This window comes from Schistocerca gregaria, chromosome 6 (genome assembly GCF_023897955.1).
Source record: "Schistocerca gregaria isolate iqSchGreg1 chromosome 6, iqSchGreg1.2, whole genome shotgun sequence".
Classification (NCBI taxonomy): Eukaryota; Metazoa; Arthropoda; class Insecta; order Orthoptera; family Acrididae; genus Schistocerca; species Schistocerca gregaria.
In genome coordinates this window covers 44,774,981-45,020,867 of record NC_064925.1, presented here as the reverse complement: position 1 = coordinate 45,020,867, position 245,887 = coordinate 44,774,981, and the positions used below count along the sequence as shown (strand labels likewise).

At 43.0% G+C, this 245,887-nt stretch overlaps 1 protein-coding gene across 1 annotated transcript; it reads right to left on the bottom strand.

The window, feature by feature from the left end:
* Positions 1-2,639: 2,639 nt before the first annotated feature.
* On the bottom strand, positions 2,640-145,980 carry LOC126278714 (trehalose-6-phosphate synthase-like). Its single transcript, XM_049978988.1, has 6 exons — positions 145,840-145,980; positions 15,310-15,437; positions 15,064-15,220; positions 14,851-14,976; positions 14,424-14,564; positions 2,640-5,013 (listed from the first exon to the last, which is right to left on the bottom strand). The coding sequence occupies exons 1-6, from the start codon at positions 145,978-145,980 to the stop codon at positions 4,864-4,866; spliced, it is 843 nt and encodes a 280-aa protein (XP_049834945.1). The 3' UTR covers positions 2,640-4,863.
* Between the last annotated feature and the right edge of the window lie 99,907 nt (positions 145,981-245,887).

Here is a 245,887-nt window from a genome sequence, read left to right as displayed (position 1 = left end):
AGACTGGGAGACTCAAACGTTCATAACGGGTGGCAGGGACAAAGAATCCAGTGAAATATTTTTAAGTGCTTTATCTGAAAACTACCTTGAGCAGTTAAACAGAAAACCGACTCGTGGCGATAATATATTAGACCTTCTGGTGACAAACAGACCCGAACTATTTGAATCAGTTAATGCAGAACAGGGAATCAGCGATCATAAAGCGGTTACTGCGTCGATGATTTCAGCCGTAAATAGAAATATTAAAAAAGGTAGGAAGATTTTTCTGTTTAGCAAAAGTGACAAAAAGCAGATTACAGAGTACCTGACGGCTCAACACAAAAGTTTTGTCTCAAGTGCAGATAGTGTTGAGGATCAGTGGACAAAGTTCAAAACCATGGTACAATATGCGTTAGATGAGTATGTGCCAAGCAAGATCGTAAGAGATGGAAAAGAGCCACCGTGGTACAACAACCGAGTTAGAAAACTGCTGCGGAAGCAAAGGGAACTTCACAGCAAACATAAACATAGCCAAAGCCTTGCAGACAAACAAAAATTACGCGAAGCGAAATGTAGTGTGAGGAGGGCTATGCGAGAGGCTTTCAATGAATTCGAAAGTAACGTTCTATGTACTGACTTGGCAGAAAATCCTAAGAAATTTTGGTCCTATGTCAAAGCGGTAGGTGGATCAAAACAAAATGTCCAGACACTCTGTGACCAAAATGGTACTGAAACAGAGGATGACAGACTAAAGGCCGAATTACTAAATGTCTTCTTCCAAAGCTGTTTCACAGAGGAAGACTGCACTGTGCTTCCTTCTCTAGATTGTCGCACAGTTGACAAAACGGTAGATATCGAAGTAGACGACAGAGGGATAGAGAAACAATTAAAATCGCTCAAAAGAGGAAAGGCCGCTGGTCCTGATGGGATACCAGTTCGATTTTACACAGAGTACGCGAAGGAACTTGCCCCCCTTCTTGCAGCGGTGTACCGTAGGTCTCTAGAAGAGCGAAGCGTTCCAAAGGATTGGAAAAGGGCACAGGTCATCCCCGTTCTCAAGAAGGGACGTCGAACAGATGTGCAGAACTATAGACCTATATCTCTAACGTCGATCAGTTGTAGAATTTTGGAACACGTATTATGTTCGAGTATAATGTCTTTTCTGGAGACTAGAAATCTACTCTGTAGGAATCAGCATGGGTTTCGAAAAAGACGATCGTGTGAAACCCAGCTCGCGCTATTCGTCCACGAGAGTCAGAGGGCCTTAGACACGGGTTCACAGGTAGATGCCGTGTTTCTTGACTTCCGCAAGGCGTTTGACACAGTTCCCCATAGTCGTTTAATGAACAAAGTAAGAGCATATGGACTACCAGATCAATTGTCTGATTGGATTGAGGAGTTCCTAGATAACAGAACGCAGCACGTCATTCTCAATGGAGAGAAGTCTTCCGAAGTAAGAGTGATTTCAGGTGTGCCGCAGGGGAGTGTCATAGGACCGTTGCTATTCACAATATACATAAATGACCTGGTGGATGACATCGGAAGTTCACTGAGGCTTTTTGCAGATGATGCTGTGGTGTATCGAGAGGTTGCAACAATGGAAAATTGTACTGAAATGCAGGAGGATCTGCAGCGAATTGACGCATGGTGCACGGAATGGCAATTGAATCTCAATGTAGCGAAGTGTAATGTGATGCGAATACATAGAAAGATAGGTCCCTTATCATTTAGCTACAAAATAGCAGGTCAGCAACTGGAAGCAGTTAATTCCATAAATTATCTGGGGGTACGCATTAGGAGTGATTTAAAATGGAATGATCATATAAAGTTGATCGTCGGTAAAGCAGATGCCAGACTGAGATTCATTGGAAGAATCCTAAGGAAATGCAATCCGACAACAAAGGAAGTAGGTTACAGTACGCTTGTTCGCCCAATGCTTGAATACTGCTCAGCAGTGTGGGATCCGCACCAGGTAGGGTTGATAGAAGAGATAGAGAAGATCCAACGGAGAGCAGCGCGCTTCGTTACAGGATCATTTAGTAATTGCGAAAGCGTTACGGAGATGATAGATAAACTCCAGTGGAAGACTCTGCAGGAGAGACGCTCAGTAGCTCGGTACGGGCTTTTGTTGAAGTTTCGAGAACATACCTTCACCGAAGAGTCAAGCAGTATATTGCTCCCTCCTACGTATATCTCGCGAAGAGACCATGAGGATAAAATCAGAGAGATTAGAGCCCACACAGAAGCATACCGACAATCCTTCTTTCCACGTACAATACGAGACTGGAATAGAAGGGAGAACCGATAGAGGTACTCAGGGTACCCTCCGCCACACACCGTCAGGTGGCTTGCGGAGTACGGATGTAGATGTAGATGTAGATGTAATTATACTTTCAGAGATGTGTGGTACAAAGCACGTGTGTAGTGGGTGGTCTGTGTGAACAAGATATTCACACATCTGTTTCACAGACTGTAGCCTCCACTACAGTGCCTCATGCATAATACTAGATTTTGAAATAAAATATATATAATTATTGGTACCTTATGGAAATAGTATTACAGTATTATGAAATAGTGACTCAGTTTTGTGACCAAAACACAGGGAAACCATTTTGTTTTTGCCCATCAGAAAAATTTCATTGCTCCTAGGTTGGGAATAACTGATCTACATCCACACTCAGTATATTGTGAAGGGTATTCCAGTAGATCATGTATGTAAATTTAGACACTGGAACAGAGTAATCCTACCTGTGCTATTTGACAAAGATGAAGAATTGATATCAACAAAATTCTGATTGTGCTTTGTTCGTACTTGTGGCATAACAATGAGCTACAGATGTCACCTTCATCTTCTAAAGAATAGTTTTGTTTACAAATCTTTTTAAAATATTTGTGTTGGGTGCATTTCTTTGAAATAAAGAAACTGGAATATTGTGTCATCACAAAATCCCTTGGATCATAAGGTTTATCACGAATCAAAATTTATCAAAGAAAAGTTTGTAAAGCTGTACAAGAGACTGCTTACAATTTTTAACAGTTAAGAAATTAGCACCTGAATTCAACATAGCCACGTTTCTCTTGAAGACAATCTATGCGTAGCACATCCTGAAATTCTAAAACATTGGGAAAGAGCACAACACAATATTTGGTAATTGGCAATTCAGTCTATACAAAACAACTGGCATTTTAGACACGGCTACAAAAACAACATGGTAGATTTTTCTTGATGAATTCACTAAGGAGACATACTGTTGAATACAGGTGCTACATTCATTAAAAGATGACCCAAAACAAATGCTAGAACAAATCTCTTACCAACACTTGGATCACTTTAAAAAGAATTGACTTAGCTGGGCTGATAGTTAAATGGTCCACCACGGAAAAAGAGACTTAGTGTCCACAGTAAACAAAATATTGTGTGGAAGAAGTCAGCAAACCTGCACCAAAAAAGTGGAAGTTGATTTATTATGACATAAATGTAAGGGCTAGTGTTTTGTAGGATAAAAAAAGGATTATTTTTGCCAATTGCCTTTCAAAAGCTAAAACAATAAAAGATGAATACCACACATGTATTATGGCCCAGACAGGTGAAAAAACACAATGCAAGAGTTCTGTAATGCAAATGAAAAGAAAAAATAATCAGGATATTGTGACACTGATGAGCAAGACGGTTTGAAGGACAAATTACTGGGATATTCACCAGATCTGGTGCCCTTGCCTTCCATTTAATTCAATATCCAAGGAGATACGCAGCTGGAATACAAACTGAGCCATACGTCAGTACTTTGCAGACCTTCCAGTGTCAAACTTCAGAGATGGTATCTACTAATTGAAAAAAAAAATTGATAAAGTACATTGAGCTTAAAGTGAATGGAATAAAAAAGAAGTACATTACAATTAAAAACAAATATTCTGCTGAAGGGCTAAGAACTGCCTTCATAGTATGTGAGCAGTTAAATTGCGTGAGTTGATAATACATCCACATTTAACAATGACAAACGGAGCGAATACATTAATGAGATGACATCACTGACAGTCTCAACTGTTTCTTAATACTAAATGTTAGCAACAGAGTCTTGTAATAATTAGAGCTGATATTTCTGCTCTCCCCCCCCCCCCCCCCCCCCTCTCTCCAACCAAACATTTAAGTGAATTTAACAGTTTGACCTCTATAGGAGAGATTTTTAATAGTAAAACAATAATTACCAGAAAAGAAGTCACTTTTTAGAGAACATACCTCACCTGAGTGAATCACAAGCAAGAAGGAAGTAAGATAAATGATACTATTAAAATTATGCTAAACAGAAACATGCAGCCAATGGAATAAAGAAAAAAAAAATATTTTTGAAGCAGTATAAAATACAAATGTTATGTTCCTGCACCAATAGACATCAACAAGCCTATGACCCAAGTCAGTCACCAGTTGGTGGTAAATAAGACCACTCACAGTCAGTACAATAGAGTTAGGTTTATGTTTGTAGATAATTTTTTACATCTGACATGCTGATGTGCAGTGACCTTCATGGTAGTGGGAAGTGTGAAGCAATTTGTAACAGTAATGGATAATATGTTTTAAAAATTCAATGACAGGATAGCCCAATAAAAACCAGTCATCTAATAAAATGATTTTTTAGCAATGTTGGTTGTGACGTTTTCTACACTTACCATATGCTGCACACTGCCCCGAGTGACCATGTCAGGAATATATAACACGTTCTATCACTTACGTAGAGTCAGTTTCTTCAAAGCACTACATTTTCTTACATTGAAGAGGAATATGACTGGACTCAACATACACAGATGAGTCAGGCAGAGATTAGTGATACAGTTGTGTACGATTATCAATAAAGTTGAAGCAAATCATTCTGCGTCAGTCTCTCTCATTTAATTTCTCAGAAACAATTTGTTATACTTACCAAGTATACCTTGCAGAATTTCATCAGACCACGGACACAGTCGAAAAATGTCCCACGGGGGAAATGGTATGTGTAGGAAGAATCCAAGCTTCAACCTTAAATTTGATTCTTCTGCAATCTGAAATCAACATATCCAGATTGACAAAAGTGTAACAAGTTTCACACATGAAGGGATGCCATAAACGTAAGAACAAATTCCACGATGCAAAAATGATTGTTAAATGAGGCAGTTAGCTAAAAGCAGTGAAACAGCAAAATAATTCACTATTCTCTAATGCAATAGTTCACTGAAACTTACAAGTTGTCAAAAGTATGATTCATGACCCACCATTCCTCTACTACACAGCCATGTGTGTGTTAACTTAGTTTTCCCTCCCATAAAAAAAATGATCAATACTATGGATTCTATCTACATTAGATTTACAAATTTCTACAGTACATTCTCCAATAAGTTCACACTTCATTCATTTGTCTCAATTTTACAATGATCCAAAATTCACATACTAACATTATCAGAAACAAATGCCATGTTGGCATTTTTATTTAATGAAGCTTTAAGACAATTAAATAAAATTGTATGATTCCAGTTCTGAATTTATTGCTATCCACTCATATCAAAAGGAGAGTTCACTTGAGAAAACTGTAAACTACTACAAACAGAGAGTATAGCTCTTCAGTACTTACTTACACCCAGGAGGCAAAATGCTCATACCTACAGAAACGTCTTTGTCTCCCCTCATTCCCACATCATGTGGGTCCTCTCTCATCCTGGGGAATGAGTGACATATCCCTCCCCCCTCCCCAGTCCTTCTAAAACCTCTCTCTATATTCTTCCTACCAAACAAACTAACAGCTCAGAAAAATTACAAATAGTTTTCTTTCCACTTTCAATGTGTAACAGCAACAATGAATTTACTTTCTAGTGGCAAATATTGGTTTTCTGTTATACTTCCATTCATTCACTCATTGTGTTTGTAGTCCCCCCCCTCATCTTTGCTAGCTCAATATCTACATTTACAACAACAAATACTACTATTGGTCACGCAGCTAGCAGAAATCTTCAATACTATAATCAGATAATTTGTAGGAATAGCTAATAAGGTATTTATTTATTTTCTTCTGAATTTTTTGGGATTCCCTGTTTCTTGCCTTATGTTTATGGGGTTCATTCAATACTTTTGTACCAGAATAAAGAACAATGGTAAGTAGACAATGTATACATTAAGTTATGGTTTTGTATTGTGACTATAGTTGTGTAATCACACTTAAACAAATTAATTTTTATCACCAGCAACAAATAATGTTAAAAAGTGGAAGTGAAGACCCTACCCTTTGAAGAAGCTTCTGGTCACTTTTGCTGAAAGTTTCATTTTAACGATGTTGTTCTATAAGATAATTCCATAAGGCAGCAGGACCTCAAAAATATGGAGAATATGCTAACGCCAATGCCTTTGAGATGCAGTGTTTCATCTGGTGTATGATAAGCAATATCTATTTCTGGTACCACCATGTTTCTTGTAGGTGTTTGCACTGAATGTGCACAAGTGCGGTAAAGGGAACCTGTGACAGAAAACCTGTGACAGAAAACCTGTCAGCAACCTACTGAACTGCAAGTTTTGTCCAGAAGCCGATAGTCATGCCATCCTAAAACCTCAATTTACAAATCAGTACATATTTAGGACCAACAGAGGAACCACTCACCTCACTGTTGCACTCAGGCAAACAATGGAAAAAAATACTGTGATAAAGTAGAAGACTTTTAGAGAGGCCATGCGACAGTGTGCAGAGGTACAAAGCATGGGACTACTTGTAAAAACAAGGTTCGCAAAGAGCTTAACAGACAAGGTTCAAAACTTTCCTTTGCCTATCCTGTCATAGTTTGAAGTGCTGAGATTTTTCTGCATACCATCAAAAGGGCAAAAACCATGTATAATGCACAAAAAATTAACAAGGACATTTTGGAGTAGTACTAAGTACAAATGCCCAAAAATTGGCAAAGCAAATGGTATTGAACTTCCAGAGGGCAGTAACAGTGAGAAAAATGATATGAAATTAAAAACATAGCCTACTAAATTCAATGACTTATTCCTAACAGTAGTTGAAAACATGAATTGAAATGGTACATTGAAAGCAGATCCAATAAACTTATTTAGAAAGGCAATGCATTCTCCACCAGCAGCATTACTTTTGCCAGCTGATCTGTTATGATGGCCACGCACATAACTGTATGCTCCACATCCGCACTTGCACAAGCATGCTCAAATTCCTCATGCCACCACACAACTCAAGTGTGCTTGAAGAAGCATTGAGGAAAACACAATAGGTAAAGTTAAGAGTGTTTTAAAAACAAAAATGTTAGTCCCATACTAACTATTTGCAATATGTGTCTCACTGTATTGCTGCTTTTCTTCTCTTTTTCTCCATGTAATAGTGTATTCTCTGACTTGTCCTACATTACAGTTCAATATTTGCACAGAATGTAATTTAACAGTACCAAATATAAGGTACATCAAATCAAACTCACGAATGCCTGCACATGCCTCCCTATTCTTGGTACACATGCTCAATCAAGCACATGCATATACACACTCAAGCATGCTCAGGCAATCACACTTGTGCATGTGTACTTGTCAAGCAAGCAGTTACATGTATGGGTGCCTTTCGAGAGAAGTTACTGGAAGGTAGTAGCGCTACTGGCTACGATAGAGTCTCAAAGGACTAAAATCTTGTGCTGACTTGGTTGTGCCATCATTGAGTTATTTTTGTAAGTCTGAAGTATGTAGTAGCAACAAGAATAAAAAGAAGTGCACGTAAGAGACTAATCATTTAATTATAGACCGAACCCGTCTTTTTGAGAATAACTTCTTTACGACAACTCAGTTTGATTTCCTTAAACACTTCTTTACCGAGAAGACTGTATAGGATCTTGCAAACACAATTATATTAGAACTAAACAATACAAATCACCCAGCTGGCATTTTCTGTGATCTTGCCAAATACTTCTCATCATTTAATCATAAAACGGTGGCTCGAAAAATAAAATTATGTGGTGTTAAAGGTCTTCTCCTTGCATGGATGGAGACATATCTTAATAGCAGAAAACAGAGGTGAATGATATGACAAGAATAATATTAAATTCAGAAGAAGAAACATTAAACATGTCCTGCCCAACATTAAACGTGTCCTGCCCCTGTTCTTGATCTAAGTAAATTATTTCTCGAAAGTTTGGAGGACCTTCAAAAATGGTAATGTTTGCCAATTACTTTTGCTGATAAAAGGCCTAAACACACCCATATCATACACTGTGAGGAGAACAACGGAAAAAAATTACAACTGAATAAAAAGTACTCAGATTTCCAGCTGCTTCAAGTGATTAAAATCCCACAAGCTTTCAGCCGAGCACTCCTTGGCCATCGTCAAGTGGTATGACTGCCCGTGGACTGCTGGTACATTCCTCATATAAAAAAGTTGCCAGATGTGATGTCACTGGTGCTTGCGGCATCGCCTTATATGGGCATACACTGACTCTGTCTTTGATGCGCCTGCTTCAACCGCTGGATCCCACGCCAAGCTCAGTTGCAGAGTGCCGTCTCTACTAAGAGTGTTATCGGTGCTTTTTATTTCCAATGGATTCCTTAATTACATAATACTAGTAGCCATTAATGTGAGCCATGACAGAAGTTTCATCAAATTTGATCTGGTGACAGTTTCCTCTCATATTTCTTCCTGCTTTTGTTCTATAGTGTGTACTGTTGGTCTGAAGTGAAACTGATCACATTCGCAACATATCTTGTATACCCCAGAATTCCAGAGAACTGGCGCATCTTTAACTGGTCTCAATAACTGCCAGATTTTTATCAGAGGGCTGAAGATCTCTTGGATCTTGTGTCTTATCTTGCCCGACACAGAGCCACACGCAGCAAAAACAAGTTTCTTTTTCTACTCCTTGTCAGCAATCTTTTTGAGATTCTTGCTTGAAATCACTTAATTTAGTTGATGAATGTTGTAGCCATAGTTGCTGTAGACTCCACATCAGTGGCTCAGCTCATGGGGCAGGTTATCAGCATCTGCTATTCTCGCGTGCTCCATCAATGCTTAGGACACAGTGCACTTCTGTGCTGGGTGATGATGGCTGATGTGATGCAAGTGCAGATCGGTGTGACTAAGATTTCTATAGATGCTGTGGCCTATGTAGCCATTCTGTTTACCACAAATGAGTACGTTGATGATGGACAATCCACAGTCTTTTTCTACCTCCATGGCAAACTCAATATTACTGTTATTGCTATTAAGATGTTCAAAGAACCTTTCAAGCTTCTCATGTCCACGAAACCAACTGACGAATGTGCTGTAAATGTATCAAAAGAAACAACTACGCTTTAATTGTTCAGTGTCTACGGCAATATCTTCTAAATTTTCCATAAAGAGGTTTGCAACAGCTGGAGCTAAAAGGTTTCCTACCACAACACTATCCATCTGATCATAATACTGGCCAGTGAACAAAAAATAAGATGATTTAAGAGTGTATCCATCACTTACAAACAACTAAGGTATTAGGTCCAAAGAATCTCTCACATCAAAACTGACAATAATTTTATCCTCACTAATTTGAAAACTTATTTCAGCTGATTAAATCAGCTGAGTTTTTAACATGATGGTCACAGTGTCCCACTGGCCAAGCATTTCATGAGACAGTGAACCAATGGGGGATAGAATGAGGCAGAATGGCATAACAACTTTAGGGATCTTAAGTAAAGTATAATCAATTGGTGCTCTATGTGTCTGAGGAATAACAGTCTTAACCATATTGCCTTCCATCATAGAGTGCTTGGGCAGTGCTCAGCCTTCGCTATGGTGAGTGCTGGTAACTTTGCTTTTGTGAGAATACTGTTCATTTCACGGCATATTTCAGGTGCTGTTTCACAGATAGGAATGTTCTGCAGTCTGGTGCCAAGTTAGGTCTTTTATTAAGTGCTAACATTACACCTGTGTCCGTTTCACAGAAGGAATGTACCGTAGTCCGGTGGCAAGTTGGGTCTTTTCTCGAGTGGCGACATTACACTTTGTCTGTGTCTGTCACCGTGTTGCACTGTGTTGTTGTTGTTGTTGTTGTACAGAAAGCGGCTGAACTTCCCTTTCTGCTTCTTTTGTAGTTAGTTTCTGTGATGATGTTTCTTAGGAAACCGTAGCTGTGTCAATCAAATTCCAGTTCAAGGCTATGAGCGTCTTTGATAGGTGCAGATGCAAGGTTCACTCTAACAGCTTCTGGGACTATGTAATTAAAGAAGTCATTGAAATAAAAATCAGTGGGAGCACCCTTCACAAATACCGCAGCCTGCTGCTTAGTGTGGAATGGGATCCAGCAATTGCACGACTGAGGCAGGCACACTGAATGCAAGTCAATCCCATTTATGGCAATGTCATGAGAACCAGCGACACCACAGCCAGCAGTTAGTGTATATAAGGGTGTACCAGCAGCCCGCTGTCAGTCACACCACTTGACAAAAGCACATGAAATTTTAATCACTTGATACAGCAGGTAACCTTAGACCTTTTTATCCTTATTACTGCTGTGAAACTACACATTCTTATGGGATTACTACTGGCTGACAGCCAACAACTTAACCTGGCTGAGTGGGTGTGGGGATTCTTACACTTAAGATGTGCACATTAGCCAGGAAACTGAACATTTCAAACTATTCTGGGGAAAAATAGTCACACGTACAGTTTTTGCTATACTTTGATTCAGGAAAGTAAATATTCTGCACAATTCTAACATCTGTACTAGACAGATCCTGACTTAGTCACTATACTGCCAGGTGGCAGCAGTTTGTGTCAAAGTTACATATATGCTTTTTGGATGTATCAGATATAGTAATAGTACAGCCTAGAGAAGGGGGAAAGGGGGAGAGCGCGCGCGCGCGCGCACACACACACACACACACACACACACACACACACACACACACACACACACACAGCAGAATTAGCAGCACTGATTAATTCTATCTATTACAATGATTTAATTAATTAATAAGTGCTTTAGGCACGTTACACATATGAAGGCAAACCAAAAATACCCTTCCCAGTTTGCTGGAATAATCTCCCGCTAATGGTGGTGATAAAACAAGCAATGTTTTGCCTGCTACTGCTGGAAGTTTTTTTCAAGGTGTCATCACCCTGAAGAATTTTTCTAAAATATGCTTTATGTCCATGTATGAGCTCCATTGTTATGATGAATTGCCACAAATTGGGTGATGTTTCAAGACACAAATTAAAAACAGAATAATGTTATGCAATGGAAAGTAAGACATTATCTGCAGGAATAACCATTCCAGTATATACTGGGCAAACAAAAGAAAGCAAGTAATCCAAAATGTCAATAACAACCTGTCCTGGTAAACAGGAGCATTCTGTTCATAAGAATGCAGTTGAGCAATAGTGGGGCCACACAAGTTGGTCAGTTGTATTTATTTTAGTCTCAAGTGGTAAATCAACCACTACCATAAATACAAAAGACAGTCATTCCCAACCTGGCAGTAAAGAAAAAACAAAGCTTTATACAGGATGAATTTCAGTCAGACTTCACAGGCTGGCTGATGTATTTCATCAAGGATGTTGCACCTTTTGTATTAGAACAATACACACTATGATATGTTCGATCATTTACTCTAACACCTGGCACTCTGCTAACAACTTCTGGCCTGAGAATAGCTGCCACTCGATGCCCTACTGTTTCATTGGTCATCAGAAACAAGAAATATGAAAACACCTACAGTGAAGACTGCTGTTTAACAGAAATGGAAACTACAGACCCTACACAAAGTTTTGTTCAAACAAGATATTTCATCCAAATGTGGGTATTATAACAAGTCAGGACATGCCCAAAGCACAGATATTAAAGTGAATACATTATATATTTCAGGAATAATTGCGTTGTTACTGCAGTTCATTTTTATTGAAATACTTTTGCACTACAAATGATATAAAAAATACACTGGCCATATACTGATCAACAGTTTAAATATTTATAAGCTAATGGGAGAATGAAAAAACTTTTTAAGGTGCTGTAAGTGTAGCTTCAGAGCACATGTATAGAAACCTATCACTGCTCTTTGAAGGAGGAGATTTGCATATAATCTCCTATCGATAAAGAGGTCATAACACACGAGTTCGAGTTCTGATAGGAAAAGAATTGGGAAGGAAGTCAGCAGTATTTTCCTCTCTCCCCCCGCTTGCTCCATAGGAACCATTGGCCTCAGCCGATTTTGGGAAACAACATCAAACCTAAATCTAGATCGCACTTAATAGAGCAAAATTTAATTACTTAAAGTGCCACATTTAATTGCACTCAACTTGTATTCTTTTAGCAGCAGTGCTTTAAGTACCCATCATGGAGTACACGCTTGTTAATAGCCCAATGTCTGCTTGCTGCTCCTTTTGTGCACACACACTCATTCAGCTCTGAATACTGACACCATCAACCAGCAAGATGACACTGACATTGGCGACGTCATTGGTCAAAGCGCAGTGGCTGTGTGCGTAACTTCAATACAGCCAAAAAGTACCACAAAAATGAGAGTTAATTACATGTTTAATTTATATGGTTTCTGTGAAACACTATAGTATTCTTCTATTTACTTTTAGTAAAAAAGAAAGCATCAAATGGAAACAGCCTCTTAAATGAGCGACACCACAATATAGGCTGCTGAGTACACATGTATATTATCCACTTTACTATAAAGTTTACACTGTGAAGAAACTTTCACGCTACCGTCTTCGTCTCCTATCATTATTATTAGAAACATACCGCCAATCTTCTGCTTTTTCTAAAATCGTTGTCATGTTCTGTTGAGCACTGCCAGATAATTTAGTTAGTACTATCTCATTAACAGCAGTCTATGATCTTAGTGGATGAATACCTCACTCCTTTTTTGTGATACTGTAAGGCTGAGTGATACATACGTTCAGTCATTTCTACTTCTAGTACTGTACTTGTCAATGTTGCTGTTTTTGAAGGAAAGAGTGTAAATATACCTCCATCAATAGTTGATAATCAAGTACTGCCTGTCATTATTAATAATTTTTTTTCTGTTAATAGTGAAGTAAGAGCATATTTTTGCACTTTTATTTTCACACAATAAATATTGTAAGAGAGTACAACATATTTTCCTGAAAGGAACAGTAAGGCAAACAGAAGTCTACTCACAGAGTAATAACAAACAAGGCCCTTATCATTTGTTTAGTCCTAAATACAGCTTTGAGTGAAAAATTTTATATCCTTCAGAGGGAGGGGGGGGGGGGGGGGGACAAAAAAAATGAACACTGAAAGTTTTTTTTTTTTTTTTAATACACTATGTGGTTCATTTAAAATATATTTCAACTGTTACATACTTTCCTTGTTTTCTGTTAATTTCCTGTTTTTGATGTCAGTGCCCTAACACTTGAATTGCCCGATTTATTTATGCACTTGTGTTCTTGTTACCTTTCTTCATCTTACTCTTATACATGTGTTTCATCTATAGATGACAAAGGCCCTCAAAGTCTGATACACAAACCAATTTCAGTTTTTGAACACACACAATTAGCTGTTTCTGGTAATTGCAGTCGACTTACAATTTTATTATTGGCATTGAAAGTACTGCTTTGGTATCTGATATTGAAATAAAATATTTTTCCATTTGCATTTAAATTACGCTTTAACTCTGCAGCATTAAAAATCCCCAGCAACAAAGCAATCTTCTGTTGCATAAGCAAAAGAAACTATTATAAGCATTCAGAGCTTCCAAACTACAAAGCATTTTCTTACATTAGACCAAAGTATTTTTGTAAGATGTGGGGCTTGGATATTGAGCAATAATGCAAAAATATTAGAGTAACATGCAGTAAAGAGTTTCAATTCAATCTGGAAAACTGATATTTCTATTTTAAGCCTTTTCAATGAAGCATACATTAATAGTGACTTTCTTGTCCCTACTAAGCTTTAAAAGAAAACTTAAGTATCAAGTAAAGACTAAAAACCTATTCTTAATTCATGTAACCTATTGTTATGGCTACATAAAGTAGTGAAACATTAAAATTTCATAAATGCAGTAATAGCCATACATGATCTTATGTCGAGTGCTTAGAGAGCATGAAGTGTAAGGTGTAGAATTGAACAGTAGGGGTGCTATTAAAAGGAAAGAGCTATACAATGAAAGAAGTCTACTGCAGATGTGGCTTGAGTAAAGTACATACGTTCTGCATCAGTAAAGAATTATATCACCTTAATATGTGGAAACCATTTGCCAAAGTAGATGAATACAATCACAGTACTCCTACAGTAACCTAAATATACAAAGCATAATAAGTATATTGATGTTCTCATACTAAAGAGGTCGGGCAAAAGTTACAAACATTTAATAGATACTTACAGGCAGTTACATATATATGACAAAATACACCTCTTCTATGCCAGATGTGACACAAATTATATGTATGTAAAGTAATACTTAAATGTAATAAGTGTGAGATCCTCAGAAACATTACCTGCCTGACCCAATTTGCTGCTAACATAAGATGATAATCGTGTATCCAAACAAGAGGTGTTGCATTTGGCTGCTCCTCTAGTAAACTTTTTAAACCTTTTATTGTTTTCTCAGCAAATAGTTCATTCACACTGTAATAATTCTGTAAACAAATGCAAATGCGTAAGTGTTAAGGCTAATGGTCTTGACACAATATCAGTCTGAAAACCAGATACATAAACTCTTAGAACAGATGTAAATACAACAGTATGTAAATACAACAGTAAGAAAGTCATTGGCAATAACACAGCAGAATTACCACAATACCATTACATTTACAGTTATTGGAGATGATCCAACTGATGAAAGTAAATAAATAAAGCAGTCCACCATATCAGAATGAAACTGTCATCACTGACAACAAAAATAAAATATTACTTTCGCATTACCTTCCAATGTTCAGCAAGGAAAACAGCCCTGTCTGGCATCGAGTGAAAAAGAGGCCAAAAAGTCCCATTACAGCAACCATTATAATATGAGTCAAACTTGCCTGGTTCAACACACACAGGAACTACCTGAAAGTGGTATTGATCAATTTTAAAAAAGAGTTTACTTTCATACAAAACGAACGAGTCAAAGAACAATACCTCCAAATAACTGACCTTTTTGGACAACAGGCCGGCAGTTGGAGTTTTATCATTTGGATTGGATTCTGGTATAGGCTCATCTGGATCTTCTAAATGAATACCTGGCCATCCAACCCACAAACCATGACCCTGGACCACTACTGGCGCTACTGCAGTAACCAAACCTCCTGCACTATTGCAATTTAAAAGCCAAAGTAAGTTAATTTTAATACTAACAAATATCAACTGCCGTGCCCATTTCATTAAAAATAATTACAATACCTTGCTTTTCGTTCCAATGCACCGGTTTTCTCGTTCCTCTTAAGAACAAAGGGTAACCGATTGGATACAACTATCATGCATTTCGAAGTTACCGGGTCACCCACCGTGTCGGAGAAACCATCGTCAACCTTAAACACAAAACAATTGAACGAAGCTGTCATTGCCAAGGACGAAAACAGTTTTCTAATGCAAACGCAGCACTCTTTTGTGTAGATGTAATATCGCCAATACCGCATACCATAATGAGTCCTGAGTGAAGGAATAAGAAAGTTTTCTTCGCCGGCTACAAAAAGTTCGACGCACTATCACGCAGACTGCAAATAGCTGCTTGATACGCCGTGACCCGGACTCTGCCTTTCTGAAGAGGTCACGTTCCTATCACACAAAAACCAGTGGAGATAATTTTACTAGCTGCTACCAGCAACCGCCTTCATTTATACAAGATCTGCCCGCGCCGCACTGAAGCATAGGAAATTGTGGGCGGAGCTTCCTAGAGGTGTGAAGGCTATAAAGATTACAAACGAAATTTCCTGCAAGAACTTATCAGACAGTTTTCTCCAGCAAAAGGAGCAGATTTGTTGTAGTATTTTAGCGCCCCAACCAACTGTTGTTTTTGTTGTTGTTGTTGTTGTCGTCTTATTTTCGGAATTCGTTTCTCAACTGTTCTAGGCGTTTGATATCAAATCAATGACTTCTAACGCAACTAATTATATTTGATACAATTTTTTATAAAATATTTATTCTGATAGCTTATATAATATTTATTTTTCTCTATGGGCTCATACCAGAGAATAATTTTCAACTGGTCGTTTCCATTGACACTAGTAGTATCATACGTAATTTTACATTTCCAAACAGCAATCGACAGACCATAGAACTACACTCCACGCGCATGCTCTGAACACGTGAAGAATATCACGTGTTCCTTGCGTGTTCGTAATATTTACGTTACTGAGTTGGGTAATCCTGAAGCTTGTTTTAAAACAGGAATGGCTAAGTGAGTGGCTGATTTGCGCTTCCTTGCGCCTTTATTCCTCTCACTTTTTACATGGGGATATAAAGGTCGTAAGTTCGTTGAGAAAGCACCATCGAAACGAATAAGTGGAGCTAGGATAAAGAGATGAAATAATTTTTTTAAAAAATCCGTAAACGAATTTCGTGAAATCCTTGTCACACACTATTAGTCTCCTTGTTAAGGAGACTGAGGGTTGACTCATCAACGCTGATTTAATCGTAAGTAATTTCATCTCTGACTGATGAAAAGGTCGAAACAGTGAGCTCACTGGGTGGAGAGCAAGAATGAATCATTGAAAGAATGTTGTAGGCAAGTCAGAGATGCAGGTGGACGTACGGCAGACTATCGGACAGCGTGTCACAAACATTCGTTCCGTTAAGGAGTAAATAAACGTACTGGCGCGTAATGTGGCGACAGCCAAACCAAAGCATTATGTTCCCAGTACAATGAATTGCGCATTTCTTTATATTTTATTCTGTCATTTGAAACTTCGGTTATAATACGCACAAAACAGTAGTAGGCCCCTGTGAGTTATATTTGCGTACTTAGCTTGATTAGGACGTATACTAAGTTTTTGAAGGCTTGAGTCTGCAGAATTTGAATTTATTTTAAGATATGCTGCAACCTACTGGCGGGCATTTATATGCGCTTTAATGGAGCTCATTGACACGATGCACAGTGCGTTAGCTGAAATTACTCTTCCAAATTACAAGGGATTTAGGTAAGATATACGGTACAGATAATTTGTGGACTACTCTACGAAGGAAAAAGCCTGATATTCTCGCTCTGCTTTTATTGCTACTACACAATATTGTTAACACATAATTTAATATGTATTTTGATCAGAGATGTTTGCAATAACAGAGCATCGAGCTCCAACAGGTGGGAATATCTTGTCAACACACAAGGACTGTCGTCCTCGTAGCAACTAGTGTCATGAACGTACATTTTTCTGCTACGTATTAGGTTTCTGCATAGGAAGGTGCAGAATCTACTAAAATTCATCATCGATTCAAGGTCAATTAGCACTGATGCACCTTTATCACAGCAACGATTTTATAAATAGCGTTCGAAGTTTGCTAATGGTGTGATGTCAGTACCCAATCTTCCTTCTCGGAATAAAATACATTGCATAGTGGCCCAAGAGAAAGTTGTGTTCACTGAGAGAAAGCTGCCAAGCCACATACCTAACATTTGCAGCAATTGTTAACGTAAGTCATGGTGCGCCGGACCGTGTTGCACCGATTAACATGATTTCTGTGAGTACGTTCCTTCTTGTGATTTGATTCTTTAGCAGCTAAATGAAGGACAGTCGGTTACATGTATCCTTTCTGCAGTCCTTCCTTATTTTTATATATATTCCATTACTTCAAGTGCATGTAACATGTCTTAAGTTACTAAGACTGGCTAAAAATGTTACTTCAGATTCTTGGGTACTAAAATTGTTGAACATAAAGAAGTACTATGTATTGTAATTGAAAAGACTAGAATGGGTCATTGTTTGGAACGACTTCTGGTCCCTAATACTAACACATTAGTAGTTGACAATTTAAATTTGTTTTACTCATTCATTTTAACACAGCGCAAAATACTTTGTTACACGTTGGTAGAACAAAATTTAGAAGTTTTTTTCATAAAAATTGGATTAACAAAGCTCTATTTCATTCTGTGACAGTTCTACAGCGCCATGTCTAATGTACTGAGACTTCATCGGGCGTCCTAGGGAGCAAGGAACTGTACGGATCGGATGTGTGTGATGTCCTTAGGTTAGTTAGGTTTAAGTAGTTCTAAGTTCTAGGGGACTGATGACCTCGGAAGTTAAGTGCCATAGTGCTCAGACCAATTTTTGTTACCTTTACAGTTGGATTTCTGAAGATCGAAATAATTCTGAAACGTGTAGTGCATACTAAGCGTGTAGTGCATACTTTGTCATCAGTAATGTCAGTCTTCACTTGCTCTGTGACTTTTTATACGATCTGTCTACCTTAACTACTGATCTACTCACATTTACTGGAATGGTCGCTAGCCTCCTAAGTGCTTAATGTCACATCTTTAATATTATCGTTCACGTTAGCGCAGAACAAATCAGCCATATAGAGGTAAAACCGATTCACGCAAAAAAGTGAACATTTGGTGTGCAGTGATACACATGACATACCGGTAGTCCAATTACATTAAGAATCTTTGAGCTGCTGCTGACTCTTGAGCTGAAACAACCACAGACTTACTACAATGCACTTGATGTTACCATTCTTTTCAAGAATCTGTTGTCAACAGGGACAAAACCTACATCCACTACCAGCAACCAGAAGTGAAGAGACCAAGCAGGGAGGGGCACCTCTCTTACTGGACAACACCCATCAGTTGACAGTTTCATAACGATGCTGTTTAGAAACAAAAAGGGCGTCATTCACAGCAGCACACGCTGCCATAGCCCCATGTCACAAGGGAGCCAACCCAGGCCTCAGAAAATCTGTTTTTAGTCTACAGGTGAATAAAAACCAGGGAAGTTACTATCTCCACGTGTTCATCTGAATTTTTACTCATGAAGCTCTGGAGGGTCGGAATTACTTTAACTGCAGAGAGAATTTCTAAAAAAGAACTAATAACTGGAAATTAATACTCTGCTGTTATGAGTTTTTAATGAGCAATGTGTTTGAAGTATATGTTATACACTGCTTGTGGTTCTTAACAGACTGTGACATTATTGTCGCATATCGCTTATTTTTTTACCAGTATCTGGTTGTTATTTTATTGAGAGCATTGGAAACGTGACCTTGGGAGGAAGGCTTTGCTTTTTTTTTACACTGAGAACGTGCGTATATGGTTCGATCTCATGGCCCTGTTGTCGGCAGAAGGTAGTCAGTGAATCTCATTAGCAGACACGAGATTCCCTAGGGAGACGGACAGTTTTCTTGGAAGTCACGCTGGAGCCCTCTTCGTATTTCTGTGGGCATAGCCGACATCTGGCTTAGCAGAGGGCAGGGGACACCGTGCCGCCACTGATGTCCTCAGAAAGTAATTGAATACGACATTTTTGGCTTTTCTGATTGAACATCGAAGGTCGAAATGCAGTGTCGCCACTGCAACATTGTGAGAGAGATCATTTCTTTCGCTACAAAATTTTTGCTCGAATTGAGTCACCTCACACTGTGCTTGACAAAAAGAGATTGACCAGTCGAGATACTACCCTAGGCCAGTGCCAATCTTGTATTTGTCATGTGCGTTATGCATGACAAGAGCAGGAAGTTCCCGCTGCATTTCCCTGTTCTTCCGTAAAAAAAAAAAAAAAAAAAAAACAGTATTCTAATGTATCACATTGGGAACAGCATTGAGTCGTCCCCTACCTGTAGAGTTCTCTGACAATTTGTCTCCCAGCCGTGATTTGGTACTGATTTTGGGGAAATTAAATTTTGCAATCTGTGATAGCATGATTCATGGTCTGAGCAGCTCACTAATTTACTTGTTCCAGCATGCAACTTGAGTTGCCCATTTGATTGTAATGTGTGATTTGGTCTCACTAACGTTGAATTCGCTGTCTGTACAGATACGGATAACTTGTTGAGTTTTTTGAGCAGCCTTCCATATAATTTGGTACCTACTCACAGTGTTAACGTCATTTTATGTGAATTCAGCCCAGATTTTTATAAAACTTTGTTTCCTGTTAACTACTTCTGTATTGTGTTCAACAATTACAGCAAATAAAAAATCTTTTATACTACGACTTCCTTTAAATTAAAAATAGCCTTTAAACTGTCTACATCTACATATATACTCTCGAAGCTACTGTGCGGTGAGCGGTGGAGGTTGCCCTGCACCATTACCAGTCATTTACTTTCCTGCTCCACTCGTAGAGAGATTGAGGGAAAAACGACTATCTATACGACTCTGTAAGAGCCCGTGTTGTGTGCGACTTCGTACACAATGGTGAGGATAGGTGGCCTACAGAGGTGTGCGGAAAATGTCGTAGAAAAGCTGGACGGGAACAGAAATGATCAGCGAACACGTTAACACGACAAACAGAATATTCATTTAACTTCTATATCACCAAGCGAACGAAGACTCTGACAAATAAGGAGCAAGGAATATAGTCCAGCTCATACAACAGCAACTAGGCTGGGACTTGCTGCGCTAAGCACGAACAAAGGTATCATAGCGTAGTGGCTCCAAGCGCAAGAGGGGCGGGCAGCTCCCCTGCATTGTGGCAACAAGGGCGCTTGCAGTACAGAGCTGACAGAGATGTGGCTCATGGCTCAGCTGACACGCACCATTGGGTCTGCCGGAGAGTATGCGACCGCTATCAGACAGAAACTTACCATTCCATTACCAACGTTGATATGTCACGGGGTGGAATCGATATGTGACACTACAGGCCTAATTTCTCGTATCTTATAATTGTGGTCTTTACACAAAATGTGTGTTGGCAGCAATGGGATCGTTCTGCAATCAGCTTCAAATGTCAGTTCTCTAAATTTTCTCAATAGTGTTCCTCAAAAAGAATGGCGCCTTCTGTCCAGAGAACCCCATTTTACTACCTGAAGCATTTCCATAACATTTGTGTATTTGTTGAACCTACAAATAAAAAAAAAATCTAGCAGCCCATCTCTGAATTGCTTCGATGTTTTCCTTTAATCCAATATGGTGCAGATGCCATCACTCGAGCAGTACTCAAGAATAGGTCACACTAGCGTCCTACATCCGGCCTCCTCTGCAGATGAACCACCCTTTCCTAACATTCTCCAATACACCGAAGTTGACCATTCAACTTCCCTACCACAACCCTGACAAGCTCGTCTTATTTCATATTGCTTTGCAACATTAGGCTCATATATTTAAACGATGCGACCGTGTTTAGCAGCACACTATAAATGCTGCATACCAACATTATGGATTTTTTTTCTCGTGCGAAAAGGTTTCCGACGTGATTTTGGGGCACAACAGGAATTGGCAGACTTTGAACGCGGAACGGTAGTAGGAGCTAGATGCATGGGACATTCCTTTTCGGAAATCGTTAGGGAATCCAATATTCCGAGGTCCACGGTGACATGAGCGTGCCAAGGCATTACTTCTCACTACAGACAACACAGTAGCCGACGGTCTTCACTTAACGACCGCGAGCAGCGTCTTTTGCGTGGAGTTGTCAGTGCTAATAGACAAGCAACACAGCGAGAAATAAAGGCTGAAATCAGTGTGGGACGTACGACGAACGTATCCGTTAGAACAGTGTGGCGCCGGCTGGAGTGGCTGAGCGGTTCTAGGCGCTACAGTCTGGAACCGCGCGACCGCTACGGCCGCAGGTTCGAATCCTGCCTCGGGCATGGATGTGTGTGATGTCCTTAGGTTAGTTAGCTATAAGTAGTTCTAAGTCTACGGGACTGATCACCTCAGATGTTGAGTCCCATAGTGCTCAGAGCCATTTGAACCATTTTTGACAGTGTGGCGATATTTGGCGTTAATGGGTTATGGCAGCAGACGACCGACACGAGGAGCTCTGCTGACAGCACGGCATCGCCTGCGGCGGCTCTCCTGGGCTCGTGACCATGCGGACTGGACCATTGACGGCTGAAAAACCGTGGCCTGCTCAGACGAGTCCCGATTTCAATTGGTAAGAGCTGATGGTAGGATGCATGTGTGGCACAGACCCCACGAAGCTATGGACCCAAGCTGTCAAAAAGGCACTGTCCAAGCTGTCGATGGCTCCGTAATGGTATCAGCTGTATTTACATGGAGCGGACTGGGTACTGTGGTCCAACTAAACCGATCATTGACTGAAAATGGTTATGTTCGGCTACTTGGAGGACATCTGGAGCCATTATTGGACTCCATATTTCCAAACAATGATGGAATTTTTATTGATGACAATGTGCCCCTTCACCAGGCCACAACTGTTCGCGACTGGTTTGAAGAACATTCTGGACAGTTCGAGCGAATGGTTTGACGCCCAGATCGCCTGACACGAATCCGATTGAACATTTATGGGGCGTAATCGAGAGACCAGCTTGCGCATTAATACCTGCACTTGTGGACGGCTATAGAAGCAGCATGGCTCAGTATTTCTGTGGAGGACTTCCAACGACTTCTTGAGTCCACGCCACGCCGACTTGCTGCGCTACGACTGGCAAAAGGAGCTCCGACACGATATTACGGAGTAACCAACGACTTTTGTCACTCCAGTTTAAAATGCAGACAGATAATGGCGAGAAAAGCTTTACGTAGAAAGAGAAATACACTACTGACCTTAAAATTGCTACACCACGAAGATGACGTGCTACAGACGCGAAATTTAACCGACAGGAAGAAGATGCTGTGATATGCAGATGATTAGCTTTTCAGAGCGTTCACACAACGTTGGCGCCGGTGGTGGCACCTACAAAGTGCTGACATGAGGAAAGTTTCCAACCGATTTCTCATACATAAACAGCAGTTGACCGACGTTGCCTTGTGAAACGTTGTTGTGATGCCTTGTGTAAGGAGGAGAAATGCGTACCATCTCGTTTCCGAAGTCGGATTGTAGCCTATCACGATGGCGGTTTATCGTATCGCGACACTGCTGCTCGCGTTGATCGAGATCCAATGACTGTTAGCAGAATATGGAATCGTTGGGTTCAGGAGGGTAATACGGAACGCCGTGCTGGATTCCAACGGCCTCGTATCACTAGCAGTCGAGATGACAGGCATCTTATCCGCACGGCTGTAACGGTTCGTGTAGCCACGTCTCGATCCCTGAGTCAACGGATGGGGACATTTGCAAGACAACAACCATCTTCACGAACAGTTGGACGACGTTTGCAGCAGCATGGACTATCACCTCGGAGACCGTGGCTACGGTTACCCTTGACGCTGCATCACAGACAGTAGCGCCTGCGATGGTGTACTCAACAACGAACCTGGGTGCACGAACTGCAAAACGTCATTTTTTCGGATGAATCCAGCTTCTGTTTATAGCATCATCATGGTCGCATCCGTGTTTGGCGACATCGCGGTGAACGCACATTGGAAGCGTGTATTCGTCATCGCCATACTAGCGTATCACCTGGCATGATGGTATGGTGTACCATTGGTTACACGTCTCAGTCACCTCTTGTTCGCATTGACGGCACTTTGAACAGACGACGTTACATTTCAGATGTTTTACGACCCGTGGCTCTACCTTCTATTCAATCCCTGCGAAACCCTACATTTCAGCAGGATAATGCATGACCGCATGTTTCATGTCCTGTACAGGCCTTTTTGGATACAGAAAATGTTCGACTGCTGCCCTGGTGAGCACATGCTCCAGATCTCTCACCAATTGCAAACGTCTGGTCAATGGTGACCGAGCAACTGGCTCGTCACAATATGCCAGTCACTACTCTTGATGAACTGTGATATCGTGTTGAAGCTGCATGGGCAGCTGTACCTGTTGACGTCATTCAAGCTCTGTTTGACTCCATGCCTACGCATATCAAGGCTGTTATTACGGCCAGAGGTGGTTGTTCTGGGTATTGATTTTTCAGGATCAATGCACCCAAACTGCGTGAAATGTAATGACATGTCAGTTCTAGTATAATATATCTGTCCAATGAACACCCGTTTATCATCTGCATTTCTTCTTGGTGTAGCAATTTTTATGGCCAGTAGTGTATGATAAGACCAAACGGAAATTTAAGGTTAGAAAGTCTTTGCTTAACGCTATTGTCTGGAGTGGAGGAAGGGGACAGAATGTTTTGAAATGTGCTGCTTGAGAAGAATGCGGGACATCAGTTGGTCAGATCAATTAACAAATAAGGGTTACAATACATTTGTGACACAGCTTGACTAAAAGAAAGGATCGCTTGATAATTCGCATCCTGAGGCGTCAAGGAATTGCGTTTGCTTGTGGAGGCACATGTGTGAGTGTGAGTGCGTGTGTGGCGGGGATTAAAATTGTAGAGGGAGACCAATGGAAGACTGCAAGGGGATGCTGCTTGCAGTAGCTGTGCTAGGTGAAGAGGCTTACAGAGGGTATCGTACGCCTCTAGGTATAAAACTACACTAGGAATACAGAGCTCTTCACGCCAAATTTCAACCTTTTTCTCCATTATTTGTATCAGATTCAATCATATTCAAGTTTGGCCCAGCCCCTTCTTCGCTCAATGCAGCCACTTTGCTGAAGAAGTTTGCCAAAGAAGGAAAATGTGAAGCCGGTTGAAAGTCAATTCTTGTGGAATATTCGCTACGTTTTTGATTGCAACCGTACGCTGAGAACCAGTGTAACTGTCTGACAGGAAAATTTCTCTGCTGGTTGCTTCAACGTAATGGATGCTTAGACCCCTAAGCATCTCCCCAGAAGGTCTGAAGTACCGATCAGCTTCCTTAATGGCGACTATAGGAGACTTGTCTACAGGGTGGTTATAATTAAACTTTCGGTACTTCGGAGGGCCCCTGCGAGAAACGAATGATCGTAGAACAATGAAACTTTGTGGAAATTTTCTTAAGGACATGTGGAAGAGAAATAACGGACAAAGCGTTGAAAGGAACAGGCTTAATTTCGACATGAGATAGTAATGTTTGTTAATTTCGTACAATGTTTACCTTCCATGTTGCTCAACGTGAGGACTATCTGTATCCAAGACAGTCTGGAACTGCACTAGAGGGTGTTCGCGGCAGTTTTCTAACGGTGGACCGTGGAATGTTCAGCCGCTGTGACACAGATCGTGACTGATTGAAGATGGCACACTACTTCGAATTTTCTGGGCCGTGGCAACAGTAGCTTTTGGCGCAACTGGGCGTTGACCTCTCTCAGGAGCGATTCCCAAATCGCCATTTAATTCGAACTTCCGAATCATGTGCTTCGACTGCGATGCGGCAAGACGACCTCTCCGTATTCCTGTAATGCGACAATACTCGAGAAGAGCTGCACCATTATCGCTGATGTTGTTTTGATAAAACAGTTTTACGACTAAAGCTCCGCCCATCTTGTCCAGACCCATGATGACTGTCTGCTAATGAGATGCTCACTGATTCTTGTGGTTCAACCCTCCGTCGCCGTACCAGCACCGGCTCCTAGCGGCAGATCATGACACTATACAGCGCACAGAGCGAACGATATTCCTATTAAGTTGGGCACGCATACGGTAAATAGATTTCCGTCCACTCTGGCTCCAGTAATGAAAGTTTCATTATAACCACCATATACCTTTCAGAGGCTGAAAGGTGCTGGAAGTTCTCGACAGGAAATAATAACTCTATCCGAGTCATTCGGTATCTCAATTACTTGATTCTTCTTCCTATTAGAAGCTAAGGAGAAAGTCTGATCATAGTGGGGAAAAATGGGGAGAGAGAAAGAGATAGAGAATGAATGTCCTTTCGTGGGAAAGAAATAAGTTGCGCTATCGAACATTTTGAGGCTATGAGCCAGCACGTGTGTCGAGTGTTCTCAACAGCTCTCTCATCGGAAAACGAAGAATAGAGTTTTTTCTGTTCCCTCATGGTGGTGACTGCTGTATGGTTTGCAGATAAGATGACTTCATCAACAGGGAAGTCATCAAGCCAAAACTTTAATTTACAGCTCTTGTGCGTAAAACCTTGCATTATTTTCTACAGGAAAAGGTTATTCGTAATCCACAAATATAACTGATATTAATTCCTGTCGAGCTTTCTCCTTGAAGCATCTTTTCTGTTCGCGTAGGCTTTCGCATTCCTTAGATGAATTTCTCTTTTCACAATGACCTGTTTATCAAGTGCGTCATCACAGGTTGACCTAGTGTCAAACTGGGGATATCTGTATGATATACTGAATGTGTTAAACACGTGCCAGGAAAATTTATGATACGTGTTGATATGATACTCTCCCAGGAAATGTTAGAGTAATTTTTTCGCACTAACGGCTTCAGGCTGATAATGCATTGTATTTCATACCAACTGCGGCGGCATGAGTGGTAACAAATCCTTGGCTTAAATAAGGAAAGCTCTTTGAAAGCTCAAGAAATTACGTTCGGCTTGTTATTGTGTTTATTTCTGCGATCGTTTGGAGAAGTGTTGTTTGCTGTAGAGTACCGAGGTGACGTCAAGTAATTGCACGGATGCCCTTGAAAGTGTCTGGAAACAGGTACCGCGATTGGTGTATCGGCGGAAATAAATCTGTGTAAAGAGATATGTTGAGCAAAGAAGTGCAGTCTGACACAAGACTTGCGTTATACGAGCGTCATTGAATAATGAAACATTCGAACACATAGAGTGAAGGAAAAGCCTAATACACGAAATTTAAACTTTTGTGTTGGTTGACAACCTTGTGTGTTAGTTATACAGGGTGAGTCACGAGGAAAGGTGAAGGGTTTGAGGGGTGTAGTATAAGTGACTCTGAACAAAAAAACTTCATATGGACATATGCTCTATTGCGAAAGGTTTCCGAGATAGGACGTATGTAATAATACTTTGTTACTGTTTTCTGTGTTATTCCAACATCGTTATTGCTCACAACCCACGACGGTAGTGTAGAGGAAGCTGAGGCGAACAGTTTGATACAGGACACTTGTGTTCCATCTGGTCGGGAAACTACTTCAAATTGGGCTGCAAACAGTACCTAAGGTACAGCGCAGGTGCCTCGCGCCAGGTCTTCAGCATCTTCTCGCTGTCTTTGGGTAAACAACCTAACCTAACCTAACCTAACCTAACAAGTCCTAGAGAAACATGAATTAGTCTTTTTTTTTAAATTTTGGAAACTGGATGTAATTTTGTTTTCGCAGGAAGGTGCGGGTTTAGAGTGATTCAAAAAATCATAGAAAAGTGATACTGCATGTGTTCTATGTCGGAAACCATTTGGAACATTGCATTTGCTCATATGGAGTTCTTTATTCAGAATCACTAATGTAGTCACCCCTCAATGCATATACCTTTCCTCCTGACGCATCCTGTATTTTCGATTAATATTTACATAAAGATAATGTCTAAGGCCTACGTTACGACGATGTGAGCACAGAAATAAGTACTTGTACACTTACATCTATACTCGGTGAGTCACTTTGTGGTGCATGGCAGAGGGTACTTTGTGTGTCGCTGCCATCGCCCCCTTTCTGTGTTTGAGTACGCATGCCTGTACCAGTCTCTTTGACGCTTCTGTGTAGAAAATAATAGTGGTTTATCACACTTCCCTGAGCCACTGCTGACGCTAACCGTGTCTGCGATGAACATTTACCGTCTAGGAGAACACTTCACACTTGTCTTCGAACAAAGTATTTCGCATTTGTAATCTATACTAATCTCACTAGATATTATCGCATTTTTATGGCTATAAACAGGCCTCCACCAACTACGTTCAAACTGTCTTTACTGTATACATTCCAATCGAAATTTAGAATTTCATTGCCACTGGCATCTGGTCTCAGACACCTTTCTGTCCCTAATATTTATGTGGATATTGTTACCATTTATAAGCGAGATTAGTTCCTGGACCTTTCCATAGAAATTACTCCAGTTAACTAATTTAACATTTTCTTTCTCCCATCTGCCATGATTTTCGATGATCACCAACCTATGGCCCGATTTTTATTCTTGAAAAGTGCTCCACAGTCATAAATATTCTCTCGGGTGAAAAGATAAAGAAAAACAACATTACGGAAGTATTTGCATGAACCACGCAAGCTTTTACGCTTGGGTGGAAAAGTTTGAGAGTGACCTACAAAGCGTAACCGACGAGCAATTCTCCTGGTGTCCGGTGGCACTTTCGACCTCGGCGTTATCATTTTGTAATGATTCACTTGTCCGAGAACAAACTGCTCAAAAAGGTCGAGATAGCACAATTTATTTCATCATTCAAAACAGATGAACTACCGCAAAACTTGCGCAACAATGGGTTCTCAGAGGACGTGGAAAGGGTGTATCGGCGGAAAACAATCTGTGTAATCAGAGATGTTGAGTAAATGAGTGTAATCTAACATTAGACTTGAATTATACAATCGCCATTCAATAACGAAACATGCAAACATATAGAGCGAAAGAATAGCCTAGCCGGCCGAGGTGGCCGAGTGGTTCTAGGTGCAACAGTCCGAAACAGCGCGACTGCTGCGGTCGCAGGTTCGAAACCTGCCTCTGGCATAGATGTGTGTGATGTCCTTAGGTTAGTAAGGTTTAAGTAGTTCTAAGTTCTAGGGGACTGATGACCTCAGATGTTAAGTCCCTTAGTGCTCAGAGCCATTTGGAAAAGCCTAATACAAGAAATTTAAACTTTTGTGTGACAACTATGTTGACAACCTACTGAAATAAAGTACTTCTACATCTACATCTATACTCGGCGATCCATCTTGCGGTGCATGGACGGTACTTTATATGGCGCTACCATCGCCCCCGTTCTTCTCCCACCTTTTCGGTTCCTAACTTCCTTCAAACGAACACGGAAGTTAGTGATTACCCTACGCCACATGTCTTCCATAATTTCACTGCAAGCTTGAAGAATAAGTCTTCTCAGCTCCATTAAATCACGTGGACGTTTCGGGAAAAGTTTTTCCTTTAGGTACCCCCAAAGAAAAAAGTCACAAGGCTTGAGGTCTTAACTATTGGGAAGCCAATTTTATCCGTCATCGAAGCGACCTGGAAACCTGAGTGAAATGATCCGCATGTCGAAATGCTCGTGTAAAACCTCCAACACAGTGTTTGCAGTATGTGGCCTTGCTCCATCTTGCATGAACCACTGCGTGTGGAAGAGCAAGGCAGTAGCAAGAAGCTGTGGAATTTAATGGAGCTCAGAAGACTTATTCTTCAAGCTTGCAGTGAAATTACGGAAGACATGTGCCGTAGGGTAATCACTAACTTCAGTGTTCGTTTAAAGGAAGTTAGGAACAGGTAGTGCAATGCAACAACAATGTTACGTGCCCGAAGCTGTGGCATGGAGAGCCATAGTACGGTTGGAGGCGGGACAGACGCAGAGGGAGGTGATTGCAACTATTGGAGTGTCCCAAAGTGTAATTTCCAGGGCCTGGATGCGATTTCAGACAACAGGAACCGTTAAAAGAAGCCAAGGCCAAGGTCACCCACGGATAACATCAGCAAGAGATAACTGTTATCTCCGGTCAACAGCCAGTCGAGACAGGAGGCTGAATGCAACTCAGCTGCAACGCACCCTCCAGGCAGCAACAGGACGCGCAATATCAACACAAACAGTGCGATATCGCCTTCGGGAATGTGGCCTCTACGCACGGAGGCCTATGGCGTGTGTCCCATTAAAAACACGACACTGTTTAGCCAGCAGAAGCTGGGCGGAGGAACATCAGGATTGGAGTCGTAACGAATGGCGACAGGTGCTGTTCACAGATGTCAAGACTTTGTGTTCGGCCGGACAATCGTCGTTCCCACATCAGGAGAGAACGTGGAACTCGGAACAATGCTGTTTATGTGCAGGAAACATCACCATATCATGGTGGTGGACGAATGGTGTGGGCAAGAGTCAGTCTTGGCGGATTGACGTTCAGAATGACGCTTTGACTGCTCAGAGATATAGAGACGAAAGCCTTCGATCTGTTGTCGTGCCCTACGTTGGTGCCATAGGAGATGGGTTCCTTCTGGGGGACGGTAACGCTGTCCCCACAGAGCTGCGCTGGTGGACAACTTGCGTGAAGCTGAAGGAGTTGAACAAATGGAGCGGCCAGTTTGTTCGCCGGACTGAAACCCGATTGAGCGTGTCTGGGGTGCACTTGGCAGAATCATTGCAGCCAGACCAGCACCTCCCACAACGTTTGCAGAGCTGGATATTGCACTCATGGAAGAATGGTCAAATACCCCTCAAGAGCTGATTGATAACCTAATACTGTCCATGCCACGCAGGTGTGCAACTGTACTGGTCGTCCGAGGTGATCACACTCCATATTAGAGGGCAACGAGAAAGACTTTCACTATTATGGTAGCCCCATGGTGCCTCGCTCTATGTAAACGCCAGCTAAACATGAAGTAAAGAGTTGAGATAGCAAAATATCGTACTATATCACACACAAATTACAATTGTAACTGATATCTGAATAAAATACGTTACCATATGTCTATTGTGTACGATATCTCACCTGATCCCCTAACGGTTTTGAGCAGTGTACATACTGTGAAATGTAACGTCCTGTGACGCTCCCCAGGGCACGCCCGAAGTTATGCCTTTCCAAAGCATATTGTACAATGCTCTTGAGCTCTGCCCATTGACACTCAACGCTGTTAGCACAGGAGACGAAATTTCCGTGCTGACCGCTGTTTATCGTCGCTCTTGGTAAGAAGAAAGATCTTTCTGCCTTTCTTTTTATACCCACTTACAGCCGTATTCAGTGAAGCTGTAATGGTCTTATGATCACTATTCCCTGTTCTGTGTTAGTTGGGTTTGAAAGTTCAAATGGCAGTTAGCGAAATTTTCTCAACAGCGTTCCTTCAAAAGAATGTCGCCTTCCCTAGGGGGATTCCCAATTGAGATCCCGAAGCATCTCCGTAATACTTGCGTGTTGCCCGAACCTACCGGCAACAAATCTAGCAGCCCGCCTCTGAATTGCTTAATCAAACATGTTATAGACTCCGTAAACTGCATGTTTGTTTTTCTTACACATCCATATTAACATCCATTTTTCTGCATTTAGAGTTAAATGCCATTCCAAAATGAATTTTGTCTTTGCAGCGGAATGTGAGCTGATAGGATACTTCCTGGTAGGTTAATACAGTGTGCCAGACCGAGACTAGAAATCGGTCCAGTGTTCGAGCCCCGATCCGGCTCACTGTTTTAATGTTTACAACACCAATAGAAGTTTTGTCGTAATTCATCTTGTATGCTCCTACAGTCACTCAGCGTCGAAACCTTACCATACACCACAGCATTATCATCAAACAACCGCGGATTTCTGCCTACTCTGTCCGCCAAATCATTTATGTATATAGAAAGTTTTAGTGGTCTTATCACACTTCCCTGTGGCACTCCTGACGATACCGTTACTTAAAAGATTTAAACGCGTTTCGATAATTAATAAGCAAACCATTTGCGGAAAAGAGTACGCGAAGTCACTAGTAATTTCAGCTAACACTCACGTGGTATACGTAAACAGAGCCAATCTTTTGAAATTTAATGATTTTTTAAACTCTTAATTATGTAAGAATAACAAGTATTTTGCGAGAATATTGACTGAAACTGTCTTTTTATGTTATAAGCATTCACAGTAACAACAACACAAACCATATTCCTAACAAAGGGAAATAGCCTATTATGAACTCATTTTCCACCTGGACGCGCCCTGGTGATTCTTCAGTAACAAAGTAACTAACTCCGAAGCTAAAAGCGCTCAATATGTTTAAAATAACAAATTATAGGTGTAAATAAACCACACCGAACCGAACGAGAGGGGCATACCGAAATTCAAAACCTCTCGGTAAAGTTGTCGAAAAATAGGCAGGAGGACCGATCGGTATCAGGTCTCAGAAGCTTACTGAATAGGAACTTCGGATAAAAGACCGAAATTGACGTCACTACCGAGGCTAACCTACTGCACCGATCGGTATGAACGATACAGAATAAGGCCTCTGGTCACTGCCACCGACTCGGATGTCTTGATGAAACTTGTCCCTCCAAAAGCGCACAATTCAAGGTCAAAAAACTGTAGCGTGGCGGTACAGCTTGGAAAATAATACCTTAATAATCCGAGCAGCCTCGTTACTTTCTTTCCGAGGTACTAGCAATTAGAACGCCGGCACGTTCGATACTCGCTGTTGTAAATAAAATTCTAACTGCGCCACACTCGAGAAATAATCTTCAAAAACCGAAACTTAGCAGTTAGTGCTTTCGCACTTGTTTACAGAGTCCTCGTGAATGGATGAGCGTAAATGACTGTCAGTTTGTCTCGTCCTAAACTCTTTTTTATTATTCTCGCCATCCCTAAGCGAACAGCAGAACAGCTACCTTCTTTCAATGTAGCTACCAGTATTGTTGCTTATCTTCCAAAGACTCACAACTAATTCCACTAAGCATTTCTGCCCCGTTATAGTACAGTCTCTTCTGACCTTTTAAGACCCTAGCAGAGCTTCTTTGAAACTTCTCGATGTCTTCCGTCATTCGCATCTAAGAAAGACTCCACACGTTGGAATAATGAACTAGAATTGCTCGGACTAGAGTCTTGTATAGGTTTTTTCTAAAGGTGGTCCGCACTTCGCCAGAACCGTTCCAACAGAGCCAGGTCTTCTAGTTATCTTTCGTACAACTGATTTTACTTGTACGTTCCATTTCATAAATGTTAGTAGGTTTTTAAACTTTGGGACGGAGTCCAGAAATTTTCCATTAATGTTGCAATGAGGCACTACCGCCTTCCTGCCCTTGGCTATGAGCATTACGTCGCAATAATTTACATTTAAAGAGAGGTACCATTCATTACTCCAGCATAAATACCGTTCAACGTCGTCCCGAACTTCTTCTTCTGGATCATCCGGTGGCGATCACCTCAGTAAATACGAACTAGGTAAGGGATCGATTCCACGGCTTATTTAGTGCAAAATGCAGTGGGCATTCCGTCTTAACTTGGTCCCTTGTTTGCATTAAGTAATCTTAAGGGAATTCTATTTTAGTGTGGGTGTGTTTATTTGATTATATGTCATTTACGTTTATGTCTTGAGACGTCACTGCCAGGTCGCAAAAAATGAAATGATCGTATGGCATTGTTGGCCGGGAGGCCCCATGCGGGGAAGTTCGGCCGCCGTATTGCAGGTCCTTTTTAGTTGACACCACTTCGGCCACTTAATGTAGTATCCTATACAGGACCCATATGTGACTGGCAATACACTTTTCAATTATAATACCCGATATTGACGTCTGCGCCAAGAACAGCCACAGATCGGTGAACAGTCACGGCATATCGGTGTGTACGATACTTGCAACTACATGAGTATTCGATACATCATACTTTTATTGTGTGTACCGGCATTATGAGTCCATGGTTCTTACTTACACTCATATAAAAATTTGCTTAGATCATCGAAAGTAACTTAATGGAATGTACACTGCGAAGTAAATCACTAATTTCTTGTATCAACTTAAGTAAATGTAGGTATCAAAAACCGAACATATATGTTTCACTGTGGCTTATTATTAATTACAAATTCAGTTAAGTTGTTTAACGCAATTTTTAGTAAATCTGTGTGCAGCAAGATTCTCAGAAGGAACTATTCGTATTCGGAACCCTGATGGGAGTGAAGCTGCGGAGGTTATTCTCAGAATTCAGCTGCGGTGTGGCCATAGCTGCCTTAGTCAACGAAAAATTTAGTAGAGTGGCCGTCACACCACGCTCTCTGCAGCCCGCCACTTTGCTTTGATGCCGCATCTACACTGTCAACAAACCAATAGGTCAGAGCCAGCGCCAACTGAGTGTATAGTGTTACCGTGCGGTATCGTGTGTTCATGTATTGGTCCAGTCAAATTGCAGAAATACCTTGCAAAAGGTGGGGTAGAAGAGCTTATTTTTTCAACTCGTTCATATGGTTGGAAATATTCGAAAACCGAGTTTTGCCAACAAAATTTCGCTAGGGGAAAGCTTTCTGCAGTCAAAAAACTTGGAAAATTTCGGCCTTTTTTGCGTTTTTTCAAAATATCTCACTTTCATTTGCTCCTATCGCTTTAACGTCTAGTTTCTTTTTTAAAGAGCACAAAATTCTCTACAAATTTGATTCTTGCCATTTTTTTCTACTCGCAATATGTAAGGCGCTACAGCGCCTCATAAAATACCAATTTTTCAAATTTTGAGAATAGTGGCAAGATACCTTATTTTTTAACACTATTTTTTCAGTTTCTGTTTGTGTAGTATAAATATATTATACATTTTGTTATAGGTTGGAATTTACCACCTCACTTTCAAGTATTCAATTTCTCTGTATGCAACATGAGGATTGCTGGGCACCCAACTATTGTGATTCTTACATCACTACCTCAAGTTCACTACGGGCCACCTCAGCCCTGGTATTTGTAAAACTATAAATATAAAAATACATAATTAAGTGACACACACACACAAAATAAATTGTCTCAGGAAACTGAACTATTGTTAGCTGCAATAGGCAACCTAATTAGGTAGGTAATTATTGTTGTGTATAAAAGCCACACAGTTGACATTAAAAATAAGTAGCTTTATTACAATTAAAATGCATTGCCAGTTACTAAAAAAATGTTGACAGTTCTAGGTGTGCAATGCTTGTAATATCGCACTTTAGCGCACTTGAGACAGATATGAGCATCACTTCCAACGTTATGATGGCCCATGTTCCTCAGTGTCACCAGAAATACCCCGAGTTACGGATTCAGGGTCTGTACATTTAGTTGATCGCAGACTGACCTCTTCTTTAAACAGCGATTCAGTTCAGCCAGCAAGTTCGTTGATTTCGTCAGCGGTTTCCTCAACATCCTCCATAACATCTTCTTCACTGTCTTCATATAAAAATTTTGGCTCGTTTTCACAGTTGACCCCAATACATTTCTTGCAAATTGAAGAACATTTCAAACCCGCTTTTCTCCGGGAGCACGCTCCGCCACAGTTCAGCTTGCATGAGCATGAAACAATATGAATAAGTGCTTGAGGTGCCGGATCTTGGCTCATTATAACGAGTATTGGACCGTAGTCACTGTGATTCCAGCCCCATTTCTCAGGAGGTTTCCAGTTTCCCATCCAACTTTGGTCTTGTTGGTAAGTCCGCAACGAATGATGTTGTGCAGCATCTAGTGTAGGTGGCAACCGTGCAAGATTCAGTTTGCTTTTTGTGACAGACTTGTGCGAATAGCTGGTACCGCAAATTGTCTAGTGTGTGGGAACGTAAAAAAATGGTTCTAATGGCTCTGAGCACTATGCTACTTAACTTCTGAGGTCATCGGTCCCCTAGAACTTAGAACTACTTAAACCTAACTAACCTAAGGACACCATACGCACCATACCCGAGGCAGGATTCGAACCTGCGACCGTAGCGGTCGCCCGGTTCCGGACTGAAGCACCTAGAACCGCTCGGCCACAGCGGGCGGCTGCTTTGTGCTCTATCAAATTAGAAGAGGGATTAAAATAATTTAATCACAGGATACTGTATCTTTAAAATGTACCTGCGACTTCTTTATTATTAAGAAATTGATAAATGCTTGAGATTTCTTTCACTGGCACTTACCTCTTATTTGCCGATAACTGTATGGCATTTAGCGTGTACCACATTTTTCAGAATAAAATATTTATTTTCATTGATAAAAGGAAGAGAACATCGAAAAAAATTAGTAGTAGTTGTTTGACTTTTACTGTAGACAATAAATAAAATATAATGTTGAGATTTTTTTCATTAAAATATCTTTGTCAAAAAAAGAAAAAGAAGCTAAATAACTCGGAATGAGTTTTTTGACACTTAACCCGTTACTGATTTCCACTCTACATATTTTTTTCGCCGGCCGCGGTGGTCTCGCGGTTCTAGGCGCACAGTCCGGAACCGTGCGACTGCTACGGTCGCAGGTTCGAATCCTGTCTCGGGCATGGATGTGTGTGATGTCTTTAGGTTAGTTAGGTTTAAGTATTTCTAAGTTCTAGGGGACTGATGACCACAGCAGTTGAGTCCCATAGTGCTCAGAGCCATTTGAACCATATTTTTTTCAGTCCAAATATGTCAGTGGTTCTGTTTTTTCTGCAGCTTGAAGCAAAACTTCTTTTTCTTCAAATTTTTCCTGTAATGGTAATTACTATTTACTTCGTAGCACTTGGTAAGAATTTTCTTTCGGGAAGTAAGCCATCATATCGTAGGCTAAAATTTGAGATATCTTAAAATATTCCTTATCACCCTGTTCGACCTAATTTTCTACATTGGATCTTTTCTTGGCGCGCCGTGGATGTGTTTCTAATACCCTTCCGAAACCAGGCGATGGCTGTTCGAGGCCCCGTGCTTCTCGTAGTGCCGACGTTTAAGCAGCTGCATAGGAAAGACCTTGAGGGGAACGCTGAACTGGATCCGTGTCTCGCTTCTCGAATCAGCCATTTCTTAATCGCTCTATGTATCGCTTCGCATTGAAATGGCCAACGATACCACTCTAGAGACAAAACATTCTCACACAACTCTATTATTGGGGATTCCGGTGCAGTGTCTCTTGAGGAAGAGTCCTGACTGCAAATGTCTTTGCTATTGCCATTAATAGCGTACAGTCCAGGAGAAGTGTTCCTTATTGCGGACGCTTTCACTATATTTAGCTTCTCTTCAAACGCTGTAGCAGCAACACGTTAATTACAACAAACAGTAGGAAGGTTGAAAGAGTGGACTGCCCCCACAAGTTGCAAGTTCTAGGCAGGAAACACGCTGTGCCTGGATTCACACCACTCATGACACATACTCGGTGCCCTTGCCTGGTTAATGAGGATCATCATTTTGAGACTGATGGATGTTAACTGATGCAGTTACCACTTCAAAGCAGTTGAACAACAATGTGCCTTGAGGTACTCACTTTCTAGAGGTATCTTAGCCACAAGGCCTAGGGTGTAAATGGAGACTCTGCTGGAGTTTTATAAGGCTCTTGTGTGTCAGAAGTGTGTATTAGCAAGATATATATGTCTGAATATAATAGATGTTATTCGTAACGAGGCAATGAAGGCGGCCACAGATGCCTGTAGGACCAGTCCTGTACACAACCTCAATGCTGGTGACTTGTGAGCCCCTCTACCTATCTGGTGGCAACTTCTTGTGCTGGGACTGGAATGTGGATGCTCTGTTGATCTGTAGTCATCAATTTTTCAATGCACTGAAAGCTATAATTTACATAAGGAGACCCAGTGGCGCTCAGTAAGGACTAGATTTTAGTTTATCCACATTTGTAGTGCTGTCAGCCAGCATGGGTGATGGAGAAACCAGGCTTCACTAAGAATCTACTGAGAATCTAAGAATCTACTGGTAGCAGGCCATATTCCTGTAACAATATTTTACAAAACCTTGTGTGAGCATTGTATTTATGCACCATTTACACTGATCCATCTACCCTGAGTGGTCAGAGTTTTGCCCCAATAATGTCCTCGAGATCACTCTTTGAATGAATCCAGTACTCATGATGTGACGCTACGTGAGAGTGAGCAGATGAGACGTACTCGCCTTGTAGAGTTCCTCACCATTTCCTGTTCCCAGAGTGCAACGAAAGCCATCCAGTTCGCGTGTCCAGAGGAAGACTCGTCCAGCCCAACCAGAGCACTGTCTACAACAGCTGGGGCAGGTGGCGATACGCCACAGGGTACTGGGGCACGTGCCAGTGTGCGGCAGCCATAGTGAAGATCTAGCAGGCTTCCTGCAGTTGCACAGGGCGAAGTCACTCTCCCTCCCTTCACACGTCGTTGTCAGGCAGTTGAAACACAGGCCGATGCGTCACTCGGAGGCCAGACTGGCAGCCAGTGAGTCGAGTTGACCCTCACTTCCGGACTGGGCGCTGTCCCCTGACACACGGGTTATTCCTGCAGTGTGTGACGCACGCCACTTGCAGCTGCACGCCACATTTGCTGGCTAGTTTGGCTGGAGATGTGTCCTCTACTTTATGTGATGACTCGCCAAGTGTTGAAGACTACAAATTCACTGATGGATACAAATGGCAAAGGGTTGGAGTCTACCGTCACCTAGAATGCATGATATATATAATGGTATCCCTTAGGGAAGTAATAACAAGGGATGGGAAGGACCACCTCGCGCATTTTATATGTATACTTGGGGGTCTCATTAAAAATCTTGAAAAGGCTGTTCTGGTAGTGACTGTGAGAACAGGGTCATTCTTGAACCATTGTACTGACTGTCCAAGAATGTTGATACGACCTGCCTCATTCCGTAATTTTAACGAAGCTCGTAATCTAGAGTATTGTCCAAAGATATAGTTATGTTTCCTGGTTCTGAGTCGAATGGAAGGCTCGAACCGGAGACTTCGAAGATTCTGCGACAAGCTTGACTGCGACTTCCTGGTCTCGCACAGTAGTAGTGAGAACTATTAAAATCCTCGTGATCGGCTGCCGAAGCACCCGCAACAGAGAATTAAAGTGCTTCCAAAAAGCAGTTTAGGTCACGTAATACTGGGAACAAAAAGCCAGCAGAAATCAAGAGCAGTAAAATTTTTTGAGCAATTCTGGGTCTATATCGAAAGAATTAGCTGGTGGGAAATGGAGGTGATGTATTCATCGTAGAAAACAAGACATTCAAATCCCCCAAGATAGAAAATAAAGCTTCATGTGAGATTGTTTGGACCTCAGTACTAAGTTCAGACATAAATTTATAATTGTACCTTTCTATCGACTACCAGAGTCACCCCAAAATATATCCGATGACATATAAAGAAAACTTTAAATGCCAGTGCATATGTTCCTCATTCATTCTGTCATTATCAACAATCGATAATTACAGTTCTATAAGTGGCCAACGTGACAAGTATAGTGCAAAACAACACAAATGCCTTCTCTTATAACTAACTAGAACAATTGTTTAGGGAGACCATTCTAGATGGAAGTAGACCTGATGGGAACCCAGATGTGGTTGTAGCAACATTGGATACCAAAGCACGAGTACTAAGTAAACAAACAGAGCAGTCAACTAAGGTAGATAAAGATGCAGAAGTTGTAGCTCAGCGGTAAAGTAAGCTACATATAGTTTCGCATTCTGGCACTAAACGGACAGTCGGACACGACTGGCCGCCGTGTCATCCTCTGGCAGTGACGTCATCACATGCGGTATGGAGGGGCATGTACTCAACACACTTCTCTCCCGGTTGTTGTCGATTTTTTTTACCATGGAACCACTGCCATTTGGTCCAGTAGCCCGTCGGTTGGCTTCACGAGGCTGAGTGCACCCTGTACCAGTCCTCATACCAAGGAGAAATCTCTGCAGTACCAGGAATCGAACCCGGGTCAGCTACGGAGGTAGATTCATATCTCAAAAGAGTAAGTTGAAACATTTAATTCTGGGTAGGAGCGTGTAGAGCAATTGTGGCTCAGGTTTAAAAGAATGTTTGACCGCGCACTAGATACATACGTCACCTGCGCTTTTTTCCAGTCGCTCGGGACTTTACGTTGGGCAAGAGATTCGCGATAAATGCAAGTTAAGTAAGGAGCCAATGCAGTAGAGTACTTTCTGTAAAACCGAATTGGAATCCCATCAGGACCTGGCGATTTATTTATTTTCAACCCATTTAGCTGCTTCACAACGCCAGGGATGTACATCTCTCTCACATGACATCCTAAAACTCGTGCTTAAGGACATTCAGATAGATGCATCGTCAATAACACACACACACACACACACACACACACACACACACACACACACGCACACACACACAGACATACACACACAGATAGGCACACAATTTAATGCGCCACGTCTGGGACTGGGAGGTACTTCAGTCTTGGACTCCGTGGGTTAATAATGAGCATCGGTGTGTGGGTCAGCTTGGATGTGGTTTTTAGGAGGTTTCTCACATCCCACTTGGTGAACGCCAGACTCGTATCCAAATGTCGCCTCATTTGCACGAATTAGAAATAATTAGAAAACTTTCGCTCACTTCCACACGAATAACACTGCATGCAGACAGTTGAGGTACAAATATTCTATATTGGGGGGAATGGGGCGATGATAGGAAGGGCATCCGACAACCGCTTAAATTAACGGTGCCAAATACGTTATTAAAGGTGCCAACGCTGCGCCGATGCTGGACAAAGGCACAAGAAAAAGAAGAGGATCCTCAATGGCATAGACTATCTGTGAGTCCTCGTACGACTAGGCCCCGAGAGGACACACATGGCCGACTGGTGTGACCGAGCGGTTCTAGGCACTTCAGTCCGGAACCGCGCGACCACTACTGTCGCAGGTTTGAATCCTGCATCGGGCATGGATGTGCGTGATGTCCTTAGGTTAGTTAGGTTTAAGTAGTTCTAAGTTCTACGGGACTGATGACTTCAGATGTTAAGTCCCATAGCGCTCAGAGCCATCTGAACAATTGTTGTTGCTGTTGTCTTCAGTCCTGAGACTGGTTTGATGCAGCTCTCCATGCTACTCTATCCTGTGCAAGCTTCCCCATCTCCCAGTACTTACTGCAACCTACATCCTTCTAAATCTGCTTAGTGTATTCATCTCTTGGTCTCCCTCTGCGATTTTTACCCTCCACGCTGCCCTCCAATGCTAAATTTGTGATCCCTTGATACCTCAGAACATGTCCTACCAACCGGTCCCTTTTTCTTGTCAAGTTGTGCTACAAACTCCTCTTCTCCGCTATTCTATTCAATATCTCCTCATCATTTATGTGATCTACCCATCTAATCTTCAGCATTCTTCTGTAGCACCACATTTCGAAAACTTCTATTCTCTTCTTGTGCAAACTATTTATCGTCCATGTTTCACTTCCATACATGGCTACACTCCATACAAATACTTTCAGAAACGACCTCCTGACATTTAAATCTATACTCGATGTTAACAAATTTCTCTTCTTCAGAAACGCTTTCCTTGCCATTGCCAGTCTACATTTTATATCCTCCCTACTTCGACCATCATCAGTTATTTTGCTGCCCAAGTAGCAAAACTCCTTTACTACTTTAAGTATCTCATTTCGTAATCTAATTCCCTCAGCATCACCCGACATATTTCGGCTACATCCCATTATCTTCGTTTTGCTTTTGTTGATGTACATCTTATATCGTCCTTTCAAGACACTGTCAATTCCGTTCAACTGCTCTTCCAAGTCCTTTGCTGTCACTGACAGAATTACAATGTCATCGGCGAACCTCAACGTTTTTATTTCTTCTCCATGGTCTTTGATACCTACTCCGAATTTTTCTTTTCTTCCAACATCGAGGACACGCATATTGTACACTCGACCGTGCGGCCACCTGGCGTACGTCGTGTCACAACACGGTGTCGGTGGCAGCAAAACAAGAATCCACAAGGACAGCGAAACGACCCTCGGAGAGCCTCGCACTGTCAGCGTCGCTTGGCACGGCAGCGCAGAAAGAGGCAAATCCACAGTCGATACATCACGACGGAGGCTTACAGACGCGGTGATCCCGCCGCTAACGGACGTTGCCACATTCCGTTCGGCATCGCCGTACTGATGCGGCACCTCGCGTGGTGGAATAGGTTGCCGTTGGGAACCCAGCACCAGCTCTCCTGGTTTTCGTAGCTACTAGTCTGGAGAGCAGCCGTTAAATTTCTGACCTGTCGACGTCGGCGCCTGTGTCCTGTCTTCGAGGTTTCCGTGCCGTTATCTCTCAATGAGATAACACAGGAACCTATGTTGAGCTGCCTCCATAGAGAGGAAGTTCGAGTGCTGTCCTGGTCAGCACGTCCTCCACATCTCTCAGCCCCTGAACACGTCCGGCTGAGAGAGCAACGCGGCACCGTTGGTCGGTCACTTCTGTTGATCGGCTCTGATACAGACTATAGGCAACGTGTAATGACGTACCCGCTTTTGTCATTCTAGCCCAAGTCGGCTCGATCCAAACTGGCTTAGGGGCTGTTGTCGCTACCGAAGGTCGCAGCTGTCTGTAGTGAATTTCACACCATGTATTCCCTAAAGTCATTAGCAAATTTAATAACGGCTCCTACCTATTATATTGTATTCGCACAGTAAGTAAAATTTCGTTATTTACTACCTTTCCTGGTGTTGTAGTTTAGTGGCCAGCCGCGTGTTTGGATGTCAGAGAGGAAGTGCCTCAACGTTCTAGATAAGATGAATAAATAAACAACGCAGTGACGATATGTAAGATTTCTTCGCATTTCCCATGTTATTGACAAAGAGCATCACTCAGCACATTTTTGCAAGATGAAGTTTATTTCAGTCAGCAATCATACAAATTGCTAGATGATTTCAACTGATTAATCGTTATCGATAGTCCACAATCATTTTTTAGCCGGTGAATTAATGTAACCTTACTTATAGCACGGTTTGAGATATCCATGCCTAAGAACTGTTCATTGGCTACTGACTTATATTGCACTGACTTGTGGACTTGTAATTAACTTTGTTTTCACCAAGCTAGAAAGCTGACCGGGTTTCCTACAAACGCCTCCTATTCACTGTTAATTCATAGCTAGAGATTTATGTTGACTTGTGTGGCCTATTAAATGGCCACTGGATTCTTTTGAGAACAATTGTAATTGTTTCTTACGTTTTCCTGGCTCTTGTGTTGTCTATCGTATATTCGGCGCCCCCATTTAAATTGCGGTGTTTCCTCACACTTCTAGTGGTTACAATTTGGAGCAGGTTTCGTGTAGCTATCAGCTTGAGTTTGAAATTGTATTTAAGAGCTTTGGATATTGATGTTGTTTTGAAAAAGAATGCAGATGCTTTAAATCTGTGATCGCAGTGCCATTCCTTTTAATTATGCTTTTGATAATTGTGAATTTTATTTAACCACTCATATGAGCTATGCCCCAATTATGAGGTTGTATGCATAGAAGAAGACTGGAGATATTGGAAGGTGTCAGATAGATTATATAATGGTAAGACAGAGATTTAGGAACCAGGTTTTGAATTGTAGGACATTTCCAGGGGCAGATGTGGACTCTGACCACAAGCTATTGGTTATGAACTGTAGATTAAAACTGAAGAAACTGCAAAAAGGTGGGAATTTGAGTAGGTGGGACCTGGATAAACTGAAAGAACCAGAGGTTGTAGAGAGTTTCAGGAAGAGCATAAAGGAACAATTGACATGAATGGGGGAAAGAAATACAGTAGAAGAAGAATGGATAGCTTTGAGGGATGAAGTGGTGAAGGCAGCAGAGGATCAAGTAGGTAAAAAGACGAGGGCTAGTAGAAGTCCATGGGGGACAGAAGAAATACTGAATTTAATAGATGAAAGGAGAAAATATAAAAATGCAGTAAATGAAGCAGGCAAAAAGGAATACAAACGTCACAAAAATGAGATCGACAGCAAGTGCAAAATGACTAAGCAGGGATGGCTAGAGGACAAATGTAAGGATGTAGAGGCTTATCTCACTAGGGGTAAGGTAGATACTGCCTACAGGAAAATTAAAGAGACCTTTGGAGAAAAGAGAACCACTTGTATGAATATTAAAAGCTCAGATGGAAACCCAGTTCTAAGCAAAGAAAAGAAAGCAGAAAGGTGGAAGGAGTATATAGAGGGACTATACAAGGGCGAGGACTATAGTATGGAAATGAAAGAGGATGTAGATGAAGATGAAATGGGAAATATGATACTGCGTGAAGAGTTTGACAGAGCACTGAATGACCTGAGTCGGAACAAGGCCCCGGGAGTAGACAACATTCCATTAGAAGTACTGACAGCCTTGGGAGAGCCAGTCCTGACAAAACTCTACCATCTGGTGAGCAAGATGTATGAGACAGGCGAAATACCCTCAGACTTCAAGAAGAATATAATAATTCCAATCCCAAAGAAAGCAGGTGTAGACAGATGTGAAAATTACCGAACTATTAGTTTAATAAGTCACGGCTGCAAAATACTAACGCGAATTCTGTACAGACGAATGGAAAAACTGGTAGAAGCCGACCTCGGGGAAGATCAGCTTGGATTCCGTAGAAATATGGGAACACGTGAGGCAATACTGACCCTACTATTTATCTTAGAAGCTAGATTAAGGAAAGGCAAACTTACGTTTCTAGCATTTGTAGACTTGGAGAAAGCTTTTGACAATGTTGACTGGAATAATCTCTTTCAAATTCTGAAGGTGGCAAGGGTAAAATACACGGAGCGAAAGGCTATTTACAATTTGCACAGAAACCAGATGGCAGTTATAAGAGTCGAGGGACATGAAAGGGAAGCAGTGGTTGGGAAGGGAGTGAGACAGGTTTGTAGCCTCTCCCCGATGTTATTCATTCTGTATATTGAGCAAGCTGTAAATGAAACAAAAGAAAAATTCGGAGTAGGTATTAAAATCCATGGAGAAGAAATAAAAACTTTGAGTTTCGCCGATGACATTGTAATTCTGTCAGAGACAGCAAAGGACTTGGATGAGCAGCTGAACGGAATGAACAGTGTCTTGAAGGGAGGATATAAGATGAACATCAACAAAAGGAAAACGAGGATAATAGAATGTAGTCGAATTAAGTCGAGTGATGCTGAGGGAATTAGATTAGGTTATGGGACACTTAAAGTAGTAAAGGAGTTTTTCTATTTGGGGAGCAAAATAACTGATGATGGTCGAAGAAGAGACGATATAAAATGTAGACTGGCAATGGCAAGGAAAGCGTTTCTGAATAAGAGAAATTTGTTAACATCGAGTATAGATTTAAGTGTCAGGAAGTCGTTTCTGAAAGTATTTGTATGGAGTGTAGCCATGTATGGTAGTGAAATATAGACGATAAGTAGTTTGGACAAGAAGAGAATAGAAGCCTTTGAAATGTGGTGCTAGAGAAGAATGCTGAAGATTAGATGGATAGATCAGGTAACTAATGAGGAAGTATGGAATAGGATTGGGGAGAAAAGGAGTTTGTGACACAACTTGACAAGAAGAAGGGATCGGTTGGTAGGACATGTTCTGAGGCATCAAGGGATCACCAATTTAGTATTGGAGGGCAGCGTGGAGGGTGAAAATCGTAGAGGGAGACCAAGAGATGAATACACTAAACTGATTCAGAAGGATGTAGGCTGCAGTACGTATTGGGAGATAAAGAAGCTTGCAGAGGATAGAGTAGCATGGAGAGCTGCGCCAAACCAGTCTCAGGACTGAAGACCACAACAACAACAACATGAGCTATGCTATCTTGCATCTATTTTAATGGCTTTCGCATTGCGGTAATTGTACTTTGTGGTTATAAAATTGTGAGACTAACGGGGGTTTGTTTGAAATGCAAAGTTTTATATTGATATTACATAAACTCTTTTTTTGTCTTGCCCCTTCTTGTCCTAAGTGACCTGGTCTCAGGTTACATTGAGAATGCTTCATATACAAATGAAACACGGCGACCAACCGCAGTTTGATACTGTGTTAACGGTACCGTGACTCAGTCTGTAGGCTCGCTTTGTTGTTCGTCTCTCTGACTTTTAAGGAACATTTTTCTCGGGAACGGACAGAGGCATCAGATTTAAATTTGTGTCGCTTACTAAGGTCTATTGTACTTCGACAGCTGAAAAAGTTTAAGTTTCTAAGTCACTTCAATCAAAAGGTACGGCCATTTATGCCACATAGTTGGAAAATCGTAAACTCACTCATCAAAACCTATCGGGTACTTCCCGTTGACCTAGAATCATAAAACTTCGCAAGAAGCAAGTATTCACAGAACACAAGTAAAGGAAGAAATCCTAAAATTGTTGATTTGTAATTATGTAACACGAAAAAATATTTTTGTTTCATTTTTCATCCATCTGCCTATTTGACTGTACGTGTATTCCTACCCCTTTTCTCTGGAATAGATTGGCGTATTATGATGAAATTCGTGTCTATTGTCCCTTGGTGGTGTCCAAATTCTAAGTTTTTAAGTTAATTCAATCAAAAGATTCGGACATCTGCCTTAGATATTTAGAAACACGCAAACCTACTCATTAAAACTTTTAGGATATTTCCCGTTGAGCTGGAATCATGGAATTCTACAAGAAGCAAGATTCTAAAGTATAGCTAAAGGAAAAGAATCCTAAATTGTTATTCGTAATTATACAACACGAACAAATATTTTGTCATTTTTTATCCGTCTGTCTTTTTGTCTCTCCGTCTGTTGAGACCCCTTTTTCTCGTGAACAAGTTGGCGTGTCAAATTCAAATTTATGTCACTTACTAAGGTATGTAGCCTCTTGGTGGCGTAAAACATATTAAGCCTCTAAGTTAATATAGTCAAAAGATTTGGCCGTTTGTGTAACATACTTTGAAAGTCGCATATTCACTCACCAAAGCCTATAGTGTGCGTCCCGTTAACGTGAAGAAGACCTGAAATTTGTTAAATTATACCACATAAGAGTACCTCTTCGCCATTAGGTCACTCATTTCCTGCGGCATCCGTAAAAAGTACAGTAGGCGAACTTTGCTGCATGCAGACATAAAAAAGTTGTAGTTTTTTTTAGTAAGTAACTAAAAAATATTTTATTAAAACCTCTGTATATAATATTAAGTTTGCACGGAACTCTCAGTGCATGAGTCTTACTCGAACTTGCCCATTTTTAATTAATTAATTAATGTTTGTATAAAAAAACATGTTCACCTTTGCGGTGATTAGAGAAGGACATATGGGGGAATTTCAGCTCCGTTTCCCCGACAGGAGTGGCTCATGACGTCGTGCCCGTGAAACAAGGCCGTAATTTCCGTATGAAGAACTCCGGTCACAGCCAGTACGAACGGGATACCAGAGAACACACAGGAGTATCTGTGTCGGCAACGCCGATGTGCTGCAGGGACTTACTGCTTCTTCTGCCCTCAATCACTTTACGTTCTTCTCTCAAAGCTTGGGCGGAACTCAGAAAACCTGTTTGTACGACGCAGCTTTAGTAATTAGTACACGATAGGTTTGCCTTTCCTTAATCTTTCTTCTAAGATAGGTCGTAGGTTCAGTATTGCCTCACGTGCTCCGATATTTCTACGGAATCCAAACTGATCTTCCCCGAGGTCGGCTTCTCCTAGTTTTTCCATTCGTCTGTAAAGAATTCGCGTTAGTATTTTTCAGCCGTGACTTATTAAACTGATAGTTCGGTAATTTTCACATCTGTCAACACCTGCTTTCTTTGCGATTGGAATTATTATATTCTTCTTGAAGTCTGAGGGTATTTCGCCTGTCTCATACATCTTCTACATCTACATCTACATCCGTACTCCGCAAGCCACCTGACGGTGTGTGGCGGAGGGTACCCTGAGTACCTCTATCGGTTCTCCCTTCTATTCCAGTCTCGTATTGTACGTGGAAAGAAGGATTGTCGGTATGCTTCTGTGTGGGCTCTAATCTCTCTGATTTTATCCTCATGGTCTCTTCGCGAGATATACGTAGGAGGGAGCAATATACTGCTTGCTCACCAGATGGTAGAGTTTTGTCAGGACTGGCTCTCCCAAGGCCGTCAGTAGTTCCAATGGAATGTTGTCTACTCCGGGGGCCTTGTTTCGACTCAGGTCAATCAGTGCTCTGTCAAACTCTACACGCAGTATCGTGTCTCCCATTTCATCTTCATTTACATTCTCTTCCATTTCCATAATATTGCCCCCAAGTACATCGCCCTTGTATAGATCCTCTATATACTGCTTCCACCTTTCTGCTTTCCCCTCTTTGCTTAGAACTGGGTTGCCATCTGAGCTCTTGATATTCATGCAAGTGGTTCTTCTTTCTCCAAAGGTCACTTTAATTTTCCTGTAGGCTGTATCTATATTACCCCTAGTGAGATAAGCCTCTACAGCCTTACATTTTTCCTCTAGCCATGCCTGATTAGCCATTTTGCACTTCCTGTCGATCTCATTTTTGAGAGGTTTGTATTCCTTTTTGCCTACTTCATTTACTGCATTTTTGTATTTTCTCCTTTTATCAATTAAATTCAGTATCTCTTCTGTTACCCATGGATTTCTACTAGCCCTCGTGTTTTTACCTACTTGATTCTCTGCTGCTGCATTCACTGCTTCATCCCTTAAAGTTACCCAATCTTCTTCTACTATATTTCTTTCCCCCATTCCTGTCAATTGGTCCCTTATGCTCTCCCTGAAACTCAGTACAACGCCTGGTTTAGCCAGTTTTTGATGCTGAGGGAATTAGATTAGGAAAAGAGACACTTAAAGAACTTAAGGAGTTTTGCTATTTGCGGAGCAAAATAACTGACGATGATCGAAGTATAAAATGGAGATTGGCAATGGCAATGAAAGGTTTTCTGAAGAAGAGATATTTGTTAACATCGAGTATAGATTTAAGTGTCAGGAAGTGGTTTCTGAAAGTATTTGTATGGCTGTAGCCGTGTATGGAAGTGAAACATGGACGATAAATAGTTTGGACATGAAGAGAATAGAAGCTTTCGAAATGTGGTGCTACAGAAGAATGCTGAAGATTAGATGGGTGGATCACATAACTATGAGGAGGTACTGAATAGGATTGGGGAGAAGAGAAGTTTGTCGCACAACTTTAGAAGGAGGGATCCGTTGGTACGACGTGTTCTGAGGCATCAAGGGATCACCAATTTAGTGTTGGAGGGCAGCGTGGAGGGTAAAAATCGTAGAGGGAGACCAAGAGACGAATACACTAAGCAGATTCAGAAGGATGTAGGCTGCAGTAGGTACAGGGAGATGAAGAAGCTTGCACAGGATAGAGTAGCATGGAGAGCTGCATCAAACCAGTCTCAGGACTGAAGACCACAACAACAACAACATCTTACAAACAGTAGAAGTGGCTGAACAGCTAGATTCCCTCTTCTTAGGTTTCAGACAGGCATAAAGAAGTACTACACCGCCTGGCAACCACCACGATACGATCATACGGAATATCGTAGCACATGTTCAACTAGCTCGACGAATTCTTTTTGGTGGTGCATAGTAAGTTACATTGGGCGGCGAGTAAAATGAGGGCGTTATAATGTTTTCAGTGTACAAACAACGTTTATCACATAGGATCAGCAGCACTGTGAGACTGTTCGCTGTCGCTCCTGTGGTACTCAGGAAAGTATCGTCGCTGTGCGGCAGTAAGAAGACGCAGGGAGACTTGCACGACGTGTACACTTGTTGTGATGAATGGTACCGCTCTTTAGACGTGATTAAATGCAAGATAACGCCTGTAACGAAGAAAACCAGGCAAGTGTGGGCAGGATTCACACTCTGAGGGTTCCGTACGAACTTAATTATCTATGTAAATAATACACCTGCAGGTACATCTCGAGTATTCAAGTATGTGACATAACTGCCAAATTTTGATTGCACTCACTTAGAACCTTAAATCGGTAGCAATTAAGAGATTTATACCAAATAAATTAACAAACGACGGAGCTGATCCTCCTTGGTACACGAAACTGACTGTTGCAGAAACAACGAAACAAACATGCCAAATTTAAACAGACGCAAAATTCCCCAAGGTTGGCGATCTTTCACAGTAGGTCGAAATTTAGCGCGGACTTCAATGCAAGATGCTTATAACAGTTTCCACAACGAAACTTTGTCTCCAAACCTCGCAGAAAATCCAAAGAGATTCTGGTCGTATGTGAAGTATGTTAGCGGCAAGAAATATCAATGCCTTCTCTGCGCGATATCAATGGAGATACTATCGAAGACTGAGCTCCCAAAGCAGATTTACGAAACACAGCCTTCCGAAATGCCTTCACAAGAGAAGGCGAAGTAAATTTTCCAGAATTCGAATCGAGAACAGCTGCCAACATGAGTAACGTAGAAGCAAATATCCTCGGAGTAGTGAAGCAACTTAAATTATTTAATAAAAGCAAGTATTCTGGTCCAGACTGTATACCAGTTAGATTCCTTTCGGAGTATGCTAATCCATTAGCTCCATACTTAACAATCGTATACAACCGTTCGCTCGACGAAAGATCTATACCCAAAGATTGGAAAGTTGCACAGGTCACACCAATATTCAAGAAAGGTCCATATCGTTAACGTCGATATGCAGCAGGATTTTAGAACATATATTGTGTTCGAACATTATGAATTACCTCGCAGAAAACAGTCTATTGACACACAGTCAACATGGATGTAGAAAACATCGTTCCTGTATAACACAACTAGCTCTTCATTCGCATGAAGTGTTGAGTGCGATTGATAGGGAATTACAGATTGATTCCGTATTTCTGAATTTCCGGAAGGCTTTTGACACTGTACCACACAAGCGGCTCGTAGTGAAATTGTTCCTTATGGAATATCGTCTCAGTTATGTGCCTGGATTTGCGATTTCCTGTCAGAGAGGTCACAGTTCGTAGTAATTAACGGAAAGCCATCGAGTAAAACAGAAGTGATTTCTGGCGTTCCCGAAGGTAGTGTTATACGCCTTTTGCTGTTCCTTATCTATATAAACTACTTGGGAGACAATCTGACCAGCCGTCTTCGGTTGCCTGCGGATGACGCTCTCGTTTATCGACTACTAAAGTCATCAGAAGATCAAAACAAATTGCAAAAAGATTTAGAAAAGATATCTGAATGGTGCGAAAAGTATTAATTGACCCTAAATAACGAAAAGTATGAGATCATCCACATGAGTACTAAAGGGAACTCGTTAAAATTCCGTTAGACGATAAATCAGTCTAATCTAAAAGCCGTAAATTCAACTAATTACCTAGGTATTACAATTACGAACAACTCAAATTGGAAGGAACACATAGAAAATGTTGTGGGGGAAGGCTAACCAAAGACTGCGTTTTATTGGCAGGACACTTAGAAAATGTAACAGACCTACTAAGGAGACTGCCTTCACTACGCTTGTCCGTCCTCTTTTAGAACACTGCTGCGCGGTGTGGGATCCTTACCAGAGAGAACTGACGGAGTACATCGAAGAAGGTAAAAGAAAGGCAACTCATTTTGTATTATCGCGAAATATGGGAGAGAGTGTCACTGAAATATACAGGATTTGGGCTGGGCATCCGTAAAAGAAAGGCGTTTTTCGTTACGACGGAATTTTCTCACGAAATTCCAATCACCAACTTTCTCCTCCGAATGCGAAAATATTTTGTTGACACCGACCTACATAGGGAGGAACGAACACCACGATAAAATAAGGTAAATCAGAGCTCGTACGGAAAGATACAGGTGTTCATTCTTCCCGCGTGCTATACGAGATTGGAATAATAGAGAATTGTGAAGGTGGTTTGATGAACCCTATGCCAGGTACTTAAATGTGATTTGTAGAGTATCCAAGTACATGTAAATGTTTCAGGCGCACAGGGAATCGTAGAGGATAATATTTAACACAAATTTCAACTTGATGTCTCCAACCGTTCCTGAGTAAAAGGTGTCTTAACAGACGCACAGCAAAGTGATCCTCTAAGAGTTCCGTTTCTGCCGGTTGGGGCAGTGAACCAGAAAAAATAACGGAATTGTATCATTTCAGAAGATTAATGGTGCCTATCGTTTAATTATTTACGGTGTAAGTGTAAATACCGACATGATTCTGGTTGAACATTCTAAGTCTGTAAGAGAGAAGGCCAATGGAAACCCGAGTTTCATCTGTCTGGTCCAATGAAAAATGCACTCCGCGGGAAACAACAGTGTACGATGTGGTGGTTATTAATGCAGGCCCTCCCAGTAAGGTAGCATAAGGCCGTAGCGTTGAACGGAGATTGTGCTGAAAAATAGGTTTTTCTAGAAAGAAGAACAGGAAGTCATGTAGTCTACTGGAATATAGGATAAAACCTTCCTGCTTTAAGAAAAAAAGTGTTGCTTTACTTATTGCACGTCCCCCGTAATATATATGGGAGCAAAAATAAAATGAAAGTATTTATAAAACGGGTGATGCTGTTTTTTAAGCGAAATCCTGTTGCGTTGACGGTACCAGCGTTTGAAAAAGACTGTACTAAATTTTTGTGGCCTCCATCTGTAACATGTATAGGGATCGTTAGCAGGACTCTATGCCGGTAAGAAAAATGGTACCGGCACAGCATCCTTCAGTGCCGTATCCGCATCAGAGTCGTAAAATCTTTTACATGCCTGAAAGTCGTTTCTTGTTCTTTACTGCAAGACGGTTAGCCGTAATATCATGAAAGAAGACAGAGCCAAGTTATTCTCCACGAGGAAATCAAAACAAATAACTCCGAAAATAGACAAATCTATAACCACGCAAGACGGGCGAGTACAATATTCTTCCTCTATTATGAATTGTAACGGATCGTTAAATTTGGCCCCTGAGTGCAATGAAAACACCGTCACAGTGAGAACAAATGCAACAGGCTATACAGGATGGTCCATTGATAGTGACCGGGCCAAATATCTCACAAAATAAGCGTCAAACGAAAAAACTACAAAAAACGAAACTCGTCTAGCTTGAAGGGGGAAACCAGATGGCGCTATGGTTGGCCCGCTAGATGGCACTGCAATAGGTCAAACGCACATCAAGTGCGTTTTTTTTAATAGTAACCTCCATGATAGATGTACCTTTGTGCACTTATCATTTCTGAGAGCACATGTTGTTACAGCGTGATTACCTGTAAATACCACATTATAGCCATAAATTCTCAAAATGATGTACGTCAACCTCAATGCATTTGACAATACGTGCAACGACATTCCTCTCAACAGCGAGTAGTTCGCCTTCCGTAATATTCACACATGCATTGACAATGCGCTGACGCATGTTGTCAGGCGTTGTCGGTGGATCACGATAGCAAATATCCTTCAACTTTCCCCACAGAAAGAAATCCGGGGACGTCAGATCCGGTGAACGTGCTTCGACGACCAATCCATCGCCATTCTGTCATGCAGTGAAACATCTTGTAGTAACATCGGTACAACATTACGTAGGATATCAGCATACATTGCACCATTTAGATTGCCATCGATAGAATGGGGGCCAATTGTCCTTCGTCACATAATTCCGCACCGTACATTAAGCCGCCAAGGTAGCTGACGTTCCACTTGTCGCAGCCATCGTGGGTTTTCCTTTGCCCAATAGTGCATATTATGCCGGTTTTCGTTACCGCTGTCGGTGAATGAAGCTTCGTCGCTAAATAGAAAGCGTGCAAAAAATCTGTCATCGTCCCGTAATTTCTCTTGTGCCCAGTGGCAGAACTGTACACCACGTTCAAAGTAGTCGCCATGCAATTCCTGGTGCATAAAATATGGTACGGGTGCAATCGATGTTGATGTAGCATTCTGAACACCGACCTTCTTGAGAATCCCGATTATCGCGCAATTTGTCGGCTACTGATGTGCGGATTAGCCGCGACTGCAGCTAAAACACCTATCTGGGTATCATTATTTGTTGCAGGTCGTGGTTGACGTTTCACATATGGCTGAACACTTTCTGCTTCCTTAAATAACGTAACTATCCGGCGCAAGGTCCGGACACTTGGATGATGTCGTCCAGGATACCGAGCAGCATACATAGCACACGCCCGTTAGGCATTTTGATCACAACAGCCATACATGAACACCATATCGACCTTTTCCGCAATTGGTAAACCGTCCATTTTAACACGGGTAATGTATCACGAAGCAAATACCGTCCGCACTAGCGGAATGTTACGTGATACCACGTACTTCTACGTTTGTGACTGTTACAGCACCATCTATCACAAAGCGAAAAAAGTGGTCCAACTAAAACATTCAAATTTCTTTACGTAGTACACGAACAAGTAATAAAAATGGGAGTTCCTATTTAAAAAAACACAGTTGATATCCGTTTGACCTATGGCAGCGCCATCTGCGGGCCAGCAATAGCGCTATCTAGTTTCCCCATTCAAGTTAGACGAGTTTCGTTCTTTGTAGTTTTTTTCGTTTGGTGCTTATTTCGTGAGACATTCGGCCCAGTCACTATCAATGGACCACCCTGTATTTCCCATTTTTGGTTCTCCTAAACAGCGAACAGTCGTAGGATGGTAAAAGATTTTGAAATCTAAGTCAAAACTGAGAGTAACAGATATTTATTTGCTTCCTCGATGTACAGATTGCAGAGTAGGGGTGAAAGGTTACAGCCTTGTCTTACACCCGTCTTAATACGAGCACTTCGTTCTTGATCGTCAACTCTTATTATTCCCTCTTGGTTGTTGTGCATATTGTATATGACCCGTCTCTCCCTATAGCTTACCCCTACTTTTTTCAGTATCTCGAACAGCTTGCACCATTTTATATTGTCGAACCCTTTTTCCAGGTCGACAAATCCTATGAACGTGTCTTGATTTTTCTTTAGCCTTGCTTCCATTATTAGCCGTAACGTCAGAATTGCCTTTCTCGTGCCTTTACTTTTCCTAAAGCCAAACTGATCGTCACCTAGCGCATTCTCAATTTTCTTTTCCATTCTTCTGTATATTATTCTTGTAAGCAGCTTCGATGCATGAGCTGTTAAGCTGATTCTGCGATAATTCTCGCACTTGTCAGCTCTTGCCGTCTTCGGAATTGTGTGGATGATGCTTTTCCGAAAGTCAGATGGTATGTCGCCAGACTCACATATTCTACACACCAACGTGAATAGTCGTTTTGTTGTCACTTCCCCTAATGATTTTAGAAATTTTTATGGAATGTTATCTATCCCTTCTGCCTTATTTGACCGTAAGTCCTCCAAAGCTCTTTTAAATTACGATTCTAATACTGGATCTCCTATCTCTTCTAAAACGACTCCTGTTTCTTCTTCTATCACATAAGACAAATCTTCACACTCATAGAGGCTTTCAATGTATTCTTTCCGCCTATCTGCTCTCTCCTGTGCATTTAACAGTGGAATTCCCGTTGCACTCTTAATGTTACCACCGTTGCTTTTAATGCCACCAAAGGTTGTTTCAACTTTCCTGTATGCTGAGTCTGTCCTTCCGACAATCATATCTTTTCCGATGTCTTCACATTTTTCCTGCAGCCATTTCGTCTTAGCTTCCCTGCACTTCCTATTTATTTCATTTCTCAGCGACTTGTATTTCTGTATTCCTGATTTTCCCGGAACATGTTTGTACTTCCTCCTTTCATCAATCAACTGAAGTATTTCTTCTGTTACCCATGGTTTCTTCGCAGCTACCTTCTTTGTACCTATGTTTTCCTTCCCAACTTCCCAACTTCAAACGTATCTCGTCATACCTTAGAACCTCCGTATCCCACTTCTTAGCGTATTGATTCTTCCTGACTAATGTCTTGAACTTCAGCCTACTCTTCATCACTACTATATTGTGATCCGAGTCTATATCTGTTCCTGGATACGCCTTACAATCCAGTATCTGATTTCGGAATCTCTGTCTGACCATGATGTAATCTAATTGAAATCTTCCCGTATCTCCCGGCCTTTTCCAAGTATACCTCCTCCTCTTGTGATTCTTGAACAGGGTATTTGCTATTACTAGCTGAAACTTGTTACAGAACTCAATTAGCCTTTCTCCTCTTTCATTCCTTGTCCCAAGCCCATATTCTCCTGTAACCTTTTCTTCTACTCCTTCCCCTACAACTGCATTCCAGTCGCCCATGACTATTAGATTTTCTTCCCCCTTTACATACTGCATTACCCTTTCAATATCCTCATACACTTTCTCTATCTGTTCATCTTCAGCTTGCGACGTCGGCATGTATACCTGAACTATCGTTGTCGGTGATGGTCTGCTGTCGAATCTGATTAGAACAACCTGGTCACTGAACACACCCTCTGCCCCACCTTCCTATTCATAACGAATCCTACACCTGTTATACCATTTTCTGCTGCTGTTGATATTACCCGATACTCATCTGACCAGAAATCCTTGTCTTCCTTCCACTTCACTTCACTGACCCCTACTATATCTAGACTGAGCCTTTGCATTTCTCTTTTTATATTTTCTAGTTTCCCTACCACGTTCAAGCTTCTGACATTCCACGCCCCGACTCGTAGAATATTATTCTTTCGTTGATTATTCAATCTTTTTCTCATGGTAACCTCCCCCTTGGCAGTCCCCTCCCGGAGATCCGAATGGGGGACTATTCCGGAATCTTTTGCCAATGGAGAGAATGGAGAGATCATCATGACACTTCTTCAACTACAGGCCACATGTCCTGTGGATACACGTTACGTGTCTTTAATGCAGTGGTTTCCATTGCCTTCTGCATCCTCATGTCGTTGATCATTGCTGATTCTTCCGCCTTTAGGGGCAATTTCCCACTCCTAGGACAAGAGAGTGCCCTGAACCTCTATCCGCTTCTTCGCCCTCTTTGACAAGGCCGTTGGCAGAATGAGGCTGACTTCTTATGCTGGAAGTCTTCGGCCGCCAATGCTGATTATTTATCAAAATTTTGGCAGTGGCGGGGATCGAACCCGGGACCGAAGACGTTTTGATTATGAAGCAAATACGCTACCCCTTTCTTTTTTTTAATCTCATTTTTGTTCGGTTTTGTTCGTTGCATCTGCTCGGGGTGGACGTCATAAGACATCTATTGAAGTTCGTTGTTGATCGATTAACTCAGTTTTTTATTACAGAGGGCACGGAACCCTCTGACCGAACACGCTGAGCTTCCGTGCCGGCCAATAAGGTTTGACATCGTCGTAAAATTAAACTTTTCACTCGAGGGAAGACTTGTACCAAGCACCTCTCTTTCCGCAGTTGCTCACGACCCCTGGACCACGGGTCTAACGTACCCTACGTCTTTCTAAATCTGCCTACTGTATTCATATCTTGATCTCACTTTATGATTTTTACCACCCATACCACCCTCCAGTTACAAATTGGTGATCGCTTGCCGTCTCATAATATGTGCTACCAACCGATTCCTGCTTCTAGTCAGGTTGTGCCACATATTTCTTTGCTCCCCAGTTCTAATCAGTACCTCCTCATTAGTTACAAGATCTACTCATCTAATTTGCAGCATTCTTCTGTAGCACCACATTTCGAAAATTTCTATTCTCATCTTGTCTAAACAGTTTATGATTCATGTTTCGCTTCCATAAATGTCTACATCCATACAAATATTTCATAAAGGACTTTCTGACATTCACATCTATACTCTATGTTAACAAATTTCTCTTCTTCAGAAATGCTCTTCTAATCATTGCCAGTGCACATTTTATATCCTCTCTATTTCGCTAATCATTAGTTATTTTGCTGCCAAAATAGCAACACTCATCTACTATTTTAAGTGTCTTGATTTTATTCGACTACCTTCTATTGTACTTGATTTTTTTGTTGATGTTCACCTTATATCCACCTTTCAAGATCCTGGTCATTCCATTAAAGTGTTCTCCCAATTCTTTGCTGTCTCTGAGACAATTACAGTGCCATCAGCAAACCTCAAGGCTTTTATTTCTTCTCCCTGGGCTTTAATTCTTACTCCAAATTTCCTTTAAGTTTCCTTTACTGCTTGCTCAATGTACAGATTGAATAACATCGGTGATAGACTGCAACTCTGTCTCACTCCCTTCTCAACTACTGCCTCCTTTTCATGCCCCTCGACTGTGTCATCTGGTTTCTGTACAAACTGTAAATAGCCTTTCGCTCTCTGTATTTTACCCCTGCTACCCTCACAATTTCAAAGTGACTATTGCGGTCAATACTGTCAAAAACTTTCTCCAAATCTGTAAATGCTATAAAAGTAGGTTTTCGTTTTCTTAACCCATCCTCTGTGAGCAGTGTAGGGTCAGTATTGCCTCGCGTGTTCCTACATTCCTCTGAAATCCAAACTGATCTTCCCCGAGGTCGGATTTTGGCAGTTTTTCCATGATTCTGTAATCATCATTTCGCAACCTGATTTATGAAACTAATGGTTCAGTAACGATCACACCTGTCAGCAACTGCTTATTCTGGAATTGGAATTATTATATTATTTTTGATGTGTAAGGTATTTGGCCTGTTTCATACATCTTTCCCACCAGACGGAAGAGTTTTGTCATGGCTGGCTCTCCCAAGGCTATCAATAGTTCTAACGGATTGCCCTTTATGTGCGACTTAGATCTTTCAGAGCTTTGTCAAATTCTTCTCACAGTATATCTCCCATCTTATATTCATCTACGTCCTCTTCCATTTCTTTAATACTGCCGTCATGTAGATCTCCTGTATATAGACTCCTTCCAACTTGCAGCTTTCCCTTCTTTGCTTTGGACTGGTTTCCCATCTGAGCTCTTGATATTCATATAAGTGGTTCTCTTTTCTCCAAAGACCTCTTTAATTTTCCTGTAGGCTGTATCTATCCCCACACTAGTGAAATGTTCTTCTAAAACCTTGCAGGTGACCTATAAGCGTACTTGCTTAGACATTTCCACGTCTGTCAATCTCATTGTTTAGACTTTTGTATTCCCTTTCGCCTTCTTCATTTACTGCATTTTATATTTTCCCCTTTCGTCAGTGAAATTCAGTATCTCTTGTGTTACCCAATGATTTCTACTAGGCCTCGTCTTTTTACCTAATGTGGAAGTCATTTCTTCATCGCTCAACGCTCGAATGGAACAGAAGAGGAAACGCCTGTTACTGGTAAGACGTAACATATGTAAGTAGGCTGTTCAGGTTTTTATATTGGTAACGCCACGTAGCGCTCTACATGAAAATTACTGGCTGTGCTGTGTGCAGTCTGTGGCTGGTTTGCATTGTTGTTTGCTGTTGTAGTGTTGGGCTGTTGGCTGTTAATAGCGCGTAGCATTGCGCAGTTGGAGGTGAGCCGCCAGCAGTGGTGGATGTGGGGAGAGAGATGGCGGATTTTTGAGAGCGGAAGATTTGGACGTGTGTCCATTAGAAAGAAAATTTGTATTATTGGATATCATGAACTGATACATATATATGATATCTTTTAAACATTGTTAAGGTAAATACATTGTGTGTTCTTTATCAAAATTTGCTGACTATGCCTAACAGTAGTTAGTGACTTCAGTATTTAGAATCTTTTATTTAGCTGGCAGTATTCACGGTCGCTGTATTGCAGTAGTCTGAGTAACGAAGATTTTTGTGAGGTAAGTGGTTCATGAAAGGTATAGGTTATTGTTTCAGTCAGGGCCATTCTTTTGTAGGGATTACTGAAAGTCAGATTGCGTTGCGCTAAAAATATTGTGTGTCACTTTAGTGAATGTCTGAGTACGTTCAGTTTTGCTCAGCTGTTTGAAAAGGAAGTAATGTAAGAGGTTTATCAGCACAGTAATTCATTAAGTTTTCTAAGGAGACGTTTCACATAAAGCGTCCAGTGGTTATCGGGATATAACGTTACCAGAAACGAGGAGGAGGGAAACAGCACGAATCGAGCAGTTGCGAGTGTTCCACGTGAAGACGCAGACTTGCGTCCCAAAGTCACCGTCACACAGGAGCCGACGGTCACGGTCACGTTGGAGGCGTAGGGAGAGCTGTTCCAGCCCAGCCACGGGGGTGGGGCGGGGGAAGGGGGGGGGCTTGTTTGTGACAGCAGCGGCAGCGCCGGAGATAAGGAAGGCAGCGGAGGCGACGCGTGTGACCTGGGACGCGAGCAGCTGCGCGTTAGCGCGGCAGCGCGACATGTCGTTAGCATGCGGCCCGCCAAGGGCGGCGCGTGGGCGGCAGCGGCTCACCTGCGCCGCCGCGCCGCGCCGCGCCGCTCTCCACGTACACCGGCTCTCGCGCGAGCGACGCTAAATACTTCACGCCGTGACATTGTGGACTTACTCGAATAAAACATTCCAGTGAATTTTATCCATAGTGGATGCTGCTGAACTGCGTCACTGCTCCATTATAGGGTGTAGAAAAATTTCCGGTACCGGTCACATTAAATAAGTATTTATTCGTCACACCACAAGTTTCGGGCTGGTGTCCATCCTCATGTGTTTATACATTCATGTACATGTTTACAGGGTGTTACAAAAAGGTACTGCCAAACTTTCTGGAAACACTCCTCACACACAAAAAAAGGAAAGATGTTATGTGGACATGTGTCCGGAAATGCTTATTTTCTATGTTAGAGCTCATTTTAGTTTCGTCAGTATGTTCTGTACTTCCTCGATTCACCGCCAGTTGGCCCAATTGAAGGAAGGTAATGTTGACTTCGGTGCTTGTGTTGACATGCGACTCATTGCTCTACAGTACTAGCATCAAGCATATCAGTACGTAGCATCAACAGGTTAGTGTTCATCACGAACGTGATTTTGCATTCAGTGCAATGTTACAAATACGGAGTTGACAGATGCCCATTTGATGTATGGATTAGCACGGGGCAATACCCGTGGCGCCGTACGTTTGTATCGAGACAGATTTCCAGAACGAAGGTGTCCCAACAGGAAGACGTTCGAAGCAATTGATCGGCGCCTTAGGGAGCACGGAACATTCCAGCCTATGACTCGCGACTGGGGAAGACTTAGAACGACGAGGACACCTGCAATGGACGAGGCAATTCTTTGTGCAGTTGACGATAACCCTAATGTCAGCGTCAGAGAAGTTGCTGCTGTACAAGGTAACGTTGACCACGTCACTGTACGGAGAGTGCTACGGGAGAACCAGTTGTTTCCGTACCATATACAGCGTGTGCAGGCACTATCAGCAGCTGGTTGGCCTCCACGGGTTCACTTCTGCGAATGGTTCATCCAACAATGTGTCAATCCTCATTTCAGTGCAAATGTTCTCTTTACGGATGAGGCTTCATTCCAACGTGATCAAATTGTAAATTTTCACTATCAACATGTGTTTGCTGACGAGAATCCGCATGCAATTGTACAATCACGTCATGAAGACAGATTTTCTGTGAACATTTGGGCAGGCATTGTTGCGGATGTCTTGATTGGGCCCCATGTTCTTCCACCTACGCTCAGTGGAGCATGTTATCATGATTTCATACGGGATACTCTACCTGTGCTGCTAGAACATGTGCCTCTACAAGTACGACACAACATGTGGTTCATATGCGATGGAGCTCCTGCACATTTCAGTCGAAGTATTCGTACACTTCTCAACAACAGATTCGGAGACCAATGGATTCATAGAGGCGGACCAATTCCATGGCCTCCACGCTCTCCTGACCTCAACCCTCTTGACTTTCATTTATGGGGGCATTTGAAAGCTCTTGTCTACTCAACCCCGGTACCAAATGTAGAGACTCTTGGTGCTTGTGGTGTGGACGGCTGTGATAGAGTACGCCATTCTCCAGGGCTGCATCAGGGATTCCGTGCGACGGAGGGTGGATGCATGTATCCCCGCTAACGGAGGACATTTTGAACATTTTCTGTAACAAATTGTTTGAAGTCACGCTGGTACGTTCTGTTGCTGTGTGTTTCCATTGCATGATTAATGTGATTTGAAGAGAAGTAATAAAATGTGCTCTAACATGGAAAGTAAGCGTTTCCGGACACATGTCCACATAACATATTTTCTTTCTTTGTGTGTGAGGAATGTTTCCTGAAAGTTTGGCCGTACCTTTTTGTAACACCTTGTATATTGCTGGAGATCTCTGTTTAAATTCAAAGAAAATTACTTGCTCGTGCTAAACAAATACAAGTGGAAACATTTGTAAGTGGCAAGGTAGCATTTGTCGAAAATATATCTGTACCTACATAAAGATGTAGCATCCTTATTATAATTGTGCTGTGGTGACAGTTTTTCACTCAGTTGCACATCTGCTATCAATTTCACGTCCATGTTTCAGTGTTTTTAAAATTTTGCTTCATGTTTCAATACTGTGTCGTGCACTCGCGATATGCACGGTGTTTACATTCAAAATGTAGGCTGGGGAGATTCTCCGTCTGGGAACTGGGTGTTTGTATTGTCCTCATCATTTCATCATCATCATTTATGACAGTGGCTAGATTGGACAGTATAAAAAAAATTGGACTGTGTAAAAATTGTGACTTTGTATGGGCGCTGATGACTCCCCAGTTGAGCGCCCCTCAAACAAGTATCATCATCATCATCATCATCGTCATCAAACATGTAGGCAACATCTTTGCACCTTCTATGTCTAAGTTCTTTGGCCGTATCCTATATGTTTGTATGTAAACGCAATGTATATCTCTAGTGCATGACACAGTAGTGAAATATGCAGCTAAATTCTAAACAACTGAAACATAGACTTGAAAATGATATCAAATCTGCAACTAAGCGAAAAACTGTCACCGCAGCATAATTGAATAAGGATGCTTCATCTTTATGTAGGTACAGACATATTTTCGACAAAAGCTGCCTTACCACTTGCAATTGTTTCCACTTCTTGTATCTGTTTAGTCACCAGCAAATAATTTTCTTTGCATTTAAACAGTGTTCTCCAGCAATATAAACACGTACATGGATGTATAAACGCCTGAGGATGGACACAAGCCCGAAACCGGTCGTGTGATGAATAGATAATTTTTTAGTGTGACCGGTAGCGGAAATTTTTCTACACCCTATAGAACATTCCACACTCTTTGCAGTTCTAATTCGCTACAAAGGTACAGATGGTCACGAAAAAACTATTTCATTTCACGTCTGGGTGCTCCAGTTGATACGGGTTTATTTTATTGGCTCACATGTTTGTTTTGAGGTTCAAGTTGTGAAGTTCTGATTGAGTTTAGCTAACTGAATATTTCAACTGTGATGTCGATTTGTTGTCCAGTCTTACTGTGTAGTTCAGTGGTTCTCAACCTGAGGGTAATTATCCCCTGAGGGGTAAAATGAAATTTTCTGAAGGGAAAAGCTAAACTGTTCGATTTTGTTTCAGTCAATAAATTAAATTATTTTCAAAAGATCACCACTATTATCACAATTTTGTAAGGGTATAATATTGATTAGGTAAGTTATAATTATTTTTTCTTAGTTAGTAGCTTTAATGCGATGGAGGTTACAGGTTCCTCACATTGTCCGCCCACTACACACATATGTTGTGTCTTGTCTAGTACATCGCTGATGATAACAGTGACACACGTACATAACAAATTCTATATATCTCAAGGAAATGTCTTCTGCAGGTTGTAGATAGTACCTGCAATAGTCCAGAAAATGCTTCATTACTCCCTTCGAAACATATAAATGAATTAATTGATAGCACGACACAGTAACCAGATAAGGGATACTAGAGAGCTGTACACAGTTTTATTATTATTATTATTATTATTATTAGAGCGGTAAGACACAAAGCATTAGCAGCCTGAAGTCGTTTTATTTCTGCCAAGTCAGAAGTAAGGAGTGCAGCAATGGGGTGATTTATCAACAGTAAGTATAGTGTACACATCTGAACTTGTTTGATTTTAAATGGTGTTGCAGCCTGCATGTAAAGAAAGTACTGCAAAGGAGAGGAATGCTACAGGGGAAGCATGTTTTGTAACAAGTGTGTACCCTCAGTGTGGATAGTTAGCATTGTTTTCTGAGAAAGGTTATGGTTAGCACTTTTACACACACAAACTATCATTCATCTTTCATCATTTTAAAAGTTAATGTGTTCCAATAATATTCTTTCATTCTACAGTTTAGTTAGGTGCTAAGATAGGTTATAATGTGGGGGAGCGGATGCAACGGATGGCAGGGAGAATGGGGGGGGGGGGGGGGGGCTGGGGTACTAGCTAATGTCTGATTGCACTCAGAGGTAATGGCCTCAAAAAGCTTGGGAATCATTGGTGTAGTTTAAGCAGTCTTCTTAGATTGTTTGCAGTTCTTGCCGCCGTTTACCGCCTGGGACAGTCACCAGAAGACCAAAATCAACTGCGAACACACTGGACTCGCATTCGGAAGGACGACGGTTCAGTCCCGCGTCCGGCCATCCTGATTTAGGTTTTAGGTGATTTCCCTAAATCGCTCCAGGCAAATGCCGGGATGGTTCCTTTGAAAGGGCACGGCCGGCTTCCTTCCCCATCCTTCCCTAATCAGATGAGACCGATGACCTCACTGTTTGGTCTCTTCCCCCAAACAACTCAATCCCACCAACTGCGAAATGATTTAGATAAAATACCTGCAAGATGGAAACTGCCAATTGAAGCTAAATAATGAAAAATGTGAGCTCATTGACATGATTACCAAAGGAAGCTCATTAAATTTCGGTTACACGATAAATATCACAAATTTGAAGGCTGTCAATTCAACTAAATACAACTACACTTACAAATAAATTAAAACCATCATACAGAAAGTATGAGACAGATGTATGAGACAAGTGAAATCCCCCCTAGACTTCAAGAAGAATATAATAATCCCAACTCCAAACGAAGCAGATGCTGATAGGTGTGAAAATTACCGAACTATTAGTTTAATGAGTCACGGTTGCAAAATACTAACACGAATTCTTTACAGGCGAAAGGAATAACTGGTAGAAGCCTACCTCCGGGAAGATCAGTTTGGATTCTGTAGAAATGTAGGAACAGGCGAGGCGATACTGACCCTAAGACTTCACATAGAAGATAGGTTAAGAAAAGACAAACCTACGTTTCTAGCTTTTGTAGAAGTAGAGAAAGATTTTGACAATGTTGACTGGGATAATCTTTTTCAAATTCTAAAGGTGGCAGGGATAAAATACAGGGAGCTAAAGGCTATTTACAATTTGTACAGAAGCCAGATGGCAGTTATAAGAGTCAAAGGCACGAAAGGGAAGCAGTAGTTGAGAATGGATTGTGACAGGGTAGTGGCCCATCCCCAATGTTATTCAACCTGTATACTGAGCAAGCAGTAAAGGGTACAAAAGAAAAATTTGGAGTACGAATTAAAGTACAGGGAGAAGAAATAAAAACTTTGAGGTTCGCCGATGACATTGTAATTCTGTCAGACACAGCAAAGGACTTGGAAGGGCAGCTGAATGGAATGGACAGTGTCTTTAAAAGGAGAACAAACATCAACAAAAGCAAAACGGGTATAAACGAATGTATTCCAATCAAATCAGGTGATGCTGAGTAAATTAGATTAGGAAATAAGACATTCGGACTAGTAGATGAGTTCTGCAATTTGGGAAGCAAAGTAACAGAGTATGGTTGAACTAGGAAGGATATAAAATGTAGACTGGCAATGGCAAGAAAAGCGTTTCTGAAGAAGGGAAATTTATTAACATCGAGTATAGTTTGAGATGACAAGAAGTCCTTTTTGAAAGTGTTTGTATGGAGTGTAGCCATATATGGAAGTGAAACACGGACCATAAACGCTTTAGACAAGAGGAGACTAGAAGCTTTTGAAATGTGGTGCTACAGAAGAATGCTTAAGATTAGATGTGTAGACCACTACTGAGAAGGTAATCAATAGGAGAGAAGAGAAATTTGTGGTTCAACCTGACTAGAAGAAGCGGTCGGTAGGACACATTCTGAAGCATCAAGGCATCGCCAATTTAGTACTTGAGGGAAGCGTGGTGCGGTAAAAATCATAGAGACCAAGAGATGAGTACAGTAAGCAGATTCAGAGGGATATATGTTGTACTTACTCCGAGATGAAGAGGTTTGTACAGAAGAGAGTAGCATGGAGAGCTGCATCAGACCAGTATTTGGACTGAAGACCACAGCAACAACACATATAAACAATGTGGTAGGGAAGGCGAACTAAAGACTGCGTTTTATTACTACATCTGGGAGATGCAACAGGTCTACTAAAGACTACACTACGCTTATCCTTCCTCTGCGCGGTGTGGCATCCGTATCAGATAGGACTGACGGAGGACATCGAAAAAGTCCGAAGAAAGGCAACTCGGTTTGTATTATAGCGAAATAGGGGAGAGAGTGTCACTGATATGATACGCGAGCCGGGGTGGCAAGCATTAAAACAAAGGCATTTTTCTATGTAGCGAGATGTTTCGCGAAATTTCAATCGCAAACTTCCTCCTCCGAATGCGAAAATGTTTCTTTGCTGCCCAGCTACATAGGAAGAAATGATAATCGAATAAAATAAGAGAAATCTAATCTCGTACGGAAAGATTCAAGTGTTCATTTTTTCCGCGCTTTGAACAAGAGTGGAACGTGTGAAGAAAACGGTTCCTGGAGATTTACTATGACCTGAATTTGTAATCAGAAAATGTTTAAAGAAAAACTGCACGAAGTAAATTAATATTGTATAAGCCCCAAGTACCCGTTTTAATTTGGGAAACTTCAAAAGCAAGCCTCTGTATGACAAGTTTCCCAATCCTGTTAAAAGTCTGATAATAAAATCCTGTGATAGTGAAAATAGTAAAACACCCGAAGTTAATTTGATAAATAAGGACACAGCACACTGTAATTTTGCTCTTACCAGATAAACTTGCGTCTAAACATGAATGAATGGAAATATGACGTATGTGGCATGTAAACAAATATCGCGTACTTTGACAGCTGTTAAGAGTCAAAGCTCCATCTAATACGTTAACTTGAGCCAATGGCGAATAAGCTACTTCTTTGTAATTGGTCGGAGTAAATAACTTCAATAGCAGATACCTCAACATCTCCTGCCTAAACAGGCGGCCGCTGTGGTCGAGCGGTTCTAGGCGCTTCAGTCCGGAACCACGCGGCTGCAGGTTCGCAGGTTCGAATCCTGCCTCGGGCATGGATGTGTGTGATGTCTTTAGATTAGTTAGGTTTAAGTAGTTCGAAGCCTAGGGGACTGATGACCTTAGATATTAAGTCCAATAGCGCTTAGAGCCATTTGAACATACCTAAACTACTGTGTACACTCGGCGAAGCACATCCTTCCAAAAGACACACACAACGCATGCAACGACTAGTACAAATACACTGAAAAGCAAAAACAAATAAATGATGGCAATAACTACTATCAGTGGTGGGGTCAACAATCACTGAAGGTGAACATTATAATACACTACTTTCACTTGCGGAGAAAGACATTAAGTGATAATCTATTACAAAGCAAAAATAAATTACATTGGTTATAATTATTGTGAGTTTCTCGAAGAGAGGAATTGTTCAGATTGTTATCTGTTGTCGGTCGGCGTGATGTGACGACAGCGGTTGAAGCAGTTTGAATTTACTGATATAAATCCTACAAGTTCATCCATTCGTGTCCTTGGCATTAATATATCCCCTTTTCTTGCATCTTGTTTCGTCTGGCGGTGGTAATAAGTTGCGTAGAATCCATTTGTCGTAGACCGGAACAAAGTATCTGTTTATGCATCACTATGGTCGTATTAGTTCGGCTGCAGCCTTCATACACGATAGTTTGACACAGTCCATACATTGTGTTTAAATTTACATTTCATTTTCTATAATTTGCCAATTACGAAGTTAGACAATCCATCTGCTGTTAATATTCATGGTTCACGATAACATTGTTCCCACGAAGACACGCCACTTACGCAGCAACACAGTTCACAGTTGCCACATTGACGGTTAGTGTTTTAGCATACGTCATATTTCGTTGTCAAGAAAAATGAGCAATATTAAATTCACAGTTTACGTAATGCAGCTCAATTCTAAAACCGATGACAATACTGTCTGTTCACGACTGCATTGTCACTGTCAAATAGCGTTCGCGTAATACAACGTTCGTTTAGATTGCCGATCATAAAGTCACATTTCAAACCGTGTCTAACGCACGAAATTCCGATATTAATATCGGGTTAAACGCACACCATTAGTACACACTACATGTTCTCGTACAGCCACGCTCACATGCCATCGCGACTGTCTCTCGTTCCACAGTTCTTACAACACTTCCGCCTACTGCATTCCGTTACACACAATACATTTAAAACTCTATTTGAAAGCTCATCAGAAAAAATCTAAGTCCTTACATAAGGAACTCGTACAGAAAACAGCAAAGTAAACTTAGTCACACTTCACGTTCTACACTATACAGGGTGAGTCACTAACTATTTCCACATAGGATAACTCCGAAAGTATGATATTAGCTGAGAAGTTTGTGGGAGAAAAGTTGCAGGGAGCATCGGGGGTCATAATATGACGTTGGTTTTTTGTTGCTAGGTGGGGTCTCGTCAGAGATGTGAAGGCCAACTTTGTTTTTTTTTAATGGGATGCTATAGTCTGGTACTAATTTTCTGATAGCGGCTACAGAGACTAATCCAATAATGTGTAACATTTAGGTCTTTGAAGGTCAACGAAGCTAAAAAAAGGGGGCATGAACGTCCATTTACATAAGGTGTTCGAAGTGATGACCACTGGTATCAATGCAGTGCTGAAATATTCTTATCATGGATTGAGTGGTATTCTTTATCACTTCGGCACTTATCGAAGCACATGCTCTGACAACTCTCTCTTCTATATCGTGCATGTAGTAAATATTCGCAGAATACGGCGTATCCATCGAACCTGCCATTGACATGTAAACACCATTCGACAGTTTCGCAACACAACCCTAATAGGAACTGTATGACTAGTATCGTCGAATCAAGCGAATGTGAATGGTGTACGGCTTCGAAGAAGAAGTCGATGTGCTTCTCATTGTTGGATGTGAGGTCCGCCAGTTATGCAAAACACCGTTTTTTCTCAGTACCTAAACATGTTTCGGCACCACTGTGCCATCAGCGTTTTTATTTATTCTTTACATTTGGTGTGCATGAATTGTCTGGATCACTTGTGTGTTAATTATTACAGGTAGCTTATCATGTTTTCGTGTGGCAAGCACTTCCATTCTCCGCATCATGCTGACGTGTTGTGATGCACACGTAACTACAACAAGTATCTTCCACAAATAACGCAGTAAAACACTTTTCACCTCACCAAAACACAATCACACTGTGGTGCCGAAACATGTTTGGGTACTGAGAAGAAACGTTGTTTTTCATAACTGGCGGACCTCACATCGAACAATTTTAACTGCAAACACTGCCAACACAAGGAGCTGCAAATCAAAATGATGGATATGCTTCTCATTTACGGAGATTGCCAACGAAATTCAGTGAGAGCTAGAGACTTGCACCCTGAAAGATATCCTCAACGTACTCACCCTACACGTCGTACATTTCAATATGTGTATGACAAGTTGAGAACAACTGCATCTTTAACGCAGCGCAAACATATCCGGCAGAGGAAAGTTACTAACGGGGAAACGGAAATTGGTACTCTTGCCTCTCTGGTTCGAGATCCTTGTGTCAGTTCGCATAAAATCGCAAGGGAATCTGACATGAGCCAGAGTAGTGTTGTTCGTGTTCTGCATCGCCATAAATGTCATCCATACCATATCAGTCTCCACCAAGAATTAACTGGTACGGATAGTATGCGTCGCATTGAATTCTGGCGGTGGCCTCAGCTTCAGATTCGGAGAGATGACACATTTATTAATTTGATTTTATTTACTGGCTAGGCTACATTCACGAACCATGGAAGTGTTACTTTGCATAACATCCATTATTGGGCAACAGAAAATCCATGTTGGCTGCGGCAAGTTGCACACCAACAACCGTGCTCGGTGAATGTATGGTATGGGATTCTGGAGAACAGAATTGTAGGCCCCTATTTCATAGAAGGAAATCTTAATGGTAGGAAGTATACCACATTCCTACAAGAAACATTAGGTCGGTTATTGGAAGAAATATCTTTAGGAACAAGGAACAAAATGCGATGCCAACACGGTGGGTGTCAGGCACATTTTTCGCTGATGGCTAGAAATGAGTTGCAGAGAAAATTCCCAAATCATTTAATTGGACTCGGAAGACATGTGTCGTGGCCGGCTCGTTCGCCAGACTTGGCGCCCCTGGATTATTTCTTGTGGGGATTCGTGAAAGACATAGTTTATAAAGACGTTCCAACTACAACTGAAGATATGCGAGAGAGAATTGTCAGAACATGTGCTTCGATAATTGCCGATGTGAAAAGGAATATCACTCAGTCCACGATAAGAAGATTGCAGCACTGCATTGATACCAATGGTCATCACTTCGAACACCTTCTGTAAATGGACGCTCATGCCACCTTTTTGACCTTCGTTGACTTTCAAAGACCTTACTGTTACACATCATTGGATTATTCATCTCGATAGGCGCTATCAGAAAATAAGTACCAAACTACAGCATCCCATAAAAAAAAGAGTTGACCTTCATATCTCTGAAGCGATCCCACCTAGCAACAAAAAATCAACGTCATATTACGGCCCCTGCTGTCCCATGCAACTTTTGTCCCACAAACTTTTCAGCTCCTATCACACTTTCGGTGTTATTCTTAGTGGCAATCGTTAGTGACTCACGCAGTATAATCAAATGAAAAATGTATCTAAGTCATGAGAAATATATCTATGAAGTACAAGACAGTAAAAGAAAGGGAAAACATTATATCTCGTTATTAGTCATGGCATCACAAACGGTATAGAAATATCTCGAAGGTGGTTCGAGAATTCCGCAGCAGTCATGTAGATGCACTAGATGTAGATTCACAAATGCTGCATACGGCTATGTGTTGTTTGTGTACAGGTTTTGCAATTGAAACTCTGCTGCTGCTACTAGGCAATAAGACAGACGATTTCCTAGCCGCAGAATTTCAGATTCTGGAGCAATTATTCGGAGTTTCACTAAACTGCAATGCCCGACATTCAAATGTCATCTGGACGTGCAAAGGATGAGAGTGAGGGTGCGGAAGGACACATTATTGAGTTGGTATACCGTATTTCTTCAACAAGCACACACAAAATTTCTATTGGAGAATTTGTTAGACATTACATATGCACTGCCTCTATGCTTATCATTTCCAGCAGACTCAACACCTCGGAGGAGCAGATGAAGGTGCATGGTCGGATTTTTGCCGTTCGCTAATTGCGCAGTCGCCCGGTAATGGCATTAACACTGTCCGCTGACGAAGCCAGTTTCACTCGCGTAGGTGTCAGCAGTATTCGTGACCTACGTCGGTGGTCCGGCGGAAACCAACACGCCTTTGCGTAGAACATTTTCAAAAACGTATCTCTGCAAATGTGTGTTGTGTTACGACAATAAGTTGCTCGGGCGTTTTGTATTACCTCGTCATCGTACAGAGCCCCGTCACCTAGACTTTCTTGAAAACGAACTTCCAGCATTACCGGAACATCTACATCTACATGGATACTCTGCAAATCACATTTAAGTGCCTGGCAGAGGGTTCATCCAACCACCTTTACAATTCTTTAGTATTCCAATCTCGTATACCGCGCGGAAAGAATGAACACCTATATGAAACTTCCTGGCAGATTAAAACTGTGTGCCCGACCGAGACTCGAACTCGGGACTTTGCCTTTCGCGGGCAAGTACTCTTCCATCTGAGCCGGATACTGGCAGAAGTAAAGCTGTGAATACCGGCCCTGAGTCGTTCTTCGGTAGCTCAGATGGTAGAGCACTTGCCCGCGAAAGGCAAAGGTCCCGAGTTCGAGTCTCGGTCGGACACACAGTTTTAATCTGCCAGGAAGTTTCAGGAACGATACATCTCAAAGGAGACAGCCAGGTCAAATGAGAACTAAGAAACTGCAACAATCGCTCTATGTCGCAATGGTATTTACATTCTCGTTGTCATACTGTTATACTAGGGAGCTGTAAATAACGCCGAATATAGTCGGAAACACATTTCCACTTATTATTTCTTAGCTACGAATTGAGTAGTTACTCACTGCTAGGTTTCTGTGTTTAACTTGTCTTGAAAAGAGCTCATAACATGTTTATTACATTTTATTGCGCCTTAGGACCACATGCAACTTCATTATCTTTTTAAATAAATTAAGTATTATCTCCATATTGAGTTATGTAGGAGCCTGTTTTACCACAATGTTATTGTACAAGATTTCCATCATTCTTAAAATATGGTAAAAATGTCCTATGTAATTATCGAGCTCAAATAAGCAAATTGGATGTATTCAATATTCTCGTTAGTTTTATTCGTCAAATAAGAATAAAATCTCGACCTCTCGACGACAACCGGCACCTTTTTTTTTTTATCATGAATCACTGACTGTCGTCACGAAGGCTTGATGTTCCTCACGCTAGTGGCAGTTTTCACGCTTAACTAATGCGGCTAGTTTCTCTGTAGTGACGCCGTCCGCGGTGGCCGAGTGGTTCTAGGCGCTTCAGTCCGGAACCGCGCTGCTGCTATGGTCGCAGATTCGAATCCTGCCTCGGGAGTGGATGTGTGTGATGCCCTTAGGTTAGTTAGGTTTCAATAGTTCTAAGTCTAGGGGACTGATGACCTCAGATGTTAAGTCCCATAGTGCTCAGAGCCATTTGAACCATCTCTGTAGTCTCTGAAAACTTCGACAGCCTGCTAATATCAATCACTAAGAAGGAGACCGAACTCCCTCGTCATGAACGATTTTTTCCAAATTTATGGTATAAGCGACAGAAGAGTGAACTCTAGATGGCCAAGCGTGTACAGAAAGTAGCTTGTTTGTCACTGATCGAGCGAACAACGAGCCAACTGTGGTATGTGTGATTCGAGGCATTGTCTGGCGCAGCAGTTCTTCCTATTCCGTTAGTTTCATTTCGACCTTCGAGCAACTGTCGGCAGCTGCACGCGAACAATAGGTTCCCGGTGCAGGTAAAAAAATGCCTTCGGGAATAGCGCTAGCAGTAGCTACGGACATCACTAGTTTGCTAGCTCCTATCCGGTAATATTTCAATAATATACTGAGAACACAGTAAGAATATTGCTTTCCTGTAGAAACTTTTAAACAGCCGCGTAATTTTAAAAGTGCGGCGTTTATAATGCGGATGGGCGTCTGCAATTTGTGGTCTCGCGGTCGCGAACTTGGCTCAAGAGCAGGGGGTCCCGGGTTCGATTCCCGGCGGGGTCTTGGGTTTTTCACCTGCTTCGAGATGACTGGGTGTTTGATCTGTCATCACTCATCACAGTGGCGAAATTGGACTGAGCAAAGGTTGAGAATTTGTACGGACGCTGATAACCGCGCAGTTGAGTCCCCCGCAAACCATCATCATATAATGCGGTCAAGATACCGAGAAAACTGTAAAGTAAAAAAAGTACCCAATTTTATATACAAAGTTCTCGTGTACGCCACAAATCCCATCCTGGGATTTTTTTTTTTTTTTTTTTTTTTTTTTTTGCAATCTAACACTTTCTTCTGCCTTTCATTCTCAAGTCTTTTAAGCAAATGTTAATAAAAACTATAATTTGAGTATTATTTTGTTTTGTCTGCCGTGTAAGTAACGTAAAAATTGAAAATAAAAGAAACAGAAAAATAGTTTGCACATAGTGACTCGACCGCACGACCTTCGGATTACCGTCCGTATTGCTTCTGCAGCGCCGACCGCCGCCTGGAGTCTACAGTACCGTAAATGGTTCATGCTGCGCTAGACCCGCGCAAGAAATGCTATTTTTTCCGGACGCTCAGCCATCTGGAGTACCCACATCTATCAGTTTCATATCTCACCAAGCTCCGCATAGACCATGAGTTTGCACGAATGTGTGTTGACGAGCAGGCGCCGTGCCCTTGTAGCACTGCAGCACACGACCTGGTTAAATTTCGTTGCAGATTCTGACCTCTGCGACGTCTTTGATGACAGAGTTTCAGTAGGTTGATCCGTAGGGTAGTATTTTTAAAAAATGGTTTATTCCGTACCAGCTCTGATTTCCCTTGTTTTATCGTGGTGATCCTCCCTATGTAGGTCTGTGTCAACAAAATATTTTCGCATTCGAAGGAGAAAGCTGGTGATTGGAATTTCGTGAGAAAATTCCGTCGTAACGAAAAACGCCTTTCTTTTACGGATGTCCAGCCCAAATCCTGTATATTTCAGTGACACTCTCTCCCATATTTCGCGATAATACAAAATGAGTTGCTTTTTTTTTACCTTCTTCGATGTACTCCATCAGTTCTCTCTGGTAAGGATCCCACACCGCGCAGCAGTGTTGTAAAAGAGAACGGACAAGCGTAGTGAAGGCAGTCTCCTTAGTAGGTCTGTTACATTTTCAAAGTGTCGTGCCAATAAAACGCAGTCTTTGGTTAGCCTACCCCACAACATTTTCTGTGTGTTCCTTCCAATTTAAGTTGTTCGTAATTGTAATGCCTAGGTATTGAGTTAAATTTACGGCTTTTAGATTAGACTGATTTATCGTGTAACCGGAGTTTAATGAGTTGCTTTTAGCACTCAAGTGGATGGCCTCACACTTTTCGTTATTTAGGGTCAACTGCCACTTTTCGCACGACTCAGATATCTTTTCCAAATTGTTTTGCAGTTTGTTTTCATCGACTTTATTAGTCGATAACGACAGCATCATCTGCAAACAACTGAAGACGGCTGGTCAGATGGTTTCCGAAATCGTTTATATAGATAAGGGACAGCAAACGGCCTATAATACTACCTTGGAGAATACGAGAAATCACTTCTGTTTTACTCCATGACTTTCCGTCAACTACTACGAACTGTGACCTCTCTGACAGCAAGTCACAAATCCAGTCACATAACTGAGACGATATTCCACAAGCTCGTAGAGAGGTTCATTTGCCAACAGAACGTGAACGCTCCTGATGGACCGCAGCAAATTCAACACGTCGGTTCACATATCATCTGAACCAAATACTTGCCGGAAGTGATTTCGGACTAATGGTCACGTTTCTTGCCCACCAAGGTCTCCAGGACATTAGATTTTTGCCTCTGGGACAGACTGATAAGCGAAGTTTATGACGAAAAAGTGGACGTAACTGATGAACAAATTGTTTGGATTACCAATAATTTTCTCTCATTAGACAACACACACACACGACCTCAGGACAGATACTCATGGTGTTGCCAAGAGCGCATCGAAGTCGGAGACGAAATTTACGCGATTCAACTTTGAACTTAATCATTTGCCTTTGTTTGACATCTCCTTTGACTTTGTGTTACTTTCTAAGAGCTGCATACATATATCCAATGTTGGAGTGTTTTATTCGCGTTGGACTACATTAACGCCCCCTAAAATTTTTGCTGTTCCTTCTGAAACAGTCCATATACTAGGCGAGCGCGTCGGAGAGGCCGCGATATGCCATTAACGTGAGCGTCCTTCTGCCCTACGCGTCTGCACATCGAGCGACGAATAAAATTAACGCGTACATCCTCCGTAGTCCTTACGTAGCAAGTACGATACATTGAAATTTTATTTTTCTCCCGGTCGGCGAATAAACGATACCTATTTTAGCATATTTATGAGGTTCTAGTGCTTCTGTTGCTTTCGTTTCTCGATGTTCCAAAAGGCGGGAGCATCTGATTAAAAAGTGCTGTTTGTGGCGGTGTCATAAATAAAGAAATAAGATAATTTATGTTTGCTTTTAGTAATTTTGATCTAGAATGTGTTTAGAATATGATATAATACGCTATTTATGTCCACAAAGTCAAAATAGTCTCATACTCTGGGAATGAGCGCAAAGGTGCAGATGTGGGAACACTCTAGCGACGTGTTAGGCAAGGTGCCAGTGCGTGTGGTTTCCCATTCTATTCCTCGAATCTGTTACGAAGTGTCAAGTGCGTATCTGTGTGATGTGGACGACTGACGAGTGTTTGTACAGTGTAGTGTTGTGTTTGTTTTGTTACGAATGATGAAACAGCACCAATGGGGCTGTCGAGCTTAACGTCCATGTCCGACGGAAGGATACATACATAAAAAAACTGGTATAGGCATGCGTGTTCAAACACAGAGATATGTAACGAGACAGAATACGGCGCTGCGGTCGGCAACGCCTATATAAGACAATAAATGTCTGGCGCAGTTGTTAGATCGGTAACTGCTGATACAGTGGCAGGTTACCAAGACGTGAGTTTGAACGTGATGTTAAGTCTGTGTACGGCCGACGGGACACAGCATCTCCGAGATAGCGATGAAGTGAGGATTTCCCCGAATGATCATTTCTCCAGTGTATGACGAAAATCAGGAATCCGGTAAAACATCAAATCTCCGACATCGCTGCGGCCAGAAAAAGATTTTGCAAGAATGTGACCAACGACTACTGAAGAGAATCCTTCAACGTGACAGAAGTGCAACCCTTCCGCAAATTGCTGGGCCATCAACAAGAGGTAGCGCGCGAACCATTGAACGGCACATCATCGATAAGGGCTTTCAGAGCCGAAGGCCCACTCTTGTACCATTGATGACTGCACGATACAAAGCTTTACGCCTCGCCTGATCCTGTCAACGCCAAAATTGGACTGTTGATGGCTCGAAACATGTTGCCTGGTCTGACGCGTCTTGTTTCAAATTTTATCGAGTGGATGGATGTACGTGTCAGCAGGGGACTATTCAAGCTGGTGGAGGCTCTGTAATGGTGTGGGACGTGTGCATTTGGAGTGATATGGGACCTCTGATACGTCCAGATACGACTCTGACAGGTGACACGTACGCAAACATCCTGTCTGATCACCTGCATCCATTCATGTGCATTGTCCATTCCGATGGACTTGGGCAATTCCAGCAGTACAATGCGACACCCCACACGTCCAGAACTGCTGCAGAGTGGCTCCAGGAACACTCTTCTCAGTTTATACACTTCCGCTGGTCACCAAATTCCCCAGACATGAACACTATTGAGCATGTCTGGGATGGCTTGCAACGTGCTGTTCCGAAGAGATCTCCGCTCTCTAGTACTCTTACGAATTTGTGGACAGTCCTGCAGGATTCATGGTGTCAGTTCCCTCCAGTACGACTTCAGAGACCATGCCACGCCATTCTGCGGCACTTCTGTGTGCTCGCGGGGGCCCCACACGGTATTAGGGAGGTGCACCAGTTCCTGTGGCTATATCACTGAGACTACGTTCTGCAATGACCTATACTTTCACAGTCCAATGCAATGGCACTACTTTCAGAATTTTTAGGCGTATAATATTCAGTTTTCTAACTATTTCACGTGTTTCAATTACTTTCTAATATAAACTGTATTCACTCTGAACGTGTTCTAAAATTTTCTCAATTCACTTCAATTTTTTGGATCTAATATTTTAATCTTGTTTTTTCCCAGAGCAATAAATCGGTCACCGACATCAACATTTCATTTCTGAAGCATAAGCCGAGGACGGAGGTGGACGTGTCCTGTATGCACTCAGTCTACCTTTGCTTAACTCTATGGATCAGTAACAAAAAAATGGTTCAAATGGCTCTGAGCACTATGGGACTTAACATCTAAGTCATCAGTCCCCTAGATCTTAGAACTACTTAAACCTAACTAACCTAAGGACATCACACACATCCATGCCCGGGGCAGGATTCGAACCCGCGACCGTAGCAGTCCCGCGGTTCCGGACTGCAGCGCTAGAACCGCACGACCACCGCGGCCGGCTGATCAGTAACAGAGACACGCGAGGCTGCCAAAAGAATCGCCACGCATCTGCCTCCAGTACAAGTCCCCTAAATTTAACCGAGGTTTCACAACAATGCGTCGCTCTTCTTCTAAATGCCGCCACTTGAGTTCCGCGCGCACCCGTGTTACACTTTCGTATCGGTTATACCGACCTGTTACGGTCCTAAGTGCGCATCTCTAATCTCGTCTGATGTCAGCCGTCAGGCCTACTCGATAAGGAGTGCAAACGTAGCAGCGCTACTCCAGAACTGCTCCCACTAGTGACTTGTGCCCGACGTCCTTTGCAGACGTACCGTACTTGCACAACAACCCGACAAATTTACCCAACCCCTCCAGTCTACGTCCCTATCGCTGATAGAAGGCCGCTGTGCCCGAGCGGTTCTAGGCGCTTTAGTCCGGAACCGCTCTGCTGCTAAGGTCGCAGGTTCGAATCCTGCCTCTGGCATGGATGTGTGTGATGTCCTTAGGTTAGTTAGGTTTAAGTAGTTCTAAGTCTGGGGGACTGATGGCATCAGATGTTACGTCCCATAGTGCTTAGAGCCATTTGAATCTAACGCTGATATGACGTGCCCGCCCATTTCGTACCCCATACCAGTCTCGCCTAAATATCGCACGTGCTCGCACTAGTCTTGTGATCTTGTACTTTTGGAACGAACATTGTTTCTCTCAGTTGTAGGCATTATCTTGCATTTATACACATTCAAAGAGCACTGCCGTTCATTACACCAAGTTGACATTTCGTCTAAGTCAGTCTGCAATTACTTACCATCGGCCTACAACGATATTTTACAGCAGAGAAGAGTATCGTCATCGAACAGTTTGATGGGGCTCCAGTCACTGCCTGATGAGTCATTGTTGTATGCTGACAACATCTGAAATTCAGTTGAATCACTTATCCCTAATAGGATACAACTCCTCAAGAACATAACATGTTAGTTTCGGTTTCTTCAGACACAGAGTCATCAATTGGAACTGAAATGGGAGACCATTATGGTCTTGTTGGTTGCAAAAGAGCAGATTTAAAGCTGCAATTGTTTCTAATAGTGTACAATTGCGAGACGTGTCACGTTTTAGATATAAACTTATGGGAGGCGAGGAATTTCGCTGAAGATTCACTATTCCACTTATAAAATTAAGATGGGCAGCTCAGAGTTTGAAGTTTTAAATAATGATGCAGAAAAAGTACGCACTACATGAAAACATATGGAGGCAGGTTTTATTGTTGTCGTGACTGCAAAAGTAAGAAAGCTCTTGCTGTACCGTTCCACTGAAGACTTTGCCCCAAAAAGAGAACTCCACTTGGTCAACGACGCATGCAAAGGCCAAAACCGTGATCATACGTTATAAGAATTTTATTGTTGTTAACAGACAGTGCCAGACCTGACAAAATGTGTAACTATTTCCCCACTGAAGAGCACTCTTATGTACAATCTGACCGCGACTTAGATGTCGTGAAGATGAAGTTACGAATGTGTGACTGAGTACTTCTTTCAGATCAGTCGCTTACCACAGAACACAGCCACCTCGGTCGCACTGAAGTTTATGCAGCAAAAACAAACGAAATATTGAATTTTAAAACGTGGTGGATCTCTTAAAATAAAAAAAGAGGTCGTCATCTCAGCTGAACCAATTGGAAGACGCACTAGAAAACTTCCTGTACTACGTGTACAACTCGGAAAAGAAAAGGAAATTGGTCGATAATCCGTTTATTTGAGGACCCGATGTTCAGGACATATTTTCTCAACAAGAACATTGGCCTATCTGAAAGAGAAGCTTATCACTGGCAAGTTCTCATAAACAAGAAGAGAAAAGATGATGTTAAGTAACCACTGAAGTATATTCCAGCCAGTATCAAGTCTTTATAAGCAGCTGAAGGCATAGCCTAAAACAGAAATGGATGAAGATGACTGAAAACTGATTAGAAGCAATCATTTTTGAACATGTTTTGTGTTCATTTTTGTATAGACCCTGTACAGTTTTGTGACCAAGTGGCCAATCATAATGTATAACACCTTTTGTATTTATTTATTTTTTAACTTAGGGCAGTTTTGAGAACACATAGAGTTATAAAAATGATATTAAAGACCTGCAGTGGTTTAGGTTCAATAGCATTTAAAAACAATAAGTTATTTGCTTACCACTTCAAAGTACTTAATGTCATGATTATATACGGTAATTTTTCAGTATAATAGTGTGCTTCAGAGACAGATACATACTTTACACAGCATTTATTCCACACCGAATACCGTCATTCATTAAATATAAGTTTTTACTATCGCGTAACTTAAATAAGCGCCTTAAAACGCGATAATTTCACATGATATAAATCACCTTATTATTTACAAATATTTTTTGCAACTGGGTAATATTAGCTTTGCACATTCCAGAAAATGAATCGTTTCACGCAGCAGACTGAAATTTGCCATTAAATTGTTTAAAAAAATGTTGTGGTATGTTCCTAGAAACAAGGGATTTGATTCCCTTCCTTGGACACTCCAGATGTTATTCTCGATTATGTACAACATTACCCATTCGCTGTAGCGTTCTGTGTTCTGTCAGACGGAAATTCATCGAGCAAGTCTGGTGTCCGTGAAGAGACTCCACGTGATGGTGGAGACAGTGCCTAGCAAGCTCGGTAACCGTGCCTTCAGCGACCGTACCAAGATGCGTAGTGACGACTGGGTTCAAACAGACGCTATTTTTTTAACTTTTCACTATAACACATATAAAAGGTTATCGTTAAATAATTAGGAGCGCATGTGGAGCTGCAAATTGGCGCATGTGCAAACGCCCATGTCTTTCCACATGTGTAAAAGTTGCGTACCTACTGCGCTGAGCTGCAGTAATAAATACAACCATCGTCCATTCCGGTGCGTTATGTTGCTTAGAGAAGAGAGACTGGGAAAATAATGTCCCAAAGTTACTGAAAATAACACACAAGTTGGATACAATGGAAACGACCCCGAAAAAAATAAAAAAATTCCTCTTCATTCTTCCGACTCGTACACAAAGAATACGTCGCGAAGAAGCTAAGTGTGTCTGCTGCATCCTCCACAACGTTACTGGACCTGTGGTATCTCGGTATTTCGTCTTTTCCTACGATATCAACAGTCGAGGTCGAAGATCAAAGGGAGATGTATAAAAATAGGTATGTTCGTTATTAGGAAGTGTCCGCGACTTTATTTGTACAAAGACGTCCAGTTTCATTCTGCAGATTGCTTTTATTTATTTCCAGACTAACTGTGCCCGGCAACGTTTTGTGGGCCACATTATGCTTAAATGGAAACGAAAGAAAAGAGAAAGCACAAGATTCTAATATGTATGGGAACTGGATATACGTTCTAATCCCTATCTCTGTCGCCGGCCCGGTTGGCCGAGCGGTTCTAGGCGCTACAGTCTGGAACCGCGCGACCTCTACGGTCGCAGGTTCGAATCCTGCCTCCGGCATGTATGTGTGTGATGTCCTTTGGTTAGTTAGGTTTAAGTAGTTCTAAGTCTAGGCGACTATGACCTCAGATGTTAAATCCCATAGTGCTTAGAACCATTTGAGCCATTTGAACATAAAAACACGCCCGCTTTACAATTCAACGTTCTGTCAAAATTTCAAAGCAATAGGTCAAGAATTTTCGGAGATTAATGATTTTCAGCATATCAAGATTTACATTCTCATAACGTTTCCTTTTTTTTAGATGCCTATTACATATATGCGACATGGGTTCCAGTAGGTATATAAAAAGAACCGAGTTTTCGAATGCAACCTTGTGTTAAAATTTCAGAACAACACGTGAAGAACTTACGCAGATTTGAGATTTAGAAATGTGTGAAATTTTATGGGACTTAACTGCTAAGGTCATCAGCCCCTAAGCTTACACACTACTTAACCTAAATTATCCTAAGGACAAACACACACACCCGTGCTCGAGGGAGGACTCGAACCTCCGCCGGCACCAGCCGTACAGTCCATGACTGCAGGGCCTTAGACCGCTCCGCTAATTCCGCGCAGATGAGATGAAAAAAAAAAAGACGAAGTTCTACGTTTGAACTTATATAGAGTCTGTAAATGTTTCTAATCGCAAGTGTCCAAAAGTTTTTGACTGAATGCTTTGAAATTTTATGACAACGTTTCATCGGAATACGAGTGTGTTTTTACATACCTATTTTGTGATGTACGTAATACATAATTTCTATTAAGTTAATTTATGGAAACGATGTTACGAAAAATCTTAAAGGTTACATATATATTATATATCATATATTAAACACTCGTCTGTATTACAATGCAGCGTTGTGTCAAAGTTTCAAAGCAATCGGTCAAGAACGGAGACACACGATTTTTATTAACGTAGATCACCGGTTGTGATCTGTTAGACAAAATTAAATGACAGTTGGCTCGAGACCTAAGTTTAAAAACCTTCAGAATTTTTAGAACTACACAGAGTAACCTGTCGATACAGCACTGCTAGTTCACTACATAAGTGAAAATTTACTAGCCTGCTAAGACTACACGTTGCAGTTTTCAAGAAATGTAATTCCTGGAACGCTGAAAAGTGCCCTCTGTGTATATAAGGTCCTAAGTATAACGGTTAAACAACGATGTTGAATGTCAATTAAAATAATAAAATTTGAAGAATTCTAAAAGCATTTTTAAGAAACATTTTTAAAATTACTAGATAGTTGTGTTCGCTCTTCTTTCCGTCTGATGCTCGCATACCCGCTCCGCCAAATTCTTCTCTGCCGTGTCCAGGAGCTCGCCGACGCCATAACGCCGAGGGCCGGCGCTTGGTTAGAGCCTCCCTAAGGAACGGTAAAAATATTTTTAAAAATTTCGTAAAATTCTTGCACATCAGTCACTTTGCTCATCAAGCAGGTTTTTTCGATTGTTCCGTTTGGTGGGAGTAAATTTCCAGCTCGTCAAGCACATTTAGGCAAAAACTTTACGAAGGTCTGTGCAGTTCCTCCATATGTTCGCTTATTAATCTAACCTCACGTTTACTGTCTTTTACATGTCCGATGACAATGACCACAATGTTCTTTGTACTGGATCTCAAAATTCCGCCGTCTGCCTTATATAGCGCTTATCGCAGTCCGCACACTTGATCTTGTATATACCAGAGTTATTCTATATATTTTGCTATTTCGTGGCTGGTATGAGCCATTTGCCCTTCATTCCGAAATGCCACGGTGACGTTTTTTTGGAAAGAATTTAGCAGTTCTCTTCGGCACAAACCCTTTGTATGTCAAAGTGACAAATTTTTCCGTAACTTAAATCTTCTTACTCTTATCAGTCATACCGAAAAGTTTGTTTTGATTTTGGTAAACACACGCATGACATCTTTCGTCCTGTATCCATTAACTGTTGGTACCTGTTTAATAATAACTCATTCTCTCTGTAATTCATCTTCCTTCAGTGGCAATTAAGAGCTCTGTTAAACATTACGTAAGAGTACGCAGTTTTATGCTATGCTGCGTGCGTTTGGTCATTCACATACTGTTATTCTTTCTATAGACACCGAAAGCCTGCATTCTTCCCTCCACTTTTGTGATCAAATCTAGAAAGTTGATTGCTCTATTCTCCTCCATTTCCAATGTGAATTACATTTTTGGATGCTGCTTGTTTAATTTTTGGTTGTTGTTGTTGTCTTCAGTCCTGAGACTGGTTTGATGCAGCTCTCCATGCTACTCTATCCTGTGCAAGCTTCTTCATCTCCCAGTACCTACTGCAACCTACATCCTTCTGAATCTGCTTAGTGTATTCATCTCTTGGTCCTACCAACCGATCCCTTCTTCTAGTCAAGTTGTGCCACAAACTTCTCTTCTCCCCAATCCTATTCAATACCCCCTCATTAGTTAGGTGATCTATCCACCTTATCTTCAGCATTCTTCTGTAGTACCACATTTCGAAAGCTTCTATTCTCTTCTTGTCCAAACTAGTTATCGTCCATGTTTCACTTCCATACATGGCTACAATCCAAACAAATACTTTCAGAAACGACTTCCTGATACATAAATCTATATTCGATGTTAACAAATTTCTCTTCTTCAGAAACGCTTTCCTTGCCATTGTCAGTCTACATTTTATATCTTCTCTACTTCGACCATCATCAGTTATTTTACTTCCTAAATAGCAAAACTCCTTTACTACTTTAAGTGTCTCATTTCCTAATCTAATTCCCTCAGCATCACCCGATTTAATTTGACTACATTCCATTAGCCTCGTTTTGCTTTTGTTGATGTTCATCTTATATCATTTCTCCTATTTCTTTTTTCCTTCCTTTGGAAACACATGTCTTGAATCAATTCTCATTTAATTTTGTCAAAGAGGTCTGAAGAATGGCAGCTGTCCCAAACCTGTTATCTAAAAATAATGAAAATCGGTCTACAAACGGACAGTTTTGTACAGAGAGAGATGGCCGATGACAGGGCGTCCTGTCGGAGGTCTTCGAGAGGGTATACTCAGGGACGCTGTTGAACGGACGAGCAGCGCCCGGTCTGGGTGGTTCCTCCCACATCACACCATCTCGTACAGCTGGTGGAGGGGGACACGGGGGCCAGGGAGGGTTTTGAATACCTTAGGGCGATTCTCTTCAACGTCTCCGAGACATTCGACTGTGTGTGACATGACTAGCTCCTGCATCCATTGCTTCTGCTGGGGATATCGGTCAGATCGTCGTCTTCTACACTTGTTCTTCATTAAAAGGGCGTTCCATCTGTATGTCGGTGACGGCATGTCATCACGACGCCATATCACAGCCAGAGAGCCACAGGGGTTTGCCTTATGCCTTCTGGTGTATAGCTTCCACACTGATAACCTTCCGAACGCTGCTCTGTTTCGAATCTCTATCCTGCTACAGTGCGGGCTGTAAGAGAGATGCAACGTGCTCGGCACGTGGGCCACCAAATGCGGCCTGGTCGTTAATTCCGGCAAGAGCCAGGACTTAATCGTCATCTGTACGAAAGCTCGCTGCTGACTTGCAACCTTCCACATGCCATTGTCCAGGGCTGGAGGGTACCAGGCTGTGGCAGTAGACCACCGCCGCCGATGGAGCTGTAATGTCCGTGGAATGAGGAGTAAGGTGGTTCGGCCATTCCAGATCCTTTGGTCCATACTCAACTTACAGTGGAGGCTCCCTTCGAACCCCAAGTAACGCTCGGCTGGTCCGGCCAGTGCTCGGGTGCGCAGGCATTGTGTGGGGCAGCCCAGCCGGTTCCACGTCTGCCAACTCCAGATGATGCAAAGCATCAGAATTCATTTAAATGCGAGCATTTTAGGTTAGGCTTTACCGTGACTGTTATTGACATTAAAATTTACTGTTACCAGTCACTGTTCATTTATCTCCACGACCCGTTTCAAAGGTTTAAACCTCCATCATCAGGTGGACCTACATTTCTTAGTATGACATGTTTGTGTGTGTGTGTTGTGTTACGATTTTTTGGAGGAACTTATGGCACTGTCTAGTGGATAAACAAAACACTATTTAACAACACGTTTTTGGATTTGTTTTGACACATAACTAAACGTGTATCTAACGGTAAAAATAAAATAAGTAAAATAGGGTACCTCCAGTGGTCACAGGTTCTTTTCATTGTCATAACGCATCACATGTATACTGTCATGTTTTGTAAACAGATATGGCGTCTGGAAACTGTTAGGTGCAAGTATTATATGGCAGAAGAGAAACATTATCACAAAGTACAAAGAATATAAATCGTAACAACATTATTACAGGATAAATTTTTAAAAGATTTTGGAGATCTTTGTTGTGAGTTATTGAACACTTGCGTTGGAATAAAAATTTGTTTAGGTGACATGTTACAAACTTTAAGTGGAATAATTATGTTGGCTAGAGTGGAAAAATTGTACACAAATAACAATTTTGTTTGAGATTTGCTTCCTCTCGCTCTTCCTCCAGCCTTTCATATCTCTCTGCGACTCTCAAACCAAAATTGTTATTTGTGTACAATTATACCACTGTAGCCAACATAATTATTGTACTTAAAGTTTGTAACATGCCACCGAAACATATCACCGAGTATGAAGTTTAAGCCATATTAACTTGACAAAATCGGATTTATATACCACTTGAAATTTTTATTCCAACGCAAGTATTCAATTACTCAATACAAAGATCTCTAAAATCATTTAAAAATTTATTCTGTAAGAATGTTGTTATGATGTGTATTCTTTGTACTTTGTGATAATGTTTCTGTTCTGCTATATGATCCATGCACCTAATAGTTTCCGGACGCAATATTGTTGTTGTTGTGGTCTTCAGTCCTGAGACTGGTTTGATGCAGCTCTCCATGCTACTCTATCCTGTGCAAGCTTCTTCATCTCCCAGTACTTACTGCAGCGTACATCCTTCTGAATCTGCTTAGTGTATACATCTCTTACTCTCCCTCTACAATTTTTACTCTCCACGCTGCCCTCCAGTACTAAATTGGTGATCCCTTGATGCCTCAGAACATGTCCTACCAACCGATCCCTTCTTCTAGTCAAGTTGTGCCACAAACTCCTCTTCGCCCCAATTCTATTCAATACCTCTTCATTAGGTATGTGACCTACCCACCTAATCTTCAGCATTCTTCTGTAGCACCACATTTCGAAAGCTTCTATTCTCTTCTTGTCCAAACTATTTATCGTCCATGTTTCACTTCCATACATGGCTACACTAAATACAAATACTTTCAGAAACGACTTCCTGACACTTAAATCAATACTCGATGTTAACAGACTTCTCTTCTTCAGAAATGTTTTCCTTGCCATTGCCAATCTCCATTTTATATCCTCTCTACTTAGACCATCATCAGTTGTTTTGCTCCCCAAATAGCAAAACACCTTCACTACTTTAAGTATCTGATTTCCTAATCTAATTCTCTCACCATCACTCGACTTATTTCGACTACATTCCATTATCCTCGTTTCGCTTTTGTTAATGTTCATCTTATATCGTCCTTTCAAGACACTGTCCATTCCTTTCAACTGCTCTTCCAAGTCCTTTGCTGTCTCTGACAGAATTACAATGTCATCGGCGAACCTCAAAGTTATTATTTCTTCTCCATGGATTTTAATACCTACTCCAAATTTTTCTTTTGTTTTCTTTACTGCTTGTTCAATATACAGATTGAATAGCATCGGAGAGAGGCTACAAACCTGTCTCACTCCCTTCCCAACCACTGCTTCCCTTTCATGTCCCTCGACTCTTATAACTGCCATCTGCTTTCTACAGAAATTGTAAATAGCCTTCCGCTCCCTGTATTTTACCCCTGCCACCTTCAGAATTTGAAAGAGAATATTGCAGTCAACATTGTCAAAAGCTTTCTCTAAGTCTACAAATGCTAGAAACGTAGGTTTGCCTTTCCTTAATCTTCTTCTAAGGTAAGTCGTAAGGTCAGTATTACCTCACGTGTTGCAACATTTCTGCGGAATCCAAACTGATCTTCCCCGAGGTCGGCTTCTACCAGCTTTTCCATTCGTCTGTAAAGAATTCGGGTATTTTGCAGCTGTGACTTATTAAATTGATAGTCGGTAATTTTCACATCTGTCAACACCTGCTTTCTTTGGGATTGGAAATATTATATTCTTCTGGAAGTCTGAGGGAATTTCGCCTGTCTCATACATCTTGCTCACCCGATGGTAGAGTTTTGTGAGGAATGGCTCTCCCATGGCCGATGTTTAGAAAATATGACAGTATACATGTGACAATGAAAGAAACCTATGACCCCTGGAGGCACTCTACTTTATTTATTTTATTTTTACCGTTAGATACAATTTTAGTTTTGTGTCGAAACAACCCCAAAATCGTGTTGTAAAATAGTGTTTCGTTTCTCCACTGGACAGTGCCGTAAGTTCCTGCAAAAAATCGTAACACAACACACACACAAACATGTCATACTAAGAAATGCAAATCCACCCGATGATGGAGGATTAAACCTTTGAAACGGGTCGTGGAGATAAATAAACAGCGACCGGTCTAAGGCGCTGCAGTCATGGACTGTGCTGCTGGTCCGGCGGAGGGTCGAGCCCTCCCTCGGGCATGGGTGTTTGTGACCTTAGAAGTTAAGTCCCGTAAGGTTTCACACACATTTGAACACATTTTTGAACATAAATAAACAGTGAGTAGTAATAGTAAACTTGTTGTATCATTTAATATCAGAATCCCTTATTCGCAGTGCACCTGCCACGTCAGCTTCCGACTAGAGAACTTCACGAACTCGCTGGTGGTACCGTACTACTACGCTGCTCCAGTTGACTGCTCACTTATCACACAGCGAGTTGCAACGTTCGACTGACAGACTGATCCGTGACTTGCAAGTTCTTAAGACTGAGAGGCGAATGGGCCTCCCGTGGGTGTGAGCGCGGCCTGCAGCTCATCACCGTGAGAAACAAGTGCTCATGCACCAGGTGCTGCACAAACGCGGTGAAGGCAGGAAGACGTCAACACAACAGAGGGGTGCACCACACAGCTACTTCAGCTGCGGGTTTCATCCGCGCTCAGAGTCTTGAGAAAATTGAGAAAACTGACAGCGTGATATAGTTCCGTTCTGATCTCTGCTTGTTCCAGAGCGAATTTATTAAGTACACTGTGTAACAAAAGTGAGGCATCAGTTTATCGAAATCTCTTAAGTTGTTTCCCATTGCGACGTAGGAAGTTGAAATCTGCTGCCTGCAACCTTTCTCTGTAAGGCCCAGAGCGAATTTATTAAGTACACTGTGTAACAAAAGTGAGGCATCAGTTTATCGAAATCTCTTAAGTTGTTTCCCATTGCGACGTAGGAAGTTGAAATCTGCTGCCTGCAACCTTTCTCTGTAAGGGTGCAACAGCGTGCCGCCCTGTGACGTCACCCTCGGGCCCAGTGACGCTTCAAACAGCAAGGTGTCGATATATTCAATGAAAAGGCCAGAGCTCACAACTTCGTGTATAAAGTGGCTTAATGGTGTCCCACTGGCACCGAAATTCGCCACAGTTCTGCCCAACGCCACCGTGGATGTCACATGAGAGGAATGAGGCCACAGTCCCTCTCATCCACACACATCAAAAAATGTTTTGCATCACCGCGGTTCCCAGAACTCCTGAAGATACACGTTGACTGTGAATATTGTATCACAGACACACTTCCTTTGACTGTTCAGAGATGTCACTAAACCCGCCCAAAGATGGAAACAACCATGCACGAGCAGCGTCTATTAAACACAGCCGCTCAGTTCCAGTCATTCCACCAGGAAGGAGGTACACTGCTCGTGTTGTCTGTAGATCAATCATGCCTAGACGGTCAATACCGAGGTTCGATCGCGTCCGCATTGCCAGGAAGGGCTCTCAACAAGGGTAGTGTCCAGGCGTCCCGGAGTGAACCAAAGCGATGTAGTTCGGACATGGAGGAGATACAGAGAGACAGGAACTGTCGACGATATGCCTCGCTCAGGCCTCCGAAGGACTACTACTGCACTGGATGACTGCTACCTATGAATTATGGCTCGGAGGAACACTAACAACAATGCCACAATGTTCAATAATGATTTTGTGGAGCCGCAGGACGTCGTGTTACGACTCAAAGTGTGCGCAATAGGCTGCATGATGCGCAACTTCACTACCGACGTGCATGGCGAGGTCCATCTTTGCAAACATGACGTCATGCAGCGCGGTACAGATGGGCCCAACAACATGCCGAATGGACCGCTCAGTGTTGGCATCTCGTTCTCTTCACCCATAAGTGTCACATAGCCTTCAACCAGAAAGTAGTCGGAGACGTGTTTGGTGGCAACCTGGTCAGGCTCAATGGCTTAGACACACTGTCAAGCGAGTGCAGCAAGGAGGAGATTCCCTGCTGTTTTGGGGTGGCATTATGTGGGGCCGACGTGCTCCGCTGGTGGCCATGGAAGGCGCGTGAACGCTGTCCTCCGACCGATAGTTCAACCATATCGGTCGCATATTGTCGAGGCAATCGCCTTCATCTAGAGTGGCCAGCACGTTCTCCAGAGATGAACCCTATCGAACATGCCTGGGATAGATTCAAAAGGGCTGTTTATGGACGACGTGACGCACCACCCACTCTCAGGGATCTACACCGAACCGCTGTTCGGGAGTGGGATAATCTGGACTGACAGTGGCTTGATGAACTTGTTGATAGTATGGCACGACTTGTGGATAGTATGCATCATTGCGATAGGACGTGCTACTGGGTATTACAGGTACCGTGTGTACAGCAATCTGGACCACCACCTTTGAATGTCTCTCTGTATGGTGGTACAACATGCAATGTGTGGTTTTCATGAGCAATAAAAAGGGCGGAAATGATGTTTATGTTGATCCCAATTCCAATTTTCTGCACAGGAATCGAGGTGGTGTAAAACATTTGTTGGTGTGTTTATATTTCATTCCTACTTTTGACGCCTCTACGATGGAAATGAGAACAGCGATTCCCAGCGTTGAATTCACGCGGTTTTCTTATGTGTGGTCGAGGAAAACATTTCAGACACACCACGGCTCAGTATCGATATAAAAAAATGTCGTGTGACTAGGACCTCTCGTCGGGCAGACCGTTCCCCTGGTGCAAGTCTTTCGATTTGACGGAACTTCGGCGGGTCGCGCGTCGATGGAGATGAAATGGTGATGATTAGGACAACACAACACCCAGTCCCTGAGCGGAGAAAATCTCCGGCCCAGCTGAGAATCGAACCCTGGCCCTTAGGATTGACATTCTGTTACGCTGACCACTCAGCTACTGGGGGCGAAAAGGCTTCAAGCAGTGGCATAAATGGCGCCATTGAAAGCAACCCTTTCCTTCGGGCGTTAACTCCTACACACTTCGCGGTGTGATGAGCAACAGGACGACGTTCTGGACAATCTTCGACACTGCTGACACCCCTCCACCCCCCCCCCCCCCCCCCCACCGGGAAGACTGAACCCTTCTCCAAGGAAGTCTTGGGTCTCAAACCTGAGAATGGAGTTCACTCTAGCGTGCAGGGGGGAACTGCTGGTGACTGTTCAAAACCATTCGACGAAATCTGAACGTGATCCGAAGCAGCAAAGGGTATTTATGCTTTTCCAGTTCTCCAATTTCGCGCCATCCTGTGGAAGCATCACAGGGTGATGCGACACAGACGTGTGCGTAATTAATACGGCAGAAAGTCCTCCTAAGAGCTCGCAGTTAGGCAGCATCCTCCGTGCCACCCGCGCATTTTGCTGAGTACCTTAAAAATGTGCCTGTACAGACACAGCCCGTGATTGATTCCTAGGCGCCGACGTGACAGGCAATCGTTTCAACAGCCCAGAACTGAGTGGCGCTGTGTCGCTGAACTAGCGCCTGCTGGCCACTTGCGAAATCTAAGGGCGGTCTAAAGGAATGACTCTCATATCGGCGCCTAGTAACCAGCGACTGTCTGGTGCAGGTTCATTTCGAAAGTTCTCAACAAAGGTTTGCAGTTGGTACTGAAGGCGTCAACGAGCTACGGGTCTTAGAAAGGCCCTTTCCCCTGTTCTTCGGGCATCCGTCAATCACCCCCCCCCCTCTCCCCCCCCCCCCCACACACACACTTTTTTGCGCCATAGGAGGGACGAAACAACAGTGCTGTAAAAATCAAGAATCACTTTGCTGCTTCGGATCACATTCAAACTCGTGTATTGAATACTAAATCGGGGACCTTGAAACGACGGAGTGGCTTCGTCCCAATCCCACTGCAGCCCTCACTGATTCACAACCCCACAACAGGCCACAGCAGTCCACCCACACCACACCGAACCCATGGTTATTGTGCGGTTCGGCCCCCAGTGGACTCCCCCGCCGGGAACGTCTCATACCAGACGAGTGTAACCCCAAATGTAAATGCGTGGTACAGTAATTGCGGTGTACGCATTCGTGGAGATAATATTTGCGCAGCAATCGCCGGAATAGGGATAACTGAGGCGGAATAAGGGGAAGCAGCTCGCACTGGCCGACCGGCACACCGGACCTCGACACTAATTCGTGCCAGGGACCGGCACGCCTTCCCGCTTGGGGAAGCAGCGTGCTAGACCGCGCATCTAGCCGGGTGAGCCACATTCAAACTTAGTTGAATAATTCTGAGCAGTCCCTGGTGGATCCACACTGTATTCCAGAGCAAAAACTGCGATCAGACCACAGGTAAATTACATTCGATGGCGTTGCAGGCCCATGATGTCCTTAGAGAATGTTGAATCGTCCCAGGGTGTAGGCAGCGTCAAAGATTGCCAAGAACGTCGTCGTTTCGCTCGGCACACTGCCAACTGCTGTCTTCAGCCGCGTAATGTGTGGCAATCAATAACCCAGAGGCAAGGGTGGTTTCATTGACGCCCTTTATAGCACCCCCAGAGGTCTTCTCGTCTCGATATTGACTGGCTGTGTACCTAATACGTTCTCCCAGGCCACACATAAGATATGCGATTCTATCGGTGGGCATTCGCGAATCTGGACTGCGTTGCAAGGTCGGCGAAAGAAGGGCTGAAGTGTGGGTAAGATGGGGCGTGACGGCCTTCCTGTCGTTTGACACGTCCACGGTGGAGTCGGGCAGAATTTTAGTGAATTTTATTGCCAATGTGACATCAGTAACAGTCAGGGCAGTCGCGCGCCATCAGTTAACGCTGCATCGGGACAAGCACGTAGCATAGTCTCTGACTGAAATACCTGTCTCACTGTGTTAACCTTCTGGCATAACTTCTTGACGAGTAAATCACGAGAGCATTTGAAATTCTTAAATTCTGTCAATAACTATGCGAACTACAGAAAATAAAAGGTATGCTGACTCGGAAGTCGTTATGTCGGCAGGCTGATGCTGGTACTGGGTTCCGGGACAGTCGCTGACGCTGGTAACACAGCATATCTTGGTATATTCCCTTCACATGCATTACGCATGTTGGCGACTCATCCGGTTGCCAAGAAAGCCATGAAGGTGAGGGGAACCTCAGTGTGATGTCGAGTTGTACATGTTAGTTGGGGAGACATTACCGGCTATTCTGTGGAGGTGACTGCGGAGCTTACGTGACAGAAGCGCGTCCTTATCGCTGACGTCAGATTTTGTTTACTGCAGGCAGCGCCAGCGCGGTGCGGATTTATATAGGCAAGTACAAAATAAGGTACCCCCTGTACCGCACTTCAAGGTGATAGGACAGGTATAGATGTAGGATCCGTGGAAGGTTAGCGTTTAACGTCTAGGCGACAAAGGTGTCACTGGTCACAGGACCGAAGCTTCGAAAGGAAAGCGATGCGGCAGAGAGTAATATCGTCCTTCACAAAGGAGCTGAATTCGGCAAATGATGTTGCAGACAACTGCTGTTCCTTACGGCAACGCCACACGTTGCAAGTTCCACGATAAGTGAAGGCCATCTCACGCGAATAACGACTTGCCACCTGTTTACTAAGTGCCGCGCTCGACTGTTGGTTAGCAGCGAGTAAGGATGGCTGCTGGCACTCTGCGTGAGGTCAGGCGCAGGTTGCATAGTGCCAAAATGTCCGGACCAGGTGCAGATGTTAGTTGAATAACTAGGGGTTTTCTCAGCTTGTAAGAACTATCTTCCCTATATTCATGAATTAAAATGATAATGCTCTCTTTGCTCCCCTGTCGCGACACCAGCGGTAGTCAGAAGGCACTTTGAGATTACGATACAGTCGAACGCCGGCCGCGCTTTCGGTGTGGCCTGATAAATGAATGAGTAAATAAGAAAGTTTCTAGAATGAAATTTTCACTCTACAGCGGAGTGTGCGCTGATATGGAACTTCCTGGCAGATTAAAACTGTGTGCCGGGCCGAGACTCGAGGTACTGGCGGAATTAAAGCAGTGAGGACGGTACGTGAGTCGTGCTTGGGTAGAGCATTTGCCCGCGAAAGGCAAAGGTCCCGAGTTCGAGTCTCGGTCCGGCCCACAGTTTTAATCTGCCAGGAAGTTTTTAAATAAGAATGGTCACAGTCGATTTCCTTCCTCATCCTTCTCCAGTCAAAGCTTACACCCTGATTCTAATGATCCCCTCGTAGACGGGACTTCAAATCTTAACCTCGCTTCCCTTTCTCTGGGGTAAGCTCAACTGTCCCAGAACGTGATACCATACGTCAGGGTGAGGTGAAAACAGTGGAAACTGTACGGGGGCCAGCATTTGGTCTCTCCATAAGGTCACAGAGGCGTAACTTCCTACAAGGAATTTCTTCTACGTTCAGTCCGAAGACTCTCAAACGTTCCCCTTCGCTGTTGATTTGCAATAAAATTTAGTCTTTACGAGACTAGCGTTTCAGAAGCAGCAAACATCGTCTTTTAGTGCAGTTGGACGACAACATGTCACCTGTAAGACATGAGCCGATGCCACATACCACCACATTTGCTGAGCCATTTACTTAACATTCCGAATCCTTTCACGATTACGATGCTGTTATTGGTGGCAGATTCTTGATGCGGATCAAGAAGCCTGGTGGCACCTGAAAGAGAACCTACGGCATTTACCACTCCCCAGTCACACCACACTTATTCCCTCTTTCACACTGGAGAGCAAAACTGTTAGGATGCCCTTTGTTAGACGATGGCGGGAGCTGTGCTGCATGTATAGTACGTGGAGCAGCGTTGCCACGCCTGCTGCGGGTTGCCACTTCAAATCCCATGACCACAAGATATTTCTGGCTTAGTATTCAACATTTCTAGAAGACTTCCTAAATTTATTATGTTCGTTATACACTGAAGTGCCAAAGAAACTGGTATAGGTATGCGTATTCAAATACAGAGACGTAAACAGGCAGAATACGGCGCTACGACCTATATAAGACAGCAAGTCTCTGGCACAATTGTTACATCGGTTGTTGCTGCTACAATGTGGAGCTATCAAAATTTATGTGAATTTGAACGTGGTGTTATAGCCGGCGCACGAGCGGTGGACACAGCATATCCGAAGTAGCGATGAAGTCGGCATTTTCTGGTACGACCATTTCACGAGTGTACCGTGAATATCAGGAATCCGGTGGAACATCGAGTCTCCGACATCGCTGAGATCGGAAAAAGATGCTGCAAGAACGGGACCAACGACGACTGAAGAGAACCGTTCATCGTGACAGGAGTGCAGCCCTACCGCAAATTGCTGCAAATGTCAATGCTGGGCCATCAACAAGTGCCAACATGCGAGCCATTCGACGAAACATCAATATGTGCTTTCGGAGCTTTACACCTCTCCTGTGCCCGTCAACACCGACGTTACGGACTGTTGATGACTGGAAACATGTTGCCTATCGGACGAGTCTCGTTTCACATTGTATCGAGCACATGGACGTACACGGGTGTGGAGACAAACTCATGAATACACGGACACTGCACGTCATCAGGGGACTGTTCAAGCTGGTGGAGGCTCTGTGATGTCGTGGGGCGTGTGCAGTTGGAGTGATATGGGACCTCTGATACGTCTAGACACGATTCTGACAGGTGACACGTACGTAAGCAACCTGACTGATGAGCTATATCCGTTCATGTCCATTGTGCATTCCGATGGACTTGGCCAATTTACGCAGGACAATGCGACATCCCACACGTCCAGAATAGCTACATAGTGGCTCCAGGAGCACTCTTCTGAGTTTAAACACTTCCGCTGGCCACCAAACTCCCCAGATATGAACATTATTGATCATATCTGGAATGCCTTGCAACGTGATGTTCAGAAGATATCTTCACCCGCTAGTACTCTTACGGATTTATGGACAGCCCTGCAGGATTGATGGTGTCTGTTGCCTTTAGTACTTCTTCAGACATTAGTAGTGACCATGCCACGGTGTGTTCGGCACTTCTGCATGCACGCGGAGGCCGTACATGATATTAGGCAGCTGTACCAGTTTCTTTGCTTCTTCAGTTTATGTGCATATTCTGGAATATTCGATGTCTGTATTTACAGCATTAACTCCAGGACTCTCCATCCAGGAGACAGTACTGTTATGTACTGGACGCTATTATCCATGACATACATGCTCTCAGCGCTAAGAAAGAGACAATTCGGGGTAGGATATTTGTAATTTTTTACATTTACGCTACGTGAAGTTCACAACTACTGCAATGTCAGTACCCGAAGCAGTTCGATGGAACTCTGAAAAATTCTCGAGGTAATCGATTGTCAAGGTTTCCGACCATCTTTAATTCTCTGAATCTAGAATAATTTGTCGAAGGGCCGCGCAGGATGCTCACCAGGCAGCTGGGGTGGTCCAGGTCGAATCCCGGCTGGTTCCATTTTTTTTAAACAAAAGATGCTTGTTCTATGAACATTTCTGGGAAGCGGTAGATATATAAAGATGAAAAATCAGTGCTCGAGACTCAGATTCTTGTTTCGGTCACTACTTTTTTCGTCTTTTTTCTTTCAATTAGATTACCTTAGACATATATGGAATTATCATTGTATGAACAGTGCATGTGAGCTGAGGGGAGATGCGATCTTGGAATGCCTCTATACGTAAGGAGTTAACAGTATTAGTTTTTCACATGTGTTTGCAAACTTTGCGCGCTACACAGTTGGTTGCTGACGGTTGCCTTTATGACGCGGTGACTTATGTCAGCAGCTGTTCCAAATCTGTTCGGTAGCTGCTAACAGTGCTAACAGCTTTTTCAGTGCAGCCAACCTAGTCAACCATAGTAAGCGGATGACAAAAGTCGTGTATTTCTCATAAACATGATAATTCCATACGTTAGAACATATTTGAGGAATTTTATATTTAAATGACGTAGGTACTGAAATAGAACAAAAAAAAAAATGACCGAAACGAGACTCGAACCAACGATCCAGCGATTGCTAGTGTCCGGTGCTACCGATTTCTGTTGTAACCTTTATGTATTTTAGGCTTCCCGAAAATGCTCGTGCGGCAACCACCTTTGTTTAAAATCGACCAGGAATAGAATCCGGGCTGCCGCGGGCAGGCGACAATTCTACCATAGACCCTCACGGGTAGTCAAAAGACCGTCCAGAATTTATTGACTCGCGGGCACTAAGAGAACCTCAGGTGATTCACAAAAGTAATAAAGTTCTTCCAGTACCATAAATATAAAAAAGTATTACAAAATTCAGGCTGCTGAGTGGTCTTCTCGAAAGCGTTGCACTCCTACTTCACTGACCCTGCTTTTGGATTTGGAGTTGATTGTGGTTACGACGCGACAATATGAAATGGACTGTAGTTTTCTCATGCCCTATGATGCTCCAACTTCCGCAAAAATATATAATTCCCACTCATTCAAATGCGTTTGTTAAATCAAAGAAGATACTTGATTCTCTCAACCTAGAGTTTAAGGCTGTATGTGGCTCACACGCAAGGATCAATTGCACAATCTGTATCTGTTTCGCCACTGGTGCCAGTTTCTGAGTTACATCTGAAATGAAAACTTGTTTACGTCTAGGCATTGACTGTGACGACGATAGTTTGATATTTTCGGTCCGTATTCTCGTAACATAAATGTGATTAAGAAGAGAAGTAAGTACAACAGAACATTCGCAATTTGTGCTTCATATTTTTAAATACGAAATTGTTCTGCAGAACAATGACGAAAACAGCCACTAATACGAAGAACGGCTACATCTGAACTACTGCTGTTCTAGATTCGCCCAAAGTAATATTCACAAGACTAATTTCTGTGTGTGTCCCGCAACTTTGCGCTGCAGTTACTCAAAATTCTCGCTTTGTACAGAGTCTTACATTCCAACGGCTTCTAAGTGGTCCTTTGCTTTATGCTGCTTCGTAGCGTTCGTCACCCCTCGATATCTAGTAGTCGCAACAGAGTGCAGAGGTTATCAGCAGTAATGTAATGCGATACTAGGAAATGTATTCTCTGTTTAGACGTCATGCATTTCTGTATATTTAAAGGGAGTGTCGCATGTGGAAATATCATATGAATCTTTCTAATAGATTTGATTGTGGATTTTCCACGATACATTGTAACTACAGCCCAACAAGACAAATTGTAGGTGGATATTATATTTAAAAAAAATTAGAGGTATATCCTCAGTAGCGTCAAAGGGTTCTCGGACACTTGGCAGCAGATGGTCGATCGCGGTAATCAGCATCTTAATGGCAACATACACTACTGGCCATTAAAATTGCTACACCAAGAAGAAATGCAGATTATAAACGGGTATTCATTGCACAAATATGTTATACTAGAACTGACTGGTGATTACATTTTCACGCAATTTGGGTGCATAGATCCTGAGAAATCAGTACCCAGAACAGCCACCTCTGGCCGTAATAACGGCCTCGGTACGCCTGGCCATAGAGTCAAACAGAGCTTGGATGGCGTGTACAGGAACAGCTGCCCATGCTGCTTCAACAAGACACCACAGTTCATCAAGAGTAGTGACTGGCGTATTGTGACGAGCCAGTTGTTCGGCCACCATTGACCAGACGTTTGCAATTGGTGAGAGATCTGGTGAATGTGCTGCCCAGGGCTTCTGTATCCAGAAGGGCCCGTACAGGACCTACTACATACGGTCGTGCATTATCCTGCTGGAATGTAGGGTTTCGCAGGGATCGAATGGAGGGTAGAGCCACGGGTCGTAACACATCTGAAATGTAACGTCCACTGTTCAAAGTGCCGTCAATGCAAACAAGAGATGACTGAGACGTGTAACCAATGGAACCCCATACCATCACGCCGGGTGATACGCCAGTATGGCCATGCTGAATGCACGCTTTCAATGTGCGTTCATCGCGATGTCGCCAAACACGGATGCGACCATCAAGATACTGTAAACAGAATCTGGATTCATCCGAAAAAATGACGTTTTGCCATTCGTGCACCCAGGTTCGTCTTCGAGTACATCATCGCTGGCGCTCCTGTCTGTGATGGAGCGTCAAGGGTAACCGCAGCCATAGTCTCCGAGCTGATAGTCCGTGCTGCTGCAAACGTCGTCGAACTGTTCGTGCAGATGGTTGTTGTCTTGCAAACGTCCCCATCTGTTGACTTAGGGATCGAGACGTGGCTGCACGATCCGTTACAGCCATGCGGATAAGATGCCTGTCATCTCGACTGCTAGTGATACGAGGCCGTTGGGATCCAGCACGGCGTTCCGTATTACCCTCCTGAACCACCGATTCCATATTCTGCTAACAGTCATTGGATCTCGACCAACGAGAGCAGCAATGTCGCGATACGATAAACTGCAATCGCGATAGGCTACAATCCGACCTGTGACAAAGTCAGAAACGTGATGGTACGCATTTCTCCTCCTTACACGAGGCATCACAACGACGTTTCACCAGGCAACGCCGGTCAACTGCTGTTTGTGTATAAGAAGTCGGTTGGAAACTATCCTCATGTCAGCACGTTGTAGGTGTCGCCACCAGCGCCAACCTTGTACGAATTCTCTGAAAAGCTAATCATTTGTATATCACAGCACGTCATCTTCGTGGTGTAGCAATTTTAATGGCAAGTAGTGTATTATTCACTGACCTGTTACTGTATTGGAGCAATAGGAAAACATAAAGCGTAACTACGAAAACGAGCTGTCTCCAATAAATGTAGGTGGTGTGTAGAAGATTGCTTACACGGAGTGGGACTCACGTAATACAGGTAATAACGAGAGACTCCACCGAATAGAGAGGAAGTGTTCAAAACTGACTCTGCCTCCACGGGAAGCGAGGTACGGCTATCATACATTTCAGAAAGCGTCACAGAATGGATGGACTGTTACGAGGCTAGAAATACCAGAAACCCCAAAACACCAGAGAGGCAGTTATCAGTTGGTTTACTAGCGGTTTCCTGTCAGTACTCAAGCGTAACGCGATTGGTTCCCCACCTCCGAATTTGTTAAGTAATAATATAACTTCATGTTTTTTTGTTTTGTGAAAATATCCATCAAACCTGAAATACGCAGAGTAATGTTGTTGGAGTGCCATAATAATTTTATGTTCGTATGTTGGATTCCATAGGGTTTATTCCCACCAAAGTACACTGGCAGACAAAAAAAGTGAAGGTTCGAGAAGAGAAAGAGGAAACGAATGGAAACATCAAACGTCAGTGACTAAAGAATCGAGTGTGTTTACAAAGAACTTGGCAGTGTGAGCCCTCTTGTCAGTAGGACATTGCGCGCCCTCCACTGGTACGGCTGGGAAGCCCGTCGTAAGGCCGCTGTATCCCCACCTGCCGCAGGCTGGTCCGCGGCTGCCGTCACTGGTCCTGCTCATCACCGATACTTGCCCTAGGACGGCGCTGGCACACACGTCGTGTCGGTGACAAATCTGGGGATCTTGCTTGATACGGCAGTACCTCAGCATCACGCAGGCTGTTCTTGGACGCGGGTGCCGTGTGTGAACGAGCATTGTTGAAAGATGTCGCCACGAGGGAGACACGAGGAAGCAGGACGACACCCCACTCACACCCGTTGGCTCCGACCCGACCTGCAGGAATAACTCCTTTGCCGTGTGGGGTAGCCGGGCGGTCAAGGGCGCCTTGCCACGGTTCGCGCGCCTCCTCCCGTCGGAGGTTCGGGTCCTCCCTTGGGCTTGGGTGTGTGTATGTTGTCCTTAGCGTAAATAAGTTACATTCAGTAGAGTGTAAGCCTAGAGACCGATGACCACAGCAGTTTGGTCCCATAGGAACTTACCACCCTGCGATGACGAAATGACGCCATAGTGCCTCTCCAAAACAGTGAAAGAATGGCATCGCTCTGCAGTTAGCTGCCATACTGGCCGCCGATAGTCATCCAGGGCAGTGCGGAACTGCGGTTCATCGATGAACACAGTGATACGCCATTCACCAGCCAACAGGCCATACTTCTCAGCCGGCACAGCACTCCACGGAGCCTTCGCACAGGACAAATGGTTCAAATGGCTCTGAGCATATGAGACTTAACTTCTGAGGTCACCAGTCCCCTAGAACTTAGAACTACTTAAACCTAACTAACCTAACGACATCACATACACCCATGCCCGGGGCAGGATTCGAACCTGCGACCGTAGCAGTCGCGCGGTTCCAGATTGTAGCGCCTAGAACCGCTCGGCCACCCCGGCCGGCTCGCACAGGACAGTAATTTCGTAGGTCGGCTGCTTCTGGTCTCCGAACAGTGCTGCGGGAAGATACAGAACGTAGCAGGGTGTCCATTATTCATACACTATGTGATCAAAAGTATCCGGACACCCCCTAAAAACGTACTTTTTCGTATTACGTGCATTGTGCTGCCACCTATTGCGAGGTACTCCGTATCAGTGACCTCAGTAGTCATTAGACGTCGTGAGAGAGCAGAATCGCGCGCTCCGCGGAACTCACGGACTTCGAACGTGGTGTCACTTGTGTCATACGTCTGTACGCTAGACTTCCACTCCTAAACATCCCTAGGTCAACTGTTTCCGATGTAATGGTCAAGTGGAAGTGTAAAGGGTCGTGTACAGCAGGAAAGCGTGCAGGCCGGCCTCGTCTGTTGACTGACAGAGACTTGCGACAGTTGAAGAGGGTCATAATGTCTAATACGCAGAAATCCATCCAGACCATCACTCAGGAATCCAAAGTGCATTAGGATCCACTGCAAGTACATACTATGACAGGTAGGCGGGAGGTGAGAAAACTTGGATTTAGTGGTCGAGCACCTGCTTATAAGTCACACATGACGCCGGTAGATTCCAAACGACGGCTCGCTTGGTATAAGGAGCGTAAAAATTGGACAATTGAACATTGGAAAAACATTGTGTGGAGTGACGAACCACAGTACACAATGTGGGGATCTGATGCCAGGGTGTGGGTATGGCGAATGCCAGGTGAACATCTGTCAGCGTGTGTAGTGCCGATAGTAAATTTCAAAGGCAGTGGTGTTACGGTGCGGTCGTGTTTTTCATGGAGGGAGCTTGCACCCCTTGTTGTTTTGCGTCGCACTATCACATTACAGGCCTACATTTATCTTTTAAGCACCTTCTTGCAAGAGCAATTTGGGAATGGCGGTTGCATCTTTCAACACGATCGAGCACCTACGGTCGCAGGTTCGAATCCTGCCTCGGGCAAGGATGTGTGTGATGTCCTTAGATTAGTTAGGTTTCAGTAGCTCTAAGTTTTAGGAGACTGAAGATCTTAGAAGTTAAGTCCCATAGTGCTCAGAGCCATTTTAACCATTTGATAGAGCACCTGTTCGTAATACACGGCCTGTGGCGGAGTGGTTACACGACAATAACATTCCTGTAATGAACTAGCCTGCACAGAGTCCTGCTGTGAATAATCTAGAACACCTTTGGGATATTTTGGAATCCCCACTTCGTGCCGGACCTCACCGACCGACATCGATAACTCTCCTTAATGCAGCACACCGTCAAGAATGGGCGACGATTCCCCAAGAAAACTTCCGATGCCTGACTGAACGCATTTCTGCGAAAGTGGCAGCAGTCATCATGGCTAAGGGTGAGCCAACACCTTACTGAATTCCAGCATTACCGATGGAGGGCGCCACGAACTTGTAAGTCATTTTCAGCCAGATGTCCGGATACTTTTGATTACATTGTGTATCTGGATGGCAGACGCAGATGAGAAATGTTTAGAACGTGATTGGGGTACGTAATACGGTGATCCTCTTCCTTGTGGTGGTCAGAACCTTGACAGCGAGTTTGCCTATACGGCAAACATGTGTCCACCATCACATCAGAACGGCCATCTGAGATGAATACAACGCGCTTCGACCAGCTGGCCAAATGGAGATCCTCAGTGAGACCCCTATTTAAAGTCTCTCAGATGCTGATAACACTGCCTCACACGAATGCGCGGTATCTCCGCGTTCGCCGGCCGGTGTGGCAGAGCGGTTTTACGCGATTCAGCCTGGAACCGCGCGACCGCTCCGGTCTCGGGTTTGAATCCTCCATGGGGGGTTGGGTTGTTTGGGGAAAGAGACCAAATAGCGAGGCCATCGGTCTCATCGGATTATGGAAGGACGGGGAAGGAAGTAGGCCGTGCCCTTTCAAAGGTAGCATCCCGGCCCTACCTCGGGCATGGATGTGTGTGATGTCCTTAGGGTAGTTAGGATTAAGTAGTTCTAAGTTCTAGGGGACTTTTGACCTCAGAAGTTAAGTCCCATAGTGCTCAGAGCCATTTGAACCATTTTTGAACCATCTCCGCGTTTTCACGGTAACACTCGGCATGTGACACTGTTCACGCCCCTTATATGTTCTACCAGGCCTAATAAAAACACTGAACACCAACATCACTAGTTCAGTCTGGTGACCATTCTAGGTGTCACATAGAATTACAACTGTATTTATTTACATACCAACTTAGTGTGCACGTGTAAGAAGTTATATTGACATCCAACCACATTTTCTAATCGCTTCGTTTTTTTTTTTTTTTTTCATGCGTCATATTTCTGGCGAAGAAGAGCATTGAGGTTGCATTTCACATTGGCTGTCGTAAATACGTTTAGTTAGGTTCTCACATAAGCCACAAATACGAAGTATTTTAACGGAGGTGTAACAGTTGTGATTTTTCTGCAGCTCTGTTCGATGTGTCTTACATTTATAACAACGTCTATACTTTGAAAACTATAGTGACATGAATGGCGGAGGGTGCTTCACACTATTCCAAGCATTAAATGACTCCGTGTGAACTATAATTAATCTAATGTTGTGATTGCTGTCGCTACGTTAGAGATACCTAGGTGTCGGTACTACATTCCTGATGAAACTTTTCAAACAGACTGTCGTAGGAAACATGGCGTTTCGCTTGAAGAGTCTGCCAATACAGATCTTACATAATTTTCGTGACGCACGTCCTTGGGTCAAACAAGCCTGTGACCTGCAGACAACCTTCTAGTTGGGGCAACGACAGGTATGAGTCTTCATCTTGGGTATTAATAACTACTCCAGCTGCATTTAGTGCTTTATTACTGGATCACTGCTGGTTTCGTGGCACTAAAAGCCACGTCTTTAGATATGTGTGTGTATTGTGTATTGAACTAGGGACCTAGAAACGACGGAGAGTCTTCATCCCACCATAGCTCTCAGTGGTTCACAACTCCACAACAGGCCACAGCAGTCCACCCAAACCACCGCCGCCCCACACCGAACCTAGGGTTATTGTGCGGTTTGGCCCCCAGCGGATTCCCCCCCCCCCCCTCCCTCTCAGGAACGTTTCATACCAGACGAGTGTAATCCCAAATGTTTGTGTGGTAGAGTTATTACAGTGTACACATATGTGGAGACAGTGTTTGAGCAGAAGTTGCCGACATAGTCTAACCGAGGCGCCGAGGTAGATGGGAAACCGCCGTAAAAACCATCCCCAGGCTGACCGTCACACGGGGCCTCGACGGGCACGTCTTCCCGCTCGGGAAGCAGCGCGTTAGACCGCGCGCCTAGCCGGCGGACCACATCGTTAGGTGAACGTGTTATTAAAACGTTAGAGCGAAAAAGCTCGGAATCTTTCTACATTCGTTGCCCGTCAAAGCAAAACACCGCTAAAAGACGGTATGTCATTTTGCAGTTCTTAATCTGTTTTTCAGCCCTAATGTTTTTAATATGTTCACCTGAAGATATGGCTTCAAGCGCCAAGAAACCAGTGGTGATCCAGTACTAAAGGACTAAATACAGCGGAGGCGGTTATCAGTACCCAAGACGAGGCCTGTGACCGTTTGTGTTACCCTTCTCTGTGTACATCCAACATTCCCTGTTAATACTATGGTCCAACTAATCTTAGGTATGTACGAGGTCGGGTAGCACAAGAGTTTCGCAAGCAGTCTCATTTATAGATTGTTTACATATTCCCAGTATCCTACAGAACTACAGTCTGCCACCTTGTGGTAGATTCTTTTATGTGTTTGTCTATGTTTTGTTTGTCTGTTGTCGATTATTACGCTCGCAGTAAAAGGTCGTAACAATATGATAAAATTGTCTCTGATAGTGCTGTTAAAACAATTACTGTTTGTTGCGCGTATGAAGAGTCTTGGGAGAGACGGCTGGATATTTTTAGCAACTATTCATACATGAGATTGCAGGTTCGAGTGCTGTTGTCGACGTCTCTTCCCGTACATGTCGCATTCAATCTGAAACAATTCTGTTATTTCAATACTTCCAAAAATAGTAATAAAGGTCGTGACGCTCACCTTTGTTCTCATGAAATAACAACGGTTTATTGTGTTTCTTGTACAGTTCTCTACGTAACACGCAAAGAAGGGAACAGAAAACTCTAGTTACCCTGAGTTACCAGTAAACAACAGAGAGAGTAATATTCCGAGTCTACGATATAATTATCAAAGATAACGTCTTTGCCACTTAGCTGTCTCACAGTCGATTCAGTACATTTCATATTTATTACACCACAACCTGCCATGGAGCCTGTTGAATATATTCACAAATCGCTGTATACTGGTAACTATATTAAATTAATGATTTCAAGTATGACTCGCTGATATTCTACTCGTAGAATATTGCGTTTTTTGACGCCGCAAGCATTTAAGTAAGTTAACAGTGTTGTTAACACTTTGAAAATTCATCGAAACCTGCCTGGATATATGTCAGCCCTTTTTTCGGGCAATAGGTCATTACAGAGAACTTCATCACCTGCAAAAAGCCTGAGGTTTACTTTTAACAGTATTCAGCAGGTCGTTAACATTCGACAGGGCATGATTCCTAACTAAGGTACGAACATATGGGATTGGTTCCCAAGTAGGTGAGTGGCTCGAAGATTTCTTAAGTAATAGAACACAGTACGTTGTCCTCGATGGTGTGTTCGTCGGAGGTGAGGGTATCATCTGTAGTGCCCCAGGGAAGTGCGGTAGGTCTGATGTTGTTTTCTATCTACATAAATGATCTTTTGGATAGGGTGGATAGCAATGTGTGGCTGTTTGCTGATGATGCTGTGGTGTACGGGAAGGTGTCGTCGTTGAGTGACTCTAGGAGGATACAAGATGACTTGGAGAGGATTGTGTAAAGAATGGCAGATGTAAATTAATGCAGATGAATAGGAAAAAGAATTCCGTAATGTTTGAATACTCCATTAGTAGTGTAGCACTTGACAGTCACGTCGATTAAATATTTGGGCGTAACATTGCAGAGCGATATGAAGTGGGACAAGCATGTAATGGCAGTTGTGAGGAAGGCGGATAGTTGTCTTCGGTTCATTGTTAGAATTTTGGGAAGATGTGGTTCATCTGTAAATGAGTCCGCTTATAAAACACTAATACGACCTATTCTTGAGTACTGTGTTTGGGATCCCTATCAGGTCGGATTGAGGGAGGACATAGAAGCAATTCAGAGGCGGGATGCTAGATTTGTTACTGGTAAGTTTGATCATCACGCGAGTGTTACGGAAATGCTTCAGGAACTCGGGCGGGAGTCTCTAGAGGAAAAGGGGCGTTCTTTTCGTGAATCGTTACTGAGGAAATTTAGAGAACCAGCATTTGAGGCTGACTGCAGTACAATTTTACTACCGCCAACTTATATTTGGCGGAAAGACCACAATGATAAGATAAGAGAGATCAGGGCTCGTACAGAGGCATATAGGCAGTCACTTTTCCGTCGTTCTGTTCGGGAGTGGAACAGGGACAGAAGATGCTAGTTGTGGTACGTCACGCACCGTGTGGTGGATTGTGGAGTATGTATGTAGATGTAGATGTAGATATTTTCTGAAATTAGTTGGTACTTAAATTACATACGACAGCATCAATTTCCCATATACTGTAGTACTCCTCTAAAGTACTCTAAACGTATTTGTGATTAGCGTTCAATTTTTTTGGTGGTTCTGAGTTCCTGAAAGGTCAAAATATTTTTAAAACTATTGCTGAATATCTGATATCGTTCGTACACCAAAGGACGTTAATAATACCATTGCAACAGCATAAAATATGCTTAGAAATACAGAAGGAAGGTCATCTGCGGTGGACGGCGCTAGATCTAAATTACCCAACATAGCAATTGCTAAAGCACAGTTTGTCTTACAGCGATCGACCACGTCTAAACCAGTGATTTTGCGCAATCACGGGAAATCGCTTCTAGAAGTGTATGAGAATTCTGTTATGACGAAAGGCTCCATATCAGGGGGAGTGATGGGAGGGGAGGGAGGGAAAGAGGCTGCAAGTGCCACTACTCCGCTCCCATGTCCCCTCCCCTCCCCCTGCCTGCCCCCCCTCTCCCCTCCCCATCCGCCACATGTCTTGCAGATGGCTATGCATATGTCTTCTGCAATGGAAGTCCATTTTACAGTGAAAGAGCTGGCTAGATCCTTACATATTTTCTTATAACGGCAGGGGCGCAGACTGAACTAGTGGATCAGAAGGCTTTAATCGATACCAGTACAGGCAGAGAGGGATTGGGAAGGCGGGGCGGTTTGGGAGGGGCTATCAGAGTCAAAGTCCGGTGTCTGGCTGGAACCCGTTAGGACCGGTAAAGGTCAGGCGGGAAGCGACGCGCCGCTTGTTTCGTGACAACTGCCTCAGACAACAACAAGCCGCCGGAAAACAGCTTCCATCGCTCGAGTCACGAAATATTCGAGGCTGTTCAGCCGTGCACTAACGTCACGTCAGCCACGCCAGTTAAGGCATCAGGGCCGACCGAGCTTTCCCAAAACGTTTGCGGTTTGACTTTCGGTCTCCGAGCCTTAGGACATTACGTCCTCCTGGTTACCTCCTATCTGTGTCATCGCCCTTCGCAACTCACAAATATAGCTCCGTGTATTCCATGCATTCAGCGGAGAGCCCAGACATCTGTCCCGCTCATCCCAATGGATCCCTCTACACAGATGACGTGCCAAAGCCATTTCTCTGTCCTCTCTGTCCCCCAGTCCATTTCCCCAGTAAACTGTCGACACTACCTTTCTGTCTTGGTCTCCATCCATCCCAAACGTCGCTCCAAGTCGATCTCTAACCATCCACTACACCTTAACAGTTTCGCGTGCTGCTGTAGCTTCCGGTACCTAACGATCAACACGTTGTAGAATTTTGGAACACGTATTATGTTCGAGTACAATGACTTTTCTGGAGACTAGAAATCTACTCTGTAGGAATCAGCATGGGTTTAGAAAAAGACGATAATGTGAAACCCAGCTCGCGCTATTCGTCCACGAGACTCAGAGGGCCGTAGACACGGGTTCCCAAGTAGATGCCGTGTTTCTTGACTTCCGCAAGGCTTTCGATACAGTTCCCCAAAGTCGTCTAATGAACAAAGTAAGAGCATATGGACTATCAGATCAATTGTGTGATTGGATTGAAGAGTTCCTAGATAACAGAACGCAGCATCTCATCCTCAATGGAGAGAAGTCTTCCGAAGTAGGACTGATTTCGGGTGTGCCGCAGGGGAGTGTCGTAGGATCGTTGCTATTCGCATTATATATAAATGACTTTGTGGATAACATCGGAAGTTCACTGAGGCTTTTTGCGGATGATGCTGTGGTATATCCTGAGGTTGTAACAATGGAAAATTGTACTGAAATGCAGGAGGATCTGCAACGAATTAACGCATGGTGCAGGGAATGGCAATTGAATCTCAATGTAGACAAATGTAATCTGCTGCAAATACATAGAAAGAAAGATCCTTTATCATTTAGCTACAATATAGCACGTCAGCAACTAGAAGCAGTTAATTCCATAAATTATCTGCGAGTAGGCATTAGGAGTGATTTAAAATGGAATGATCATATAAAGTTGATCGCGGTAAAGCAGATGCCAGACTGAGCTTCAATCGAAGAGTCCTAAGGAAATGCAATCCGAAAACAAAAGAAGTAGGTTACAGTACGCCTGTTCGCCCACTGCTAGAATATTGCTCACAAGTGTGGGATCCGAAACAGACAGGGTTGATAGAAGAGATAGAGAGCAGTGCGCTTCGTTACAGGATCATTTGCTAATCGCGTTACGGAGATGATAGATACACTCCAGTGCAAGACTTTGCAGGAGAGACGATCAGTAGCTCGGTACGGTTTTTGTTGAAGTTTCGAGAACATACCTTCACTGAGGAGTCAAGCAGTATATTGCTCCATCCAACGTATATCTCGCGAAGATACTATGAGGATAAAATCAGAGAGATTAGAGCCCACACAGAGGCATACCGACAATCTTTCTTTCCACTAACAATACAAGACTGGAGTAGAAGGGAGAACAGATAGAGGTACTCAAAGTACCCTCCGCCACACACCGTCAGGTGGCTTTCGGTGTATGGATGTAGATGTAGATGTCAAAGGCCAAGCGCTAATCAAGGGGTGCCTACCAGACGCCGCGATTCATAGCAGTCTAATCCAACTACCACCCCTCTAACTTTCGACCGCGTACTCATTTCTAAACACCCAGCTCCCCTATAGAAAACCCACTGTAGGCCAAGGTGTACATCCATGATCCACACTCTCAAAAGCATATTTCATCTGTCACGGTCTTTAAAAATGTTTCCTGGAGTTCCTCCGTTCTCTAAATGTATCCTTTCGTGGAATTCCTTCAATACCATGCCCTCCAGCTGGCATTTCGCGTCTACCTATGTTCTGCCTCCCGTATCTTTCCCATACCTCCCCAGGTTAGACGAGCCCTTCCGGAAACCCCACAGCTACGAAATCTAGAGCAGTCTCACTGGCGACTTTCGCTAAACAGAGTGTCGAGACCTCCCATCTAGAAATGGCACCTTTTCTTCTGTCTCCAGCACAAAATCGCAATCGGTACTAAAAACCGTGGCTTAGAAAAATCAGCGGTTGCTGAGCACAGCCCCTCGAAAGAACGTATAATTGTGTTTGGTGAAACTAAAATGCTAGCAGCTGGCCGGAGTGGCCGTGCGGTTCTACACGCTACAGACTGGAGCTGAGCGACCGTGATGGTCGCAGGTTCGAATCCTGCCTCGGGCATGGATGTGTGTGATGTCCTTAGGTTAGTTAGGTTTAATTAGTTCTAAGTCCTAGGAGATTGATGACCTCAGAAGTTAAGACGCATAGTCCTCAGAGCCATTTGAACCATTTTTTTTAAAATACTACCCTACGGATCAACCTACTGAAACTCTGTCATCAAAGACGTCGCAGAGGTCAGAATCTGCAACGAAATTTAACCAGGTCGTGTGCTGCAGTGCTACAAGGGCACGGCGCCTGCTCGTCAACACACATTCGTGCAAACTCATGGTCTATGCGGAGCTTGGTGAGATATGAAACTGATAGATGTGGGTACTCCAGATGGCTGAGCGTCCGGAAAAAATAGCATTTCTTGCGCGGGTCTAGCGCAGCATGAACCATTTACGGTACTGTAGACTCCAGGCGGCGGTCGGCGCTGCAGAAGCAATACGGACGGTAATCCGAAGGCCGTGCGGTCGAGTCACTATGTGCAAACTATTTTTCTGTTTCTTTTATTTTCAATTTTTACGTTACTTACACGGCAGACAAAACAAAATAATACTCAACATATTGTTTTTATTAACATTTGCTTAAAAGTCTTGAGAATGAAAGGCAGAAGAAAGTGTTAGATTGCAAAAAAAAAAAAAAAAAAAATCCCAGGATGGGATTTGTGGCGTACACGAGAACTTCGTATATAACATTGGGTACTTTTCTTACTTTACAGTTTTCTCGGTATCTTGACCGCATTATATGATGATGGTTTGCGGGGGACTCAACTGCGCGGTTATCAGCGTCCGTACAAATTCTTAACCTTTGCTCAGTCCAATCTTGCCACTGTGATGAATGATGACAGATCAAACACCCAGTCATCTCGAGGCAGGTGAAAAATCCCAGACCCCGCCGGGAATCGAACCCGGAACACCCTGCTCTTGAACCGAGATCGCGACCGCGAGACCACAAATTGCAGATGCCCATCCGCATTATGAACGCCGCACTTTTAAAATTACGCGGCTGTTTAAAAGTTTCTACAGGAAAGCAATATTCTTACTGTGTTCTCAGTATATTATTGAAATATTACCGGATAGGAGCTAGCAAACTAGTGATGTCCGTAGCTACTGCTAGCGCTATTCCCGAAGGCATTTTTTTACCTGCACCGGGAACCTATTGTTCGCGTGCAGCTGCCAACAGTTGCTCGAAGGTCGAAATGAAACTAACGGAATAGGAAGAACTGCTGCGCCAGGCAATGCCTCGAATCACACATACCACAATTGGCTCGTTGTTCGCTCGATCAGTGACAAACAAGCTACTTTCTGTACACGCTTGGCCATCTAGAGTTCACTCTTCTGTCGCTTATACCATAAATTTGGAAAAATCGTTCATGACGAGGGAGTTCGGTCTCCTTCTTAGTGATTGATATTAGCAGGCTGTCGAAGTTTTCAGAGACTACAGAGATGGTTCAAATGGCTCTGAGCACTATGGGACTTAACATCTGAGGTCATCAGTCCCGTAGACTTAGAACTATTTAAACCTAACTAACCTAAGGGCATCACACACATCCACTCCCGAGGCAGGATTCGAATCTGCGACCATAGCAGCAGCGCGGTTCCGGACTGAAGCGCCTAGAACCACTCGGTCACAGCGGACGGCGTGACTACAGAGAAACTAGCCGCATTAGTTAAGCGTGAAAACTGCCACTAGCGTGAGGAACATCAAGCCTTCGTGACGACAGTCAGTGATGAATGATAAAAAAAAAAAGGTGCCGGTTGTCGTCGAGAGGTCGAGATTTTATTCTTATTTGACGAATAAAACTAACGAGAATATTGTATACATCCAATTTTGCTTATTTGAGCTCGATAATTACATAGGACATTTTTACCATATTTTAAGAATGATGGAAATCATGTACAATAACATTGTGGTAAAACAGGCTCCTACATAACTCAATATGGAGATAATACTTAATTTATTTAAAAAGATAATGAAGTTGCATGTGGTCCTAAGGCGCAATAAAATGTAATAAACATGTTATGAGCTCTTTTCAAGACAAGTTAAACACAGAAACCTGGCAGTGAGTAACTACTCAATTCGTAGCTAAGAAATAATAAGTGGAAATGTGTTTACGACTATATTCGGCGTTATTTACAGCTCCCTAGTATAACAATGAGAATGTAAATACCATTGAACGATTGTTGCAGTTTCTTAGTTTTCATTTGACATGGCTGTCTCCTTTGAGATGTATCGTTCCTGAAACTTCCTGGCAGATTAAAACTGTGTGTCCGACCGAGACTCGAACTCGGGACCTTTGCCTTTCGCGGGCAAGTGCTCTACCATCTGAGCTACAGAAGCACGACTGACGGCCGGTATTCACAGCTTTTTTTCTGCCAGTATCCGGCTCAGATGGTAGAGTACTTGCCCGCGAAAGGCAAAGGTCCCGAGTTCGAGTCTCGGTTGGGCATACAGTTTTAATCTGCCAGGAAGTTACATATCAGCGCACACTCCGCTGCAGAGTGAAAATCTCATTCTGGAAACATCCCCCAGGCTGTGGCTAAGCCATGTCTCCGCAATATCCTTTCTTTCAGGAGTGCTAGTTCTGGAAGGTTCGCAGGAGAGCTTCTGTAAAGTTTGGAAGGTAGGAGACGGATACTGGCAGAAGTAAAGCTGTGAGTACCGGGCACGAGTCGTGCTTCGGTAGCTCAGATGGTAGAGCACTTGCCCGAGAAAGGCAAAGGTCCCGAGTTCGAGTCTCGGTCGGGCACACAGTTTTAATCTGCCAGGAAGTTTCATATCAACGAACACTTCGCTGCAGAGTGTAAATCTCATTCTGTATCGTACCTGTTGCAACACTGCAGTATGCAATAGAGATATATATGTCGTATACAGAATCGTACAAATAATGCTAATTATTTGAGAACTTTTTTTTTTTTTTTTTTTTTTTTTTTTTGGAAGGACGAGTTATCATACGAGGGTGATCCCAAAAGTAAGGTCTGTTTATTTCTACAATGGTTTACATCAGTTTACAGCTTCAACATTTATCTATTTTTCGACATAGTCACCATTTCTGTCGATGAATTTTTGTAGGCGCTGTGGCAGTTTTTGTACGCCCATGTCATACCAGTTAGCCGCCATGCTGTTCAGAAAGTTGTAAATCACTTCTTTCACCTCGTCGTCGGAGCTGAATCTCTGGGACCACAATTAACGCTGACAGGTACTGTGAGACTGAAAAAACTCAAACGGGCCATTCAGAACCGAAGAAGAGGAGTGTTGAGCAAGGGCGTACACATTCTCCATGACAACGCTCGCCCACTCATCGCTCGGCGAACCGTTGCTCTCCTGCAACAGTTTCAGTGGAACTTTATCACCCACCGACCCCAATAGTCCTGACTTGGCGCCCAGTGACTATCACCCGTTCCCTAGGTTAAAAGAACATTTGGTCGGAAAGCGATTCAGCTCCGATGACGAGGTGAAAGAAGAGGTTCATAACTTTCTGGACAGCGTGGCGGCGAGCTGGTATGACATGGGCATACAAAAACTGCCACAGCGTCTACAAAAATTCATCGACAGAAATGGTGATTATGTCAAAAAATAGCTAAATGTTCAAGCTGTAAACTGATGTAAACCGTTGTAGAAATAAACAGGTCTATGTACTTATAAAAAAATAGGAGACCTTATTTTTGGGATTACCCTCGTATTAAAAGTAGATTTAATTTCAGCGGCAATCTCACAGGAAAGGTTCTGTGTCTTGTTTAATAGCATTTTGACCATAAATTTGGGATATGGTTTTTATTGTATTTATTTTTGGAAATTTTTGTGTTTCCTGATATATATATATATATATATATATATATATATATATATATATATATATATATGTTGTTCATTTTAAATGAAGGCATTTACACATAGTACGTGAAGGAACTTGCCCCCTTTTTGCAGCAGTGTACCGTAGGTCTCTAGAAGAGCGTAGCGTTCCAAAGGATTGGAAAAGGGCACAGGTCATCCCGGTTTTCAAGAAGGGACGGCGAACAGATGTGCAGAACTATAGGCCTATATCTCTAGAGTCGATCAATTGTAGAATTTTGGAACACGTATTATGTTCGAGTAGAATGACTTTTCTGGAGACTAGAAATCTCCTCTGTAGGAATGAGCATGGGTTTCGAAAAAGACGGCCGTGTGAAACCCAGCTCACGCTATTCGTCCACGAGACTCAGAGGGCCATAGACACGGGTTCACAGGTAGATGCCGTGTTCCTTGACTTCCGCAAGGCGTTCGTTACAGTTCCCCACAGTCGTTTAATAAACAAAGTAAGCTCATATGGGCTATCAGACCAATTGTGTGATTGGATTGCAGAGTTCCTAGATAAAAGAACGCAGTATGTCATTCTCAATGGAGAGAAGTCTTCCGAAGTAAGAGTGATTTCAGGTGTGCCGCAGGCACCTTGTGGATGACATCTGGAGTTCACTGAAGCTTTTTGCAGATGATGCTGTGGGATATCGAGAGGTTGTAACAATGGATAATTGTACTGAAATACAGGAGGATTTGCAGCGAATTGACGCATGGTGCAGAGAATGGCAATTGAATCTCAATGTAGACAAGTGTAATGTGCTGCGAATACATAGAAAGAAAGGTCCCTTATCACTTAGCTACAATATAGCAGGTTAGCAAATGGAAGCAGTTAATGCCATAAATTGTCTGGGAGTACGGATTAGGAGTGATTTAAAATGGAATGATCTTATAAAGTTGATCGTCGGTAAAGCACACGCCAGACAGAGATTCATTGGAAGAATCCTAAGGAAATACAATCCGAAAACAAAGGAAGTAGGTTACAGAACGCTTGTTCGCCCTCTGCTTGAATACTGCTCAGCAGTGTGGGATCCGCACCACATAGGGTTGATAGAAGAGATAGTGAAGATCCAACGGAGAGCAGCGCGCTTCGTTACAGGATCATTTAGTAATCGCGAAAGTGTTACGGAGATGATAGATAAACTCCAGTGGAAGACTCTGTATGAGAGACGCTCAGTAGCTCAGTACGGGCTTTTGTTGAAGTTTCGAGAACATATCGAGGAGTCGAGCAGTATATGCTCCCTCCTACGTATATCTCGCGAAGAAACCATGAGGATAAAATCAGAGAGATTAGAGGCCACACAGAGGCATACCGACAATCCTTCTTTCCACGAACAATACGAGACTGGAATAGAAGGGAGAACCGATAGAGGTACTAAAGGTATCCTCCACCACACACCGTCAGGTGGCTTGCGGAGTATGGATGTAGATGTAGATGTAGAAATATACCGAAAGCTACACATAGGGCTGTTTTTTATTGCAGATTACGGTTCTACGGCAAGATCTGAAGCATTTTCGTCGTTTCGCCACAGATGGCGCTGTAATCGGAGGAATAGAAATCGGTGCACATTCGTAATTTGCGACATGATACTCAATGATCCTTGAATATCCAGTGGGAACCACCTTCATGCTGTGAGGATAGGACAGACGCCGGCCGAAGTGGCCGAGCGGTTGTAGGCGCTTCAGTCTGGAACCGAGCGACCGCTACGGTCGCACGTTCGAATCCTTCCTCGGGCTTGGTTGTGTGTGATGTCCTTAGGTCAGTTAGGTTTAAGTAGTTCTAAGTTCTAGGGGACTGGTGACCGTAGATGTTGAGTCCCACATTGCTGAGAGCCGTTTGATGGGACAGGCCAGTATTTCAGCGTCGTTTCCACCCGACATAGCCAACGTGGGGCTACTCGGCACACCACCGTGGTCGTGGCTCGAGGCGGACGCTACTCCACTTTTCCAATTACAGAAAGTGTTCAAACTTCAATGCACTTAGTGATCCGCTTTTCAAATGACAGTACACAGCACAGAAGCATGTCTGCGGGGATGTCAGTACAGGCGTTTCTGATGCGGTCGACCATGTCTTCACGGCCTGTTGGCATTTGCTCGTACATCTTATCTTTTAAATATTCCCACAGAAAGAAATCGGGCGACCTAGCGGACAAATTAATAGGGCAACCTCTACTGATCCATCGACCACTGTAAACACGGTCTAATACTTTTCGTGCTTCAATTGCGAAACGCACTGAGCAGCTGTCACACTGAAACCACATAAGTTGTCGATCGTCCAGGGCGACGTCCCGCAGCAGCACCGGTAGTTTCAAAATAGTTCGATATTCGCGTCCATTCAACGTGCCGTCGATAAAATGTGGACGAATGAGTTTGTTCCCCATGATGCCACACCACACACGTTCACCGACCAAGGACGTTGATGGCCAACTTGGCGTAACCGCTGGGGATTGGCTGCACTCCAGTTACGCATATTGTGCCGGTTAACGCTTCCATGGCTTGTGAATGCAGACTCGTCGGAAAATGACACCTCGGCAAACAACGAGGGGGTCGTTGACACTTGTTAACGAGCCCGTTCGGAGAACACTAGCCCTTTACGGAAATGGGCTCCATGAAGCACTTGAGGCAGTGGCACGTGGCACGGACGACACTTATGACGATGCACCATGGTGACACTACAGCGTACGGACGCACCGTAATCTCGGTGTAATCGCCAGGCGCTTTTCCGTGGGTTGTGGTGCACTGCCGCTAGTACACCTATTTCATTAGCTTCTCCTGTAATGCGCTTGCTTCGTTTCCTTTTGTCGGTCTGTACGCTGACATCAGACATAAAAACGTTCACAACCTTGTAAAAGAACGAAAGAGACCGAGCTTTCTTCGGAAAACGCTCAGCGTACCACAAAACAGCAGTCTCAACATTTTTCTTACTCTCTCCATAAATCAGGATGATTTCAGTTTCATTCTTCTGCGGATGCAACATTCATCATCCACTTCCACGTAAGTTCTTCAAATGATCGGTAGGCGTGCAAGCAAGAAACATTGCACAAGTATTGTACAGTTTGGAGGCGCTATCTGTCCTACATCTGCATGACATGTGGGCTCCGGTCGCAGCGTACTGCCTGTTATGATACGTCATAGTTCGCTACATGGCCACTGTGGAGCGTCGCGTTATCACCTCTGCGGTATGTCGGAGGAATACAACGTTGAGAATGGGCTTTCCGATTAGAAGTTATGAAATATTCGTCTGTCCTATCCTCGCAGCGAAGAGGTAGGGTCACACGTGCCATTGGATATTCAAGCGCCATTGAGTAACATGTCGTAAATTACGATTGTGTAGCTATTTCTATTCCTCCGATTACAGCGCCATCTGTGACGAAACGAACAAAATGCTTCAGACAAAACATATGCAGATTTTGACGTAGAATCGTAATCTGCAATAAAAAAAACGGTGGGTTTCATTGACGATTTCAAAGCTGAAACCCCCACCCACGCACAGGGGCTGATGGATTCCGTAGATGTTCCCCTCCGAGACAAATAAATTTGCATTATAACTTTTTTTATTGGATGTTTAGTTTTAGAGATATTTCACTGTCTTCAGTTAAATGGAACACCCTATATATACAGGGTGCCCCATTTATCTTGACCATCGTAAATAACTGTTCGTCCAGATGTCAATTACAAAATATTTCAAGCAAATGTTCTTTAGTCGTCAGGGGGACTTCAATCAGCATGATTGCTTCGTTGTAGCTTTGATTTTTTTATAAAGATATGAACACCGGTATGACTCTTTTAAATGGTGCCCTGTATGTTTTTGTTCGGTAATTCATTTCCTCCCCTAAAGACCTATTCAAAAATGGATGACAGTTTACCATTCACTGAAACACAAGGTTATGAATTACATAATACAACATTGACGTTGACGCTGGCAGCGCTTAGTGCAGGTACTTGGGGTAATGGAACACATCCACGTGCTGATGTTGACAGAGGACAAATGCAAACATAAGTAGAATGCACACCCGTCATTCCGTCAATCATCGTCAGTTGAAGAGTTGTGTGAGTAGAATGTACACCAACGAAGAGAAGATAGAAATGCTACTCATATCTGAAGAATGTAAGTTATCAGAACAGTAATTGCAGTACTGTTTTCTTATGTACGGGTACATTTAGTACAGTAGTTTAGTTCTTTTAAATACTGCTGTGTAGAGTAGGCATACATTAAAGGCTGTCCTTACAAACTGCATTTTTGTTGTTGAAGGCAGGTGAAATGATACGCAAGCAGCGGAACTGTACAGAAAGCGATATCCTGACAAGAACCCACCTTCACGACTGATGTTTTCTCGTCTTGTTGCGACGCTTCAGGAAACAGGAGGTTTCAACCCTCGACATCGCAATCGTCGTAGAACTCGCATAGACGAAGCTGCTGGAGTTGCTGTTCTCTCTTCCGTACCTATGAATCCAGCTTGAACACGAGATTGGCATTCCTAAAACCAGTGTACGTCGTGTTTTTACAGATCGCCAGTTCCATCCTTACCATGTACACCTACATCAAAAATTGCATGGGAATGATTTCCAGAATCATTAACAGTTCTGTCAGTGGGCACAGCAGCAAATCGTCGCAATGTCGAACTTATTCTCCAATGTTCTATTTACCGATGAATGTTCCTTCTCAAACAAAGGACAAGTAAATACAAGGAACATGCATTATTGGTCCAGCGACAACCCACGATGGCTTAGACAGGTGGAACATCAGCGTCAATGGAGAGTTAACGTCTGGTGTGGGATGCTTGGTACTACAAATATTGGCCCTTATTTCATCAATGGCAGTGTAAACGGCACAGCGTAGTCCAACTTCCTCAGACGAATTCTTCCTCCTCTTCTGGGTGAAGTGCCGCTAAGAACCAGAATACTTATGTGGTATCAACGTGATGGATGTCCAGCACTTAATGCCTGGTGTGCACGTCGTGTTCTGAACCGAAGGCATCCTGCCAGATGGATTGGTCGAGGAGAAACTTACTTGGCCTGTTAGGCCTCCTGATTCAAATCTTTCAAATGGCTCTAAGCACTATGGGACTTAACATCTGAGGTCATCAGTGCCCTAGACTTAGAACTACTTAAACCTAACTAACCTAAGGACATCACACACATCCATGCCCGAGTCAGGATTCGAACCTGCGACCGTAGCAGCAGCGGGGTTGCGGACTGAAGCGCCGTAGAATAGCTCTGCCACAGCGGCCGGCTGGTTTAAATCCTCTGGACTTTTTTTCCTTTGGGGTGCATTAAAGACGTTGTCTATCGCGATATACCAACAACTCCAGAGGACATGCAGGAACGCATCGTGCTTGCTTGTAATTCTCTTCAGCGGGCAACATTGGAAGCAGTTAATAATTCTTTCATTCAACGAGTGCACTAGTGTATCGGTGTCCAGGATCACCACATTGAGCACCTTTGAATGATCTACTCCTGGGAAATGGTACAGGAAAGTCATTGTCAATTTTGTGTTATGTTTTTACTGGGTTTTAATTTGTTTTCCGACAACTCCAGCAAGTGGACGAGTTCGTGATCCCGGGCTCAAAGTCAGTGTTGTGTTATGTAATTAGTAACGTTGTGTTTCAGTAAATGGTACACTGTGATACATTTTTGATTAGGTCTTTAGGAGAGAAAATGAATTACCGAATAAAAAATACAGAATGCCATTTAAAAAAGTTATACCGCTGTTCATATTTTTGTAAAAAACAAAGCTACAACGAAGGCAGTCATACTGATTGCTTGAAACATTTTGCAATTTGCATCTGGACGAACAGTTATTTAGGGTGGTCAATATAAATGGGACACCCTGTATATGGTGTGGTGAATATTGATAAAATCGACAAACTGCAGGGACGGACTCCTGGGTGGAAATGTAGGAAAATAGGTCCTATGAACACGTGTCTTGAAATGCAACGTTTTCACGGTGGATGGCGCTGACGAGTGAAAGTTCTCCTGACAATATAGTTTAAATAGGTGAATAGTGTGGTATTCATGTTGGGAACAATTCAAGTTGGTGTTTGTCTACGGCTACACGGATGGAAACGGTCGAGAGGCAACAAGGCTATGCCAATAGAAATACCCTCACAGACGGCAACCACATCACACAACATTCCAAGCCCCCTTTGGGCCTTTAAGTCATCGTGGGTCCTTTCTGGCAGACGAACCTAAGCACAGTCAGCCGACTTCCTGTATTAAAGGACCCATGGCCATACAAACGTCCCCGTTTCCGTCTGGTTCTGCTTGGTCGCACACAGACACCACCTCGGCTTGGTTCCGACATGAATACCAGACTATTCTCCTGCTTACAGTAAGCTGCATCAGTCACACAGCCTGCGACACACAAGGAATACACGGCACTTGGGCAGAGCGACTGTCATTCGTCAGCGCCACCTACCTTGCAAACAATCTTTCTTTCACTTCCAGTCAGGAAACCATCCCTGTAGTTTGTCGGTTTTATTAATGTTCATCCTATACAGGGTGGTCCACTGATCGTGGCCGGGCCAAATATCTCACGAAGTAAGCGTCAAACGAGAAAACTACAAAGATCGAAACTTGTCTAGCTTGAAGGGGGAAACCTGATGGCGCTATGGTTGGCCCGCTAGATGGCGCTGCCATAGGTCAAACGGACATCAACTGCGCTTTTCTAAATAGGAACACACATTTTTATTACATATTCGCGTAGTATGTAAAGAAATATGAATGTTTTAGTTGGACCACTTTTTTCGCTTTGTGATAGATGGCGCTGTAATAGTCACAAACGTATAAGTGCGTGGTATCAAGGAACATTCCGCCACTGCGGACGGTATTTGATACATTACCCGTGTTAAAATGGACCGTTTACCAATTGGGGAAAGGTCGATATCGTGTTGATGTATGGCTATTGTGATCAAAATGCCTAACGGGCGTGTGTTATGTATGCCGCTCGGTATCCTGGACGACGTCATCCAAGTGTCCGGACCTTTCGCCGGATAGTTACGTTATTTAAGGAAACAGGAAGTGTACAGCCACATGTGAAACGTCAACCACGACCTGCAACAAATGATGCCCAAGTAGGTGTTTTAGCTGTGGCTAATCCACACATCAGTAGCAGACAAATAGCGCGAGAATTGTGAATGCACTATTGGTCTGCTGGAGATCCCCTTTGGCTTATTCATGCAGAACATCACTGTTTATGGATTGTAAACGTGCGGTATGAGATGGTGGACCATCAGCTCATAGGCTCGTTTCTCGTAGACGAGACACTGAGCGCGCACAAATATCGCAACTTCCTAACAGACCATCCTCCACGGATGCTAGAAGACGTTTCTCTACAGACTAGGAGGAATCTGTGGTTCCAACATGATGGCTGCTCAGCCCACAGTGCATGAAGTACCAGAGGATGTCTTCAAGTACTCTTTCCAAATCGCCGGATTGGACGTGGAGGACTTGTACCTTAGCCAAATCGTTCCCAGATTTAACGCATGTAGACGTTTTTCTGTGGGGAAATCTGAAAGACGCTGTCCAGAAGGAGTTACCCGGTGATATGCACGGACGTATTACTGCAGTCTGTTCAAATTCTCCTCTGAAATGCTAGCATGTGAGCAGCAGTGCTTTCATACCAGACTGGAAGCGTGTATCACTGCTGCAGGTGGTCATTTTGAACACAAACTGAATGGTCAATTATCTTGTTACTGGTTAGAAACCACATAATTAATTATAGACTTGTACTGTTCTTTAATCTGTGCTACAACAGCTATTGTAGAAGTGTTGGTGCAGGGACTTTACAAAATACGATAACTCGTAAACGAGTCGTAGTAGAATGCCGCTACAAATTCCTGCATTCTAATTTTCGCTACTTTTTGTTTGTTGATGTAAGAAGGCATTGTTCCATTTAAAAAGTGTATGTTTGCACAGGAAATACACTTCATAAGTGTTTTCACAATCTGTTGCAAAGAGATATGTAATGGGACGAGTACGTGGGAACTTCGTCAGGGAAGGCGAATGGTCGATTCCAGAGAATTTTAGGAAAGAGAGGCTCACCTGTAAAGGAGACCGCATATAGGACGCTAGTGCGACCTCTTATTGAGTACTGCTCAAGTGTTTGGGATCCGTACCAGGTCAGATTGAAGACCACATCGCGTAAGGACCACGAAGATAAGATTCGAGAAATTATGGCTCATACAGAGGCACATAGATAGTCGTTTATCCCTCGTTCTATTTGCGAGTGGAACAGGAAAGAAAATAACTAGTAGTGGTATAGAGTACCCTCCACCACGCTCCGTCCGGTGCTTGCGGAGTATCTGTGTAAATGTAGATGTAGATGTACAGATTGCATAACATCGGCGATAAACTGTAACCGCTACTTTCCCCTCGACTCATAACTGTTGTCTGATTTCTGTAAAAGTTGTACGTAGCCTTTAGCTCCCTGTATTCTACCCCTGCTAGCTTCAGAATTTCAGAATATTCCAGTCAACATTATCAAAAACTTTCTCTAAGTCCACAAATGCTAAAAACGCAGGTTTCCATTTCTTTAATTTATCTTCTAAGGTAAGTCGGAGGGTCAGTACGGTCTCGTATTCCCCTAGTTTTCCCTACTTTTCTCCAGAAACCAAACTGATCTTCACCGAAGTCGGCTTTTATCAGTTTTTCCATTCTCCTGTAAGGAATTCGTGTTAGTATTTTGCAACTATGACTTACTAAAGTAATAGTAGGATAATATTCATATCTGTCAGCACCTCCTTTCTTCGGAATTGCAATTTTACATTCTTCTTGATGTCTGACGGTATTTCACCTGTCTCATACATCTTACACACCAAATGGATCAGTTTTATCATGGCAAGCCCTCACACGGTTATCAGTCCTGTTAACGGATTTCGTATACCCCGGGCCCTTGTTTCGACTGCTTTCAGTGCTCTGTCAAATTCTTCTCGCAGTATCGTATCTCTAACCTCATCTTCATCTACGTCCTCTTTCTTTTCTATAATATTACCCTCGAGTTCAAATTCATTATAAGGACCGTCTACATACTCTTTCCGCCTTCAGCTTTCTCTTCTTTGCTTAGGGCTGTTTTTCCTATCTGAGCTCTTGATATTAATAGAGGTACTTCTCTTTTTTCCAAAGGCATCTTTCATTTTGTTGTAAGTGGCATCTATCTTTCGCCTTGTGAAATATGCTTCTAAATCCTTGCATTTGTCCTATAAGCATACCTGCACTTCCTTGTCACTCTGATTTTTTAGACGTTTGTATTTCGTTTCTCCTGCTCCATTTACTGCATTTTTGTATTTTCTACTTTCAACAGTTAAATTCAATACCTCCTTTGTTAACCAAGGATATCTACTACGCTTCTCTCAAAGCTACCCATTCGTCCTCGCCCGCAGTCCTTTGCCGTGTCCCAGTCAATCGTTACCTGATGCTCTCTCTGAAACTCTTTCTGTTCTTGAGTGAGCGCCTGCCAAAGTGGACTGACGACCGTACCTGGTACCGACAACGAACCCGACATGGTGCTCAAGTGCGCAAGAGGAACCCACGAACTGCTTGCAAGGAGCTTAGTAGAGCGGGTCAGAAAAGGAAGGGTCCTCCACCAAGAATTCGACTGAAAGCAGCAGCACCTCAGTCGCTGTTCCCAGCCTCGCGTAGCCACAGCCGTCACACCTGTGTTCACAGTCGTGGTCCTGAGTGAAACACCAATGACAGCGTGTGCTCACTTTGGTTCTGCATTGCCCGAGTTATGACTTACTCGAATTTCTAACAGTTTCATTAGCTATTATTCTAGTTCTTAAATTAACTGCATGAAATACGTCGTTCGAAAATTTTCGAAAGAATGCTTTCCAAATGATATATTTCTCTAAGTCGCGCCGCGCGGAATGACCACGCGGTTTGAGGCGCCATTTCACTGATTGCGCGGCCTCTCCCGCCGGAGGTTCGAGTCCTCCCTCGGGAATGGGTGTGTGTGTTATTCTTAGCATAAGTTAGTTTAAGTAATGTGTAAGTCTAGGGACTTGAAGAGAAGTTGAACGAAATGGATAGTGGTTGGTTCAGTTGGCTCTGAGCACTATGGGATTTAACATCTGAGGTCATCAGTCCCCTAGAACTTAGAACTACTTAAACCTAACTAACCTAAGGACATCACACACATCCATGCCTGAGGCAGGATTCGAACCTGCGACCGTAGCAGCACCGCGGTTCCGGACTGAAGCGCATAGAACCGCTCGGCCACACCGGCGGGCTACTACGAAGGAATCACTTGATGCACTAAGTAGCGAACTGTTCTCTTGAGGTACAATGTTCGACATTTACAACAGTACAAGTTCATCCGAATCTGTAACAACGCGTTGTTGCTGCACTACTATTCTGACTCCTTCAGATTAGGTCACGAATTGGCGCTGAACTCTTAAGCTCAGCACTGCTATGCGAAGAGGAAAGCGTGGTTTTCTGGAGTGCCTCCCGTTGGTTGTTGCGGACTGCAGCGAGTCCTCACTAAAGTCCGTGACATGAATTCGCGTTGCCGACACTGGTGTAGAATGCCGATCTCCGGACGACATCTCACCTACACCTTTCGTGTTCCACTCGCAAGTAGAGCGAAGGAAAGGCGAGTGTCCATCTGCCTGCATACGAGCCGTCCTGCAGTCGGCCTCTACATCTACATCTACATCTACATCCATACTCCGCAAGCCATCTGACGGTGTGTGGCCGAGGGTACCTTGAGTATCTCCATCGGTTCTGCCTTCTATTCCAGTCTCGTATGGTTCGTGGAAAGAAGGATTGTCGGTATGCCTCTGTGTGGGCTCTAATCTCTCTGATTTTATCCTCATAGTCTCTTCGCGAGATATACGTAGAAGGGAGTAATATACTGCTTGACTCCTCAGTGAAGGTATGTTCTCGAAACTTCAACAAAAACCGTACCGAGCTACTGATCGTCTCTCCTGCAAAGTCTTGCACTGGAGTTTATCTAGCATCTCCGTAACGCGATTACCAAATGATCCTGTAACGAAGCGCGCTGCTCTCTATCTCTTCTATCAACCCTGTCTGTTTCGGATCCCACACTGGTGAGCAATATTCTAGCAGTGTGCGAACAGGCGTACTGTAACCTACTTCTTTTGTTTTCGGATTGCATTTCCTTAGGACTCTTCGAATGAAGCTCAGTCTGGCTCTGCTTTACCGACCATCAACTTTATATGATCATTCCATTTTAAATCACTCCTAATGCATACTCCCAGATAATTTATGGAATTAACTGCTTCCAGTTGCTCACCTGCTATATTGTAGCTAAATGATAGGGGATCTATCTTACTATGTATTCGCAGCACATTACACTTGTCTACATTGAGATTCAATTGCCATTCCCTGCACCATGCGTCAATTCGTTGGAGATCCTCCTGCATTTCAGTACAATTTTCCATTGTTACAACCTCTCGATATAGCACAGCATCATCCGCAAAAAGCCTCAGTGAACTTCCGATGTTATCCACAGGGCCATTTATGTATATTGTGTATATTGTGAATAGCAACGGTCCTACGACACTATGAGGCTTCGCCAGATTCCCGAATCTGACAGAAACGCGTCGTCTTCCCTCCAGGAATTCGCATTTGAGTTCACGAAGCTTCACCACAACACTTGAGCGGTGATCGAACCTACTGGTAAAAAATCTGGCGGCACGCCTCTGAGTCACTTCGACGTCTTTCTTTAAGCCGATCCCGTGGCGATTGCAAACATTTGAACAGTAGCATCTTGAGGTTGAAACTCTTCGCGTCTGCCTGCAAAAAGATTTGTTTCTGGAGAGGGTCCGCCTTCACCGAAACACAATTTTTTTTATTTTTGTTCCCAAGACATGTTCCACTGAAGTTTCAGCATCATCAGTGAGTTTTTTGTTATCTTCTATAAAACAGGAAAAATACTCTTTACTACTTGCACGCAAATAAATGTGAGTTTTTAACACACTATTTATATGTATGAAAAACAGAAAATTTTTTGTGCGTACACGTTGTTAGAAATGCTGTGGATTTCCTATATTTTGTGTAATTTAATGTAGTTGTTTTGTTACACAGTTTTTCATTTGCAGTGGTGTAGAATTTAATGTAGAACAATTACTATTTTGAAAATTTACGGCTGGGCATGTTATGGTTGTGCCTACCAATAACTAATTATATGCGGAAGAGTGTGTGTATGTTCAAAAAAATGGTTCAAATGGCTCTGAGCACCATGGGACTTAACATCTATGGTCATCAGTTCCCTAGAACTTACAACTACTTAAACCTAACTAACCTAAGGACTTCACACACATCCATGCCCGTAGCAATCGCGCGGCTCCGGACTGAGCGCCTAGAACCGCTAGACCACCGCGGCCGGCATGTGTGTATGTGTTTTTTATTGTGTCTCACTGTTTAGAGACACAATACACGTGCAAACATTACCGAACTGGCTGAGGGCTGATTAAGAAATTGTGTCTGCCTATGTTGAAATCTAGGTAAGAAGTGAACGAGGCACACTCCAGTTCCGTCGAGCTGCACAGCCCGCTAGAGTACGCTGTGCTCGGCAGACGACGGGCTGCCAACCTTGTGTTGGCGCTGCGATGTAGTAGTACCTGTGGCAATGGTACTACAGTTTTTGCAGTATGTTTCACTTACTTTTGCTGGTATCTCCATTATCTTCACTGTGAACGTCTGCAATAAGATAACGGAGAACCAGCAAAAGCAAGTGAACATATTGCAAGACGTACACACACACGCAATCTTTTACATAGTGTAAGTTAACGGCGGGTTTTACCATAACATGCCTAGTCGTAAATTCCCGAAGTGAATAGCTGTTTTGCGTTAACTTTCATATGATTGCAAATGACAAACTGTGAAAGAAAACAGTTCCATTAAAAGCAAGAAATCCGTGGTAAGTGGTAACAAGGTGTATACGTATACAAAATTTGTTTTTCAAATACATAAATACTTTGCTAAAAATTAAAATTTATATGTGTTCAAGTAGGAGAAACATTTTTCCTGTTTTATAGAAGAGAAGAAAGAACCCACTGATGATGCTGAAACTTCAGCGAAACGTGTCTGGGGCATAAAAAGAAATATTGTGTTTTGGTCAAGGCGTACTCTCTCCAAAAACAAATCTATTGGAACAGTACCCAAGAAGAGGTGCACCGTTTCCTTTATACATGAGCTACACTTTCCCAAAAATTCACCGAATAGAACGAAGTCGAGCTTTCGCCTTCGCTACTACCAACCCCGTCTTACTAAGAAGAGATGTGAACGAGTTATTAGTAGGTAGTTTAAGACGTTATGAGCGTTTGATTTCTATTAATATTACAAACGTAGATGTTGTTGTACGTAAAATATGTGAATGACCTAAGGTAATATTTAGAGGGGTTAGGAAAGGGGGGGGGGGCAAAGAAATATGCCTCCCTTCTCCTGGAAGCGAAAACCTGGCTATCCACGCTTGAACCTAAGCAGTGCGCTAAAGGACACACACAGCGGGTCGTCTCTTGACGGTGAAAGTCACGAATATTTTCGAAGGCAGGATAATTCGAACGTGGTGCATCTTTAATATAGTGAACACTACTTGCTCTGAACGTAACCATTAAGTTATACAGGGTGAAAAGTATTTAAACCCACAAACTTTGGGAGGTTGTAGGGGACATAACAACAAATATTTTTCCCTAATGTTATTTTTTCCTATGAAGAATATTTAAACCGGTAGAGGAAGATTTCTCTGGCTGCAAATTAATTAAACTAACAAATACTTTTCCATTTTTTTATGACCAAGAGACAACACATTAACACAACCCAATTTCAGTTACAGTAGATTTGCAAAGATACCTACCTCCATTGACACGTAAACAAAAGTTACACCGTCGGATCATGTTCTGTCTGACACGGGCAAAAACCCCAGGAGTATCCTGAATTGTTCCTGCTGCTGCTACTATCCGGGCATTCAGATCCTCTTCTGATGCAACAGGAGTTGCGTAAATAAGGTTGCGCATCTCTTCCCACACAAAAAAGTCCAGAGGGGACATATCTGGGGATCCAGCAGGCCACGGTACAGGACCACGTTTCTGGGAACCGTCGGTCCAGGAATCGACGCACACGACGACTGAAGTGTGCCGGCGCCCCGTCATGTTGGAACCACATGCGTTGTCTTGTAGGGAGCGGGACGTCTTCCAGCAATTCTGTAAATGCTCTGGAGAGAAAATTGTAATAGCGCCTGCGATTTAATGGCCTAGGTAGCAGATGCGGTCCAATTAAACAGTCCCCAGCAACACCGACCCACAAATTAACAAAGAACCGCACTTGATGAGCGCTAGTAACTGTGGCATGTGGATTATCCTCACTCCAAACTTGCGAATTGTGCACGTTGAAGACTTCATCACGCCCGAACGTTGATTCATCGGTAAAGAACACAGAAGATGGAAATCTAGGATGCATTTTACACTATTCCAGGTACCAGAGCGAAAAGTGTGCTCTGGGTGGATAATCAACTGGTTCCAGGTGTTGACACGCTGTAAGTGAAATGGACGTAACAATTGCTCTCGAAGGACTGTTCTTACATTCGTCTGATTCGTCCCCATGTTATCATAATTGAAGGATCCCTCTCGACATGCTGCAAGACAGCTTCCTCAAATTGCAGCGTTCTTATCGTGCGACGGCGTCCCTGTCCAGGTAATATGCTGAATGACCCGGTCTCACGCAGACGTTGGTACACAGCAGCAAAGGTCGTATGATGCGGGATACGGCGATTAGGATATTTTTGTTGATAAACCCGCTGTGCAGCTCGACCGTTGTGGTGCGCTACGTAGAACGCACCAACCATATCAGTGAACTCACTCTAAGTGTATCGCTCCATTAGTAAACAGAGACAACCCACTACTACACTGGTGGACAGCAGTTGTCTACAAGTGAAGAGCGTAATACGCTCTCTAACAACTGAAGATCGTAATACATCCCCCACTAGTTTAAATAGTCCCCATAGGAAAAAATGACATTAGGGAAAAATATTTGTTTTGATGTCCCCTACAACCTCCCCAGAGCTTGTCGGTTTAAATACTTTTCAACCTGTCTAGAGTCTAGTAACTGACGGAAGCAGTTGATGTGACGTCATCTCGAATGGCAGTAACTAGTATGCTGTTTACTGTTACAGCAAGTAAACACAGAAACACACAAAACAGCTACCTTGAATTTCATAAAAGCCAAAAAATCCGAGGTAGGTGGTAACAAGCTGTATACGTGAACAAAATGTTGTCTGTTGTTCAAATATGTAAATACTTTGTTAAAAATTCACATTTATATGTGTGCAAGTAGTAAAAGCATTTTACCTTTGTTATGGAGTAGAAGAAATAACCCACTGATGATGCTGGAACTTCAGCGAAAGGTGTCTGTGGCATAAAAAGACATAGAATAAAGGCTAACTGCTGTATTTAGTGTGGTGTGTATTTCACTCTTGGCGCAGTGAAGCAACCCCTGACGCTTGGAGACTGCGCTTCAGGACCGGCCACGTGGGTCTTGGAGGTGTGGTAGAGTTGGCCACAGCTACTGATGCCAGCAGGTTCGCACTCCACTAAAGCGGCCGGTGGCGGCTGACCGTAGCTGAGTACACTCGTGGGCCAACCAGGGGCCGAGCAGCTTGCAGACACAGCGGAGGCTGGGACCGGACCGCAGCGACGCACGGATGCACGCCAAGACCGTAGGATCCTACGCAGTGCCGTAGGGGACTGCGCCGCCACTTCCCAGCAAATTAGGGACACTGTTGCTCCTGGGGTATCAGCGAGGACCATTTTCAACCGTCTCCATGAAGCTGGGCTACGGTCCCGCACACCGTTAGGCCGTCTTCCGCTCACGCCCCAACATCGTGCAGCCCGCCTCCAGTGGTGTCGCGACAGGCGTCAATGGAGGGATGAATGGAGACGTGTCGTCTTCAGCGATGAGAGTCGCTTCTGCCTTGGTGCCAATGATGGTCGTATGCGTGTTTGGCGCCGTGCAGGTGAGCGCCACAATCAGGACTGCATACGACCGCATGGTGTGGGGAGCGATCTGCTACAATGGCCGTACACCTCTGGTGATCGTCGAGGGGACACTGAATAGTGCACGGTACATCCAAACCGTCATCGAACCCATCGTTCTACCATTCCTAGACCGGCAAGGGAACTTGCTGTTCCAACAGGACAATGCACGTCCGCATGTATCCCGTGCCACCCAACGTGCTCTAGAAGGTGTAAGTCAACTACCCTGGCCAGCAAGATCTCCGGATCTGTCCCCCATTGAGCATGTTTGGGACTGGATGAAGCGTCGTCTCACGCGGTCTGCACGTCTAGCACGAACGCTGGTCCAGCTGAGGCGCCAGGTGGAAATGGCATGGCAAGCCGTTCCACAGGACTACATCCAGCATCTCTACGATCGTCTCCATGGGAGAATAGCAGCCTGCATTGCTGCGAAAGGTGGATATACACTGTACTAGTGCCGACATTGTGCATGCTCTGTTGCCTGTGTCTATGTGCCTGTGGTTCTGTCAGTGTGATCATGTGATATATCTGACCCCAGGAATGAGTCAATAAAGTTTCCCCTTCCTGGGACAATGAATTCACGGTGTTTTTATTTCAATTTCCAGGAGTGTATTACCATGCGGTACTTAGAGAACTGAACCTCCTGATTGTTCGGGAAACGCCACATACTGTGTTGTTCACAATAGCAGAGGAAACTGAAGATAATTGTGTCATGACAGTGAGCAGAAGTGTTTATTTTACTCGTAGCAGTGTTTAGGATTGGCAAGTGAGATTGAGTCAGCAATCCAGTGAGTGTAGATGATTTTTCTTTCTTGCAACAGTCGTCGCACCACGGACATGAGATCACGTAAGCTTTCGATCAGTAATACGTAAATAATTGTTCTATTTCGTTTGCTACAGTTGTTACAGTATGAGATGGCGCCTAAAACAGAGCAAATGCGCAGTTCACTTGTTTCATTTGTAATTAGCCACTGTCGTGGTTTGCGAATCTGTGCTGCAGTGAGTGGGCCACTGCTCCATTCAAATGTTAACTGGGAGCTTTTCAGATTTATTTCATCCGCTCTACAAAACTTCCGCCTGTGTTTTGCAAGGCACAGAACTCAATCCCAGTACGTACGAAGTGCACGTTGTTGAGTGCCGACACGTTCACTACGAAGGCACAGTCATAGCCGACGTGTCCCGGCGGTCAATACCGAGCAGTGAGATTCTGTTGTTCATGGCCTCGCACATTCGTGCTATGTATTTGTACAAGATTATTGTGCAACAAATAGGGCGTGTGGGTCCCCCTCAAGTGACACGTAAGCCGACACGACACTTTGCCTGAGTTGGGAAACCTCTTCACACGCACCGGCCGTAAAAGCATCCTACGCAGTTTCGAAACGAATGTTCGATACGAAGCATGTGCAAAGCGGAAATCTGGAAAACCAGTTCGTCATCACTTTTTGCCAGTTCGTGTAACATTCTCGTTTTGCTTTATTCGCCTTCCCAAACTTGTTTCCAGTTGGCGATACATTCTTTTCTATAATAATTTAATTATTTTAATAGGAGGTACACCAGATTACGTTGAGAAACAGTTTGAACCTCTTAGACAATCAACACTATACAGATGCTCACAAAAGTATATTGCTGATATGAAGAGAACAGAGGAAAATAAAACACAAAATGCGATGACGTAGCTTTAAAGAGAAATCGAGACTTTCAAACAAATGGTATTTGGGGCGTAATAGAGTATGCTGAATGAAACATTATAATTCAAAAAGTCTTAGAGACGATGTAAGAAAGTATGATGAAAATGTGATAAGAGAAACTGTGGAAAATAGCAAGTATATGTACGATGCCAAACAGAATCTTACGTTGGACGGACACCACGTATTACCATTCGTGATGACAGACCTCACAGTAACTAACGACAGAAAGAGAGAGAGAGAGAGAGAGAGAGAGAGAGAGAGAATGTTGTACGTGCGTTCGAAGACATCTTTAAATATCTGTATGGTCATGGAGGTAAACCAAATGCAAATAGTGAATGATGAAAACCACGATTCGTAGGAAGTGACTGAATCTGAGCTGCAAATAGTAAATGATGAAAACCACGGTACCTAGGAAGTGATTCAATCTGATCTGTACCAGCATGAAGTAATTCAAGGTATGATGCAAGAAAAGGTACGCCGGAATGATGATGCTTTAATGGAATAAATTAAAGATGGAGGAAAAGTTACAAAAAATAAAAGCAAAGTTATTCGCAGAACATCGACGGAGAAATATTGCAATTGTTGTGCCTCAGAAGAAAAGAGATGGCCAAAGACATAAGAACCTATACAACCGTCAGCCACATCTCCGCCATGTTCATGATGTCCACTGTCATTGTCACCGACTACACTGATAGCTTTAGTAAACTAATGTAGCGCGCCGGACCAAGATCTGAATGCAGCGCAGTTGACTATTTGCAAGTCGCCACCCAAACTGCAGGTCGGGACAGTGATTGTGAATTACGACTTCACGTGCGGCCACGCAAGCTTTCGACTGGGTTTCAACGAAATAAACATCGAAAGGCTTTGAGAAACAAAGCATAGATTGCATCCATGTTACTACAATAATTGATATGTAGGGTGTTCAAAAATTCATTGTCCGAGCCGACAGTTATTATGATGGGGACAGCAACAGATATTTCATTAAGCAATCAGGTGTCGGAAAAGCATAGAGAATAAGTATGGGATGTCGAAGAGGTCAGTGTGTGATTCAGAATAAAATAAAAATAAATGTGAATCAATTCTTTACCCTTATGATCCGTTTTACAATTAATAGTCAAAATTTCCACAATTACTTTGCGAGGTGCCATGGTGAAGAAGTTTGCGTAACTCTTGGATTCAACTGATCTGCATGAGAACTGGTCATTCACTCAATCCCACTTTTTAACCACCACCTTACCTTATGCACAATGGAGAAATTAACGCTAAGACAAGTATTAAAATAACCCTTTAGATGACTAGTAAAGGGGTTGCACGCGTGCTATAATTTAACAAAGTTACTAATCAAGCGCTGTCCTCAAAAGTTATAAAAATGTGCAGAAAATCAATATTGTCATATTAATAGTAAAAGAAAATCAAATTAAGTATCACAAATAGATTTATTTTATCTAATGAACATGTGAATATGCGATTCACTGAATAATGCTTTAATAAAACAAGAGCACAAAATAATGATGTTGAGAATAAGTAGTTTTCAGGATTTTTAAAGGGGCACTTATTCTGAAATACTGAACATGGTAATCTATTATGAATGGGTCAGTAACAGAGATGATAAGCGTGTGACAGAACTCCAAACGGAAATAAGAACTCTGAAAAATCCACATGGAAATTTGGAAAGTTGTGGTAAGTTCCTATGGGACCCAACTGCTGAGGACGTCGGTTCCCTAGGCTCACACACTACTTAATCTAACTTAAACTAACTTACGCTCAAGACAAAACTCACACAGGTGCCCGAGGGAGGACACGAACTTCCGCCGGGGGGAGTCGCGCGAACCGTGGCGAGGCCTCCTCGACCGCGTGGCTACCCCGCGCGGATTAAATCCACATCCAAAATCGTGGGTACTGTAGCGCCAACACGAGAGCAGATGCTGCGGAGGGTGTCAGGGTAGAACTGCGAGCCCCTTTAATGCCAATACTACGAATACCTTAGCACCAAGACCTCAGGCAGTGTGCGGGCAGCAAACAATAGTCGTATGGTGCACCTGTCGACCCCTGCACTGACTCTGATGATCAATGACCGCAGATTAAACACGATTACATAAATTCCAGAAATAATCTAAACTTCTGTCTGGATAAGTGAAACAGTCTTTCTCCTAAGTCTGCACGAGAGTATCTCCAGAAGGAGACATTATCACAACACATATTGTCCCTGGCGGTCCAGAGGAGACTTCATATCTCGTGCACAGTGCACGGACACCGAAAAGTAGTGCTTCGCGACCACCACCATGCTTGAATGTTTCCAGCCATATGAGACCCCGGCAAAATACGCCGTTCATCTGTGCTCAGTGCACTCCGCAAAGTCCCGCCAAGCTCGATAGTAATATTTCTTTTACCCATCGTTGTCGCCGCCGCCAATTTTCAGTAGGGCCCTCTGATGTCATATTTCGTCTTCTTGAGTTGACCAATCAACTCCCTGCATTTCGCAGGACCCACGAGAGCAGCCGTGAAAACCGCCGCCAAAAACGAACGAAATGTCGGGTGTCCCGTAGCTTCAGACCTCAGATTCCGAGAACCACTGAAAACAATGCTGAAACCTGGCGTCGGCCAAGCAAAGCTCAGACGGCAAGCGTCAATAAAACGTTTAACGCTGGCTCCACAAATTCGCTCTCGCTGTCGCTTAATGCCTGATACAATAGCCAAGAGCCGTAGCAATCCGGCTGCCCTGAGGTGCCATCACACGTTGTTCTCCCTCGTATTCGCATAAAAGCCGGCCCATCCTGACCACTCGTTTTTCTGGCACACTCAATGCAGGGGGCACTCGTCCAGCCCCATCTCACCCACACAAGGACAGAAGAGCAAGCAATGTACCAACACCAGTTGAAATACCAAGAATAAAAGACGGCGTCCTCATTAACAGTTTCATTTACAGCAATGACGTTTCTTAGCCTGCCGCAACTGAGGCGCATTAATAAAATGATATCGAGTCAAAAAAACGAAAAAAGAAATACGAGAGAAGACATGCCACAAGTGGGTTGTAACCTCTCAAATTTCAGTGCAGAGCCAGTATCAAAGTAACAGGGTGTCCCATATTCGATGGAAAATGTTTGTGTTGTCCTGTTTGCGTGTGGACACAAACTCGAAAAGCAAGGAGTAATCGACTGATCTCAAGTCTTGTACTCAGGCAGAATGAAAAGCGTGAGCACTTGTTCATGCGACGCATTCCGTACTGACTTCTGGTGAACGTCAAACTCCGTGACAGTTGCTGATATACTTGACTGGGGCCTGTTCTCAAAATGCAACAGCACATCTTCTTCATACGTGTTCTGCATGTGAACGGTAAGTTCGTGGTGCAGCCGCGGTGCTGGGACCTCGGTGCTACACCTCGCTGCTCTCAGGCGGTCGTGTTGCATTCACGCTTCAGCCTCGCTGCTGGCAGCTCGCTCCTCGCTGGTCAACGACCTCTCGCTTTTCCAACGGACACCTTTAGCCTGCAGCTGGCCACATCACTAGTTGAGTGGATTACTTGCAACGTGTGAAACAAAAACAATATTGTGTACATCGTCTGATGACAGTAATAGTGGTTACACGACAATAACGTCCCTGTAATGGACTGACCTGCGCAGAGGCCTGACCTGAATCCTATAGAATACCTTTGGGATGTTTTGAAACGCCGACTTCGTGCCAGGCCTCACCGACCGACATCGATACCTCTTCTCAGTGCAGCACTCCGTGAAGAATGGCATGCCATTCCCCAAGAAACATTCCAGCACCTGATTGAACGTATGCCTGCGGGACTGGAAGCTGTCATCAAGGCTTAAGGTGGGCCAACACCATATTTAATTCCAGCATTACCACGAACTTGTGAGTAATTTTCAGCCAGGTGTTCGGATAGTCTTCATCACATAGTGTATATGGCTTATATTTTTCACCTACTATCATGTTTGTTAGTATTTTCTATATTTTTTCCTCAGATTGTCCTGGAAACCTTTGCGTGTTGTTTGATAAGGTTTGGCATTTTTTTACAAGTATTTCTGCATCGATTATATCATTATGCGTCACACCATACTTACTTCTCATTGCGCAGTCGAATTCAGGCTTCATTCAGTCGGTCCGTAGGTAACCTGCACAGGATAGAATTTCCAGCTCTCCAGCCAGTTTCGTGAAATTCTTTGAAACAAAACACAGAGACAGGGCCGATTTCATTGTCCTTCTTTTCCGTTTTATATTTTTTGTTATTCCAAACGGCTTCTTTGGAATTCTCTTCTCATCCTCTTAGCCGCTTACCTTGTCTGTTTTGAACAAGTTACTGTTCTTGGTTTGTACTTCCGCAATCAATGACTGTCGATAGAGCGAGGTGGAGCAGTGGTTAGAACGCAGAACTCGCATTCGGGAGGACGACGGTTCAAACCCGCGTCCGGCCATCCTGATTTATGTTTTCCGGGACTTCTCTAAATCGCTTCAGGCAAATCTCGGGATGGTTTCTTTGATGAGACCGATGATCTCGCTGTTTGGTCTCCTCGTCCCAGATCAACAAACGAAAGACTGTCGCATGTAAAGCAGTGGTCATATATTAGTAGTCACATTCGTCGTCTGCGTATTCAGAATAGTTATTTTCACTGTCTGGCAATTGTTCTTTGCTTTCACGAGCACTTGTTCTGATCTCACATTCTCTTTCACTTCCGCGGCACATTCTGGTGTTCCTGATCATGTGTGTTATCAGTGACGCAGATGTCATCCCTGTCGATTGATTTACTGTCAGCTTTTATCTCTTAAACACAGAGAGCCATCCGAATACCGTGACCCCCTCCTTCCCCTCGCTGCCCGGCGACAGTTTCTGTAACTTTTCATACGAACATCTCCCACTTCCACACGTCCCGATGGAGCGGTCAGTAAATATTCGTGATTGACTGTTTCCAGTTGTATAAGGTGATTCTACAGTTCGTCTGAAATGCATATGGAGCGTCAGTTATGTTGGGTTTCATACTCAACTTATGGCCTGTGCCCGCATAAGCTCGGGTAACAAGCTATAGAGGACGAAAATATAGAAAGGCCAAAAGACGGCGCATTACCGTCATAATATGGTGTGGCAAAATCGTTAGCATTCAAATCAGCTTCCAGTGGTCTTGGAATGGGCAAACACAGAAGATGTACAGTATTGGAGGAAATATTATTCCATTCTTCCATGAAAACAGCGACAAGTGCCTATTACGACGATGGAGGTCGTTTAGCGATCATGCATCCCTCTCCCCAAGTGGACCACAAAAGCTCAAGAATAATGAGATCTGGTGACCGCGGTCGCCAGGGGAGATGCGACAAATCAACCTCGTGCTCATAAAACCAAACTTGGACGGTGCGAGCTGTCTGAACAGGGTCCATCTCGCTGCACCCACATTTGGGGAACAAACACTGCACCACGGGATGGACGTGACCAGCCGAAATGGTCACACAGTCCTCGGCGCAGCGTGACTTGCAGAGCAACCGCAGGGCTCAAAGGAATGCCACAATATGGCCGCCAAAACCAACACCGAACCCCCGCCATATTTCTCTCTTGTGACGGTAAGTCGGCCAGAAGATGGAAACAATGTCAAACAAGGCTCAAAAACAAGACTTCCATTGCTCCACAGTCCGGACATTATGGCTTAAGCACCACGTTTTCCTGTTTCGGGCACTTGCAGCACTGACGGGCAGTTTTGGAACTTCACGTCGCTCTGCAAGTCCCTGATTACGGAGCTCCCTTCGCTTTGTTTTGGTGCTGACAGGTCCCGCGAGTACGGCGTTGAGTCCAGCAGTAACTCCTACAACTGGCGTCCTCTTTACTTCTTGCTAAAGTCCTCTTCAATGCCTGCCTGTCACGATCATTCAACGGACACTTTCGTCCGTGTAGATTATGTTTTCCCGCTTTCCTTACCAGGTGTAGAAGTATGAAACCGGAAAATTGGTTGCAATAATTACACGTCTGTTGTGTGAAACTGATAAACAACATTTTATTCAAAATAATCTCCGTTGCTATTTATATATTTCTTCCACCTCTCCGGCAGGCATGAATGCCACGCCAAAAAAACAGTTCTTCTTTTGAAGGGAACCAGTCAGCGAGCCATTTTCGTACATTTTAATACGTATTGAAGCGCTGTCCAGCGAGAGCGTGTCCCAGTGATGCAAATAGATGATAATCGGACGGAGCCAAGTCTGGAGAACAAGCCGCATGCCCTAGTGTTTGGCCGGCCGGAGTGGCCGAGCGGTTCTAGGCGCTACAGTCTGGAACTACGCGACCGCTACGGTCTCAGGTTCGAATCCTGCCTCGGGCATGGATGTGTGTGGTGTCCTTAGGTTAGTTAGGTTTAAGTAGTTCTAAGTTCTAGGGGACTGATGACCTCGGAAGTTAAGCGCCATAGTGCTCAGAGCCATTTGAACCATTTTTGAACCCTAGTGTTTCCCAGCTGAACGCCTTGATCGTTTCCCTAACCCGTTTTGCTGTGTGTGATGGGGCGTTATCATGGAGCAATATGACTGTGTCGCCTTTTTCTATATTCCGGTCGTTTTTCACGTAATTCTCTATTTAAATCGATTATTTGCTGTTGGTAGCGATCAGTGTTAACGATTTTACCAGGTTTTAGCTGCTCATAATAGGTGACACCCTTCTGGTCCCATCAAACACAGAGCATTATTTTCTTTCGAAAGCGATTTGGTCTTGCAGTGGATGTCGCTGATTTGCCTAGATTCAACCACGATTTACGACTCTTAGGATTCTCAAAATATACCCATTTTTCATAAGCTTTCACTATTGGATGAAGAAGCGACGGTTTCGATGAAGAAACGACTTTCTTTTGTATCTAGCCAGCAGCATTTCACAAGTAGTTTTCGATTTCTTTGCTGTCTTTCATTTAATTCATGCGGAACCCATTTTCCCACTTTCTGCACGTTTCCCACAGCTTTCAATCGAAAAGAAACGGCTTACTGCGTTACATTTAATTGTTCCGCCTGGTCCTGTTGAATTTGAGTATCACCTTCATCCATTAAGGCCTGCAATTCGATGCCTTTGGCCTTTTTGGTGGTTCCCGCGCTCGTCGTTTCTCACGTCAAAATCAGCACTTTTGAATTTTTTTGAGCCACTCGAAACACTGTGTTTTCCCAAGAGCACGTTCGCCGAAAGCTTCGACAAGTATTCGATGCGATTTTGCAGTTGTTTTCTTCAAATGGTAACAGTAAAACAAATGCTGTCCGCAAATCGTAGTTCGTAGGCACAAAACTCGGCATGTTTATGGGTTAGAAACAGATACCGACGTATGGAACCTGGCTTACTGTGTGTTCACGTACGTCGTCAGCCGTTACAGTCAGAAGAAGGCGATGCAGACGCGGTGTCGCGGGCCCTACACTGACGGCTAGCACCATCTATAGCGAAATTCCGGTTTAATACTTCTATACCTGCTATATGCGGCGTAAATATTCGGTACAGCTCATCTTGAAACATCAATGATCTTCGGTTGCCTTGGTTACCGAAGCACCTACGATACGACCAGCAACGATTTTCCTACGCTCGTATTCACTCAGCTTCGACATAACGCACTCACAAGTTCATAGAACACTGTTGTGACCACGAGAGACACTTGCAACGTATGAGCACACTGCACAGGTTCCGTCCGTGTTGAAGTACAACAGCGCCACCTACAGGCTAGACTAGCGCCTGTAAGTTCACGCGTGGATTTCTCGAGCTGTTTCCAAATTTTTGTCCAACTCCTGTATGTGCTTTAATCGTACTTTAGCTATTCGATGGCCGCTGGCCTTGCTACGCGGGAAGTTTTCAGACCATATTTGTTCTCCGATACTGCAGAGTGTTCCGTATACGCTAAGCGCTTCTCAGATCTTTTCGAGCGACATTTCGAACCGTAAATTACAGACTCTCACAGATAACAAGTGCCGGCCGGAGTGACCGAGCGGTTCTAGGCACTACAGTCTGGAGCCGCGCGGCCGCTACAGTCGCAGGTTCGAAGCCTGCCTAGGACATGGATGTGTGTGATGTCCTTTGGTTAGTTAGGTTTAAGTAGTTCTACGTTCTAGGGGACTGATGACCTTAGAAGTTAAGTCCCATAGTGCTCAGAGCCATTTGAACCATTTTTAGATAACTAGTTAATACCTGAGTATGTTGTAGATACTGTAGTGACAGAATCTTCGTTGTGCTTAAATGTTACGCTACCAACAGTGTTACTGACAATTCGCTTACAAACGTTGTTGCTCATGCATTTAGCATACAATAAGGTGATAGAAGTCATGGGATAACCTGTATGCACTAACACAGATGGCGCTAGTGTCGCGTACATAAGGTGTGAAAGGGCAGTACGTTGGCGAAACTGTCGTTTTTACTCAGGTGATTCATATTAAAAGGTTTCCGACGTGATTATGGCTGCACGTCGGGAATTAACGAACTTTGACGCGGAATGGTAGTTGGAGTTAGACGCGTGGGACATTCGATTTCCGAAATCGTTAGGTAATTTAGTATTCCGAAGTCCACAGTGTCAAGAGTATGCCGAGAATACCAATTTCAGGCTTTATCTCTCACCACGGACACCTCAGTGGTCAAGAGCCTTCATTTACCGACCGAGAGCAGCGGCGTTTGCGTAGAGTTGTTAGTGCTGACAGGTATAACCGCGAAATCAATGTGGGACGTCCGCGGCTCGTGGTCTTGCAGTAGCGTTCTGGCTTCCCGCGCACTGGGTCCCGGGTTCGATTTCCAGCGGGGTCAGGGATTTTCTCTGCCTCGAGATGACTGGCTCTTGTGTGTCTTTCATCATCACTTCATCCTCATTCACTCACAAGTCGCGGTAGTGGCGTTAAATAACTTGTGGAGCGGCGGCCGAAACGCCCCGCGAGGGGTCTCCTGGCCACCAATGCCATACGCTCGTTCATTCATTCACTGTGGGACGTACGACGAACGTATCTGTTAGGACAGTGCTTCGAAATTTGACGTTAATGGGCTATGCCAGCAGACGAACGACGCGAGTGCCTTTCCTAACAGCACGACATCACTGGAATCGTGACCGTATCGGTAGGACCCTACACGTATTGTCAAAGCAGTCTTGATTTCAGATCGTAAAAGGTTTCGAGGTTTCGAGTGTGGCGCAGACCCCACGAAGCCATGGACCAAAGTTGTCAACAAGGCTGGTCGTGGCGCCATAGTGGTGTGGGCTGTGTTTACGTGAAACGAACCGATCATTGTTTGGAAATGGTTATGTTTGGCTAGTTGGTGACCATCTGCAGCCAAACAACGATGCAATTTTTATGAATGACAATCCGCCGTATCACCTGGTCGCAGCTGTTAGGGAATGGTTTGCAGAACATTCTGGACAATTCGAGCGAATGATTTGGCCGTCCAGATCGCTCGATATGAATCCCATCAGACATTCAAGGGGCACAATCGAAAGGTCAGTTAGTGCACAACATCCCGCACGGGGAACAGTTTTGCAATTATGGACAGTTATGGAGGTAGCATGGCTCAACATTTCACCAGAAAACTTCCAACTACTTGTTGACTCCATGCCACGTTGCAGCACTACGCCGGGCAAAAGGAAGTCCGACGCGACATTAGGAGGCGTCCCGTGACTTTCCTCACCTCAGTGCAAAGTCGCATTACGGGTCCCCCATACAACCATCTCAGTATGCTGGGTGCTTATACACTACTGACCATTTAAATTGCTACACCCAGAATAACTGTAGATGATAAATGGGTATTCATTGGACAAATATAGTATACTAGAACTGACATGTCATTACATTTTCAAGCAATTTCGGTGCATAGATCCTGAGAAATCAGTACCCAGAACAATCCTCTGGGCATTGAGTCGAACAGAGCTTGGAGGGCGTGTATAGGTACAGCTGCCAATGCAGCTTCAACACGATACCACAGTTCATCAAGAGTAGTGACTGGCGTATTCTGACGAGCCAGTTGTTCGGCCACCATTGACCAGGCGTTTTCAATTGGTGAGAGATCTGGAGAATGTGCTGGCCAGGACAGCAGTCGAACATTTTCTGTATCCATAAAGGCCCATACAAGAACTGCAAAATGCAGTCGTGCATTATCCTACCGAAAGTAGGGTTTTGCCGGGATCGAATGAAGGGTAGAGCCACGGGTGGTAGCATATATGAAATATAACGTTCACTGTTCAAAGTTCCGTCAATGCGAACAACAGGTGACCGAGACATGTAACCAATGGCACCCCATACCATCACGCCGGGTGGTACGCCAGTATGGCGATGACGAATACACGCTTACCATGTGCATTCACCGCGATGTCGCCAAACACGGATGCGACCATCATGATGCTGTAAACAGAACCTGGATTCATCCGAAAAAATGAGATTTTGTCATTCGTGCACCCAGGTTCGTTGTCGAGTACACTACCGCAGGCGCTCCTGTCTGTGGTGCAGCGTCAAGGGTAACCGCAGGCACGGTCTCCGAGCTGATAGTACATGCTGCTGCAAACGTCGTCGAACTGTTCGTGCAGATGGTTGTTGCCTTGCAAACTTCCCCATCTGTTGACTCAGGGTTCGAGACGCGGCTGAACGATCCGTCACAGCCATGCTGATAAGATGCCTGTCATCTCGACTGCTAGTGATACGAGGCCGTTGGGATCCAGCAAGGCTTTCCGCATTACCCTCCTGAACCCACCGATTCCATATCCTGCTAACAGTCATTGGATGTCGACCGACGCGAGCAGCAATGTCGCTATACGATAAACCTCAATCGCAATAGACTACAATCCGGTGTTTATCAAAGTCGGAGACGTGATGGTACGCATTTCTCCTCCTTACACGAGGCATCACAATGTTTCACCAGACAACGCCTGTCAACTGCTGTTTGTGTATGAGAAATCGGTTGGAAACTTTCCTCATGTCAGCACGTCGTAGGTGTCGCCACCGGCTCCGACTATGTGTGAATGCTCTGAAAAGCTAATCATTCGGATATCACAGCTTCTTTTTCCTGTAGGTTAAATTTTGCGTCTGTAGCACGTCATCTTCGTGGTGTAGCAATTTTAATGGCCAGTAGTGTAATTATATTTTCCCTGTTTAACACATTATAACGCAAAAACTAACTATCGTACGGGTGCCAAACATGGCATATTTAACGTGCAGAGTATAGGGTGAATGACTTCCATACGTCACAGCTCCTCTGTAGAGTTCCAACTACAGCTACCAGGTGCCGTGATCAGTCATCGTGCTTCATAGCCTCACACACCTGACCAGTCACAGTGCACTTGTTGACGTGTCAACATTAACTTGGACCATTACATTACTGATGAAGCTCTATTATCAGGACGACAGTAACGCTGCAGATGTACTTCAAGAGTAACCCCGGCTGAAAGGATTACAGAAGGGTCCTGTTTCTCCACTTTCTTCGCGGACCATGATGAAGAAGTTCAAATCAGCTGGAGAACTGGGCGTCGCTCCGGGAAGAGACCGAGGAGCGGTTGCACCACAGGTGGTTGATCAAATCACTGTTGCTATGGCAGACACCGCTGTGCCCAATTCCCTATCGACTGGCAATGCGTTTCTGTGTCACGGAAGTTGAACACCCATCCGTGGTCCACTGCACGGAAGGTGCTTCAAACTATTCTCAAATAGTATCAGTACAAGATCAATATCGTACAGCAACTTGCACCACAAGGCCCACAACAACGTGTTGCCAAACATGGTATCTTTAATGTGCAGAGTATAGGGTGAATGACTTCCATACGTCACAGCTTCACTGTAGAGTTCCAACTACAGCTACCACTTTCTCGCAAGGATTGAAATTGACGAGGGTTGGTACTGCACCATCCTATGGACAGACGAAGCTCAAAAATTCAAATGGCTCTAAGCACTACGATAGTTAACATCTGCGGTCATCACTCCCCTAAACGTAGAACCTAACTAACCTAAGAACATCACACACATCCACGCCCGAGGCAGGTTTCGAACCTGCGACCGTAGCAGCAGCGTGGTTCCAGACTGAAGCGCCTAGAAGTATTCGGCCACAGCGGCCGGCAGACAAAGCTCATTTTTCTCTGATGGCTGAGGTGAACACACAGAATTGGCGAATGTCACTGTGCATCAAGTTCCTCTGTGTGGTGAACGAGTCAGCGTATGGTGTGGCTTCACGGCTATGTACATCATTGGCCCATTCTTTTTTGAGCAGGGTGGCGCTCAAGGACCAAAGGTGTGCAGTGTGACTGAGCAGCGTTACTGCGATATGCTTCGCCATCTCAAACCCGCCCTAGAGGAGAGAGAGAGACCCATTGAACTCAACAGTTTTCATGCTAGATGGGGCCCCATCTCTCATCGCTCGTGAAGTTCAACTGCTTCTCGGAAACAAATTTGGAAACGATCGAATAATCGGCCGAGCGTTTAAAAATGCTTGACTGGCACGATCACCTGATCTCCTTTCCGGTGATTTCTAGATGTGGGGCTCCCTGAAGGACAAGATTCACATACGTGCTGATCTGAAGCGCAGCATATCAAGAGAGGTAACCAGCATACCTAAGGCTGTGAGGACGGGGCGTGAGTACTGCTTTGGTATCTCAGATGGTAGAGCACTTGCCCGCGAAAGGGAAAGATCCCGAGTTCGAGTCTCGGTCCGGCACACAGTTTTAATCTGCCAGGAAGTTTCATATCAGCGCACACTCCACTGTAGAGTGAAAATCTCATTCTGGGAATTGAAAAAATGGTTCAAATGGTTCTGAGCACTATGGGACTTAACATCTGTGGTCATCAGTCCCCTAGAACTTAGAACTACTTAAACCTAACTAACCTAAGGCCATCACACACATCCATGCCCGAGGCAGGATTCGAACCTGCGACCGAAGCAGTCGCGCGGTTCCGAAATGAGCGCCTCGAACTGCTAGACCACCGCGCCGGCTCTGGGAATTGATTCTGCATTATTTCCCTTTCCAATGTCCATGACATTAATGCTACCAAGTTGGGTAGTTTCTGTGTTACAACGTGTTAAATGGGGAAAGTTTAGTTATAGCCACCCGGTGTAACCACTTTACAGCGTTGTTAATCGAAATACTTACCAGCCTTTCATAGAGCAACTTGAAGTCACTAATCAGCGGTTTTGGAATTGTGGGGAGGGGGTGGGGTGGGGGGTGGGGATGGATAGACTTTTCAGAGTTTTTTTCAGAACTAAACTTGAAAGTTTCACTCCTGGAGAAAGACACTTTGTACGCAGACGCGTACTGGAGCGCCAGGCGCGCCCTGCCGCAGCAGCGGAAGCTTGCAAAATGGTTCAAATGGCTCTGAGCTCTATGGGACTGAACTGCAGTGGTCATCAGTCCCCTAGAACTTAGAACTACTTAAACCTAATTAACCTAAGGACATCACACACATCCATGCCCGAGGCAGGATTCGAACCTGCGACCGTAGGAGCGGCACGGTTGCGGAAGCTTGCAAGTAGGCTGTTTAGGTTTTTATGGTGGTAACGTCACGTAGCGCCCTGTATGAAAATCAGTGACTGTGCTGCGTGCAATCTGTGGCTGGTTTGCATTGTTGGAATTTGCTATTGTAGTGTTGGGCAGTTGGCTGTTAACAGCGCGTAGCGTTGGGCAGTTGGAGGTGAGCCGCCATATATGGCTCATGTGGCTCTGAGCACTATGCGACTAAACTTCTCAGGTCATCAGTTAAAAAAAAATGTTTAAATGGCTCTGCGCACTATGGGACTCAACATCTTAGGTCATAAGTCCCCTAGAACTTAGAACTACTTAAACCTAACTAACCTTAGGACATCACACACACCCATGCCAGAGGCAGGATTCGAACCTGCGACCGTAGCAGTCGCGCGGTTCCGGACTGCGCGCCTAAAACCGCTAGACCACCGCGGGCGGCGTGGTGAGCCGCCAGCAGTGGTGGACGTGGGGAGAGAAATGGCGGAGTTTTGAGAGCACATGATCTGGACGTGTGTCCATCAGAGACAGTAAATTTGTAAGAGTGGATGTTATGAATTGACTTATGAACACTATTAAGGTAAATACACTCCTGGAAATTGAAATAAGAACACCGTGAATTCATTGTCCCAGGAAGGGGAAACTTTATTGACACATTCCTGGAGTCAGATACATCACATGGTCACACTGATAGAACCACAGGCACACAGACAACAGAGCATGCACAGTGTCGGCACTAGTACAGTGTATATCCACCTTTCGCAGCAATGCAGGCTGCTATTCTCCCATGGAGACGATCGTAGAGATGCTGGATGTAGTCCTGTGGAACGGCTTGCCATGCCATTTCCACCTGGCGCCTCAGTTGGACCAGCGTTCGTGCTGGACGTGCAGACCGCGTGAGACGACACTTCATCCAGTCCCAAACATGCTCAATGGGGGACAGATCCGGAGATCTTGCTGACCAGGGTATTTGACTTACACCTTCTAGAGCACGTTGGGTGGCACGGGATACATGCGGACGTGCATTGTCCTGTTGGAACAGCAAGTTCCCTTGCCGGTCTAGGAATGGTAGAACGATGGGTTCGATGACGGTTTGGATGTACCGTGCACTATTCAGTGTCCCCTCGACGATCACCAGAGGTGTACGGCCAGTGTAGGAGATCGCTCCCCACACCATGATGTCAGGTGTTGGCCCTGTGTGCCTCGGTCGTATGCAGTCTTGATTGTGGCGCTCACCTGCACGGCGCCAAACACGCATACGACCATCATTGGCACCAAGGCAGAAGCGACTCTCATCGCTGAAGACGACACGTCTCCATTCGTCCCTCCATTCACGCCTGTCGCGACACCACTGGAGGCGGGCTGCACGATGTTGGGGCGTGAGTGGAAGACGGCCTATCGGTGTGCGGGACCGTAGCCCAGCTTCATGGAGACGGTTGCGAATGGTCCTCGCCGATACCCCAGGAGCAACAGTGTCCCTAATTTGCTGGGAAGTGGCGGTGCGGTCCCCTACGGCACTGCGTAGGATCCTACGGTCTTCGCGTGCATCCGTGCGTCGCTGCGGTCCGGTCCCAGGTCGACGGGCACGTGCATCTTCCGCCAACCACTGGCGACAACATTGATGTACTGTGGAGACCTCAAGCTCCATGTGTTGAGCAATTCGGCGGTACGTCCACCCGGCCTCCCGCATGCCCACTATACGCCCTCGCTCAAAGTCCGTCCACTGCACATACGGTTCACGTCCACGTTGTCGCGGCATGCTATCAGTGTTAAAGACTGCGATGGAGCTCCGTATGCCACGGCAAACTGGCTGACACTGACGGCGGCGGTGCACAAATGCTGCGCAGCTAGCGCCATTCGACGGCCAACACCGCGGTTCCTGGTGTGTCCGCTGTGCCTTGCGTGTGATCATTGCTTGTACAGCCCTCTCGCAGTGTCCGGAGCAAGTATGGTGGGTCTGACACACCGGTGTGAATGTGTTCTTTTTTCCATTTCCAGGAGTGTACATTGTTTGTTCTCTATCAAAGTCTCTCATTTGCTAACTGTGCCTATCGGTAGTTAGTGCCTTTAGTAGTTTGAATCTTTTATTCAGCTAACAGTATTGGCGCTCGCTGTATTGCAGTAGTTCGAGTAACGATGATTTTTGTGAGGTAAGTGATTCATGAAAGGTATAGGTTATTGTTAGTCAGGGCCATTCTTTTGTAGGGATTATTGAAAGTCAGATTGCGTTGTGCTAAAAATATTGTGTGTTAGTTTAGTGACGATCAGAATAAGTAAAGAGAGTATGTTCAGTTTTGCTCAGCTGTTTGAAAATCAAAGCTATTCACTAATTTTTCCAAGGGGACGTTTGCAGCTGACGCAGAGGCGGCCGCCGCCGGACTCGACTGCGGACTCACCTCGACGTCTGCGGCGCGGATGGGCGGCAGGGCGCCGTAGAAGCGGTTCTCCCGGTGGCTCCACCTGCAGCCGCAGCCGCAGCCGCCGCAGCCGCCGCAGCCGCAGCCGGCTCCGTCCCTCACGACCACGCCGACAGACATCTCTGGCCTCTGCGGGCCGCGCCTCCGGCCGCCCCTTATGTAGCCGCCTTCCGACCACCCAAGGCCGCGGCGTTAATTGCTGGCCACACAGCGCGATTAGAACCTGACCGGCCACTCGCGGCGGGCGTGCGCCTCCCTGTTTACTTCCGACGCTCATTGATGCACTTCACCGCGGCCGGCAGTTTTCAGCGTTCTCACTATGCTCTCGGCGACTTAAAAAAGCGCTCCCCACACGGGATGTGTTTCTGTTCGCGAAACCACCCAAGACGGTCTGTCCGCTGTGGCTGCTGCATGCTCCTCAGCGGCCGGCCTACATCTCACCACAGAACAGCAATGAAAGAGAAGCGCATGTCTCAGGCCGATAGCAGCGCGTCTAGTGGTATGGAAATGAACTAAAAAAAGGATAAACATTACAGGTTGCATCCCTCCTAGTTTATGTACGCTGTATTTTTTTCTTTTAATTTTCTTCTCTCAGTTTTCTGGGCGTGCTACGTAATTATTTTGGCTAGCATCATAATAAAATAACTGAAGCATGGCTACAGTACATTGCAGTGCAACAGTGACAAACCTATTATTCAGAAATATTTGCAGTCCAATTTTGCTGCAACAATTTTATTTAGCTTCAGGTATTTAAGCTACAAGCTTATTTCCACTTACTGTCAGCTTCAAGTGCTGCGCCTAGTTTTTATGACGCACAAAACGTCCTGGAGCTTTTATATATTGATAGAAATCAGTATAAGTGCGTCGTTTACAAGTCTATTTTTGACGTTTGCGTCTGACTGTCGCTACTCCAATGATGTTTTCTTGAGCATCAAGTGTCAGTCGGTACCGTCAAGAATAGACTTCCAGACTGACACATATTTATTTCTATCAACATATAAAAGCTCCAGGACGCCTCGTGCGTCACAAAAACTTGGCGCAACACTTGAAACTGACAGTAAGTCGAAACAAGCTTCTTCTCTAAATAACTGTCACAAGCTAAATAAAAATTGTTGCAGCTAATTCCTGAATAATTTCATACTTTTGACATCTTATAAACTGCAGGGCCAATGGAAAAAAAAACTATAACTAAAAGAATAATCGGCAGTTAAAGAGGTTCAATTATGAAATCTTTATCACAGTATTAATTAATGAAGAATTCTAAAATCGTTACAACTATATTTCAGGACTGTAATATCCGAATAGTTGCCCAGGAAACTTGCACTACTGACCATTAATTTCTTAAAAAATGTTCCTACATCTTACGACTGTAAATGCTTCAACTCAAAAAAGAAGACATAAATATTAAGTACAAAAAATAGGAAAGGTGGATAAAAACAGTGAAATGAAAACAAAACTTACTTTTTATTTCTCAAGAAGACAATAAAAATTTCACTATGAACAACGGTTTCATCTGATTCACTAGTGATATTAGAAATTTCACATGCAACCCCTGCCACATGTTTCGGGAACACATCCCTGTTTAGCCTATCCCTTGTGTTTTATTCATAGAATCTTCCTCGAAAAAATGATCTTCACAAACAAAATAAGTAGCACAATTCACATCAGGTGACAGTTCACACTTGTCCATTTCAGAAGCAATTCTTGAAGTTGTTTTGGAAAGCTGTAGAAATTCTTGTCGCTAGCTTTCTCCGTTGAACCGACGCAATATCCAGATGAACAGCCGGGGAATTTACAGGAGTATTTGAACGTCAATTTGTTATGCTGAATATTCTGAAAAAACATAAAACTCTTCATTAAATAAAACTGCTACTGACATACCAAAGTTGTTTAAGTAAGCAAACAAATCACACAGCCTCATTCACGATGGAAGAAAACACATTTCATTTATGGGCTACAAGATTATTTACTGAAAATTAAATGTCTTACCTTAGGATTAATTGCTGACATTTTTTTCAGCAGGAAATCTCTTCAATTCTACGGTGAACTTTATGAAATTTAAAGAAGAAAACCTGTTTATAATGAAGATCAGTACTATTTAAATATGAAACATATGCAAAGACGACTGTAACCGTTGACTTCAGTACAGAGCAAGACGATATAATATCAGCAACCGCCATTGGATTGCTGTAATTGGTCAATTCCAGCTTCGTTTGACCTCTAGTGGTCTGGAAGGAACTACCTGGCTTGTTGCCTCTTCCCTCGTATAGCTTTCACCCCCGTGCATCTCACTGAACACGACACGCTGCTCACGGTGATTCGCGAACTCAGTGCTCCCCAGCGGCAGTTTCCGGCTGCGTCTGTCGCATAAATCAGGCGGTTTCTCTACGAAATAAGACGCGCGCAAAATAGCTACGTTAACTCTGTTAGCGACAGTCGAACAAGAGCGGAGAAAACCGCCGAGAAGATTATGGACTCGTCGACGGGTTGAACAGCGAGCTGTTGGTAAAGGGACACGACATAATACACCGATAAGCCAAAACATTGTGACTATTGTCCACAGCGTCGTAGGGTACAGCCTGGAGACGTTGTGGGCAGTTGACGCGCTATGAACAGCATGTCAGTGCAGCAGCGACGGATGGGGGATAACCCTAGCGAAGATACGGGCTGCAAATGGGGAAATCCACTGAGATAAGCGACCTTCACATAGGGCAGATCGTTATTACGCAGAGCCTGTGAACGAGTGTCTCGACAACGGCGAAGCTTGTTGTGTTGGCAGAAGAGCCAACGCCGTGTTACTTGAGGAGGCCGTAATGCACGCTTTTAGCTCACGCAAGCTGGCGTAAGGAGGGAAGGACTATACTGACGTGAGGTCTGGAACATGACAAGGAATTAGAATTCAGAAATGGGACGTAATTAGTTTGATACTTAACTTTAATCCATTAATGACGAACGTCGCTCTTGACGGTACATGATTCACAATATTATCTATTCAGAATAGTAACTGAATATGGCGCCTTGCTAGGTCGTAGCAAATGACGTAGCTGAAGGCTATGCTAAACTGTCGTCTCGGCAAATGAGAGCGTATGTAGACAGTGAACCATCGCTAGCAAAGTCGGCTGTACAACTGGGGCGAGTGCTAGGGAGTCTCTCTAGACTAGACCTGCAGTGTGGCGGCGCTCGGTCTGCAGTCACTGATATTGACGACACACGGGTCCGACGCATACTAACGGACCGCGGCCGGTTTAGAAGTTACCACCTAGCAAGTGTGGTGTCTGGCGGTGACACACTACAATAGTTCGTCGATCATATGAATGGTGTCCATCCCAACATTAAATGTACTGCCGAGATGGAGAAGCACGACAAGCTACCATTCTTGGATGTTTTGGTTGAGCGGAAGGCAGGAGGCCAGCTTGGTCACTCAGTGTATCGGAAACATACACACACTGATCCGTTCTTGAACGCCAATAGTTTTCACCACCCTGTACACAAGAAAGCTGTCCTTAACACGTTGATTCATAGAGCCAAGATTATCTCTGACGACGACGACCATCTACAGTCTGAATCGCAGAACTTAAAACGTGTTTTCGGGGAAAATGGAGATAGCAAACAAGACATCGCAAACGCTTTCAAGGGCCGCCGACGAAAGAGAGCTGGTGAATCAGAAAAAGAGGTCAAACGGACTGTATTCCTGCCATACTGTGGGGCAACTAGCAGTAAGTTAGGACGTCTGCTGCAGAAACATGGGCTAAGACCAGTGTTCCGGCCCGCCCCCAAGATACGAGATATGTTGCGCCCTGTTAAGGACGACGTTGCTCTCAGAGTGTCCGGTGTGTATGGTGTACCCTGTGAATGTGGCAGCATGTACATTGGACAGACAATTCGCACGGTTGCGGAGCGTTGTACTGAGCACAAGCGCCATATAAAACAAAGGGAGCTCGACAAGTCGACCATAGCGGAGCATTGCCTAGAAAACGGACGTAAAATACAGTTGGAAAATACAAAAGTGTTGGCTCATGCGTCTACATATTGGGACTCGGTTATAAAGGAAGCGGCCGAGATTCGCTTGAACAACAACAATTTCAACAGAGACCAGGGATACACACTCAGCACGACATGGGGACGGGCGTTGGACATCGAAAGAAAGCAGATGTGCGACGCGGGAGCCGCAATTTCAAACGTGGCGCCTGCCCCCTGACGCCACCTGACGCCACCTGACGTCACCGGTGCTCACACGGGCAACAGCTCCGCTATAGCTGCCCGTGTCGACTTACGCGCGCGCGCCACATTGGATCGATCTGATTGGCTGCTGATGAAGGAACCGTGCCTATATAAGCGGGAGACCGTAACAGCCCCGGCAGTCAGTGAACTCCTGACGACGATGGCGGAGATGGCCATCGAAAGCTCGAGCATTTTATTTGAATTGAAGCGGCTGGAAAACCGAGAACGTTTTATTCACACCACACTTGTCGAGTGTTAACTGTCGTGAGCATGTATGGGAAGACGGAGAAGGACAGTGAAACCACCACTGGGCGCTAAATGGTTAGAATCCATGACTCTCCACAGAACGGCCGGCCGGTGTGGCCGTGCGGTTCTAGGCGCTTCAGTCTGGAACCGCGTGCCCGCTACGGTCGCAGGTTCGAATCCTGCCTCGGGCGTGGATGCGTGTGATGTCCTTAGGTTAGTTAGGTTTAAGTAGTTCTAAGTTCTAAGGGACTGATGACCACAGATGTTAAGTCCCATAGTGCTTAGGGCCAAGCCATTTCTACACAGAACACGCGGTTCGGAGGCTTGTCTGCTCTCTAAAGTAGGATAGGCGATGATCTGTGGCGACAAAGCACAATGCTGGTGCACGCACAAGTGTTTGGCAGCACACCGTTCCTCGTACATTGCTGAACGCGGAGCTCCGCATTAGATCACCCCTACGTGATCACATGTTGACCCAACGACATCGTCAGTGGTCACGAGAGCATCGGGATTCGACCGTCGATCAATGTAAACGTGTCGCCTCTTCAGGCGAATCACGTTTTTTCTACACTAGGTCGATGGTCGTCTCCAGAAACGACGTCATCGAGGTGAACGGCGTTTCGAAACGTGCAGCGCGCCACGGTCGCAGGCTGGAGGTAGCAAGCAGTATTTTGCTACGACAGACGTTCTTCTGCGCTTGCATGGGATCTGTGGTAGACACGCTGACATCTGCGAACCACCTGCATCCTTTGGTGCTTGATGTCTTTCCCGACGGCGCTGTCACCTTTGAGTAGTATAATTGTCCGTGTCTCAGAGTTAGAACCGTACTACAGTAGTTTGAGGAGGATTCTAGTGAACTCACGTTGATGTTTCGGCGACCAAATCCGCCTTATGTCAATTCTGTGCGACCCATCTGGGTCGGCAGCGGACGCCATCACCGCCTACGCAAATCAGCGGCCCGTTATTTATGAGAATTACATGACTGTGCGTTGAATCTAACGCCACATACCTCCATAAACCTTCCAACAAACTATCAGATCTTCGATACGAAGAATCAGTTATGTGTATCGTTCCAAAGACGGACGAACAAGCTATTAAGCAGGTGGTAAAAATCTTTTGGCGCTTCATCGTACTGACGTTATCGTTTACCTCAACTGAATCCCCATGTCATTTTCAGTTTTAAATTCGATGTGGTTACAGCATGCAGTAGTGTCTATGTCACTTTCCGCATACATGCTATTCATATTCTCGATGTTGTATTGACAACGACCATTCAGAAGTAACTTGGATTTCAAGATCGAGATTCGTTTCGTAATTTCATTCGAATGAAACAGAAGATTTTTTGAAAGCTATTGATCACTGGCAAAGGTATATACCGACAACGAACGTGGGGCGGTCCAGTGAATCATGAGAGATATACCGGGTGATTAAAATGTCAGTATAAATTTGAAAACTTAATAAAACACGGAATAATGTAGACAGAGAGGTAAAAATTGACACACATGCTTGGAATGACATGGGGTTTTATTAGAACCAAAAAAAGTTCACAAAATGTCTGACAGATGGCGCTAGACACCATAACGTCAGTAACTGCTACCGTTACGGGTGAAAGGTACGCCGATAAGTTACAGAATCGCATCATCCCCAGCCTGGGTGATATAGACCTGCTTGTACGTACGATGTTTATACAGGGTGGCGATCCACCCCATATTACCAGATGCGTGAAAGATCTCTTGCATGCGTCGTTTGGTGATGATCGTTTGCTCAGCCGCCACTTTCGTCATGCTTGGCCTCCTAGGTCCACAGACCTCAGTCCGTGCGATTATTGGCTTTTGGGTTACCTGAAGTCGCAAGTGTATCGTGATCGACCGACATCTCTAGGGGTGCTGACAGACAACATCCGAAGCCAATGCCTCACCATAACTCCGGACATGCTTTACAGTGCTGTTCACAACATTATTCCTCGACTACAGCTATTGTTGAGGAATGATGGTGGAGATACTGAGCATTTCCTGTAAAGAACATCATCTTTGCTTTGTCTTACTTTGTTGTGCTAATCATTGCTATTCTGATCAGATGAAGCGCCATCTGTCGGACATTTTTGAACTTTTGTATTTTTTGGTTCTAATAAAATCTCATGTCATTCCAAGCATGTGTATCAATTTGTACCTTTCTATCTACATTATTCCGTGATTTATTCAGTTTTCAAATTTATACTGACTTTTTGATCACTCAATATATATGTATATACCGTGGGGCAATGCGCCCTTGACCGCGTGGCTGTGGCTGGCTACCTGGCTAGCCCGAGCTGCTAAGTCCAATGAAAATCGCCTAAGATGACGAGATGAATGCTTGTTCCCACTTTGTTTATGACTTTCAGTTCTTTTTACGTAAACGGTCACAATTTATGATCTTTTTTTGTGTACTCAGTTATTAAAAGATAAATGTACAATTTGGTAACGTACCCAGTCCTCAATTACTGGTCAACGGAGTATGGCAGACGGCCAAAGTCATGTTCGCTAATTCCTTTGAGCAGTATGTAACTTGTGTTTACTTTCTGAGGTAGACTGGTAGCGTGTTGCATTGACAAGAAAGACCCATAATATTTTAAGAAGCGAGAGGTAAACAGAAGTGCCAAAACGGCACGCTTTCGTTAGAGCGTCATTTTTCATCGATCATCATCGTCCTGTAGCGCTGAGGCGGTATACTTTCATAGTTCAAAAGGCATAACACTAAAAACTTCAAACGTGGAAACCTTCAACAACCGATATGTAGTTTTCTGTCATTTTATTGTAACAAATCCTATCTAAAACGACGTCTTCTCGAGAGATGTTCAATTTGCTCATGCTTTGAAGCAGCTTATATTCATAACACACATGCTATAACAATAAATAAATAAATAAAGACAGACACGAAGTTTAACTTTATCCAATACGGCGGCTCCTAAGACCTGCTTGTGCCTTAAAAATGACGTCGCATATCACCACGTTCCTCTCGATGAGGCAAAAATCTGACACGTCAGATTCTTAATTCCACGCTTCGCAGTGCAGTGTAATTCTACGCTCTGACGTCAGCGGCTCCTCCTCCACGTGCGTTTTCACGTCCCGTGAGAGGACAACTTTAACCGCTCCTGCGCGAGATCGCCGCAGCTAACACGTTGCTTCCCTCTCCTCGAACACTGACGCCGCGTCATTGAAAAGCTGCAAGAGGTACAGTATTGTCTATATTGATGTGAGCGGTGGTGTAATAAGCGTGAACTACTTCACGAGCAGTTACATAAAGTTCTGAAATATTAAGCTATGCTGGATTATCTGAAATTTTGGGGCCCTGGAAACAAACTGGAAACGCAATTTTACCACAAACTTTTAACGAAATAGTCACAGGCACACACACTTACTTAGTATGGGCGCAATAGAATTGAATTTTCCATAGCTAGATACTGAAACATCAAACAGTAGGTGATCATTCATCGAGAACCTGTCCAAAAGTTCCGTAGTGAACGGTTTTAGCTTTCAATACATAGGCAAAGCCGTGCTATGAGGAATGTCCATCTTACAGGGAGTCCCAGAAGCGATTGTCAACATTAAGAGGTATCGCAGGAACGATCATTCGATGCGAAAAAATCTGGTTAAACATGAGCCTTAAAACGCATTCTTTGAGACCTTTGAGGAATCGTTCATCTTTTTCTGCTGAACTAGAGCTCGTAGCTGTTAAAGTATGCGCTTTAGATCTCATGTTTACTACAAGATTATTTGTTGATGAGGTCCACATTACCCAAAACACGGAAAGCAAAGAGCTTCCAGTAAACATCTTTTTCACAGTGTGGAAGATGAAGAAGTGCTAACACGTGTGAATTTTAGAGCCTATGTCAAACTGCTAGACTAATTTGTTTAGAATGATCGTTCCTGTCACATCTCTGGAGACGCCCTGTATCTGCAGTCACTGATTTCAGACTTGAAACGAATATTTGTTCATGCACTTCAAAAAATAGCTCTGAGCACTATGGGACTTAACATCTGTGGTCATCAGTCCCCTAGAACTTAGAACTACTTAAACCTAACCAACCTAAGGACATCACACACATCCATGCCCGAGGCAGGATTCGAACCTCTGACCGTAGCAGTCGCGCGGTTCCGGACTGAAGCACCTAGAACCGCTCGGCCATTGCGGCCGGCTCGTGCACTTAATTAAACCGCGTAGGTCAGGATATGATTTAAGAACAAAGTCTCTGCATGCTACTACAAGTATGAAACGCCTCGCTGTCATGTTTTCCACAAAATATCTCATTAATATACCGCAACACTGCCTTGTTCAGGAATCATCAGTCTTCCAGAACAGCATCTAATCTTACTCCATGCAATGAACGGGATATTTATTGATAGTGGTTTTCCATGGCACCATGTTATTAACGTAGCTAACTGTGGTGCTATATCTGAGCATTGACGTAACGAAGCATGCGGCAACAGGTGCGAACAAGATGGCGGCGTGGCAACATGGAAACATGTTATGTAAGATAACAAATGAAATGACTTGGGTTGAGCGAAATAAGCGAATGCTTTGGCTGTAGACAGTGCTGACAGAACAGTCGATTGTTTTAAGAAACATCGCAGCAAAGTTTCATTAGAATTTCGGACATACCATGTTTCAAGTACGGTGCATGTAATGTGACTTTTTTTATGGAAGTAAGACATTGTTTTTAATTATAGCACAGTAATAAAATGTTTCTAAAATGATATTCATACCCTAAGTTTTATTCTTAAAAATTCGTGAATGTGTATTTAACATTGTTTACCTGCAAACTGATTTCACTTAAGATGGATTATCATGGAATTATCACTGTTTAATTGCTGGAGAAATTGTTGTGAAACTTCTCAAAAATACAAATCTAAAAGGTCTGAATTGTTCCCGTTTGTGACACTAAGATTTGCATTAACAATTTTTGTTATAATGAAGCATAAAAGATCAAAAACTAATCCATGAGTCCACACAGTGTACAACTGATTTTAGGAAGTGCTTCACTACAGCACGTAAACAAAGTCCAGAACGGCCCTTAACATCATAATCATCATCATCATTGTCATCCTGCCACATAAATTCATTTAATCACCGGTGAGGGGTACAACTTGACACGTTCACTTGCTGGGATAAATATCGTCATTCGCCTAATTAGTAACAACTTTGGAAACATATTTGCGTTCTGGAACACAGTAAAGATCTTTATCTGAGTCATAGTTATACACATCATCCCCAGACTCGTAAAAATTGTCCCTGAGAAGTATCTTCCTGCCACGAACACCGTACACGTTACCACCACTTCTGGCAGCTGCACTTTCAGCACTGACCACCGTTTAGATGCACACATCCGGACAAAGTTGCCATTAGTGCGAATTTGAAATCAGATTCAGAGCTGTCATTTCTTTGTTTATTATGGAATTATCAACTAATATGAATAAAGCACATCGGTTAACATGTTTTACATGTAATAACTTAGTTTCTCATCAACTGTCCCTTACCGTACGGTTTATAGCAGAGATTTTAAAAAAAATTACGAATGAGATAAATGTTGCTCTCAAAACAGTGTACTTAATTCACAAAGATAACATGGGTTCTCAATGCAGCTAACACGACATAAACTTCTTGAAAATAGTAATGAAATTACATGTTCTCAGTACACGACTTCTAACAAGACAATAAATCATTTCTAAAGCGGGAGAGGATGGTAAATTCGAATCTACAACACGACGGATGAAAACATGTTACTCGTTCCTATAACCAGCTTCCACTTCTCAAAAAGTGAACAAACTATGAACCTTCGTTTCGCTACGCAGTAGATTACCATTGGAAGTTCTGCACGCGGAATGATCGGGAGATAACTGTGCAGTCATGTAGAATACACGTCTGCTCTAGTATACAGAGAAGTTGCAGCATTAGAAAATTGTAGCGAAGTGCAGGAAGATCTGCAGCAGATAGGCACTTAGTCCAGGGAGTGGCAACTGACCCTTAACATAGACAAATGTAATGTATTGCGAATACATAGAAAGAAGGATCCTTTATTGTATGATTATATGATAGCGGAACAAACACTGGTAGCAGTTACTTCCGTAAAATATCTGGGAGTATGCGTACGGAATGATTTGAAGTCGAATGAACATATAAAATTAATTGTTGGTAAGGCGGGTGCCTGATTGAGATCCATTGGGAGAGTCCTTAGAAAATGCAGTCCATCAATAAAGGAGGTGGCTTACAAAACACTCGTTCGACCTATACTTGAGTATTGCTCATCAGTGTGGGATCCGTACCAGATCGGGTTGACGGAGGAGATAGAGAAGATCCAAAGAAGAGCGGCACGTTTCGTCACAGGGTTATTTGGTAAGCGTGATAGCGTTACGGAGATGTTTATCAAACTCAAGTGACAGACTCTGCAAGAGAGGCGCTCTTCATCGCGGTGTACCTTGGTGTCCAGGTTTCGAGAGGATGCGTTTCTGGATGAGGTATCGAATATATTGCTTCCCCCTACTTATACATCCCGAGGAGATCACGAATGAAAAATCAGAGAGATTCGAGTGCGCACGGAGGCTTTCCGGCAGTCGTTCTTCCTTCGAACAATACGCGACTGGAACAGGAAAAGCAGGTAATGACAGTGGCACGTAGAGCGCCCTCCGCCACACACCGTTGGGTGGCTTGCGGAGTATAAATGTAGATGTAGATGAAATAACAAACACATTGCTATTGGGCGCTGTGGCAAGGCTCTGTAAAGATACCACGTAATCTTCACCATTGTAGGAACTCAGAACCAGCTGACATTAGCTCCAGCCAAAGCAGGAAGCAGAATAGATGAGACTGCCCCCAAGCAGAAAACCAGACCAGCGTCGAAACCGCGTCGCCTAGTCGTTCCACACCCGCGAACGGTTCTCATTGGCTGATGGGCAAAGCAGGTCTCCAGAGATACGAAATGCGTCAGTGGAGACACATAAAGGTAGTGCAAAGGGCTCGTTTCGACTAATCCAAGGTGACCAAGATAAATTTGTGATTTTTTAACAAAAAGGCATAAATATTGTGGACAAAAAAATGAAACTTCAAATGAGCAGGCAATTTTCACTGTGTGTCTTTTCCACTTTCAGTTTACTCTTCCTCACTTACCAGGAACCAACAGAAGATCGCAATGGAGCGTAGCCCATTTTTCATTGCATTCGTCATCTAGTATACCTCTACAGCTGGCGTGTACTCATGTGCGATGATTTTCTTCCTCGCTGAAGTCTGCGTCATTAGAGGTTTTATTCATTGCTAACGGTCATGGCCTCATTTCTTCTTACATTTATTAAGTAACTGAATCTTCAAATAGACACCTCCACCCACAGCGATATTCAGCCCTTAATGTGAAGAGGTAGATCGCTAATCTTTTTTGCTTGATTCAAGCATCTACTCTCTCATGGTCTTCTGCATTCGATTTTGTCCTGTAAAATGGTATTTTCTTAATAATCTCCTTCTCTTCTCGAAATGTGCCCAAGGAACAAAGTATTTTTTGTCGGTATGGTAAAATAAACTTCTTATGGATGATGAACTACACAAGGTATATGAACCACATGTCAAACACATTATAGACTTCTCAGGAGCATAATTTCTTTGAGGTGAGTTGCGGTATTGTTCTATGATTCATTAGCGATATGTTTCTCCCCGTGGATGCATGGGAAGGCATAGGCACTCTTTGTCCTGGATGGCTCATATCTGGTTAGGGCACTGCAACCTGCCCACGGAGTACTATGGAGGTGCAGCTGTCACCGCACTAGCTGCTTTTCCTTGTTCATTTTGCAGTTAACCTGCCATCATATTGGAATTTGATGTTTCTTCGCCGGCCGCGGTGGTCTAGCGCTTCTAGGCGCTCAGTCCGGAACCGCGCGACTGCTACGGTCGCAGGTTCGAATCCTGCCTCGGGCATGGATGTGTGTGATGTCCTTAGGTTAGTTAGGTTTAAGTAGTTCTAAGTTCTAGGGGACTGATACCCACGGATGTTAAGTCCCATAGTGCTCAGAGCCATTTGAACCATTTTTTTTATGTTTCTTCATCCACTTGTTTCCTAAAACTTGTTGAAATGAACAAGCTACAAACCAAGGTGCTACGTAGGTTTTTTTTTATCAGTCTTCTGAGTAATGGGACAGTGTGAATTCCAGCTCACCCTGCATTGTTGTCAGATCTGCCGCAAGGTCAATGAGAACTACCCCTTTCGACGAATCTTCCTCTACACCTGTTGATCTAGGCCATTTACCACTAACACCACTATTAATGACCTGTCGTTTTCTACCACAATATCGCTATAATTTGTTGCTCACTTATTGCAATTGCCAACCTGTCATGCCCCCTCTATTATTTGTCGCCCAAAATTCGTGGGAAAGTTGGCCCAGCCTGTATTGCGGCCACATTAATTCAATATGGCAGCCAAATGGCAGGAATTAAAAGTTGGAATTCAAGAGTCTTCCTAATGGTTATGACCTAATTATTCTGCTATAATTTATTATCCATATTTATTAGTGGATTACAATGTCCTCGAAGGCCCTTATTGTTATAATGTATAATTTATCACAAAATAATTTTGCTATAATTTATTACTCAGATTATTATCCTTATCACTATAATTTATTACCCTATTAGTATGATCTGTAACCCAGAAAAAGAGCTGCCAAGGATTTCTCTCCAATGTTAGTTGTTTTCAGTGGGATATTCAAAAACAGTGGAAAATGCAAAACACCTTCTTGTTCTAAAGGAAAACATCCACTCAAGCTTACTTGTTCCATATTCAAAATGGCGGGAAATTTTTAAGCATCTTGTGATTTTTTTTAACGATGGTGCAATATCACCACCATCAGACTTGAAGCAGAGAGTTTTATATTTTGTGAATCACCAATCACATTCATGTTCCGTATACATACATGGCATGTGCATCTATGTGCATCTGCCTTTGCGCAGTGGAACTACTAGTGTGATTGGTTGGGTTTGAGGATTCACATTTCCTGTCTACAAAAATGTCCTGTATACACACAATTGAGAATACTTTCAGAAAACCTAAACCTAAAAAACGTAACTGATGCAAGCAAATTATGTAGGGTATGGACACAGCAGTATTACATCATAAACGCGTCATAGCCCGCAGTTTGTGGTCTAGTGGCTCACGTTGCTGCCTCTGAATCACAGGGTCCTGTGTTCGATTCCTGGCTAGGTTGGGAATTTTCTCTTCCCAGGGACTGGATGTTTGTGTTGTCCTCATCCTTTCAACATTATCATTGGTGGCAGTGGCTCGATTGGACTGTGTAAAAAATTGGACTGTGTAAAAATTGGGACTTTGTACGGGCGCTGATATGCGCGCAGTTGAGCTTCCCTCAAACTGAACATCATCATGACCATCATCATCAAAAACTAGCTATAGGTCGGCCACAAAACATTGATTAACAATTTATGACCCCAAAAATTGAAATAAAAACGGAGGGTAATTCAAAATGCACGTGAGTTTGATTGTTAAAACAAATACTGCTGCACAAAGTCTCCCTTGTCAAAGAACAGAGGGACAGAGTCAATGCTACCTCATGTTCGAATTCATAGTCTCACTATCGACAGCTCTGACTTTGGTCATCTTTGGTGGTACTAGTGTTCGGTGTGTGTGTTATCTTTCCTGCATCAGTCCGAGAACCGAGGTTTTAAATTTGCATGTACGTCCCCTGTCCGTTGCAGTTTGTCTTGAAAATGGCGGGGTGTTGAAAGTGTTACCTGGCTGAATTCCCGGATGTGATTTGAGAACCGCTGTTGGTCATTTTCATTAATCCACAAGAGTAGATGCAGTGAAATATATGTGAAAGAGGAGCTCCTGAACAGAAAAAGGGAAACGGTCATATGAGCTGGGAGGGAGGGAGGGAGGGAGGCAGTGTGTGTGTGTGTGTGTGTGTGTGTGTCTGTGTGTGTGTGTGTGTGTGCAGGCTAGCAGGCTATGTTACCTGGGCGCCACGAGTTAGAGGCTCTTGGCAGATATTCGTGTGCAGACGGGAGACTTTAAGAGTATGCAGCAAATTTGTTGCACTTATGGTTAGGGTTATAGTTGATAGCGATATGATAGTTTCATAGAATATCCTTCCATCCATAGCGCAAAAGGAGCAAGGAGAGGGAGGAGGGGCAGTGGATTCCTCGTGGTTTGTCGCTCGAGGTTTTCCATTTTCAGCAATTGCCTTCCCTGTCAGAAACCTATCATTACTGTGTTGTACAGCTAATTACGGCGAACGGATGAAGAATAATGAGGCGATGTAGTGTAAGTACAGTATTCAGTTTAACCAGCACACCAAAAGCAAACTTTGTTGTGTAAATTTCCTTTATTTAAACGATCCTTCCTCGCTTAAGTTAACAGTTTAACTTGTTACACGGGGTGTGAGTAAAGCAGATTTGTACCTCTCGTTCACTGGAGGGTGTGGTTATTGACTCTCTGCTCGTTTCGTTCTCCTCCTCTTCATCACCTTCCTCGTCTTCAGTTTCTATATTTCCTGTGATTGCGTCTCCTTATCCATCTTACATTTTTGACCCTACCTATTGTGAAGAATGTCTTCTTCGAAATTTCTGTTCAAGGACTACTTTCTTGTACATAATGTATGATTCAAAAGCGCTAAAAACTAAACAGTGAGGTCTATTCATGTTCCCAATAATTCTAAGCTTAGAAAAAAAATGCCACAACAATTATTAAAGTATACACACACGTTCTAAAAACAACAAACCGTTATTGTAACTACGAGTGGCATCGATCGCCAGTTGGTCATAGGTGTATGAAATGTAGCTGCAAAATTGTAAAGTATCAAATACATCTCTGGTCATGGAAGGAGGTCAGTAATAAGATCAGCGTCTTTACTCGCTGTTAGTACCTTTCCATAGATTTGTAGGAATACCAAAAACTACAAACTGGAATCGGAATCAATAATAACGAGAGAGGGTGTTACAGCTTAGCGTTATTTCAGTGTTGTGACAATTTTCGAATAAATAATTCCCATGTGTTGAAGAATAATAGTACAGTACGTGGATGTTGCAAATATACTTTCTGCCTGAACAGAGCCTTTCCGCATTCTGTACGCTGCTAGAATCAGACGCCACCTGAAGCCAGAGCACCTCAGCTCTCCACAGTCTACGATGGAGGGAGGCAGTTTTTTGTTTACAAGTATGAATCTTTAGAGACAAGCTTAGCGTTCAAAGAATGCCCTGCTCTCCTTTCGTCTAACCAAAGCTGGCAAACAGTCGTCCATTTTGCCGATTCTTGGTGAATCTGACGCTCTCGCGGGTAAAGTTGACATGCTTCTCCGACACTATCATTCCGTCCTCATCGGGCGACGATAGTAACAAGGTTCCACTCTGAGGGAAACACCCAGGTTAAATCATCCCTCATCTTGTCCGCCCCGATAGCTGAATGGGGCAGTTCCGTTTCAGCCACCCTCGCGAGTGGCCGCTGTTAGCTGCTGCGCTGCGCTTTCGTGTTTACATCGCACAGTGTTGGCTGGAATACTCTCTTTCAAATTCCAAAGGTGGCAGGTGCAAAATACAGGGAACGAAAGGCTATTTACAATTTGTACACAAACCAAATGGCAGTTGTAAGAGTCGAGGGACATGAAAGGGAAGCAGCGGTTGGGAAGGGAGTGAGACAGGGTTGTCGCCTATCCCCGATGTTATTCAATCTGAATATTGGGCAAGCAGTAAAGGAAAGAAAAGAAATGTACGGAGTAGGAATTACAATCAATAGAGAAGAAATAAAAACTTTGGGGTTCGCCGATGACATTGTAATTCTGTCAGAGACAGCAAAGGACCTGGAAGAGCAGCTGAATGGAATGAACAGTCTCTTGAAAGGAGGATACAAGATGAACATCAACAGAAGCAAAACGAGGATAATGGAATGTAGTCGAATTAAATCGGGTGATGCTGAGGGAATTAGATTAGGATATGAGACACTTAAAGTAGTAAAGGAGTTTTGCTATTTGAAAAGCAAAATAACTGAGGATGGTCGAAGTAGAGAGGATATAAAATGTAAACTGTCAAAGGCAAGGAAAGCGTTTCTCAAGAAGAGAAATTTGTTAACATCGAGTATAGATTTAAGTGTCAGGAAGTCGTTTCTGAAAGTATTTGTATGGAGTGTAACCATGTATGTGTAAAGTTGATGCATTAAGTTGTTCTGAAAGCAGTGCTGATATTCAAGACAATAAAAGCGGGTTAAAAGCTGTGAGCTATCTGGGGAAGTTAACCTTGCATTACTGAGCAACTGTTTCACCAGGTATCCAGTCTAGTTTACCAAATTCCCAACCAGACTAACATTAATTATAATCTTTTAATAGTCATCTTACGACAACCGGTGATACATATATAAAAAGAGAATTTAAATAAAATGAAATAAATCAGTTTATATTTGGACATTTATTTTAACATTGTTCCGTTAAAATTTCAGCATATTAAACTTGATTCACAACTATACTGGTGCCTTATTTACGATTGTGAAAATGTGAGTTTGTAATCTTACGGAACACATCAAATATGGAGCCAAGATTGGGAGACTGCATACAACACTACATAAAATAACACATGAAGAACGTTGAAACATATGCAAGAGGAAATTAGCCGCAACCAACCGATTCAGTTTCCACCCAAAGAAGTTACGTTCGTAGTGCAATCCTGTCCGTCATGAAATTACCACACACTGGTATACTAAATTCATACTAACTCCCTGTGAAACCTTCCCGAAAAGAATAGCTGAGGGCTACTTTGATGACTACACTACATGCTTCACGTGGTCAACTTGGTTTACACAAAGAGTGTAACTCCACAATACTTTTGATACTTAAAATAAACGTACATCGAAACGCAATTTACAAAAGAAAAACCTCAAACTGGATACTATAGTCAAACAATTGTATAAGCACCTGGTACTGGTCTCACAAAGTACACCCCACGTGGGTTGAACATAAAGAAAAGTTGCTATATTGAAAAATATTATCAAGACGAGTCGTTATAATCTCACGCACATTCGCATTTAAGATTGATGACCTTAGAGTTACGGATCATCCACACGTGGTTCCACTTTGCTCACAAAGTAGTGACAAAGCAACTACTGGAAGATATTCTGAACTTCACACTCGAATTACACGGCATTGCAATTTAAGATAACATTATATATTTTAGATCTAAACCTGAAACAAATGTCATTAAATTTTCAGTTAGGCTGAACTTAAGAAATCCATTGTCCTACGGACTTAGCAGATACGGCTTAGCTGGAGATCTTACCACTTCAGACGCTCTCCGCGGACCGACTGCCATGGGCCCCACCTGATGGTGCCTCACAGATACAAACGGAAGGGACCAGAGAGGCAGTTTCCTATACCAACATGACAAGGGACGGATAGGACCATACTAAGAATAGAAACCTCTTTGCTTTTAGAAAGCGTAGCTACCTGTTCCGACGTTGGTCCTACTGTTCTCTAGCAGACAGGCTTGTCTGCTACCATCAAGCATGCAACTAGAAATACATTTGCTCATTCATCCTTTCACACAGAAGGGAAGGGGGATGACAGTATCTTCTCATATACACTACATAAAAAAAGCGCATGTAGGTTCCATAAGAGACTGTGTGACATGAATTACATATAAACTGTGTTTTAAAGTATAGTACTGTGGCAGATCGTTCTTGTTTATGTGTAAAAGTAACACGTTCCACTGCTCAGTCTCCTCCCAAATGGAGTCAGAAACACCACAGTAAATTCAGAAGTGGAATGTATGCCGTAAATGACAACAGATTTAAGAAATTAACATGAAAGGAATGCAACAGAGAACTTTCATATGGAAGTGAAATGTGGACGATAAATAGTTTAGACAAGAAGAGAATAGAAGCTTTCGAAATGTGGTGCTACAGAAGAATGCTGAAGATTAAATGGGTAGATCACATAACTAATGAGGAGGTGATGAATAGAATTGGAGAGAAGAGAAATTTGTGCCACAACTTGACTAGGAGAAGGGATCGGTTGGTAGGGCATATTCTGAGGCACCAAGGGAACACCAATTTAGTATTGGAGGGCAGCGTGGAGGGTAAAAATCGTAGAGGGAGACCAAGAGATGAATACACTAAGCAGATTCAGAAGGATGTAGGTTGCAGTAGGTACTGGGAGATGAAGAAGCTTGCACAGGATAGGGTAGCATGGAGAGCTGCACCAAACCAGTCTCGGGACTGAAGATCACAACAACAACGACTTGTGCTCTACCGAGTGCTTTCCGCGTTCGTTCCTATTCCTTGTGATCTGATTGCTCTTTCTGGTCTTGCTGCTCAGGAAGAATACTGTAGTATTTGCTTTTGACAACGAATCCCGTCCTGTTCAGTCGACATCCCTGGAAATAGATGACTGGATTACACAGGTGATTGGTCTCAATTCTGAAACCGTCCATACCTGGCAAATGGATCAGGAAAAATACTGTGTTTTTGTCAAGTTAATCAGTGTTGCGACTGTTGATACAGTGTTACGAAAGTGGGGCTATGCAGTAGATTTTGAAGGTTTCCATCTATAGAGCGGACATTCATTACAAAACCGTTCGTGTCTTGAATCTTCCCATTGAAATTGAAAATGATAAGCTTAAGGAAGCTCTTTGAAACTACGGAGACGTTAAATCAATTGCAAATGAAAGATGGTCGCCTCGCTTTAAACTGCAGTGTTTCAACGGAGTCCGCCGTGTGGAGATGGACGTTAAGACGAATATTCCGTCTCACATTGTGGGTATAAGGCAGAAATTGTTCATACAGGTCAGTAAGCTACATGTCATTTATGTAAAGAAACCGACAACTTCAGACAGGGATGTCCGCGGCGAACTGTTGTTCTTAAAAGTAATTTGATATAGCGTCAGAAGCTTAATTTAAATGATCTACACTCCTGGAAATTGAAATAAGAACACCGTGAATTCATTGTCCCAGGAAGGGGAAACTTTATTGACACATTCCTGGGGTCAGATACATCACATGATCACACTGACAGAACCACAGGCACATAGACAGACAGGCAACATAGCATGCACAATGTCGGCACTAGTACAGTGTATATCCACCTTTCGCAGAAATGCAGGCTGCTATTCTCCCGTGGAGACGATAGTAGAGATGCTGGATGTAGTCCTGTGGAACGGCTTGCCATGCCATTTCCACCTGGCGCCTCAGCTGGACCAGCGTTCGTGCTGGACGTGCAGACCGCGTGAGACGACGCTTCATCCAGTCCCAAACATTCTTAATGAGGGACAGATCCGGAGATCTTGCTGGCAAGGGTAGTTGACTTACACCTTCTAGAGCACGTTGGGTGGCACGGGATACATGCGGACGTGCATTGTCCTGTTGGAACAGCAAGTTCCGTTGCCGGTCTAGGAATGGTAGAACGATGGGTTCGATGACGGTTTGGATGTACCGTGCACTATTCAGTGTCCCCTCGACGATCACCAGAGGTGTACGGCCAGTGTAGGAGATCGCTCCCCACACCATGATGCCGGGTGTTGGCCCTGTGTGCTTCGGTCGTATGCAGTCCTGATTGTGGCGCTCACCTGCATGGCGCTAAACAGGCATACGACCATCATTGGCACCAAGGCAGAAGCGACTTTCATCGCTGAAGACGACACGTCTCCATACGTCCCTCCATTCACGCCTGTCGCGACACCACTGGAGGCGGGCTGCACGATGTTGGGGCGTGAGCGGAAGAATGCCTAACTGTGTGCGGGACCGTAGCCCAGCTTCGTGGAGACGGTTGCGAATGGTCCTCGCCGATACCCCAGGAGCAACAGTGTCCCTAATTTGCTGGGAAGTGGCGGTGCAGTCCCCTACGGCACTGCGTAGGATCCTACGGTCTTGGCGTGCATCCGTGCGTCGCTGCGGTCCGGTCCCAGGTCGACGGGCACGTGCACCTTCCGCCGACCATTGGCGACAACATCGATGTACTGTGGAGACCTCACGCCCTACGTGTTGAGCAATTCGGCGGTACGTTCACCCGGCCTCCCGCATGCTCACTATACGCCCTCGCTCAAAGTCCGTCAACTGCACATACGGTTCACGTCCACGCTGTCGCGGCATGCTACCAGTGTTAAAGATTGCGATGGAGCTCCGTATGCCACGGCAAACTGGCTGATACTGACGGCGACGGTGCACAAATGCTGCGCAGCTAGCGCCATTCGACGGCCAACACCGCGGTTCCTGGTGTGGTCGCTGTGCCGTGCGTGTGATCATTGCTTGTACAGCCCTCTCGCAGTGTCCGGAGCAAGTATGGTGGGTCTGACACCGGTGTCAATGTGTTCTTTTTTCCATTTCCAGGAGTGTATTACCAAAGAACAGCCCGGATCAACTGGTTGAGGATGTCAACGCAGCGGGGCAAGCTGATGTCTCCCTTCACGAAAACAGCCAATTTCCCCCGTTAACAACAAAGGGAAACTCTCTTACCAGTATTCGTGAAACTGAAACGCTACCGAAAAAACGACCTCTGGAGATAACTGATAGTTGTTCAGAGGGCGAGCTGTCTTGTCCCACTCTCTCACTTCGCAAGCAAAAACAGTGTGATGAGGAGGCAGAGTAACATGAAGTCAAAATGCGAATGGAAACTGATGAACAGGAAGATAATACACATACGGTACCAGAAAATGATGGGAGTGTAATCAGCATTAATTTGCGAGAAACAACAGGTGTAGTAGCCGATTGCAAAGATGAGCATCTATCTGTTAATAAACAAATTCAGGGAGAGGTTGCAAAACTGCAGTCTCCATTTGTTTCCCTCGATCAGGATGTGAGTGAAATTAATAAAGAACGAGGAAGTGATGGCCAAAATGAAATCACGGTCAACACCTCAGGGCAGGCGTCGGCAACCGAAACTGCGAAATTGTCTGCTGCTGCTCCAGATAATCCGCGAAGTAAAATACCGACGCAACCAAATGAGAATGTAGCTCGTAACCAAGGGAAGGGAAAATCCGGTGGGGGCGACCCAAGCCCAAAGAATGTTCGGTCCGAAACGGTCGTACACGAATCACTGGAGGAAAAATCAGAAAGTTCACCAGGAAATCAGTCTGCTTGCTGTACAAGAGAAAACATCAGAAGCAAAAGAAATCTGATTGAAATGTTGTTCCATGTTCAGCCTTCCGAGAAAACTGTTACAGCTTAACTGAACCCTGAACCACAGAAAACTAAATTAGTTCATCAAAACAACTACATAGTGACAGCACAATGACGCAATCTTATTCTGTCACCACTATAAACATAAATAAAATAACGACCGCTTTGAGATAATCGGCCCTTAAGGAACTTTTGTACGAATCCGCGACTGTTACAAGAAGTTCTAATTTCGGATTTAGTAATTCCCAGTTTTGTCAGTTACATAAATGTGTCTCCCGAAACAAGTGCTGAAACTTCTGTTTTGGCGAGGGCAGGGATTACAGTAAGCGAGGTGGAACGACTGGAATCCAGAAGGGGAACAGGACTAAATATCTATGATGTGACTATCATCAACTTGTACTCCCCTTCAGGAAGTTCTCATCGAGCTGACAGGGCAAGTTTCTTCAAAGATGACCTGATGTACTTATTAAGGGAAACTCCAAGACAGTTATTACTTGGAGGTGATTTTAATTGTGTTTTAAATCGAAAAGATCAATTACCTAATTTTAATTTCTCAAGTGAACTAAAACAACTAGTTACTGGTTTAGAATTAAAGGATATATGGGAAATCAAATAGCCCTCCATTGTTGAGTTCACTAATGTCACGGCAATATCACGTAGCAGAATTGATAGACTATATATTTCAAAAAAATCTTGAAACTTCCGTGACAAAAGTGGAAACCATTCCTACGTACTTTTCAGACCGTTCAAGTGTCTTAGCTTGCATAAATCGAATAAGACAACCGGTTCGCTGATTCAAGAATCAGTGGAATTTGAACACTTCCTTGTTAGTAAATAATTGTTTAGAAGACTTGATTAAAGAAACATGGGCAATATGCCTGCGTGCTCGTAGTAGATATGCAACTGCTATTGACTGGTGGGTTAAAATGGCAAAGCCAAAGTTGAGGAAGGTTCTTATTCAATACAGTGCCCAGAGCGCAAGAGAAATGAAATGCACTGTAGAATATTACTACTCCGTTTTCAGATATCTATATGAACAATACTCAGCAGGTTCCTCACTTCGGATAGCAGACATAAAAAAACGCAAAGCCAAGTTACTTAATATCAAGAGAAGTCAAATGGAAGGGTTGAAAATAAAATCGAAGGCAAATTCGGTGTCACAAGATGAGACTACTTCCCTATATCATTTAGTGAAGCATACGAAAAACGGGAGGAGGACTTTTATTGATCAAATTCGAACAAAATACGGTACGATTCTCAGAACCCAGCAGGGTATCATGGACGAGATTTATCGTTATTATTTCGAACTATATTCTGTACATAAGAGTGGTGATGCTTCCTTGGAAGAATTCCTTGACATCCTAGCCCCACAGCTGACAGAAGATGACAACGAAAATTTTCTAGAGGTTGTCAGTGAAGAAGACGTGTATGAGACTCTATGCACCTCACCACCAAAAAAATCCCTAAGACCGGATGGTCTGCCAGCAGAGTCTTACATCCGTTACTGGCCAATAGTAAGTGCGAAAATCTCGGACATTGTAAATGAGGTTATTCAGGGTAAAATGATTCCGGCTGAGTTTAAGGAGAACAAAATTTTTCTGGTGCCAGTAAATAATGGAAACAAAGCTGTAAATAATTTTTGTCCAATTTCACTGCTGAATTCTGATTATAAATTAATAGCTAGAATAGTAAACAAGAGAATTTCATGCGTTACAGATAAAATTATTAGTCAACATCAGAACTGCGTACAAGGCAGAACCATTTTTCAGAATCTATCAGAATTCGGGGATATCATTGCAATAACTTCTGTAACAAACATAAAGTGTGCTTTATTTTTTTTTAGATATTTGTAAAGCGTTCGATGTAGTAAATCATGAATATCTTCTATAGAAATTGAAGAAAATAGGTTTCAACGATAGGGTCATGAAGTTGATTAAGAAAATAGCAACTGGAATAAACGCTAAAATAGCGGTGAATTGTTAACAATCCAGGCCGATGCAAATACAACGAGGTGTTCCTCAAGAGAGTCCTCTGTCCATGTCGCTCTTCGCCATTTCGCTGGAACCTTTTCTCCGTCATGTCCATGCCAGATTAAAAGGCTTAACATTAGCAGGAAATAAAACAGTTATAAGAGCCTATGCTGACGATATATGGGTCATTATAAGGAATAATGACGAGGTAACCATGCTAGCAACAGTGACTGATTCGTACTGTAGAGCATCTGGAGCCAATGCAAACGAAAAAAAAAGGTAACTGTTAAATCTCAGAGGTTTTGATAATATCAAAGTCGAGTGGGCAAAATTAGTGCGACAACATAAAACACTTGGGATCACCCTGACAGCATAGCCTAAGAAAATGACGGCTTTAAATTGGAAAGTTGCAGCAGATAAAGTGCAAGGATCCGTTATAAAGAATTTAACTCGATATATGAACCAAGTTCAAAGAACACAGTATATCATCTCATACATCCTTTCTAAAGCTTATTATTCTGCCCAGTTGTTTCAATACCGAGAATGATAGCGAGGAGAATAATGTCCAAAATCACCAACTTTTTGTGGAGGGGTTAAGTGTTCAGAATACCTGCTAAAACGGCCACTTTATATCCTAAAAATGGTGGACTAGGATTAACTGATATAACAGATAAAACCTGTGCACTTGTTATCAAAAGATAATATATAATAATAAGAGTCGCGAGAAAGCATAACCAGTCAACATTTCGAGATCATTAAACCTCGAAGCCTGTTTGCCCCGATTGTCGTGCAGAATATCAACAGTCGCTTACAGCATGTAAGGATTTTCTATGTTGAGCTTAGTTATGTCAGTGTCCAACTCTGGCAGTCACGACACTTAACATCAAGAGCCATAATACGGGGACGAAAGAAAAGCGAAGGAAGAAACAAAATAGAACGACAGTTTCCATACATTGAGTGGACTGAGATTTGGAATAATGTTAGTTCTAATGTGCTCACATCTAATATACTAAACGTCATGGTACAAGACAGTTAACAACATAGTTAGCAGCAATGAAAGATTGCACGCAATCGGACTCAGTGAAACAAATTTATGTCAACAATGCCATCTAGTTGACACAATACTTCATAGCTATACTAGCAGTGGGCACATGAATAGTTGGAAGTGGATCCTGGAGGAAATAGCTCTGATTACAAGAACATCACCTGAGTATATATCACTGTCATTAATACACCGGCCTAAAGCACGCTATTTCCCAGAAGCAAAAAATAACGCTGTGTACTGGTTGCTGGGAAATTTTGTTAATTACGTCCTTAACAAATTAGGATCCGATAGCATCAAAGAATTCAAGGTGCACATGCTGTGTGAATTCCACAAAATTAGAAGTCATTCGAATCACAAGAAAAAGTTCGGTAATATGTTAAAAATTGTACTTGAAAGAAGACTGTGTTGACAGTGATGTATTGCAGTTACCTTACGGATATTGATTAAAATTTTACAGTATATTTTTGGTGTGAGCTTTTTGTACTTGAGAGAGTAGTTTTTGAAATTTATGAACTAATGAACAGAACTTATGTGACAGTGAGATTCTGTGTCTAATAGTGTCAAAACATAAAACATTAAATGTGCATTATTGGCTTATATTATAAATCTCCAAATAGACAGTGTTTATGGAAATGTCCTTCTGTCTGATATAATGTAATATTCAATGGTTGAATGACCAGGAAGTGTAGTTGGAAGGCTGGCTAGTCAACTTTATTATATATCTCCTTTCCACCATTATCAAGTATTTCAGAAACTGTCTAATATGATTATTAAATTATTTTATATCAAAATTATCCTAAAAAAAAAACCTGAACTGTGTGCCCACACCAATCTGCAGGTTGTGTCCTACATGTACCAGGTGTAAAAGTATGGAACCCGACTTTGGTTGCAATAATTACACATCTGTTGTTTGAAACTGATAAAGAACATTTTATTCAAAATAATCTCCATTACTATTTGTAAATTTCTCACACCTCTCCGGAAGGCATGAATGCCACTCAAAAAAAACAGCTCTTCTTTTGAAGCGAGCCCCTCAGCGAGCCATTTTCGCACATTTTCATACGAACTGAGGCGTTGTTCAGCGAGAGCGTGTCCAAGTGATGCAAACAGATGATAGTCGCATAGAGCCTATTCTGGAGAATAACCCGGATGCCCTACGATTTCCCAACTGAACGCCTCGATCGTTTCCCCGACCCGTTTTCCTGTGTGTGACGCGGTGTTACCATGGAGCAATATGACTTTGCGTTGTTTTTTCCATATTCTGGTTGTTTTCACGTAATGCTCGATTTAAATCGATCATTTACTGTTGGTAGCGATCAATGTTAACAGTTTTACCAGGTTTTTTAGCGGCTCATAATGGATGTCACCCTTCTGATCCCACCAAACACAGAGCATTGTCTTCTTTCCAAAGTTATTTGGTCTTGCAGAGGATTTCGATGGTATGCCTGGATTCACTCATGGTTTACGACGATTAGGATTCTCAAAATATATCCATTTTTCATAAATTGTCAGTATTCGATGAAGAAACGACTTTATTTTATATCTGGCGAGCAGTATTTCACAATTGCTCTTTCGATTTGCTTGCTGTCTTTCAGTAAATTGATGCGGAACCCATTTTCCCACTTTCTGCACCTTTCCCATAGCTTTCAATCGAAAAGAAGCAGCTTTTGCGTTACATTCAGTGTTCCGCCAGTTTCTGTTGAGTTTCAGTATCATCTTCATCCAAAACAGCCAGCAATTCTTTGTCTTCGAACTTTTTCGGTGGTTTCCCGCGCTCGTCGTTTCTCACGTCAAAATCGCCTCTTTTGAATTTTTTGAACCACTCGAAACACTGTGTTTTCCCAGGAGCATGTTCGCCGAAAGTTTCGACTAGCATTAGATGATAACTCTGCAGCAGTTTTCTTCAAGTGATAACAGAAAACCAATGCTGCCCGCAAATCGCAGTTCGCAGGCACAAAACTCGGCATGTTTACGGGTTAGAAACAGATACTGATGTATGGAGCTCGGCCTACTGTGTGTTGACATTCGTAGTCAGCCGTTACTAGAAGCAGATGGCGCTGCAAACCCCGGTTCATGGACCCTACACTGACGGCTAGCAGCGTCTACAGGGAAATCCCGGTGTCATACTTCTACACCTGGTATATAGAGCTATTCTTAATGATTGCTCTGAAATAGCAACAGTCAAAGAAATCAACCACTGTTTATTAGTTCAGTTGTTGCATATTTGTGCTACTTCATCGATCGCTCTGAGTCCAGCATCAGTTAGCCACATAAATCAGTAGCTTTCAGTTATTTCATGGTACACATATTTTAGTTGCTCAATTACTTCACCTGATATTGTTCATGACTACTTCCGATTGTCAACTGTTCTATATGGTCTCCTAACAAATTAGTCCGCCACGCGCAGTTAATGACTGCCAATCGTATACCACACCACAATCTTAAACCTGCTCAAAACTCAGGATTCTACAGACTTTTTATTCACAAAATTACTTCTCATGAATTTTCAATCACGAACAGTAATCAAAGATTTCTCCTTATGACTTCGGTACTATTTATTCCGCAAAATTAAACTTGTATTTGAAATTTACGGCTGCAGGCCGACCGTCACTGCCCGCCGACTGACTCATTCAGGGACCCCGAAAGCCTTCGGCTCCGCTGCAGCTGGCGCATAACTGTAGCTTTTATAACTGTCATAGTACCTGCAGTGGATCCTGAAGTTGCATGGATTTCCTGTGTGATGGTCTGCTTAGATCTCCGCCTATTACACATTACGACCCTCTTCAACTGTCGGCGGTCTGTGCCAGTCAACAGACGAGGTCGGCCTGTACGATTTTGTGCTGTACGTGTACCTTCACCTTTCCACTTCACTATTACATCGGAAACAGCAGACGTAGGTCTGGTACCGCGCGCCGCGGAATTTGAATCCGCGCCAGATATCATGGACGTCGAAGACCCATAGAGGTCTCTGCATCGCGCCTTAAGCTGTGGCGGCGCGCGCCTCCTGGCAAGGTCACCCACAATAAATCAGACCTTAAGGCAGATATCGATAGTTGACAATATGGCGGCAATCGTAGGGGAAACAAACCAGCGTGCTTGTGTTTCCATAACGTGTGTGTGTATGTAACATTGTGTACGTGACGTTCAAGAGAAGCGAATGTATTTATTACTACCTGTTATTTATGCTATACGCTGTGAATGTCGTCACAAGTACTACGCTAGTATTTATTTTCTAGATTTTGCAGTACGTTCGGCACAATTTAAAGTGTAAACTACTCTTGCGATGGGTAAGCCTTTGTGTACCAGGATGTAAATCCAATTACGGCAAAACATACGATACCTCAACATTTAAGTTTTCCAAATAAACAGCATTGAAGAACAAATGGATTAAACCATTTCATATTAAACCATTTCATAGAGATAATTATGAAGTGAACGATAAAACTGTGGTATGCATTAAGCATTTTGAACCTAAGTTTGTGGTTAGGGAAGACATTTTTCCTGTGGAAAATAGTGAACCAATACGTGTGCCACGAAAAATACCAAAACTAACAAATGATGCAATTCCAACTATCTTTCCTAATCAACCTTATCACAAAGTACCAGTTCCTAAGGAAAGGAAGAATCATGAATATCGTGTTCAACAGATACTGGAACGTGATGGATGTTGTTTCAGTAATTCGTGCGAAAATGACAATATACCTGACTTTCAGCATTTTAAAAGCGAAGTGCAGAAAAGGAATGTTTGTCCATTTACACTTTTAGTAAAGGATGACCACGTATCTTTCATTAAATTAAAGAATGATTCAGTCCCTGGCCAGCGTGGTCGAGTGGTTCTAGGCGCTACAGTCTGGAACCAAGCGACTGCTACGGTCGCAGGCTCGAATCCTGCCTCGGGCATGGTTTTGTGTGATGTCCTTCGGTTAGTTAGGTTTAAGTAGTTCTAAGTTTTGACCTCAGAAGTTAAGGCCCATAGTGCTCAGAGTCATTTCAACCATTTTTTGATGATTCAGTGAGTGATGTGCCATTAGTTTAAGTGTGCTTCAAGATATCAAGTTCCTTAGAAGTAAAAGTGTTTCACAAAAATGTGTGTTTGCCTACAGAAACCTTGAAATGGATATTACAGTCTGAGGAGGAAGAGAACTTGAAATGTGACAAGTGGACGAAATTTGACAATCTGATGAGTCACCTAAATGATTTCACAGATAACTCTGTTGACACCATTGACAATATTATAATTTTTGTCAATGTTCTCAAACAAGCACTGAAAGCTGGTTGTGATTTTGATGCTGAAATAGAATTTGTTTTCGAGGAATTAAAACTTGCAATAACAAAGCAAAGTAAATATTCTCCTGAGCTACTGATATGGGCAGCAACCTTTTGCTTTTCATTTCCTGGTGCCTACCATCACTTGAGAAAAACAAATGTGTTAACATTACCTCATACTGTCTATTTAAGGCAGTTTCTATGCAAAATGGGTCCAAATAAACGTTTCATTGGTCCATCACAGATAGCTTTTTCGAGGGAAAAAATAAATTTCTTCAGGAAAGTGACAAGGTAATTTCAGTGATTCTAGATGAAGTTAATGTTAACTCAAAATTCTCTTGTAAGGCAGGAAAGATACTTGGTGTTGCTGAGAATACTTCAGATACTACAACAGCAGGTACGATGCAGGTTTTCATGGCATCGTCTTTACATTCTGATTATAAAGAAGTGACAGCTCTCTTTACTGTAAAAAATGTTAATGCTGACACACTACTGAAAATCACAATTGATGTTAATGCATGAGATTGGATATGATGCTATATGAGTGGTAACAGATAACCATAGCATTAATAGGAAAATGTATCAACTTATGTGTGGTGGCACTTTACAGCTGTGTATTACAAATACAGCTGATCCATCCAAATTTCTCATTCTTCTGTTTGACAGTCTGCACTTGCTTAAGTGTATCAGAAATAACTAGTTCAGTGGAAAAAAATGAATCTTTCGTAATGCCAAATATTGAGGATACATTTGCTTTCATCAATACCTTTCTACACAGTGATGAAGGGAATGCTGCACGTGAATATACTCTCAGTGAAGCAAAGTTTTCTGATTTGAGGAACCTGTTTCATTCTGAGAAAAAAACCTGTTGAAACTTGCCAAAAGCTGGTGATAAAGGTCAGAATGTTACCCTTGCTCTCAGTGTTTTTGATTCTAAAAATGTGGCAGCACTAGAAATATTGAAAAGTCAGGGGATTGAGATTTATGATGGCACTGTTCAGTTTTTAAAATTAATCATTAAATGGTGGACAGTTTCTAATGTACAGCATCCAATGAAAGGCAAATACACATCAGATGATAATTCTAGCCCAATCACTGGACCTACTGACTCCAAACTTGTGTTTCTTGAAAATTTGAAAACATATCTTGATATTTGGCATGCATTACTTACTCATGGAAAATTAACCAATGAAACACATACTGCTTTCTCTCACACATTTGCAACAACAGTTCAGTTATGCAGATACATTTTTAACTCTTACAACTGGTCCTACATTTTTACAGCAAAAGTACACATTGCTGCTTTGGAAACAAGATTTGGAGCTTATAGAAGGCTAAGTGGCTGCAGATATAATGTTTCAGTCGAGAAAATCTTGGAATATGAGAGGAAACAAACTAATAAGTCTACTAAATCTCAGGTCTACTAAACATGGTGAATTTACATCACATGATTTGGCAGGAAAGGTAAATTACTGCATAAAACACCAAATGTATGAAAATTTAGACAAATTAGAACCTGCTCTAGAGGAAATAGCAAACATTCCCATAATGGATGAAGATTTGAAAGTCTTGGTTTGTATTGCTAGCTACACCAGCAAAACAGTGCTTGAAAAGCTGTGAAAAGGTGGAAAATGTTCAGGTTGTGAAGAAAAGTTACAGACAGAGGATGAAATTTTGTTGCAGTGTGAAACCAAAGAACTCCTTTATTTCAACCAACTGAGTTGTGGGGGATTGAAGTGACCTTCTTCTATAATGATTTCTTTGTGTTGTGATATATATATGTAAACTTTTTCAAGTTCTGATTAGTAGCACATATGAACCAGAATTCCTAAAACTTGCAAATCAGAGAGATGCAGTACTTGCCTTAGGAACACAATTGTGTGAAAATGCCATTAGTAACCTCAGTGATGTGTGAAAATGTGGCATTCCTTTAAAGACAATAATCAAGAAAAGTATTAATGTGCTTTCAAATATTTTTATTAATAATTACACAAAACTCTTGAACAAAAAGTGTGTTTCAAAGGAAATTGCTCAAACACTATTAAAACAAAAAAGAGGAACTCATGAAGATATTACAGTAAAAACAACACAACGCAAAGTGGCCAAGCTGAGCAGCAAATAAATCGAACAGGTACTCAAAATCAAACCACTTCTACCATATTACATAATGACAGTGACTAGAATTTACTGCATATTGTTTAATACAATTTTGAGCTTTAGTTACTTGCTTTATTCATTATTGCTATGTAGTTTCTATTTTGCAAATATGCCATTTACATGTGTTGTGTAGTAGTTGTTTGAATTTGATTTTGAGTTGCATCTCCAAATTTTACTTCGTCATACTACTTATTACGTAATTTCTGACTTTAGTAAAAACTTTTTATTTAAGTTTGAATATAGAAAAATACACAACAATACGACACTTCTTACTCTATTTAGAATCTACTTTCCATTTATGAAGTTTGTAAATAATTCGTATTAGGGTACCGCTGAAATACTTAGCCTAAGACTGCCGCCATCTTGGTTTCTGTGTTGTGGTCTGATGTATTGTAGGTGGTCTTGCTCCTGGCCCGCTTTTAGTGTGAGGGCGCCACAGTGGGACATGTGGTCCCAGCGGCCAATAGCGGCGCACCCGAGAGCGTACTTAAACGCCGGCCTCTCTCTCAGCCATTCCACCATCCTTCACACCTACAAATCCTTGATCCGCTCCATCCTCTGTTATGCCAGCGTCGCTTGGATTTCCGCCCCTCCCCGGTTCTATCAAGCCCTCCAAATCCTCGAACGCCATGTGCTCCGCCTCGCCTTCCGCATCTGCCTTCTGTCCCCCACGCGCATCCTCTACGACCTCATCCTCTTCCCCCACCTTCTCCTTTTCCTTGAACACATCCGCACACTCTATTGTCCGCCGCCTTGATCCCCCTCACCCCCTGGTTTCTCCCATCCTCTCAACCCCCAACCAGTTACCGTTGTGTCCCACCCTCTCTCCATCTCCACACCCTCCATCTCCTTTCCCAACACAACTTTCACCGTCTACCCCTCCCGGATGACGAGCTTCGCCCTGACATCTACCCTTCCTACCAACTCTAACCCCTTCTTCCTGCCTTCTCCTCTGGGCTCCCTTTCCTCCACCTCCCTCCTCCTAAGCGGCTTCCCCCTCCTACTCCCCCTCCATCTCTTGTGCCTCCTTCCAGTGTCTCTGCGCTCCCTCCTGCCCTGCTTTCCCTCTTCCTCTACCGCCCCACGTGTCTCCTCCCTCTTTGTGAACCACTGATGCCCCTCCTCTCTTCATCCCGCCGCTTCCCAAGCTGCCCCTTGCTCTCCTTTCCTTTTCCATACTTTCTGACATTTTCCCTCGGCAGATACCACCGGGCAGTTTTATTGTTCGTCGTGTGTGCTCCAAGTGGGTTTTAAGTGTGTTGTTCCGGAGTGTTTTTACTACTGTAGCCGACTTTTAACCTGTGCCTGCGCATTCAGTGTCTTCTCTGTGTTTTACGAATCGCCAATTGTGTTTTTTAACTTTCTGGTGACTTGTTTTAACTGTCCCCCATGAACGTCTCCATGTCAGTGTATATTTTACCCCCATTTTCTCCCCTTACTCTGTTTTATGTTCCCCCTTTTTATCTCCTTATATATGTATCATTTTATTCTTGTTTTAATTGTAGTGTCGCTCGGCTGAAGAGCGGCGGATTGTGCCGTTGAAAGCCCTCCCCTGCCCATATGGGGCAGGGGAATGAAATCACAATAAAGAAAAAAAATCTCAGCCACTCAGTTTAATCTCGCTTGTGTCGGTTTACACCTCGCTTTGCGCTAGACTGCTTACTTCCTGGTTCGTGTACGAGTTTGTTTCCTTGTGACTCTGTTGTTCGGTATTGTCGTATTCGTTCCATCCTTCATTGGTCGTGTCCGTCCTCTTCCGTTGTGTTGTTGTTCGCGGGCCTCTCCGCGGGTCCCTCCGCGCCTTCCATCATTGCTACCTCGCGACCGTCCTGGTCGCAGTTAGAACCCTAGGGATGTTTAGGAGTGTGGAAATCTGGTATACAGACGTATGACACAAGGGACACCCAACCACCTGACCACGTTCGAAGTCCGTGAGTTCTAGTCTTTCACGATGTCTAATGACACCAGGTGAAGACAATCCAGACGTGGAACGGGTCCTCCCGGATGCCATGAAAAGCACAGGGTGCAGCCAACTGCAGGTGGTGGCTCATATCGGTACCAATGATGTGTGTCACTTTGGATCAGAAGAGATTCCTTCTGGTTTCGAGCGGCTAACAGAAGTGGTAAAGGCTGCCAGTCTTGCTTGCAAGATGAAAGCAGAGCTCACCATTTGCACCATAATCGACAGGACGAATTGCGGACCTCAGGTACAGAGCCGAGTGGAGGGTCTGAATCAAAGGCTCAGACGGTACTGTGACAGTATAGGCTGCAGATTCCTCACCTTGCGCCAAAGGATAGTTGGATTTCGGGTTCTGCTGAATAGATCAGGTGTCCACTATACGCAGGAGGCGGCTACACGGGTAGCAGGGGCTGTGTGTCGTGGACTGGCCGGTTTTTTAAGTTAGAGGGTCCCAGGAAAACACAAGAAGGGCTTTAGTCACAAAGGGCGCAGGCCGAAGAAAGGAATAACGTAGATACTGGAACCATCGGTGTAACAGTTGTATATTGTCGTAGCTGTGTTGGGAAAGTACCAGTGTTCCAAGCGCTAATAGAAAGCACTGATGCTCAAATCGTTATAAGCACTGAAAGCTGGCTAAAGCCGGACATAAGCTCAGTCGAAATTTTTGCGAAGAACCTAACGGTGTTCCGAAAAGACAGGCTAAACACGGTTGGCGGTGGTGTGTTTGTTGCTGTCAGAAGTAGTTTATCTTGTCGCGAAATTGAAGTAGATGGTTCCTGCGAGTTAGAATGGTCAGCAGTCATTGTTGGCAGCCGGAATAAAATATTAATTGGATCATTTTACCGATCTCCGAATTCAGATGATAAAGTTGCTGAAAGGTTCAAAGAAAACTTGAGTTTCATTTAAAACACGTACCCGACTCATACGATAATAGTTGGTGGTCACTTTAATTTACCCTCGATATGTTGGCGAAAATACATGTTTAATTCCGGGGGTAAGCATAAAACATAATCCGAAATTGTGCTAAACGCATTCTCTGAAAATTATTTCTAGCAGTTCCCAGAATGAGATTTCCACTCTGCAGCGGAGTGTGCGCTGATATGAAACTTTCTGGCAGATTAAAACTGTGTGCCCGACCGAGACTCGAACTCGGGACCTTTGCCTTTCGCGGGCAAGTGCTCTACCAACTGAACTACCGAAGCACGACTCACGTCCGGTACTCACAGCTTTACTTCTGCCAGTATCCGTCTCCTACCTTCCAAACTTTACAGAAGCTCTTCTGCGAAACATGCAGAACTAGCACTCCTGAAAGAAAGGATACTGTGGAGACATGGCTTAGCCACAGCCTGGGAGATGTTTCCAGAACGAGTACCGGGCGTGAGTCGTGCTTCGGAAGCTCAGTTGGTAGAGCACTTGCCCGCGAAAGGCAAAGGTCCCGAGTTCGAGTCTCGGTCGGGCACACAGTTTTAATCTCCCAGGAAGTTTCATATCAGCGCACACTCCGCTGCAGAGTGAAAATCTCATTCTGGAAACATCCCCCAGGCTTTGGCTAAGCCATGTCTCCACAGTATCCTTTCTTTCAGGAGTGCTAGTTCTGCATGTTTCGCAGAAGAGCTTCTGTAAAGTTTGGAAGGTAGGAGACGGATACTGGGAGAAGTAAAGCTGTGAGTACCGGGCGTGAGTCGTGCTTCGGTAGCTCAGTTGGTAGAGCACTTGCCCGCGAAAGGGAAAGGTCCCGAGTTCGAGTCTCGGTCGGGCACACAGTTTTAATCTGCCAGGAAGTTTCATTTCTAGCAGTTATTTCGTGACCACACGCGAATATTAAACGGTTGTGAAAATACACTTGCCCTCTTCACCAATAAATAATCCTGAGTAAATAACGAGCATTAAAACAGACACAGGGATTAGTGAACACAGGGTTGTCGTAGCGAGACTGAATATTGTAACCCCAAGTCCTCCAAAAATAAACGAAAAACATACATATTCAAAAAAAGCAGATAAAAATTCACTTTTCACCTTCCTGAGAGACAATCTTCACTCCTTCCAAATTAATAAGTTTAGACCAGATGTGGCTTGAATTCAGAGAAATATTATTGGCAGCAATTGAGAGATTTATGCGAAATAAATGCACAAACGGCGGAGCTGTTCCTCATTGGTATACAAACGGGTCAGAACACTGTAGCAGAAACAACGAAACAAAATGCCAAATTTAAACAGTCGCAAAATCCCCAAGAAGCTCGAAATTTAGCGCGGGCTTCAATGCGAGATGCTGATAACAGTTTCCACAAAGAAACTTTGTTTCGAAACCTGGCAGAAAATCCAAAAAGATTCTGGTGGTATGTGAAGTATGTTAGCATCAAGAAACGATCAATGCCTTCTCTGCGCGGTGCCAATGGAGATACTATCGAAGACAGTGTTACTAAATGCAGGCTTCCGAAATGCCTTCACAAAAGAAGACGAAGTAAACGTTACAGAATTCGAATCAAGAACAACTGACAACATGAGTAACATAGAAGTGAATATCCTCGGAGTAGTGAAGCAACTTAAATCACTTAATAAAAGCAAGTCTTCTGGTCCAGATTGTTTACCAGATAGGTTCCTTTCAGAGTATGCTGATGCATTAGCTCTATAGTTGACAATCATATACAACCGTTCGCTCAACGAAAGATCCGTACCCAAAGACTGGAAACTTGCACAGGTAAACCGATATTCAAGAAAGGTAGTAAGAGTAATCCGCTAAATTAAAAGCCCATATCATTAACGTCGATATGCAGCAGGATTCAGGAACATATATTGTGTTCGAACATCATCTATTATCTCGAAGAGAACGGCCTATTGACACACAGTCAACACGGATTTAGAAAACATCGTTCTTGTGAAACACATTTAATGCTTTACGCGCATGAAGTGTTGAGTGCTATTGACAAATCATTTCAAATTGATTCCTTATTTCAGGATTTCCAGAAGGTTTTTGACGCTGTATCACAAAAGCGGCTTCTAGTGAAATTGCCTGCTCTTGGAATATCGTCTCAGTTATGTGACTGGATTTGTGACTTCCTGTCAGAGAGGTCATAGTTCGTTATAACTGAGCGGAAGTCATCGAGTAACACAAAAGTGTTTTCTGGCGTTCTCCAAGGTAGTGTTATAGGCCCTTTGGTGTTGCTCATCTATATAAACCGTTTGGGAGACAATCTGAGCAGCTGTCTTAGGTTGTTTGCAGATGACGCTGTCGTTTAGCGACTAATAAAGTAATCAAAAGATCAAAACAAATTGCAAAACGATTTAGAAAAGATATCTGAATGGTGTGAAAATTGGCAGTTGACGGTAAATAACGAAAAGTGTGAGGTCTTCCACATGAGTGCTAAAAGGAATCCGCTAAACTTCGGTTACACGATAAATCAGTCGAATATAAAGCCGTAAATTCAACGAAATACCGGTTGTCGTTGTTGTTGTTGTGGTCTTCAGTCCTGAGGCTGGTTTGATGCAGCTCTCCAAGCTACTCTATCCTGAGCAAGCTTCTTCTTCTCCCAGTACCTACTGCAACCTACATCCTTCTGAATCTGCTTAGTGTATTCATCTCTTGGTCTCCCTCTACGATTTTTACCCTCCACGCTACCCTCCAGTGCTAAATTGGTGATCGCTTGATGCCTCAGAACATGTCCTACCAACCAGTGCCTTCTACTTGTCAAGTTGTGCCACAAACTCCTCTTCTCCCCAATTCTATTCGATACATCCTCATTGGTAATGTGACCTACCCATCTAATCTTCAGCATTCGTCTGTAGCACCACATTTCGAAAGCTTCTATTCTCTTCTTGTTCAAACTATTTATCGTCCATGTTTCACTTCCATACATGGCTACACTCCATACAAATACTTTCAGAAACGAGTTCCTGACACTTAATTCTATACTCGATGTTAACAAATTTCTCTTCTTCACAAATGCTTTTCTTGCCATTGCCAGTCTACGTTTTATATCTTCTCTACTTCGACCATAATCAGTTATTTTGCTCCCCAAATAGCAAAACTCATTTACTACTTTAAACCTCTCATTTCCAAATCTAATTCCCGCAGCATCACCCGACTTAATTCGACTACATTCCATTATCCTCGTTTTGCTTTTGTTGATGTTCATCTTATATCCTCCTTTCAAGACACTGTCAATTCCATTCAACTGCCCTTCCAAGTCCTTTGCAGTCTCTGACAGAATTACAATGTCATCAGCGAACCTCAAAGTTTTTATTTCTTCTCCATGGATTTTAATACCGACTCCAAATTTTTCTTTTGTTTCCTTCACTGCTTGCTCAATATACAGATTGAATAACATTGGGGAGAGGCTACAACTCTGTTTCATTCCCTTCCCAACCACTGCTTCCCTTTCATGCCCCTCGACTCTTATAACTGCCACCTGGTTTCTGTACAAATTGTAAATAGCCTTTCAAATGGCTCTGAGCACTATGCGACTTAACTTCTGAGGCCATCAGTCGCCTAGAACTTAGAACTAATTAAACCTAACTAACCTAAGGACATCACACACATCTATGCCCGAGGCAGGATTCGAACCTGCGTCCGTAGCGGTTGCTCGGCTCCAGACTGTACCGCCTAGAACCGTTCGGCCACTCCGGCCGGCCAAATAGCCTTTCGCTCCCTGTTTTTTACCCCTGCCACTTTTAGAATTGGAAAGAGAGTATTCCAGTCAACATTGTGAAAAGCTTTCTCTAAGTCTACAAATACTAGAAACGTAGGTTGCCTTTCCTTAATCTTTCTTCTAAGATAAGTCGTAATGTCAGAATTGCCCCACGTGTTCCAATAGTTCTACGGAATCCAAACTCATCCTCCCCGAGGTCGGCTTCTACCAGTTTTTCCATTCGCCTGTAAAGAATTCGCGTTAATATTGTGAAGCTGTGACTTATTAAACTCATAGTTCGGTAATTTTCACATCTGTCAATACCTGCTTAATTTGGGGTTTGGAATTATTATATTCTTCTGGATGTCTGAGGATTTGTCGCCTGTCTCATACATCTTGCTCACCAGGTGATAGAGTTTTGTCAGGACTGGCTCTCCGAAGGCTGTCAGTAGTTCTAATGGAATGTTGTCTACTCCAGGGGCCTTGTTTCGACTTAGGTCTTTCAGTACTCTGCAAACTCTTCACGCAGTACCATATCTCCCATTTCATCTTCATCTACATCCTCTTCCCTTTCCATAATATTGTCCTCAAGTACATCGCCCTTGTATAGACCCTCTATATACTCCTTCCACCTTTCTGCTTCCCTTCTTTGCTTAGAACTGGGTTTCCATCTGAGCCTTTAATATTCATACAAGTGGTTCTCTTTCCTCCAAAGGTCTCTTTAATTTTCCTGTAGGCAGTATGTATCTTACCCCTAGTGAGATAAGCCTGCACATCCTTACATTTGTTCTCTAGCCATGCCTGCTTAGCCATTTTGCACTTCCTGTCGATCTCATTGTTGAGACGTTTGTATTCCTTTTTGCCTGCTTCATTTATTGCATTTTTATATTTTCTTCTTTCATCAATTAAATTCAATATTTCTTCTGTTACCCAAGGATTTCTACTAGCCCTCGTCTTTTTGCCTACTTGATCCTCTGCTGCCTTCACTACTTCGTCTCTCAGAGCTACTCCTTCTTCTTCTACTGTATGTCTTTCCCCCGTTCGTGACAATTGTTCCCTTTTGCTCTCCGTGAAACTCTGTACAACCTCTGGTTTAGTCAGTTTATCCAGGGTCCATCTCGTTCAATTCCCACATTTTTGCAGTTTCTTCAGTTTTAATCTACAGTTCATAACCAATAGATTGTGGTCAGAGTCCACATCTGCCCCTGGAAATGTCTTACAATTGAAAACCTGGTTCCTAAATCTCTGTCTTACTATTATATAATCTCTCTGATACCTACTAGTATCTCCAGGATTATTCCATGTATACAACCTTCTTTTATGATTCTTGAACCAAGTGTTAGCTATGATTCAGTTATGCTCTGTGCAAAATTCTACCAGATGGCTTCCTTTTTCATTTCTTACCCGCAATCGATATTCACCTACTACGTTTCCTTCTGTCCCTTTTTCTACTACCGAATTCCAGTCACCCATGACTATTAAATTTTCTTCTCCCTTCACTACCTGAATTTCTTTTATCTCATTATACATTTCATCAGTTTCTTCATCATCTGCAGAGCTAGTTGGCATATAAACTTGTACTACTGTAGTAGGCGTGGGCTTAGTGTCTATCGTGGCCATAATAATGCGTTCACTATGCTATTTGTAGTAGCTTACTCGCACTTGTATTTTTTTATTCCTTATTAAACCTACTTCTACATTACCCCTATTTGATTTTGTATTTCTAACCCTGTATTACCTGACCAAAAGTCTTGTTCCTCCTGCCACCGAACTTCACTAATTCTAGCAATTACAATTACCAACAACTTAAATTGGAAGTAACACAGAGAAAATGTTGTGGGGAAGGCTAATCAAAGACTGCTTTTTGTTGGCAGGACTCTTAGAAAATGTAACAGGTCTAATAAAGAGACTGCCTACACTTCGCTTGTCCACCCTCTTTTAGAATACTGCTGGGCGGTGTGGCATCCTTACCAGATAGGACTGACGGAGTACATCGAAAAAGTGCAAGGAAGGGCAGCACGTTTTGTATTATCGCGAAATATTGGAGAGAGTGTCACTGAAATGATACAGGATTTGTGCTGGACATCATTAAAAGGAAGAGCGTTTTTCGTTGCGACGGAATCTTCTCACGAAGTTCCAATCACCAACTTTCTCTTCCGAATGCGCAGATATTTTGTTGACATCGATCTACATAGGGAGAAACGACCACCACGATAAACTGAGGGAAATGAGAGGTCGTACGGAAAGATATAGGTATTCGTTGTTTCCGCGCGCTATACGAGATTGGAACAATAGATAATTGTGAAAGCGTTTCCATGATCCCTCTGCCAGGCACTTAAACGTGATTTGCAGAGTATCCATGTAGATGTAGGTGCATGTGTAGACTACTGAGGTCGCTGACAGTAGGAGGCAGCACAATGCACCTAACATGAAAAGCGTGTGGTTCTGGGGATGTCCGGATACTTCTGATCACATAGTGCAGACAGACACCACGGGGCAACAGGGGAGCCGGTGACAGCGCTCATCTGCCGCCCGGTGTACCGGCGTCCCTGCACACGTTTTGAGGTACAGGCCCAATGCTTTGAAATTAAAGTCGTTCGGATGAGCAACATGTGCGCGGCAGGTCTTTGCGAACTGGTCAAGTTTCACAACAGACAAGTGCGTGTTCCATCGATTCCGGTGGCGCCGTGTTCAATAATAGTACACTGTCTTCAGTGACGAGTCCGTGGTGGAGGTAATCACTGTATACAGTTGTGGCCTGTCGGCATAAGTTGGTGTGTTATTTGTTCAAATGGTTCAAATGGCTCTGAGCACTATGGGACTCAACTGCTGTGGTCATCAGTGCCCTAGACTTAGAACTACTTAAACCTAACTAACCTAAGGACATCACACACATCCATGCCCGAGGCAGTATTCGAACCTGCGACCGTAGCAGTCGCACGGTTCCGGACTGCGCGCCTAGAACCGCGAGACCACCGCGGCCGGCTGTTATTTGTTACGGGGGCCTGCATACACGTACTTAACGGACGGTGCGTAAGTGTGTAGTGACTGGGAAGCTGAGCGGATGTACAAAGGAATCTTTCCCAAGAGCGGTCATTGGCACAAATTTACGGTCAATGATAGTAGCTAACGAGAAACTGATCCCTTCATCCCACACGGAAATGCCGACGGTTGCCGGGAAATACTTTTTCACGCAATAGAATTTGAGGAGATGGTGCTAGATCTTGCGAAAGAAGATTCATCATTAGGCCCTAACCACTCGCCAACCTGTAGGGTATTGGGCACATGGAACGATACAGTGCGGAGCAGCAGTTACAGGTTGCCATAAACATTGTGTACAAGTAACGAGATGAAATCGCTTCGAATCCAGGCATCCATTCTGTCATCCGACTGCGTTGTGATATCGGCGCTGCGACTGACAGACGCTACTGCCGACACTTGCTGTAAGCTCAGTTTGTTACACGCTATTGGCTTTTTATGTCAGCAAGGACAAAAAAGTCAGTATGGAAGGAGGTACATACAGAAAGAGATGCTAATGTCAAATTCAGTTTATCCCGTTATGAATAACTAACGGAATTAAAAGCTAATGTAAGAGAAAGAGGGACATTTATATAAAGGCTAGAATAAGTCAAAATCCGATATTACTTTGTTATTACAAATAAGAGTGTCGTAATTTAAGGGAAGTCATTTTAACGTCCAGAAGTCTGCACTCTTGACAGAAATAAAAATACAGATAATGGGATAAAGACTTGTAAAACGGAAGACAGGACAAACAAGCAGTGTACAAAATACCATAACAACTAAACGAAATGACAAAGTTGTGAATGATAATTCACGAGTTGTGAATACTTTTAATTGCCACTAATATAGAAAATTACCCTCAAAAATAGAATTACATGGCTCAGTTGGAGAAGCAAGATAATATTTTGAAATGTCAGCCAAAAATCTGTAAACAGCTACAAGCAGGACCGACAGCTTTCACTGAAATTAACAGACTTAGGCAAATTCCTGAGGCAATACTGATACTACGACTTATGACAAACTGCCTATTGGCTTCTGTCTCGGGTTCTTCGGCCGACGTTCATCTAATGATTTTTCTGATGTTTCGCCAGCACGAGTGGCTGGCATTGTCAAAGCTTCTCCCTCCAGTTCACCACCGGCAATGGAGGGTGAAGCTTTGACAATGCCAGCCACTCGTGCTGGCGAAACGTCAGAAAAATCATTAGATCAACGTCGGCCGAAGAACCCGAGACAGAAGCCAATAGGCAGTTTGTCAACAACTGGCCACGAAAGCCTTAACAATTTTGACCTACGACTTATCTTAGAAAATAGATTAAGGAAAGGCAAACCTACGTATCTGTCGTTTGTAGACTTAGACAAATCTTTTTACAATGTTGACTAGAATACTCTCTTTCATATTCTGAAGGTGGCAGGGGTAAAATAGAGAGAGCGAAAGGCTATTTACAATTTGTACAGAAACCAGATGGCAGTCATAAGAGTCGAGGGGCATGAAAGGGAAGCATTGGTTGGGAAGGCAGTGAGACAGGGTTGTAACCTATCCCCGATGTTATTCAATCTGTATATTGAGCAAGCAGTAAAGGAAATAAAACAAAATTTCGGAGTAGGTATTAAAATCCATGGAGAAGAAATAAAAACTTTGAGGTTCGCTGATGACATTGTAATTCTGCCAGAGACAGCAAGGGACCTGGAAGAGCAGCTAAACGGAATGGACAGTGTCTTGAAAGGAGGATCTATGATGAACATCAACAGAAGCAAGACAAGGATACTGGAATGTAGTCTAATTAAATCGGGTGATGCTTCGGGAATTAGATTTGGAAATGAGAGGTTTAAAGTAGTAAATGAGTTTTGCTATTTGGGGAGCAACTGATGATGTTCGAAGTAGAGAGGATATAAAATATAGACTGGCAATGACAAGGAAAGCGTTTCTGAAGAAGAGAAGTTTGTTAACATCGAGTATAGATTTAAGTGTCAGGAAGTCGTTTCTGAAAGTATTTGTATGGAGTTTGGCCATGTATGGAAGTGAAACGTGGAACATAAATAGTTTAGACAAGAAGAGAATAGAAGCTTTCGAAATGTGGTACTACAGAAGAATAATGGGTAGATCACATAACTAATGAGGAGGAATTGAATAGAATAGGGGAGAAGAGGAGATTGTGACACAACTTGATTAGAAGAAGGGATCGGTTGGGAGGGCATAGTCTGAAGGCATCAAGGGATCACCAGTTTAGTATTGGAGGGAAGCGTGGAGGGTAAACATCGTAGAGGGAGACCAAGAGATGAATACGCTGAACAGATTCAGAAGGATGGAGGTTGGAGTAGGTACTGGGAGATGAATAACCTTGCACAGGATAGAGGAGCACGGACAGCTGCATCACACCAGTCTCTGGACTGAAGACCACAACAACAACAACAAGTAAATAAGTAAATAATGAAGCACTGGCACAGGTAATTTTTCCAGACAGATTAAAATATATTGTTAAACTTCCTTATTAAAGTATGATGACAAGAAAGACTTACATAAGTAACGTCTAGTTTCCTCACTGAAGTTTTTTCCAAAATAGCCGAGAAATTAATGTACTCTAGAGTAAGCTTGCAATTAAGTAGTAACAATTTACTTAGCATATCACTGTTTCGATTCCAGAAGGGTTGCTCAACTGAGCATGCTATTTATACATTTTATGTGACCATTGCAAGGCGTTTGATTGTGTAGATCATGTTACACTCTTAGAAAGTCTTACATTTTATGGAACTGATGACTTTAACACACAATTGGAATCGTACTTAACAAAAAGAATGTGTGGTGTCACCGCCAGACACCACACTTGCTACGTGGTAGCCTTTAAATCGGCCGCGGTCCGGTAGTATACGTGGGACCCGCGTGTCGCCACTATCAGTGATTGCAGACCGAGCGCCGCCACACGGCAGGTCTAGAGAGACTTCCTAGCACTCGCCCCAGTTGTACACCCGACTTTGCTAGCGATGGTTCACTGACTTCTACGCTGTCATTTGCCGAGACGATAGTTAGCATAGCCTTCAGCTACGTTATTTGCTACGACCTAGCAAGGCGCCATTATTAGTACTATTGATATTCTGAAATATGTAACGTTAAGAGCGACGTTCGACATTAATGGATTAAAGTTAAGTATTCCACCAGCTACGTCCGTTTTTCTCAATTCTAATTCCCTTGTCATGTTCCAGACCTCACGCCAGCCTGCGTGAGCTAAAACGCGTGCATTACGGCCTTACACATGTGAGGAATTTCCATTTAATATTCAACAAGTGGAATATGCCTTTCTGGCGATAATACTAGCACTGAAATAAATCCCACTAGAGATAAAACCACAGAAGATGCTGTTGATGACGTTTAAAAAAAATTATTAAGTGGTTCTCTGAAAATGCGTTTTCTATAAATTTTTATGAAACACACTATATTCAGACTGAAATTTTCGCTCTGCAGCGGAGTGTGCGCTGATATGAAACTTCCTGGCAGATTAAAACTGTGTGCGAGCTCGAGATTCAAAATCTGGACCTATGCCTTTCGCGGCAAGTGCTCTACCATCTTTTCTTTTTTGTCACTTTTTGTTCCACATTGTTCCTTGAATGCATTCGGGGCGGACGTCTGAAGACACCCATTCAGGTTGTTCGCTGATCCGTTCACTCTGTTTCTCATTATAGAGGGTAGCCAACTCTCTGACCGAACACGCTGAGCTACCGTGCCGGCACACAGTTTCAGTCTGTCAGGATTTTTCACACTTTATTCATTTCGTTACAACAAATCGTCGTACGAACAACTGAGGTAACAAATGAACCGGAGCCAGCAAGTAGGGTAGGCTGCTACAAATTTTTGGGCGTACGTATTGATGTTGACTTGAACTGTAAAAATATGGTTCAAATGGCTCTGAGCACTATGGGACTTAACTTCTGAGGTCATCAGTCCCCTAGAACGTAGAACTACTTAAACCTAACTAACCTAAGGACGTCACACACATCCATGCCCGAGGCAGGATTCGAACCTGCGACCGTAGCGGTCGCGCGATTCCAGACTTAGCGCCTAGAAGCGCTCGGCCACCGCGGCCGGCGACTCGAACTGTAAGAAGCATGTTACTGGCAAGGAACCTGTAGAGTTCGAGGTCGCAATAGGCCAATGATATTTGCAGCGTTCGATGGCCCGCATATTGTCAACCATGCAACCACAATATTGCCTGCTATTGGCTACAGGGGGCGGGCGAGACTGGAGCCATCCGATGTGAGCACGGCATGGAGCCACAGAGCGTAATTCAACTGCTTAGTCGACGAGTAACTCACGGCAGTGCTACAGTGCTGGTGGTGTTGATACAGAGCAGATCAATGACAACTATAAACAAAGCAAACATTGCGTTATATCTACAACAATAGCTGCCGAAGTTGACATTTAGGAAGAGAGGAACCCAAGAAATTTCAAAGAGTCAGAAAGAACTGGCGGATGAAAAGCGTTTCTGTAAGATGAGTCAGTGGAATGTGTGGTATCGTATACGCTCTAAAATTTACATGAAGAGTACTAGCTTAACAAGTGAAAGTGATGTTGGAACAGATGCCGAGCCACGTAGTTCATCATCTTGTCGGACAGAGGGCTACAAATCCTGCCTCCAGTGAAACGTAGTGACGGACAATCTTTGTCCAAGGAAAGGGTACTAAACATAATTACGTACATATAGGATCGTCCGCATCAGATTTCTGATAAGTCCGCAACAATACGACCGTATAGTGCACAAGAAAAACAACGCATATTAAAGTGAGAACATGGCGCACATGTTACAAAAACCGTTCCCTGCGCGTTTCGAGGATACTCGATACAATTTACAGGCTGTGCGTGATAGCGACCTACTGCGTTATGCACATCGAATTGTGACATCGATTACAGCGATTTCAAGGGAAACAGTGGATGGTTGGATAACGCAAACAGTACTAGAGTATTGGAAGACGTAAGATTACGAAATTTCAAACAAAGCGTAAATTGCCAATGCACAGCAAACCGCAGAATCGGTCCCAAATACTGTAGATGAGATAGAGAAACTTATCCTGTCGCTTAATAAGGAATTTGCTTTTTTTTTTTTTTTTTTAAAGACGAAGCACATTTGAAAGGAAACCTGGAAATTAGAGGTACCAAGAGAATTGTACCAAGATCAACTAACAATAATGTCTTAACACAATCGTATACAATTATGCCAACTGTTAATCTGGATGGTAAATTGGCTGGAAAGTTATTTACTGTGCTGCGAGAAGTTGGAAGTACGCAGACCTCTATGATTCTTTCTCGTGTGCGTGATCTTGCAAATTCCGTTGGCGAATTTATATTTCAAAACTTGTAGGCTGTAAAAAAATAATTTTTATGTGTAATTACGCGAGTGAGACTAAAAAAGTATTCGTTAGCGTTACCACTAAACATGTATATGTCTCCTGTAAAGTGAATCATCCCACATCATTTAGCGGGAAAAGTCGTTCAAATGTCTATGAAACGTGTAAATAACTAACTAGCAACTAAATAATAATTTCTCACGAATATCTCTGTACCTTAATATATATTGTTTAGGATCATCTGCTGCCTGTATAACTTCTTTCCCCTGGTGTTTCTGAATATGATGTCTTTCATAATTTTTCCGTAATATATACTGAGGTCTACGTACAGTTAGTTGGTTAGTCTCCAAAAATGGAGCCCCAATCAGAAGACCCGCAAATCCACAACTCCTATGGGCAACCTATCTAGCGGTTGTTGGTTTCCAGGGTTGCAGATCCACGGATCCTTTTTATCACTGAGGTGATCTTGACTTCATAAATAATAAACAAAAAGTTTAAGTAATGTTTGTTTATTATTGTATGCATAAGCAAAGACATTTTGCACCCGGTTTATGAGTGTCGCCAGCGTATTATTTAATAAAATGAAAAATCAGACTCACTGGCCTAAGTAGCTCAACGCTGTCCGAAACTTTCCGCATGACTGCCTGCCCTCGGCTCAAGTGAAACTCCTCCTCGCTTTCTGCTGTCTTGTGACGTCATTTTTATGGATTCAAACAAGCCCTACGTGAGAATAAGGCCGTGTCTCGAGAATCAAATTAGGGATCCTGTATTAGGTTGATGCAAGAGTTCGTAGCGTTTTTGTTTTGTCTGTTGGTACTCCGGTTGCTATTGATTTATTTATCGATTGCCATTTGTTATTTGTAGTTCACTGTTGCTATATGAGTTTACATACTGTTATTTTGTCATTTGAAGAGAGCGAGTGGAGCTGTTGACGTTAGAAAATGGAGTGTCAAGTGGAGAAATCCGAACATTTCCGACATATTCTTTTTTTTTTTTTTCAGTACAGGGGTGACAGCAGCAGCGGCAACCAGAAACATTTGCGCCGTGTAAGGGGTTAATGCCTTTGGGCAGAGCACGGCAGGAAAATGGTTTTCGCATTTTAAGGAGAATCGCTTTAACATTGGCGACTCTCTGCGTTCAGGAAGAGCTTTGGGGTTTGATGCTATAACGCACAATCATCCACGTCATTGTGCTCAAGGACTGCAAATGTGATGAACTGTGATCATTTCATCATCGCACGACGTTTGCATGCAATGGGGACGGTTCAAAAATCTGGTATACGGGTACCAAATGCCGTAAACGAGAATCACAAATATCAGCGGGAGGCCATATGTGCATCTTTGCTTACTCGTCATCAATTGACTCGTGAACAGTACCGACCATTCCTAACCTGTATCGTTACTGGTGACAAGATATTGTGTCTTTATGATAATGTAATGGGAAGAAAGCAATGGTCGAATCGAAACAAAGCAGCAACTCCCGTACAAAGATCCACAAAAAAAAATGTTACGCATCTGGTGCAAGACCGACTGGATGGTGTACTACGGATGGCTTCCTCCAGGTGTAACCACCACTGATGATTTTTATTGTCGACAACTGAGACGTCCTGCCGACACAGTCCAAGAACATCGACCAGGAAGACTGCGTGAAGTGACGCCACTGCACGATAGCGACCGCCCGCACTCCGTTAGACTGACAAAAAACACTACACGGAAAGTGTGTTGCGATGTCGTTCCGCACCCACCTTATTCAATTGGTCTTGTGCCCTCAGTTATTCTTCTTTTCCGCTCTCTGTTGAACACCCTTCAAGTAACTTTCTTTCCGGATGAAAATGAGCTCCGGAGATGGCTAGACGAGTTCTTCGCCTCAAAACCCCGTGATTTCTACAGTCGCAAAATCGAAAAGTTACTTCTGCGTTGGCAGTAGTGAAGGAGAATAAATTATTGAGGACTACAAAGTCTCTCTTATGTGTATTCGTTGTGCTTATTAAACACATTGGTGAACGCTACGAGCTTAAGCACCAAACTAATAATTTTAAGTTATGCTGTTGGCCATGTATGTCGATAATTGAGTGCAACCAAATAACATTCGAAGGCCCTGATACATTTCGTTTTGCTCGCGTGCAAATAGTTTTGTACGATATTTTGTTTGATCCGGATTGAAAGGGCTTTCTGTTGTCTGCTCACATTTTGCCATTAAAATTAGTCCACCGAGCCACTTCTCAGTGTACCGTGCATACCGTACCGGGGTAGCCGCGCGGTCTCGGGCACCTTGTCTCGGTTCATGCGGCGGCCCCCGTCGGAGGTTCGAGTCCTCCCTCGGCCATGGGTCTGTATGTTGTCCTTAGCGTAAGTTAGTTTAAGTTAGATTAAGTAGTGTGTAAGCCTAGGGACCGATGGCCTCAGCAGTTTGGTCCAGTAGAAACTTTCCACAAAATCTTAATGTTCTGCAGGCTATTCAAAAAATTTCCCAGCAGATAGGATAGTTCAGATGTCCAGGACTTTATCCGCCTCCTGCATAGGCAGAGGAAAGAGGTGTCCTTCTGCTGCCTTGCTGGACACGTGGGAGTCGAGGGGAATTAAGAGAGGAAGCTGACAAAGCAGCAAAAGTAGTCCGCTAGGGGAAAACCGCCGCTTACCTCAGCGTCCCATTATTCTCTCCAGGCTGTCGTGTCAGGGCGACAAAGAGTGTTGGCTAAGAGGACTATATGTTGCGTCAGGACAACTGCCTGTTTGAACTGGGCGGAAGTTTCGACGTGTTTCTTCAGTGGCTGGCTCGTCCATTTAGCTACGCGATCAACCGGGCTTCTTACTGCGTTCCACCGTTTTATTAATTGGTTCAAATGGCTCTGAGCACTATGGGACTCAACTGCTGTGGTCATTAGTCCCCTAGAACTTAGAACTACTTAAACCTAACTAACCTAAGGACATCACACACATCCATGGCCGAGGCAGGATTCGAACCTGCGACCGTAGCAGTCGCACGGTTCCGGACTGCGCGCCTAGCACCGCGAGACCACCGCGGCCGGCTTTTATTAATTTTTTAACCGTCTGACGACGGTATGGCTAATTATACCGGACACTGTGTGAGATATTTTCTATTGCTGTGGTTATCGTTATGTGACCCCTTTGCTTTTCGTTTCAACAAAACTACTCCTCACCTGTACATCGACAAACGTAAAAATACAAATTAGAGAAAGTATTGCTGTGACGTATGTTGTGCTGGCGTAAGGTGTCGCCAGCATACTGGTCGCCAAACAGATTGCAAGACGATCGATAACAGGAGCTGAATGAAGCGCGCCTATCAGGAAAAAGGCCAAAGACAGACTCGCAGGTAACACGCCTCTAACGCCCTCTCGACCGCCAGTATTTAGATCGTGCTGTGGACTGGAGTGCCCAGTCAGCCATAGACAGTCGCACTCTAAGTCTCAGTCACTATTCTACACTACTGGCCATTAAAACTGCTACACCAAGAAGAAATGCAGATGATAAACGGGTATTCATTAGACAAATATATTATACTAGAACTGACAAGTGATTACATTTTCACGCAATTTGGGTACATAGATTCTGAGAAATCAGTACCCAGAACAACCACCTCTCGCCGCAATAACCGCCTTGATACGCCTGGGCAGAGCTTGGATGGTGTGTACAGCTTCAACACGATACCACAGTTCATCAAGGGTAGTGACTGGCGCATTGTGACGAGCCAGTTGCTCGGCCAGCATTGACCATTCGTTTTCAATAGCTGAGAGATCTGAAGAATGTGTGGTCCAGGGCAGCGGTCGAACATTTTCTGTATCCAGAATGGCCCGTACAGGACCTTCAACATGCTGTCGTGCATTGTCCTGCTGAAACGTGGGGTTTCGCAGCGATCGAATGAAGGGTAGAGCCACGGGTCGTAACACATCTGAAATGTAACGTCCACTGTTCAAAGTGCCGTCAATGCGAACAAGAGGTGACAGAGACGTGTAACCAATAGCACGCCATACCATCACGCCGGGTGATACACCAATACGGTGATGACGAATACACGCTTCCAATGTGCGTCCACCGCGATGTCGCCAAACACGGATGGGATCATCATGATGATGTAAACAAAACCTGGATTAACCCGAAAAAATGACGTTTTGCCATTCGTGCTCCCAGGTTCGTCGTCGAGTACATCATCGCTGGCGCTCCTGTCTGTGATGGAGCGTCAAGGGAAACCGTAGCCACGGTCTCCGAGCTGATAGTCCATGGTGCTGCAAACGTTGTCGAACTGTTCGTGCAGATGGTTGTTGTCTTGCAAACTTCCCCATCTGTTGACTCTGGGATCGAGACATGGCTGAACGATCCGTTACGGCCATGCGGATAAGATGCCTGTCATCTCGACTGCTAGTGATACGAGGCCGTTAGGATTCAGCACGGCGCTCCGTATTACCCTCCTGAACCCACCGATTCCATTTTCTGCTACCAGTCATTGGATGTAGACCAACGCGAGCAGGAATGTCTTGATACGATAAATCGCAATCGCGATATGCTACAATCCGACCTTTATCAAAGTCGGAAACGTGATGGTACGCATTTCTCCTTCTTACACGAGGTCTCACAACAACTTTTCAGCAGGCAACGCCGGTCAACTGCTGTTTGTGTATGAGAAATCGGTTGGAAACTTTCCTTATGTGAGCATGTTGTAGGTACCACAACCGGCGCGAACCTTGTGTGAAGGCTCTGAAAAGCTAATCATTTGCACATCACAGCATCTTCTTCCTGTCGGTTAATTTTCGCGTCTGTGGCACGTCTTCTACGTGGTGTAACAATTTTAATGACCAGTAGTGTAGTTGACGTCTGTCAGTTCACGTGACCGGATACGAGAGTGTAGTGTTTGTAGCGGGACTTTTACTTCACCTGCAGTGAGGCTAACATGGACTATTACGGAAGAGCTTGTACCACATCACATGGACTAGCTGAAAGATAAGTAGCTCCTTGTTCTTGTTGATAAAAAATGTTTTTAATACATGTGTGCAATTGTGTTGTAGGAAGAGGATGCCGGCCACCAAGCAGCAACCCCTCCCTTGATTCATATGGTACAAGACTCTGCAGTGTCAACGACAAGACAACATATGTCAAGCGATTTCGTTTGATTGTACGGTTGCGAACAACAAGCTGGATTTTATCTCTGTCAGTAAAAACGAGTGTTATCCATCTATCTTTATTACAGTTTTAATTAAATAATAGTAATTAAAACATTTTTTATGTAAAACTAGTTTTCAGAATAGAGATGTTCTGACAGAATCCCTAAACTGATTCAAAAGGCTCTTCCAAAAAAGGTATCAAAATTAAGGTGAGCAGTGTTTCATGACAGGCCTTGTATGATTGTCTCATGGAAACTACTGGCTAAAAAATTACGCCATTACAGATAAGAGTTGGTTATATTTCCATGTTGGTAAAACTGTGAATAATTTCTAAAAGCGGAACGAATTACAAAAACTCGAACCCCACGAAAAACGCCGATAAACTAAATTCAACAAGTAAAGTGATCGATATGGAAAGGGAGTAACATTTATTTAAAGTAAAGGTCGATATGGAAATGAGGGTACAATTTGAAGCAACTGTACGTAGAGGCCAAAAGTTTCTGTTGTTATACATCAGAGCAAATTTTTACTACAAAATTTTGATTACATCGAACAAACCGATTATGCGTAGACCTAGTGTTCACAAAGGTTCGATAGAACTGCATTGCAGCGTGTGAAGACGAGACAAAAACGGTTAATTTCCTGCCTCGCGTCGAGCCTACAATAAAAGTAAATAGTCTATTTTAGTTCTCATTACGAATAAATTGTTGTGGTAATTGTATGCTACGACTTTATTTCAAAGATAGTTGTTGGAGATGATGGATCACAATATACAGAATACGCTAGCGAGCAGCTGTATCGTTCATTAGAGTTTCGAATATCGAGTGAATTTAAAAAAGATCCTACATACGGTATTACAGGCACCTACACTACAGACAAGCGAATGGTAGTATCTGATATTGTATCCTGCCTAGTTGTCAAAGATGGGGTGTCTAGGGAACCTGATTCTCGCATGGTTAGAGAACAATTCAAGCAAATCGTATTAGAGAAGTTTATTACAAAAGGAAATGATTGCAATACTTAACTTCGTAAAATACAGATGCGTCGCAAGCAAAGGGCGACAGACAAAATAAGAAATCTCTTCAGCATAGACGATGCTACTTAGTAGAAGCGAAATGACTGGCCTCGATGCTACTCTAGACCTCGCTGCTGCACAACTCGAGAGCTGGGGCTCCGGCCTCTCAGTGTAGAGGGCGCTGACGCCGCCTTGTCGTCCTTGAGAGAGGTCGGTCAGCGTGCAACTGGCTCACATCATCTACAACATCTGCATCCATACTCCGCAAGCCACCTGACGGTGTGTGGCGGAGGGTACCTTGAGTACCTCTATCGGTTCTATTCCAGTCTCGTATTGATCGTCGAAAGAAGGATTGTCGTTATGCTTCTGTGTGGGCTCTAATCTCTCTGATTTTATCCTCATGGCCTCTTCGCGAGATACACATATGAGGGAGGAATATACTGCTTGACTCTTCGGTGAAGGAATCTTCTCCAAACTTCAACAAAAGCCCGTACCGAGCTACTGAGCGTCTCTCTTGCAGAGTCTTCCACTGGAGTTTATCTATCATCTCCCAAACGCTTTGGCGATTACTAAATGAGCCTGTAACGAAGCGCGCTGCTCTCCGTTGGATCTTCTCTATCTCTTCTATCAATCCTATCTGATACGGATCCCACACTGGTGAGCAGTATTCAAGCAGCGGGAGAACAAGTGTACTGTAACCTACTTCCTTTGTTTTCGGTTTGCATTTCCTTAGGATTCTTCCAATGAATCTTAGTCTGGCATCTGCTTTACCGACGATCACCTTTATATGATCATTCCATTTTAAATCACTCCTAATGCGTACTCCCAGATAATTTATGGAATTAACTGCTTCCAGTTGCTGACCTGCTATTTTGTAGCTAAATGATGAGGGATCTATCTTTCTATGTATTCGCAGCACATTACACTTGTCTACATTGAGATTCAATTGCCATTCCCTGCACCATGCGTCAATTCGCTGCAGATCCTCCTGCATTTCAGTACAATTTTCCATTGTTACAACCTCTCGATACACCACAGCATCATCTGCAAGAAGTCTCAGTGAACTTCCGATCTACCTGTGAACCCGTGTCTATGGCTCTCTGACTCTCGTGGACGAATAGCGCGAGCTGGGTTTTACACGACCGTCTTTTTCGAAACCTATGCTGATTCCTACAGAGTAGATTTCGCACAGCCCTCTCTACTCTAACGTTCCTGCCTGGTATACCGGCAGTTGACTTCGCACCAGAACACTTTGACACGTCAATTCCTTGCATACAGATTTCTGGTGCGGACTTCTCCGTTGTTCTTCCCGTGTGGCGATATCTGAAGGTGGCAAAAAATAAATAAATAAATAAATAAATTAATTAATTAATTAATAAAATCGAGATTCGGGCAGTGGTTAAGTCCGTCATAAAAAGTTTGAAGGCCAAGGAAATTCGTGCAGATTATAAGAACACTCCAGAGGACTCCGCTTCTACATATTGAACTGGTACCAACTGGACAAATGAGTTTAAATTTGGTCGGAACAGCTTAGACGATGATCTGCGTAGTGGTTGGCCAAGATGTGTGACTATAGCATACATTATTGCAAACGTGCACGATATGGTTGTGGGGAATCGCCGACTGAAAGTGCAAGAAATTACTGAAGCCGTAGGAATGGGCGTATTACATTTTAACAGTGGGACTGGATGTGAGAAAATTATTTGCTAGAAAAATTTTGTAAAATGTTTCAATGGCCCTAAGCACTGTCGGACTAGACTTACAACTACATAAACCTAACTCACCTAAGGACATCACACATATCCATGCCCGAGGCAGGAATCGAACCTGTAATCGTAGCAGCAGTGCGGTTCCGAAATGAAGCGCCTAGAACCGTTCGGCTACGGCGTTGGCAAAAATTTTCTAGTTGGGTGCTGCGACTCTTAAGGGGAGTACAATAGATGGGGAGGGTATAAAATGTTGCTTTTTATTTACTTATGGAAAATTATTGCTTTCGGTTTTCTCTTTAATTACGTATGTTGCGTTGATTTTGGATGACTATAAGGATTTGTAATTTATTTTGAAATAATACACTGCGCAAGTATTTTGTGCAGACATCATAAGTACTTCCTCAGTTACGACAAGATGCGGACTGTTTTCTCTAGAAGGCGGTGATTTAAGTTTATTTATAGTAAACATCCTGCTGCATCGGTTGTCTACATTGGTTGCTATGATGTCACTTCCTATTTGTAGTAAAATGCGTGGTATCATTTGTAAAGCGCATTACACCTTTCGTTGTGCATATTTTGACTTCATGCTCATTTACTTGTGTTTCTTTCTTTAATGTCACACCACCAAACGGAATGTTCAAGAACAGAAAAAATAACGGAAATAGATTGTACAGAACATGTCATTTTGGAAGTTTACATCCAGAGAACGAGGTTAGGTCAGGCAACACTGAGAAAAGTTCTTCTCTGTCAAAAGCTTCCGAGAAGAAGCTTGTGAGCAGTAATGAAGTGTACATTTCAGTGCGTAGAAGTGGGTATTAATGTACTAAAACAATGTTTAATCACACTGCGTGCTTCAATAGGAGTGGTGACGGGATAGTTTCTGAAAATGTCAGCAAAGGAAACGGTTTCGTTTTTAGTTTGCAAGTCTCTTGTTCGTGTTGAAAGAGTAGGAAAGAATTTTGAGGCGGACGTCAGATATTTCTGTGGGCTGAGATACATCAGTAAAGTCTCCTGGGCTGGAAAAGCTTCGTGTGCTCTTATGAATCTGTAACCCCCCCCCCCCCTCCCCCCCAATATGTTTTAAAATACACAGATACTCCAAAGAAAACAGTACAAGTAATTGCGGAAGAATCAATTATATCTGGAAGCACTTGAAGAAAATGATGGTAGTAACGACATATAGATAGCATTTGATGGATTATGCCAGAAAATCGACAGCAGGCTTATGATGATCCAACGCGGAAAAATTTAGAATGTGTCTGTCACGTGCAAAAACGAATGGGTACCCGGCTCGTAAAATTAGGCAGAACTTTTGTAGCAAAAAGCATGAAAATGGAAAGACTGCCACAGGATGTTTGGATTGGCAAGGCAATAAATCATGTAAATCAATACTATGGAAAAACTATTACAAAGAGTACAAGAAACCTGGAAGGAATGAGAAAAGCAGTATTGACAAAATTTTTCCACAAGATCTCAAGTGATGGGAAGCCACTACTCAACTTTTGTTCAGTCGACTGGTTTAAATACCAGGAAGCTGAGGCAGCAGAAACCAAATATACCCATACGAACATCACCCCTGAAGCTGTTGGAGCAGTAATAAAGCAAGTATATAGAGATCTAACACATCCAGACGTTCTGAGCAAATGCTTTACAGGGAAGACTCAAAATGTAAATGAGTCTTTGAAGAATGTTGTTTGGGCGTTGTGCGCTAACTCTTATTTGTGGGCTTGAAAACTCTGAAGAGTGGAGTCTATAATGCTCTGATCACCTTCAGTGGCGGAAATTCAGGCAGAATAAAGGCTCTGAAGTAATTTGGAATTAAGTCTGGCCATAATACTGAAGCAACGCTACCAGAACTGGAAAGACAGCTAGTTTCCAAGGCTGAGATCATTATCAAAAATACAACAGAAGCAAGATCCCTCAGACGGAGAAAGAGACTACAGAACCGGAGAGTATTCATCCGTATTTTCATTCAACAATAAGTTTTCCCGTACTTCAGCTTTCGAGTACGATTTCTGAAAATTACTTTTTGCAAATTTTTCCTATTATCTCAGATACTTCTAAAGCTGAAGCTCTGAAATTTTTAACTCTTATTGAAATGGTAGGAATAGCACTGATAGTTTTATCACAAAAAGTACTTTTTAAAAATTACATAAATTTTAATGACATTCACTAAAAATCAATATATCGATTCGTAATAATGTTAGATATTTGACAGTAGATCAGTCACTCTACATCCTGGCAAAGTTCATTTTATTCTCTTGAATAGTATCAGAGAAAACGAGATGCAAGTATGTGAAATCTTACATTATCAGGATAGAGTATTGATACTCCCCATAAAGCGGGACAGAAACGCATCCGAATGGAAATGCCTCATCAATGTTTCAACAGTTTTCAGAGCAAACCAAAAAGATTTTTTTTGCGCCGCTTGGTGGACATAGATGAAACTTGTGTCCGGTACTATACCCGAAAGAAAAAACAACAATCAAAGCAATGTAAACATTTTGATTCACGACTACCACCACCACCACCACAACCACAGCCACAACCACAGAAAACAAAGGCAATACGGTTGGCGAGACACACCTTAGCGCCAGTTTTCTGGGATGCGAATGGAATCTAATTTTCGATGTGGGACCAAGGCATTCGAACATCGCTGGATCAAGTGCTTTAGTGTAAAGGGAGACTGTTGTTGTTGTTGTTGTGGTCTTCAGTCCGAAGACTGGTTCGATTCAGCTCTCCATGCTACTCTATGCTGTACAAGCCTCTTCAGCTCCGAGTAACTATTGCAGCATACATCCCTCTGGATTTGATTACTGTATTCATCTCTTGGACTCCCACTACGATTTTTACCCCACTACGCTCCCCTCCAATATTAAATTGGTCATCCCTTGACTCCTCGGAATGTGTCCTACCAACCGATCCCTTCTTTTAGTCAGGTTGTACCAGAAATTTCTCTTCTCCCCAATTTTTCGTCCATGTTTCACTTCCATACATGGCAACACTCCATACAAGTACTTTCAGCAACGACTTACTGGCACTTATTCTATATCCGATATTAACCAATTTCTCTCGCTCAGAAAAGCTTTCCTTTCCAGTGCCAGTCTACATTTTATATCATCTCTACCTCGATAATCATTCGTTATTTTACTGAATAAACAGCAAAACTTGTATATTCTTTAAGTATCTTGTTTCCTGATCTAATTCCTAGATTTACCTGATTTAATTCAACTACACCCCAGTAGTCTCGTTTTGCTTTAGTGGATGTTCATCTTATCTCCTCCTTTCAAGGCACCATCCATTCCCTTAAACTGCCCTTCTAATTCTAAGTCCTTTGCTGTCTCTGACAGAATTACAATGCCGACAGGGAGACTACCTTAAAATATAAAAAAGTATCACGGAGGTAAGTCATTTCTTTCTGTTCCAGTCCTAAAACGTTTTATACCAACCTTGTAGTTCAGGTATAATGACAAGGAAGACAGAGGTTTGAGAACTGCAGAAAAACCATTCATAATAGTAACTACGTAACGACTACTTTGTTTGATTGTTATCAGGAAGTAATTGCTGGCACTGAGGAAATCTTATAAAGAGCCTCTCGTAAACTCTGCATGATAGCTACATACAGTGGCGACTCTTGAGTATACATTTTGGGTATTCAAATATTTTTAGATTCAGATAAATTTGAGAGTGTGAAATTAATATCATCTGCTGTATAACAGTTATGCTTACCAAGAATTTTATACAACTACAGCCGCTGCTAATAATAACAACATTAGTAATAATAATAACGTGTATGACTTATTTGACAAAAGAAAGAATTGTTTTTGTGGAATTTTGTTGTTTTGTGCAAAATAAATAGAGATTGGGGCAATCACGAAATAACACGTAAAATTCTGCAACTCTCCATTTCGCATTTTTGTGTAAATAACAACTTCTGCTAACTGTGCATTTCCTTGTTAAATGTTCACTTGTAGTCACTCCAATTTGATTTCGCCAGTCTCTCAATCAAAGGAGGTCCTAGTTCCTTTGTGGTTAAGTTTTCCCGGTAATTTACTTTTCTCTTCCAGAATGAGATTTACATTCTGCAGTGGAGTGTGTGCTGATATGAAAACCTCCTGGCAGACTAAAGCTGTGTGTCGGACCGAGACTCGAAGTCAGGACCTTTGTCTTTCTTAGGCAAGTCCTCTACCTACTAAGCTACCCAAGCACGACGCTCAACCCGTTCTCACGTCTTTACTTTTCTGTTAACATTGAAAATAGTTTCAACATAATTTATGTTTACATGACACACGAGATGCGACTCCCACACACTAGAAACCAACTCCAAACACAAAGTACCGCTAATGGAAACATTTAAACTCAAGTGGAAATGTCTACCCACACGGTCACTTGACTAGAATACAAATGAGGCGCTGAGACACACAAGAGCTTAAAGACACACCGCCTGAATATCAGAGAAAACAGTGATACAGCTTTCCGCGAATTTTCATATGTACAATGTGGGCCTGACTGACCATAAGATCAACAGCATGAATAAATGCTACAATCTCAATTCGACGGTGGTGAGCTTTAGGCCCTTACGATTCTCGCAAGGAAAACTTCCCATCGCACCCCTCTCAGATTTAGTGGTAAGATGGCCGCGTGAAGAGCCCGTCAATTACTAAACACAGATCAAGCATTAAAAGAGGAGGAAGGTGTACTGAACTGCGAAAAGAAGCAAAATAGAAATAGTGAAAGATCCTAGTTTAACAAGTGCAACATCGACCGAAGTAGAAGAGCCACGGCATCGTGATTAAGTGGTCAGAACGTTGGACTGCAAAGTGGGCGAGCTGGGCTCAAAATTCACTCACGCCAATTTTTTTTTCGCTATTCGCTGTATCTAAATACGTGTCTGTATCGTGGTGTAAATACGTCTGGTTTGTCATACACGGCATTAGTGACAGTGCGTGTGTCATATGATAGCAATCTCTTACCGATGCACCTAATTTGCACGCCAATTGAGTGAGTGAGATATGCCTCCTTTGCCCGATTTAGGTGTTAATATGAATGTAATGTGATCACTCCCGAGGAAATGATGGAACCACAATAGTTTGCCATAGAAGCTACAACAAACGAACGCAATAGTTTTACAATCACACAGTTTTGCCTGTGTCAATCAAAATAAATGTTTTTAACCTTTTTGAAGTTGAGTTCCGTTTTGAAATGGTTGAAATGGCTCTGAGCATTATGAGACTTAACTTCTGAGATCATCAGTCCCTTATAACTACTTAAACGTAACTAACCTAAGGACATCACACACATCCATGACCGAGGCAGGATCCGAAGCTGTGACCGTAGCGGTCGCGTAGTTCCAGACTGTAGCGCCTAGAACCGCTCGGCCACCCTGGCCGGCGCCGTTTTGAAAGTTTCGACTCTTGAATTCCGTTGTATTAGCACAGTTCACATTCGTTTATTTGTCGTTTCCATTTCTGTGAATCTTCTGTGTGGTATCTCGCCTGCTCTCACTATTCATCACATTTTCTTGTGACGGTAATATACACTTACACATGAGTCATATTCGTAACCAACGTATAGTATGACAACTGCCAAGACTGCAGAAGGAGAACAAACATTTCAATAACCGGGCGCACAGTTCATCATATTGTGGAAAAGACAAAAAGATGGAATTTTTGATCGCGGCCCATCCGTGTTGCACATCAACACCACGACCACCTAACCACACGACGCCGTCATTTCCCCACTTAGATTAACGTTATACTCGGTAAGTTGTACCACTCACTGTTTCCATTTTGCTTTTTTTTACAGTTTATTACACCTTCTTCCTGTTTTCATGCTTGATCTGTGTTCATTTTTTAACGGGCAATTCACTGGGCAATCTTACGACTAAATCTGGAGTGGGGGGGGGGGGGGGGGGAGTTTCCCTTGTCAGCGCATCAAATATCAAATGGACTACCGTAAGATTAAGTTCATAATTTCATATACTATAACTCATTTAGAAACCCACAAAATAGGTTTACAGCTTTAACATACACTGACGTCCGATCTTCTTTTAGTAAAGTGTACCTGAGGAACATTAGCAGGATTTATGCCGAACGGACGGATATAGAAATCTGCCGCAGTGTGCTGCCACCTGGTGGCACTGTTGTAAACTTCTAGTTGTGTGGCAAGGGCTAGCTCTGCACGTCGTGAACGTTGCACGTTGTTTATCAAATCCTACGTATTTGGCCCGTAAGGCAGTTATGTCACGCATGGGCATCCGCGAAAGCGCCTTACGACGTGCACAACAAAAGCTGTGCTCACGACGCTGTTGCCAAGTCTAGAGGAGCAGTAGTGGGGCAGATTACAGAGGAGTGTCTTTCAGACTGCAGCATCTACGTTACGCTTCACAGCATTTAAAGAAAAATAACCAATAAATCCGCAAGGTTTCGAGTGCTAGGGTCTTGAGGTGCTGTTGTGCTCTTACACCGCGGTCGCCGCTTGCAGAAGAGCTCTGAGAACACTCCCAGCGACCGACGGGATGAGGACGGGCTGCCTAGTGAGCCTCTGCCAAATGACGACATTCAGCTGCGACACGGAGAGGCGTGACGTGAGCACGCCGCTCTCACGGCCGTTGTCAGCTCCACTACACCTTGGAGCCGCCGCTTCTGATTCAAGCAGCTCCGCAGCTGGCGTCACCACAGCCAGCACACCACGTTCGAGGCTTCCCAACAGGGAAACATTCCCGGCAGTACCTGCAATAGAATCGGGGTCCGCCGTATGGCAAGAAGACGCAGTGACTGCCAAGGTAGACCAATAAGCAAACAGGGTACTTTCATTCAGAGTCAATGATACACCTTATTGTTCCAGGGACAGACAGATACTGGAAACAAAATATAATGCTTGACCTACATTAACGGCGCCTAGTTGCCAACCGAGCAGTCACCAATCCTGTAGGCCATACCAACAGCGCGTATCCACTGCCTCGTGTCTGCTGCTGTTTCCTCCCAAATTAGTGCATTCCAAGCTACCGCATCTCTCTTTATGTCTCCTTCCCAACAGTTTCTTGGCTTACCCACGGATCCTTTTCTTGTAATGTGGGCAATGAGAGCTTGCTTAGTCCTCTGGCATACCGATTACCTGTCGTGCCCACTGGAGTCTCCTGCTCTCTTCATATTGTACAACGCTGGGCTGGTTCATGATCTGACAAATTTCATTATTCTTTCTTTCTCTCCAAGTATCTTCACCGTCATCGGGCCCCAGCTTCGGCTCATCGCCTTTTTTTTTTTTCAAGTATTAGAACCTTTTGCGCCTCCCTCTTAATTAGTGTACAGCTGCGTGAATCATAGTGGACAATGGTGCGTGTAACGGGATTGTAGACGTTCATTTCCTCAGCGTGTAATATGACTTTAGACTTGAACGTATGACTGAGATCATTAGACATATAAATTTAAAAAAGGAGAGAAACTGTGGTGCAGTTTTAGAAAGACCAACACTATGCCTACTTTACTCCAGAGGAATGAGGAATGTGTTCTCACGAATGAGGCAGGAGTAAATAATTCGTAGACAGCAGATATTAGGTTCGTGATAATAATATCTGAGTAAGCAAGAATACACCAGATATAAAGACAGAATTACGAGGGTCGTTCACTAAATAATGACCCGCATTTTTTCTCAGAACATGTTTATTGTTAAGAATCAGAATTTGGTGACAATACACATCAATATGTCTTCTCCATGTCCTATTTTTCTATGTAGTAGGATCGTGCCCGTGGTCTAGGGGTAGCGCCTTTGATTCATAATCAAAACGTCTTCGGCCCCGAGTTCGATCCCCGCCACTGCCTAGGTTTTGATATATAATCAGCATTGGCGGCCGAAGACTTCCGGCATAAGAAGTCAGCCTCATTCTGCCAACGGCCTTGTCAAAGAGGGCGGAGGAGCGGCTAGAGGTTCAGGGCACTCTCTTGTCCTAGGGGTGGGAAATTTCCCCTAAAGGCGGAAGAATCAGCAATGATCAACGACATGAGGATGCAGAAGGCAATGGAAACCACTGCATTAAAGACAAGTAACGTGTATCCGCAGGACATGTGGCCTGTAGTTGAAGAAGTGTCATGATGATCTCTCCATTGGCAAAAGATTCCGGAATAGTCCCCCATTCGGATCTCCGGGAGGGGACTGCCAAGGGGGAGGTTACCATGAGAAAAAGATTGAATAATCAACGAAAGAATAATATTCTACGAGTCGGGGCGTGGAATGTCAGAAGCTTGAACGTGGTAGGGAAACTAGAAAATATGAAAAGGGAAACGCAAAGGCTCAATCTAGATATAGTAGGGGTCAGTGAAGTGAAGTGGAAGGAAGACAAGGATTTCTGGTCAGATGAGTATCGGGTAATATCAACAGCAGCAGAAAATGGTATAACAGGTGTAGGATTCGTTATGAATAGGAAGGTAGGGCAGAGGGTCTGTTACTGTGAACAGTTCAGTGACCGGGTTGTTCTAATCAGAATCGACAGCAGACCAACACCGACAACGATAGTTCAGGTATACATGACGACGTCGCAAACGGAAGATGAACAGATAGAGGAAGTGTATTAGGATACTGAATGGGTAATGCAGTATGTAAAGGGGGACGAAAATCTAATAGTCATGGGCGACTGGAATGCAGTTGTAGGGGAAGCAGTAGAAGAAAAGTTTACAGGAGAATATGGGCTTGGGACAAGGAATGAAAGACGAGAAAGACTAATTGAGTTCTGCAACAAGTTTCAGCTAGTAATAGCTAATACCCTGTTCAAGAATCACAAGAGGAGGAGGTATACTTGGAAAAGGCCGGGAGAAACGGGAAGATTTCAATTAGATTACATCATGGTCAGACAGAGATTCCGAAATCAGATATTGAATTGTAAGGCGTACCCAGGAGCAGATATAGACTCAGATCACAATATAGTAGTGCTGAAGTTCAAGACATTAGTAAGGAAGATTCAATACGCTAAGAAGTGGGATACGGAAGTTCTAAGGAATGACTAGATACGTATGAAGTTCTCTAACTCTATAGATACATCAATAAGGAATAGCGAAGTAGGCAGTACAGTTGAAGAGGAATGGGCATCTCTAAAAAGGGCCATCACAGAAGTTGGGAAGGAAAACATAGGTACAAAGAAGGTAGCTGCGAAGAAACCATGGGTAACAGAAGAAATACTTCAGTTGATTGATGAAAGGAGGAAGTGCAAACATGTTCCGGGAAAATCAGGAATACAGAAATACAAGTCGCTGAGGAATGAAATACACTCCTGGAAATTGAAATGAGAACACCGTGAATTCATTGTCCCAGGAAGGGGAAACTTTATTGACACATTCCTGGGGTCAGACACATCACATGATCACATTGACAGAACCACAGGCACATAGACACAGGCAACAGAGCATGCACAATGTCGGCACTAGTACAGTGTATATCCACCTTTCGCAGCAATGCAGGCTGCTATTCTCCCATGGAGACGATCGTAGAGATGCTGGATGTAGTCCTGTGGAACGGCTTGCCATGCCATTTCCACCTGGCGCCTCAGTTGGACGTTCGTGCTGGACGTGCAGACCGCGTGAGACGACGCTTCATCCAGTCCCAAACATGCTCAATGGGGGACAGATCCGGAGATCTTGCTGGCCAGGGCAGTTGACTTACACCTTCTAGAGCACGTTGGGTGGCACGGGATACATGCGGACGTGCATTGTCCTGTTGGAACAGCAAGTTCCCTTGCCGGTCTAGGAATGGTAGAACGATGGGTTCGATGACGGTTTGGATATACCGTGCACTATTCAGTGTCCCCTCGACGATCACCAGAGGTGTACGGCCAGTGTAGGAGATCGCTCCCCACACCATGATGCCAGGTGTTGGCCCTGTGTGCCTCGGTCGTATACAGTCCTGATTGTGGCGCTCACCTGCATGGCGCCAAACACGCATACGACCATCATTGGCACCAAGGCAGAAGCGACTCTCATCGCTGAATACGACACGTCTCCATTCGTCCCTCCATTCACGCCTGTCGCGACACCACTGGAGGCGGGCTGCACGATGTTGGGGCGTGAGAGGAAGACGGCCTAACGGTGTGCGGGACCGTAGCCCAGCTTCATGCAGACGGTTGCGAATGGTCCTCGCCGATACCCCAGGAGCAACAGTGTCCCTAATTTGCTGGGAAGTGGCGGTGCGGTCCCCTACGGCACTGCGTAGGATCCTACGGTCTTGGCGTGCATCCGTGCGTCGCTGCGGTCCGGTCCCAGGTCGACGGGCACGTGCACCTTCCGCCGACCACTGGCGACAACATCGATGTACTGTGGAGACCTCACGCTCCACGTGTTGAGCAATTCGGCGGTACGTCCACCCGGCCTCCCGCATGCCCACTATACGCCCTCGCTCAAAGTCCGTCAACTGCACATACGGTTCACGTCCACGCTGTCGCGGCATGCTACCAGTGTTAAAGACTATCAAAATATCGTTGCTTCATAAAGACGTAAATTTATCTTAAGGTGAGATCTAAAACTCTTCATGGGAAGTGATCGTGGATGGCTGAGGGCAAAGAGATTTGGACAACGACAAAGGACATCATCTCCTTGAGTGATCAGATTAACATATCACGATACAACAATCGTAATCTTTGAAGTGCATCAAATAAAAAAACTACACCTGGAAAGTCAATGTGATAATGACAGCCATCTCATCGATTTTATATTAACGGTGAGAGCGTAACAGCACTTCTCCAGAATTAGACGTAGACACCGAAAATGAGTGTATGCTTCTAAGGTCTAATTTAAGATTTAATATAAACCAGAAAACTAAAACAAATAGTTGGAATATTGAAAAAAACTGAGAAGTTAAAAAACCAGATTTTGCTACTAGAGTAAGCATTGTTACTAATTTCAGTAATGCTTTAACATCGCTGTGCCGTTTTTGATACGTCTTGGAGTTGCTCACCATGTCTAGATCCATTATTCCAGCATCAAGGTATTTCTTCCACTCTTTCCTACTTGGGTAGCGTTCCACATAAGGTGTCGCTTTCTTCGTTTTCTTCCTGCAGGGAAGACACGAACAGCACAAGATGCACCGTAGCACCTGAGAAGCCAAAACAAAATAACTATACGCGTAAACCAGTGCCTATACATTAGACACCGATGACGCCGCCTCCAACGTGGACTATATAGCAACCAGAAAGTTGAGGTTTCTTTGTGGACTGGCTCTGACAAGGATTTGACCCTTGCCTCAGTTTGTTGGAATAATCTCTTGAAACTGTAAAATCTGCGTTAACAGACGTATTTATTCTAAACGTTGAGGAAAAAATGAATTGTATACTTCGATCAATGCTTCACGTTCAGTGGGACTGTGGTGAAGTGCAATATCGAACAGTGCGGGTATGTATATGTTTTCGAATTAGTTTTATGATACATCAAGTGAGGAGCTATGACATACAATGGAGGCTCACTCAGTATTCTCCTGCTTCATTTATCCCAGGCGAACTGGAATTCCATATCACCAAGCCGTAACACAGTGTCACTGTTCAGGATGTCCACGACGAATGGTGGCTGCAGTTAACTCCGAGATAATATCTGGAGTATCACATTAGCAAGTGAGGTATATTTCCTTATCCGAGCAGAGTTAGACACGAGAGACGTAAGAATTTTAACTCTAGGCATTATTTCCAATCATAATTTTCATGGTCCTTCAGTGGCATATTCGGTCAGCCGTAGACAACAGAGACAGCATGCTACAAGAAATCAATCTAAAAAATGTGTGTGCTTCTTCGATTTCCGAAATGTGATCCAAACTACGTAGGCATATCACCTGTAGAAGGTACTTCGTTATTAGGTGAGGCAGACTCGACTCTAAAGGGGGTGCCGCTGTCCTGCTGCGGCAGGAATTACTTTCTCGGATATACACACCAGTTCCCCTACCGCGTGTGATCATTGCTTGTACAGCCCTCTCGCAGTGTCCGGAGCAAGTATGGTGGGTCTGACACACCGGTGTTATTGTGTTCTTTTTTCCATTTCCAGGAGTGTAAATAGGAAGTGCAGGGAAGCTAAGACGAAATGGCTGCAGGAAAAATGTGAAGACATCGGAAAAGATATGATTGTCGGAAGGACAGACTCAGCATACAGGAAAGTCAAAACAACCTTTGGTGACATTAAAAGCAACGGTGGTAACATTAAGAGTGCAACGGGAATTCCACTGTTAAATGCAGAGGAGAGAGCAGATAGGTGGAAAGAATACATTGAAAGCCTCTATGAGTGTGAAGATTTGTCTTATGTGATAGAAGAAGAAACAGGAGTCGATTTAGAAGAGATAGGGGAACCAGTATTAGAATCGTAATTTAAAAGAGCTTTGGAGGACTTACGGTCAAATAAGGCAGAAGGGATAGATAACATTCCATCAGAATTTCTGAAATCATTAGGGGAAGTGACAACAAAACGACTATTCACGTTGGTCTGTAGAATATATAAGTCTGGCGACATACCATCCGACTTCTTGACGTTACGGCTAATAATGGAAGCAAGGCTAAAGAAAAATCAAGACACGTTCATAGGATTTGTCGACCTGGAAAAAGCGTTCGACAATATAAAATAGTGCAAGCTGTTCGAGATACTCAAAAAAAGTAGGGGTAAGCTATAGGGAGAGACGGGTCATATACAATATGTACAACAACCAAGAGGGAATAATAAGAGTGGACGATCAAGAACGAAGTGCTCGTATTAAGAAGGGTGTAAGACAAGGCTGTAGCCTTTCGCCCCTACTCTTCAATCTGTACATCGAGGAAGCAATGTTGGAAATAAAAGAAAGGTTCAGGAGTGGAATTAAAATACAAGGTGAAAGGATATCAATGATACGATTCGCTGATGACATTGCTATCTTGAGTGAAAGTGAAGAAGAATTAAATGATCTGCTGAACGGAATGAACAGTCTAATGAGTACACAGTATGGTTTGAGAGTAAATCGGAGAAAGACGAAGGTAATGAGAAGTAGTAGAAATGAGAACAGCGAGAAACTTAACATCAGGATTGATGGTCACGAAGTCAATGAAGTTAAGGAATTCTTATACCTAGGCAGTAAAACAACCAATGACGGACAGAGCAAGGAGGACATCAAAAGCAGACTCGCTATGGCAAAAAAGGCATTTCTGGCCAAGAGAAGTCTACTAATATCAAATACCGGCCATAATTTGAGGAAGAAATTGCTGAGGATGTACATCTGGAGTACAGCAATGTATGGTAGTGAAACATGGACTGTGGGAAAACCGGAACAGAAGAGAATCGAAGCATTTGAGATGTGGTGCTATAGACGAATGTTGAAAATTAGGTGGACTAATAAGGTAAGGGATGAGGAGGTTCTACGCAGAATCGGAGAGGAAAGGAATATGTGAAAAACACTGATAAGCAGAAGGGACAGGATGATAGGACATCTGTTAAGACATGAGGGAATGACTTCCATGGTACTAGAGGGAGCTGTAGACGGCAAAAACTGTAGAGGAAGACAGAGATTGGAATACGTCAAGCAAATAATTGAGGACGTAGGTTGCAAGTGCTACTCTGAGATGAAGAGGTTAGCACAGAAAAGGAATTCGTGGCGGGCCGCATCAAACCAGTCAGTAGACTGATGACGAAAAAAAAAAGAAGTCTCCATCAGGTTCTATGGACGTACGCTAAAGCTGTGGAAAAGCGTGTATTCCCTGCTGGTAAAAGCTGCCTTTTTGTTTCTGGCGCAAGGTGGTGCACCTAGCTTTCGTCCTCCGTAACGATCCTCGACATAAAAGCCTCTCCTTACCCACCGTGAGCATCTCTTTGAATATCTGAGACTCTCGATCATTGCAGACGGACTTCCAATGCTGATCGACAACTGTAGAGCCAGTTGTCGAGTTGTGATGCGCCGGTCAGCACGAATTATGACAACCGCACGATTCAGCACGTCTGGAACAGTGGCTGTGACAGGACTTACCGAGCGTGGCTGATCGTGGAGCTCTGTTTCTGCATTTCCTGAGGCTGTGACTTTCTTTACCCGTTGTACAGTTGTACTTCTATCAATAGCGGCGTCGCCATACGTAGAGCACAAATGTTTATAGACGTTCACCACGGTTTCTTTTTCTGCACGCAAGAATTCAATAACAACACGCTGCTTGTAACGTGAGTCGCATGTAGACGGCATGTTGACGATGTGCTACGCACCTGCCATCTGCCATAACGGTTGAAAACTTCACAAGCGGACAGAACAAACATCGCCGGCCAGAGTGACCGAGTGTTTCCTGGCGCTTCAGTCTGGAACCGCGCGACCGCTACGCTCGCAATTTCGAGTCCTGCCTCGGGCATGGATGTGTGTGATGTCCTTAGGTTAGTTAGGTTTAAGTAGTTCTAAGTTCTAGGGGACCGATGACCTCAGATGTTGAGTCCCATAGTACTCAGAGCCACTTGAACCACTTCAGAACAAATATCAACTGTGAAGCTTTTTAGAGAAATATGGGGCATTATTTATTGAACGACCCTCGTACTTATTCGCAATTAGCCCTGTAGAACAAAATGGACAAAGGACTTTGACTGAACGGACCGCACCAGTGATTCTAAAAACATAAGACGTAAAGATACAGGGGCCACGCACCGCGAAGGGGAAACAGATGTCCGGAAGACATCCACTGTCTGCGGCTCGGCAACAGTCAATGTTCCGAGGCAGTACTCACATCTTTAGTGATAGTAGGATTCTAAATTTGCGATCTTGGACGAGGTTTTCGCTGAGAATTACTCATTTATAGTTTGTAGGATGTACACAATCGCCTACCTATGGTGTCTTAGACTAGTAATCAAAACGTCCTCGGTGCTGGTTCGAACCCAGCCTCTACTCAGATTCTGAATAATGACGGTAGAAGACTTCCGGCGTACAGAGTCACCGTCCTTCTTTCAACGGCCTTGTCAAAGAGGGCTGAGGAGCGGACATTCTTGCCCTTGGGGTGGGAAACTGTCCCTAAAAGGCAGCATAGTCAGCAAGACCAACAAACAGCGCTAACGTGCAGCAGGTAAACCACTAAGTTAAGGACACACTTTGTGTAGGCACAGGGCACCTGGCCTCTAACTGAGAAAGCGTCGTCGTGATCTCTCGATTGGCAAAAGAGTCTGCTTTAGTCCCCCACTTGTATCTCAGGGAGGGAGTAGTCTGAGGGGAGATAACCAAGGAAAAAAGACTGAACAGCCAAAGAAAAGGTAAGGTTCTGCGAATTGGAGCGTGGAATGTAGAAGTTTGAACGTGCCAGCGAAGACAGAAAATCTGAAAAACAATATGCAAAGGCTGAATCTAGATATAGTGAGGTCAAGTGAAGTGAAGTGGCTGAAAAGTAACGGTTCATAGTTAGACGAGCACACCTGATATCAACATCAGCAGAGAACGATATAACAGGAGTAGGATTCATTATGAGTAGGAAGGTAGCTCATAAACTCAGTTGCTTTAAACATTTCACAGAGAGGGCTCTTCTAATCACAATCTACAGCAAACCAACGCCAACAACATTAGTTCAGGTACACAAGACGACGCAAAAAGAGGAAGATGAAGAGATAGCGTATAAGAGGACACAGCAGGGTAATTCAGTACGTAAAAAGATAACCAGGTCAGACGTGAAGGAGGAAGTAGCGGAAGGTTCAAAATGGTTCAAATGGCTCTGAGCGCTATAGAACTTAACATCTGAAGTCAACAGTCCCCTAGAACGTAAAACTACTTAAACCTAAGTAACCTAAGGACATCACACACATCCATGCCCAAGGCAGGATTCGAACCTGCGACCGTAGCGATCGTGCGGTTCTGGACTGAAACGCCTAGAACCGCTCGGCCATACCGGCCGGATAACGGAAGAAATAGAAGACATTGTTGCGGGAGAGCATGGGGTTGATCGTGTGAATGGGAGAGTAGAATGACTAGCTAAGTTCTGCAACAAAATTTAGCTAGTAGTAAGGAATATGCTGTTCAAAAATCTCAGGTGGAGGAGATATACTGGGAAAAGTCCCAGAGTCACGAGAAAATAACAGATGGGCAGCCCTACATCACTGTCAGATAAAGAATCAGAAATCACATATTGGATTCAGATCACAATTTAGTAATGACGAAGAGCGCTGAAGTTTAAGAGAGTCATCCGGAAGAATCACTGCGAAAAAATACTGAATCGCTGAGGAACGATGAGATATGTTTGAAGTTCTCTTAGGATGTAGATTATGCAATAATGAATACTACGAAAGACAGCTCAGTAGCAAAGTAATGGACATCCCGAAGAAAGACAATCACAGAATTTGGAATGGATATCTCTAGAAAGGGCAATCACTGACGTTGGAAAGACAATGACAGGTACGAGGGAGGTAGCTGCAAAGAAACCTTGCATCAAATGATCGACAAAATAAGTACAAAAATGATCAAGGAAAGACAGGAATAAAGCAAAACAGGTCATTAAAGAAAGAAGTAAACAGAAAGTTAAAGAAAGCCAACATGAAAGAGCTACAAGGAAAATGTGAACAAATGGGTAAAGATATTGTGATGTCGTCAGTCATACGACCACACCACCGCCGGATGCGATTCTCTCGATAAACGGAACAGAAGGACGGCTGTGCCAGCCAAAGCGTACACAGCCAGTCGCAGTACTTACGCTCGCCGCGAGGCGCCGCTAGGCCACATCATGTGTAGCAGGTGTGTAGAGTACTCGTGCCAGTCTACAGTTCGTAGCCGCGCTCAGTTGTCAGCCAGCGCCGATGTCAGTCATCGTCTGCAGCTCAATCATTGCTGCCATCAAGTCTATGTAGATCCGTTCCAAGTTAGTCTTCAAATTCACCGGCTTCGACATTCAAGGTTACGACAGATTAATTCGTCACTGCAAGATTTGTGACTTGTAAATTATGTCATTCTACAGACGCTTTATCTAGTCGCGTCTTCTATAATTGTCAGCCAACTGATCATGGACTACAGCAAAGTTAAGTAATGAATACTTCCTTATTTTGTATTCGTGCTAATTAATTGTGTTTTCCTGTTGTAGCTACCAAGCAGTCGTAGCATAGTAGAACCCACGTTTCCATCTCCTTGGCTACCTCATATTTGCCACCTCATGTTGATTATGGTGAAAGATCGAGAGCCATCAGATATGGCCGTCGAAAGGACTGATTCAGCATATAGAAAGGTCAGAAAGCAAGGGCGGTAACGTTAAGACTGGAATGGCATTCCAATGTTTAACGTGGAAGACAGATGGAAAGAATACATTGGAGGCATCTACGAGCGGAGGGAGTTGTCTGATGACGTGATAGAATAGGAAATGGTTGTCTGTATGCTAGATATAAAGGATCCAACATTAGAGTCAGACTTTAACAGAGATTTGGAAGACGTGCAAACAAATAAGAAATCCATCGGAATTTCTAAAACCATTGGGGAAAGTGAAAACGAAACGACTATTTTGAATGGGTTGTAGAATATACGCGACTGGAAACATAACATCACAATTTGAGAAAAAATATCATTCAGACAATCCAGGAGATGGCAAGGATAGATGTGTCTAGAATCATCGCACAATCAGCTTAATATCTCATGCATCAGAATTGTTGGTAAGAGTAATACACAGAAGAAGGGGGAGGAAAATTAAGGTTGTCTTTCCAAAAGTTAAAGGCACCAGAGAAATAGATCTGACATTGTGCTTGATAATTGAAGGCCAGACTTAAGAAAAATCAGGCCACTTTCATAGGAATTGTCGACCTAGAAAAACCGTTCGATGTATAAATGGGTCCAAAATGCTCGAAATTCTGTCAAAAATAAGACAAAGCTATAAGTAAAGACGGATAATACACAACGTGTACAAGAACGTAGTGGGACAAAGAAGAATGGTAGATCAAGATCGAAATGCTCAGATTAAAAAGGATGAAAGACAGGGATGCAGTTCCCCCCTTTTTTCAATCAAAGAATCAATTACGGAAATAAAAGATATGTTCAAGAGGGCAATGAAAATTCAGGGTGAAACGATATCAATGGTAGGGGGTGCTGACGCACTGCTATCTTCGGTAAAAGTGAAGGAGAATTGTTACAGGAGCTATTGAATGGAACGAACAGTCTAGGGAGTACAAAAAGTAGATTGAGAGAAAACAGAAGATATTAATGATAACAGAAATGAGATTAACTACAACCTTAATCAAAACTGGTCACCACGAAGCAGACAAGGTAAAGGAATTGTGTTATCATGGAAGTAAAATAATGGGGACAGTCAAATGCAGACGAGACAGGTTGATAAAAAGTAAGTAAACTGTTTATTACGTCAAGCGTCATCGGAGTAACAACAATGTAAATCTACGTACTTAGCCTATGGATCCACGGATGTGCGTAGGCGCGCACCTCTTCATCCGAAGCAAACTGACGGCCACAAACGTCTTTCTTCGGGCGGCCTCACATGTAGCCGAGGTTGTTTCCACTAGGCCGCAGAAGTTTCTCTTGGAAACACTTACACATCCGCAATTCTGTCCCGATCTCTACACATGATTTTACCATTTTTTTTTTTTGAGCCCTGATGAGGTGCAAGCATGGGTACAATCATGGTACCGTGGGCAAACGCAAACATTTTTGCATGAAGGCTTCGACAGTCTTGGCTCACAGTGGAGTGAATGTTTTAACATTTACGGCGATTACTTTTGAAATAATTAACACTTTTCTTACTTCCCCGCCCCCTCTCCCCAACCTATCTGTATCGCTTTCATTTAACTGCCCCTTATAATATATGATAAACGAAGCACGTAGGACATAAAAAGCAGACTAGCACAAGCCAAGAGTGCACTCCTGCCAAATAAAGTCTACTAGTATAAAAAGTCGCCATTAAGAAGTTTCTAAGAACGTACTATCCCACTCAAGATGTATCAGAATGACTTGACTTGCGTTCAGCCTGACTTGTATGCAACCCATATAACATAACTTTCTTGCAGATCCTCTAATCTCTTTCCGGTACAGTCATCTGTACATACACCGACAGAAAAAAGAATTGTAGCACCAAGAAGGAGTTGTCCGACATAAAAGAAAGTTGGCCAGCGCGTTTCTACATTTGAAAGATGATGTCGATTCACATTTTGTGCCAGTAGCATAATACTGGCTCTACTAGCGCTTCTATGAGGATGCCAAACAGGTTTGCCTTAAATACACTTTGTACCACTCATGAGTGTTAGTTAGCTTTCAGACTGGATGTGGTCGTTTGATATTAGTTAAGAAAAGACGCCTTTATCAGCACCTCACTATGTCCGAACGAGGTCGAGCTGGATGTTCCATCTGTGACAGTGCACAAAGACTTGCCACGGATGTGGCCTCTGTACGTGACTGCTTGCAGCGGTGGCTACGAGAATGTATGGCCGCGAGAAGGCCGCGCTCTGGACGGCCATGTAGCGCTACTGAGAGGGCACATAGTTCCGGCACACCACACTGCATCTGCAGCAGCAATTTGAGTGGCAGTTGGTGCCACAAGGACACAACAAACTGTTACAAATCGGTTATTCAAGGATAGATCAGCCGGCCGCTATGACCGAGCGGTTCTAAGCGCTTCAGTTCGGAACCGCGCTGCTACTACGGTCGCAGGTTCGAACCCTGTCTCGGGCGTGGATGTGTATCATGTCCTTAGGTTAGTTAGGTTTAAGTAGATCTAATTCTAGGGGACTGATGACCTCAGACGTTAAGTCCCATAGCGCTTAGAGCCATTTGAACCATTTTTTGGCCAACCGGCCTACGTGCTAGACACACTGGAGCAACACCTGGAGTTACGTTCTGGAGTGCGATTTCGTAGGACAGCATGTGCGCCCTCGTGGTTTTGCCAAGCTCCCTGGCTGTGAATTTGTAAGTCAGTGTGGTGATCGATGTGCTGTACTGCTATACATGAACAGGATTCCAGGGGGTGTTTTTCAACGGGATACATACCGCTGTTGTAACGCAACATGCTCTACAGAGCTTCGACATGTTGCCTTGGCCTGTTCGATCACCAGACCTCTCTCCAGTCCAGTACATATGGGACGTCCTCGGACGACAACTCCAACGTCATCCACAAGCAGCATCGGCACTCCCTGTATTGACCGACCCTGTGCAACAGGCATGGAACTCTGTTCCACAAACTGACATCCGTCAACTGTACAGCACAATGGATGTATGTTTGCGTGCTTGCTTTCATTCTTCTGTCGGTTACACCGGTTATTAACGTACCAGCATTTCACATTTGCAATGCCTTATCTTGCGCTTACATTAACGTGTGCTCCTGCAATGTTAATCACTTAAATATGTTTACTATTAAAAACAGTCTTGATAACAATTTATTTAGTATGGTGACCGGTTTCGACCACTACTGTGGTCATCTTCATACCAATGAGTAAGAACCTCCTTCTGCTAGAGAATCACTACTAGTGATTCTCTAGTAGAATCACTACTAGTGATTCTCTAGTAGAAGGAAGTTCTTACACACTGGTCTCAAGATGACCACAGTAGTGGTCGAAACCGGTTACCGTACTAAATAAATTGTGATCAAGACTGTTTTTAATAGTAAATATTTGTAACATATTGATCACTGTCACTCCCATAATGTATTCAAAAGTACTTAAATATGTTACCTAGACAATTCTATTGCCAAAATTTCATTACTGTACAATAATAAGTTTTTTGGTGTTGCGATTTTTTTCCGTCAGTTTCTAAGTGTTTACTACAAGAGTCCAGCAGAGAACACCGCTCTCTTTGCCTATCAAACCAGAAGCAAATTAATACCAAAATAATGCAAAAATCAGGAAACGCGTTATTAGAAATTACACAGACTTTGATGCATGTAGACTCAAATTTATCACAATAAATGACATTCCAAAGACCAAGATTTAACCTAACATAACGAAATTTTTATACTGGACCAGAATCCACAATTCTTATCCAACAACTATTTTTCATGTCAGCTATCCAGGAAAGATATTAAAGATGGTTACAGTTACAGTAAGAAAGTACGAGCATGTTTAAATTTGATATTATTGACATAAAGTTTGTATTGGAGAGATTTTGAACCCAATACATAAACTGATTGTTAACCATGGACAATCAGATGGTCCATACTGAAGTTTTCCGTCAGTAATAATAAGTAGTAGTAGTAGTAGCTTTATTCACATGCAGATCTCTTTTTACAAGGATATAGGACATGTCAAAGTATTCACAAGTTTGGACCAATTTAAAATAAGCTAATTCGTATCCATATATATTTACAGACTTCCAGTTAGAGACAATCATTAGATTTACTCCTGCTATACAATACTTTTTTTACAAATAACTTATTAAATAATGTAATGCCGCACTGTTCACTCATATCTCACTATCAGTCACTGCACACACTATACGCACATTGGTTCATAAACCTTCACTCACTACACACACACACACACACACACACACACACACACACACACACACACACACACTGGTCATCTATGGGCCATTTTCTGTACCGCAACTTCTCATTTGCTATCCTGAAAAAACTGAGTCAGCATCCCTCCATAATGAGTGAGATGTTGAGCTCAGAAGGAGGAAGAGGTGTTAGTATTGTGCTCTCCATAGCTTGGGGGTAAGTATTTCTAGAAAGGAAAAAAAGAAGGGAAAAAACATTAAGTGAAGATGCTACGTGGGATGTTGTATGTTTTATAATCATTATTATTATTATTATTTATTTGTATAACATTTTTTATCAAACCCCTACTCTGTTTTATCTAAGTAATCCTTCAATGTATAAAATGTATTGCATAACATGTACTTTTGAGCTGCCTTTTTTAAATAAGTGTCTTTTTGCAATTTCTTTAATCTCTTTTGGTAATTTATTGTACAGTTTTATTTCTTGCTAGAAAATGCTGTTTTGAGTTTTATGTTTATTTTTTTCTGGTAAATGTAACTTGAGTCTATCTCTTTTTTGCATGGTCATGGACAGAGCTGTTTGTGCAGTAATTACCAATGTTTTTTTTCATGTGTACAACTGACTTTAAATGTATTCACATGCAGCAATTCAAATCCCCAGCGTTTTGAACAGATCTTTACAATGAGCTCGACTAGCATTTTTGGTTATTATTCTTATGGCTCTTTTCTGGAGTTTGTAAACTGTGTTCAATTTTGTGCGTTTGTTCCCCAGAAAAGAATGCCATAGCTAAGAATTGAGTGTACATATTAATAATATGTAACTAAAAGACACTGCATGTTACACACTGCTGATGGATTTCTAAGGGCATAACATGCTGATGATATTCCGTTTGCAAATACCTTTGTGTGTTCACACCACTTCAACTGAGAATCAATATTCGTTCCTAGAAATTTTGCATTTGTTACACAGTCTATAGAGGTGCCATCTACATTTAATTTAACATTCTCATTTTTCCTCTTCAAACTGAAATTAATGCCATTAGTTTTCTTTATGTTAAATTTCACTTTATTGCTTATTGACCAATCATAAACTTCCTTGAGAGTTTCATTTGCTTTCTCGGCAAGGCGTTCTCTTGTTTTCTCGCTGTCATCAGCGAATAGAATTTTGTCACCATGATTAACACTACTGGGAAATTCATTGATGTGTATCAGGAATAGTTTTGGTACTAATATGCTACCTTGTGGAACCCCTATATTAATGTATTTTGGTTCTGGTAAGTGTTTTGCTAAATGTTTAGATCTATTTGAAGTATGTGTTATCTCTACTCTTTGTACCCAATCTGCTTGGTATGATCAAAACCAGTCATTAGCTACCCCTCTCATTCCTAATGCTTGTAATTTGTTTAAAAGAATCTTGTGGTTGAGTGTATCAAACGCATTTCAAAGATCCAAATATATGTCTGTGACACACTCATTTTTATCAAGAGCATCAAGTACAACTTCTGTGAATTCTACTATGGCTGACTACGTATTTTTGCCACTTCGGAAACCAAACTGTGATTCACTTAAAAGATTGCATTTATTCAGGTAATTCATTAATCTATGTTTCATAATTTCTTCTATTATTTTTGACAATGCTGACAGCAGGGAAATGGGCTGGTAATTTTCTATGTCTTCTGCATTACCTTTCTTAAGCAAAAGTACAACTCTTGCCTGTTTTAACTGCTCTGGAAACGTCCCTGGTGCGAAGGATTTATTTACTGTATTTGTTAAGGGGCCTTGTATAATCCCTATACATAGTTTCAGTACACACATTGGCACTTCATGTAAGCCTACTGACTTTTTATTTTTTAGTTTTTGTACGGTTTTATTGACTTCATTCTTTATGGTTGGACGTAACATCATTGTATTTAGTGCAACATTATGTACAGATGTTATATTTGTTTTTGGGGAATTTTTGCTGTAACTTCCTGCACTTCTCTAAAATACTTGAAAAATGCTCGTTTACATGTTTTGCTGAGTGTTGTGGATCATTTATTACCTTTTCCCCCTCCCTTAGCAGTATGTTATTCTGGGTTTGTTTGCCTCTCCCGTTTCTTTTTTTTATAACATTTCAGACTGGTTTGCTTTTATAAGATGTCTAGAACCGAAACGACTGGCCGGAAAAGTTTTGCCTTACTGGTATTCGACCCTGCCACCTATCACCGTCGTTTGAAAGCCACGAATAGACGTTAAATGCCAGCTTATTTCATCAGCAGCGAGATGTGCGGACGTCAGAAACTTCAAATAACGTCACGAAACTGAAAGGGAACCAAATCCAGCACCAATCATTATTGTTGACAAAGCAGGAAGAGAAATCAAGATATTTTTATCAGTAGTTTGGTGCGTGCGTGTTACGGCTTGAAATGGCATATTGGAAATTTTTGTGCCAGACTAGGATTCGAAACCAGACATGCGCCTTTCGCGGAGACCTTGAGGAGTTTGGAATCTTAGGGAAACAAAGAAACACAGAAACTGTGTCGTCGCGAAAGGATCAAATCCCGTCCAAGGGGCGATACGAGTCTGAATTCCAGTCCAGCACCAATATTTTCAACATTTCAATTGCAAATACAATAAAAAAGAGCCCTGTGGCTTTATATGACGACTGGTTTACTAATAAAATTAAATTTCTGGTGTAAAGTACGCTATTGGTGACCGAATTCCTACCTGACGCAACTTCCACCTCCGTGCTGGCCCACCCTACACCACACTCCTCCAGTGAAGTTTAATGTGCATTTAGAACCACGCTGTTAGACTTCATCGTTCATTTGGCATTACGAAAGATGAAGAGAGTTTGTTCATGTGTGTGTGTGTGTGTGTGTTTTAAGTAGGTTGCCTGAAATGTGAAACGAACCCAGACCTTATGCACAAAGAGCTAGAATTATTCAAACATACCATCGAACTGAACACAGAGTTGCCTCAAAATTTTGTTGGCATGAAGAATGCTGAATGACGAATGCTTCACACTGAAGGAGAATTCTGACTTCTGGAGATGGCTTACAGACTGTTCAAAACATTTATTTCCGTAATGACGTTTTCACTCTGTAGTGGAGTGCACGCTGATACGAAACTTCCTGGCAGACTAAAACTGTGTGCTGCACCGAGCCTCAGACTCGGTACACTTGCCTTTCGCAGGCAAAGGCTCTCCCAAGTGAGCTATCCAAGCACGACTCACTTTACTTCCACCTTCCTGCCTTCCAAGCTCTCCTGCGAAACTTTGCGAGACTGGCGCTCCTGGAAGAACAGGATATTGCCGAGACATTGCTTAACCACAGCCTGGGGGATGTTCCCAGAAAGAAATTTTCTCTCTACAGCAAAGTCTGCGCTGATATGAAACTCCTTCGCGGGACCTAAAGGCACAGGTCCCGAGTTCGAGTCTCCTGCTTCGTAATACATTACCCGCGTTAAAACGGACCGTTTACCAATTGCGGGAAAGGTTGATATCCTGTTGATGTATGGCTATTGTGATCAAAATGCCCAACGGGCGTGTGCTATGTATGCTACTCGGTAATCCTGGACGACATCATCCAAGTGTCCGGACCGTTCGCCGGATAGTTACGTTATTTAAGGAAACATGAAGTGTTCAGCCACATGTGAAACGTCAACCACGACCTCCAACAAATGATGATGGTCAAGTAGCAGACAAATTGCGCGAGAATCGGGAATCTCAAAAACGTCGGTGTTGAGAATGCTACATCAACATCGATTGCACCCGTACCATATTTCTATGCACCAGGAATTGCATGGCGCCGACTTTGAAAGTCGTGTACAGTTCTGCCACTGGGCACAAGAGAAATTACCGGACGATGACAGATTTTTTGCACGCTTTTTATTTAGCGACGAAGCTTCATTCACCGACAGCGGTAACGAAAACCGGCATAATATGCACTATTGGGCAAAGGAAAATCCACGATGGCTGCGGCAAGTGGAACATCAGCGACCTTTGCGGGTTAATGTATGGTGCGGCATTATGGGAGGAAGGATAATTGCCCCCATTTTATCGATGGCAATGTAAATTGTGCAATGTATGCCGATTTCCTACGTAATGTTGTACCGATGTTACTACAAGATGTTTCACTGCATGACAGAATGGCGATGTACTTCTAACATGATGGATGTCCGGCACATAGCTCGCGTGCGGTTGAAGCGGTATTGAATAGCACATTTCATGACATGTGGATTGGTCGTCGAAGCACCATACCATGGCCCGCACGTTCACCGGATCTGACGTCCCCAGATCTCATTCTGTGGGGAAAGTTGAAGGATATTTGCTATCGTGATTCACCGGCCATTCCTGACAACATGCGTCAACGCATTGTCAATGCATGTGCGAACATTACGGAAGGCGAACTGCTCGCTGTTGAGAGGAATGTCGTTACACGTACTGCCAAATGCATTGAGGTTGACGGACATCATTTTGAGCATTTATTGCTTTAATGTTGCATTTACAGGTAATCACGCTGTAACAGCATGCGTTCTCAGAAATGATAAGTTCACAAAGGTACGTGTATCACATTGGAACAACCGAAATAAAATGTTCAAACGTACCTACGTTCTGTATTTTAATTTAAAAAACCTACCTGTTACCAACTGTTCGTCTAAAATTGTGAGCTATATGTTTGTGACTATTACAGCGCCATCTATCACAAAGCGAAAGAAGTGGTCCAAGTAAAATATTCATATTTCTTTACATACTACACGAATATGTAATAAAAATGGTGGTTCCTACTTGAAAAAACGTAGTTGATATCCGTTTGACCTATGGCAGCGCCATGTAGCGGGCTAACCAAAGCGCCGTGTGGTTTCTCCCTTCAAGCCAGACGAGTTCCGTTCTTTGTAGTTTTTTCTTTTGATGCTTACTTCGTGAGATATTCGGCCCGGTCACTATCAATGGACCATCCTGTATATGTTCCAAAGTCCTGCTGCATATCGACGTTAATGATATGGGCCTTTAACTTAGCGGATTACCCTAACTACATTTCCTGAATGTTGGTGTGATCTGTGCAACCTTCCAGCCTTTGGGTAGGGATCTTTAGTCGAGGAACGGGGGTCTGGAACAGAGGAATTGCTTGCATTAAACGATTTAAGTGGCTTCACTACTCCGAGGATATATACTTTTACTTTACTCACGTTGGCAGATGTTCTTGATTCGAATTCTGGAATATTTACTTCGTCTTCTTTTGTGAAGGCATTTCGGAAGACTGTATTTAGTAACTCTGCTTTGGCAGCACTGTCTTCGACAGTATCTCCATTACTATCGCGCAGGGAAGGGATTGCCGTTAGCACATTTTACGTATGACCAGAATCTCTTCGGATTTTCCGCCAGGTTTCGAGACATAGTTTCGTTTGGAAAAGTTATAAGCTGTCGCATTGAAGTTCGCGCTAAATTTCGAGCTTCTGTAAAAGATAGCCAATCTTGGAGATTTTGCGTCCGTTTAAATTTAGCATGTGTCCTCTTGAGAGGCTATGACGGTGTGTGCATTCATTCTCAGGTGGGAAACGTGGCACAGTGTAAATCAGATGCCGAATTATGGAGCGCTTTCATAACTTTACTCTGTAAATTTCACTTCTTCTGATATACGAGGCGTGTTTTTTAAGTAAGTACCGTTTCGGAATTTTTAAAAAAAGACGCGCTAAGATATCTCAATAATTTTATTTTAACATGAAAGCCGGTACCTTAATCTACTTTTCTACTTAATTTCCGTCAATATTGAGGCACTTGTCATAACTTTGTACCAGTTTTTGAATACCCTCCTCATAGAAGTCTGTCGCTTGACTTATTAACCACTGTATCACCACTTGGTCTGATTCGCCACATGCGGACGGGCATTGTCTTGCAGCAAAACGATGCCCTTGCTCAACTTCCATGGACTGTTGCTTTGATTCTGGTGTGACTTAGGCCACCCATGTTTCATCGCCCGTAACAATTTGGCTTAATAAATCATCACCGACGTTGTGGTACCGATCAAGGAAAGTCAATGCATTGCCAAAACATCCGTTAACATTTTTGGTACCCCATGTGCACACAATTTTCGGTAATTCAAGCACTTGGTCACAATGCCATACAAAACACTACGAGAAACATTAGGAAACTCACCCCGCAAGGAGGAAATCGCAAAGCGTCTGTTTTCTCTCACCTTATTGCCCACCTCCTGCACCAAATTTTCATTAACGACCGAAGGACGCCCACTCCGTTGTACATCATGAACATTTGTGCGGTCATCTGGATGGGTTATTTGGTAACCGTGATAGCGTTACGGAGATGTTTAGCAAACTCAAGTGGCAGACTATGCAAGACAGGCGCTCTGCATCGCGGTGTAGCTTATTCGCCAGGTTTCGAGAGGGTGCGTTTCTGGATGAGGTATCGAATATATTGCTTCCCCCTACTTATACCTCCAGAGGAGATCACGAATGTAAAATTAGATAGATTCGAGTGCGCACGGAGGCTTTCAGACAGTCGCTCTTCCCCTGAACCATAAGCGACTGGAACAGAAAAGGGAGGTAATGACAGTGGCACGTAAAGTGCCCTCCGCCACACACCGTTGAGTGGCTTGCGGAGTATAAATGTAGACGTAGATGTAGATGTAGACATCTTTAAATGCTCTCACCCACTTTCTTACCATTCCATTACTCATAATGTTTTCTCCGTAAACTACACAGATCTCACGATGAATATCGATTGCTTTTAGGCCTTCAGCACTAAGAAATCTTATAACAGCCCGTACTTCACAGTCGGTGGGACTCACGATTATCGGAGGCATCTTAAACACTCAGTACACAACGTAAACAAGGAAGAATCAGACTGTAATGGCGTCAGTGCGTAGATTAAGGTACAGGCTTTCACGTAAAAATAATGTTATTGAGATATATTAGCATGTCTTTTTTTTAATTTCTAAACGGTACTTACTTAAAAAACAGTGTTGTTATCATTTCTCTTGCAACATTTGACGTGAAGGATATTGAAATATCTGATCTATCAATGCACGCAAAATTTTCTGAAAAAGGAGATTGCTGCATAATTTCGTAGAGATTTTGTTGGGATGTTGTCACTCCGATAGGTATAAATATATTTAAAAATTATAATTTTTTGTTTGAGGTTCTTAAAATGCTCTTGTAGTGACTTACTGAATGTTGCACATTTGAGGGTTACGATGATCGTGTTTAAGTGTTGGAAAATGAAGTGTGAAGAGGAAAAATGTCTAACATGTATGACATTTTGTTCTCTATGGATTTAAGAGACGGTTGCAAGCCATTTAGGCAGCTGGAAATATTTGAGCCATGTATGGGGTGAGTGCACCAAAGAAATCACGTCGGAAAACAGTTCTCTCGTTTCAAGTAGGATTGTTTCGACGTGAATTATTCGTACTATTCAAGAGCGCCAACGGGCTTTGACGCAGGACGTTTTAACAGTTTACCAGTGCGGTCCACATCAGTGAACCCAGTTACTGGGAAATGTGATGAACTGTCACCATTTAACTCTCTTGAAACACATGCATTCAATGGGCAGTCTTTGGGGGGGGGGGGGAGATAGGAAGATTAAACGTGCAGTCGACATCTTCTTCAGCGGCTGTCGTGGCTATTTTTATTTCTCTTTCGTAAGCGTACTGCCAGTAAGAAGCTTTATTGAGAGCCGGGGAACTCGGATCACGCATACAAGACGCCACTCATCCCGTATAGGAGAAAGGTCCAGTTAACGCGCGGAGACATGAGTGACGCAGCGGTGTGTGTAATAACATTTATTTTGCTGTCTGAGGTGCAGAGTTATTAAGAGTCTCGGTACGTTGGACGTCGTCCGGGCGTAAGCGCTGCATTAACTCAGTGTGACGTCATACAGTACCAGCGTGTGTGTAGCACTGCTGCGTTTGCGCTTCCGCCTCCCTCCCTCACTCGGAGGTTGTGTGGCATCGCTCTCCTGGAGCCCTGATGTCTGCCGCTCCAGCAGTGTACCTTCGTGACAAACTGACTGGCAGACAAAATTTAAGCATGTACAACAAATTATTCTGCCGCGTAACAGTTCCTCCATCAGAAGCGATACACTTTATCACCATGACAGACGATTTCAGCATTATGAGTAAATAACATTCTTTTTAACATTGTACACTTCAAAACAGTTTTCTTTAAACGTCTTCTTTACTGAAAACCGCAATGAACAGCTGATGGCCCTGCGGGCACGCGACGCATTTAAGCCGAGCAGAAAAGGACAGACATCACCTTAGCCAAGATATGGGCTGCAAACGTGGAGATCCATTGAGATAAGCGACTTTGACAAATTATTATTGCTACGCAGAGCCCGTGAACGAGTATCTCGGAAATGATAAAAATTGTCGAATTTTTACTTGCTACTGTCGTGAGCATCTACGGAAAGAGGACCTCTTTAAGGCTATTCGCAGACGATGCAGTTGTTTATACCAAAGTAGCAACGCCAGAAGACAGTAATAATTTGCAGAACGATCTGCAGAGAATTGATGAATGGTACAGGCTCCGGCAGTTGACCCTGAACTTAAATAAATGTAACATATTGCGCATACATAGGAAAAGAAATCTCCTACTGTACAGGTACACTACTGATGACAAACAGCTGGAGACAGCGTCTGCCGAAAAATATCTAGGTGTAACCATCCAGAGCGAGCTTAAGTGGAATGACCATATACACTACTGGTCATTAAAATTGTTACACCAAGAAGAAATGCAGATGATACACGGATATTCATTGGACAAATATATTATACTAGAACTGACATGTGATTACATTTTCACCCAATTTGGGTGCATAGATCTTCAGAAATCAGTACCCAGAACAACCACCTCTGGCCGTACTAACGGCTTGTTACGCCTGGGCATTGTGTCAAACAGAGCTTGGATGGCGTGTGCAGGTACAGCTGCCCATGCATTACAAGTATAATGTGCTGCGAATACATAAAAAGAAACATCCCTTATCATTTAGCTACAAAATAGCAGGTCAGCAACTGGAAGCAGTTAATTCCATAAATTATCTGGGAGTACGCATTAGGAGTGATTTAAAATGGAATGATCATATAAAGGTGATCGTCGGTAAAGCAGATGCCAGACTGAGATTCATTGGAAGAATCCTAGGGAAATGCATTCCGAAAACAAAGGAAGTAGGTTACAGTACGTTTGTTCGCCCTCTGCTTGAATACTGCTCAGCGGTGTGGGATCCGTACCAGATAGGGTTGATAGAAGAGATAGAGAAGATCCAACGGAGAGCAGCGCGCTTCGTTACAGGATCATTTAGTAATCGCCAAAGAGTTACGGAGATGATAGATAAACTCCAGTGGAAGACTCTGCAGGAGAGACGCTCAGTAGCTCGGTACGGGCTTTTGTTAAAGTTTCAAGAACATACCTTCACCGAAGAGTCAAGCAGTATATTGCTCCCTCCTACTTACAACTCGCGAAGAGACCATGAGGATAAAATCAGAGAGATTAGAGACCACACAGAAGCATACCGACAATCCTCCTTTCCACGAACAATACGAGACTGGAATAGAAGGGAGAACCGATAGAGGTACTCAGGGTACCCTCCGCCACACACCGTCAGGTGGCTTGCGGAGTATGGATGTAGCTGTAGATACCACAGTTCATCAAGAGTAGTGACTGGCGTATTGTGACGAGCCAGTTGCTGGGGCACAATAGAGGATGTAACCTCCCCACAAAGTAAAATAATATGAATAATACTCTCATTTAGCGTAACTACCCAACAGTGAAAATATAATACTATGTGACAAACCTATAACCTTTCAATAATTGACTGTCAATTTAACCTGGTAAATTTTGGACGTCAGCAGTGCTGCGCCATGGCCCTGATACATCATTCTGAATAAACTGAAAAATCTTACCTTAATTAGGTCGCCGGATAACGCGTATATATCTGCTCCTATAAGAAATTTTCCTGGCTCAGCTAAGTGCAATGCTGGCCGATAGATTTGTCTTATATAGAAGGAAAGAACTGATTTTTCTTTTCAATAATCGGGATGGCCAAGGATTGGAGAAATTAGTGAATTCTTTAAATTGAGATGAATGTCAAAAGTTACTTTTCATGAGAAAGATTATTATTAACAGATTTTTTTAAAAACATTTACATGGGACTTGATGTAACTATACTAAATATGCGCGAGGCTGCTTTTACCTTAACCTATAACGCTCAGGCTCCGCCATCGCTGCACACGACCGGCCCAGCCAACACGATACACCAGACCACACTGCTCGCTAGTAACAACTAACTCCTACTGCTACGCAGTTCTTACTGCAGTCAATACTGCTCTTTGGTCTCAGATTCTCTTCTAGCTTACATATCGCAGGCTGCGCGTGAGCAATACATCGAAATTACATCAGCTCGATTGCGCTAGCAACAAATTCTTTAATTATGGACCTCTTACATAACCCTCCACTGGGGAGCAAAAATTTGGCAGCGATGGTGAGTCAACTGGACTTACCATGAGCAACAAATTTTTTTTATAATCTATTTAGTTACTGTGTTTACAGTCACAGAGTATATACATCATTGATAAGTGCAGAACATATTAAGAAATTAAATAGAGTGCACATGCACTGAGTACAAAACATATTCAGAAATGACAAAGTATATACGCAATGAGAACAAAATATATTAACAAAATAGAGTGCACACGCACTGAGTACAAAACATATTCAGAAATGACAAAGTATATACACAATGAGTACAAATATATTAACAAAGTAGAGTGCACACGCACGATAAAAGTTTTTATCATTTTACAAGAATTTAAATGCACTGTATAAGCCATTACTATTTTACAGGAACTAGGAAAGGAATGGGAAGGATTGCATCATGGTTGCAGCACAGTAGGTTGCACGTAGCTGCACTGAAAGTCCATATCTTTCTACAGAAGCACAACACCAAGTGAGACAATCTGAAGTTCTCTTCCCTTAAGTATTTATCAGTGTAGCCAAGACACTGAAATGTTGTATTAATATTCAATGTTATCATTTTGGTAGTGCATTAGGTACACCAAACAGTGGACCATAATAACATCTCCATCGTTCAAGGTGGTGGACAGCTTGATATGTCAACACCATATTCTTGTAGAATCCATACTCTTACAGCAACGTAGAATTAGTGAAAAAACCAATATAGTGTTCCATGATCATGATGGACAGGATAAACGGATATTGCGGTAATTGCTGGTAATTAGGTCAGAAGGTGAAAGACATTAACTCTTATGCCAGTCATCACAGAATTACACTAGTGCATCAACCGATTTGAATAATTATTGGCACTCATTGGTTAGTTACTGAACATTTTTCTGCATTATTCAGAAGTCATCATTCAAAGCAAGACTTAATTAATGGCATAGCATTTATGCATAAGTCATCATATTACAGTAATCAGTGGCATTCATTGGCCAGTTACAAAGTATTCATACAGTGTTACAAAACATTGTTCAGTGTTATTCACAAGTCAACATTTAAAACAGGAGCTATTGAATTATTGACATTCATTGGCTAGTTACAAAGTATTCATATAGTGTTACAAAACATTATTCACTGTTATTCACGAGTCATCATTTGAAACAGGAGTTACTGAGTGTAGCATCAAGTTACTGGTGTTTATATATGATATCATGTAAGTGACATAAGACATATTTAAAATGTAAGACATTGGAACTATTACTCAAGGTCGGTATTCCAATAATACCTAGACCTAATGGAATCAATACACAGAAAATTTGCATTATCTTTAGGACTAAAAATATATCTTAAACTGGTAGCATTATTTAGTTGTATACTGGTAATAGTTGGGACTTGAATTTTTTTTTTTTTTTTTTTTTTTTTTGCTAGCAATGCGTTGCACTGGGATCGATAATTAATTGCTGGGGCATGAACATATTTGCTTTTGACTTATTGCTGGAAATAAGGATTATTAATGTCATTCGTCATGAGTCAGCTGTAGCAAGGTTATGAAACAAGTACAGTATATGTGACCACATTCATAAATGATAGACAACAACTGGGTAAAAAAATGCAAGTACTAGAACAGGTTTAATAACTAACTACTTATAGCATCTTATGTCACGAAAAGCTTCTCCTGGAAAAAATACAAAATGGATTATTGAGCTGAAAGAAGAAATGCATGTTATGCTGAAAAGTGGTGAACTTCGAATTAACAGGTAATGAAACGTGTACTTAATATGTATGTACTCTAGCTGTCTTTCCCAAAACATTCAGTCATTATACTATGCGACATAAGACATACTGTCAAAAGGAACTGCAACAAATACTTAAATAACTACATAGCATTTCTTAACTACCAGTAAATATTATCATCATCTGTAAAGAAAAACTTCATTATTCAAATTACTATATGCTTCATATAACTATTCATCATCATTTATCGTCATCTGCAAAAAATAGACACTTCATTATGCACATTCATATTAACATTTACTTCATACAACTATTCATTATCATTCATTACTTCATATAGTATAGAGTTTCTTACTTCTAGCATATTTCATCACTAAAATTAACATCTGTAGTTCTGTCTGACAGTTTGCATCAATCGCCTTGTATTCTGAAAGAAAAATAATTAGTCAACACTGCTATCATACGATGTGTACAGTATATTCTTGTTAATGCTTGTTAATTCTGATCCATTTACTCTTCATGACAATATATTGCATTTTCTTTCCTTCATTCTGATGGTAAAATTTCCATTTCATAGTAAACCAATGTGGTTTTTAATTCATTTCTTTTACACGGTATTGCTTTCTGAAAAATGATGAATATGGATTAATATCTTGCATTTAATTCATATACCCATCAAATAAAAACTTGTTTCAAGTAAAATAATTAAGCATACAGCATAGCATGACAGAAAACATATTAGGTCAAAAACATAGACAATTTTCAAGTGCAAACAATGTATACACAGTATCATAATGTAGTAACAAAAAATGTAAAATAGTCAAGATGTTGAGATATCATAATGCAAAATGTCAATGTCAACTGGTGTTTGTTACATCTTAAACATTTCATAGTACATACAGACAAAAATTGTACTTTCGATAGGAAAACAATCATACATACACAAAAAATCGAAAATGTGCACGGTCTGATATATAACGACAAGAAAAGCGACCTGCTAACCTTACCTTGCCGGGCACTTGCCAGGAAAAAATATGATAATCATCAGTAAGTGTTCATATCAATAACCGGAAAAGGCATTAAAATGTGATAAATCATAAAGTATGTTCATTCAATAAAGGGTTTAATATTGGAGACATGGTGATTGCCTTTGCTTTTTCTGGTTCTCAAAGTTTCAACTTGTACCACATTGGGATGAGGAATGCTGCGAATGCTGTATGGACTTGCGTATAGAAGTTCAAATTTACTGCATCTACTCTTTCCTCTGTTGGATAAATAGTGTGTCCGTACTAATATCTTCTGTCCAATGTGAAAGTCACGGCGTGCACAAACCTGTTTTTGCTGTCTTCTCCGGCGCTCTGCGGCACGTTTGATGTTGTTGAGCGCAATCTCAATTATTTCACGGTGGCGTAGTCGACGAGATGTAGGAAAGGATACTAATTCTTTGATTTTGTTAGGTGGTTCAACATTTTTCAATACAACAGTCGGAGATAGCATAGTGGATTCATTTGGTATGGAGTTAATTACATCCTGGAATGAGAGTATGTGTGTATCCCAATCAATATGTCTTTTATGGCAGTACATTCTACACAGTTTACCAATTTCTTTCATCAGTCGTTCACAAGGGTTCGAAGAAGCGTGATACTTGGATATATAGATCGGAGAAATGTTTCTAGCTCGTAACATACGTGTCCATATCGCAGATCGAAATTGTGGTCCATTGTCGGAAATTACTTTCAATACATGCCCTACATTAAATAAAAAATGTTTTACAAATGCATTCGAAATAGTTTTAGCAGTAGCTTTGCGTAACGGAGTGAAGGTAACAAATTTCGAAGTGAGTTCAACAGCGATAAAGATGTAGCAAAAACCTCTATTAGTTCTGGGAATCGATCCAAAAATGTCTACAGCGGCCATGTGTCTCAATTTAACAGGTACAATGGGATGTAACGGAGGAATATGTGAAGTCGTGTCTGATTTAGCTTTCTGGCAGATTTTACATGACGCTAAAACTCGTCGAATACGTTTCTCCGAGATGGCAAAATAACAGTTCTGCCTCAGTATAAGAAAACATTTTCTGGCTCCATAATGTGCGTAACTTAAATGAGTATACCAAATTAATTTGTTAACAAGCTCGTCAGGAATACATAATAACTAGTTGTTGCTGTCAGGGTGAGAGCGGCGAAACAGAATGTTACTGCGTACAGTGTAATGGTTTCTAATGGTAACGTTACTACTATCTTGCCAAAGGTGTTTAACTTCTTTCCAAACGTTGTCTTTGCACTGCTCCTGTGCTATGTCTCGTAATGACGACGAAATGAAAATTTCAAATGCAACTTGTTGAATATACATGACGTTAAAATTTGCTTGGCAGAAGGTGATTGCGATGTCTTGCTGATTGTTGCTGAGAGAACGGGATAGTGCGTCTGCTACAATATTTTGTGTATCGGGAATGTGAACAATTGTAAAATTAAATTCCTGTAAATAAAGTTTGCATCTGCTTAATCTGTCATGTGTAAATTTAGCGGAAAGTAAAAACTGGATAGCTCTGTGGTCTGTGTAAACGGTAGTATGTCTTCCATAATGAAAATGCCTAAATCGGGTAAATGCCCATACAACACATAATGTTTCAAGTTCTGTAACAGAATAATTGCGTTCAGTAGGAGTCAGAATGCGACTTGCAAAAGCGATGTTTTTAATTACTGTATTACCGTCTTCTTCAATTTCCTGAAAAATGTGTACGCCTAAAGCTGTGTTAGAACTGTCGGTGGCAATGGAAAAATTTCTAGTGAGATCTGGGTGTGATAAAAGTGGTGCGTTCATCAACAAAGCTTGTTTCAGATTGACAAATTCTGACTGCGCTTGGCTATCCCAGGACCAAATAGTGTTTTTACCCGTCAGTTGACACAATCTAAGGGGTGTCTAAAGCAGAGTAATGAATAAATTTACGGAAAAAGTTAATTAATCCCAGAAATCTGCATAATTGTTTCTTTGTCGTTGGAACAGTAATGTCACGTAAAGCTTGAAGTTTATCCGGGTCAGGCGCTATGCCTTCTGCTGAAATTACATGTCCAATAAATTTTACAGAAGTTTTGCCAAAGTGTGATTAACTGTCAGTCCTCGTGTACGAGAAGTTTGCAACAGTTGTTCCAGAATCAGATTATGTTCAGACCAGTTAGCTTCTGCAATGAGAATGTCGTCTACATACGTTGTGATTCTGTCTTTAAGTTCTGTCGGAAGTATAGCATTCAAACCACGAATAAATGCTGCTGAAGAAATTGTTAAACCGAACGGTAATTTGCAAAATTGATAACAGTCACCAAAACAGAGAAATGCTGTGTACTTTCTGCAGTTCGGATGAAGCTGAATTTGCCAAAATCCCGATTTCAAATCTAATGTGGAATAAACAGCGGTACCATGAAATTTCTGTAGAAGTTCTTCTAGTGTTTGAGGGCGATCTGTTTCATTAATAATAATGTCGTTGATGTGACGCGAATCAAGTACGAGTCGAAGTGATCCATCCTTTTTCTTAACAATATGGAGCGGGTTTATGTACGGACTAACTGCTGGTTCAATAATATCTTGGTCAAGCATAGCTTGCAATTCTTTCTTAACCTGTTCTCTGTGAATATACGGAATGGGATAATGTTTGGCTTTAAACGCGTCGTGCTGTTTAACTTGAAATTCATACATGAAACCGGACATAGTACCAGGGATGTTGTCAAAAACTGGAGCTTGCTGTAGAAGAATTTTGCGTAGTTGCGTACGTTCGTCGTCTGTATTTGCGCTGCTCTCTTTTACTTTATCAGAAATCATTTGCATAACGTCATAGTCGGCTTCGTCTGGTATATTATAGTTGTGTACGAACGTATCTGTGAACAATGTGGAATGACAGTCTATGTTACGTGATGCAGAAGTGACCTCTGTCCGATTAATTGTTTGTTCTTCTGCAGATATAGAAAGCTGAAAATCTAATGCCAGTTGTACATTTTCATCCTTTAACATTAAATAGGAATTTTGAAAGTCAATCATTGTGTCGTGTTGTACCAAAAAATTCGTACCTAAAATAACGTCTGTTGTCAATAAGGGAACAATCCAAAAATTTGAGTGGAACGTATGACCTGCAATACAAAATGATAAGTGTGTCTGTAATTTTACATCTACTCCTTTACCAGATACTGCTCCTTTTACTTTAGTTTTGCCTAATGGTAACGTAGGATAAGTATTCTCTTTGTTACATGCGTTGAAATTTTCCTCATTTATAACTGACATAGGTGATCCAGAGTCGATTACTGCTGAAAATGTGGATGATCCAATCTTTACTTCAATGACAGGGTGGCAAATGGTTGTTTTGAATAACTGGTTTTTCATGCAAAAGAGTGTCTCGGAAGTCGTCAAAAGTAATAACATTTTCGTGAACAAGAGTCTGTGTATCAAAAGTATTTCTTACATCGCTGGAAGGTTCAATCTGGGCTGTATCTAGTCAAATTCTATCTGACGTGCTGTTATTTGCGGGAGGATGCTGTGGCATTTCCACTATTTGTACTGTTCTGTTATTTCTCCCTGACGTATTACGTTGGGGATGATATCTACTGTCTGGTTCATTCATGATAATCTGTTGTTGCCGATGATTCTGCTGCTGGTAAGACCGACTATTACGCTGAAAACTGTGCTCATTACTTTTACGTCTGTCATAATAATCGTTGCTATACGGCGCATTGCGATACGAGTTGAAATGATGTGTTTTCTGTACGTAGTGATTTCCTTGTTGCTGTGCGTTACTATTTGGTGGAGCCGACGCTATACGTGTAGGCGGCGAAACATTAAAGCTTGGTTGACCTTGCAGACTACATTGTTGGTTAGGTGTGCTAACCGACTGGTTTTGATGCTGTTGCGGAGAAAACCCTCTATTGTTGCCAAATGTGTTTGCGATAGCTGAAAATTTTGTACATACTGATGATTAAACTTTTCTCTGGTATTAAAGTTCTCGTGGTTGTCATTTCTGGAGCGTATAATGATGACTGTCACTTTCAGGTAAAACTCGTCGTATCAGGTTGTCTTTACTCATTCTTAATCCTAGATAGATCGATAGTTGAAGAGCTGTTTTGATAGATATAAAGGATAGTAGAAGAGAAGGCAGCAGTGCAGAAAACTAAAGATGAAATAGCACTACTACGGCGCGGGGCCCTGTGCACGCTACGGCACATATTCATCGAAGTGTAATAAATCCCCTGAGGTCCCTCACGCGCTGCAAATAAATTTTAGTTTCTGCGTCACAGGCAATGCCGATGAAAATTCAAAAACAAATTGTTGTATCCAGGCCAAAGGGCGAATCTGTGTTCTGTCATTTTTAAATATCTTAAAATTCCTAACGGACAGAAAGTGCTTGTAATCAAAATTTTCTTCTCTGAATGTCTGAACAGGTTCAGGAGTGTATGGTAATCTGTTTGTCTGTGACTGTTCGGAATCTAAGTCACGTACTCTCTGTAAATTATCTAAATTATACTGGCTGTGTGAGAGTGAGAAATGTTCGGAATGTGGCGTATGCTGTGCCGTGTTAGAGGCTGAAATATTTTTCATCTCCGTCAATTCGTGCTGTAAAGATAACAATTTTCTACGTAATGTATTATTGGACGAACCTATCTCACTAATCGTCTGCTGTAAATTTTGGAATTCGGGTGTTTGATTAAACGAAATCGGTGACGTATCGACTGATTTAGTGTCATTGTTATTTTCGATAATCTCAATACGACTGGCGAATTCATCAAATTTTTCAGTCAGTGCTTTCACCTGATCGTCATTTATAGTGTCACAAACATTAATTTGTTTTTGGATTTTACGGGTAGTTTTGTTCAGTTTCTTAACGTCTGCTTTAATGGCATCGGTATCCTGTATTAATTCTAATTGTTCAAGTCTGTTGGTCACTGTCTGAAAGTCTACTGTGTATGTGTCTGTTTTTGTTTTAAGATCGGAGATTTCATCATGCAATTCGGTGTTCAACTGTTTGATTTCGTCTGATAATGTAGCGATGTTGTTCTCTACGTCTCTGTGCAGTAATTGTTTCCATGACTTGTTTCTTTACTTTGTTCTGTTCCTGTATGAATTTACGGTAACGCGTTTCACTGTTTTGTAGGTGTTGTTCGAATTTCGTGTCTACTTTCGCATCCAGTGTGCATGAAAGTTCTGCTGACATTAATTTAAACTCGTCGCGTAACTGTGTTGCGTTTGCAGAACATTGTTTAGCGACTGCACTAATTTCATCTCTAAGTAATTTAGTTGTGGCTGTATGTGTATGACTTCATTCTTGTGCAACGGATCTAATTTATTCACTACTATTCCTAGCACAAGCCTTAATTTCCTCACGTAATTGTTCTTTAGTATCATGACATTGCACGCCAACGGCTTTAATCTGTTCACTAAGCTGTTTGAAGTTCTCATTAATTTGTCTGATCGACCTGTCGTGTTTTTCATTCGATTGTTTGGAATTGTTGTCTAGTTTTTCATTCGACTGTCAAGTTGTAGCAATACTGCCATAACTTGATCCATGCCAAAGGTAGCGACTCTATTTTCTGTGATATGTGATGGTGTATCTGCATGTGTCACGTTTTGTATAACCATTTGGTCATTGTCTGATTCACAAAAAGGTTTGCTAATCGGATGTGCTGTGTTGGTCACTACAGCGGAATCAAATAAACCTGACGTATTTTGACTACATTGTTCATCTTCGTGAAAAAAATTTATCTGTTCACTGTGTAAATTTTGCAAATCAGGTGTTTCAAACTGGACAGCGTTCATTGTAACGGAACGTGCCGCGTCATCAATTCTCGTTAAATTCACAGAGGACACAATTGAAATTTTTTGCTCATCATTAGCATCAAAATCATTACTAGTGATCGGCACACACTGATTATCTGTAATTAGAGGATTATCACTATTACACTGAGTGTCGCTAGTATTATCAGTCAAATTATTAAAGTCGGCTTTTTCACTCATTACGACTCGCGATGTACTGTTAGCAGTTTTTCGCGGCATTTTCACAACTCAATGTTAAGCACAAAATCAAACAAAGACAAAGCAAAAATGGAACAAATACAGTTACAACAAAGAGCAATAAATTGCCGATGATCTGTGAAAGAAAAAGTGAGAAATTAGTAAATGCGTTGCGCCAGATGCAAACTACTTTTAATATTAAGTAAATAAGAGCAGATATATAGCTGACCACTTCTCAGAAATTCACAAAAATACGATCCTGCCCGGTTGTCGCCAAGTGTAACCTCCCCACAAAATAAAATAATATGAATAATACTCTCATTTAGCATAACTACCCAACAGTGAAAATATAATACAATGTGACAAACCTATAACCTTTCAATAATTGACTGTCAATTTAACCTGGTAAATTTTGGACGTCAGCAGTGCTGCGCCATGGCCCTGATACATCATTCTGAATAAACTGAAAAATCTTACCTTAATTAGGTCGCCGGATAACGCGTATATATCTGCTCCTATAAGAAATTTTCCTGGCGCAGCTAAGTGCAATGCTGGCCGATAGATTTGTATTATATAGAAGGAAAGAACTGATTTTTCTTTACAATAATCGGGATGGCCAAGGATTGGAGCAATTAGTGAATTCTTTAAATTGAGATGAATATCAGAAGTTACTTTTTATGAGAAAGATTATTATTAACAGATTTTTTTAAAAACATTTACATGGGACTTGATGTAACTATACTACATATGCGCGAGGCTGCTTTTACCTTATCCTATAACGCTCAGGCTCCGCCATCGCTGCACGCGACCGGCCCAGCCAACACGATACACCAGACCACACTGCTCGCTAGTAACAACTAACTCCTACTGCTACGCAGTTCTTACTGCAGTCAATACTGCTCTTTGGTCTCAGATTCTCTTCCAGCTTACATATCGCAGGCTGCGCGTGAGCAATACATCGAAATTACATCAGCTCGATTGCGCTAGCAACAAATTCTTTAATTATGGACATCTTACAAGGAGACGTTTTCAATTGGTGAGAGATCTGGAGAATGTGCCGGCCAGGGCAGCAGTCGAACATTTTCTGTATCCATAAAGGCCCGTACAGGGCCTGCAACATGCGGTCGTGCATTATCCTGCTGAAATGTGAAATGCGCAGGGATCGAATGAAGGGTACAGTCACGGGTCGTAACACATCTGAAATGTAACGTCCACTGCTCAAAGTGCCGTCAATGCGAACAAGAGGTGACCGAGAGGTGTAACCAGTGGCACCCCATACCACCACTCTGGGTGATATTCCAGTATGACGATGACGAATACACACTTCCAATGTGCGTTTACCTCGATGTCGCCAAATACGGATGCGACCATCATGATGCTGTAAACAGAACCTAGATTCATCCGAAAAAAATGACGTTTTGCTGTTCGTGCACCCAGGTTAGTTGTTGATTACACCATCGCAGGCGCTCCTGTCTGTGATGCAGCGTCAAGGGTAACCACAGCCATGGTCTCCGAGCTGATCATGCTGCAGCAAACGTCGTCGAACTGTCGAACTGTTCGTGTAGATGGTTGTTGTCTTGCAAACGTCCCAATCTGTTGACTCAGGCATCGTGACGTGGCTGCACGATCCGTTACAGTCTTGCGGATAAGATGCCTGTGATCTCGACTGCTAATGATACGAGACCGTTGGGATCCAGCACGGCGTCCCGTAATACCCTCCTGAACCCACCGATTTCATATTCTGCTAACACTCATTGGATGTAGACCAACTCGTGCACCAATGTCGCGATACGATAAACCGCAATCGCGAAAGGCTACAATCCGACCTTTATCAATGTCGGAAACGCGATGGTACGCATTTCTCTTCCTTACACGAGGCATCATAACAACGTTTCAGGAGACAACGCCGGTCAACTGCTGCTTGTGTATGAGAAATCGATTGGAGACGTCCCTCATGTCAGCACGTTGTAGGTATCGCCACCGGCGGCAACCTTGTGAATTCTCTGAAAAGCTAATCATTTGCATATGACAGCATCTTCTTCCTGTCGGTTAAATTTCGCATCTGTAGCACGTCATCTTCGTGGTGTAGCAATTTTAATGGCCAGTAGTGCAAAACAGATAGTGGGAAAAGCAGACACCACACTCAGGTAGATGGGAAGAATCTTAAGGAAATGTAACTCATCCACGAAGGAAGTGGCTTGCAAGGCGCTTGTTCGCCCGATTCTTGAGTAGTGTTCATCTGTTAGGGATCCCTATCAGATGGGACTGATAGAGAAGATGCAACGAAGAGCGACAAGTTTCGTCACGGGACCGTTTAGCTGGCGAGAGAGCGTTACGGAGATGCTAAACAAACTCCACTGGCAGACGTTACAAGAGAGGCGTTATGCATCAGGGATAGATTTACTATTGAACTTTAGGGACACCATTTTTCAGGAGGAGTCGGGCAACATATTACTTTCCCCCCACATACATCTCGTGTATTGACCACGAGGAGAATATTCGAGAAATTACCGGCAATAGAGAGGTTTACCGACAATCATTCTTCCCACGCACTGTTCGCGAGTGGAACAGGGTTGGAGGGATGACATAGTGGTACTGAATGTACCCTCCGCTACACACCATTGGGTGGCTTGCGGAGTATGATGTAGATGTAGAAGGACAGTGAAACTACCACTACGCGGTAAACAATAGGACGTCCACGATTCCTCACATAACGTGGGATTCGGAGGCTTGTCTTCTCCGTAAAGTGGGATACATGGTGATCTATGGCATCTCTGGCGAAAGAACACAATGCTGGATCACGCACAAGTGTTTCGCAGCACACCGTTCTTCGTAAATTGCTGAACTCGGAGCTCCGCATTGGACCACCCCTACGTGCTCACATGTTGACCCAAGGACACTGCCAGTTACGATTGCAGTCGGCACGGGACCATAAGGATTCGACCATCGATCAATGGAAAATCGTCAGTTCGTCGGGTGAATCACAATTTTGCCACTCTAGGTCGACGGTCGTCTCCATAAATGTCATCATGGAGGCGAGTGGCGGCTCGAAACGTGGTGCGCGCCACGGACGCAGGCTAGTGGGATCAGTACTATGCTACGGAAGACATTCTCCTGCGCTTGCAAGGGACCTGTCGTAGTAACTGAAGACACGCTGACAGCTGCGAACTGCCTGCATTCCTTCATGCTTGGTATCTTCCCTGGCAGCGACGTCATCTTTCAGCAGTATAATGGACCGTGTTTCGGAGCCAGAACTGTGCTGTAGTGATTTGAGGAGCATCATAGAGAGCTCACGTTGATGTCTCAGCGACCAAATTAGGCTAATGTAAATCCTATGGAACTCATCTGGGTAGCTGTCGGGCGCGATCACCGCGTACGCAAATCAGCGGCCCGTTATTTACGCTAATTACACGACCTGTGCATTTACATCTAATGCCACATACTTCCACCAACCTACCAACTACTGTCAGACTCCTGATATGCAGAATGAGTCGTGTATTTCGTCCCAAAAACGGACGAACAAGCTATTAAAGAGGTGGTCATAATGTTCTGGCTCATGAGTGTATGTTTTGTACCCAAATTATAGTTGCAGAAATGTGAATAAAACTCATTGCCTTATTATTTAGGTCAAAGTGATTGCTTCTGAAGCGTGGGACAGCTCAAGAACCACATGATCTGTCCAACCGTACCTTCTTCTTTTACAGTGGAGAAATGGCAACAGTGTAGAATACGTGTGGTAACTTCGATGTAGTTCGCACGGTGGTTCAGAATTATCTTGCTAATTTCACTCGAATTTCCCAGTGAATAATCTGAATGATTTTCACTTAAGGTGTAACAGTGGGTTGTTAAAATTACTATGTGATTCCAGTAATGTCCCGGTTGGCAGTGCGGTCTAACGCACGGCTTTCCGGGCGGGAAGGACCGCCTGATCCCCGGCACGAATCCTCCCGGCGGATTTGTGTCAAGGTCCGGTGAACCGGCCAGTCTGTGGATGGTTTTTAGGCAGTTTTCCATCTGCCTCGGAGAATGCTGGCTGGCTCCCCTTATTGCGCCTCAGTTCCACTACGTCGGCGATAGCTGCGCAAACAAGTTCTCCACGTACGCGTACACCACCATTACTCTACCACGCAAACATAGGGGCTACACTCGTCTGGTGTGAGAGTTCCCATGAGGGCTCCACCGAGGGCCGAACCGCAAATAACCCTGGGTTCGGTGTGGGGTGGCGGAGGGGTGAAGTGGACTGCGGTAGTTGTCGTGGGGTTGTGGACCACTGCGGCTGCGGCGGGGACGGAGCCTCTGCGTCGTTTCTAGGTCCCCGGTTAACATACTATACAACACAATGTCGTTCCATGCAAAATTTTCAACTAATTCGTATTTTAAGCTGCAGATTGTCTAAATTATCAGTTACTATCGAGATAACAGTGCGCTGCGAGTTACAGCGGCAGACTAGCTAAGTGGAGATGACGCCCCTTTGTGGGGGGAAGTCGTGGTAGCTCATAGTTTCCGTCTCGTTAGTGATTTGCAGAATTTGTCATATTTCACTTGTTCTCTTACAGAGCTGCAACATCCAAGGTCAATAATCAGTAAGGAAATCTTAACATTTCCATTTCAATTCTTATCGCAATCTTGATTTAATACCCCTATAGATCTAACGTGTAGCGTCTCCTGGCCAGTCCTCATAAAAAGCGTGTGATAGAATTTTTTCCGTGTGTGTAAGACCAGTTAACATGTATCGATATAGTGCCACGCACACGATGAAAGAGAAATAATTTAAACACGACCAAGTGAAGCAAAAAAGCAAGACTGTGTAAACATTTCAAGAATGTACTATGTGTGTATGTAGAACATTCATAATTATTTGACATTTTATGCATTTGTTAACTTTGAATGCATGACATATTATTATCTTTGAAAATCTTGTTAAATGAATTAGTGATTATGATCTGTGCCTCAGATACAAAGGACAATTCAGTACATGTATAAATAGTAAAAAGCATTTAATAATGTCTCTGTTCTCTTTGGGGTTCCTTACGAGTAACACTCGCGTGTTAGGCAAATGTATATGTTAGCCGTGAGTCTTTTGTTCATGAAGCTTGAGATCCGCCATTAGGCGAGCTGTTGCAAAAAGGTGTGTAAAATTAATGCATTTTTGTTTGAATATATAGAGTTTGAGCAAATATGTTTTTAAAATAATTTGTATAGTTGCCAGCCATTCGTCCCGTAAATAATTTAGACATTGTCAGCATTTAATTTAGCGGAAGCTGCTGTATCAATCTGCGAGGGCAACGGCAGCAGACGCGGCACATTTAAAAAATATTGTTTCAGGCATACAGTCGCCTCGCCGGTAAAGCGAGGTAACATAATAATATTTAACATTTTCTTACAGCTTCCAGCAGCACCGGCAGACTATATCATATTATTCATCTACATCTACATCTACATGACTACTCTGCAATTCACATTTAAGTGCTTGGCAGAGGGTTCATCGAACCACAATCATACTATCTCTCTACTATTCCACTCCCGAACAGCGAGCGGGAAAAACGAAAACCTAAACCTTTCTGTTCGAGCTCTGATTTCTCTTATTTTATTTTGATGATCATTCCTACCTATGTAGGTTGGGCTCAACAAAATATTTTCGCATTCGGAAGAGAAAGTTGGTGACTGAAATTTCGTAAAAAGGTCTCGCCGCGACGAAAAACGTCTAT

What these genes read in the sequence shown, in the direction of transcription:
- LOC126278714 (XM_049978988.1), bottom strand. Translation starts at nt 145,980, where the DNA reads ATGTCTGTCGGCGTGGTCGTGAGGGACGGAGCCGGCTGCGGCTGCGGC. An exon ending in TCCGCGCCGCAGACGTCGAG is followed by an intron (nt 15,438 to 145,839) that starts GTGAGTCCGCAG and finishes TTTGTGTTTAAG; the next exon opens with GTTGACGATGGTTTCTCCGA. An exon ending in CCGGCCTGTTGTCCAAAAAG is followed by an intron (nt 14,977 to 15,063) that starts GTCAGTTATTTG and finishes TACCACTTTCAG; the next exon opens with GTAGTTCCTGTGTGTGTTGA.